This window comes from Citrus sinensis, chromosome 3, assembly GCF_022201045.2.
Source record: "Citrus sinensis cultivar Valencia sweet orange chromosome 3, DVS_A1.0, whole genome shotgun sequence".
Lineage (NCBI taxonomy): Eukaryota > Viridiplantae > Streptophyta > Magnoliopsida > Sapindales > Rutaceae > Citrus > Citrus sinensis.
In genome coordinates this window covers 50,580,818-50,816,060 of record NC_068558.1, presented here as the reverse complement: position 1 = coordinate 50,816,060, position 235,243 = coordinate 50,580,818, and the positions used below count along the sequence as shown (strand labels likewise).

General features: G+C 35.4%; 42 protein-coding genes and 1 non-coding gene across 81 annotated transcripts; 24 read left to right on the top strand and 19 right to left on the bottom strand.

The window, feature by feature from the left end:
• Positions 1 to 1,259: 1,259 nt before the first annotated feature.
• Positions 1,260 to 3,668, top strand: LOC102611345 (receptor-like serine/threonine-protein kinase At2g45590). The gene has a single exon (XM_006490896.4). It carries the CDS (start codon positions 1,413 to 1,415, stop codon positions 3,399 to 3,401), a length of 1,989 nt encoding a protein of 662 aa, XP_006490959.2. The 5' UTR covers positions 1,260 to 1,412; the 3' UTR covers positions 3,402 to 3,668.
• A 1,669-nt stretch (positions 3,669 to 5,337) lies between these two features.
• LOC102611634 (probable carboxylesterase 8) lies at positions 5,338 to 6,827 on the top strand. Its single transcript, XM_006490897.4, has one exon. It carries the CDS (start codon positions 5,613 to 5,615, stop codon positions 6,633 to 6,635), a length of 1,023 nt encoding a protein of 340 aa, XP_006490960.2. The 5' UTR covers positions 5,338 to 5,612; the 3' UTR covers positions 6,636 to 6,827.
• Positions 6,828 to 10,146: 3,319 nt separating this feature from the next.
• Positions 10,147 to 11,103, bottom strand: LOC107178700 (probable carboxylesterase 9). Its single transcript, XM_015534200.3, has one exon. It carries the CDS (start codon positions 11,101 to 11,103, stop codon positions 10,147 to 10,149), a length of 957 nt encoding a protein of 318 aa, XP_015389686.3.
• Positions 11,104 to 19,723: 8,620 nt separating this feature from the next.
• LOC102611932 (hypothetical protein) lies at positions 19,724 to 24,201 on the top strand. The gene is made up of 6 exons (XM_006490898.4): positions 19,724 to 20,907; positions 21,068 to 21,436; positions 21,982 to 22,205; positions 22,454 to 22,517; positions 23,174 to 23,370; positions 23,783 to 24,201. Exons 1-6 carry the CDS (start codon positions 19,861 to 19,863, stop codon positions 23,991 to 23,993), a joined length of 2,112 nt encoding a protein of 703 aa, XP_006490961.2. The 5' UTR covers positions 19,724 to 19,860; the 3' UTR covers positions 23,994 to 24,201.
• A 464-nt stretch (positions 24,202 to 24,665) lies between these two features.
• LOC102622124 (glyoxylate/hydroxypyruvate reductase HPR3) lies at positions 24,666 to 27,439 on the top strand. Of its 2 annotated transcripts, XR_008052875.1 has the most exons (3): positions 24,666 to 25,193; positions 25,386 to 25,965; positions 27,164 to 27,439. XR_008052875.1 is itself a non-coding variant. In XM_006491397.4 (2 exons), the coding sequence occupies exons 1-2, from the start codon at positions 24,729 to 24,731 to the stop codon at positions 25,911 to 25,913; spliced, it is 993 nt and encodes a 330-aa protein (XP_006491460.2). In that variant the 5' UTR covers positions 24,666 to 24,728; the 3' UTR covers positions 25,914 to 26,070. The 2 variants fall into 2 exon arrangements, 1 of the variants encoding a protein (XP_006491460.2); XM_006491397.4 differs by lacking the exon at positions 27,164 to 27,439 and having other exon boundaries at positions 25,386 to 26,070.
• Positions 27,440 to 28,104: 665 nt separating this feature from the next.
• On the top strand, positions 28,105 to 30,185 carry LOC102612231 (glyoxylate/hydroxypyruvate reductase HPR3-like). Its single transcript, XM_006490899.4, has 2 exons — positions 28,105 to 28,890; positions 29,429 to 30,185. Exons 1-2 carry the CDS (start codon positions 28,393 to 28,395, stop codon positions 29,954 to 29,956), a joined length of 1,026 nt encoding a protein of 341 aa, XP_006490962.2. The 5' UTR covers positions 28,105 to 28,392; the 3' UTR covers positions 29,957 to 30,185.
• A 1,046-nt stretch (positions 30,186 to 31,231) lies between these two features.
• LOC102612532 (glyoxylate/hydroxypyruvate reductase HPR3) lies at positions 31,232 to 33,108 on the top strand. Its single transcript, XM_006490900.3, has 2 exons — positions 31,232 to 31,902; positions 32,340 to 33,108. Exons 1-2 carry the CDS (start codon positions 31,429 to 31,431, stop codon positions 32,859 to 32,861), a joined length of 996 nt encoding a protein of 331 aa, XP_006490963.1. The 5' UTR covers positions 31,232 to 31,428; the 3' UTR covers positions 32,862 to 33,108.
• Positions 33,109 to 36,111: 3,003 nt separating this feature from the next.
• LOC102612832 (gibberellin 20 oxidase 1-D-like) lies at positions 36,112 to 38,169 on the top strand. Its single transcript, XM_006490901.3, has 3 exons — positions 36,112 to 36,804; positions 37,039 to 37,360; positions 37,469 to 38,169. The coding sequence occupies exons 1-3, from the start codon at positions 36,275 to 36,277 to the stop codon at positions 37,733 to 37,735; spliced, it is 1,119 nt and encodes a 372-aa protein (XP_006490964.1). The 5' UTR covers positions 36,112 to 36,274; the 3' UTR covers positions 37,736 to 38,169.
• Positions 38,170 to 41,692: 3,523 nt separating this feature from the next.
• Positions 41,693 to 46,752, bottom strand: LOC102613128 (polygalacturonate 4-alpha-galacturonosyltransferase). The gene is made up of 11 exons (XM_006490902.4): positions 46,300 to 46,752; positions 46,024 to 46,187; positions 45,599 to 45,633; positions 45,434 to 45,493; positions 45,180 to 45,314; positions 44,692 to 44,758; positions 44,566 to 44,612; positions 44,114 to 44,448; positions 43,663 to 44,020; positions 42,852 to 43,439; positions 41,693 to 42,655 (listed from the first exon to the last, which is right to left on the bottom strand). The coding sequence occupies exons 2-11, from the start codon at positions 46,172 to 46,174 to the stop codon at positions 42,380 to 42,382; spliced, it is 2,052 nt and encodes a 683-aa protein (XP_006490965.2). The 5' UTR covers positions 46,175 to 46,187; positions 46,300 to 46,752; the 3' UTR covers positions 41,693 to 42,379.
• Positions 46,753 to 48,072: 1,320 nt separating this feature from the next.
• Positions 48,073 to 50,729, bottom strand: LOC102613422 (histone deacetylase complex subunit SAP18). Its single transcript, XM_006490903.4, has 6 exons — positions 50,531 to 50,729; positions 50,206 to 50,238; positions 49,337 to 49,447; positions 49,135 to 49,230; positions 48,403 to 48,477; positions 48,073 to 48,314 (listed from the first exon to the last, which is right to left on the bottom strand). Exons 1-6 carry the CDS (start codon positions 50,651 to 50,653, stop codon positions 48,282 to 48,284), a joined length of 471 nt encoding a protein of 156 aa, XP_006490966.1. The 5' UTR covers positions 50,654 to 50,729; the 3' UTR covers positions 48,073 to 48,281.
• A 7,145-nt stretch (positions 50,730 to 57,874) lies between these two features.
• Positions 57,875 to 62,383, top strand: LOC102613709 (agamous-like MADS-box protein MADS3). 2 transcript variants are annotated; one of them, XM_006490905.4, is made up of 8 exons: positions 57,875 to 58,339; positions 60,848 to 60,923; positions 61,048 to 61,097; positions 61,253 to 61,352; positions 61,583 to 61,624; positions 61,720 to 61,761; positions 61,873 to 62,015; positions 62,103 to 62,383. In XM_006490905.4, exons 1-8 carry the CDS (start codon positions 58,158 to 58,160, stop codon positions 62,188 to 62,190), a joined length of 723 nt encoding a protein of 240 aa, XP_006490968.1. In that variant the 5' UTR covers positions 57,875 to 58,157; the 3' UTR covers positions 62,191 to 62,383. The 2 variants fall into 2 exon arrangements, with proteins under 2 accessions (XP_006490968.1, XP_006490967.1); XM_006490904.4 differs by having other exon boundaries at positions 57,878 to 58,339; positions 61,036 to 61,097.
• A 3,447-nt stretch (positions 62,384 to 65,830) lies between these two features.
• On the top strand, positions 65,831 to 69,005 carry LOC102614499 (probable fructokinase-7). 2 transcript variants are annotated; one of them, XR_008053693.1, is made up of 7 exons: positions 65,831 to 66,182; positions 66,598 to 66,797; positions 67,248 to 67,461; positions 67,758 to 67,931; positions 68,077 to 68,183; positions 68,396 to 68,457; positions 68,565 to 69,005. XR_008053693.1 is itself a non-coding variant. In XM_052438949.1 (7 exons), the coding sequence occupies exons 3-6, from the start codon at positions 67,258 to 67,260 to the stop codon at positions 68,441 to 68,443; spliced, it is 567 nt and encodes a 188-aa protein (XP_052294909.1). In that variant the 5' UTR covers positions 65,834 to 66,182; positions 66,598 to 66,797; positions 67,248 to 67,257; the 3' UTR covers positions 68,444 to 68,457; positions 68,565 to 69,005. The 2 variants fall into 2 exon arrangements, 1 of the variants encoding a protein (XP_052294909.1); XM_052438949.1 differs by having other exon boundaries at positions 65,834 to 66,182; positions 68,043 to 68,183.
• Positions 68,820 to 75,620, bottom strand: LOC127901497 (MADS-box protein SOC1). 4 transcript variants are annotated; one of them, XM_052438946.1, is made up of 9 exons: positions 75,509 to 75,620; positions 75,128 to 75,359; positions 74,438 to 74,631; positions 71,124 to 71,205; positions 70,380 to 70,441; positions 70,172 to 70,271; positions 70,053 to 70,094; positions 69,349 to 69,390; positions 68,820 to 69,207 (listed from the first exon to the last, which is right to left on the bottom strand). In XM_052438946.1, the coding sequence occupies exons 3-9, from the start codon at positions 74,617 to 74,619 to the stop codon at positions 69,055 to 69,057; spliced, it is 663 nt and encodes a 220-aa protein (XP_052294906.1). In that variant the 5' UTR covers positions 74,620 to 74,631; positions 75,128 to 75,359; positions 75,509 to 75,620; the 3' UTR covers positions 68,820 to 69,054. The 4 variants fall into 4 exon arrangements, with proteins under 4 accessions (XP_052294906.1, XP_052294907.1, XP_052294908.1 ...); XM_052438947.1 differs by lacking the exon at positions 75,509 to 75,620 and having other exon boundaries at positions 74,438 to 74,643; positions 75,128 to 75,492; XM_052438948.1 differs by lacking the exon at positions 75,509 to 75,620 and having other exon boundaries at positions 74,438 to 74,640; positions 75,128 to 75,492.
• Positions 75,621 to 80,341: 4,721 nt separating this feature from the next.
• Positions 80,342 to 85,973, bottom strand: LOC127901339 (lysophospholipid acyltransferase LPEAT2). Its single transcript, XM_052438444.1, has 14 exons — positions 85,356 to 85,973; positions 84,733 to 84,913; positions 84,556 to 84,615; positions 83,813 to 83,976; positions 83,671 to 83,734; positions 83,524 to 83,592; positions 83,108 to 83,203; positions 82,909 to 82,953; positions 82,508 to 82,578; positions 81,663 to 81,729; positions 81,306 to 81,356; positions 81,022 to 81,132; positions 80,871 to 80,918; positions 80,342 to 80,728 (listed from the first exon to the last, which is right to left on the bottom strand). The coding sequence occupies exons 1-14, from the start codon at positions 85,832 to 85,834 to the stop codon at positions 80,558 to 80,560; spliced, it is 1,677 nt and encodes a 558-aa protein (XP_052294404.1). The 5' UTR covers positions 85,835 to 85,973; the 3' UTR covers positions 80,342 to 80,557.
• Positions 85,974 to 88,429: 2,456 nt separating this feature from the next.
• LOC127898607 (CRS2-associated factor 1, mitochondrial-like) lies at positions 88,430 to 91,555 on the bottom strand. Of its 2 annotated transcripts, none has more exons than XM_015534269.3 (5): positions 90,888 to 91,555; positions 90,239 to 90,366; positions 89,831 to 90,056; positions 89,581 to 89,708; positions 88,430 to 89,209 (listed from the first exon to the last, which is right to left on the bottom strand). In XM_015534269.3, exons 1-5 carry the CDS (start codon positions 91,462 to 91,464, stop codon positions 89,174 to 89,176), a joined length of 1,095 nt encoding a protein of 364 aa, XP_015389755.2. In that variant the 5' UTR covers positions 91,465 to 91,555; the 3' UTR covers positions 88,430 to 89,173. The 2 variants fall into 2 exon arrangements, with proteins under 2 accessions (XP_015389755.2, XP_052294739.1); XM_052438779.1 differs by having other exon boundaries at positions 88,430 to 89,198; positions 90,888 to 91,549.
• Positions 91,556 to 92,972: 1,417 nt separating this feature from the next.
• LOC102615770 (subtilisin-like protease SBT4.14) lies at positions 92,973 to 96,955 on the top strand. 2 transcript variants are annotated; one of them, XM_006490912.4, is made up of 11 exons: positions 92,973 to 93,298; positions 93,378 to 93,491; positions 93,601 to 93,698; positions 93,809 to 93,952; positions 94,049 to 94,154; positions 94,573 to 95,086; positions 95,217 to 95,314; positions 95,458 to 95,682; positions 95,831 to 95,939; positions 96,041 to 96,254; positions 96,359 to 96,955. In XM_006490912.4, the coding sequence occupies exons 1-11, from the start codon at positions 93,276 to 93,278 to the stop codon at positions 96,898 to 96,900; spliced, it is 2,187 nt and encodes a 728-aa protein (XP_006490975.2). In that variant the 5' UTR covers positions 92,973 to 93,275; the 3' UTR covers positions 96,901 to 96,955. The 2 variants fall into 2 exon arrangements, with proteins under 2 accessions (XP_006490975.2, XP_006490974.2); XM_006490911.4 differs by having other exon boundaries at positions 92,974 to 93,298; positions 93,397 to 93,491.
• A 2,340-nt stretch (positions 96,956 to 99,295) lies between these two features.
• LOC127900929 (subtilisin-like protease SBT1.1) lies at positions 99,296 to 102,393 on the top strand. Its single transcript, XM_052436393.1, has 2 exons — positions 99,296 to 99,347; positions 99,682 to 102,393. The coding sequence occupies exon 2, from the start codon at positions 99,687 to 99,689 to the stop codon at positions 101,985 to 101,987; it is 2,301 nt and encodes a 766-aa protein (XP_052292353.1). The 5' UTR covers positions 99,296 to 99,347; positions 99,682 to 99,686; the 3' UTR covers positions 101,988 to 102,393.
• Positions 102,394 to 103,082: 689 nt separating this feature from the next.
• Positions 103,083 to 106,064, bottom strand: LOC102616545 (peroxisome biogenesis protein 16). The gene is made up of 8 exons (XM_006490914.3): positions 105,735 to 106,064; positions 105,249 to 105,306; positions 104,806 to 105,022; positions 104,388 to 104,692; positions 103,997 to 104,265; positions 103,795 to 103,862; positions 103,551 to 103,612; positions 103,083 to 103,446 (listed from the first exon to the last, which is right to left on the bottom strand). The coding sequence occupies exons 1-8, from the start codon at positions 105,801 to 105,803 to the stop codon at positions 103,385 to 103,387; spliced, it is 1,110 nt and encodes a 369-aa protein (XP_006490977.1). The 5' UTR covers positions 105,804 to 106,064; the 3' UTR covers positions 103,083 to 103,384.
• A 362-nt stretch (positions 106,065 to 106,426) lies between these two features.
• Positions 106,427 to 107,542, top strand: LOC102616842 (ubiquitin-related modifier 1 homolog 2). The gene is made up of 4 exons (XM_006490915.4): positions 106,427 to 106,591; positions 106,907 to 106,982; positions 107,064 to 107,146; positions 107,301 to 107,542. Exons 1-4 carry the CDS (start codon positions 106,569 to 106,571, stop codon positions 107,416 to 107,418), a joined length of 300 nt encoding a protein of 99 aa, XP_006490978.1. The 5' UTR covers positions 106,427 to 106,568; the 3' UTR covers positions 107,419 to 107,542.
• A 2,048-nt stretch (positions 107,543 to 109,590) lies between these two features.
• TRNAL-AAG (transfer RNA leucine (anticodon AAG)) lies at positions 109,591 to 109,671 on the bottom strand. The gene has a single exon. It is a non-coding gene; the product is annotated as a tRNA-Leu (tRNA).
• Positions 109,672 to 109,906: 235 nt separating this feature from the next.
• LOC127901198 (ATPase GET3A-like) lies at positions 109,907 to 113,421 on the bottom strand. Its single transcript, XM_052437892.1, has 7 exons — positions 112,895 to 113,421; positions 112,491 to 112,612; positions 111,596 to 111,746; positions 111,067 to 111,177; positions 110,748 to 110,886; positions 110,546 to 110,661; positions 109,907 to 110,289 (listed from the first exon to the last, which is right to left on the bottom strand). The coding sequence occupies exons 1-7, from the start codon at positions 113,174 to 113,176 to the stop codon at positions 110,113 to 110,115; spliced, it is 1,098 nt and encodes a 365-aa protein (XP_052293852.1). The 5' UTR covers positions 113,177 to 113,421; the 3' UTR covers positions 109,907 to 110,112.
• Positions 113,422 to 113,604: 183 nt separating this feature from the next.
• LOC127898606 (SPX domain-containing membrane protein At4g22990-like) lies at positions 113,605 to 121,781 on the bottom strand. 10 transcript variants are annotated; one of them, XM_052437887.1, is made up of 12 exons: positions 121,695 to 121,781; positions 121,387 to 121,482; positions 119,595 to 119,675; positions 119,344 to 119,464; positions 118,610 to 118,921; positions 118,176 to 118,280; positions 117,167 to 117,621; positions 116,235 to 116,536; positions 115,381 to 115,580; positions 115,025 to 115,215; positions 114,368 to 114,531; positions 113,605 to 114,203 (listed from the first exon to the last, which is right to left on the bottom strand). In XM_052437887.1, the coding sequence occupies exons 3-12, from the start codon at positions 119,645 to 119,647 to the stop codon at positions 113,965 to 113,967; spliced, it is 2,142 nt and encodes a 713-aa protein (XP_052293847.1). In that variant the 5' UTR covers positions 119,648 to 119,675; positions 121,387 to 121,482; positions 121,695 to 121,781; the 3' UTR covers positions 113,605 to 113,964. The 10 variants fall into 10 exon arrangements, 9 of the variants coding, with proteins under 9 accessions (XP_052293847.1, XP_052293846.1, XP_052293845.1 ...); XM_052437886.1 differs by having other exon boundaries at positions 121,387 to 121,488; positions 121,695 to 121,713; XM_052437885.1 differs by lacking the exon at positions 121,695 to 121,781 and having other exon boundaries at positions 121,387 to 121,610.
• A 3,632-nt stretch (positions 121,782 to 125,413) lies between these two features.
• On the bottom strand, positions 125,414 to 130,318 carry LOC127901415 (uncharacterized). 4 transcript variants are annotated; one of them, XM_052438666.1, is made up of 13 exons: positions 130,151 to 130,318; positions 129,780 to 129,893; positions 129,513 to 129,551; positions 129,323 to 129,415; positions 129,112 to 129,228; positions 128,638 to 128,733; positions 128,309 to 128,422; positions 128,073 to 128,126; positions 127,822 to 127,869; positions 127,433 to 127,583; positions 126,943 to 127,108; positions 126,544 to 126,613; positions 125,414 to 126,460 (listed from the first exon to the last, which is right to left on the bottom strand). In XM_052438666.1, exons 2-13 carry the CDS (start codon positions 129,849 to 129,851, stop codon positions 126,200 to 126,202), a joined length of 1,281 nt encoding a protein of 426 aa, XP_052294626.1. In that variant the 5' UTR covers positions 129,852 to 129,893; positions 130,151 to 130,318; the 3' UTR covers positions 125,414 to 126,199. The 4 variants fall into 4 exon arrangements, with proteins under 4 accessions (XP_052294626.1, XP_052294627.1, XP_052294628.1 ...); XM_052438667.1 differs by having other exon boundaries at positions 130,021 to 130,308; XM_052438668.1 differs by having other exon boundaries at positions 129,787 to 129,893; positions 130,151 to 130,308.
• A 2,795-nt stretch (positions 130,319 to 133,113) lies between these two features.
• LOC102619458 (protein-lysine N-methyltransferase EFM1) lies at positions 133,114 to 140,029 on the top strand. 7 transcript variants are annotated; one of them, XM_052437767.1, is made up of 16 exons: positions 133,114 to 133,281; positions 133,438 to 133,528; positions 133,656 to 133,808; positions 133,972 to 134,027; positions 134,546 to 134,628; positions 135,525 to 135,551; positions 135,674 to 135,843; positions 135,986 to 136,105; positions 136,713 to 136,793; positions 136,886 to 136,950; positions 137,406 to 137,462; positions 137,564 to 137,635; positions 137,775 to 138,026; positions 138,451 to 138,566; positions 139,362 to 139,475; positions 139,672 to 140,029. In XM_052437767.1, exons 1-16 carry the CDS (start codon positions 133,231 to 133,233, stop codon positions 139,817 to 139,819), a joined length of 1,656 nt encoding a protein of 551 aa, XP_052293727.1. In that variant the 5' UTR covers positions 133,114 to 133,230; the 3' UTR covers positions 139,820 to 140,029. The 7 variants fall into 7 exon arrangements, with proteins under 7 accessions (XP_052293727.1, XP_052293726.1, XP_052293729.1 ...); XM_052437766.1 differs by having other exon boundaries at positions 133,656 to 133,830; positions 133,922 to 134,027; positions 137,778 to 138,026; XM_052437769.1 differs by having other exon boundaries at positions 133,656 to 133,830; positions 133,922 to 134,027; positions 139,677 to 140,029.
• A 186-nt stretch (positions 140,030 to 140,215) lies between these two features.
• Positions 140,216 to 140,905, bottom strand: LOC127900867 (serine/threonine-protein kinase BLUS1-like). Its single transcript, XM_052436123.1, has 2 exons — positions 140,791 to 140,905; positions 140,216 to 140,688 (listed from the first exon to the last, which is right to left on the bottom strand). Exons 1-2 carry the CDS (start codon positions 140,903 to 140,905, stop codon positions 140,216 to 140,218), a joined length of 588 nt encoding a protein of 195 aa, XP_052292083.1.
• Positions 140,906 to 141,797: 892 nt separating this feature from the next.
• LOC102620683 (UDP-galactose/UDP-glucose transporter 2) lies at positions 141,798 to 144,300 on the bottom strand. 3 transcript variants are annotated; one of them, XM_006490932.4, is made up of 7 exons: positions 143,855 to 144,296; positions 143,561 to 143,589; positions 143,232 to 143,433; positions 142,794 to 143,036; positions 142,577 to 142,678; positions 142,359 to 142,466; positions 141,798 to 142,200 (listed from the first exon to the last, which is right to left on the bottom strand). In XM_006490932.4, exons 1-7 carry the CDS (start codon positions 143,981 to 143,983, stop codon positions 141,961 to 141,963), a joined length of 1,053 nt encoding a protein of 350 aa, XP_006490995.1. In that variant the 5' UTR covers positions 143,984 to 144,296; the 3' UTR covers positions 141,798 to 141,960. The 3 variants fall into 3 exon arrangements, with proteins under 3 accessions (XP_006490995.1, XP_006490996.1, XP_024948386.1); XM_025092618.2 differs by having other exon boundaries at positions 141,985 to 142,200; positions 142,298 to 142,466; positions 143,855 to 144,300; XM_006490933.4 differs by lacking the exon at positions 142,359 to 142,466 and having other exon boundaries at positions 143,855 to 144,298.
• Positions 144,301 to 146,118: 1,818 nt separating this feature from the next.
• LOC102621164 (hypothetical protein) lies at positions 146,119 to 148,387 on the bottom strand. The gene is made up of 2 exons (XM_006490934.4): positions 147,398 to 148,387; positions 146,119 to 146,818 (listed from the first exon to the last, which is right to left on the bottom strand). Exons 1-2 carry the CDS (start codon positions 148,121 to 148,123, stop codon positions 146,252 to 146,254), a joined length of 1,293 nt encoding a protein of 430 aa, XP_006490997.2. The 5' UTR covers positions 148,124 to 148,387; the 3' UTR covers positions 146,119 to 146,251.
• Positions 148,388 to 151,497: 3,110 nt separating this feature from the next.
• LOC102621447 (flap endonuclease GEN-like 1) lies at positions 151,498 to 156,963 on the top strand. Of its 2 annotated transcripts, XM_006490935.4 has the most exons (9): positions 151,498 to 151,843; positions 152,237 to 152,410; positions 153,129 to 153,299; positions 154,040 to 154,221; positions 154,345 to 154,591; positions 154,775 to 154,910; positions 155,127 to 155,147; positions 155,278 to 155,750; positions 156,405 to 156,963. In XM_006490935.4, exons 1-9 carry the CDS (start codon positions 151,646 to 151,648, stop codon positions 156,666 to 156,668), a joined length of 1,866 nt encoding a protein of 621 aa, XP_006490998.2. In that variant the 5' UTR covers positions 151,498 to 151,645; the 3' UTR covers positions 156,669 to 156,963. The 2 variants fall into 2 exon arrangements, with proteins under 2 accessions (XP_006490998.2, XP_006490999.2); XM_006490936.4 differs by lacking the exon at positions 155,127 to 155,147 and having other exon boundaries at positions 151,499 to 151,843.
• Positions 156,964 to 157,145: 182 nt separating this feature from the next.
• On the top strand, positions 157,146 to 160,518 carry LOC102621926 (two-component response regulator ARR14). 3 transcript variants are annotated; one of them, XM_006490938.4, is made up of 6 exons: positions 157,146 to 157,974; positions 158,511 to 158,609; positions 158,717 to 159,088; positions 159,197 to 159,273; positions 159,474 to 160,091; positions 160,231 to 160,518. In XM_006490938.4, the coding sequence occupies exons 1-6, from the start codon at positions 157,833 to 157,835 to the stop codon at positions 160,231 to 160,233; spliced, it is 1,311 nt and encodes a 436-aa protein (XP_006491001.2). In that variant the 5' UTR covers positions 157,146 to 157,832; the 3' UTR covers positions 160,234 to 160,518. The 3 variants fall into 3 exon arrangements, with proteins under 3 accessions (XP_006491001.2, XP_052292800.1, XP_006491000.2); XM_052436840.1 differs by having other exon boundaries at positions 158,457 to 158,609; positions 158,717 to 159,037; XM_006490937.4 differs by having other exon boundaries at positions 158,457 to 158,609.
• A 137-nt stretch (positions 160,519 to 160,655) lies between these two features.
• On the top strand, positions 160,656 to 164,513 carry LOC102623217 (ribosomal RNA small subunit methyltransferase, chloroplastic). Of its 4 annotated transcripts, none has more exons than XM_052436842.1 (10): positions 160,656 to 161,171; positions 161,286 to 161,402; positions 161,487 to 161,543; positions 161,656 to 161,745; positions 162,055 to 162,150; positions 162,623 to 162,707; positions 163,125 to 163,177; positions 163,548 to 163,631; positions 163,901 to 164,011; positions 164,262 to 164,513. In XM_052436842.1, exons 1-10 carry the CDS (start codon positions 160,971 to 160,973, stop codon positions 164,364 to 164,366), a joined length of 999 nt encoding a protein of 332 aa, XP_052292802.1. In that variant the 5' UTR covers positions 160,656 to 160,970; the 3' UTR covers positions 164,367 to 164,513. The 4 variants fall into 4 exon arrangements, with proteins under 4 accessions (XP_052292802.1, XP_052292801.1, XP_052292804.1 ...); XM_052436841.1 differs by having other exon boundaries at positions 160,664 to 161,171; positions 161,253 to 161,402; XM_052436844.1 differs by having other exon boundaries at positions 160,664 to 161,171; positions 161,253 to 161,402; positions 164,209 to 164,513.
• Positions 164,514 to 164,860: 347 nt separating this feature from the next.
• On the bottom strand, positions 164,861 to 165,376 carry LOC102622430 (uncharacterized). The gene has a single exon (XM_052436122.1). The coding sequence runs from the start codon at positions 165,374 to 165,376 to the stop codon at positions 164,861 to 164,863; it is 516 nt and encodes a 171-aa protein (XP_052292082.1).
• A 397-nt stretch (positions 165,377 to 165,773) lies between these two features.
• LOC102623897 (protein-ribulosamine 3-kinase, chloroplastic) lies at positions 165,774 to 168,139 on the bottom strand. 2 transcript variants are annotated; one of them, XM_006490943.4, is made up of 9 exons: positions 167,969 to 168,133; positions 167,596 to 167,749; positions 167,392 to 167,482; positions 167,205 to 167,279; positions 167,036 to 167,124; positions 166,717 to 166,835; positions 166,469 to 166,609; positions 166,276 to 166,352; positions 165,774 to 166,053 (listed from the first exon to the last, which is right to left on the bottom strand). In XM_006490943.4, the coding sequence occupies exons 1-9, from the start codon at positions 168,060 to 168,062 to the stop codon at positions 165,907 to 165,909; spliced, it is 987 nt and encodes a 328-aa protein (XP_006491006.2). In that variant the 5' UTR covers positions 168,063 to 168,133; the 3' UTR covers positions 165,774 to 165,906. The 2 variants fall into 2 exon arrangements, 1 of the variants encoding a protein (XP_006491006.2); XR_003062108.2 differs by having other exon boundaries at positions 165,833 to 166,053; positions 166,190 to 166,352; positions 167,969 to 168,139.
• A 1,566-nt stretch (positions 168,140 to 169,705) lies between these two features.
• On the top strand, positions 169,706 to 170,987 carry LOC102624186 (probable xyloglucan endotransglucosylase/hydrolase protein 27). Its single transcript, XM_006490944.4, has 2 exons — positions 169,706 to 170,256; positions 170,391 to 170,987. Exons 1-2 carry the CDS (start codon positions 169,926 to 169,928, stop codon positions 170,705 to 170,707), a joined length of 648 nt encoding a protein of 215 aa, XP_006491007.1. The 5' UTR covers positions 169,706 to 169,925; the 3' UTR covers positions 170,708 to 170,987.
• An 8,597-nt stretch (positions 170,988 to 179,584) lies between these two features.
• LOC127900959 (RING-H2 finger protein ATL74-like) lies at positions 179,585 to 181,261 on the top strand. Its single transcript, XM_052436476.1, has 3 exons — positions 179,585 to 179,980; positions 180,313 to 180,416; positions 180,698 to 181,261. Exons 1-3 carry the CDS (start codon positions 179,822 to 179,824, stop codon positions 181,008 to 181,010), a joined length of 576 nt encoding a protein of 191 aa, XP_052292436.1. The 5' UTR covers positions 179,585 to 179,821; the 3' UTR covers positions 181,011 to 181,261.
• Positions 181,262 to 184,357: 3,096 nt separating this feature from the next.
• On the top strand, positions 184,358 to 185,245 carry LOC102622432 (ethylene-responsive transcription factor ERN2-like). The gene has a single exon (XM_006491398.2). The coding sequence runs from the start codon at positions 184,358 to 184,360 to the stop codon at positions 185,243 to 185,245; it is 888 nt and encodes a 295-aa protein (XP_006491461.2).
• An 8,552-nt stretch (positions 185,246 to 193,797) lies between these two features.
• On the top strand, positions 193,798 to 197,339 carry LOC102624738 (vacuolar protein 8). Of its 2 annotated transcripts, none has more exons than XM_006490946.4 (2): positions 193,798 to 194,388; positions 195,465 to 197,339. In XM_006490946.4, the coding sequence occupies exon 2, from the start codon at positions 195,474 to 195,476 to the stop codon at positions 197,154 to 197,156; it is 1,683 nt and encodes a 560-aa protein (XP_006491009.2). In that variant the 5' UTR covers positions 193,798 to 194,388; positions 195,465 to 195,473; the 3' UTR covers positions 197,157 to 197,339. The 2 variants fall into 2 exon arrangements, with proteins under 2 accessions (XP_006491009.2, XP_024948333.2); XM_025092565.2 differs by having other exon boundaries at positions 194,552 to 197,339.
• Positions 197,340 to 198,710: 1,371 nt separating this feature from the next.
• On the top strand, positions 198,711 to 202,170 carry LOC102625032 (peroxisomal membrane protein 11D). 2 transcript variants are annotated; one of them, XM_006490947.4, is made up of 8 exons: positions 198,711 to 198,918; positions 199,997 to 200,196; positions 200,456 to 200,530; positions 200,630 to 200,704; positions 200,795 to 200,875; positions 200,994 to 201,068; positions 201,187 to 201,360; positions 201,941 to 202,170. In XM_006490947.4, exons 2-8 carry the CDS (start codon positions 200,005 to 200,007, stop codon positions 201,974 to 201,976), a joined length of 708 nt encoding a protein of 235 aa, XP_006491010.1. In that variant the 5' UTR covers positions 198,711 to 198,918; positions 199,997 to 200,004; the 3' UTR covers positions 201,977 to 202,170. The 2 variants fall into 2 exon arrangements, with proteins under 2 accessions (XP_006491010.1, XP_006491011.1); XM_006490948.4 differs by lacking the exon at positions 198,711 to 198,918 and adding an exon at positions 198,925 to 199,082.
• Positions 202,171 to 202,359: 189 nt separating this feature from the next.
• LOC127898611 (F-box protein At4g00755-like) lies at positions 202,360 to 205,943 on the bottom strand. Of its 2 annotated transcripts, none has more exons than XM_052437310.1 (6): positions 205,731 to 205,943; positions 205,127 to 205,266; positions 204,482 to 204,898; positions 204,200 to 204,360; positions 203,350 to 203,468; positions 202,360 to 202,855 (listed from the first exon to the last, which is right to left on the bottom strand). In XM_052437310.1, the coding sequence occupies exons 2-6, from the start codon at positions 205,251 to 205,253 to the stop codon at positions 202,597 to 202,599; spliced, it is 1,083 nt and encodes a 360-aa protein (XP_052293270.1). In that variant the 5' UTR covers positions 205,254 to 205,266; positions 205,731 to 205,943; the 3' UTR covers positions 202,360 to 202,596. The 2 variants fall into 2 exon arrangements, with proteins under 2 accessions (XP_052293270.1, XP_052293269.1); XM_052437309.1 differs by lacking the exon at positions 205,731 to 205,943 and adding an exon at positions 205,564 to 205,706.
• Positions 205,944 to 209,012: 3,069 nt separating this feature from the next.
• LOC102626151 (F-box protein PP2-A13) lies at positions 209,013 to 211,384 on the bottom strand. The gene is given in 4 exon segments (XM_006490952.4): positions 209,013 to 209,581; positions 210,177 to 210,295; positions 210,614 to 210,843; positions 210,846 to 211,384. Coding segments are annotated over 4 exon segments (888 nt in total). The 5' UTR covers positions 210,949 to 211,384; the 3' UTR covers positions 209,013 to 209,145.
• A 3,440-nt stretch (positions 211,385 to 214,824) lies between these two features.
• LOC102626451 (probable methyltransferase PMT15) lies at positions 214,825 to 218,994 on the top strand. The gene is made up of 6 exons (XM_006490953.4): positions 214,825 to 215,663; positions 216,787 to 216,997; positions 217,098 to 217,395; positions 217,700 to 218,092; positions 218,377 to 218,454; positions 218,557 to 218,994. Exons 1-6 carry the CDS (start codon positions 214,980 to 214,982, stop codon positions 218,801 to 218,803), a joined length of 1,911 nt encoding a protein of 636 aa, XP_006491016.2. The 5' UTR covers positions 214,825 to 214,979; the 3' UTR covers positions 218,804 to 218,994.
• Positions 218,995 to 219,524: 530 nt separating this feature from the next.
• LOC102626751 (plant UBX domain-containing protein 8) lies at positions 219,525 to 223,842 on the bottom strand. Its single transcript, XM_006490954.4, has 11 exons — positions 223,572 to 223,842; positions 222,758 to 222,819; positions 222,155 to 222,593; positions 221,946 to 222,032; positions 221,751 to 221,864; positions 221,517 to 221,642; positions 221,239 to 221,427; positions 221,044 to 221,163; positions 220,271 to 220,414; positions 220,142 to 220,198; positions 219,525 to 219,969 (listed from the first exon to the last, which is right to left on the bottom strand). Exons 1-11 carry the CDS (start codon positions 223,653 to 223,655, stop codon positions 219,862 to 219,864), a joined length of 1,530 nt encoding a protein of 509 aa, XP_006491017.2. The 5' UTR covers positions 223,656 to 223,842; the 3' UTR covers positions 219,525 to 219,861.
• A 2,948-nt stretch (positions 223,843 to 226,790) lies between these two features.
• LOC127901371 (COP9 signalosome complex subunit 1-like) lies at positions 226,791 to 229,788 on the top strand. Its single transcript, XM_052438519.1, has 6 exons — positions 226,791 to 227,341; positions 227,678 to 227,998; positions 228,197 to 228,313; positions 228,417 to 228,502; positions 228,998 to 229,232; positions 229,424 to 229,788. Exons 1-6 carry the CDS (start codon positions 226,952 to 226,954, stop codon positions 229,598 to 229,600), a joined length of 1,326 nt encoding a protein of 441 aa, XP_052294479.1. The 5' UTR covers positions 226,791 to 226,951; the 3' UTR covers positions 229,601 to 229,788.
• A 1,076-nt stretch (positions 229,789 to 230,864) lies between these two features.
• Positions 230,865 to 234,979, top strand: LOC127901248 (probable pectin methyltransferase QUA3). The gene is made up of 7 exons (XM_052438174.1): positions 230,865 to 231,537; positions 231,673 to 231,876; positions 231,957 to 232,167; positions 232,259 to 232,520; positions 232,758 to 233,132; positions 233,598 to 233,693; positions 234,407 to 234,979. Exons 1-7 carry the CDS (start codon positions 231,112 to 231,114, stop codon positions 234,618 to 234,620), a joined length of 1,788 nt encoding a protein of 595 aa, XP_052294134.1. The 5' UTR covers positions 230,865 to 231,111; the 3' UTR covers positions 234,621 to 234,979.
• Positions 234,980 to 235,243: the final 264 nt, after the last annotated feature.

Here is a 235,243-nt window from a genome sequence, read left to right as displayed (position 1 = left end):
AACATTAGAAATCTATAAGCTACTGTTTATATTTATTATTCTCACTAAATATTTAAAGAATATTTATTTCACTCAAGTCTTTTGAGAGAGAATATTACTTTTATTCAATTATTTTTAATTAAAAGAAAAAATTAAAATTTCTATTCTTAGATGAAAACTTAAAATGTGAGGGGAAACAACCTACCACTAGACAAAAAAGGCAGTTCACAAATATTTTCTTTGTCCTTTGGAGTAACTCTTGAATTAATTAATAGCATTTCTTATTTTATCATAGTTATGAGTAATCTTTTGGGTTTAGGAGTAAGACTTGAATTAATTAATGGCATTAAGCACATTCTTTAAGATTATCATCGCGTACCCAGTCTAGGAAATATCACTCACGGGTCAGCTCTCCCGACAGGCGTGGGCTGTAAGACTTTGATGTAGTCATTCCATATATATATATATATATATTTACTTTTTAGAAGTGATGCAGTCATTCATAATAGCCAAAGTAGGACTCACATGATCTCAGTCTCGCTCTTGTTTTATTCTTTAACCCCTTTCCCCTCGTAAGTTCCCCTCAGATTCCTTTTACGAAGCCACTTACGATTACAAAGTCAATGAGTTCCCATCAATTTACCAAACCACCCTATTTGACGATATGTCGATCTCTAAGATCATCTGGGTATAATGGTCTTTCACAAAATAGAAAAATGCCGCAGAAAAAGTCGCCGCAAGCACAACAAACGAGCTTACGTTAATTATGCGTAGCTACAAAATCAACAGTATTCAGTTACCGCAAGTGAAATAGACAAACAGAAAAAAAAAACAAAAGGAAACCGGGTCCACGCGATTTAATCAGCGCGTTGGGACTCTGCTCCAGGTAAAAACTCGTAGAAGTTGGAAAGCCACGCTCAAATGGCCAGCTCTACAATAGACCGCTTGGAGTCTATGATACCGATCACTCTCCACCATTTATCACGAGCATGAAGGAGGTGCGTGGCTCATGCTGCTCTAATACACGCGCGCGCGATGACCTTAAGATCGATCGGTCCTGAGTAAATGACAACTAAAGCTACTCACATGACAGTTACTGTAGAAAAGCAACGGACTAATTAATTATCGCCACTTATGCAAAAAAGTCAAACTAATGGCTTCCTCAGCATCCATCTCTAAAAGTTCCACGTCACACAACAATTGTCTTATCCTAATAAATAGAAAAGGAAACCACCACATATTGGGCCCACTTATGTACAAAAACAAGAAAACACGCACCAACAGAGAACTCAAACAGAGCTAGCTGTGACCCCTAACTGTGAGAGACAGTGACTAAAATCCCCCACTCTCAATTCTTCTTCAACTGGCCATTACCCATGACCTGCTAATATTGTATTTCAAACACCCCTCTCTTTTCCAAACTATCTACAGCAATGCCATCACGCTCAGTATTCTCAGTTTCGCTGCCGCCGCCCTTGCCAATGCCGTCGATGATGGCGCCACCAGTCATCCATCACCGCCGCCACAACCATCAGGCTCACTTTCTTCCCGCGATACTCGCCGGAACCCTTGTTCTAACCTGTTTCATCCTTATCATCATCACCATTTTCACCTACCGGAAACTCTACAGGAACCGTACGGCTCCCTCGGACTTAAAGTCTCCAAACCACAACCACTGCCGACGGTTCTCTTATAACCTTATACGTCGAGCAACCGCGTCGTTTTCTCCTTCAAACCGGCTCGGCCACGGCGGCTTCGGCTCCGTCTACAAAGCCGTAGTTCCGTCGTCGTCGCAACCACTCGCCGTGAAAATACTCGACTCTTCCGGTTCCCTCCAAGGCGAGCGCGAGTTCCACAACGAGCTCTCGCTGGCCTCGTCATTAGACTGTCCTCACATTGTTTCCCTCTTAGGTTTCGCTTCCGATCGGCGAGGTCGCAGACTCGTTTTAATTTACGAGCTGATGGAGAACCGGAGCTTACAAGACGCGTTACTGGATCGAAAATGTGAAGAACTAATGGAGTGGAATAAAAGATTCGAAATTGCTATTGATATCGCCAAGGGTCTCGAGTATCTCCATCATTCTTGTGAACCGCCGGTGATTCACGGCGATATTAAGCCGAGCAATATTTTATTAGACGGCGATTTTAAAGCAAAGATTGGAGATTTTGGTCTTGCTCGGTTGAAAACTGAGGATCTGATGATTGAAGGTGAGTGTGTGAAGAAGAGAGATGTTAACGAGGATAACGGGTCGATCTTGGAGGAGACTGAGAGTGTGGTGACTGCCTATGAAGAGAGTGCTGGCGGCGGCAACGGTGTTGATCGGTCGCCGGAGAGTTGTGTAGTGAGAGTTTTTGATGCTGAGGTATCTCCTGAGACTGATACAGTAACGTTGTCGCCGGAAGTTGGCGTTGATAAAGGGAGTGCATCGGAAGGTTGTTTTGATAAGATTAGTGTTGAGAGTGGGAAAGATTTGAACGGAAATTGTAAAAAGGGTGGTTCGAGGCGGGATTGGTGGTGGAAGCAGGACAACGGAGCAGGGTCAGAGTCAGGGAGAGTAAAAGATTATGTTATGGAATGGATTGGGAGTGAGATCAAGAAAGAAAGGCCCAAAAACGAATGGGTTGCATCCCCAAGTTCGACCGAGAATAATGGTTCTAGCTCCAAACTTGAGATGAAGAAGGACAGAATTAGGAAGAAGGAAAAGAATAGGAAGCCTAGAGAATGGTGGAAGGAAGAGTTTTGCGAAGAGTTAACGAAAAAGAAGAAGAAAAGAGGATTGAATTCTAGTAATGTTGGAGAAATGTGGTGGCAAAAAGATGAGGAAGTTGTTGTGCAAGAGAGAAAGAAGAGGAAGAATAAGACTAGCAGAGGTAGCATTGATTGGTGGCTTGATGGTTTTAGTGGTGAATTAAGAACTGGAAGAAGAAGTAGCCAAGATTGGGCCAGTGGAGATATACCCAAGAGCGGTGGCATTAGCAGCACGCCGAGTATGAGAGGAACAGTTTGTTACATCGCCCCTGAATATGGTGGCGGTGGGCTGCTATCGGAGAAATGTGATGTTTATAGCTTTGGTGTACTTATTTTGGTTCTGATTTCAGGGCGCAGGCCTTTACAAGTAACAGCATCTCCAATGTCTGAGTTTGAAAGGGCTAATTTGATTTCTTGGGCTAGGCAATTAGCTTATAATGGGAAGCTTTTGGATCTTGTAGACCCTTCTATTCATTCCTTGGATAAGGATCAAGCATTGCTTTGCATTACCATTGCACTCCTCTGTTTACAAAGATCGCCAAGCAAGCGACTTACAATGAAAGATATTGTTGAGATGCTTACTGGTGAGGCTGAGCCACCTCATTTGCCGTTTGAATTTTCACCATCACCGCCGAGCAATTTTCCGTTTAAATCCCAGAAGAAAGCGCGGTGAGCTCATCGGATTTTCTGGTACCATTTTAATTATATCATTGACTGTAGAGTGAGTGTGTGTACTTCTTGTTGTAGGTCATTTCTAATTATTATGTTGTGTACAAATTGATGCAAAAACAAAGAAAAGTTAAAAAAAGAAAAAAAAAGAAAAATCTGTATCATGAATTCAGGGTCTCTTTGCACTTTGATTGTTTATATGTTCCTTCGGGCCTACAATATTGTTTCACAGTTAACTTTATGCAACAACTATTGATTTTTTAGTGTACAACCCCACTTGGCTTTTGCTGTACAAATTGTTGAATTTTAGGAATCCCAGGTTTAACGGTAAATATAAAGATGAATGTTTAGATATTGCTTTATCTTTCCAGATGGTGAATGGTGAGTGCCACCAGCCAGTGGTCTTAAGGCTTCATTGATAGATTTGTGTATTGTCCTGGGACATGAAGGAGAACTTTCCTTTTTATGACTTTTGGACTTATTGGCCCCATAAGTCAGAAGATGTGTCCGCTTTCTTACTGATTGCTAGCTTTCACAAGTTAGTTGTTTTTGGGCGCAAGCAAGGGATTCAACAGAAGGAAGCCATTCTTGGCCCCTGCCTTTTCTTTTCATAAATGATTATACAGTTCCATTAAAACTGTTTATTATATTTAGCCATGCAGGAAACCCAGAATGCAAGCTTATTCAGCCGTTGGCTCTAAAATGTCTCAAATTACCGTAACAAATTTAGCACAAGGTTAATTAACTGAGCCTGTTACGAGATGTGCTAATGAAACGAACTTAATGGTGGATATACCTTTTACCTTTAATAATTTTTCGGATATACCTTTTACCTTTAATAATTTTTCTCCGCAATGAGACGACAACCCTAACAAACACTTGCCGTTAACAAGCCCTACCATTACTCCTTGTCTAGTACTTTATATCATTCAAGCCCATGTAAAGATCACTGATTCGATGAGTTTTGGACGCTTAACTCTTGATAATTAAGAAATCTTTTCTACTGTCAGAACCCTCAAATTCATGTCTTTGCAGCTGTAAAATTTTGTTACCAACTTATCATGTACAAGCTTCGCAGCATATTGTTTTTTTGAGAATGCTGATATTAACCATTTCCAAAAGTGTCTGTGCGGGGGAAGGATAGTCGTTAAGATAAAAAAAAAAAAAAAAGTAAAAAATAAATAAAAATCCCCATTTTTTTTAATTGGATACTGTAATTTTGGGAAGATCACTGATATTTGGATAGAAGAATTTGACAGAACGGCGACAAAAACAACGATACACAGGGTCTGAGGGCTCTTTCATCATTTTTTCTGTTGGAAATGGTGGGGGGATTCTGATGCAGAATGAGTTCGGTTCTCTTTATATGCAAAGAGAATAAGAGATCATGAATTGCTATTGCTTCGACTTGGAATGTTCTGATGCTTATTCTTTTTTTAATTTAATTAATTCGATTCTTTAGAATAAAAAATGAATGTGATTCTGCAAAATAGTGACAACACAGGTATGCAATAAATCTGGTAGATCATGAGAATCATTTTGTAATTGCACTTGTGAAGTTGTAAATTGCTGAGTTGAGGGTCGAGACTAGAGACTGATATTCTTCCTTTTTTAATAAAATAAAAATAAATAAAAGTGGCAGCAGGCTCATGCTATATTGGGCCTATGTTTGGCTACCATCATACTGAAGGCCCATATAATATTTCTTATGAAGCTCATAAGTCGCACAAGATCGATGGTCTAGGAGGGCCGTCTGAGCTGGTCGATCCAAAATTATTTGCCCAAGATCCTATTCAGCAGGCAATGCGTAAAGTCACAGAAGCCCCAATAATAAAATAATTGGCGTTTGAAAAGATAAAGTATAGCTGGGGCCATGCCATGCCGACAAGAAAAAGCAGCAACTCCCCACTATTAAAATGCTTCTAGATCGATAAAATTCATAAGATATATCCACCACTTACTTCCCTGTCTGAGAAGAGTCAAGAAAAACTGGCTCATTTATGGCTTTCGTTCATACTCCACAATCAATTTATTATGTAATGTTGTTAATAGTTATGAAAAAAGGCGCACCAACCAACTAAAATGGATAGCCCTTTAATTGCTCCACCTTCTTTTCTTGACCACAAAAAAGCCCTAAGCTTTCCCTTCCCGTATAAATAAAAAGTCGAACACTTGGTTTCAATTGTGCTAAATAAAAAGTAACAGAGTGGTGGCAATGGCAGAAGAACAAATACAATGTTCCGTAGACCCTTTTGAGTTACTCAAAATCTCCCTCAACTCGGACGGCTCACTCACGAGACACAACAAATTCCCCACTGTTCCGCCATCGGCATCGATAACCGACCAGCTCGCCCTCTCCAAAGATGTCCCACTCAACCCCCAAAACAAAACTTTCCTTCGCTTATTTAAACCCAAGGATATTCCCCCCAACACAAAGCTCCCTCTTATTATATACTTCCATGGCGGCGGCTACATTTTGTTCAGTGCTGACGCTTTCATTTTTCACAACTCGTGCTGCCAACTGGCGGCTTTTATCCCCGCTTTAATCCTGTCGGTTGATTACCGTCTCGCCCCCGAACACCGCCTTCCTGCAGCCTTTGATGACGCCATGGAATCCATCCAGTGGGTCCGCGACCAGGCTCTTGGTGACCCGTGGCTGAGAGATTACGCCGATCTATCCAAGTGTTTTCTGATGGGCTCCAGCTCTGGCGGCGGCATCGCTTACCATGCCGGGTTACGTGCATTGGACTTGGATGCTGATCATCTTTCGCCGGTGAAGATCGTAGGGCTCGTGCTCAATCAGCCATTTTTCGGTGGGGTCCAGAGGACTGAATCGGAGAAAAGAATGATCGACGACAAGCTCTGTCCGTTGAGTGCAACGGATCTCATGTGGGACCTGTCGTTGCCGAAGGGTGCGGATCGCGATCATGAATATTGCAATCCGATCGCAAGTGTGGAAACTAACGATAAGATCGGACGGCTGCCAAGTTGTTTTGTGGGAGGACGCGAGGGGGACCCGTTGATCGACAGACAAAAAGAGTTATCAAAAATGTTAGAGGCGCGCGGAGTGCACGTGGTGCCACAGTTTGACGATGGTTACCACGCATGTGAGCTGTTTGATCCTTCCAAAGCCGAAGCCCTGTACAAGGCTGTCCAGGAATTTGTTAACGATGTATGTGCCCGTCAGCCTGAACATAATAATGCTCGAGCTGCAGCTTCAAATAAACCAAGTTTGTGATGTGAATGACAAGTTATTTCAAAACAACCGTCGGTTGCTTATCTCTCCATCGTGTTCCAAGATGGTTATTTAATTTGTTTATATGCAGTTTTAAGTATTTGACAAATTATCGATTTTTTTTTTTTTAACTTGGTAAAGATTATTAATGTAATCATTAATTGGCCATTAGTAAAGAGTAAAAATCTTTGGTCAGTCATGGATTTATTGGTTAGGGTTAAATTAAATTATAACAGATGATTGCGCGGATATCGGATATGCAAGTAAAGGTTAAATTAGGAGAGGATTAAGGTGATTTATTGTGTTGAAAATAATGTAGCCACATTTTAAATAAAATAAATAAAAAAAAAAGAGTTTAATTGAAAAATGAATAAGAAGTGAGAGTGAACTTATAAACCCAAAACCTTAAGGGCGTATAATTTAGCAAAATCGCGATAAAGAGAATTACAAGATTATTAATTTTATTGATGAAAGTGATAAAGAATCGAAGGTTTACATTTTCCTTTTAAGAATTAAAGATAATATTATACACCTCAAATTATGCCCTAAAATTCATCAGGTTAATGATAAGAATTTGGAGAAATTTTATCATGAGTTTAGAAATCCAAATAGAAAAAAATTGATAGAATCCACGTGTTTACAAAATCAATCTAATTTTACACTAGTTTATCATCGTTTCTACCGACATGCGCATTTTATCAAAATTTGACATAGTTCAAAAAATAAATTTTAAATAGTTAATTATTACTTAACTAATAAAAATTTTAAAACATAATTAAGAATTTCTCTAAATTAAAATAATTTTAAACAGTAAAAAAAAAACTTGTTATTTTGCAAGTAACCAAAATTTACCTTTGCCTAGATATAATCAAACAATAACAAATAATAATAATAATAAATTGATGCCCCAATATTTTTATGTTCGAAGAATTATAAATATCTCACTACAAAGTCCACCAAACCATACCAATGCAACAAAAATAATAATAAAATAAAATAAATATGTAATAGTCTATTATGTCACATCACTTGGCATCATATTAGATTATCCGTAAAGGGCAATGTTGACACAACGGTTTAGTGAAAGTGGAGAGGAAGTAATATAAAGGCCAGTTTGGTAATATTGAAAGTGATAATGCTGTTATTTTTAAAATAATTACTATTATATGTATTATAAAGATATGTAATTGTGAAGAGAACTAATAAATTATTTAGTAAAATTAATTTTAAAAAATATTGTGAGTTTTAAAAGTAGTTATATGCATTTAATTTATATTAATATTAAATTATTGTAAGAATATAAATAAGTATAATTGAAAAATGAATAAGAAGTGAGAGTGAACTTATAAACCCAAAATCTTAAGGGCGTATAATCTAGCAAAATCGCGATAAAGAGAAATACAAGATTATGAATTTTATTGACGAAAGAGATAAACAATCCAAGATTTACATTTTCCTTTTAGGAATTAAAGATAATATTATACATCTCAAATTATGTCCTAAAATTCATCAAGTTAATGATAAGAATTTGGAGAAATTTTATCATGAGTTTAGAACCTTAAATAGAAAAAATTGATAGAATTCATGTGTTTACAGTTTATCATCGTTTCTACCGACACACGCATTCTATCAAAAATTGATATTGTTCAAAAAATAAATTTTAAAAAATAAATCAATAAAATATTTAGTAAAATTAATTTTAAAAAATATTGTGAATTTTAAAAACAGTTATATGTATTTACTCTATCTTAATATTAAATTGATGTAAGAATATAAATGATTGCATTAGATATGATATTGAATAAAATTTATTTATGCATTTATAAATATGTATATCAAATATTTTTATTATGTATATATAATAATTGATAATTAAAAATTTTATATTATTAATTTATTTTTATTTTTTTAACATAATAATAATAATAATCTATTTAAAATTAATAATTTTATTTCCTAATTAATAAAGATTTTGAATTTTTATAATATATTTGAAGATATATAAATTGATTCTATAATATAAATTGATAAATATTTTGAATTTTTAGAAAGTTATCCCTTATATACTTTTCAAAATCTGCTACAAGTATAAGATAAATTTGTCAAAAGTGATTATTAAAAAAATTTATTCAAAATCATTTTTGAACTTTCCACCGACAATTTGAAACGAACCCAAAATACACAAGTGGATCGCAAAAGTCATGTCATGGTGCTCTAAAAAGTAAATTACAATGTCGTCACAGATAACTAATTTTCTATGCATATAACACATAGTGATGGTTTGCCATATCTGGTAGTAAATTAGTCTAAAAGCATAATCATCATCCGACTAACTTTAATATATACGATGGAATTCAATTGATCCATATATATTGTAAACCATGAATCTAGGTGATGTTTGGTTGGGAGGAGAGAATGGAGGAGAGGAAAGTAATTTAAATTTTATTTTTATTTTTATTGTTTGATTTGACAAAATCTATAGGAATTTAATGTCCATTAAAATTTAATATCCATCATAATATAGAATTTAAATTCCACACCAAGTAGGAAGAATTTAAATTCCTTTTTATGTTGGAAACTAAAATTTTCAAAATTACTCTTCAACTTTTTAACTTGTTTAATACCATTAATAATTATTATTTATAATTTTATTTTATTGATTTAATATTATAAATAATTATATATTAATTAAATTTAATAAATTATTTAAGAAATTTAACAAAATAAATAAACTTATTCATTTATTTATTTAATATGAAAATATAAAAATACAAATTAACTGTCAACGGACCTCTGCCGGACTTCGCCGCAAAGTCGCCGGATCACCGTCGGACAATGCCAGAAAGTCGTCCAAACCGCCATTTTATTATATATATATATATATATATATTTCATTACTAATATAAAATAGTTTAATATTTAAGGTAAATGATAAATTTGTCTAAAAAAAATTGTAATTCTTTATAAAATTTTATATCAAACCAAACAATAAAATCTAATTTCACTATTTTTTTTCACTCATTTCTTCTCCCTCCCTCTCCATTCCACTATTTTCCTCTCCTCTCTTTTCTTGAAATCAAACATGGCCTTAACGTATAGTAATTTCTTAATAAGAGATTCTTATTAAAAAAAAAATTAGAGAATTGAATATATATAGAGATTGACAAATAATTGGAAGAAAATTAAGTCGATTACAAAGAGGGAAAAAAGATCTACATATATATAGGAAAATATTTTAATTCAAACTTAAAATTCAGGATATGTTGACAACAGTTAAAACAGACTTTCACAACATCATTAAGCTGTTTAACAACATTGTAAAAGTATGATTACATTGTTGTCATCTCATCTGAATTTTATAAAATCTGAAATTTTTGGATCTGAGAACGACTGTATATATCAGAGCTTCCAGATGTGGAAATTAAACATAGATTTTGTGCAAAATTCACGTGTTTTTATTTAATATATGCTGTTTAATGAGCTCAAAACTCACATTTAAACATGTGCCTATATTTCAAATGATAAAATCCTTAACAATTTTCAAAATGGCAAGTCCTCGACGCTTGTCCACTATATCCACAGCATGAAAGCCGGTATCATCAAACTGTGCTTCAACTTGTACTCCGTTCAGGGCCAGCAATTGAACAAAGTCTTGCTGCCGATCGAACATCGGATCAAAACCAAACCCGATAACCAAGCACCGGGGCAACGATTTAAGCTTAGTCTTGTGAGGTCCATCGATAAAAATATTAGCAAATCGATGGTCACGATCTGTCCCTTTTGGCAGTGACAGCTCCCACAACGCGTCTAATACAGGCAATGGCAATAATTGATCCGCTGCGTATTTAATCTCAGTTCCCGTTCTACGAACTCCACTAAACATTGGTTGGTTAAAAACCAAGCCAGCAATTTTCACTGGCCCTAAACACAACTCTATTGCTTTTAACGCTGCATGAAAAACAATATTACCGCCATTACCGCGGCCATAAAGGTAACATCTGGTAAAATCACCATAATTTGTAATCCATTCTTCGCCTTCTGGGTCCGAAGCTTGCTGCTTCACCCAGAGGATTGCCTCAACAGCGTCTTCGTAACATGCGGGGAGCCTGTGCTCGGGAGCAAGACGATAGTCGACAGAAATAACAATGGCGGGGATTTCACTTGCCAAACGTGTGCAGGTACGGTGACATACGATATCAAGGCCTGAGTAAAGAACAAAGCCACCACCATGAAATTTAAGGATTATAGGAAGACGAGCGACTGTGTTGTCGTTCGAGGGCAGCTTCACTGGTCTGAAAATACGCAGCTTTGTCCTGTTGTTAGCGTTTAGAGTTACGTCTTTGCTGACAGTGGGGTTCCCCGGAACCGGTTCCGGATTCGTTTCGGCCCCCGGAAACTCACGGTTACGACGGAAGGTGCCGTCTCCGTCGTCAACAACGCCCAAATGGGCGTATGCATCGAACGTGGACATTAATTGTAAGTTTTTGGTTTTACTTATGCATGCATGTTACTTAAATTACATATATGAAAGATTAAGCTTGCTTCCGTGTATAACTTTCAAAAGATTAAAAAAAAGAGTGGCCTAACTGAAAGTCCTAAACACTAGGATCTGCGTGCGGGATTAGTGTCCATTGGAGCCGTACGCATAATTAGTTGTTGAGGTTTGAGCAAATTTGTAGGGTTCCGTTGCTAGAATGTGGTAATTGGTTTATTCCAAGGGCTTGATTCACGTTCATTTAATGAACGTTCAAAATTAATTAAATTGAGTGTTTCAAAAACTGAGATGGACTGAATTCAGTTTTTGACAAGTATCTTCAGAAATGTCGATCATGATGATGAGCTATATCCGCTCATATTAATTTGGTTTTTAATTACGTATAGATTTGAAATAATTAGTTACAATTTGATCTTACGAGGCGTTCTTCAGTAAGGTTTACGCGCAAAAGATAACTTCGTAAGGAAATAATTATATAGAGTTTGTAGCAGCTATGTATATAATATAACCCACTGCTTCATCCTTAATTTATGTATGCGTCTCTTCATATATATATAACACTTGACGAAAAAAAATAAATAAAAAAATAAAAAAAATAACTAGAGAAGTTTTCTCTGTTGAGGTTCATTTAGAAATTGAGAAACTCTAATGTGAAATTATCAAGATATTATGTTTTTTTTTTTTTTGATAAACAAAGGGCTCTAAAAGAGAAGAGCTAGAGGGGCACAAACCGGGGGTGTGCCACCCCATACATATCCGAATATAAAATAGATCTCAACCCTAAAGGTGCAGAATGAAGAAAATGTACTCCAACAGGTAAACTCAAAGCATGCGTAGAAAGGATATCAGCTGCCAAGTTTGCTTCGCGGTAGATGTGACCAATTCGAATCCTCCAATCCCTCCTCATGAGTTCTCTAATTATCTCGATTATATTCGAAGTTTCGTTGACATGGGCATTATTTTCCTTTATAATTTGCACCACACTACAGTTGTCTACTCCAACTTGGATATGTCTATAGCCAAGATCCCATGCCATTCTTAGCCCATGCAAGACACCCCAAAGCTCAGCCTTTAGAACTGAACAAACTCCAAGATGTGCGCTGAAGCCATGAATAAAATTACCATGACAGTCCCGCAGCAGCCCACCTGCACTCGTCTCTCCATTTCCTTTCCTTGCACCATCCGTATTTAAGCACAAGAAAGGCCATGGTGGAGGAGCCCAGTGAATCCATTTCTGAATCCTTTCATTTCTTCGATAGCCTACGCTTGAAAGAGTAGAACAAATACTCTCAGCCCTTGCCTTAATATCCCGGACTATCAAATCACCATTCCAGCTCTTGTTGTTGAAAATCACCTGATTCCTCCAATGCCAAATTCTCCAAGCCGCAATACCAAACATAATCGGCCAAAATAAACTCCCCATATCACAGACTCTTCTCCTAAGATTTGTCATGATCCATTGCCGAAGAGGATAACTAAAGAAGTCATGTTGTCTAAGCGCTGGAACAAGCTTCCGCCAAACACCTCTCGAATAATCACAATCTCGAATTGCATGCAAAGAATTCTCAACGTCTGCATGGCACCTCCCACATACAGCCTCGACGTCCAGATGCCTTCTAGCAAGCTCACATCCCGTCTTCAAACGATCATGGCATAATAACCAAAGAAAAATTCTTACGCTTTGAGGCCCCTTCCATTTCCACACATGCTGCCAGTCATGACAGTCTTCAGCAGGGCAAAAATTCGTAAGCACTTGGTAGGCTGATTGGACAGTAAAATTTCCAGTATTTGATGCACCCCAATACATCATATCCTCGCCTCTCATTGCCGACGGAGGAGCCATGGAAGCAATCCTTAAAACAGCATGGTTATTCAAAAAAGAGTTGAATCTGTTCCACAACCAATTCCCATTTTGATCCACACAATCCGCCACCAACATATTTCGCATGCTATCCGGAATTGGAGCCACCGTATAGTTAATTAAGGGATCACCATTCGTAGCCCAAATATCATCCCAAAACTTCACCCGTTGGCCACTTCCAATACTCCACCGCAAACCCTTCTGGAAGTCTTTCCAAATCTTACCCATAGAGCGCCATAAATAGGAACCATTTTTTAATGAAATATCAGTAGTACTCATGTCACAAGGCGCAGCATATTTAGAAATTAAAACCTGGGAGCACAGCTTGCTAGGATTTATGAATAAATTCCAAGCCACTTTCATTAGTAAGGCTTTGTTCATAAGTTCCATATCCTTGAAACCGAGACCTCCATTGCTCTTAGGCCTACAAATGTTATCCCAGCTAATCATACTTAACTTGCGTTGAGAATCAGCCCCACTCCAAATGAATCTTCTACATAATTGATCAATTTTACCTCTGACACTAGATGGGAGGTATGTGGTTTGCATAGTGTAAATCGGGATTGCCTGAAGCACCGATTGAGTGAGAGTAACTCTCCCTGCCAGAGACAATTGCTTTGCTGCCCATCCTGATAGCCGCTGATCAATTTTGTCAATGATACTCTGATACGTTTTCTTAGAAACCCGATCGTGTAGCAGAGGCATGCCAAGATATCTTCCCAAATTATTAGTAACCGAGAAGCCCAAAGCATTGCCAATTCCACTGGCTAAAGTGACCGGGACATTTTTAGAGAAGAAGACTTGGGTCTTTTGATTACTAACTCTAGCGCCCGAACTCCTACAGAAATTCTCCACCACTTCATTCAATACATCAACTTGGCCGTAACTTGCTTCCAAAAAGAGAAGCAGATCATCCGTAAAAAATAAATGACTTAGAGGAGTGCCAGTTCGAGTCAGTCGAATGGGTTTCCATCTACCTTGATTAACCGCCTGGATAATCCCATGACTTAATCTTTCAATACAAAGCACAAAAATATAAGGCGAAAGAGGGTCTCCTTGTCGAATTCCTCTCCCTGGCCGAAAATCTTCAGTCATTTCCCCATTCCACAAAATATTCATTTGGGCTGTGGACAAACACTCCATTATGAGGTGAATAAATCGCTCCGGTAGCCCAACTTCCTGTAAAGTTTCCTGAACAAAACGCCAACTCAACCGGTCATAAGCCTTTTCCAAGTCCACTTTAACCGCCATCATTCTTTTACCCCCCACCTTTTTCTTCATTGTATGGATTACCTCTTGAGCAATAATAATATTTTCTGTAATATGCCGACTCGGTACAAAACTGGTTTGTTGGGGTCCAATGAGATCTGGAAGAAAAGCCTGTAGCCTATTTGCAATAATTTTCGTCACCGTTTTATACGGAACTGTGCAGAGGCTGATCGGCCGAAACATCTTAAGACTTGTTGGATGATCCACTTTGGGAATGAGCACCAGCAAAGTTCTGTTGATCTCTGCAGGGATATGATTAGAATTAAAAATATTTTTGATTAAAGAACTCAAAGACATACCAACTGTATTCCATTGCGCTTGGTAAAAACCAGCATGAAAGCCATCAACTCCGGGAGCTTTAAAAGGACTTATACTGAAAATAGTCCGTCTGATTTCCTCATCTGTTACCGCAGACATAAAACTTAAACAAATATCATCTGACAAATCAGGGAAACACCCCCTGACATTATATGGTCTATGCACCCCTTGTTCAGGTGTGTACAATTCCGAAAAGAAATTGACTGCACGTTGCTTAATGATCTCGACATCGTGTATCCACTGCCCAGTATCATTTTGAATTGCAGTAATCCGATTCTGGCGACGCCTAGTTAGCGTTTTTTTATGGAAATAAGCAGTGTTGCGGTCACCATACAAAGTCCAATCTCTCCTGGATTTCTGAAGCCACAATAATTCTTCCTGAGTGAGAACCTCTTCGAGCTCCTTCTGAAGCTTAACTTCAAGTCTAGTAAGGCTATGGTTAGGCTTGGTTTCCAAAATTCGTTGGATCTCACCTATTCTAGCCAACAATTTCCGCTTCCGATAAATGATATTTCCAAAACTTTCCTTATTCCACCGCCTAGTTTGTTGAGTAAAATCGGCCACCGCCTCAAGAAAATTCACTCCCTTATTCCAGCTATCATTCACAAAACTCCCAAATCTCTCATCCGTGAGCCATGCAGCCAAAAATCTAAATGGCCTCGGGCCCCCATGCTTGGAATCCATGTTTTGGAACTTGACTAGAATAGGCCGATGATCGGAATCAATTTTTGGAAGATGCATGACACTACTATTTGCATGTTTTATGAGCCATCCATCATTGCAAACCGCTCTGTCCAGTCGTTTAGAAAGGTTTCCCCTAGACCAAGTAAAGCGAGGGCCGGAGAACTTTAGATCAAGCATCCTACAAAAATGAAACCAATGATTAAATAAATTGCAAGTGCCACTTATTCGGTTTGAGCCCCCTTTCTTCTCATGTGCATATAAGATAGCATTGAAGTCTCCACCCACCAACCACGGATCCGACATTTGGGAAGCAATACTTGCAAGGTGATACCATAAATCCCGCCGGACTGTTGGAATAGGGCTAGCATACACTGCCGTGACCCAACTCTCCAATCCATTGCTAGAAACAATCTTGAAATGAACAAACTGCCTATGGTTTAAGGCTACCTCGACTGTGATAAAATCCTTCCATAAAAGCCAAATTCCTCCAGAAAAACCCACCGCCTCTATCCTGTGGGATCTCTCAAAACCACAGCCCCGAATGAAATTGTCAGCTTTTTGGCCACTAATTCTTGGTTCAAAAATTACCATCATAGATGGATTATAGCATTGAATAATTGCAGCAAAAGAAAGTCTAAAATCTGAGGCTCCCGCCCCTTGAACGTTCCAAAACATAACTGAAATTGGCATAACCATAATAAAAGAATAACTGGTTAGAGCTTCCTTACTGGCTGGATCCATGGATCTTATCCTCCTTACTCATTGGCGTATCCTCCACAAAGGAGTCCTTACCCTCTGTTGTATCTTCATCCTCCTCATCCTCCACATAATTCGGATCAGCCTCCATTTCAAGATCCATATCACCACTATGTAAATCTGGAGGGTCTCCCAAGCAAGGTAGGGAACGACCCTTAGTCCCCCGGCTCATTTGTATTGCGGCATCATCCAGCTCATGAGTATCTATAGGCTTATTGTTTGGGTTATGGAAGATAATTGTCGTATGCCTTAGAGGGTCAAGGGTTGTAGGTGCATGCTGAGGGATCATCATGGGGCTGGTTTGGGTATCGAGTGGCATGGCTGACGTAGCAGCCACATTGGGATTCACCACATGGTTTTGTGTGTCGGTTTTGGGATGCATGGCTAGCTTACTGTTTCTGGTGTCTTTGGCTGCAATAAGATACTTGCCCTTGTCTGTAAACTTTGATGGAATTCTTGTGGAGTGTCTGCGTTTGAATTCAGATGCATGAGGTTGCAGGACATAATTCTTACGTGGCTGTTTCGGGTCTGCATGGCTGATCTCTTGTCCCTGAGAGTCCGTAGCCACATGTTCATTCTCATTGTCCCCTTTATCTTGCGATGCAAGCACTGCAAAGCGAGAATTACTTTGATGTACAATCGACTGCTCCTCATCCGTGCCATGAGCAAAAGTCTTGCCAGCATAATTTCTTGGTTTGCCTTTGCGTGATACAACCATCCAAGGACCAAACTTGCTCACTCCCGTTTCAGCTACTCTAATATTCTTCTCGTTGGCCACCACTGGTGCGTTATTTGCCACTGTCTTAGCTGTACCAGTCTCCTTCAGATTCTTCTCCCCACAATCCTCCGTAAAATGTCCATATTTTCCACAAGAGAAACATATCATAGGGAGTCCCTCATACTCCACCAGTTGGATTTGCCCATTCACTTTAATTTGCGAGACTAAAGGTTTCACAAGTGAAACCCTTACCGCCAGCCTTGCAAATTTCCCTCTCTTCGAGTCCTCTGTATTATAGTCAATTTTAATAACGTCTCCAATTTTACTGCCGAGTCGTCGCAAGCTGCGTTTATCATAATATTGGATTGCCATGCCGGGCAGTCGTACCTATACCACAGTTGATGTTAGCTCATTAGAGAAGCAATCAAAATTCGGCGTCCAAGGTTGAACAAAAAGATTTCTACCCATAACAGTCCATGGTCCTTCAGTTAGGGCACGTTCTGCATCAATAGCAGTTTGAAACTTGACCAAAAAATAATTATTTTCAAGATCAATGATGGAGAAGCCAGCTACCATCGACCGCCATAGGATCTCCAATCTATTGCATAAAACCCTATAGCCTATCTGTCGTCCCAACAATTTGACTATTATAGAATAACGCCATGGCTGCTGCAGTTTCTCTTGTACCCTGTTAGAGAAATATATCGCAGGAATCCCTTCCTCTATTCTCTCAACCACATCTTCATCTTCAATATCCCAATCTTCCTCTGCACTTCCTGGCTGACCTGCCATCACCGTTACTGCCTCCATAGCCTTATCTCTCCAAGAGGGTTTATGAGGATTATCAGCATCAGTTCCCTCAGCTCGAAACCGGGCCTTCTTAGTCGTCCTGTCCTCTTGCAGTGGTGGCGGGTTAGAGTTCTCAAACCCTAGCCCTAAGTTTTCGTCCCTTCCAATATTTTCGGAGCTCATGCCCTATTTTTTATTTAATTCCTAAGTAGTTTCTAGGATATTATGTTATTTGTAATGCTTGTTCGATAGAATCTTATCAAATTGTTTATTTTAGAAATTCATAAATTATAGTAAACGTATATAGAGAAAATTTGGAACACTAAATATAATTTTATTGGACAATATAGACCGTTGAGGCCATCCTATGGGCACAAAACTTTTTTTTTTCAAAAATAAAATCTTAATAATGAATCAGCCGTATATAATAACCTTCCATGGTTAATTTGAAAATGGGAACTCAATAATCCTATTGATGGTCTTCTTATTTGTTATTTACTTATTCACAGCATACAATGAATTTAATTTTTAGCAGTAGAAAGTTTTGGTAAATGTTGGGAGTTTCAATCATATTTCTGGCTGTTTGAAGGGCTGGTTTAAGCATTTATTCATGAGTTGGAATTTGATGTGTCTTGATCGAGCCACGGAATTGCAGGTAAGATAAAATCCTAGAAAATTTCTTATAGAATGCGACAATAATGTTGAGAATTTGGGAACTTTTTGGAAATAACAAATACTCTCTTTCAAATAGAATTTGGGAAGTAGATTTGGCTAATTCATTAATTCTTCCATGCAACATCTAAGCATGGCATCAACATCTTATCACAAGGTGAATGCATTGCCTGATTTTTTTTTTTTAATAAACCTTAAGAGAGGTAAAAAATTATTAAATGAAAAAGAAGGTACAGAGTTCATTTAAAAGAAACAAAGATACAAAATCTTATAAAAACAATATTAAACTATAATGGAATTAGGAAAATTGATGCTTAGGAATCCCCCAAGAATTATCAAGCATAAACTTTTTAAATTCTAAAGCAGGAAAATTCCATCATGTGAAATCGGAGAAACCCAAACCAATGTTGGCTAAAGTGTCAGCAACACCATTGCTTTCTCGGTAAATATGGGAACAATGAAATTGCATAGACTTTATCGTATTTAGACAATTAAACTATCTAGTGTAAAATTATCAAGAAGGAGAGAAGATGTCACTTTTAAAGTAAGAATAAATAGTCATCGAATTACATTCGAACCACAACGAATGACAGCCCTTTATGGTAAGTAAATTCGACAATACAAATAATTAACTCAAAAACTGTAAATGATAATGAAAGGGCCAATTAGTGGGAAGCGACTTCGCATGTCATCACTACTTAATTACATAGTTGGTTCGATCGGGCGTGCGAAGTGATTGAACTTTGCCTACCTTTAATTTCACGGCATATTTTGTCTTTAACTGTAAAACGAACATTCAAATTATATGCTGGTGCTCCTCTACAGCATAAAATTGGCGATCATTGATGCCTGCGTTGGATTTAAAGACGTGTTCAGTTAAGTATGATGGAAATTGGACCTCACCATTGTTTTTGTCCCCATTGTCGCATCCTTAAATAAATTGATGGGATACATGCTGTTACCATTATATGATAATACACGTGTAATATATACATCCAATTGATGCGTACGTGTGTGCATGTTAATCAGTAATGCCTGGAGTACGCAACGCAATACAAACGTAGCTGTCTTGGAATCATACTTGCCAACACATAAATAACGGACTTAATTTGATGCATAAACAATAGTGTTGTTGATTTGATGGACTCAATTTTATCATATTGTTAATGGAAAGTTGTCAAGTTTGTCGTTGACTTGCCCACATGTACAATACTTAAGTGTGTTGATCGTGCCTTCCACTTGGATTTGGCATTGCGATTCTTCGGTATTTATTCATCAGGCAGGCAGGCTTCAAGCGTTTATTGATTTTTTTTTCTTTAATTATTATTATTATTGATGAATAAGTAAGAGAGAAATAGAATAGAATCATAAATCCACAAACACATGACAAATCGTACACAGACGGACGACAAGTCGTTGTAGCGTGGTCTACGAATCTTCCGCCGATCAAATAACCGGGACCCACTCTCAGATCAGATGCGAGTAGCGAAAAATCTAATACTTGCCGAGGAAGTAAATTATTTAATTAATAGAGTAACAATAATTCCGTAAAACTAAAAACAACAAATCACAGTCAGACTCAGATGCTTTCTCGCATCATCATTCTTCTTCTTCTTCTTCTCCGTTTACTCGCTTCAGTGTAAGTGTAAAAAACAACCTCACTGCTATGACCGGCGGCGGCGGCGGTGAATCGCCGCTTACGCCAGCCTGTAACGGCGGCGAATTTCTTCTATCTCTCCTCCAAAAGCCCCAGCAGCATCCCCAAGCTCCTCCACATCAAACTCCACCGCAACAACCATCCCTGCCCAACGATCCTGCTGTTGCGGCTGTAGGCCCCACCATAAATTTCCAGCCACAGTGGCCATCCAACGGCTGTGATCTTCCTCCGACCTGGCCCCGCACTCCTCTCCCTCTCAATTTCCTAGGGTTTCCTCAAAACCCTTGGGCTTCTTCTTCTACTGAAAATCAGCAACAACGACTCTTGTGCGAGGATTTCGGGAGACTAGGGTTTTCTAACGCTAATTATGCTGCAATTCATAATCTTATTCAGCAACCGAATCACCAACAGCAGCAGCAGCAGCAGCAGAATCTGCGGTTTGGTTCTTTCCAGGTCCAACCCGACAGCTTATTGAATTTGAATCATTTAGATAATTTGAAATACAATTTGGATAGGAACAGTCAATTTGACCAACCCCGAGCAAGTTCTATTTCGAATCCGAATTCATTTCAGCACAGGAATCTGGAGAATTCTCGAGAACATGATTTGAGACTCGGCAAACAGCATTATGGCTCAACACCGCCTCCTGGCTTTTCGAACAAGGCAAGAGTTGGTGGCAGTGGTAATAGCAGAAGGGGCTTTGAGCATAATGTTGATATGATTAACAGATTTACTAGTTCTGCTGTTGAAGGTGGTAATGGTGTAGGTCTCACTAGACAGCTTGATCGTCCTGGTCCTCCTTCTGGAAGTAATCTTCATTCAGTATCAGCCTTGGACATTGAAGAGTCTTTGTTGGATTTACGTAGAGAAGGCCGAGAAAGGCATTTGGGGCTCGATAAGAGGAGGGAGAATGGCCCGGGTTATAGTCAAGGTGGCGATGATATGGATGATTTTGGTGAAGACCTCGTGGATTCTTTATTGCCTGACGATGAATCTGAACTCAAGAATGATACTCATGAGAGGAATGACAAGAAACATCGAAATTCACGTGATAAGGTTATCTCTTTTCTGTAGTAGTGATTATATGCTTCCATGAACTAATCATTATATTAGCGTACATTTGCATGATTTGATTGGAATTCTTTAGTGATAAAACATTTACTGTTAGTGGGTTAGTGGATAAACTGTGTGATTTGCCTGTGCTTTTTATTATCAGGAAATCAGATCAGATAACAGAGGGAAAAGACTACTTAGCCAGAGGATGAGAAATTTAAAATGGCAGATTGAATGTCGTGCTGACATAGGAAGACTAAATGCTCCTTTTCTTGCAATTTATGAGTCTCTAATACCAGCAGAAGAAGAAAAGGCAAAGCAGAAGAAATTGTTAACATTATTGGAGAAGTTAGTTTGCAAAGAATGGCCTGATGCTCGGTTGTATCTGTATGGATCATGTGCTAACTCATTTGGTGTTTCTAAGAGCGACATTGATGTTTGCCTTGCAATTAATGATTCAGAGATCAACAAGTCTGAGGTCTTGTTGAAGTTGGCAGATATCTTGCAATCAGATAATCTCCAGAATGTGCAGGTGAGTCAGTTTGATTTGTTGTTCCCCATGAACAAGGTTCAATGAGTTTGTCTCTCTGAAGTTTTTGGAGAACTTAAAAGTAATTGTATTCATTATTTTTCACTTGTACGATGAAAAATGAACCAGACGCTGCAGATAAATGGGAAGTGAATGGTGAAAGTTTGCTCTTCTGATTTTCAATAAAGAAGCATATTTTTTTGTAACATGTTGGTTCCTGAAAGAAGCATATTTCAATTAATGGATGCCCCTGCTATTTGTTTGATACTGTATGTAATTCTGATTGCTCATCAATTTAGTTTTATTCCATCATTTGGTTTTAATTATGTGTAATTCCTTCTTTAGTAGTTCTTTTAAATATAGTGTACATGGTATATTTTTTCCTTTGAAACAAATTTATCCTGCGGTGTTTGATTATTTTAACTGAATGATGGGATTGGTCTAGGTGAAGCACAAATCTTACTTGCACGGTGTGTTATGGTCTTTTATTGCCGTTTGTGCTGTTGGTTTACTTTCTATGGATGCAAACTTTTTCAAGTTTCTTACAGGCACTGACACGGGCAAGGGTCCCCATAGTAAAGCTTATGGATCCAGTCACTGGAATTTCTTGTGACATATGCATAAACAATCTTTTGGCTGTTGTAAATACAAAGCTTCTTCGGGATTATGCTCAAATAGATGTGCGATTGCAGCAGTTGGCTTTTATTGTTAAACATTGGGCTAAATCAAGAGGAGTCAATGTAACTTATCAAGGAACCCTATCTAGCTATGCGTAAGTTATCTTTTAGAGCTATATATTTATTTTCCAATTTAGTAAATAACTATCTGTGGGTCGTATTCCAATGATGATTGTCATGAGACCTGCTTGAGACAATCAGCAAAAGCTACAGACAATAATTCTGGCTATTTTGGCTTACCTTTTTTCAACAGAATCACCTTGTTTAAGATGTCTATGCTAAATGTTTGGGTTTCTGTGCTTATGTTGCTTTATCGCAATGTTTACTTTTATCTCCTTTTCAGGTATGTTTTGATGTGCATTCATTTCTTACAGCAGCGTAGGCCTGCTATTCTTCCATGCTTACAGGTATATATTAGTTGTTTGCTTCTTTAATTTTGTAGCATGAAATGCATATCATTTTGTGCTTCTACATTTGGATGCGGGGCCCATACTTCTACTTAAGCAGTTCCTTTGGTGTGCTTTATGTGTCCTTTGTGTGAGAACATTGTGGTTATCTGGTTGTCTCATTTACATGCCAACCCTATCCCCCCCACACATGCACGCACACACAGAGAGGTGTGTGTGTGTGTGTATCCACAAAATAATTATTATATGTTTCAACTCACTGGAATGTCAAGGGACAATAGAAACAGCAAGATGCGACAAATGGTAAAAAATGATTATTTTGATTTACTCAAAAGATTATGTAGCCCGTATATAGAAATTTTGATTTGAAGAAACTGTTTGAGTGAAGTGAATGAATTTTCTGCCAATAATACTTGTAAAAAGTGATGCTTTTATACGGTATATAGTGGCATTGTTTATATAATAATTATGTCCTTAAATTATTTACATGCTCTTTGGCTGTCATTTGTTATTTTATTTTGCTCTGTATTAGTGAAAAGTTTGGCAAAGAGTTGATGTGCATGACATGCTTGACGTTTTGTCATAAATATTTGCATTTGAAAGTGTATCTTTACTCCATTTTTGTTTTATTTCATGCTTGGTAAAATCTCATTCAGGGAATGGAGAAAACATACTCTGTGACTGTGGATGATATTGAATGTGCTTACTTTGATCAAGTTGACAAACTTCATGGATTTGGGTCTCGTAACAAGGAAAGTATTGGTCGACTTGTGTGGGCATTTTTCAATTACTGGGCTTATGGTCATGATTATGCCAGCAACGTTATTTCCGTTCGCACCGGAAGTACAATAAGGTAGGTTACATACCTTATATGACTTGGATTTTGGTTTTTGAAATGTTATTAGATGGGTTTCTCTTGACAAGTTTACCCTTGAGGATGTGACCGGCATTTCTAGAATCTGAAATATAATGGAGTGAATTGGTATTTAGGTAACGTTGAAATGTCACTCAGTGTCATTGTTTTGATAAGAAAATTCACCAGGGAAGTTGGTACTTGTATTTAGTTTAGGCACAGCTTGCTCGTTGTTAGTTTGGTGAATAATGGTTGCATGTGTGAGTAATCTGTTTGCTGAATATTGTTAGCAAATGACAATGGCAGCTATGCTGAGAAGATTTCAGAGGTTTCTTAAAGAACTTTTACTTTATAAAAATTGACACTCAAGATATCTTTCTTGTAATTGACCAATTGTTTCCCGTTGTGTTAGCAAACAAGAAAAGGACTGGACAAGAAGGATTGGAAATGACCGTCATTTGATATGCATAGAGGATCCCTTTGAGGTGACTCACGACCTTGGTCGAGTTGTGGACAAGTTCAGCATAAAAGTTCTAAGGGAGGAGTTTGAACGTGCTGCTGAAATCATGCAGCATGATCCAAATCCATGTGTGAAACTCTTTGAACCCTATGTTCCTGGTTGATTTAAGCAGCACACTTGTTAGAGATGTAATTGCAATGAAAAGAGATTGATCAGCCTTAAGCATCCGTTCCATGGTCTTGTGTTTTATAGTTTTGTATTTAGGGCTTCAGCTTATTATTTAAATATCCTTGGGTGTAAAGAACTTGTTGGCTTAACCGACAGTTGCAATTTTAATTACCAAGCGGTACTGTAGTGTAATTTTCGCTTCATTTTTGGAGTTAATTTCAAGAGTATTGTGGTTAATGAAACCGATTTAAATCAGTCGAGAGAGAGAGAGAGAGAGAGAGAGAGAGGAGGGTGAGGAACTGTGAGTGAAGAAGTGTGAACCTTGGAAAATGCCCGTCGGCGGGGTTATCAATGTTTTGTTTATCTTTTTTTTTTAAAACTGAATAGGTTTCTTATTCTTTATTTTAAAATTAAATAACTTTTATTAATGGTTAATGGAGCCGTGACGGTGAGCCGGAGAAATTTTGAAATGTCTTTAACTAATATATTAGTCATGTAATAAATAAAAAATATTATAATATGTGTTATGCGTAAAATTTAACTACCTATGTCGTATATATTAATTAATTATGTTACCCCGTATATATTTTAAAATTCCTGCCGGCGGGGACTGATGTAAATCAGTTGGACGAAATATATTAATTAATTATGTTTACCCCTTCCTTCCCCGCGCCCCCCCCCCCCCACCAACCCCCAAAACAAAAAAAAAAAAAAAGGAGGCTTCGTGACGATGGCGACTCATCATCACTTCGCAGTCCAATTCCCACAAGTGCTACTCTTAAGAAAACCATCAGGCTTCGCTATGTTAGGAGAACAGTTCTTTACCTCAAACAAATTCCAATACTTGAAAGCATACGAATCAGCGCTTCCTCTACACGAATTCTTGACACTACACGCGCACTCAGTGAAGGCCATCTTCTCCAGCGCAGGTGCGCCGGTTACAGCCGAAATCCTCCGCCTGCTTCCAGAGGTGCGGCTGGTGGTTGCCACAAGCGCCGGCCTTAACCATATTGACGTAGTAGAGTGCCGCCGCCGCGGTGTGGCTCTGGCCAATGCTGGTAACGTTTTCTCTGAAGACGTGGCTGATTACGCACTGGGCTTGCTAATTGATGTCCTGAGAAAACTTTCTGCTGCCGATTGCTTTGTCAGACAAGGGCTTTGGCCTATCAACGCTGAATTTCCGCTTGGGTCTAAGGTACTTTTTTTTTTTTTTCTTTTTCCAGTTTTGATTTGGAGTATTATTAATTTTTCTTTAGTTCTATGCAAATTGTGTAGCATTGCATGGTCTGGTGTCATGTGTATATCTTTTGTTTTATTTAGTCTGAACTATGAAGGGGAACTGCTGATTTTGATCGAGCTTGTTTGTGTTGATTATTGGCAATTTTAGTTGGGTGGCAAACGAGTTGGGATTGTTGGGCTGGGGAGCATTGGGTCTGAAGTTGCCAAAAGGCTTGAAGCTTTCGGCTGCTGCGTTTCATACAACTCTAGGAATAAAAAGCCTTCTGTTACGTACCCTTTCTATCCGGATGTCTGTGAACTTGCAGCTAACAGTGATGTCCTCATCATTTGCTGTGCATTGACTGATCAAACACATCACTTGATCAATAAGCAAGTCTTGTTGGCCCTGGGGAAGAAAGGAGTTATTATTAATGTAGGGCGTGGTGCTATTATTGATGAGAAAGAAATGGTGGGGTGTTTGCTGCGAGGAGAGATTGGAGGTGCTGGTTTGGACGTGTTTGAGAATGAGCCTGATGTTCCTGAGCAGCTCTTTGCACTTGATAATGTTGTGCTGTCGCCACATAGTGCTGTCTTTACGCCTGAATCTTTTAAGGATGTGTGTGAACTTGCGGTTGCCAATCTGGAAGCTTTCTTTTCAAATAAGCCCTTACTTACTCCGTTTGCCGCAGTTGATTGACCGCATTTTTGTGTAAAGCTCTGCTCCTGCTGTCATTCTCTGGAAATCACAGGTAAAAAATTGATCATTTTATTTAACATTGGGCAGTTATTGGATATTTTTCATGAAGAACTGATGTAGTCTTAAGCATCAAGGTTTATTTATAATTATGCTCGAAGGGCTCAAACTCAAAAGGATGTATATTTATTTTATAAGGCGATGCTTTCTTCGCACAAGCACACACCTCACATATTAATTACATACTAGTATCAGAAATACGAAGCAGAGTGAGAGTGTCCTGCTGATGGCTGTCACTGACCCACCACATCCAAAATGAATTATCATTAGTGCTGTATTTTATGGGTCAAATGGACACTACATTATTAACGAAAACCAACCATTATCACGCAAAGTGGAACCAAGTTTCATGGGTACCTGTATAATCTCTCTCTTGTTTGCTCAAGTACACAGTAAGAGAGGGTGTGGATATTTTGGGGTTCTGGTTCTGAGAATTTTTTAGGATTCGATCCGAACTAGAACCCCTTACAATTGGTTTTCAGTTGGGTAACTGTACATCCGTGGCGTGGGCGTCAGCAGCCGCGTCGAACTGCTGTTCAGCGGATAGCAACAATGAAAAGTGGAACAGAAGATTAGCAATATTAATGGTTATTTTATCTTGCTAAATAAATATATGATCATTACTATAGGTGCCATATTTTAAAAGACATCTAACTATGCCACGTGTTCATCTTATTAGATATCAGAAGGTATTCTGGGATAAATAGCACTCAAGCTATTTTGGAACCGAAACTATTTGCGGAATAACATCTAAGGAAAAAGCTTTCTTGGAGTTTATAAAAATGGCAAGAAGGGGGAGGGGGGGATTAGTTTCGCAATTCATTAGTCTAAGTAAATCACGTCCAAAGTCAAACAAGTAGGGAAACACATAAGGGTGGAATATTCTCCATTCATTTTTTAGGGTTCAAAGCAAAACTCTAAATCTACATCATTCATCATCTATAAATAGAGACTCATTTTTAAGGAAGAAGAAGTATTTGACCTTCAACAAAAGTATCGTTCATATCTAGAGAGAGAAAGTCATATTCTCCATTTTTTTTTCTTTCTTTAATCTTAATCAAATACTAATTTGAGACTTAAAGTATCTTTTTTAAGTACTCACCCCATTGGATTCGAGGCCAACGATCGTGATAAATTCTCTTCAAATTATAAATATGCGTGAAGTTAAAATGTTAGCCCCTTCAACTTTACAGGTGTTTCAAAATGAGAGCTTGATGTTCCCAAACAACCATTCGCATTGGACAATGTTGTTCCTTGCCGTCTCCACACTCGAATCCAAGCCAGCTTCACTTATCGTGGTGAGAAACTCCGAAGCTTTCTTTTCAAATAGGCCCTTGCTTTCTGCTGTAATCTAATAATGCGTTTACTTCATATAATGGGAATGGAAATAAGTTGAAATGAGAATGAGATTTCAACGTTTACTTGACAAAAATAAATGGGAATGAGAATGTGCTGCAATGCCATTGATATATTTACTTGGCAAAATAAATGAGAATTGAGGAATGTGAATAATAATCAATTTACCAAAATACTCATAGTATTAAATAATGTAATTTTCATTAACTAGATATATGTATAAATATTATTTAAAAAATGATATTAATTAAAATAATAAATATTAATAATAATGAAAATAATAACAATAATTAATAATAGTTAAATTAATAAAGTTAATAAAAATAATAAAATTTAATAATAATAACAATAATAGTAATAATAACATTTAAAATAATAAAATTAATTGTGATTTGAACGAGCGTAATTCAAAAAATATAAAAAAAAATTAGTGGGATACAAAAGTAAACATGAATTTCATTTTCATTCCTAACCTCCATAAAAATGAGATTCTCATATCTTATTCCTAAATTATGTGGGATTCACACATTTTATTTCCATTTTCAAATTACATTTTATTAAATAAACATGAGTTTCATTTTCATTCATCCATTCATATTCTATAAACCCTCAAGTAAACACACTATAATTGAAGATTCGTAGTTGACGGACAGACGTAGCATCTGCAATTCCTCAGCATAATTTTTTATTATTATTATCTCTAAAATTACATGTCACCTACTTATTTTTAAATCTTTTGATCGTGCTGTATCCCCCCATTTCTTTCTAATAAATAGTACTTAATTCGAGCTGCCCCTCAACAAAATGAATGGAAGTGCGGTGCGTAATTTTAGGGATTACTAATAGAAATTATAAAGGTGGTTCTATTTTTTAATTTATACACAGACACCATTTCTATTTCTTTTTCTCTGGCAACTAGCAAGTGTTTGAAACGGAGCCGTTTCGAGGAGCACAATGAAGGAGGGGCAAAGTAAGCGTCTGAGAAATCACAAGATTTTTCCTTTTTTTTAAAAAAAAAAAAATTCTTAATTAATTAAGTTGACCAGTCAAGTGAGTGGAACCGACGATGGAAGCATATCATGGGCATGGCAAAGAAAAAGAATCCCAAGACCTCCCGAGAGTACTCCTGTTTAAGCCGCCACCGGACTTTCACCTCTTCGGAGACGAATGCTTTTCCTCAAACAAGTTCAAGTTCTTGAAGGCGTGGGAATCTCCTCTCCCACTTGACCAATTCTTGAAAACACATGCACAGTCAGTCGAAGCCATTCTCTCATCGGGTGGCGCCCCGGTGACAGCCGAGACCTTGCGGCTGATGCCGGCCGTTCGATTGGTGATGACCACGAGCGCCGGACTCAACCACGTCGACATCGCCGAGTGCCGACGCCGCGGCATCACTGTAGCTAATGCTGGAAACGTTTTCTCCGAAGATGTTGCTGATTTGGCCGTGGGGTTGCTTATTGATTTGTTAAGGAACATTTCTGCTTCTGATCGGTTTGTTAAACAATGGCTTCGGCCTCGTCAAGCTGCTGAAGGGGACTGCTATTCTCTCGGCATCGGCAGTAAGGTCTGTCACTCTGCTTGCTCCACTCTCTACTTTCTTGTTTTTGTTTTACTCCCTTATTATATAAAGATGGTAATGGATAGTTATTGGATAAGTACTGTGATATAAATATAACTAAATGCACAGATGAGTCAATATCCATTTTGAAGCTTTCTCAGAGTTTACGTAGATATTGTCCGGTGGGGAGGGATTACCTCTGCTGCTCGGCATAAACTTAAGGCTTTCCCTTTCCTGAAAAATTGGAAGGGAATCCAATCTATCTATTTTTGTTTGCCGAACAGGACTGTGATGAGAAAATATATATGCATAATCAATTATCCTCTTTTGGAATTCATAATGTACTAGTTATGATTGGGATCTCATGGATGCTACCTTTTGCTTTTAAATCTTTGCTATATTTTTTTTCGTTTTTCTATTTTTCCTCTTTTCTTGACTATGAGAAAACAAGATGTAAAGGTTATGATTAATATTATGAATGAGGTGCTGATGTGTATTACTGCTTTTGAAACTGAAGTTTATGTTTGGTGATTGCCAATTTCAGCTGGGAGGTAAGCGAGTTGGGATTGTTGGATTGGGAAGCATTGGCTCATTAGTTGCTAAAAGACTAGATGCCTTTGGATGCTCCATATCATACAACTCAAGGACGAAGAAACCATCTGTCTCATACCCTTTCTATTCAAATGTCTGTGAACTTGCAGCTAACTGCGATATCCTCATTATTTGCTGTGGATTAACTGCTGAAACCCACCACATGATCAATAAGCAAGTCTTGTCAGCTCTGGGGAAGGAAGGAGTGGTTATAAATATTGGACGTGGGCCTATTATTGATGAGCAGGAACTGGTGCGATGTTTGGTGCAAGGAGAGATTAAGGGTGCTGGTTTGGATGTGTTTGAGAATGAGCCTGACGTTCCCAAAGAGCTTCTAGCACTGGATAATGTTGTTCTGTCACCCCACTGCGCCGTCTTTACTTGGGAAACTTTCAAGGATCGGCAAAAACTTGTGGTGGAAAACTTGGAAGCTTTCTTCTCAAATAAGCCATTACTCACTAAAATTGTGGATAATGATTAAACGGGAGTATTTTGGCCTGTGATTTATTCCTTTCATTTTGCAAAACATCTTGTGTTATGCCTCCTTGTGCGAATGGGATTGATTTCTGGTGAAAGAGAGGCTTATGTTGCTTCAGTCTCATCGAGCACGTTCTGCTCATAAATAAAGTACTGTAATCGGCATGTTGTGTACTTGAATTGATCACCATCCTTTGTATTAGAAGGATAATATCAGGGACTTGCTTGCTAAACTGACTTCCATTTCTTGCATCACTTTTTCCTTTTCGCTTTAATCATCTTGATTGTTTTCTCAAGGGTGACCAAATAGAAACTTGTCAAGAAACAGAGCCTGCAAATTTGTTTTACTACTCCACTAATTCCGGAGTGGATGCTTCCCGTGTTCCAGAGCTGATGGTATCATAGGAGCGCAATGAGAAACAATGCAGTGCAAGAATAATTGACTAACAACAATTATTCATTTTGCAAGCATTTCACAACTTTCGGACCCAAAATGGGTCGTGCATTCAAACATAGAAAGTTTATCTAAAAGTTAAAAAGACGAGCATTTATGAGAATTTAATTGGCTTATAATGATTAAACCTAAGAATTGTGTTTCTAGCAAATGTTACCAATAAATATTATCAAGTAAGGATCCAATTTTAATTATTTCTTAATGGTAAGTGGCATTTAGGAAAAGGGTAAACTTCAATTTTCATTAGATAGAAAGATAATTCTCAATTTTTATTAGCACTTATTTAATCACATAAACTCTTATCAAAATTTTTGTTGTTATTTGGTTGGTTTTTTTAATAGAGTTTTTGAAGCTTAAATAAGCTAATCTGCCTCTACTAACAAAAGTTTAATTTTTGGGTTTTTAAGAGTAAGGTTAAATTTTTTTTAATGTTAAAATACCTAAAATATCCTTTATTTATTTAACAATCTTATTTTATTATTTTCATAATATAATTTTAAAATGTTTGTCTATTAAAGTAATTTTATAATTTTTAATAAAATCTCTCATCGACAACCAAATATATTTTAGGTATCACATGAAAAATTATATCAAATGAAGTCTTAAAATATGAAAATCTCAATTTATTTAATTTTCATTTAAAAGATGATGGTAAGTAGAGTAGGTATTGATAATATTTTAAGTAAAAACTCTACTTGATAATTTTTTCTTTTTTCAATCTTCTTAATAGTATGAGTAAATTGATGTTTTTTTAATTTTTTAACAATCGATTAAAAATTGTCATTTTAAGGTGGTGGTATATTAAAGTTTGTCCTTTAGAAAATGATGACGCGCGCACTGATGTTTGCCAATCCATAATTCCATATTCTATGGTTCAGCTGGAGAAGAATCTATGAATAATCTTTTCTCCCTCTATGTATAAAGGGGTTGCTGCAAAATTAATAACCAACTTTACTTTCCCATTCTATATATAAATTTCCAGAGTTAAATGATCGAATTTCTAAGAGAGAAAAAAAAAATCAATGGAAATTCATGAAGAACACAGGGATCACCAATCACAACACTTGCCACGAGTCCTTGTTATTAAACCTCCACCACCATTAACGCTATTTGGTGACAAGTTCATTTCGAGGAGTTTCCAACTCTTGAAAGCGTACGAATCGTCACTCTCACTCGAGCAATTCTTGATTAGCCACGCGCATTCAATTGAAGCCATTCTATGCTCCGGTGATTCTCCAGTCACGCTGGACATTCTCAGGCTGCTGCCAAAATTGCGGCTCGTCGTCACTGCCAGCGCGGGCGTCAACCACATCCACATGCCCGAGTGCCGCCGTCGTGGGATTGCTGTTGCTAATGCCGGGAGCATTTTCTCTGACGACGCTGCAGATGCCGCAGTGGGGTTGTTGATTGATGTTTGGAGAAAGATTTCTTCCGCTGACAGGTTTCTGAGACAAGGGCTTTGGTCTAAGATTGGGGACTATCCTCTTGGTTCTAAGGTCATCCCCGCTCTCTTAATTTACTCAATCTTTAACATTTTGTGAAGTATAAATGAGTCGTTACATTAATTGTTGGTAAATATTAGTTGTTAAAAACTAAAAACTCAACCAAACGGTTGTGGGTCAGTTTGCGGTGTAGGTTGGGTAAGTGGGAAGGGCTCTCGGGTTCGATCCCCTCTAAACATACCATTTAGGAGGGCTAAAGAGGCTTAATTGTGATTAGACCACAAATCCGAATTAATCGGGCTCAATGCGGTCGCCGGAAATTGGGTGGTTTAAACCAAAAAAAATAAAAATAAAAACTCACACTAAGCTGTTGCACATCCAAAATTAAGCAGACAATTTCGTGTGCATTTAGGCTTCCTTGCGACACTTTTAATGATTTTAGTCTTAGATGGTAGTCTCATTGAATTGTTACGCAAGATATAAACTTTCAGTTGGGAGGCAAGCGAGTTGGGATTGTCGGACTGGGAAACATTGGCTTACAAGTTGCTAAAAGGCTGCAAGCATTTGGCTGCAATGTGCTATACAATTCAAGGAGCAAGAAGCCAGTACCATACGCCTTCTATTCAAATGTTTGTGAACTAGCAGCTAATAGTGATGCCCTCATCATTTGTTGTGCGCTAACTGATCAAACACGCCGCATGATTAACAGAGAAGTGATGCTGGCATTGGGGAAGGAAGGCATAATTGTTAATGTCGGACGCGGGGCTGTTATTGACGAGAATGAAATGGTCAGATGTTTAGTGCGTGGAGAGATTGCAGGTGCTGGTTTGGATGTGTTCGAGAATGAGCCTTATGTTCCCAAAGAGCTACTTGAATTGGATAATGTTGTGCTGCAACCACATCGAGCTGTTTTTACCTCCGAATGTTTCGTGGATTTATGTGAACTCGCTGTGGGGAATTTGGAAGCTCTCTTCTCAAATCAACCGCTGCTTTCTCCAGTCACCGCTGAATGAATGTATTATGATCCCATTCTCAGGTTTGTTTGTACTAAGTACTCTGTTGTTACACATTGGAGTTGTTTACACCTTGCAGACACGTCTTGGACTTTTTGGTTCCCTTTAAAGGGCTGCCAGAAATGGTCTCATGGGATGGGCCTCTGTTTTTTTAAGTAGAATTTTTGTTCAAGCATCTCCAGCGCCCAATTTAAAAATTATGGGAAAGTCATTATTAAGATTAATAGCAATAGGACTTAGCAGCACAGCTTTTGAATCTCTTCCCTGCAGTAGCTGTTGACCAACCTGATCCAACACATGAGACACAGTTTGGAGATATATATATATATATATATATATATATATTCGCTATAAATCTTAAATGGAATCGATGCCTCGCAAAAAACACATGCAGTTAATTTTTGTTTTCTGCTCGATCGATTTGTAGCTTCCATGTGGTCTATTTGAAGGGGTATTTTTTTAAGAGAAAAGAAGCCGTATATCATGTACGATGGTAACTGGGGTTTGTTATGCAGATAATTTCATCAATTAATCACTAAATAGAGAGTACGTGGGTAGCTACACCAATGTAATTGATTCAATTAATATTAGTCTTAGTCTTGGATAAAAAAATCATGATTTTGATCGTAAAGGGACGTTTATATTTATTTTTGCTATTTGAAATTTTAAAGAACTTTGTGGAAACCGTCGGTGGTCTAATTTTTGTTGCTTCTTTCGTTCTATATTTGCACGCACGACACGAGGTTCGTTATTATATATATATATATGGGTCCTTCTATCTTACATGCATGTAAGATACATTCTTCTCACATGAATGGTATATGGGTCCCACACATGCACTATTCATGTGAGGGGAATGTATCTTACATGCATGTAAGATAGAAGGACCCTTAAATGCATGTAAGATAGGGTTTACCATATATATATGGATAAAACTGTAACATATGGTAATCATCTTTTTGTACGTTTATGGGGAGGTGTAAAATGGAACGGATGGAAAAATTAAAAAAAAAATCAATATTATTCTGTTTACTTCTGAATGCTTCTATCAGTGAACAGAATCCTTATCCAATTAGCATTAATCTCTCTCTTTATTTTGATTTAAAAAAAAAAAAAAAACTAAAACAAAGCCAAAACCGATCTTTTACAACCAAACCAGATAAGCAATGTGTTGCCCACCCACATGGGATGAAAATGATGCGTGGGAGGTCCTCACTCTTGTGTGAATTGTTGGTTTCATGACTCATTTGGCATGCATCGTCATCAATCAAGATCATTTAACGACATGATCAGTCTGTGTCAAGTGAGGTCCTCAATAATTTCCTGATGACATTTGTATTTTGAAAATTTACCTCAAAATAATAATAAGATATGTAGCCCTACTCTCTCTCATATTATAAATGTAAGTAGAGTGGGTGCTCCTGATGTGTCCGAAATGTGTTCTGCCTTCTGAAAGAAAAAAACAAAACAAAACAAAACAAAACAACATAATATTGGTTGCTCAATTTTTATTTGTCTATTTGTTTGATTGAACGGTTCCAGCTATTCGATATGCACAAAATATGATCTCTCTTCGGACCTTGTTAAGTTACAAACAATAACTTACCCTCTTTTTTGGCTGTCGCCCATTTCCATTCAGAAAACTATGTCCATCAGTTTGATAGGACCGACGGTCAAGAGTCTCGTTTTAAGTATTTTCTGACACAAGTAAAGTTCTAATGAGTTTGAAAAATGAGAGGAGATTTTGGTCATATAATTGGAAAAGGAGAACTAATCTAATTAAGTAAAATATTAATGAACAGTCAAGTCAAAAGTCAAGTAGTGAGTCGCAAACTTCACATTAACGAGTGTAGCAGTTCAAGTTTTCATATGGGAACTCAGCTTTCCTCCTCCAATTTTGTAATTGAGTGAAGTTAAATTTCTCATAGAACGTGGAATATGTACTCCTTTGATAATGAGGGTGGTATTTTCAGCTGTGTGATAAGTGATTTGATTTAAGGTAGTTTTTTTTTTAAAAAAAAAAATTATCGTAAATATCTTTAGCATTCTAATTATAATGCATACATATCATTATTTTTTTTATAAAAAAAAAGAAAGAAAGAAAGAAAAAAAAAAAAAAGGGTCATCGATCGTCAACGAAATGGTAAGTAATTAGCAAATAGAAAAATTATACGAACTAAAATTGGGAGTGAATGCGATCCACCGAACGGAGAAATAAATGTTGGAAACATACTGAAACCTGACCTAAATTCTTGGCCATCGATCAAACTGTAAACCTAACTCATCATGTACTGAATTGGCCAAGAAAAGAAAATTGCGACAGACCTTTCTCAAATATAAATTTTTTGCTCTAAATGTTCAAACTTCACCGCATGCTTCATACTTGGAGTGGTGAAGACAGGCACGACCACAGCGAGCTCAAGCACATGCCTACCCAAAATCAAAGAAACCACACCACCGCTGTTTGTTGATCGAAGTTAATTTAGGAGCTTACTTACTTGAGTTTCATCGAAACTCTACAGAGCAACTTTTACCACCATTTAATTAAAATCAAAAGAACAAATTACTAGTTGCATTTTATATATTTTAATTTATTTAATTTTTTTTAAAAAATAGAAAATTTGTGCAGAGGGCTTAGCCCATTGCTCACACTTCTGAAAGAGGAAAATTTCTAGAATACCTCAGATGTACTACAACCAATTAATGCATGCATGACATGTATAATTGAATTTAATACAATCACCACTTGCATGATAGTAATTCAAAATAAATGCACACATGTCATGGCATCATTGCTTGTTGTATGGGTGATATGGTACCTCATATATATTCTAAAATGACCAATAACATGGTATTCAAATGCTACGGCAAGATCGTGTAAGCACTTTTTTTATTTTTTATGATAAGCATGTAAACTTAGAAATTACAATAACTAACAAAGTAAATCATGCTAAGTTAATTTTAAATAATTATTTAAAACGAACCCAACAAATAAAAATCACTCTCAGAATATAATTGGTGGATGGGCTGGCATCCAAGAAAAGAGAACCTTAATCCTGATAGGGCGTCTCTTCACTCGTCTTAAAACCAACTCAAAAAACAAAACTATTGTACTGCCCTGTGCATGTGTGCATATATCTATATACACGTGCGAGTAATTACTATAGGCGTCGGGCGACAAACTATAGTCCTATAAATGTGAAAAAGGAATGACGCAGCAGTGAAACAAGATTCCAATATATATGTTCAGCTTTCCCCATGAACGGCCTTGGCTTTTCTTTTCTCTTTTGTCAGATATAAGCTTCTTTTTTTAAATAATAATAATAATAATTTAACTTGGTTTAATTAACTGTCTCATACATAATAAATACCCATCTATCTATTACAATCTATCTATCTAGCTAGCTCGATCTATGTCAATGGATTGTTACAATTCAAGCATATTGCCAACTCAAGAGCAACTATTAGTTTTTGATGCATCGGTTCTTCAATTTCAATCCACCATACCTTCACAATTCATATGGCCCGACGGCGAGAAGCCAAGCCTTGAGCTGCCTGAACTAGTGATTCCTCCTATTGACTTGTGCAGTTTCCTCTCCGGAGATCCTTTTGAAGTTGATAAAATATGCCAGCTTGTGGATGAGGCATGCAAGAAACACGGGTTCTTTTTAGTTGTAAACCATGGTGTTGATTCGATGCTTATAAAGAAAGCTCATAAGTATATGGATTCTTTCTTTGCCACGCAACTCTCTAAGAAGCAAAAGGCTCAGAGAAAAATTGGAGATCACTGTGGATATTCAAGTAGTTTCACTGGGAGGTTTTCCAATAAGCTTCCCTGGAAAGAAACACTGACCTTTCGTTATCGTGCTAATGACGAGAACTCTTCAACCGTCGTCGAAGATTATTTCTTCAACGTAATGGGTCAAGATTTCAGGCAATTCGGGTAACATATATATATATATATATATATATACACTTATAAATAGCTGAACCATTAATTGTTATATATATTTACTAGATGATGATAATTGAAAAAATACACATATGCAAGCAAATTAATTAAACACGGCTATAGCTATAAATGTATCATATATAAGCATGCATGGAAATAAATTAAATAAAAGTATAGCATGAAATTAATTTTTTCTTTTTCTTTTTCTTTTTTGTGGGTGTGTAGGAAAGTGTATCAAGAGTATTGTGAAGCCATGAGCAGTCTCTCACTCGGGATCATGGAGCTGTTAGGAATGAGTCTAGGAGTTGGCAGAGCACATTTCAGAGAATTCTTCCAAGGACATGATTCGATAATGAGATTGAATTACTACCCACCGTGCCAAAAACCTAACTTGACTCTAGGAACTGGACCCCACTGTGACCCAACATCGTTAACAATTCTTCATCAAGATCAAGTGGGTGGCCTTCAAGTGTATGTGGACGAACAATGGCAATCTGTTAGCCCTAACCCAGACGCTTTTGTTGTCAACATTGGCGATACATTCATGGTAATTATTATAGTTAATTTTCATATATTCAGTTAACTATAGGTTTATTAAATAATAAAATTGTAATTTGAGCTTGAATTTATTAATCATATTTAGTTGACATTTCAGGCTCTATCAAATGGCATTTACAAGAGTTGCTTGCACAGAGCGGCGGTTAATAATACAACTGTTAGGAAATCACTTGCTTTCTTTTTATGTCCAAAGATGGACAAGGTGGTGACACCTCCGAACAACTTGGTCAATGCTAACAATCCAAGGATATATCCCGACTTCACATGGCACAATTTGCTCCATTTTACACAAAACTATTTTCGAGCCGACGTGAAAACCCTCAACGCATTCTCTGCTTGGCTTCAACAGCATGTCAATATTTAAGAGGGTGAATAGGAAATTTAAGATGATGATGACGATCAGGAATTAATGGAAGAAGTTTTTTTTTTTTTTTAATTTTTTTATCTTCTGTTTTTGTTGTGGAAGGGAGAGAGGAATTAATTAAGCAAAAGGTGGCTAGCTTCTAGATTGGAACTACAACAAGGGGCAACAGAAACACCAAAAAGAGAGGCCAGTTTCTGTAATTAGCTAATAGCCGGTTAGCGTTGGAGGGATATATATATATATTTTTTTTGTGAAAACTCCGAGAGCAAAAGCTCAAAAGACGAAAGTACTAATGTAATATAAATATGAAGTACTAAGTTGTGGGGGGTAAAGAGCTCTCTTATTTTAATGTTCTTATGTTAATACAAGATGGTGGTGATACATGTTGTACATTTGTTTTCGGCATCACCAATTGTTTGGTTGCTCTTTGTTTACGTACTCCGTACATATCTGCATGTAAAGTCATTGGATTCCCGACTGGAGAGAGTTAAATGTATGTGATAAACATTGATAATTTATCAAACCGTGTGTGTGTGTGTGTGTGTGTGTATTCGGGAGTCCCGGATTGCATCACTGTCAATCCAACGGCCCCTGGTGGTTTTTTTATTTTTTTACTCCTCTCTTTGGCTGCACATACTGGCACCCGTCATGTGCAGCAGGGCAGTCTTATATATGTAAGTGTGTCCAAAGAATTGTTTTTCTGGTGTGAAACCAGTTGGTTCCGTAGTTTTAGAATTCTGCTGATCCCAAGTACTCCATCTCCATCATTGCATATGAAAATATAGAAAGTAAAGAAGAAAAGACATAACCAAAAAAATTGTGTAAAATAAGTGAATTTATCCAGTTGAGGCATGCTTGATAAGATTTAGATTGAAAAGAAGAGAAGCGAGAGTCGCTCACAAATGCTAAATTGGGGAGCAGAAACCACTCGCTTCACTAAGGGCAAGGAGCAAAAACGACTCAATTTCAAATTAAGGAGAGCATCCAGCCCTTTATTATATTATATTATTATATTAATTATTAGTATTAGCGAGTTGTTCATCTCCACAAAAGTTAAATAGCATGATTTTATTCATTGGATGGTGGTGCTAGATGGAGTTAAGAAAAATACAATCTCGAGAGCAGATTTTTTTTTTTTAAATACAAATATGTTGTTAAGTTGTTTAATTTAATAGTTTATTAAAAAAATTTACATGAAAAAAAATAAAAATAAAAAAACGTCCGCATTATATATATATATATATATAGTTAATAAAAATCAACCAAGGATTGAGTAACTACAATCTAGAAGACCATCTAACAAATATTTGATATGACGCGCGTGGGGACATTACTATATAGAGTTGAGCAGAGTTTCTTCCACATGCAAAGTTTAAGAGGTATGACGTAGAGCGATCTCCCAATGACTCATCAATATATACGTGTCTTACAGTTTTTGATCAATAATACATATTTGTGTATTTATAAGAACCAAATGGTCACCAAGGTCGGCTAAATCAACACTGTTGTAGCGGAGGGTGTTCTTTGCAATTTTCTTTTTTTTTTTAGGTTTTGTTTTTTTCATGATAAAGGGAGCACTAATATGCATGTCTCATGCACTAATTAGTACTTCTACAAACTAAAGCGAATTCTTTTCTAGAGAGAGCAGGTGTACGCTTGCTTAAATTGATAAACTAAACCGCTTACAAACTCTAATGAAACGCATGCATGAACGATCTGATCATTTTTTTTTTTTTTTTTTTGGACAATAGTTGCCATATAAATTAAAGAAGATAATAGAGGTATAAAAGCAAGAAAAAGTAAGGGCTGCTCATTATTCCAAACCTCCTTTTAACTTTTAAAAATCCCATTAGGCCATCACCATTATATTTATTCAGCTGAGTGGATTTCATTCTAGCACTTCCCCAGACCCCAGTAGCCAACATCGCATTGAATCCTCATCCCTGTCAAAAATAGAAACTGATGCTGAGGCAACGCGTAGGCGTAGCTGGGTGCATGTGGTGCGTAAAGAGCCCACGTCACCCTTCTACAAGGGAATACCTTATGACTATGTGACCCCTGGTTATACACGTACACTATTCTCTCTCTCTCTCTCATCATCCTACCTTTTATCTTTTGGACAACTCAATTATACTTTTCCGTTATCATTGAACTGGCGTCCACATGGGCAAAGCCGACCCACATGAAAAATTATTTTTCTACTGTCCATAGGTCTATTAAATTGAATTCAGAAGAGTTATGAGAAGAATGAGAAGACTTTTATTTTATTTCTACAACATTTCTACATAATTATAAATACAGTTACATGGCTGTGAAATTTACGTAAGAAAGAAACTAAATATGAGTATTGTGTAGAGGCGGTTTAGGCTCTTGCTTCACTGCATGAAACAAGACGATGCATCTTTCACTAGCGTATGCAATTGAATTGGTGAAAACGCAAACAACAAATTATTTGCATAAAAGAACGCAGGCATTGATAAGGACACATAACTTGCGTACATCATTTTGGCACCCAATTAATCAGCCCTGATATAGGGCTATTTCTATTTATCATTTTTCATTAAAAAGGAAAACCATTCATCTTTGTTGGTAAGCTACGACCAGTTTACAGTGAACAATAGATGTTAGTGCACGTGGTTCCACTACACCATCGATGGCCGCGAGCATATAAAATATATATTTAACTATGACGGGAAGATTCTCAAGACAGATCCGGTGATCGAGTCATCAAATCAAACAAAATAATGGGGGGCAAAGAAAGAACTAGATTCTCAAGTTGTTTGATGGATACATCTTTATTCGGGTTCGGGATTACAATTTTGATGCAATTGAAGATTATACTTATGATCCCGATTTTGATTCTCAAACTCTGGGAACAATTGAGAGAAAACATGCTGGTTCATGGACGAAGGCAATAGGCGTAGGCCGAATCACACCGCATCCAAAATCCACGTAAAGGTCACCGCATCCAAAATCCATGTTCCGACTTCTACAACGGAATTTTTCAAGAAATAAAAGAATAGAAAGCGGGTCAACGCTCGAGACTAGGAGACGTAACGTGTATTTTCCCATTGATAATCATTTGTGGGTAGCTGGTTTAAAAACACTTTCTGTCTACGTAGTGCTGCTGCTGCTGCTTTAGGGACTCTTTGACACTTGGAAGCTTGCTAGAGCTAGAGCAATAAGGTAGCTTCATTTACCCAGTCCCAAACCGAGATATTGTTTCAACTCGTTTTTTTTTTTTTCACTTAAAAAACACAATTCTAAAATATACAATAAGTTTTTTTTTTTTTTTCCTTTCTTTTGACATAAGACACAAATGATTCTGAAAGCCCATATCCCATGATCCCATCCTTTGACCGAATATGTTTTCGTCTTGCCAGGTCTTGAGTAAGCTTCTTCATTTCCGCAAATAAAAATAAACTCTCTATTATAATGGCTCACGGACTCAATCTGTCAGCTGAACAACTTAGTTTAAGATCATCCAATACATCAAGATCCAATAGGCCCACGGTAATTACATGACCTCCACAACAACGATAAGACAGCGCATCAAAAAAGTCCATATCTTTAAGTCCACAAAGGCACAAAAAGCGTGAAAAACAACAAACTTAACAACTTTTGGGTTGATGATGATGATGTAACATATAACTTAAACAACAGCCCTCACTATACACATTGTTCGTGTGCTAGCAAAAGCGTTTATTCTGGAAATAGAATCGTTAATACCACCTAAATTATTAAGCAATATCCTTGGTTTTTACACTAGTTTCACTGTGCTCGGTTTATTGCAATTTACGCGACAAACCTTCACAGTATAGTGGTCACAACTTTGTGACCCCGACCACTAGCATAAACTGGCATACCGAATCAAAATATAAGCAAACAAGGAATGAAAAATCTCTGGTAAAACATCCATCAGGTATTAACTTTATGTGAGAAAATTCATAATTGAGATTAAGCCACAAAAGAAAAAGCTCAGCATCTAATATTATTCTTGGATCCTTTACATGAACATAACCTAGAAACCATTTGTGCAAAATAAATCTCTAGCCAGATTAAGGCAGGTCATATAAAAGACAGTATGGTGGGATATTTACAGAGAACATGGAGCAGAAAAAATGGAAAATACATTCCTTTGAAAGCAGTTGGATAATACAACCAACAAGCAGTCAGTACACTGTAAATACTGCTGAAAGATAGCAAGTCCTTGATCTAATAAAGAACCAATACATTACATTCTCTAAAGCAAAACTTCTTCAAAGAATACAGAAATTCACATTTATAGGAGGTTTACTACTATTTCCTGTCCAAATTTGAACTTAGCTCCCACAATTTTAAAAAAAAAATTAATAAAAAAATAAACCACAAAAAAGGGAAAACTTTTAAATAAAAAAAAAACCACAAGGGAGGCTACAAGTCGTCAACATAGAATTTGTTATCTTGTTTCAGTTGGTGAGCAATGGTGGGAACAAATTTAATGAATTACAAAGAACAGCAAAAAGATGTGGAATGAAGAGAAGGAACGTGCAGCATAAAAAATTGGACCCATTACGTCTCATGTATTAAACCAACACAAACTAACCCATTAGCAGTGAGAGAGAGAGGTAGAATTTCGTTGTACCTTAATGCCCACGATCAGATTTATTCATTTAGATTGCAATTCCGGAGGTAGGGATGATCATACTTAATGTATTTGGTCCAGTATGACCGATACTTAGTCATAGCCAACTCCAGCCATGGTTTCATGTTGCCATTATAGTGGACAACTGCTGCATTTTCTATCTCTGACCGATCAACACTAGGATTGTAACCCAATCCAAGCACGTGCCATGACTTCTCAAGTGGATGTGTCAGATTATAAAATGTAATCAGCCCTGGAGGCAATGTGCCAAGCTTCCACAGTGTCCTATCTTCATTCTGAGATTAAAAACGAAGAAACAGAAAAATAAGAACATAAGAAGATACGAATTGCTCATCCATGTGTAGCATGTTTAAACTCAAAAGACAAATGCAAAGGCCAAACTAATTCTTCCCATAGCAGTTGAATCATCAAATTATGTGGTTGTATAAATGGCTATATGTGTAAGCGAAAAAGATACAAGATTCTACCGACCATGTTCTGCCACTTGTGATAGATGCCAGTTATATCCTTCTTTTTCCACTCCTTCAGATCAAACATATTCATCCCATATGCCCACCCACAAGCATTTGGATCAAAGTTTCGTGCAATATGAGGATTGGTAAAGTTAAGATACTTGTCAAAACGATGAAAGCTTTCACCACAGGTTTCCACCGCCCCATTCACTTTTCCTTGAAGATCCACAGACCATAATCTGGTTAAGTCTTTTTGGACAACAATATCATCATCAAGAAACAGGATCTTGTTCAACTTAGGATAGACCTGTGGGAGATAGAACCTCAAGTGATTAAGCATTGAAAGATACTTCGGATTCCTATACTTCAGATTCGAAGCACCAGAAGAGAGAGTGGTTGGATGGTCTGCCTTGAAATAATACTCTTTCATTGAAGCAGACTCAAGCTGCCGCAGAACAGGGCAGTAGGATGAGTTAAGCCACTTAAATTCATCAACATTTTCAACATGAATAGCAGCCTTTCCGGGAGGATTCAAAAGAAACCACATATTCATTGCTCCAAAGTTAAGTTTATCAGTTACGAGATGGAATACGTGCTTTGAGGAATCCTGCAATATCATCAAGAGGCATATTCTTGTCAAGATTGCATCTAAGGTCAGTTTAAAAGGCTAATTCTTAATTTCCATTAAAGGCACATAAACTATGCCCAATAGTTTGAGAGCTCGGCATTAAATGACCTTTAAGCAAATGATAAAACGCAACAAATCAAGGATGTACTCACTAATGGAGAGCATTAAGACAACAGTGCAACAGGATAAGCAGTCTACATACCTTGGCATTCATGATAGTGGAGTTGACAACAACCGATGCAGCCAACACATTATCGGAGAACAGGGCGTAATGATACAGATTTGGATTCTCCAAATTCTCACTTCCAGGGAATTTTCTCTTCTCTGGAGGAAGAAGATAGTATTCAATGGTCAAGCGCATGGACATGCAATGGATTCCATTTGGAATTGTTTTGGCTGCCAACTGACTCAGGAATGTGCTCTGTTTCTTTAAGCTCCTAACTTGCTCATCTGCTGTTTGAAGCATGGCTCTCAGCTTTCCGGTCACCAATTTGCAGTCGTATAATTGCTCTCTTGCTTTTGACAGAACCTGACCCATCAATTTGATTTTCTCGGGCACACTACAAAAGTAATACACGCAGAACCAGAATGCATGAAAAATGCAAACTATATATAATACACAGTGAATGACACAAAATTTACAATGCAGCTACCTGTGATGCAAATCAGCATCAGCTGCTGTGTCTCCCAAAGCACGCTGACTCTCTTTGAGCCGGGACTGTAGCTCTTGCTGTAAGTCAGGCTTGTTCTTCATCTTTGCAATACTCAGATACACCCTTGCCATTATCATCTGATCCCGCATCAACCGTACAGTAGAATCAGAGTTGTCATTCTCGTTTTCTTTCCTCCATATGCTGTATTTTCCCAGGACAGCTGAGTCCACAGATTTGGAGCGTTCAATGGCTGCATTTTCAAGCTTCACAATTGCTTCATCATCTTGTTGTACCAAATCTGCTGCTCGCTTTTCACGCCTCCTCTCTCTCAATTGCTGTTCACAGAGATAAGTTTCACAATTCAGAAGAAATCATGGATAGCTTCAGATAGTAAAAAGGTTTAAGTGGCACATATGATTATTAAAGCAACATCAGATAGAAAGAACATCTACCCTTCGAAATTGCTTTGCAGGTGTATCAACCAATTGGGAATGGCCATCTGTGGGGGACAACCAGATCAGCATGCAAGCAAGAAACTATCAACAACGACATCAAATAGTCAAAAAGACAGATGTTACCAGACAGAATATTGTCTCCTTTCCCCTTAGGAGCTTCTTTTTCGATACGTACAGCTTTTTGGTTTGGCTTTGAACACAATCACAATCCAATGACATCAGTGTGTTAGACCCATGAAAACTTATGTTAGGCGCAAATATAAAGGGGCAGGGGCTGTTTAGTAATTTTAGGGGCAGGGGCAATTTAGTAACTTTATTATTAATTAGGGTTTAGCTATAAATAAGAGATTATGGGGTCATTTAGGGTTTATGTTGAGTTTTGTCTGGTATTAGGAACCATTAGGAGTTTTGGGAGAGATTGACCTACCTCTCGAATTGTAGGTCAAGATTGATTGTTTGTTTTCTTTTGATTTAATCAATAAAAGTCAGCCCTAATTTAGCCCTAAGTCCTATCACAGTGAGTAAGCAACATTAAGCAGATAAGACCTTTGCAACAAAAGTTGTACAATAACTAAATGCATACTCAACCAAAGCATCAAAGTCAAGCTAACCTCAGAAGTGGCATTGTTCTCTACAGAAGTCTCTGCTCCAACAAATTTCCATGAAGCAGACATGTTACTTTTCCTCAGAGAATCAAGACTTAAAGGGCCCAAATCTACCGTGCTGGCTGCGATAACATCAATGACCTAAACATTGGTTTAAACAAGTTGCGACAAAGTTAATCTAATTGATAATAGAAAAGTACAGTTGCTGTAAGGTAATACAGATAGCTTGTCACTAAAACTCTTCACCAATGCACACTTACATCTTTTGATAGTAGGGATTTAATGTATTGCAGTGCCAGTTTTTCTCTCCAATGCACATTCTGCACCAGTCAACCAAATTTTTCCCTCGGATAAAATGAGTAACCAGAATCTCTTAATCCAAATAATAATGATTGAAAATAACATAAAATGTTGCAACAAGCTACCTGCTTGCTAGAACCACTTGGGATATCATTTTGATCTGGCACAAGTAACAACAATAATTTTTAAATAGAAAGAAGAGATAAATAAACTTCAAACGTGCACTGATAAAAATCTGATGCCAGATTACACAAGCAAAGTACAGAATTCTAGTCACTCAAGGAGTAAATATGGTGTTTTTAGATGCATAGTGTTGGCGTTCAGTAACAAGAAAAATATATATAGCATATACGGCCAAAAGGCGAAAAGTACCAATGCTATTAGTAAATTAGGATTTTCTAGAATGCAATGAAAACTAACAATAGGTCAGGTCTAAAAAGCAAGCAAAAACAATTCTCAGAAAACCTAAGAGCAAACGAATGTGACATAGAAGTTAGATCTGAAAATACACAATTAAATTGAAGTAATTAATTAATTAAAGAGAACTAACCAATCGAAGCGGAGGTGTAAAGCCCTCGGCCAACAAAGAAGATCAACGGCGCAAGAACTGAGAAGAAAATAACAAGTACAATAGGCAATCGAGATCCACCGCCTCTTTTCCTGTGGATGCCCATACCTGATAATCCCCGCCCCGACGCCATTGCCTTCCACAACCTAAAATCATTTAATTAAAAGAGTAAAAAATTAAAATTAAAAAAAAAAAGGTGAAAAAGTGGGAAAGAGAGGGAGCATCTCAAAACGAGAGATTTTAGAGAATGAGACATACAGGTGGATGAGTTAAGAGATCTTTCGAAATCGAGAGAAATTAGTGAGCAATTTCGCTAATAAGAGTTCATCGTCACAGCAAAGCATCAGATAATGACAGGAGTCCAAAAATGAGATTTGAGTAAGTGAAAGCGTGTAAATGAAGGAAAATGCAGGGACGAATGGAGTATGCCTGCTTTTATTTCAAAGCCGATTGTTTAAGAATCTGGAACCAGCAATGAACGCTAATCTTAGCTCTCGATCTCTCTCTGTTTTCTGTAATCTTCTTTTAATAATCTTGTGTTTCGTTTTCACTCTCGCTGTGTCTATCTCCCTGTTCTCCACCCCTGGCTGTTTCAGTTTCTTTATTTTACTGACGTTTCCCAACCGACAATTAGCGACGTCGTTCCACGCCCGGCAGGAAGCAGACTAAATTCTAATCATTATCGGGTTATTAGTTTTTTAATCGTCTTTATTCTCACAATTGTTATTAATTTTGGAAATGGCCAAAGAACTCCATGAAATTAATTAATCCTTCTTTTTGCCAGACAGTTAATCACATGTTTATTCCCTCACATTTTAGCTATTAAAACATTTTTCATGCAAAATCTTAGCAATGTTGTGAGGCGAATGTTAATTATAACAAGACTTACAATTTACTTTTACATAGAAAAGCAAATCCAAATTGAGTAATAATAGGCATTTTAATTTTTTTATCATAAATTTTATTTTAAATAATATGTCATTCATTTATTCGTTAATAATTTTTTTATAAAATTTAAGTGAATCAATTATATTATATTTTAATGAATGACACATTATTTACAATAATTTTTTAAAATAAATAATTTAAAATTACCCATCAAAATTACATCGGTTGAAGTATTTGAAGATTTTGTTCTGTGATCATGAATTCAATAAAGATCATATACGCGGGGGTCCAGTTATATTGCAACTGTGGTACGTTATCACAGTTACTTTCAGTTATTGAATCCAACTAATACAATTATAAATTTAATAACTGATTATAACTGTAATACCAAACCACATTTGCAACATAATTTTGCCCCATACGTGGTCGTGGAGCTTTTTGTTTCGTTTTCAAAACTGAAAAGTGACTGTCGCATGGCCACATACATGCCCATCCCTAATCGATGCCCGTTTCCGCTATCCACGGGCCTAGGGGTGACCCACTAACATGGTCTGTGCTGCAAGGTTCTAAAGATAAGGCCCACACCACATGTAAGAAAATAATCTTATTGAATCCCTCCATTCATTCATACAATTCAAAGGACATACAACCGGTTAAAACCATCGATAATTCTGTACTTCAAGACGGATCCATCAAAACCTCAAACACGGGGCAATACACTTGCCATCCTCTGCCACAATTAAATCGGTATTGCTAAATTATATAAATATTTAACATCAACTCCAAGCTAATTCTTTTTATATGACTTAATTATTCTACGTAAAACAATTAAAGAATCACAACAATATAACTTTCACACCTATAAGTTATGTAGCTTTTTATTAATCGGTCTTGCTAATTTATATAAATATTTAACATCAACTCCAAGCTAATTCTTTTTATATGACTTAATTATTATATGCAAAACAATTAAAGAATCACAACAATATAACTTTTACACCTATAAGTTATGTAGCGCCTTTTTTCCCCTCATTTTCCTTCTTTTAAAAAGATAAGGACGTGGACAAACCCAAATTCAACTTGAGCTATTTACCCCTCCCAAGATTCCTAAACGACATTCTTGAATTCAATAAACTTCAAACATCACTGAATCTCTCTCAAAATTTCAACTAGGAAAAAAATATAAAAACAAAGCCAAATGGCACTGAGTGTTGATCATCACAAACACCTCAGGGCTGAAACAAAGAGTGTGAAATCATGCTAAAATATCACTAAGTTACATAACAGGCCCTTTCCCAAGTCTCAAATCTAGTCGTATCATAACCGATCTAAACAAATTACACAGTTAAACTTTATAGGATAGCCACATCCAAGTAATCTCCAATCTGCATACGAGGAACATTAAGTTAGAGATAAACAGAACAAAGTTCAAATTAATCAAGATCAACAGCAGATCAAAGCAGTTTGCTATACCTCAAAGCCAAGTTCAGCCAACATTTTGCCATCATCTAACTGCCTCCTACCTTCATAAGAGAAGGTCTTCCCCACCTTCATAAAAACAACGAAGAATTTAAAGCCAAGTAAAAATCCTTTTTTACTTGTCATTTACAAATTAATCAGTTAAATCAAATCATTACATCAACCATCTAATAAGCAATGACAAATATGCTCATATCCATCATATTTCAGCAACAATTCTACCCATGGCAAAATCCTTTGTTCATGTGCCTTGCTGAGCCAGTCCTATATTAAATAATAGTTTATATATAGATTATTGAATTAAAATGTTGATATTTAATCGTAAATTAAATACAAGTTAAAATAAATTATTGAATAAAATTTTATTATTGGTATCAAATTTGGCTTAAAATATGATATGAATTTAGTCCTATCTAAACCCACAAAAAAATAGGGACTAAAAAGTCCCAAAATATCTAGACTAAAAGTTGGAGTAAATTATTAATCCGAACAGCCAAACATAGCCTTGGATTGGATAAATTTTCTTATCCTGAAAATTAGTCTAGCCCTGCTTTTATCCCGGCAGCCAAACGTAGCCTAAAAGAGCTAACTAATAGATCTTAACTTGAGCTGGCCTTCAACCATTTAACAGGATTAAACAAGCTATGCCATTGCTTCACAGACAGTTCAGTTCATTGCAGATTGATCATGTCCCAAATAAGAAACAGTGAGGGAAGAGTGACTAACCTCTCTCACCATAAAACGACCATTCTTATCGGGATAAACAAAAGCAAAAGAAAGCCTTGCATCCCTTCTTCTTGCAGCCGGTGCTACTTCTTTAACCTGTGATAGAGTATCAATCAACCATGCAGCCCAAGTGACAGATAATAAAAATATATGCATAATAGAATTCTAAAAAATAAAAAAGGAAATGCACTGTTCAACATACCAGATCAGTTAGTTCACGAAGAGTAGCATCCTTCCATGTATAAATTTGAACCTCATCCTTGGGTTCCTTGCCTCTGACTGCAAAATCCTCCCTAGAATGGTGCCCCCCAATCTGCAGAACTTTCAATGGGTGAGTCATAGGGTACATATTTCACACTAAACACATGATTTCAGTTCACAGATAATGTTTAAAAGTACAAGGAAAACTTATAAAAATGGTCTTCGTTTCATAGGCTGTAGCTAGCGGCCAACAAGAAGGTGAACATAGACATATGCTCCAATCAATCATGGTGCCACAGATTCTAGAAATGGATAATGTGGAATTCAATGACCATTGAATGCTCACTGCTTTAACAAGCACACCAAGGCTGACTTGAAAAGCCATTATAAAAAGCCAAGAACCTTTTTAAACAATGAACTATTAATAGCAACAAGCACAACACATAACCTCTTTCATTTACACTTAGTGTTTCCTTTGAATACTACAAAACCTCTAGCAGTCAAACATCAAACTTTCTGCTATTATGCTACCTTGAGAATGATATACAAACCAGCTAGAAAATCTAATAAATAGACATCAGACATAAAATACAAAAGATAAAACTAGAGAAGAAATAAACCACAAATTAGAGCATCGAACTAATTAATCAAACACAGATCCAGATTCTTTCAAAGCATTGTAAAAGATATGGAAATATTGAATGCTGAATGCAAAGCAAGAGTTGTTGGGCAGGAAAAAGCATTGCTGAACATAGGAAAAGAAAATGAACCACTTGGCCGATGAGTCCAATTAAAGACAGGATGCCACTTGCAATATGAATTTGGGAGATGAACCCGTGGTAATGCATAAAGACATGACGCAGGACGTACCTTAGTGAAAACTCGAAGCAACAGAGGACAAGTCTGCATTGGAAAAGGGAAAGAGGATAAGAAAATGAAATCAATATGAATAGTTTCTCTCGCAACAGACAAAAAATATGGTCTTATTCCGACTCACTCAGTGACAGAACAACGTTGCAAGTAGCAATTAACACTTCAAATGATCTTAAAACTAAGTTGTAGGCTAAGAAATCCTAAAAGTTTCGAAAATGACACTATAAAAAAATTTAAAAAAATAATAAAATAAAGTATATAAAAGTCTTGAGTTGTGAAACCCTAAACTGTTAAAGTATGCAAAAGAAATTGGAAAACGAACCTTCTCGCGATCAACGGGCTCGAAGCGGGGGCGAGGAGGCGGTGGTGGAGGGCCCCTTCCAGAAGGATGTAATGGCCTGCTCCTGCCTGCTTGTCTTCTTTGCGCTTCTCCTACTCCCGCCATCCCTCTCTCAGGTCTCGAAGTTTTTTTTTTTTTTAATTTTTTTAATTTTTAATACAATGTTTCTGCTAAGTCTTCTCATTTAGCTTGTAAATATAAAGAACCATTTTCGGAAGAAAATAATATTAAATAAATCCGAGTTAAGGCTTATGTGTTTGGGCCTTATTGGGCTCAATTGGGCGAGCCCAGAATAACCTCTGCGGTAGTTAGATCAGACGCCTTCTCATATCTTTCATAATTCAATAAAAACAATAAACCATCTATCTTATCTTATGAGATGTGTCTATTTATCTCGTGATAAAACAATACGTGTTTTACATTAATGATTTTAAAAAATAAATTGTAAAAAAAGTTGTATGACTTATTACGTGTGTATTACATTTCTTGAAACATTTTATCATCACACTAGTCAATTTACAAGATGTCAAAACACTTTAAAATTCGTCTGTTTCACTGTTTATAAATGGTCATCACCATTTATAATAACAAAAACTTTAAAATCAATTAAAACAATAAGAATTGAAATAGAGCAATAGAGCATAGAATTTTCTCTTTCATATTTAATTTTTCTAGTGCCATTTTGTCACTTTAATTTCTTATCATTTATATTATATTATTATTTGCATCCATACTTAGGTCCCAAAATAATTCCACAACAATCTCACTTTTCTTAAACATAATAAAAATAATTTTCTTATAGACTTTTTTATTGGACATGTGAGAGTGAGTTGCTTTGATGCAAGTCATTCATCCCCTTATCCCTCTCTTACATCATGCTTTCACTCAAGAAGAAAGCATGTATTGAGCTTTTTGTCAACACGATATCTTTATTCTTTTCACTTTTTCTAAGCTATCTTCCACAACTTTTATATCTCACTCATAACTCCAACTATTAATATTCCAATTATATATAGTTGATTCCCAAAATTAAATATACCAGAATTTGCATTTATATGCATAATTAAGCAAGTGTATTGACCAAAAGAATTCGTTATTTACCAAATTTAACTTTCTTAAGTAACTTTCTCAAGGAAAAAGTTTGCTTAGAAGTGAGGGTACCCTTAAGGAAAAAAAAAAAAAAACAAATTGTATGGGGTTCTCCTACGTACTTCGCATGCTGAGCTGTAGGAGGACCCAATAATGCTTTGTTATGTGGCAGAATAGTAGGTTTACATGAAACCCACTAATTATTAAATATTAAATTAAGTGAGTTTCACTATAGTATCTATTATGATCCATTGTGAGACCCACTTCACTATTGCACTCTCCTACCAATTCAACATGTTAAGTTGATGGGATAGCCACCACAAAAGTTATTCTCACCCCAAGATTACAAAATAATTAGTTTCTAATCATTAGTGTGTGTGTGTGTGTGTGTATGTATATATATATATATCTAAAGGCTCTTCATCCCCGAAGGTGCTTGGGGATATATATATATATATATACCATTAATAGAAATCCTAAATCATTTTTTAATTAATATTTCCAAAATATTCTAGTGATTCAACACAATAAGCATTTATATGAGTATCATTTCTCAATTTAATCAGTTTCTAATCCTTCTTTTCTCCTTGTTGAAGTGAAAAAGATAACGTGTCTTTGTGCATAGAATAAAATTTTTCTCTATTCAACTATTTGGGAGTTAACTCTTTACTATTTGAAATATAATTTGAAGTTGAACTTTTAAATAATTTTCATCACAACGACTTGCGCTTAAATTCAAATGGTGTTGTTGGTAGACTTTACGTTACATCCTTGTTTGGTATTAATGTTGGATAGTTGTAACTTAAAATTTACAATACTAGAGTATTTGGTGAACATCTGTTACTATAGTTTAAAAGTTAAGTTGATTTGATATCATATTTATATGATAAAAAGCTTATAATATCATTTATATTCTTGTCAAAATTATCACTTTAAAATTATATTTACTGCACACTAATAATTTTTATCTTATAATTAAATTTTTTATTTTATAATAACTGTGACTGATTCCAAAAATGGCCTATAAGATAAATAAACGCATTCATTAGTCAATTGCTTCTTGAGAAACACCTTTAGGACCATTTGAAAGATAATTGAGAACTGGCGGCCCACCCCACATGAGCTGCAGTGCCACGCAAGGGCATTGGACCCGTTTCGTATGCATACAGAAGTTTCACTGACTATTGAGTATTGACTAACTACCTTCGGAAAAATTCAAGTGCTTATTATTTTGGCAAAAGAAACCAGAAGATAATTTCAATAAAGTTTTTGATTCCGTGTTCACACTTTGCTCCCTCTTTGTTGTTGCAAGGACACAAAGTCATCATGGTTAGGGGTAAAACTTTGAAAGCTCAGTTGATAGCGAATGCTGAGGCCACAAATGGAAAATGGCCATTAAAGAAGCTTACTCGGATCCATCAAGGCTTTCTAAAAATGGTGAGATTGAAACCAACACCCTTCTCGCATTGGACCATTAGATAATAATAATTGGTCATTATTCAAAGGTTAGCTGGACCACTCTAGAAAAATAGTTTCAAAATTGGAAATTATGGGCCCCTTATGACTATTCAATTTTCTTTACCTTTTTTTTTTTTTTTTTAATTTTGAACGCTTTTCCCATTTTCCTTCTCACTGTAGTAATATTTTGGTAATGGGATTGGCGATTGAGGAGGTTTCACATGGTGGAAACAATTAGCATGTTTTGTGCCTCAATTGGAACTCCAATGGCGTACTATTGCCTTGAGCCCAAACTTGGGCAAGCAATATTTGATTTGGGCAGCATTCTCAACACAACATAAAACAAGAAATCAGGATTCGCTTAAAATTGCAATCTGACTTACTGACAGTTAATTGTTGCACACTAAGTTGATATATAATGCTATTAGTGATTAATTTTTCCCTCAAATTTGGTTTAATCTTATGGTACCTTAATATGGATTCTTAATTATCTGCTATTTTTTCTCAGGCTTTACTTAGCACCTAATAGAAACCGAGAGATCAGGTGAAGGTGGGCAAGTGGGCTGATCGATTCATTAATTGTAACAGATTATGAAGAAAAAGAAATTAATCATGCCCATTTGGTTTATTTCATCAAAGTTTTGAGTTGAATGTGATGGTTATTTCTTTTTTCTTTTTTCTTTTTTCATTCCAAATATTTTCAAGATAGTGTGATGGATACTTGATTCTTTTTACAGCAGTCATTTTCTATACATTAGCATTCAAAATCATCCTCTTTTATCTCTTTTTAATTACTGGAGATCGATTTAATTATAATTTAGAAAACAATAATTTTTAATTTTTCTCAAGCTGCTTTCCTTGCATAAATAGAGCCATGAATGTATATGGTGCTTCAGGTTCACATTATTTCAAATGTGTTCTATTGCATTCCCAGTTTTTTAGAAAGAAAAAGGTTGAGTTGACAAATGTAACCCATAACTTAAGACATCAACAAAATATTTGAATAATGCAAACGAAAAAAATAGTGCGATGAATTAATAGAGCCGGAAAACGTAAATGTGCCCATATGAACACCGTACTTCACCGTGTTTTGTTTAACTTTAACATTCGTATTTAACTTGCCATATTAACTCCCAAGTACATTAATTAATCTCTTTGAACTTCAGATCGTATCACAAATTAAATTGCTTTTTTTTTTTAATCATGAATGAATGAAATTATATAAATTGCTTTATTGACTTCCGGTAGATCACGCTACTTACGCACTCTCCTTGAAAAGTGGGCGTAACATTGAATCATAATTCCAATTGCATTAATAGAGCGGCAAATTTCGGGCCGCAATAATTAATTATGGCTGTGGCTATATTGGAGTGAGCGTTAATTTAAGCCACACACGCAAAATGATAAATGATAAAAAGTTCATTATAACTCGTTATTTATTATTTATTACTTTATGTAGAGATTCGTGCTCTACCGTAGCTGAACTTCAACACCCATTAATTATAGGGTTATTGTCATTTTACTACTTCAAAAATTGTCAAATATTAAATGATTATAACAAATATTGTCTCATATCATTTTCTGACTATATCTTTATACAAATATCATTTTATTACTTTTTCGTTATAACAAATATCATTTTACTATTTTTCCGTTACAACCGTTAGTTGACTCGTTAGTTGACCAATTAGCTGACTAACAAAATACCAAATTTACCCTTCATGATTAAAAAAAATAAGCTTCATTAAAAAAATAATAAGACAATTTTATTTTGTAAATAAACTTCATTTTCATAATTCCAGCAAAAAAGAATTATGTTGGCTTTTTATATCCATTTTAATAAATATATTACAATTTTATTTTGTAAATAAGTTTCAACTAATTTTTTTTTAATCATAAAGGGTGAAATTGATATTTTATTAGTTAACTAACTGGTCAACTAACGGTTATAACAGAAAAATAGTAAAATTATATTTTTTTATAAAAATATAGTAGAAAAATGATAGGAGACAATACTTGTTGTAGTCATTTGATATTTGACAATTTTTAAAGTAGTAAAATGATAATAACCCTTAATTATATATATCAAAGAGTAGAGATGCTGGCACCTTTGCAACACCAGCGATTAATCATATTTGTAATTCTCAAGGTTACGGAACAACAAATTTTTTTTCCTAATAAAACTCATCCCACATGCAAGAAATCTAAACCTCAACCCCAAAAACCCCCCCCCCCCCCCCCCCGAAAAAAAAAGGTGGACATTGAAATCTATATATTACCCATTGTGTTAACATATAAAATGTGGATTTTCGAACTCAATATAAAATAATGCCATGTTTTCATTATCCCAATTCCTGCATAAAATCATCACAGAGGAGAAAGATAGTAAGAAAAATTGACTGTTTGATGGATTATTTAACATGCAATCAGCACATTTCATGATGATATATGATGCTGAAACTCAATCCATTCACCAATTGGATTAAGATTTTGTGTTAAATTGAGTTTTTTTTTAATAATATTGCGATTGATAGTTAATAAATAATTAATAATTAATATATAGTCGAATCTTAACCATAGATTATTACAAACACACGCATATTATTAAAAAAAAAAACTTAGCACTATTCAGCTCATGATTCTCGCCAACTACGCTTCAACAATAAAATGAAATTGTTACTTCATAAATAGAATTAGTAAACTAAATTTTTTGGTGGGTGATGTGTTTGGTTCAAAGGTTTGGAGGTGACAGATCATGTTTTCGCTTCCAAAATTGTTGCATGCACAAAGTGCTTTGTAGAATCTGCAACTGATCAAATATTTTCTTCTTACATACAAAAAAAAAGAAAAAAGGATCACATAATTCTAGGCCGTGGACTATAAGTTGCTTGTTGACTTGTAGATCAAGTTAAAGCAATTGTTAACAATATGGCATGAAAGGAAATTTTCAAATCAAAAGGAGGAAACAGCTATCACTGCACAGCACGCTAGCTTTAACTACTCTTCCCTTTGCCTCAATTCATTCGTGAGTAGAGTCTACAGCTGAGCATATCAGAATTAGCAAGCCAACTATGATGATAAACATACGGAATACGAATTCTCAGTCTGCTCTTTTCCAGTTTCTTTAAATATCAACCTCTATTTCAAAACTCACTTCAAGTGGGTGTGCTTCACGTGCACGACTATGGCTGGGTAAAATTGTCATGTAATTTTAAGGTCACATGGATCCTAAGAGTAACACACACACACACACACTTGTAACAAATTAAATATTATATGACACACAAAAGGTGTGTAAATGAGGGTTTGAACTTTGAACGTGAAATCTTCTTGGTTTTTATTCAAATGTTCGTACCAAGGCAAGTTTTAACCTATACTTTTTTCCGTAATTTTCGTATTACAAAAAATGCATCAAAATTGATAGTCAAAAGTCTTTTCTTGCAGCTCCTGCAGGTTAATATCGTTAATGGGATTAGAGAGTGAGAAGTAACACCATAATGTCATCAACTGAACAACTTTGCATAAGAAGAAAACTTGGAATGTGGAGCATTGAATTATTTAAACTGATCAAGTCACGGCATGTGACCTGATGGGTTCAATAAGAATAAAAGCATAAAAGTTGATTGGAAATTGCAAATTTGCAACCATTAATATTAGATCTGCGCAGCGCAATAGGATAGGAGGACCCCATATAGAGTGCCCACCAACAGCAAGAGCTCCATCCATCCAGTACAACGCAAATCCGACAAAATCGTACGGTCTCTTCGACGATCAAAATGTAACTCTACATCATTTTATACATTATCAAATTCAAGATTTGCATTTCCTGATATCATATTGATGCACTCCGTGCTTTTTTTACTTTCTTGAAAAATAATTCTAAATAGCAAGGGGCTTTTAGTTCAGTGGAAGAATTCTTACACTTACAATGTTGAGTGTAAGGGTTCGAGTTTCCATAAAAATATTATGCGGGTTAATTTCATTCATTCCTCAATTATCAAATAATTGAGTGGAGTCAGTCTATCACTCACAAAATGTGAGTAGAGTGGACACAGTTGTATAATCTGTTTGTAAATATTAATTGTAATATCTTATGTAATATCAGTAAATTGTGTGGAGCCAGTCTATCCCTCGTGATCAGTAAATTGAGTGGAGTTAGTCTATCCATCACGATATGTGAGTAGAGTGGATGCAGTAGTATAATCTGTTTATCCCCTCACGATCAGTAAATTGAATGGAGTAAGTCTATCCCTTACGAAATGTAAGTCATCCCTCATGATCAATAAATTGAGTGGAGCCAGTCTATCACTCAAGATATGTGAGTAGAGTGGACGTAATAGTATAACCTGTCTATCCTCTCACTATTAGTAAATTGAGTGGAGCCAATCTATCCCTCAAGAAATGTGAGTAGAGTGGACGCAGTAGTATAATCTTTTTGTAAATATTAATTGTAATATCTTATGTAATATCAGTAACCGTCCTGTATAACAATATTTAAAAGAAAAAATCTGAATTTCTCATCTCATGCTTTTGCATTTGCGAGCGTGGACGCACGCTTCCGTGAGGAGGGTAAGTTAATGCTTAAGGTAAGAAAAATGAAGGCGCAGGGAAGCTGGACAATTACCAGAGAGATATTAATAAATAAAATGGTAAAAGAGAATAACGAATATACACACCCGCATACTTGTTTCCATTTTATTGTAAAAGTAATTAATCAAACAAGATGTATATAATGTACAACCACAGGTCTCAACTTCCACTTCTTTCACAGACACAGTAGACAAAAGAAAGAATTACATATACCATCATCAATCAGTACTACTACTTGTTGATCATCAGCTCCCTTTTTGTTCTCTCTCTCTCTCTCTCTCTCTCTCTATCTATCTATATATATATATATATGTATCCCCAAAACTAAACACATTCAAACTCAAAACACCAATATATATTATCAGTTGATGATAACAATAATAATATACACTTATATATAACTTATATTATCCAGCTAGGTGCAAAGCAAAGCAAATAATAATAAAAAGAAAAGTGAGTGTACTGAAAAATTATGGGGAGAGGAAGAGTGGAGCTGAAGAGGATAGAGAACAAGATTAACAGACAGGTCACTTTCTCAAAGAGAAGAAATGGTTTGCTGAAGAAAGCTTATGAGCTTTCTGTGCTTTGTGATGCTGAAGTTGCTCTTATCATCTTCTCTAGCCGTGGCAAGCTCTATGAGTTTGGTAGTGCTGGGTATATATATTTTACATATATCCATTAATTTAATTTCATGTTGGCTCCTCCTTTGATATTTATTTGTTTATTTTATTTTGCTTGCAAAGCTCTCGTCTCTTTTTGTTTACACTACATACATGATATATTTGGAGTTTCTACAGAGAAGAGCAAGAGCTAGATGCTTTATCCAGTTCATGATATATTCCCATGATAGATCGACACGTTTCATAGTCTTTTGCAAAAGCCCTTTCTTTCTTTCTCTCTCTCTTGTCTCCTCTCTTTCATCTGAATTCTTAGCTAGTCTCAGATAATTATAAGGTACAAGAAAACAATATGATTGAACTTAATTAGTTAGCTTTTGTGCAGAGAAGAGAGAGATTCCATCACTGACTATACATCTATGTTTTATTATTATTATTCTTTTTCTTATTAATTATCAAATGCCTCCGCTTGGACCTCTGTGCAAGATCTAGGGTTTTTGGCTGGCTACTTTATCTTTTCCTCTTTTCTTTTCTTTTTTTTTTTTCCCGTCCCTCTGTCAAAAAAAAAAAAGCTTGCAGTGTTACTGTAGCTTACTCTCAGATCATCAACCTCTGCCCCCAGAAAAGTTCACTGTCTTACTACTTGTCTTCTTGTCTTTTCATTCTTTGATCTTCTGGTTCTTTCAATGTTCCTTTCTCTCATAATATAATAGTTTAAATCTTGGTATCATTGGTGGGTGGCAAATCAAGCATGCCCACATATATATAATAAGAAAATTAATTGTCTTTTGGATCGTTAGGGCGTTTTCTTTTGGAATACTGTAATCCCTTACCTTTGTCTTTCAGAAGCAAAGATGCACACTCACGTTTTCAAGTTTTGCTCTTTCTCCTCTCCTTCCCTTTATCTCCTGAATCATGGATGTCCTGAATCTTTCTGTTCTAGATCTCTTGGTTTCATCACTGGTTTGCTTCTTTCCTCTCTCTCGCTCACCTGAAAATATCTTTCATATATCAAAATGGTTGCTTGCTTGTTTTAAATATACATTTTTTCTAAAAGATAAAAACTTTTGGCTACAGTTTCATACATTAATTTGGGGGAAAATAAATTTTTAAATGAATACACACACACACACACAGAGAATAAAATGTAGATGATGTTGAGTTGCCTGATAATATCTCAGTCCAGCTTTATATTGTATGCAACATTTGGAGTGAACATGGGTTATTTATTGTGCTATATGAACTGATTAACTTAACACAACTCTCAGAAAGTTTTCGTTTTGCCATTTTGGTTCAAAAAAAAAAAAAGGAAGAGTTCTTTCGCTCTCTCAATACCAGTGAAGATTAATTTATTTTGAGTTAAATGTGTATGTATTCATTTTGTTTAATTAAGAATCAAGCTTCTTTCTATATATATACATATATATGTTCTGTTCATGTGTGTGTGTGTGTGCGCGCGCGCGCGCGCGCGCTTGATTGTTTTATAGACTGAAAGAATGTTTCATCTTTTGCTAGAAGAATATCTTCATCATTTCACATGAAGAATGTTTTTTTTTAATTTTCGGAGAAAATATGATACTGGTACTTGTAGTAAAATTCTCTAAGTTTAATACTGTCAAATAAAATGCAATATTTTCTTACACCATGTATAAGAATCACAATTGTCGAGAGTATTTCACAATTTTGCTGCTGTAGCATCTAATCATCATATAATAATTTTGAGTTTTCAAAATACAGTAATTGATTTATCTCCTGTTTGATTTATTATCTAAAAATGTTTTATACATGTTTCTTCTTGAAAGTATATTCAAGGTTTGTGCATTTTGGATTTTGAGGATATGGATATATAATGAAGAGATTCTTGCTTTTAGGAGTTGAATGAATTTCTCTCAAGTTGAGGGTAGTTTTGATATGAGAATTAAGACGAGAGAAAATTAAGCTGGAAATGATATCTGTCAGTCATTCTATATTTTTTTCCTTTTCCTTTTTCTTTTTTCTTTTTTTTGAATTTTTTCATAGTACAGCTATCTAAAATATTTATTTTACCTACACATTATTCATAAAAAGTTTCCTGCAGAAAGAAAAACCACCAGTTAAAAATAATTAATCTGTGTACTTGAGTGACAAGAGTCAAACTTAATTTTAGATTTTTTTTAATTAGCGAAGTAGTCAAAGGTCCCCTTTAACACATATAATTTGTTAATGATTAATGGGGATTAGTTTTGCTACTCTTGCATGCATGGTTTATTGCATTCTCTTATAACGGTTGACAAGTTGCATCTTATGTTAGTAGTTTATCAAATGATCAAATTAGTAATTATAGTTTTCCTTATGGGACAGTATAATCAATTTGGCCCTTGCACTGGATGCAAGAAGTCAATGGATCAAATCTTTCTCGTACTTTTGTGTTTGTGCATATTGCCTTGTTTATGCTTGTTGCTTAATAAAGCTAGCTCATTAATCTTGCATATTTGCTTAACTGAAATTAAACCTATGCACATTCTCAAACAGAGATCGATAATGAGTAATTAATTTCTCTTTGCAGCATAAACAAAACCCTTGAGCGATACCAACGTTGCTGCTTCAATCCTCAAGACAACAGCATCGAACGTGAAACACAGGTTTATGTGTGCCTGATAGACATGCTCTACATTTCTTTCTTTGTGTGATGCTTTCTTTTTCTTACTGTATATGTTACCTAGCTTGTCTTTGATTATTATAACAACAATCCAGAGCTGGTACCAGGAGGCAACAAAGTTGAAAGCAAAATATGAGTCTCTTCAACGCACTCAAAGGTCATATTCCAATTCTGATCTTATCATTATTTAAATTAACTACAACTATTAATTAGTTGCGTTTAATTTGCTTTAATTTGTAAGAACATATATATATATATATAGTTTCCACCATCATCATGAAGACTTAAATGGTTTACAAATGTTTTTGAAAGGCATTTGCTTGGAGAGGATCTTGGACCGCTGAGTGTAAAGGAGCTGCAGAATCTTGAGAAACAGCTTGAAGGAGCCCTAGCACTGGCCAGGCAAAGGAAGGTACTTGCATTTGTTTAACTAGAAAGGATCCATTACTGATCATTTTGTGTACTCAGCTCGCTGCTGTATATGATCAATATCATACTAATGAATGCTCTATATTATGAAGTTACATTTCGGGTATTATAGAACAAAAGTCACATAACTCATATTTCGTTTGATGCATGTTACATGTTATAGAGATCACAGAAGTTTATGTTTATTACTGTTTCCTTTTGTTCTGTGCGCAGACACAGATTATGATAGAGCAGGTGGAAGACCTCCGCAAAAAGGTAAGAAAATTTATATATTGTGGGCGTCAGTTAATTAGTTTAGTTGGTAAAAATTCTTACTGGGCGTGCGTGATTTCTGGACTTTTGATTGGCAGGAGCGTCAGCTTGGAGATATCAACAAGCAGCTCAGGATTAAGGTTGCGCTTTTCACAGAAATAACTAATATAATACGATCTGATCATGGCAATTAATTAATAACATTGGTATCAATCCTTGAATTCACTTTCAATATTCTGCATGCTTTTCAGCTGGAGACTGAAGGGCAAAGTTTTAAGGCCATTCAAGACCTGTGGAATTCTGCTGCTGCAGGTGCTGGAAATAGCAACTTCTCTGTTCATCCTTCTCATGACAGTCCCATGAACTGTGACCCGGAACCTGCTCTACAAATTGGGTACGTACATACAAAAAATAAAAAAAATTTAATCCAGGTCGATGATAAAATACATAGACATTAATAAGGCCTGTGGTGTTAGTGCAGGTACCTGAATTATCTTCCATCTGAAGGGTCTTCAGTGCCAAAGAATACGGTTGGTGAGACCAACTTCATCCAAGGATGGGTCCTTTGAGTAGAGCATTGAGATATATGTAATTAAGCATACGTGATGATTATATAATTTTTTCTAATGGCTTTTGTACTAACTGGGGTTTGTAATATTTTGCCAAGATACTCTACATACTTGTCGTATATGGGACATCATGTAATGTGGTTAGTTAAATGTTTTTTCGGCCATCTATCTACTATCTTATACTTATTTGTAACATGGGTTCATGTTTGTGGTTCGTGCAAATGCAATATTATATATTGTACATTATATTATATTATATTATATTTGAATATATGTTATATATATAGGGTGACATTCCAATCTAGGAATAATATATATATATATATATATTCACGTGGTTTAATAACTTTTCTAAACTTTAAAAAATTTTAGAATCCTAGACCACACACAGGCACTTATGTACGTATTTTCGTTTGAATTGGATGACGACATCACCATTTTCCTTTTTTTATTTCTTCAAAATTGGGTCAGTGACTGGGACTAATTATAGTCTCAATTTAGTGGACTTAAATGGACATGTATTTAAAAATATTAGGCATTCCTACATGACACGGCCTATTTTGAAATGTCTGTTGGATTTGCAGTGAATCATGAGATAGTCACTGTATTACCTGTCTTATGCTTATATCTAGAACTCATAATATAATCTAATCCATGATATATGTATATATATATATATATATCTACTACGACATATAAAGAGGCTCCATACCTCATTCGAAAACATACTTCATATCTTACTGTACATACATACATTTCAAATATATACATACAATGATACAAACATAAACATTTAGTAATGCGTGTTGTGGCTTAACATCAAATTATCATAAATTGAGCTACACGAAACCCTAGGGAAATTTGGAAGAAATTGGTTAATAATAAAATAGTGAGCTTGCAGCTCAGTGAGTAAATATAATTTATATATATATAGTAAAGTAATGCTTATGCATGATCATATAACATAACTCTACACTAATCAAAATATATGAACAAACATGAAATCATACAAGCATAACATACATGACAAATTGCACCAAATACTACCTAGGTGAAAACTCGGCGGAATTAACATTATCGCACGGACAAAGCAATCGAACTCTCAACACATATTCCTAGAGCACCTAACAAGAAGGATAAAAAATAATCTCATGACTCAATTAATCATATAATGTACATACACAAAATCATAGTATAATATTAAATCATACTATCAAACTAAATGCTTCATGGAATATGTGCAGCTTGGTGGCTCAAAATTAATAAATCATTTGTGTCTTCTTATTTGGCTAAAATGCTAAATAGGTGTGTTAAACTACACCTCTCAAATATCCCATAAAACCCATTTGTTTATATTAAAATTACCTAAATAAATGAATATAAATTAATTTAATTTTTTTCAATGAAAAGTAGTTAAATACTTGAATAAAATATTATTTCAACAAAATTTGTAAACCAACTATTTTATTAGTTATATTTATATATTTTAATTTTTAAGTAAAAATAATTTATTGAAGAAAGTTATAAAACCTTTTAGTTATGGAGATATAAATAATATAATAAGAAGAAAATAATTAAAAATTTTACGATTTATATGTTTTTATATAACTATTCATAGAAATACTTTTTGCTAAGTAGATTTTGATGGGAAAATGGTTAATTTTAATATATTAGTTTGTATTTTAGAAAGTCAAGTAAGGATAATTTAGAAATTGAAAAGGAGGGTGTTATAAAGATTTTAGAAAGGTGTCATTTAAAGTTAACAAATGATGTAAATATTTAAGCCGCGTATATTTAGGTACTTGTAGCAAGCGTATCATAATTGAGTACCAATCACGATTCCATTGGATCCCATAGGCTGTTTTATTCCCATTAAAAGGAATAGGGGTGTTTAGAATCTAATCCGATCTCTAGGGGTGGGCAATTTTGGATTCGAATGAATCCAATCGGATTTTGGATAATTCGGATTGGAAAAAAATCAATCTGATTCCAATCCGAATATCAAATCCAATCCAATCCGATCTGAAATAGTTCGGATCAGATGAAATTTTGAATAAATTCGGATTTGGATCAGTTCCGATTGAGTTTGGATTTGGGTGAGTTTAACTAGTTTGGATGATGCTTTCAGATCCTCATTCTGAAACCTATCGGCGCTGGCGGCTCCATCGTTACTTACATCAACAAAAGCATGGCACATCAACAAGAAAGTGCAACCACAACCCATTCCAAGAAAAAGATCAAATCAAAGAGAATACAAGTAAGTTTGAGAATGATAGTGCCATTAGGAAAGCACCGTGACAGAGACGGAGCTTTGGAAGATGTTGGTGAGGACAGTGGCGACCATGTCAGTGGTGTAGTGCTTGTTGGAGGAGATATAGTGATTGAGAAGGAGGTGACAACGGATGAGGATGGAGAGGACGTGGAGGAGAATGAGAGAAAAGCATATGAGGGAGGGAAAGAGGCTAAGGGAGAGGGTGAGGAAGATGAGGCTTGACGATGATGGTTGCTGTTGAAGCAGACAACCATTGTTGCTGCTGTTATTGAGAGATGTTAGATCTTGAAATTGTTGATGATTTGAAGAAACATTGATGATAAAGATGAGTAGAAATATCGGATTCTGCTTTTATATTTAATTATTTAATTTATTTTTTTAATAAGTGTAATCCGATCGGATTGTTCGGATCGATCTGAATTCGATCCGATCCGAATCAAATCCGATCGGATGACACAAATTATATCTGATCGGATTATTGGCTAAATCCGAATCTGATCCAAATAAGTTCGGATCAGATCAGATATATCTGAATCTAATCTGATGCCCACCCCTACCGATCTCCACAAAAATTTGATCTGTGGATTGGGGGATTAGATTGGATTGAAAATTAAAAAATCCGCAATTGGTTGATTGGATATGAATTTGCTTTTGTAAATCCGCAAAAATATGCGAATCTGCAAAAAAAAAAATTCATTTAATTAAAAAAATTGTAAATGTGGCATTACTACTTACTAATAAATAATAAGTTAAAACATAGTTACATTAACACTATGTATATCTTATCTGATAATAATATATGATAAACATAATTAAATAATTGAACAATTAAATAAACAAATATAGCTTTCTAAACAATTAATTTTAGTTAATTTTTATAATTTTCATGTATTGATTTAAACAAATGAGATTTTTTCACTGAGTTATTTTGAAACTTTGAATGTATTATTCTAACTTTATTGAAATAATTAATTTATTTAAATCTTATTCAATTTTGAATTTGATCGGTTGTAAAATTATTTTTATATTAGATTTTTTTTATTTAATTCGTTTGTAGAATGAACATAATTAAAAATTTTTAATCCACGGACCAATCAATAAAATGGTGGATTGAGTTAAATCTTCATCCGATCCGCAAACGTATGAATTGGATTTGGATTGAATTTACCAATCCGTGGATTAAATTGAATTAAAAATTTATAATCCGTAAAATCATGAATTAAATATGGATTGATGTTCAATTCGTAAAATTCGATCTGCGAACACCCCTAAAAAAAAAAAAAGAAGGGAAAAAAGGGCCGAACCAATTAAGGTTCAAGTCCCCGCTAAGGCAATCCACCAGGAGCCAAAACAAGAAACTTGAAGAATAATTAATAACGTTTAAAACAGTGTGCAGAGTCCTGAGTCCGAAATACAAAAACTGGTAGTTCCGAATCCGAGGTCCTAGGAGGGGACCATGACTTAAATACAAATCGGAATTGGGGGGTAATAAGGGCAAAAAGAAATGAAATATTGCTGCACTACAAGAACAAGAAGCAATGGAATGCCGCTGTCAGGGTCATACTCATGCAGAGCAGAGAAGAGATGCACAGACGTATAAGTATTACAGACAGGATACTGACGTATTGGCCTAAGAAATGTCAGCTTGCTGCTTCTCTATGAAGTTCGATCCCCGCGCCGAGTTTGCTAAAGTTTCTACCCCCCAGGATGTCCCCTTCTGGTATTTCTTTCTGTTTCTGTGTTTTGTCTCAAGACTTTGATTCAATGTTAATATTTGAGGGACTTGCTTTCTGCTAGGTTATGTTCTTTTCTTAGATTTTTATTAATTTCCACCAACTTTGATCGTTTAATAATTCTTGAGAATGAGATCCAGTTTTTGTAATAATTCAAATTCATTGTCATGAGTCTGACTTGATGATGTTAAATTGCTCCTCAGTCCTACCAATCAATTAAGGGCGCTCGAGGTTCATATCCTCGGAAACCTTTATAACATTCAGATTTCAGTATCACAACTGCCCTGTTTTAGAATTGCCAATGACTATTTCGAATTTCTTTCTAAAAACCCTGTTATGATGGCCTGGAAAAACTGGATTAGTATGTCATCTCTTGTTGAAATCAAGTCATCTTTTCTTCAGAAAGTTTAACAAGCTTCCTGCTGATGAAGAGGGACAAACCCCAGATAAAAAAGCACTTGTTGTCTGCTTCGGGGAACTGTTGATTGATTTTTTGCCCACTGAATCTGGCGTTTCACTCGCAAAAGCATCTGCTTTTAGGAAAGAGCGCCTGCTAATGTTGCCGTAGGTATATCAAGATTGGAAGGCTCTGCATCGGCAAGGTGCAATTTTGAGTATATATAAATGCTGCCTTCTTGTTCATGTTACGCAATACCTTTTTAAAGTTTATGATGTTTGCCCCAAGGGGCTTAACTAAATGGTTTTCAAGAAGCATTATTTGGTTGGCGACCTGAATTCAATTCCTAAAAAAAAGTGTAAATATGATATTTACAAGGTTTTTTTTTTTTGTTTGTTTCAGTTTTGAACAGACTACTCATTGATGTTAAAGTACTTCCAGGACCATGTTCTGCTGTCTAGTTTAACAACTGATTCGATTGAGATGTCATCATTTTGAGTCACAGGCAGTCCATCTTGAGAATATGATTCACATTAGTTTTGCTCCATATGTCGTTGCCTTGTTAGTAGTTACCATGACATTACATAGCCTGATATCATACAAATATTTTCTCCTCAATCTATTGTGTATAACTTTGTCATCTCTACGATCTTAGGTAGGGGAAGATGAATTTGGGCACATGTTGGCTGATATTCTCAAGGAAAATAACGTTGACAACTCTGGCATCCGTTTTAACCCACATGCAAGGACTGCATTGGCTTTTTGTGACACTAACAGCTGAGGGTGAACGCGGTTTCATGTTTTTCCGCAACCCCAGTGCTGAAATGCTTCTTTGTGAGGCCGAGCTTGATGTAAATCTAATAGAGAAGGTAAAATTCTGCATTTTTAGGGTTAAAAAAAAGACAAGGGCTTACGAGGATGAACTTTAAAGAGTACGGCTAATGGCACTCAGCAATTCTCATTACTCTATTTAACTATTTTCTGATTTACTGGGTTGATAAACTTATAATATTGTTTTACTTGTGCATAATAGATAAACTCCTTAAGAAAACTGTGCATAATAGATAAACCTTTTAAGAAAACAATCTCAAACTTAAATTCTCCACCTAGTTCAAAACCTACTGGGGATTGCCTGATATCTGTTTCCTAATAATTGTTGATGCAGGCAAGTATATTGCTGAAACCACGTCGGTCAGCTCATATTGCTGCCATGGAAATGGCCAAAACGTCTGGCTGCATCCTATCTTATGATCCAAATGCAAGGTTACTACCATGGCCATCTGCCGAGGCTGCTCGTGGAGGCATCATAAGCATATGGGACGAGGCTGACATGATTAAGGTAGATGCATTGACAATTGAAGCTTTGCTCTGAAGTATCGAATATCTATAATTTTAAGTAAAATACAACTGACACTATGGAACTCACACACATGAAAATATCAAATGCCAGATAAGTGAGGAAGAATTGACATTATTGATTGAAGGTTGTGATGCCTCTGATGATAATGTGGTGTTAGAGAAGCTTTTCCACTCCAATCTTAAGCTTTTGCTTGTCACCGAGGGGTCAAATGGCTGCAAATATTACACACAGGTTAGCATCCAAAATTTACGGTTAAAAAGAAGTTTAGTTTGTTAAAATTTTTGCTCTCATTTTGAGAAACTTCAATGTGCCGCATAACATCCAAGTACACATACTCTTTCCTTCTGTTAGGTTGGTTTAAGCAGATAGCCAATAACCTCCTTTCCTTCCGACTGATATTTGGTATTATTTTCAATCAATCAATTTCCTTCCGTGTTGTGCAGGAATTTAAGGGTCACGTTGGTGGTGGTGTTGTTAATTGCACGCGTTGATACAACCGGTGCCGGTAATGCTTTGTTTGTGCAATACCGAAAAGTTTTGCTTCAGATCCAGGTCTCTATAAGATGCAGTTGTTAATATTTACCAATTCTAATACCTGTGGTGCTCTCGCAGTTAAGAGCGAAAGGAGCCGTTCCTGCTTTGCTCACAGAAGCAGAAGTTCTCCGTATGTTGCCCAAAGCAGTTTCTCAGGAGGAGATTGACTCATGAGTCATGATCTTGCGTATGCTTGTTAGAAACTAATTTTTCATTTGGGTTGGCGACCATATCTGAGCTGATCAAGTCTGCTCATTGGTCCGCTTTATAAATAAACGTTCCCGTTAGGCGCTCCTAGGAAAAATCAAAGTTCTTAGCAATAGAAATGAGGACTGGAGGAACATATGAACATTAGTATACACCAAAATAAATACATTTAAGGATACTTACAATACCATACTCATGGAAGTTAGTCCAACAGAAATGCAATCTTACCGTACTGTTAAATCTATAATCATTGCTTGCGCAAGTGTAATTTGTGCAGCAGTCTTAAAACGAAATACAACTTTTTCCTCATAATCATATGTTTCATATATGCAAATGCTTCTGCATAAACTCAATACAATGATCAGTTTTGTGGTGGTATTGCCAAGCGCCTTGCTCTTCTTTCAGGAGGTGGGCCGATGAACAATTCAGTCTCCACGTCAGAAGTTGAGGCACCGTCGTCGTTTGTTAGATTCTCTGGCTGCTCTTTTGATCCTTGCCAGTTTTCCATACCACACTGAAAATAACAATTCAGGATACCGGAGTCTTATGATTTTATAAAGCTGCCCAAAGTCCCCAAGTTCATTATAATATTCTCTTATAAATTTTAACATGAATAGCTTGATAAAATCTTATTTTCCTTGATATAGAAGCTCACCTTCTCCTCTAGCCTTGTGTTTTCAGCTTCTAAGACTTTTCCCTGATTTTGCATGTACAAAATAAAAAGAGGAAAAAAAAAACGAATTGACTAAGTTTGAAATTATTTTAAGAGATAGCAACTGCTGAATGCAAAGACAGAAAAACCGCTAAACTTCTTTGTCCCCTAAGCAAAGCATACATGGAATCAGACAAAGTTTTCGAAATAAGATATTCACTTTTTCTTTCTTCTTCCAGGCAAGATTGCTGGAGATTTCAAGATAAATCTCTTCAATGATTTAGCATGAAAATGAAAATCAGATATCTACAGTGCAGCTGTCCCAAATGAATCCTAAGTATATCTAGTAACTTATATGTTAGATTTCGAAATAAATGTATACATAGCTAGAATTTATTGAAATGTTTGGTGTGGAATGGTATATTGGAAGTGTTGTTGTGTAGGGACTTAATAAGGGACTAAGGAGTTATCACAATGCACTACATTTTAAAGTCTTGTTTAGTATTAAGGTACTGTAGCCTAAATTTATAAGCACAACTATAACTCTAAAATAAAAATTAATAGTACGTAGTAAATATAAATTTTAAAATAATAATTTTCACAAAATTAGTAAAGATATAATAAATTTTTCATAAAATTAAATTAACTTAGCTTTAAAGTTACAACAGTGTTTACCAAACACTAAAGCAAATTTTGATCACACTGACCTTCTCTTTGAGCTGCGCAATCTGTTCGTTGAAAACTTGATTCTGAAACATGGACAAACTTTTAGCATGCATGTTAAATTTTCCTTTTGTAATTCTTTAGAAGATTAGTAGGGATGAACCTTTCTTGCTCGGATATTGCTTACGCTCTTCTCCAGCTGACGTTCTATTTGTTGTAGTTCTTCAAGGGTGCATGATGCCAGACCTTCTCCCAATAGTTTCCTGAGAAGTTTCCAGTCAAAATTTTCAGAATCTTCTTTGAACTTGAGTTCTATGGAACAACGTTTGATAAAACATAAGTTTAATTTGTTAGACTAGTGTCTATTTAACCGTTTTGAAACTTCAAGAAGCTCTATCTTCTTCACCATGTTAGCTGCTTCATGCTTCAGATGCTGTCATTTCAAATCCATATGTGAGAAAACAAGAAATTATATACGATTACTAGCAGCCAAGAAAATATGCATGCATGCATGGTGGTGATAAAAGATAGCTCCTGTTTAATCTCGAGAACCAACCAGTTAATCTATAAGAAATTTCTTTTAGTCTCACGTCTAACAAAGCGGACAGATGCTCCCGCTGCAAATGCAGCATCACTAGTTCACTACTATATTGGTAAAAAACATACTATACTTGATTTTTAAGCTATAGCTCTGTATAAGTGTTGTAAAACTTGCAGATCTATATGGAAGTATGTTAAGGTGATTATCCTCACAGTTATTTAATGAAAACTTATGTTATTTTCATAATTTTTTTTTAAAGTCATTTTTATTAAACACTGTCAGCTTTTATTTGAAAATAATTATGAATTAAAAACCACAATGGTTATACCATGATGCTATACGGAGACTTAGAGCGAAATAAATTTTCTGTTATCTATAGATTGAGGTCACTTCATCTCAAAAGCATTAGTGTCTACTAGCATGTGATGGCTTTTTTTTTTTTTTTTTTTTTGGCCCCCAAACTTGGACTCTGATTTTAGAGATTGAATGGAGGATAGTTGCATGGAACATTGTTGCATGGAACATTCATTTTCATTCTTAAATAATTTGAGTGGAGTTGGCATATATAGGTAACCTGCATGTTTTGTTCCGTTGGCTGTTGCTTGTTTCGAGTGTATTTTGTATGCTTCAGATACCGTTCTATTGTCTCCTGCATGCTGAAGAACAAAAACAATACCATGCAACCAAGATTCCAATCGATTACATTCCAAAACACATTTTAAAAAATAAATAAATAAATAAAACAAGCCATCTTTAGTAGGGCGTACACTGAGATACGGGTAACAAGCCTCAAATGGGCAATATTTCCTCAATTCAAAGTCCAATATGAGTTCCGCTACCTTTGGAGAATTTTAATACATCTTGTGTGTGAAAAATAAATAATTTGTTTAGCTTATTTCTTGATATTTTTATGACTTTCCTCACGACATTGTGTCAGTGCATATATTAAGTATCTGATTTTGTTGGATAATTGCATAATCTTCATATAGAGAAGCAGCATATGAGTGATAATACTTTAACTGTGTTGCGAAAGCGTATGATTTCTCTTGTGTGATAGGATAAAAATATAATTTCCAATTGCCATGTTCCAGGACATGAAGCCCTTTACATTAGGGAAAAGAAAATGAGCTTTTCCACTTTTCAGTCACATTGACATGAAGACTTGTTTCATAAAGGTAATAGGAATAAGGAGAAGTTTGTAGCTGTGCCATATACATATTGAGACTCTTTATCATGCTCCACATACACCAACTGATCGTGTCTATGATAATTCTAAATTGGCCTCACCTCCTGATTCTATTAAACTGTCATAATGTTTTAAATACCCTTGTTTTGACCCTCACTTTAGATTTAAAATTTTAGATGGAGTGGTAAGTAACTAGTTAACGTAAGATCAATCATAGATCGTAGTGGGTGGCACAGTAAAGAAATGATTTATGCTGGACACAAGGTCAATCTCATTTAATCACAAATTTTTCATTAACTAAAATCACAATTCACACAAAGTGAAATAAGCCACATTGTTAAGGAATGTGGTAGAGAAGCAAATACAACTGCATGGAAATACACAACATAACTAATTTCCTTCACTGCAACATTGGAAAATAGAAACTCTATGGTGCATCATTGTAAAAACTGATGATCTATCCTCTTTTATTGATACCATGCTATACACATGATAAAACTAGGACGTAACAACACCAACACAATTATCTAATAAAATAAATAAATCTAATTAAATGGTTAATGAATACTTATCCCAACAGAAAAAAAAGGAGAATAAATATTAGTACTAAAATAACTATGCTAATGCTTTAGTCAAGCATTAGAGAAGGATCTTAGGCCCTATTTAGAATTGGAGTTAGGCAGTTATAACTTAAAAGTTTTACCACTAAAATATTTGGAAAACACTAATTACTGTAGTTTGGAAGTCATATCAAAATAATTTTTCACTTATATAATGAAAAATCTGTTGTCTTTAATAATTTGTCAAAATTATTATTTAAAAACTGTATTTACTGTATACTATTAACTTTTATCTCATAACTACAACTTTTTTCTACAATAGTTGTAGCATAAAAGGTAGAGCACCTTAATCCCAAATAGGTCATTAGACTTTAAAACTGCAGATACTTAAAATCTTAGGTAATGCATGGGTAAGCTTCTTCTCTTTCTTAATCACTAACATGTCACAGACTCATCTATCATCAGATTCAAAATTTTAACTATTGTATCACTTGTGAAATTTTGAGTTTTTTTTAACACAATAAAAAACTTACTGAGACAACCTAACTCAAGTTTATTATGACATAACTCAAATTCCCATCCTCATAAATTTTGAAAGAAAATATACTCCGTCCAAATTATTGGAAGATATAACTATCCCTATCTAATTTTAAAATTAGGAGAAAAGAGGAGTCCTAACATAAAAATATACTATGACTCAAACTCATGGCCTCAGAATTTTTGGTCAGCATATGTATAATACTATATATTTGTAAATATATATACTTATAAGAAGTAATCAACTAATAAACAACCCAAAAAACGTATTTACTTCTTTCACTTTCACCACCATTAGGGATAAGCCTTGAGTTTGATGAATTAGAAAATGAAATGATCTTATACTTAGTGCCTAGTTCCTCATAAATTTTGAAAGAAAATATACTCCGTCCAAATTATTGGAAGATATAACTATCCCTATCTAATTTTAAAATTAGGAGAAAAGAGGAGTCCTAACATAAAAATATAATATGACTCAAACTCATGGCCTCAGAATTTTTGGTCAGCATATGTATAATACTATATATTTGTAAATATATATACTTATAAGAAGTAATCAACTAATAAACAACCCAAAAAACGTATTTACTTCTTTCACTTTCACCACCATTAGGGATAAGCCTTGAGTTTGATGAATTAGAAAATGAAATGATCTTATACTTAGTGCCTAGTTCCTCATAAATTTTGAAAGAAAATATACTCCGTCCAAATTATTGGAAGATATAACTATCCCTATCTAATTTTAAAATTAGGAGAAAAGAGGAGTCCTAACATAAAAATATAATATGACTCAAACTCATGGCCTCAGAATTTTTGGTCAGCATATGTATAATACTATATATTTGTAAATATATATACTTATAAGAAGTAATCAACTAATAAACAACCCAAAAAACGTATTTACTTCTTTCACTTTCACCACCATTAGGGATAAGCCTTGAGTTTGCTGAATTAGAAAATGAAATGATCTTATACTTAGTGCCTAGTTCCTCATATCCTCTCAAGTTTCAACAAAAAGTTGCAAACTTTGAAAACCTTCATATACAATAGCTAGCAACTGGCAATGACAGTATTAGTACTCTCATTAAACCAACGAGTTGCAAAGTTTATAATAGCCATTGTCTCGACTCCCTAGATTTGCTGATTTGCAGCAACACAGGCTCTTCATGTAGCATCTATAGATGAAAAACCATTAAAAAGGTAATTAGCAGAGACAAAACTCCAACATTTTAATCATTAAAGGTTGTTTTAGAATTTAGACCAATTCAAGAAGGTTCTCCTTCCTCAGTCACCATCCATTAAAACGTGAGACAAAAAAGTCCTTAACCTTGAGAGAAGAAACAAAGATCTTAATTTACTAATTTATACAAACTCTAAATTCTAAAAGGAACTTTTGTCAGTGAGAGCGAGAGATGAAGATAGAGAGAGAGCCAGGGGGGGGGGGGGGGGGGGGGGAGCCTGGGATCTTCAATCTTGGACCATAATAAAGTCTTATAAGGTTTCCAAAAATCCAAGTAAAGTACAGATTTTGAAGCAACTACTTAAATGAAATCAGAAAGAACAATTAATGAAACCAAATCTTTTTAGTAAATTTAGAACAATTACCTGGAACTTGCAAATTCAGAGAGCTTGCCTCTAGGAGAGAAGATAATAACGGCAACCTCAGCATCACAGAGAACTGAAAGCTCAAAGGCCTTCTTTAGCAAACCATTTCTTCTTTTGGAGAAGGTGACTTGCCTGCTTGTAGCATTCTCTATGCGCCTCATTTGAGTTTTGCCTCTCACCATCTTAATTCAGACCTGTTTAAACTACTAGAGTTTATTATCAGTAAATCACAACCAGGTAGGTCACACAAATTAACTAATTAATTAATTAACCAAGGTTTGTTTTTCCTAATGCATCAAGGGCCCAAAAAGCCAAGAACTTTGAAGATGACGAGTAAATCTTATTACCCAGAAAAGTTTTGGTGCTAAGGAAGTGACAGGAGCTATAAAAAATCCGAAATTTTTGAGAGAGAGGACCTTCAGAGAGCAGCAAAAACTCAAGCTCAAGAAAAGATTTTTTTAATCCTTTTTGCCTTTCAAGAAGCTGAAAAAGTATGCAAAAATAATAGTAATAATAATAATAAAGAAAAATCAGTTAAACAGCTATGCAAAACACAAAAAAGGGATCAGTTTGATGAAAGAAAAGAAACGAAGAACAACAATACAAATCTTTTTGTGCTGATTGTTACTAACTCGTAAGAAGCTCTAAAGAAACCAAAAAGAGAAACAAAAGAAAGGTAAACAGTCTTACCAAATGGGCAAAATCCAAAGAGAAAGAAGAAACCAAAATGGGAAGAAGCTGACAAAATATCTGCGGTTTTTGAGCAACGATGATATTGCAGAGAAAGGTAACTAAACTAGCTAGGTTCCTTTCCTGATTGTTAATTTTTGATTTAGTCACCACAGAGGGAGCGAGAGCAAAGCACCAACCGAAAATCACCTTTCCTTAATTCCCTGGGGATTGATCTATCCTCAAACAGCACCTATTTAAAGAAACAGAAATTAAAAGAGTATTATATTTTTAGTATCAAATACATTTGAAGCCTCATGTTTTGCTTGTTTTGGTAAACCTACAAACACAGACCCGAAAGAAAAATAAAATTTACATAAAAAAGGAAAAAAATATACGAACCAAAAGAAAGTAAAAGAATAAATGAGCGTCCGGACTACTGACTCCTGATAACGAGAGAGGTGTATGATCTAAGAAGTAAAAAAGAATCAGAACAACAGTGTAATAAAACGGAAGATGAGGGTTAAAAATAGCAAGTGGGTGGTACTAAGTTGAAAACATGTCACGTCGTCCGTACAGTTTCGTACTCAGTAGACCAATGAAAGATCGTAAACTCAGCACGAAGCGCTCATTAATTCATCGCTCTCATTTATTTCGAAGCACCAAAGACATCTCGCTTTTACTATAGAACAACTTCCTGCCCTTGTCCTTGTTCTGTCATGCGTAACTATTTTTTTACTGTCCATCATCTAATTGTTTTATTGTTTATAATATTTAATTATAGATTTTTTTTTTAAAAAAATATATATATATATTGATTGTATTTTACCGTTAGATTTTTCTTTTTTAATGAAAAAATAAGTAACAATAAATACTAGGGTCACTCAGATGAACCAATAAATGAATTTTACTCGATTATAAAATACATGCAAATATAATTTAAGGAGACCTTTTTAATTATTTTTTCCTTCTTTTCTAGGTAAAAGTCTTCAAATACTTAGCTAACTGTATTCTGTATATATCCTTTAGGAGCATTGACAACTTGCTTTTGCCTCAGTTTTTTTATCAGACTCAGGATAATGAGAGAAAATTCTGAACATAATGAATGAGAGAGAACTCCTTTAAGCTAATCCTGTTATGTAGATCTTGAGTCAATTTGAAGTTAAAGAATTAATGAGATCATTAATCAATTGTTTTTTTTTTTTTGGCTCTTTTTATCAATTACATAATTAGAAGGCTTAAAAGCCACGTATTTCATATTACCGTCATAATTATATTGAATTATTGGTTGAGTAGTTGAGAATTAAGCCTATTCTCTATAATTTTGAAAGTAATGTGAAATATTTCGATTTTAATAGCGGTGTGAAAAAAAGTAACCTAATTCTTTTGACTTGTTATAAAAAGATTTTATAATATTATTTCGCACTTTTTTTTTTTTAAAATGAGGATGCCCTTCCTTTGCAAATAACGTCTAGCTTATATGTACAAGTTTACAAATTTTCTAAAAGAATTTGAATCCTTGCTCGTTTTGGTAGCTGAGGAGTTCTCATCGTTGGGTTAATAGTTAGGTTGATTCATTATCTTATATGAAAGTAAACCATGGGTCTTGTTGTTCAACTAATATGGAATTTTTTTTTTTTCATTTGAAATTTGAATGGATATTTTAACTAAATTCTAAATATATCTAAATGAAATATCCTTTTTTTATTTTTAATATTGTAAGGTTGTATTAACCACTTACACCAAGAGTTAATGTTTTTACTTTTTCACATTTGAATGAAATATCTAAAACAATATTCTTTTTAACATATTTATCATTATGAATAATGTTGGCGCGCAATGGTGACTTTAAGTATAGACGAACTGGGCAGTCGCCTAGGGCCCCATATGCTAGGAAAATTCTATTGTAGCCACCTAATCCTTATATGTTAGAATACTCTTTTTTATTTTCTTAATATACTCAAATTAATTTTTTAACTTATAATAAGAAAACCTATTTTTTAGGTTTTCTTTAATTAATAATTATCTTACAATTACAGTTTTTTACACAAACTTTATGTTTGATAACTTTAATGTTAAAGAGCTATCATTAATAACTATTAATACATTATTAGTTTTTTTCCAAGAAAAATATTAAAAAATTATTCACCTGTTAAAAAAAACTTAATTATTTAACATTATAAAATTTCTTGGGCTCTTCTCTATAAAAAATATATTCCATTTATTTGTTTACTTTTGAAGTAAAAAAAAATCTTAAAATAATAGTCTCGTGGAATTTAAAAAAAAATCTTCTTGATTACTTTTCTTTTTTGAAATTTCGTATTATCTTATTATTGATTGTTAATATTTAATATATAGTTAAAATTTGATTAAATTTTGAGTTTTTTTTTTTAATATTTCTTTAAGTGTTGAAGTTACTAAATGTGAGGAGATCTCAAAAAGAAATTTCGCCAAAGGCCCCGAATACTCTAGAGTTGGTCTTGTTGGCAAGAAAAGATAAAAGATAAAATATTTTGATTTATCACATATTATTACATAAATAAATATTAAATCTTAGCTGTGTGGTATGTGTGTGTGTGTGTGTATAAAATCATCCTCTAATGAGGGTATCCTCACTTTAATACTAGTAAACTAAAACATATAAACTTTAATACACTAACAGGCAAAAAACACAATTTTCAACGCATTGAATTGTGTATTTTTTTATATATATTTTAATGACATCCTCATTTTGTTAAAGTGAAAATGTCACTAACAGAGCAAAAAAAAAAAGATTTTAATATAATAATAAAAAAAATTTTCAATGTATTGAAATATGTGTTTTTTGTATTTTAGTAATATTTTTATTTAACTAAAGTGAAAATGTTCTATATATTTGGACTTAGATAATGCCAGACTCTTCTTCTCAAAAAGTGAAGAGAGAATTTTTTTTTTAAAAAAAAAAAACTTGTAAAGATGACATACATGACTAACTAATGTGGTATAATCTAAAAAAAAACCATGCAGTTAGAAATGACACTAGGGCGGGGTGGGGATGGGAAGACCTACTTCATTCCCCACTCATTAAAAATTTCACTCCATTTCACTCCATTCTTTAATAAATTTAGTGGGGGTGAGCACGGAGAATCCCTAGGTGGAGATGATTTTCTCATTCCTATCCATTTTTCATTTACTTATTTTACATTAGATAGAGATACATAATTTCAGTAAATTAAAAATTACAGATTTAAATAAAATCACTATCATATTATAAAATATTTAAATTATGAAAAAAAAAGCCTCCCAAAGTTAGAAACATCTTAAAATGATATCAGAACTATAAAATGTTAGAAGAGAGCAGTATCTTAAGAGAGAAAAGAGAATATAATAATATTTTAGGGTTGAATAAAAATCATATTGTAGGGTTTTTTTTTTAGTTATAGCCTATTTGTATAATTATATTTATATTAGGTAAAAATAAAAAAGAAAATTCATTAACCAATATTATAATTGATAAAATAAAAATTAAAACAAATATTTATATAAAATGAGAATTGGAGTACCCACCCCATTAAGAATTTAGAGATTATTTTTTTCTTATTACTTAAAAATTATTTAAAATCCACCCTATTTGTGCGGTGTGGCACTAGACCCATGGAGAATATTAGCATCCATTCCCTGTATGTATGCAGTAGTTAGTTATTGAGACTTTTGGCATTTCTAATCCATACAGATATAGTGAATTTCTACCCCCCAAACTTTTTACTATAAGTAGCAGAGTATTCCTTTGAGATTTATTTAACTGATACAATCTACATAGGATGATGGCATTGGCTATGCAGCCAGGGGACTCCAAAACCAAAATGTAATCTCAAAGAGTGTGCGGTGCGGGAACGATTAACGAACGAGTGTCCTTTTAAAAAAGAAGTAAATTGACGTTATCGCGCGCACCGATCGAGCACAACAAATGCAAGTGTACGTTAAATGTGTTCCACGTTTTATCTTGTATGAAACATAAAGTGTGGTGCCGACACTTTGCAGCACCAACTTCGTAGTGCCCATTTATATTTGACAACTACTGTTCTTCTGTTCTTACCCGACTTGTGCATTATCATCAAAAATTGAACGACAAGGTTAAGGTTTGCAACCCGTGGCTTTCATCATTCGGGACCACAAACAGGGTGCTACCGTCTCTGTGTACTCTTTCTACTCTCCCTCATAAATTAAACTAACATTTTTATTTTCCTAATTTATGGGTCAGTAGTACCAAAAATTAATCTTGATCTTCGCTTATGGTAACCAATGGGCCTTTGGTTCAGTGGGAGAATCATTGCACTTACAATAATGAGTGCAATGGTTCGAGCCTCCATAAAAATATTTATGGGGCTATAATTCTTGCTCAATTATCAAATAATTGAGTGGAGCCAGTCTATTCCTCACGAAATGTGAGTGGAGTGGACAACCCTCGAATATTTAAGAGGGTTTGAAGAATTTGGGCAGCGCTTCAGAGGAATACATGCCACGAAAAATGTCCCAATTGTAGAATCTATTTGTAAATATTAATTATAATACCTACAGTCCTATACAACAATATTAAAAAAAAAAAATCTTCGCTTATGGTTGATAACTTTAAATATTCGTCCTTACGAGTTACGGGGAATTGGGCTTATTATAAATCATAAGTACTACCTAAGGCGTCAATCAATACCCAAATGAATTCAAGTGGTCCTTTAGGCCTTTCAGCGTCGGGGATGTGGTCCGGTGAGTTGCTAAATGAGTTGCTAATCTGCTTTGCGTGCTATTTCTGTTTATGGACCAAAACAATGTAACACGTGAACTGAAAGTTGTAACGACATTCGGGTTTATCGACACCCCGTGTTAGGCTCATGGTCCAATATCATTGCTTACACATAAAAAAACATTGAGTAGGCAATGCCCACATTTCAAACATTCTACTAGCTAGCATATGTAAAATGTCAGTTCCTTCGTAACTTTGATGGCCTTCAAACGATTGCCAACCTTGACCGTAATTGACATAATATCTCATTTGTATCCTAAATTTGTAAATATATTGTCGTCAGTACTGCGTGACATTTGTTGGACATATACTAGATATCACTTCCCAAATTAATAAGAATAATGCTAGATAATCCAAACATTCGAGTCTCAACTGGTATGACATTTATTCATTAAGATGATATATAGCATTAAGATTCAAGTTGAGACTCAAACGTTAGGTCCCCTAACGTTATGAAATTAATAAATACCTCACTCTTTTAAGTAAAATGAGAAATTGTTGATTATAACTTATAAAATAAGCACATCAGATGTATGATATTAAAATAATCAAGACTCCATATACTTAATGATCGACCGCATACCCCTTCTTCCCCCGGAAATTCCAAACCCAGAAATCACAGGTTACAAATAAGGTACACACGTTACTTTCATGGACCATGAAAAAACTGTCCATCAAATTACATCCCCCGGCATCCTATTGCGAGCTTCTGACAAGTCAGTGTGTAGCAATGTAGGCGAAAAAATAGCTATCAAAAGAGGATTCTTCCTAAGGCAGCAAATGAAATCATCTCTGCTCACCCTTCCATCACCATCGCTGTCAAATAACCTGAATAAACTGTCGATCTACAAGCGGACAGTATGACACAAATTAGGTTTGACTAAAAAACATTTAGGTATATACCTGAACCAATACTGACACAGATAATTTCTGAGAGTTATTAGCGACGGAAAAAAAAAAAGGATGAACAATTACAATATCTTTTACCTCGTACTTGTTCAAATCTGGGATAGCAGGTCTAATGGTTACTTCCAACTGTTCGAAAAGCAATCGGAAACCATTAATGTGAGACTTAGAACTCAAGGAAGTCAAACAATCCCAAATATTGAAGCATAAAAATATAAAGAGCGCAACATACTTGATTCTCTGAAATAAAACCATTTCCATCAGGGTCACATTCAGCAAAGGCTAGCTCACAGGCTTGCCAAAATAATGGCAGCTTCATGACATGAGCTGATGCATATAAGAACTGAAAGCAACAAGTAAAACAATCATATGAAGATGGGAAGAAATTTTGCTAAAATTTGGTATCCATAGTTCAATAAAACTTGGTCTTGATCATGGCTAAAATTCCTTTGGAGAACATAAAGTTGGGTGCAAATGTCAATGAAAATGCTTGGGAGGGTAAGAAGGGGAGATTACCTGCTTAAACGTGATTGACCCATTCTTATCTACATCAATGAACCCAAATATCTGCAATTCAAAACAATGACCATGAAATTTGCGGATGTGAGAGAGTGTCCAGTAATTCCACATATAAAAATCATATGAAGTGCACTAACTTAATTTTTTTCATCCCATTATCATGCACAGCTCACTTCAAATATCTGTTAGTCCAGGATCATATCAAGTTCACTAACTTAATCTTTTTAGACTCATTCATGCATAACTCGCTTTAAATATCTGTTATTCCAGGGCTCTAAAAGACAAGGATATTGATTTCAGCCTTTGTGGACATTGAAGGTACAGAAAAAGAAGTTGGAATTGCATGAGACATACCTCATCAGAAAGAGGACAAGTCTTGAGCCTCAGAACACTCAAGAAGTCAAGAAGTTTAACACAGCCACTGCCAATAGTATTAGATAATGAGGATGTTAAAATGTTGCATTGGCAACAATGAAAAAGGCATAAGATAACCACTTGGTTACTAGTTAATACACCTTAAGCATCAGATATCTTAAAACTATTCTTTCAAGGGTCCAGCCATGTTGGAACTGCTCTACGGTACAGCACTAATGATGACCCTACGATAAATATTAAATTTACACTTACTGCTATAATCTAACGGTCATCATCAGTGCTCTACAGTGGAGTTGCTCCACCATAGCCACTGCCTTCTTTCAAACACATCCCCGAAATAATTACATAGATTGTAGTGCAGAATAAAGACAACATTTGACATCTTACAGACTAGAAAGAATTTGCATATTTGTTCTCTAACAAAGATTGCAAAGCAGAAGTTAATAAAGCATATAATCAGTTTAGTATAACCACAATTTATGGCATTTTAACGAGGAATCAAGTGAAGGAAATCAACAAGTACAAACAATAGACAGATCTGAAAAGATTTATGTTCTCCTTTCAAAAGAATTACACATATTCCAAGGACAAGTCGTGGACAAAGAGTTGGTGATGGTTGTGCATAACCCAAAGCAAACATGTGGAATTGTGAAAATGATCTTACCATCAGCTTGCATTTGGGGTATACACAATCTTGCTTAACAGCCAAAAGAAAAATATGATTTACAATTAAAACAAATAACTTTTCAACAGTGCCTTTATTTTAGAAGTCAGAATACCATTTTAATTTTCTGATGATAATATATATCAACCTTCAACAATACCTAGGGTCGGGGTTCATAGACAGAAACTTTTCCAGAAAGTTGACGGCTTCCAAGCTGCTTATATGAAATATCTGAAAAATGAAAAAATACTCGCTCATTGTTTCGGCAAAAGAACGAAAGTATTTAAGTTGCCAGCTTCACATATCTACCAACATATAGATATAAAAGCCTCATATGATGTGAAATTTATGTAAGTACTCTATCATAGTGAGAACTAAAAGGACTGGCATCTATGCAGTGCCTCATAACAATTGTTGGATTGCCCTTCGAACAAAAACTAAAAAGTTATATACATGTATTAAAAGAACCTTTCACCAAAGGCAAAGGTTCACTAATTCCTTTCATAGAGTTGGCATACAATAAAACATTCCAGTATAAGGCATTTCAGTGTAAGGACTCACAGATCCAACCCTAGCCATTTCAACCATATAGCTTGAGGCGTTTTCCTGCATAAATTATGACAAATAAAAATAAGTGCAAAATTACTATGACTTTGAGGTAGATAAACAACAAATCGAATTCTGTAGCCTATAACCACAACAAACACGAGAAAGTCTCTATATTTGCAAACCAAACATATATACATAAAGAAATGCATACTTCCTTTAGCTCAGATGCTTTCATGAGAAGCATTAAGTCTCCATAGGCATGAGATGTTTGTACAGCATTGAGAGCAGATGCCATAGCATGGCTGGTCTGTATACATGCAAATATGAAACATTTAATCATTTATCATAAAACGACATACAAGGCAAGGAATACGAAGGGAACTCATAATATACAGACATGCAAGTAACTGTTGGTCGGAATATATATTTTCTGAATAAATAAATATGTCACAGATCCTTACTGATTTTCACCCCCAGATGCCCTAAAATGAAATCACTATCAACTGATAGTGTAATGTGCATATTATTTTCCAATCACAAAGCCTCAACTTGAACTTGAAACAAACATTTCACAAGTTCAAAAAAAGAAAAAAGGGAAAAAAAAATCAATAGCAAGCAGAAATTTACCCTCTCAGCAAAACGGAGAGCATTTTCTTTTTGGTTATCGCTTGGAAAAACAACAGGAAGGTACTCTACCTGTTCATAAAAATGATATTAATTATTTTTAAAGTTTAAATCTACATAAAAATTAAGTATTCAGGAAAGAGAGCATACCTCCATGAAATTGTGAAACTGTGTGAACATTCTAAACATGAGCTTTCCCAAAGAAACATCCCCCCTGAGCAAGATGGCATGCCAAAAAATAAGGCCCAACATACGGTGAAAAAAGGAATCAAAGAAAGAAGGAACATCATACCAAGATTGGTCAAAGTGCACATGGGGATAGCGAACAATGACAGGTTGAATGGGGTAAGCAGGGATGAATGCACCGAGTTGGAAGGAAATGAGAAATTTTCCATTAGTCGTTGTTCCCTCAGGAAATAATAGAACACGAGGAAATCTATCGCAAGAAGCCTTTCTCTGTATTCACATCCTTGAAAGCACATTTCTGTATCAAATAGCTAATACATTCATAATAATTAATTGAATTTAGTTTCATAGAGCTGTCATACATTTATATGCAAATCCTATGCAATTGTGCCATATTCAACATTAAGGACCTAAAATAGAGATAAATAATACCATTTAAGCAAGGAAAAAAACTCATCAAGTTGGCATTTCTGAATCAATTGATGGCAGAACAGTAATCGTGGAATACAGACTCAGCTATTGGTGCATATTCAAGACTGGAAGTCCTAAAATGTCACATCAGATGTAGATAGTGGCAGACCTAGAGTCCTAGACATGTATATGCTAGCAAAAAACAAAAAACTGTCATTCAAGAAAGGACTAAAGAGCGTTCATTATGTATGATGGAATTAATTTAGAGAAGAGATCAAGGGCATGAGATATTTCGAGAATATGGCAACAAGGAACAAATAGGAAAGGAAAACAGTATCAGACTATATTCTCTAAATTGCTTGAACCAGCAAAAGAATGAGAATACTCAAGACCACTAAAATCAAACTAAAGTTAGCAGAAACTATAGAAACTTTCTACCTTTATTTCACTAACAGCATTCTTCCTTGATGATTGTGAGAACCTATCTACATATATCACCTGAGAATTTAAAACAAAAGGAAAGTGAAAGGGGGAAAGGGAGATTGACAACAAATATTAGGACTGTGAGTTAAAACTAAAGTAGATGTCTTAAAACTTATATTAACTACGAGTTACCTGCATTGCTCTGATGATAGTTCCGACAAACGGAATGGAATCATGGGACTCTGATGCAACAATCGTGGGGAATAATTCGTAGAAAAAGAAAATAGGTTCGATATATGATATGTGATTAGATACAACTATAGGAGCAATCTGTCTTGGAGCAGGTTTTCCTTTCCGTCTTATCCAATGATAGCTGCAAGGCAAAACCGCCAAATAACAAACACTTAGAAAACCCATCAAAATTTTAGAATCCAACCCAAATTGAATTATCCACTTCCCTGTCTATCACAATTCTCTCAGTATCCAAACATGCCATATAGAAAATTTGACCATAACACAAAATTAGGTAAATGCACAAAGCAAATAAAGCTTAGTGAGGCCATAATCCTCTGGTGAACCATTATGCTTATACTTCCACTCTTAATGGAATTCATAAAACCTACATAAAGGAAAGGACAATTCATCATCATCCAAAATGTGATTTTTATCTGATGTTTTTAGTTTCTTGTTTATCAATTACAATTTAAATTGACCATTACCGTAAGAAGAATAACACACACACACACACACACACACACACAAAGAGAGAGAGAGAGAGAGAGAGAAGAAGAAGAAGAAGAAGAAATGAAAATTACCCAAAAGAGAACAAAATACAGCGGGAACAAACCCTAGTGACCCACATAAGGCGACTCCGCCATACTGGCATCGGATTCTGCTTATCCTTCCATCCCTCCAAAGCCAGCTTGGTTGCTAAGTACCCCACCAACAAACAAAACCCAAACAAAACGAGCCTAATCAAAACAATTGGAAAGCACACCACAATCTTGACAAACTCATAAACCCCAACGACATGCGGGGTGTCGTTTAGAAAAGGATTAGCCGTGTTTGGCCCCGGTACAGACAACCCGTCAGAGCCAATAAACCAATAGGGGTTGCCAGGATTATTATGGTAGCGGGTATCGTGATTGTTCAGTTGATCTTGAGTTGCTGGGTCGGAAACGGTGTCGTTGCCGTCAGCTTCGATGGAGATGATTACGGGGGAATGATCGGAGCGAGGAGATTGGAGGAGAGGTGAAGAGAGATCATGATCATGGTCACGATGATGGTCCGCCATTGTTGTTTGTTGGGTGGGGGGTGGAGAAGCTGGAGCCTTGAATTTCAATGTGACAGACAGAGAAAACAAACACGGAGAGAGAGGATGAGTGCTGTCGTCCTGTAAATGTAAAACTTTACTTGGTCGGCTATTATTTGTTTTCCTGTCCTACAAATATGGATAATTTTATAATATTCTTCCAACGTGTTTGACGCATGTGCCTCAATGGAAACTTTTATTTATTTATTTATTGCTTGGATAATAATGCGCGTCCTCAAACTTTTATTTTTTGGAATAGTTGTTTCATTCGTGACAAATAGGTACTTGGAACAGTTACACAATGACTAAGTAGGTTTCTATCATTTATTTTTTTTTATCATGATAATAATAATAATTATTATTATTATTAACAATATAACCTCTATAAATCACTATTCGATGAATTAATTATCTCATTTATATCATTTATTATTATTCTAACTTGGGATAATAGGCTAAATTATTAAGATAGTACTTTTTATGAAAAATCACTATGTAATTCTGTAATCCCATTTATATCATAAATTATAATTAAATATGATATTTTATTATATAAAATATTACTCTATTGTTACTTAATTTCTTCTTAAAATTTAAATCTAACTAGATCCTATCTCTAATTTTTCTTATGCATCTAAAAGTATGGGTTGAATTCTCAAATTGGAATAAAAAAATTTTGAAGTATTTTTTTTATATTTCGAGTGCTTGATCCGCTGATTCAGTTATCTGTGCATAGCAAGATCTAAAACTATCATATTATCCAGTTAACTTTGTACAATGAACTTATTTTTTTGGTCATTTTTATGTATATTTAACAGATAAATTTATATTCAATTGATTAGATTAATAAAATATAATGAATTTTTAGCATATTAAATATATGTTTATTGAATTACAAATACACTATAAATTAATAAATATTGAATCTATCAATTGCTTAATAATTCTTTAAAATAAAAGATTATAGTGGATAGTACAGAATGTTTCAGTCATTTAATAGAAATCTTATTTAATATAAGTAGACGAACGATACTGGTATCTGAAAAATTATAGAAAACTAGGGAGGCAAATGTTATTACCAATCAATTATTTATTTATTTATTTATTTTGGGTGTTGGATAGTGGGCAAATAGTTAATTTTTAATGCGGGAAAAGAGGCAAGAGTCATTTTATGTGGACGAGACTATCAGAGAGGTAAAAAAATCTTGTATCGGCGAGAGACTTGGCGTGGCAAGTCGTGGGACTGCGGTACCGTACCGGGACAACGTGCTGTGTTGGAGCTGCCAGCCAGCCTGCCAGAGCCCCACGAACTCTTTTCCGGTTTCTTTTTTAAATTTTTAATGAGCGAATGCCGAATGGGTTTATTTAATTTACGCACGTAATTGGTGAAAAAGGAGGGGACTTGAACACAGCAGACGTGAAAGCTTCGTTCATCCTGGGCTTTTAGTTCATTATATTTGTCGCAATCTGTTTGAATTTGGTTGCACGCTCATGTTCATTCATATTCAGATCGCACGAAAATAGACATCAAGCATGTCAAATCAGTCGGATCCACTCTTATGTTGGGATTTTTTGGCTGTTGGACCAAATCATCGTTTGTAGTAGTCCCATGGCAAAGCCGTACTGGGTGGGCGAATTCAGTTTTGGTTCGGGTTATTAGGATTTTGGTTTGAGTTATAATTCGGATTCAAACTATAAACCTGAACCGACCTCCATCCAAAAATGAATCAAGTAATTAACTACGTATCAAACAAATTTCTTGTAATCTCATTCACAAATTCACTAATTAACATAAAGAGTTCTATATTAACAATTAAAAAAATTAACTAACATTTAACAAAAGAAAATTTAAAAAATTAACTGATAATTAAAAATAAATAAATTATTAACAATTAACTAATGGGAGATTAGAAAAAGAAGAAGAAATATTTGGTAGCGGAGGACGAGAAGAAGAAGAAGATGTTTGGCAGCAGTGGAAGGAAAGAAGAAGAAGAAGAAAAAGACAAGAAGATGATATCGGCAGCGGCGGAAAAAAAGGAAAAGAAAGGGGTGGTTTGGTTGGGGGGAAGAAAGTGGATGAGTCAGAGGCGACATAAGTGCAGAAAAGTGTGTCCGGACGTTGTGATGCGTTAGGGTTAAAAAATGAGTTTTTAATTTTTTTAATATTTATTTGGTATAACTTATTTATTAGTTATAAATATTTATTTAATTTTTAAATTTTAAATAAACTATTTAACTTTTATAAGTAAAAACTTAAATTTTAGACTTTTAAAAATTAAAATTAAAATTTTTTAAATATTAAAATATTTAAAATATCATCTATTTATTTTTAATTTAATTTTATTCTTTTCATTATATAACTTTAAAAAAACTTATCTATTAAAATAATTTCATAAATTTTTACTGAAAACTCTTATTAACAACCAAATAATTAATTTTTTTTAGTAAAAATTTTATTTATAAAAATTCTACTAATAAAAACTCTATTTAAATAAACTCTATTTAAAAAATTATACCAAACAGAACCTTAGTTAACTCGATCGGGTTGACTATTCAGTTCGGATTAAACACAAACCAAAATACAATCCGGTTCTGAATTTTAAATTCAAACGAATTTTAAATTTCAACTCAGACCGATTCGAACTCGAAATATAAGTTCTATTCGATTCAAACCGATCCGGACGCCCACCCCTACCACAAGAGGTGACTAAGAGTTAATACAATTCCAATTTCTCCATAATAACCTAAGCTAGGCCAGGGCTCAGGGCACCCCAATGCACAAGCACAACCAAAGTCAAGCGTCCATCTTCGGTATCTCCACTGAAATATGAAAAATCTAAACATGCTCACGCTCCGCTGGGACCTGATCCACGCACTGACAGATACAGTCAGTGCAATTACATGCATAATAATTTATAAATATTCTATGCCCAAAAGAAAGAAAAAAAAGTTCTGAGCATCCCATCTTGAGGATCTCTCTGTACAGTAAATAGCCCGATAAGTTCATCTCATCAAATACATTAACCTATTAAGTATCTCGAACTAATTTTTCTTCCTTATGACGGAGAAGAAATAAATCTGTGTGGCTGAAGATCAGGCTGTATATAAAGGCCTTAGCAAATTAGATAACATGCTACTCATCATCCCCAGAGCAAAAGTCCTGTTGGCTGCTGCTGTCACCCATAACTTCCTCCTCTACACCACAAGCCGAATCATTCTCTGGATCATCAAATAATTCTCGATGAGTGAAGAATTGTCCATCATCCCCTGGGTGCTTGTAGTCTTTTCCCCTCCAAACCACAATCTGTTCCTTCTCAAATGTCACAAGGATGCAAGGAACGAGATCCTGAACCAAGACTACAAGTAGTTAGAAATTGACATAAAAAGTTGAGAGGGTGCTCTAACAAATCAGCATTACCAAATTCCATACTCTGCAACTATTTTAAAAAAGGGGGAGCGAGAATGATCTATCCTCACCAGATTTGTCAAGCAGAATTTAACCTATTAGAAATTGACATAATACTGTTTCAAGCAGAATTGTCAACAACGAACACAACAAGAAGTAGAAATTGCAATAATTACACAAGAGAACGACTAACAAGGAAATCCTCCAAAGGGTTCAAGGGTTGGTTCCCCCCCCCCCCCCCGCCTCCCCCCAAAAAAAAAAGGAAGAGGAAAAAATAAGGAAACAACTTTAGCAGAGAATGTAAACAGAAATTCAAGTTTACCCGAAGTTTGCAGCCTATTTTCTTGTAATCACTTCTCTCAAGACCCTGGCAATCAATTCGTACCAACTCACTGACTAGAAAAGCATCTCTCACCATGGGTACAAGGCTGCCATAATAACCATTTTTGGCTGCAGTTGCAACTTGCAAATTAGTGCACAAAATCAAAATAAAAATAAAAATAATAGAAGTAGTAGTAATTACTTAATTAAATGAGGGATTCTCAAAAAGAGAACAGGAAAGATAGACATACCAAGCTTTGTTAAAACAGGAACAGCCAGTCCTCTCTTTCTCATTTCCTTGGTCTCCTCGATGCTTAGACCTTCAATTGTAGTTTTGATCAGCTTGGGATATACTGGCTCATGAGGTCTCCACAGCATCAATGGGATCACAGGCCTTTTCTTAGGGTTATAGTTCCTGCCCCTGTAAAGCACAAGTGTACCTCCGTGTCTAAAAATTATTTTTCCAAATGTTTTATCCTGCAACAATGTAGAAATTGTATGAAACATTTTTCCAGTCAAAATAGCATATAGAACAAATATACTGGCGTGGATAAAGCAAAACATGGTGCAGAACACACACACACACACACATTCTCTTTCCATTTAAAATGCCTAGAACTAAAGAAGGGATGTTTCAACATTAGAAAGAAACCAGGTACCTCAAGCTGGAAGCACACATTTTTCATGTCAACGGTGGGGACTCCTAGGCATTTAATCCTCACTGCCTCAGCATGTTTCCAATGATTATGAATATCATTCAGCATGTTATGCGTTAAACCATCTCTCCCTACACAACAACAAAGCACAACTAAGACCGTGGATATAATAACTGAAAAAGAGAGAATCTGCATGTTCTGTCCATTATAACCAACTCTAAAATGAGAAGTCTACCCAATTCTTAAAGTCTGGGCAAAAAGATACAATTTTGACCACTTGGCAAGGATAAATAACTGCAAAAAGTCCCACTAGCTCTTATAAAGATGAAGCATATGCAGTTCATAAGCAACAGCCAAATAAGAAACTTATCTGAGAGAACTATTAAGTACTTTCTACAGCATCAAAGTTGTTTCAAAGCACTTCTATTAATACTTATCATAAGCCTCCACATCAAAAAGCAAGGAAATTGGATCTTACTTTCCTACATCCATTTCAGAAAAACCAATAACAAATTGTTAATTTTAACCTTTATCATCCACTTAGAGTTCAAGACATTAACATTTTAATCCAGTAAACGAATCATCAAATACCCAATGAATAAAATTAGCCTTCAAACTCAGCTGAGAGAGAGAGAGAGAAGAAAATGAATACCCAAATTGATTTGCCTCTTGGTCCGATTTCGGTGGCACTTCTCCACCAAAGCCTTCCTCTCAGCATTAGTTAAAGGCTCTCCCTGAATCCTTTCCCTCACAAGTATCCTCTTCTCTTCCAAATTCGGATCCTCCGCTCCCTCCTCCGCCGACTTCACCTTCGGGTCCGCAGCCGGAGCACAAACTCCGGTCCACTCGCGTTCCAGCCGGCCCGGCCCGAACGGAGAGTACTTGGGTTCCCGAAGCCCAATGGGCCTTACATTCTGGTTGGTCTCCGTGTAACTATATCGAAAATCGAACGGCAAATCGGTGTATTTCTTCTTCGGCGCATCAAGAGATGACGGTGGACGGTACTGGGGTTTCGACTTTTTCTTGAAATTTTTGTTAGGATTGAGGGTAGGGTTAGGGTTTTCGGGTTTTGGGGAGAGGGACGGCGGGGGTTTGAAGGAGTAGTGGTCGTAGAGTTTTGACGAATTGTTGGTGGTATTGGCAGCGGTGGCGGAGAGGCAGCACGTCAGGAGCGTGAATGGCTGTGACCGTAGAGATGGTTTTTGGCGGGAGAAGCGGTTGAAGATCATTGAGTTCGGGGTTTAAGCTTCTGAAGGAGAAAGAGTTGGAGAAAAGATGGGGGTTTTGTAAATTAGTTGTGATGGGGGTGGCATTTCAGTATTTAGCTCTTTACATATACGGAATCTCATTTTTGCCCTTTTGTTTCACAACCCAGCGTGCGCCCATGACCCATTATTAAGTGTTGTATTGTATCGGATTCGGACCACTCATTACTGAATTTTTACTCAATTTTTTTAAAGATTCATTTACATAGTATTATTATTATTCATAATAATCAACGCTTCTCCTGAGATTTCTTCAATTGATATGATGATGATGAGAGGAAAAGCCAACACGGGGAGTCTTCTGAAAGCAAAAACGGGAGTTTTTGGAGTTAAAAGATTTATTCCAAAATCGATGTGTTTTCAGCAAAGCCAACCCAAAAAAAAAAAAGGAAACAAATTATTTCCATTGATTGCAAAATAAAAGAACTATTATGAGATAGCTGTTATTTAGTTGCGCAATAATATAACTTATATCACCTCCTCCTCAACAATGATTCCAATACATATATAACTTAAATGCAGATTTGTGTTGATGTAAATTATATTATTATATAACTTAAGCAACGTACTTATGAAAAATAAACAAAAACATTATATATATAATTTTTGCCGTAGTTTAGACATCTTTATTTTTTTTTTCATTTAAACACGCTTTTAAATCTTCAGATTTAATAGAGTTGATTTTTTATTTTATATTAAAATCAATTTTTGTTGTACGGTTTACTTTCCCAAATCATAACATTTTCTAAAACAGATGAATTATACAACATAGGCCCTTATAAGAGACCCAAAAACTTAAATTTTTTTGTCAAATCTTGCCTTAGGGTTTTATTATACTCGACCCTGTTCCTTATAAAATTCTAATTGCAAGCCGTAATAATGTAGTTGAAATATGGACAATTATTCATCAAGCTGTAAGGGAAAGAATGAAGAATATGAAAATAATAATAATTACAAATTATGCATTTGTGAAAATATAGCTTTTTTTTTCTTTTTTTTTAGTTCAGGTTTTAGCTTTTTTACCTTATTTTACTAGATAAGCAAAGTCAGTTGAGTTAAATAACTCTCTTTAATTAGAAATAGAAACCTGTTTCCGACAGTGAAAGATTGACTTGCTTGAATTGTAATGAAAGGTAAACGGGATCTTGATGTAATTCACCCTTTGTCTTCAAGCAACTCCTCCCGACCTCTAAATCTTATAAAAATCTTTTGGGATTCTTACAAATACTATCTTGTAAAAAACCAATAAATGGAATTTTTTTTTTCCAAATTAATTAAACCACAGAATTTGCATATTCGTTTATGGCTAAGATAGCCAACAATATTATGGGGGCAATCCCAATAACATGTAAAAATATTAAATCGAGGTACCCTTTCTACGACAGTTCTCAACAACTTTCCCTCTATTTTTTTTTTTATCACGTAGACGAGAGCACAAGTGAAGAAAGAAATTTTTTATCTTTCTTTTAAGGTTTCCCACCTGATCAAAATTAGACCTCAGCTTGCTAGCAATAATATACATATATGATATGATCTAACCCCCGAAGAAGTACAACTTACGTCTGTCCTTTGTTCTCATCCAATAGTCGCTCTAATTTGTTGTTGTTATCAAATTCAAAACACCTATTTATTACCGCACCATATAGATAGAGTATGTGATAAATATACCCAAACAGAGTTCCCAAGTTAAGCTAACATGGCAAAACTGATGATGAAATGTTTATGTTACTTTTCTTATCAGCTTCTTCTAATTCTAATCCTGACCGCTCCCCTTGATGCCACCGAAGAAAATCAAAAGGTATTAACTCCTTTTCTACTTATAATAACAATTATCTCGGTTCTATTTGAACTTTTGCTATCACGTCAGTGATATATAGTGAGAACTTAAATGAACAGAATTTTTATGTGGCTTACTTGGGAGATCAACCGGTGGACAAAGATTTAGCGGTACAAACACACATACAGATTCTGGCATCTGTGAAGGGCGGCAGGTGATTTCGTGACTCCGATCATCCTTCTAGTCTGTACTTGCATAGATGATAGATGATGATCAAGTTTTTGATTTTTGACCACTTGGGTTTACATACGTTGATTAATCAGTTATCATGATGCCAAGGAGTCGATAGTCTATAGCTATACAGAGAGTTTCAATGCATTTGCAGCAAAGCTGTCTAATGATGAAGCTCAAAAGTTGCAGCGTGAGTCCTGTCTAATTTCTGTTCTATATATATATCATCAGTTCCTGTCTTGGATTGAAACTAATTAATTTGAAGCTTCTAAAGCCAGCTACTGTGTTATAAATGTTTAGGCATGGATAGAGTTCTTTCTGTGTTTCCAAATCGGTACCACCAGCTACACACAACCAGGTCATGGGATTTTATCGGGCTTCCTCAAACAGCCAGAAGAAATCTTAAAATAGAAAGTGATATCGTTGTCGGTCTCATGGATACAGGTTCAAAGATTTTTTTTTTTTCATTTTTTTAAAATTTTTTTGCCATTTTTTTATTTTCTTGCACGACAATACTCTGCACTGCATGGTGATGTCCAGGGATCACTCCAGAATCAGAGAGCTTTAAGGACAGTGGCTTTGGTCCTCCACCTGCAAAGTGGAAAGGAAAATGTGACCACTTTGCTAATTTCTCAGGATGCAACAAGTAATTAAATAGTCTTATTTATTCGTTCTTAACAAGAACTTTCGTTTCTATCTGTAAACATACGTATCCTTTTTACAAGAGAAACAACCTTTTCAAAAGCTATAGTCTAATTCGATCTACGGAAATTCTTGTTGTCAAGTAATCTTCTTTGGTTAAACAACTGCTTTTCTTGAAAATCAAACCATCCAGCATTTTAAACATACTTGTTTTCCAATCAATTAATTAAGATACATATACACTTATTATTATTTTATTATTATTAGTAGTAGTCGTAGCAGCAGTAGTAGTTTCATTATCTATTAATTTACAAGTTCGTACTTCTATATTATATTTTATTACATTATATATGTGAATTGCAACATCCGATCAAGCATGTTTGTGTTCGATCATCTAAATTGCGCTATTTGGGTAATTACAGCAAGCTTATAGGGGCAAGATACTTCAAGCTCGATGGTACCCCCGACCCTTGGGACATCTTATCGCCGATAGATGTTGACGGCCACGGGACTCACACGTCATCAACTCTAGCAGGCAACGTAGTTGCAAATGCAAGTCTTTATGGACTAGCCCGGGGGGCTGCACGCGGTGCAGTTCCAAATGCTAGGGTGGCTGCATACAAAGTCTGTTGGGTCAGCTCAGGTTGCTCGGATATGGACATACTTGCTGCATTTGATGCGGCTATTCATGACGGTGTGAACGTTATATCAATCTCTATTGGTGGGGCGACTGAGGATTATGCATCGGATACTATATCAGTCGGTGCATTTCATGCCTTGAAGAAGGGGATTGTTACTGTTGCTTCAGCTGGTAACGATGGACCCAAGTGGGGTACTGTATCTAACCATGCACCGTGGCTTGTGACAGTAGCTGCTAGTGGCATTGATAGGCAGTTCAAGAGCAAAGTTAAGACAGGCAATGGAAGAAGCGTCTCAGTGAGTATTGTAGTACAATTTTCATATATATGCTGCAGAAAAATCATAATAGTTCTTTTAAAGGATCAAGATCGTTCCAGGTCTGAGCCTTTCCTACCGAAATTCAGATAATGCTGTTCACGTTTTTCAGGGGGTTGGAGTCAACACATTTGATCCAAAGGAGAAATTTTACCCACTTGTTAGTGGGGCTGATGTTGCCAAGAACTCTGAAAGCCGGGATAGTGCAAGGTAGTAATTTGATCATCCGAGTTATTTTAATTGTTATATATATATAACAATTGTTATATATATATATATAGAGTCTCGATGGGAAAGAAAAAGAGAAAGAAAACAAAAAATGATTAGGAATATCTATCCATAATTAATTGCAGATTCTGTTTTGATGACTCATTGGACCCTAAAAAGGTGAAGGGAAAACTTGTTTACTGCAAGCTAGGAACATGGGGTGCTGATTCTGTTATTAAAGGAATTGGAGGGGTTGGCATTATAGTTGGAAGTGAGCAGTTTCTAGATGTTGCCCAGATCTATATGGCACCGGGAACCATGGTTAATGTCACTGATGGTGATAACATTACTGATTATATTCATTCTACAAGGTAAAATATCAAATTATCTGTTCTGTCCAGTGACAGCCCCTGCAGGCATATGTTGCTAGCTTGAAATTATAGCTTTGATATGTTCAGAATTTTTCAAATGTTTGATAATTGGTCTGAATGAATATTCAACTTACTTGTATGAATGCAGATCACCATCGGCAGTGATATACAAATCCCAGGAAGTCAAAGTCCGTGCTCCATTTATAGCTTCTTTTTCTTCTCGGGGCCCAAATCCAGGGTCAAAACACCTTCTTAAGGTATAAATCTACAGTTTCATCCTTAAATCTTTTCTCTTTTTGGCTGCTCCTAGTAATAAGGCCCGGTACTGACTGTTTCTTTTTGTATTGTGCATTATCAGCCTGATATTGCAGCACCAGGCATTGATATTTTGGCATCTTACACTCTAATGAAGTCACTTACTGGGTTGAAAGGTGACACCCAATATTCAAAATTTACTCTCATGTCCGGAACTTCCATGGCTTGCCCTCATATTGCTGGTGTAGTTGCCTATGTTAAGTCATTCCATCCAAGTTGGTCTCCGGCCGCAATCAAATCAGCCATCATGACCACAGGTAAAACATAATCTAAGTTTCTCAATTCCTCTTGATAAAGGCATCTCTGGACTTGTTATTTTCACTTTGGTCATTGGCTTATTTTTCTATGGATCTTTATCCAGCAAAACCAATGAGCCAGAGGGTTAACAATGAGGCTGAATTTGCCTATGGCGCCGGCCAAGTGAACCCACAGAAAGCAGTGAGCCCTGGCTTAGTTTACGACATGGATGACATGAGTTACATCCAATTCCTATGCCACGAGGGTTATAACGGATCATCTCTAGCTGTTTTAGTCGGTTCAAAATCCATAAATTGCACCTCATTGATTCCTGGAGTCGGCTATGATGCTCTTAACTATCCTACAATGCAAGTAAGCTTGAAAAGCAATGGAGAGCTAACCACAGCCATTTTCCGAAGGAGAGTCACCAATGTTGGCCCTCGTCTATCAATCTACAACGCCACAATTAAAGCTCCAAAAGGAGTGAATATCACTGTTAAGCCAATGAGTCTCTCCTTCTCGAGAACCTCGCATAAACGGAGCTTCTCAGTCGTGGTGAAGGCAAAACCAATGTCAAGTACACAAGTGCTGTCAGGTTCGCTTGAATGGAAAAGCCCTCGTCACGTTGTTAGGAGTCCTATTGTCATTTACAGGCCACAAGACTGATTAATTCATTCATATCAAAGAGTTTAAAAGATATGAAAATTTAATTCAACAGAAAGATGCTATCGCCAAACTGTACCACTTTCTGAATTTATTTGTGCCTGTGCAACGTCGCCACAGTCACCCATTATCAATAACAAACAAATGAATAAAGTTCCCCAATGAGAAAAAGATTGAAGGTGAAATAGTCTAATTAGTTCCTTTCAAATGAAGTAAAAAAAAAAATAGTCTAATTAGTTTTGTCCTGTAAAGGCACTAAAGTTTCATACGTCTGGCAAAATGATGGGTCAATATAATGAGAAAATATCTAGGCTTGCTCATCAAAGGAGTCAGCGTCGATAGGATAAATCAATAAGAAAAATCTCCACTGCAACAAGATAAAACAAGGTTCAACACAATAAAAAGCACAAGAGAGTGGGTGTAATTTTGAAAATCAAAAGTAAACTCTTAGCAAGATGGTGAATCTTTATTTTCTTTTTGTATGAACATGATTATTATACCAGCACTTTCATGAAAGTTGTAGTTGCCTAATCAAGTTTCATCCACAAGGAGTCCACTGATTATAAAAGCCGTCTGACGTCTGTTTTGAGAGTTTCAGTGCAACTATAATCGATACCCACCAAGATAAAACTGGGAAACAGAAATCTCCACATCCTAAGCAAATTGAAGGCTCTTTTGTGCTGCAATTGCCTGCATGCCATCTGGATTACAAACTCTGTTGCATTTCTTTGACATTTGTTGTGACGGGTCCACGCTTCTTATCTCTCTAATCATGATCCTCACTTTCAACCGGTCAAAATATGTGATGCACGATGTTCGACTTGAAACCACATTAGAATCCATATCGAAAGACTCAATGCAGTGTTGTCCGGTGCACCATACATCACTCCCCCCCTCACTCCTCGAAGTTTTTGTTCATGTCCTTAACTCATGATAAATTATGAAAACTTGGGGCGTCAACAAAATAGAAAAAAGCCATATTCTAGTGGTTAGAATTTAACCATTTAATCATCGCAATTATGAGATCATGAGTTCGAGCCCCCACAATATATTGTGGAGGTTTAATTTCTTTCCTCAATTTGAGTGAAGAAACTTTTTTTCCTTTCGAAAAATTTGAGTTGTGCTATGTAAGATTTGTAAAATGAGTTGTAACAGTTATAATCTGAGTAATAATCTTACGTAATTAAAAAAAAAACACTAGAGGTTTTCAACTGAGAATAAACAGCACTGCGTTATTGATAGAGCCATCAGTACTTCCTTTTTTTATAGCAGCCAATCTCCGCTAATTACCCTGTGTGGCAAGAATCTGGCAATTTAAGCCCTTCTCATATATATTACTGACCATCACATAATCTCTTACATAGCGTGCATTTTTTTAATAAATAAATAAATAAATTCCTATCAGCAATCATGCTCCATGCCATGCCCCAGAAGTCACACTAAGCGTTGTCCCCTGCCTTTCACGCTCCACATTTGACTTTGTGGGAAGAATAGCTCTAAATGCTCGCTAGAAATAAAAATAAGAGCAAAGAGAGAGATGATGGTTTTATTCATTTATGCTTTATATTGCTCATGCGCCTGTTGCTCTACTTCACTCACTCTGTTGGCTCCTTGCAGGCTTTAACCAGCTACATGCCTTAAAATGAACTCATCATCTCATCCCATGGATAATTTTATTCTCATCAACTGAGCTTTATTATCTGCGCACTCTTATAATGGTCCCTGAACGAAATTGAATATCATTTTGCCAACATACTCTAATTCCCTTCAAGAGAAAGCTAAACAAAAAGAGAGAAAGTTCATTAAATTTTCATACAAAAGCACTCAATGATGTCGCTAAGGATCATTATTCCTCCTCTGCCACATGCCCACTCCCCACCCCAGGTAAAAAGAGTTAGCTTACATAGCTGGACTTCATTAGAATAGCATACTCTTACAAGATGATCAAAATTGTGTGTATTTATCCTGATGATCACAAATGCAGAGTAAAGCTACAAAGAATGTCTACATTTATTGAGAAGCAATAGAGAAGTTCCTTAGTTAGGAAAATCATTAATTTTGAACTTGGATTTTTGCATGTCAATATTTGATATAACACAGCTAAGACAATATTCATTTAACAGCACTTATGCATTATTTATCAAAATCTTCTAAATCGGGGTCCTTACTCAAATTTATAGTCTTTATGGGCATTTGCTCTCTCACATCACAAATTTTGTGTCTCTAGCGATTAGTAGCGGAGGTCTGGGGCAGCCTTTTGCTTACGCTTTAAGGCAAAGAAAGGTGTGCACGTTAACAGAAAAAAGGAACATGGCAACATTACTTTTATTGTAATGACTACTAGACTAGTGATTCGCTGTACTTTGGCCTATATAATATCCTCTTCAAGTGCTCATTGATTGTGTTAAACTTGCAAATTCTCATTTTCTTTTCTTGAGGCAAGGAGAGAGGTAAAAATGTCTCTCATGTTTTCCGAATTTTTCATGCACTGTGCACATAGTTGAGCATTCCACATGTTGTATCGCTAATATGTCTGTATATTTTTGGTGTCTCACATTGGATATTAGGACCTAAAGAGATGTTGTTAGTTGAATCAACTAGTACTCTACGCATAAGTTCCACATTCATTTTTTTCCCCAATTAATTTGAACCAAATATTATCTAACAGGTGCATTGATAGTAAAAAAATTTCAAGTTCATGTTCTAAATCAAGCATTTTGTTCTTCCATTTACTTATCTGTTTCAAATATAAATTGTTGATGTCAATTGATTTTATTTCTACAGCCATCATGGTCTTGAGGACATTTTTGCTTTTGCTAGTCCTCACGGCTACCACATCAATTGCTTCAATAGGAAAACAGACAACATATGTAATTCACATGGACAAGTCCAAGATAGCAGCAAATCATTCTCCAGGCAGTGTCAGACAATTTTATGAAGCGGTGATAGATTCAATCAACAAATTCTCATCCCAGCAGGAGGATCAAGAACAAGAAACAACACCTCCTCAGATTCTTTATGCTTATGAAAATGCCATTTCTGGTTTTTCTGCAAAGCTCTCAACAAAACAACTCAAATCACTAGAAACAGTTGACGGTTTTCTCTCTGCCACTCCTGATGAACTTCTAACTCTCCACACAACATATTCCCCACATTTTCTTGGCCTAGAAAGTGGCATCGGACTCTGGGATGCTACAAACTTGGCAAAAGATGTGATAGTTGGTGTTATTGACACTGGGATATGGCCAGAACACATCGCTTTCCAAGATACAGGCATGCCTCCAGTACCCTCTAGATGGAAGGGCGGATGCGAGGAAGGTACAAAGTTCTCTCAATCAAATTGTAACAACAAGCTCATTGGTGCAAGAGCCTTCTTCAAAGGCTATGAATCTGTTGTTGGAAGAATCAATGAAACAGTGGATTATCGATCTCCAAGAGATGCGCAAGGCCATGGTACACACACTGCATCAACTGCAGCTGGTAATATTGTAGCAAATGCGAACCTTTTTGGCTTAGCGAGAGGCAAAGCAGCTGGAATGAGGTACACATCAAGAATTGCAGCATATAAAGCTTGCTGGTCATTAGGTTGTTCTAGCTCTGATATACTTGCTGCAATTGATAAAGCTGTCGCTGATGGAGTTGATGTGCTGTCACTCTCTCTAGGAGGCAGCTCCAGGCCTTATTACAGAGACACTGTAGCAATAGCCTCATTTGGGGCAACCCAAAGTGGGGTTTTTGTTTCATGTTCAGCAGGCAATTCAGGGCCATCTATTTCAACTGTTGATAATACGGCACCATGGATTATGACTGTGGCAGCAAGCTACACTGATCGAAGCTTTCCAGCAATTGTAAAACTAGGGAATGGACATTCTTTCGAAGGGTCATCTTTATATTCTGGCAAGGGATCAAAGCAGCTGCCCCTTGTCTTTGGAAAAACTGCAGGCGTCTCAGGAGCTGAGTATTGTATCAACGGCTCTCTCAATAGAAAGTTAGTAAAGGGGAAGATTGTGATCTGCCAGCGAGGAATTAATAGCCGAACCGGAAAGGGAGAGCAAGTGAAATTAGCTGGAGGAGCAGGAATGTTACTGCTGAACTCAGATAAAGAAGGTGAAGAACTTATTGCTGATGCCCATGTTTTGCCAGCTGCTACACTAGGAGCCTCAGCAGGTAAAGCCGTCAAAAAATATGTGAACTCAACAAAAAGGCCAACGGCTTCCATTGTTTTCAAAGGAACAGTTTTTGGTAATCCTGCACCTGTGATAGCGTCATTTTCATCAAGAGGGCCGAGTTTAGTTGGACATGATGTGATCAAACCAGATGTGACTGCACCCGGGGTGAATATTTTGGCTGCTTGGCCAGCAACGACTAGCCCAAGTATGCTCAAAAGTGACGATAGAAGAGTTCTATTCAATATAATTTCAGGCACTTCAATGTCTTGCCCTCATGTTAGTGGCCTAGCAGCACTTCTTAAATCAGTCCATGAAGATTGGTCAACAGCTGCAATCAAATCAGCCCTAATGACAACGGCATACACTCTAAACAACAGAAACTCTCCAATTGCCGACGTGGGTGGTTCTAGCGACACTCCATTGGCTACGGCTTTCGCGTTTGGTTCAGGCCATGTTGATCCAGAAAGTGCATCTGATCCTGGGCTAATTTACGATATAGCCACGGAATATTATCTAGACTATTTGTGCAGCCTAAATTATACCTCCTTACAGCTAGCATTATTTGCCGGGGGGAATTTTACTTGCCCTAATCCTTCAGCGTTTCACCCTGGCAAACTAAACTACCCTTCTTTTGCAGTAAATTTCAAAGGCAACGTAAAAAATATGAGTTTAGAATATGAGAGGAGTGTGACTAATGTGGGAACCAGTTATTGTACTTATGCAGTGAAAGTGGAGGAGCCCAATGGAGTTTTGGTCACGATAACGCCTCCCATTTTAAGTTTTCAGAAGATTGGCGAGATATTGAGTTACAAGGTGACTTTTGTTTCACTGCGAGGAGCATCAAATGAATCCTTTGGTTCTTTAACTTGGGTTTCCGGGAAATATGCAGTTAAAAGCCCCATAGCCGTAACTTGGCAGTAGATTTCTTCAGGGCTGTAGCAGCTTTTGTCTTCTGGGAATAATGTATCAAAGAAATCAAAAGTGCTTAATTTGAGGAGTCAAAACCAACCAAAATGATTCCAAATTCTCAAGAGTCAAGACCAACCCTAATGATTCCAAATTCAAGTTCAATGTAACTATTAAAAATTTGGAATGCTTAAAAATAATCATAGCAAATCAAGATTTAATTGTAACTTTATTCAGACAGAATAAAGATTAAAAAAGGCAACTGTCAGCGGGATGGGGTGACGAGATCATCGTATGATATGTATCAGTTGCCGTATTATTACTTGAAGGAGCTTTCTTTGATTCTTAGCCGAATAAATTAAAAGAGGATGGGCTTTCTTAAAAAAAATGTAATCATATTTTACTTTTACAAATAAAACAATTATGAAAAGGAATAAGATAATATTTTCAAATGAAATTTTCTCTGAACTTATCATACTTTTCATTTAAATATCGTTTTCGTACATAAATTATTATTATTATTATTGCCAAATAATTTTATTAGATGCTCTCTAATATAATTCATTGGTTGGATTATTTAATTCAACCAAATGCAATTGAACGAATATTTAAGTTTTTATATTTAGAATACATGTTTTATAAACTTATATTTAAGGTGCATTTGAGATTAAAATTGGACAACTATATCTTAAAAGGTACAATACTAAAATATTTAATAAATATTAATTGTTGTAATTTAAAAATTATGTTAATATGATTTTTAATTAAATAATAAAAAATTTATTATATCATTAATAATTTTATTAAAATTATTATTTATAATTTATATTTACTACATATTATTAATTTTTATTTTATAATTATAATTTTTTTTCCACAACAACTATAACTTAAAAGGTACAACACCTCAATTCTAAACAGAACCCAAGTACATACTCATAAATAGAATATAGGTTTCAAAAACATCGTCGCTTTCACTTTCATTATGTGATAACATCAATTGGAAAACAATACCAGTCGAGCTCGGTTTTTCTGATTGAACAAGATAGCGTAAGCATCTGATTCTGGCGGTCAAAAAACTTTGAACTAGTTTTCTTAAATAGGGGGAAATTACAAGCAGAATATAAACTGTATTAAAGACCTCAACGAGACAACTGTAAAATCATCTCATTCTGATTTACATTTGTTTAACAAGTATTTTCTGAATATTGATGAAATTTTTCTTGTATTTCTTATTTATCAGATGCACAGTATTTAAGACTGATACACATACAGCCTTTTGACATCATATCTGTATCCGGTGCAAAGAATATTGAAATAACAAAATTTCAAATAAGTATTCCACAATCTTTAAGACCACCTTTGCCTAAAAAGAGTAGAGCTATCAAGAGTAAGTTTTCATCACCATCATTTTATGATCCTGACATGTAAGTGTATCGCGTCTGGGCACCAACTAAAAGCTCTATGATTTTTTCTGCACATTCAAAGAGATTATATCAATGTTACTAGGAAACTAATTTGTTTACCAGATAAAAGCTCGTAAGCTGGAAATGAGTCAGAACTAAAAGTCAAACCAACCTGCTAAAAACCCAATTATAGGTACGGGTTCCAACTGTTTTCCAGTGCTTTCAAGCCTTTGCCTGAAATAAATAGCGTCGTGTTATTTCTTAGAAAGTCAACAGACTAAAATAGGATTCATGGCTGCACAAACAGTTTTGAGGGTATATCTAGAGCTTGTCCAAAAAGAACTTCTGCAGTGTCCGATCTCTTCTATCTAAAGAAAACAGAACTAAACTATGTAATTTCTGAAATATCTACATACCTGGTGTACTTGCTAAAGAATGGGTCTCTCATGAGGTAAAGTGCCCACAGAAGTTTCCTTCTTTTCAACTGAATCAAACACTAAATATGTTTTAGCATGCAAAAATAAAAGTTTCCAAATATTAAAGTGCCGGGATTCACAGCAAGAATTAATGAACCAGGTGTGAAAAACATATCTGAGTAATTATCAGAGGAACTCTAACCTCATCCTTTTCGGATGTGGATAGATGAAACGTTTGTTCTTTTCCATCATGCCTTGACCTAGTAGCTAATGATAGAAAGCCTAACCCCGTAAAATCCACAGCCAAGGAAAGAAACCAGGGAATCCATGATCGAATTCCATATTTTCTGATAAACAATACATAAATAAGGGGTCTTGTGATAAAGAGCACTTCTCCCATAAGAAATAAAGCTCCAATAGCGCCCTTTGCAGACAATAGTTTCAAAAGGGTTGGCCTCTCAACCATCGGAGCTGTTAAAAACAAAACAATGCCAAGTATTAGTGGAATAAACAATGCCAGGTCTTCGTGGAGTTATCTCGTGAATTGTAATGAGTTGTCATATGCCATTATGAAATCTTAAGCAGCTGATTACCAGGAAGCTCCATTAGTGCTTGCTGATGCTGAATCCTCTGCAACCACACTGGCTCAGAAACCATCCTAGCATTTTCTCCAAATCTGTTCAAAGCAGATAATGCCCTTCCTTCTAGATTCCAAGAGTTGTGTCCATAATTATTTTGCAAGTAACCATGCCTCTGATTCCCTTCAGGCTTTGGACAGCCTCTAATGTTAAGCTGAGAATTGGAATCATCTGAAGGCATTTCAATATTCAATGTCTCCCCTCCATGCAGAAGCATCTTGTATCCACTGTTCTGGAACAGAGCTAACCTGACTAATACCCTGAGTTACAATGAATACCCAATTGTAAGGCAATAAACAGATGCCAATGAATGTTTATTACCTAATAAAAGAAGATAAAGAGTCACAAGCACTAGATTACCAATATTGCTTACTTGGTGGCTTCAGTAATAGCAATGAAATTCCATTTTTTCTTATCACCATAGTAATGTTGTGCTACAACTTCAACCAATGTTTCCAAGTCCTTCAGAGCAGAAATACACAATGAATAAGGGAATGAATGAGGCTCTGAGGAAACTGAACCCTTTTGACTTGGAGTCGTTTCGATTATATGTTCGTTGATAGCAGTGATTATACCCAAGAAAGTAGTAACTGCAAAAGATTAACAAATTTTCACACGAGTAAAAGAGCGATGACCCAAAAAAGGGAAAAAGTGTTAATAGTTGTTTGGTTGGCAAGAAATCTAGGAAATCAATCTAATGCTTTCCGTTGAGAGAGAGAGAGAGAGAGAGAGATAGCTAAAACTCTAAAAGAAGAAAGAAAGCCCTATGTTCTACCCAGCTAGAAGTAAACAAATGTTACCAAAGTTTCACAAAACCTGCTTCTGGTCCTATCTCTGACTCAGAAAACCGTTCTGGAAGAAGCCATGTCAATCCCTGTACAATAATTCCAATAAAGAATTTAAGTGAGTCATTGGTACATCCAAGCATAATGAAAACAGTGAAGCAAGACCCATTTAGCAAATTCTCTCGAATCCAGGTCACTAATAATTCCACTACACAATCAACAAAACAACAATTAAAGCGATAGAAATAGTCAATAAAAGCAACAATTACTAAGTAGAAACATACACATTGATTAAGTGATAACATCAAAGCAAGCAACAGCAATAGTAGCAGCAAATTCATTATTGTCAATAACAATTGAAGAAATAAAGCTAAAGTTCAATTTAGAAATTCACCAATATTTAGTTTGCTTTAAACCGCGCAAAAAGTACAAGTTCTTAATGAAGAAACAGCACAATCTTACACATAATTGATGAATGAATAGATTAAAAAGAAAAAAAGAGAAAAAAAAAACTTACATTGGCAAGAGACTCTAAGGAGTGAACATAGTCTCTATTTCTTCTTACCCATCTCTTGTAAGCATCCATAGCTTCACAAACTCTATGAAGACAAAGAAAAAGACTCGGCTTTCGAAAGCGCCGAGTCCAAACCCAAACTCTTAACTTAGTGAACCTTAAATCCTTGGTGGTTTTGGACCAGACCCAGATGACCAAATACAAATTAATCTAGCCCTAATTTGGATTTGATTTTGTCGTTTACAAAAGCTCCAATGAAATGACGAGATACACGGAAACAGGGGAGAGAGAGAGAGAGGGACAAACAGAGAGGAGAGAGTGTGAGTTTATGATGAGGTGCTCTTAATTTACCTTCGGCTAAAAACGGATAATCAAATCGGAACCGTTGAATGGGCCGAAAGCTTAGTTTTCTCTGACCATTAATGAGCTTGGAGATCAAATGGTGCATGATATCCACGTGGATGGTTTCGATCTTGTCCTATGTTTGTTGTGAAGTTTTATAAAAATACTGAAATCTAGCTTTGTAGTCGTGGGGCGTGGGCTCGTGGCCGCTGGCCACCCCCATCACTTAACAAACCCCATATGAAAGGACGGAAAATGAACTAAGTGGAAACGGCGTCGCATCTCTTAATTTATTTCACTTAGGGATAATTTCGTGATTGTCAATTTTGTACCCTTGTGATATATTTGATATTTTATTTTCGGACAGTTACATGCGAAATTTTATTGAGAACAAGCAAAGGGCTATTATTGTTTTCGTCAAGTTAACACAACGTTCTCACATCTCTGTTCTTCTAGGGTTTTGCAAATTTCTGAAATTTCTGCAAATCTTGAACCATGCAACTGACTCTAGAATTCGGGTAACGTGTATCTCTCAGATTTTGTCTATTCGCTTATATAGTTTTTGATCTTATAATTTTTTTGGATTCAATGTAATCGACGATATATTTTTTTCTTTTTGCAATTTCTTATAGATGTCACCTTTTTGGTTGGTTTTTATATTTGAAATCATGCTTGGTAGGTATGGAATTTTCGTTCATATTGACTTAGCAAATTCTTATCAACCATATGTGGTGGATTCATGTCCAAACAGTCTTAACCTTGTCCCTTTTATGAAATTTTGAAACTTAGTTGTCTTGTAACATTCATTTCTAATGAAGTAATTTTCAATGCAGTGGAGGGTTAGAGCTTCTTTGTGATTCGGTAAAGGTCCATAATGTCGATGTTGTTCCACCAAAAGGATCAGAGAAGGTAAATATGTTTTCTTAACAATTTTGCTTGGAGTTTGTTCTTCTTTGCCCGTATGATTTAATGCTCTCTCTTACTTTTCAGTTGATTATGAAAGATTTGCTTTCTTGGGTCGGCACCAATTTGATCAAGGAGAGGCCTGAAATGTTCATGAAAGGAGATTCTGTGTAAGTTATAAGCTGCTCATCGGAATTGATTGCCAAGTTTTGAATTTGTACTTGCACTAATGCGAGTTTGTTATTCTTAAATCTTAATACAGCCTCCAATTGAACAAGTGTTACTTAAAATCTTATTTGGGTTGGGTTGTCAATTGTCATGCAGGAGACCTGGTGTTCTAGTACTTGTGAATGATTGTGACTGGGAGCTCAGTGGGCAGCTGGATACCACACTGGAGGAAAAGGATGTGGTTGTTTTTATTTCAACTTTACACGGCGGGTGATAAGCTAAATTATTGTAATTTCTTAGATGATAAGCACTTGTTATTGAAAATTGGTTGTACCCTTGTCTGGGTATTGAGTATGCTTGTTGAAGCATGTGGAATGAGATGAAGATGTTGAATGTTTTGTTGAGCCTCATTATGGTGTCATGCATGTTAATGACTATTTGCATAGTTTTTGGGTTGATAATGATGCTGCCTGACCGGCCACTAAAAATAATAAGCTACAATTTTATCTAATATTTAACAGAGGGTTTTAAGTATACATCTATAATTGCGGAGGAACAAGGCAGGAGTGAACCGACTTCCTGTTTTGAAATGCATTGCCTGCTTTTGCAAGTCACAGAGGCTATTTTGTTGAACCTCGGCCATTCCGCTCAAATTGGAAGAGACAGAGGCACCACTTGTTGCTACCATTCTACCAAGTTGTGTTGGGGTGCATAGGACCTGGTGGGGAGAACAATAGAATCAGGTGATGAACAATTTGAGTTATAGGATTTATTGATATTTTAGTGTTTAACACAATGGTGCATTTACAAAATGGGAATCGAGTGGGTTGGGATCAAAATGAGAAATTGAAATTAATATAAATTGTTTACTTGAGTAGTATGAATTGAAATGGGAACGGACTCCATTTTCATTTATATGTTTACTTTGTTTTGAAATTAGAAAAAATTAAACTATTGTAAATTATTAAAAAAAAATTAGTTAACATTGTCATAACTATTATTTTATATTTTAATTATTGTGATTATTATTGTGATTATTATTGTGATTATTATTGTGATTATTATTATTATTATTAATTATCCATTTAAAAATAATAATAATAATCAAAATTGAATCATCATCATCAATAACAACAAATCATCGTTGTCGATATCATCATCAGATCGGAATTGTGGTCATCGGAGACGAAATCGGGACAGAGATGAAATCAAGACAACTCAAATGCAGACGAAATCGACAACCAGTTTATGTTCCATAGCCGACAAACCAATAACGACAGATGCGCTTGATTTTGGCAAGGACGATGGGTTTGGTCGCGATGGCATTGGACTGGACGGAGCTTTGGTGAGAGGAGTTGGCTTAGGGATTTGCTTTTTTATTTTTTGATATTTATATTTTTCATTTAAAGAGATAGCATTGTAGGAATATCAAAATGTTAATGAGGGGTAGAATTGAAACTCCTAGGAATAGGAGACTAACTCCGACCCTCGTTGAAAATCAATCTTCCATTCTCTATTACCAAATTGGGATGAACTCACGATTCTAATTCCCACTCTTATTTTATGAAACAAACATTATTAATTTTGATGCTCCAATCCGACGATTAAACATAATGTAAAATCTTACTATTGGCATTAATCCAATTGGCCTGATTATGATACATAGGACATGCTGTCTTTTAAATATTCACGCTATCAATTTTCCATGTTGAATTTTGAGGATAGAATGTTCGTGGTTCGGCAAATCAATCCAAACAATTTACTACTACTATTATTATTATTTTTTCTCCAGCACGGCCTGGTCCGGCTGAATGGTTGGTTTATAACATATGGGAAAGAATGGAGCTTTTAAAATCCTAGATCCTTATAACACAACCTTGTGAATTTTATTTCCTAAATGGATAGAATGTTCGGCAAATTAATCCAAACAATTTATCGTTCTTTTTTTTTTCTCTAGTAGGGCCTGGTTCGTCTAGATGGCTGGTTGATAACATTAAGAGCATCTCCAAAAGACTCTATAAATTTTACTCTTTAAATATTCATTTGCTTACTTATATGGTAAATAGATGGGTGAAAAAAAATATTATTCTCCGAAAGACTTTTCAAATAAAAATGAGTTAATATTATTTTAATTAAATAACTATTTTTTCAAAGGAAAAATCAATAGTAATTAAATCACCTTTCTATTTTTCTTCAACAAAAAATAATAAAATATAAATTAAAAAGAGAGAAAGTAACTCTTCAAATTTGAAGAGAGAATATCATTTCTTATTTGAAATTGAAGTATTTTTTAGAACCTTAAATGTTGATATGACTCTTTAAATAAATAATAAAATCTTACTTGAAGAATTTTTTAGTGATGCTCTAACGCTCCAAATCCTTATGCTGAATATCCCCAATCCCAATTTATTTTATAAAATAATAACAAAATAGTACTAAAATGTTGTGTTGAGAGTGGGATTTGAACCCACGCCCTTTCGGACCAGAACCTTAATCTGGCGCCTTAGACCAACTCGGCCATCTCAACAATTGTTGTAGTGTCATGGTAAATGTACTGTGAATTTGTAACAATTTGCAAATGACGGCTCTACCGTTTGCCGTCTTCACCGCAGTACAACTCGGTTAAATACAAGCATAACAAGGATATCTAAATCAGCATATAATCTTTAGTGTTAAAGAAAATGGTAAGCTTAGAACTGAAATGACAGAGATCGTTTCAGTTCAAGTGTAATGACTAAAACAGCAAAAGAAAACCCTTCAGATGGTTCGACAAGGAAAAGAATAATCTCATGTAATGATTTAAAAGGTATATAAGTAAAGTATTCATGAAATAAATTTGTTATGAAACATTATCCTGCAGTAATATAGAAGAATGAATTCCCATGGCGGCCCAATGAAACAGGATGCCCTCTGTTGTCAGCAGGTGAAATAAAAAGAAGCCAAGGCTGTAATTGCGAGCAAAGTATCGTTAGGCCACCTGTTTTCCTTTTCTTAGTCTCTCTAACTCTGCTTCTGCTTCTTGCAACTGCTGCCTTAGAGTGGACACTCTCCGCTCCAGATCTTCCACCGTATCTCTACTGGTTGAAGGTTGATATGGCGTAACAAAATGTTGTGAAAAAGCTTTCAGAGCTTCAATCCCAGTTACCTACTCAATCCACATTTTGCTAATCAATGTGCTGACAAGTAATTCTAAAAGTCATATATGTATAAAGAAGTCAGCAATTTCAGTAATCCTATAAATCCTATAACTAAAGCTGAATTAAATCTGGGCTACGGATAAAGCAAATATTGGCATGTCTTTTCATCCCAAAATATTTTGGAAAATAGAACATTGTTTTCATTAATTTTCACATGGCATGAATGGCTAAGGTATGCTTAACTTTTGGCAGTCCGAATTTTACCTCTTCTGGCAGCAAAGGCAACTTGGTGATGTGAAAGTCATCATACAACATGTAGAACTGATCGAGGTACTTTTGTTGCATTCGCATTCTAGCTCTGAGCAACTTCGATTCAACATCTACAATTACAATGCATGCCTATTGATGGTCAAACTTATTGTCTGAACAAGAATATCAGAAGGGCAAATAGAGGCAGGATGCTCACCTTCATCATCATAAAGTACTTGGTTAATAATAATATTATGTGTATCAATCTCAAACTTGGTTAGCTCCTGCACAAGTCGCTCAGTTTCATAGAGAGAGAGGAACTCTGGAATGCAAACACAGACAAAGGTTGTCAAGTCCTGCCAACAAGGAAACACAGCATATGGATATCAATAGTTGATTCCGGAAGTTTTGGAAAACCAAGTTAGATTTTAAGCAACTTCACAAATCCTAGTACTTTGGAAAAAAATAGCATCTAAAAAGTAATGAATAAAAGGAATTCCACTTAAAAAAACAACAATCATGTGGTTCTATCTTACTGGGTCCTTGAACTGCTTATTAACTCGTTCAATCACATCTTTCATGCCCTCAAGCCTTCCTAAGAGAGCATCCTCCCCAAATTCATCATCAATTCCAAAGAGACGGGTCATCTGTCATGAGAAGTTTCAAAATTAACCAAAGTAAGTGTAGCACAGACAGTAGTTGTAGGTTTATACTTTACACGTAAAATAAACGCCTAAAAATACGAAACCAGAACTAAGAATGTTTTGATAGTTCCAACCATGGTGGAGGATTAAAAGACATAATCAAATTAAAAAGCTTAAAGGGGCTCATTATTTATCAGGAAGAATACCGAAACATTAATGGCAAGGGGACAATTATAACAAAATAGTTAACCACTGCAAATTGCTAAAGTAAGCATTAAAGTCACACTACACCAGATTGCCGCACTTCAAACCCTGATAGTCGCACAATGGGAGTCTCAATTCAAAAAGGCCAAAAATTTCTACAACCAGATGATTGCGCTAGATAAAACTAAAGAACATATCTGGGTACTAAAGAACATACCTGATTAATCATGCCGCCAAATTTATTTTTCAAGGACATCATTTTGTCTAGCCCCTTCTCTAAGGTTGAAGGAAATTGTAATAGCCGGAGTGTATGGCCAGTTGGAGCTGTATCAAATACTATACAAGAATAATCCATTGTTTGCACCAATCTGGGGCAAAGTTATTTGTGCAAAAGAATTAGTAGATGGCAAGCAAATTATACAATATATGAAACAAAGACTGCAGAGAGAGTATACATCATGTCTTTCTCAGTCGTCTGTTTACAAAACAAGACACATATGCAAGAGCAAATAAAAGAGCATTTTTCATCCAAATCATAAAGCAATCATTCGGAGCTCCATGTTGTGTGTGAAGAAAAGTAAAATCCAACTGAATAAGGCAGAAAACTTGCACCATCGACATGCTTGACTGTTTGATTAAACATTCAAATACCACCTAAAACGATGCCGTCAAATAGAGCAAAGTATAATATTTGAATAAAGCCTCTACAGATCATAATAGGTCATCAAGAAAGCAAAATTTTGAGATGAATTAAAGTCAAAGTACACACTGGAAGCAAAATTTAGTTCATGATAATGCGTGCTTTAAATGCAGTGGATATCTAAATACTATCAAACTTAAGATTAAACAAGAAATCTTCAAACCTACAGCATTGCATTTTAATTTGTCATTAGATACATACATAACTCAAAAATGCACAAGAAACTAATAGTCTGTTGATTTGTTTGGTCCACTAATGCTAATGTAGGAAGATGTGCAATAGAAGCAAGGTGAATGGCAATTAAAACCGAACAACAAGCATATCACACCAAGTGTGTCCCTGTATAAAGATTAAGATCAGTGAAATTGCAAATCCACTTGAAAAATGCATATAGTTGTTTGAAGAATCTTACTTGAGCATCTCCGCAAAGCTCATTGCCTCATCAATACCGGGAATAGCATTTGCTAGCTCAGAAAACAAGCTATCCATTCCCTCGGTAGAACCCGTTTCTTCTTCGACACTAGGATCCACCTCCTGTAGAGAGCATCACACGAAAGATAGGGACAATTAAATGATGGCATCAATTCACAAATGCCAAGTATAAAACGGAAATCTCAGATGGTGAAACATCAAAATGTCTAAATACAGATTCAGGCCAAGGGAAGAAATTAACAAATACAATGAACCCCATCCCCCAATTTATTCAAAAAGAAAAAAGAAAAACCAAATTGACACTAAAATTGAAGAACCCTAAAAAAAAAAAAAAAAAAAAAAAAAAGCGAGATGAAGGAGGACATATGAAAATGAAAGGCGTACCATGGCATAAAGATTGGAGAAACCATTGACTAAAGTAGGTGTTTTGGTGAAGCGTTGCTGAAAAGCATCGCTGAGATTGTGAGCTGGGTCAGTGGATATGATCAAGACAGAAGGTCGGACCTCGGCCAAAAGGATCGAGAGAATTGAACTACATGTCGTTTTGCCAACGCCGCCTTTGCCTCCGACGAAGACCCACTTGAGACTATCTTGTTCTAGTATATTCCGTACACTGCCCTCTGGAATTTCTAATTCTTGATCTTGATCTTGATCCTCCTCCGTCATCTTTTCTTTTCTTTTTTCCCTCTTTTTCAACTCACTCACTGCCTCTTGTTCTCTGTTTCTTTCTTTGCTTCCGCTTTCTTCTCTTCTTATTAAGCCTTTGAGACGGGCACGAGTTCTCCTACAAATCCAGCACTTCAGTTGCAACTGATGACATCACTTTTGTCCGTCCCTCCATACGGCCTTGGTTGCTGCCTAACGCTATGGCTGCCTGGCACGCACGATTCGACTAACAATTTTTTTTTTAAGGCTGCTATTTACACTATATAAATTATTGAGACCCATTTATATCAACTTAAATATGATACTGCTAAAATTTTTTAATCCTCTCGAATATTCGACTAACTATTAATATTGGGTTAGATTATATCAAATTATATTATATTATATTATGTTTAATTTAAAATGAATCATTAATATAATTTTAAACAAAATGGTGTATAATTAATGTATATTGACGTCTATTCAAGTTGTTTGTGTAAGTTTACAAGAAATAAGAAGTTATATCATTACAATTTAATAGTTATTTGTTAAAGTATTGTAACTATTTACAATCTCTTAAGCAATGTATACAAGTACTCTTGGGCTGTAGAAAGTAAATGCCAAGGCATGAGCTTGCGATGACATACTATCATCATGTCAAGCATTAAATGGAACCTGATCAATTCAACCCAAAATATGTACATCGTTCAGAATTGAGGACCTGGTCAAACTATCTTTGTGATTTGATCAGGGACGGAGCAACTTCTTTTATACTGTACAGTATTTATTAATCAGAGAAGGCCAGCGATTTAATAAAGGGAGTTGTAAGTAATGCAGGTGGCAACAATGGAGGAGATACAGATGAAGAGTGAAGGGAGTAAGGTGACATTCAAGAGTCTACTCTCCCCCAAGTACCCAGATAATGTTATTGTTCCATCTGCAATTACCCGAGCCAGGGTTCCAGCTTCTGTTGAAAGTAGTCCACCGTTGTAGGTTCCACGGGAAAGCCTTGAGGACATGACCCGAGACAGAAGGGATAAATTCACACCTGGATTTGGTCAAGCAAAATTGGATTTTGTAGTCAATCTCAAATCATAGAACATCTCCAAGCAATACTATATACTATCTCATGTACAATACCCCAGTCATTGGTTAATTGTTCAATGATACAAACAAATGTGATGGTTCATTACCATAAATAACCACAGTTACCTTCAAGAACTTCAGCTGCCACAAATGTAATTAGTGCCGAGCCAACATATTGAGGCACTGAATAAGGGACCAATATATGGAAGCTTAGCAGTATGCCTATGCACACTATGATTTCAGATGCCAGTAGAACTTGTCTGCAATCGAGTAACAGAGAAGAAATGAATCTGCACGGAATATAGCATTCATACATTATGATAACATACTATATTGTAAAGCTGATTATCTGCTGGTTACAACTTCCGGGTCCAACATAAACTAACACAACTAAAGAACTTGATGTTGATATGAGTCAGGATCGTATATGACATTTTTGTTACTATCTTCATTGGTCTCTATGGGAAAAAAGCAAAGGGCTTCACTACCTTAGAATTTCTTCAAAAGATTAGTTGGAAACAGGATCAGTTCCTCACTCATTCTGCAGGGAAGCTAAGTAATTTTTCAATGCTTGAAAATAAACTGGAACCGGATTTTACAGAGATCAGACGATTAAAAATCCTCCTACAGAATAGATTTTAGCTTTCTATTGTTTAGAGCCTTAGGAGTTTCTTTCCATTGACAAAAATGAGCATGGATAAGACATCTGAAAATTCAAGATTTCTGACCGATAAGATGAGGAAAAGATAAGGTAGTTGTTCATACTCACAATGGAAGGCTTACCTTTCTTCGAAAATATTGCTGATGTAATTTCCAACAATAATGTTTACAGGAAGCACCGTTAGCCCAAGACATGCAAGAAAAATTGCTACTCTGCTGGTTGACCATATGAAGTAATGTTCAGTGATGACACTTGATTCAGCAAGCAAAATCTCCATAGCATATTTGAGCATAAAATAAACAAATAGTTGGACCTAGCAAAAAATATGATGACTCAAGTAAAAGATCACGTGTAAATAGTGCCTATAATATATATATATATATATTGATTCTTTATTGAGCATGCCTAGAAGCAAAATGTTGGGCACCCTCTAGAGATAACAATGAATGAAAACAACATAACGTTAGGGGTTCTATACCTTAACAGATGGTGTGAGTAATCGATATGCTGACATAATTGAAGTGACAGGTCTGTGAGTTATCTTAGAATCTTCATCATCTTCATCATGATCATCATTATCCAGTTCTTGATCATCATTTTCATCTTTTTGCTTTGCTTCAGAGTTCAAAAGCAATGGCCGGGTAGAACCATTATCTACAGTGCAATTGATCAATAGCCCTATCATAATAAGAAATACAACTATTCATCAAAATCCACGCTATAAAAGGACACAGTTTATATTAGTTTATGTGAAATGACAACTTAAAGGCACATGAATGAAATGTTGTGGTATTAACTAGGTACAAATGTCCCCATCCAACCTGGCCTAACTTATACTTAAGGATTCAATTTCAAATATTTACTTCGTAGAAAATGAATAGTACTCCCCGCCGTCAGGTTCACCCAAGGTAACTTTGAGCAGCCTCAAAAAAAATACAATTGGAGTCATAATACCTCAATGGTTTAGCTAACTCTGACACTTAGGTTGCATCTTCTTTTTCTTAGCAAAATACTGGTGTATGTATGGGTCTGATAAGAAAAAGAAGATGCAACCTAACTCATATGGAGAGAGCGACGATGGTATAACCACACAGTTGTATATAGATCTGAGCAGCATTGGAAGGAAGCAATTAATGTTGTTTAAGATTTATTAGTTATAAATCATAGTGTGGACGAGAATGCAAGACAGCAAGTTGGTTACTAATTAGATAGTGTGAAAAGAGCTGACAAAAATTCACGCTGAACAGAGAGGGAAGCCAAAAACACTAAAAGCAGAAAAAGAACAGATTAATGCAAAATGCAAACTTAAAGTTCCCAATCTTGTTGACAAACCAGCATTAGCTTCCTGTGGCACAAGATTCTCCTTAGTCTCAAGCGGTGGCTCTCTAAAGGAAATCCACAACCACAATAAGTAGACAAGCCATAAAAGAGCCATCACCCAACCGGGTAAAGTGTCCTCATTGAAGGTTAACTTGTAAATCTTAAAATTAGTTTGAAATAAGCAAGCAAGAGCTGGACCACATGCCATTCCAAGTGCACTGGCACTGACAAAACCTGCAGAAGCCCGCATTCGCAATTTAAGTGGTACACAATCACTGATATAACGCCTGTTAACAGCTCTTGCAGAACCTAACCTGAAATATAATAACTTAGACTAGTCAATTAATATATTTATTTTCCTGAATATGACTTGTCAAAAATATTTTAAAATAAAAAAAGATATGGCCCAGGAAAATCTCAGAATAAGCACCACTATGCATGCGTATACAGAAAATTTAAATTAATAGAAATAAACTTTATTATAACATCACTTCTATGGTATTAGAAATTCACACCAGAGCTCTGTCAAAAAGAAAACAGAGGAGAAGAAAAAGAAACTGAAATGTTAGAGAGAGTTTCACATAAAAAATTTTCCACTAATTTTTAAATTAATATGCATCCACTTAGAATTGATATCTTAAAATCCAAAATTCAAGTTAAACTTCATATTTGTCATAATTGTAAGTCAATCACACACAAAAAAGGAGTTCCCACATTAATCCAAATTCCAACAATTGAAACTGTGCAACTGGCATCAGAACAAGACAATATCAGTATTTACTCTAAATGTCATTGTTATTGAAGACCTCTTTTACTCATACTTGTTTGGTCATTCCAAAACTTCATGCAGTAAAGAGCCTGTTGATTGATAATGATACGGAACAATAGTCACAAAACAAACAAATCAAATGCGAGATTCAATGACCAAGAAATGAGCCACTTACCCACAAAATAGCCGACCTATCAGAAGAACTGCTATGGAATTAAGATCATAAGCCATTGCATATAAGGTGTTTCCAACAAGAAGAACAATGCTGCTGAACACAAGTGGTTTCAAGTATGATCTATTTGACCATGCACTAAAATAAACTGAAGAAAACACTTGTGCAACAGCCATCGACCCAATTATGACACCACAAAGAGTTGCCGCAGCTCCAAGGCTGAGGGAGTAGTTATCAGCTGTAGGGACAATAACATATGTGTTGACCATATACAGAAACGTGTTTACCAAGTTCAGCAGAAGTGAAGTAAAATGATATCTCTGCTCAACATCTTGGTCTCCAGAAGGACTTGGTAACTCCTCTTGCATAATAAAAGCATGCTTTCCCAAGAACTCAAGGAAATTTGTTGAGTGAGACAACCTGTTCACAGCTGCTTTAATAGAATCGACTACAGGATCCTGTAAAATATTACAAAACATACTCGTCAATTTACTTATTCAAAACATACCACGTATATACATGAACTACATTCTGAATCAATAAAGAGGTGACTGGTACTACTATTTAAAGTTGCAGTAATGAATCATTTCCAATATTCAGCTAAAACATGTAACTCACATCAAACATACAAAAAACACTCTTTGTCGTTTTCCAAGGCAATCAACTAGCTGCAGGAGGAGCAGAATATGCAAAAGCAATTCAAGAGCACAAACCAGACAGAAACTAAGTTACCACCTCACAAGATGTTAGCGCAATAGTGTTGCATATTCTAAAATCCAGTAGTTATGTACTCACAATAGAACAGGGAAAAATTTCAAGTTTTGTATTTAAGAAGAGAATCTAGTTGAATTTTACATAGAGGAAGAAAGGCTTTTTACCCACAGATACATTCTGAAAGTTGATTTGAGGAAGTCAAATAAGAACTTCGTTACCAAATTGGAAACTCAATATACATTGCTAAAGAGAAAAGGAGTAATAAATATTGCATATATCAGTGGATGCGAGAGACAACCGGGTGAGATAGAGCAGGCTGATCATATATGGAAATGTAGCTCCCCTGATGGTCTTGAAGTTCCGCAAGATTGCGAGATATTGCTCCAACAACAGCACCAATACCCTGCATATGCAGTTACTATCTCGTTCATTTTCTTTTTTCTTTTTTTTTTTTTAAGGTAGAGAGGTGGGCTAAGCCAATCAATTATTTTAGCCTTCTACCTCCCCCAGGATCCGAACTCAGGTGGCTAGCCAAATAAAGCTACTTGAAATCCACTTGGCCACACCCCTTGGGGCAGGTTTTGTATAGTTATATATGCATAAAATGTGTAAAAACAGTGTAACTAAGAAACATGGGAAGGTAACCAAACTTTTGTTAAGAAACAGACAATTGAAAAGTCATTGAAATATGATTGAGTAAAGAACTTTTGATTATAAATTTGAGCACATTACCACATGCTTAAAAACTTGTCGCAGCTGAGAATATGGATGATTGGCACGGGTCTTGACATAGTAATCGGTGAATCTATAGCCAAAGCGCTTATCAAACTTTTTCAAAATCTTACGCAGACCAGTAGCATTCATCTCAACGAAAAAGAGAAGCCTTAAAAGATCATGTCCAACAGCTCTATATGCTTCCTGTAGTTCAGAAATTCTTGATCCATCTTGGTGCTGTGAAAGGGCATCGTGATGTTCTCCAAGATCTGATAATCTGCTCGCTAGTGCTCCTTGTTGTTCCAGTAGAAACAATACAATCTTTTCAATCTGAAGTTGTAAAAAGAAGCAGCAGATATGGCCTTATTTCTTAAAATAAATAAATACTATAACACTTGCTTTATCCAGAGACACTCATTGATGTGGTAATCAGTAAGCTAAGAGCTGTAACAGACGCAGCACCATCTTTTTCCAAATCAGCAAGTAATTTCTCTTACAAACGAAGGAAACTAGCACTACAACGTGTTGACATACATAACCGTATACTGAGTATCTGTGTGTGGGTATGTATTTTGCTTGCATGTAATAAAGATTGACTCCAGTCATTTATGGTTCAAATGAACGGCATGAGAACTAAGCATCGTTAGGCAGAGTGTAACCCTCCAGTTAATCATTATGTTTAGGACTCACTTTATTTTATTCATGCCATTGTGAGTAGTATTAATTCATGTATTCCGGTGGCTACAACTTACCTGATCATCAAGCATTCTTGCAAAGTCCTTGAGTACATTAAGACGATTTTCTGCCCCGACTTGAATTTGTTGCGTGTATCGGTTGACTTTCTTCTTCAGTAACTTATAGTTGATATAATATCTGAAAAAAAGAAGTACGCATTCAGATAACCATAATAAAAGGAGAAAATTATATTAAAAGCACAAACAGGAAACATAAATTTCACTTGGCATTTGTATATTTACCATTGAAAGGTACTAGAAGTACATACCCTTGCCATTCTTGAATTTGTGTTTCTTTCAACTTCTTCCCAAATGCAACCATCTCTCAGGAAACAATATTCAATAATGCCCTAAAATTAAAATATGATCAAATGTTATGCAAAACAAAAAAGTTCGAATAAACTTTAAAGGAAAAGAACCCACTAAACCACAACATAAAACCACGTAAGTAAAACCAAAATTTTGATTTTGGGCAGTGACGAAAACCCTAATTTGGGCCTACAACTACAAAGAATCACATGAAGTTACACTCGAGTCGACAAAACAAACAAACCCAGAAATGCGACAGTCTCAGGCATGAAGAATCATCAGCAACATAAAAGATAAAAAGGTCTCTTTCTCACATGCTTTTTTTTTTTAACTTTAAACAAACAGTTGGCACGCGAAACCCTGAACCTTTAAAATCAGAGAAAAGCGTGTTGCATTGCTTTCCGAGAACTGAGAAGAGGCGCTGCGGTGTCATGACTGATGACAGTCGCGCGAAATTTTGTATTTTAGTTAATGAAATCAAATTTCGGGAAACGGCATTTTATACGGCACGTGACCTGACCTGTCACCCGTGGGAACGGGAGCCGCGGGCACTAACGTTAACTGACTTAACCTTGCCGTTAATGTTAAATAATTGTACGTATTTGGATGGATATCCCAAATTCCAAAATACAACAACTGTATTTTGTTAATATTATAATATTTACTTCAGTTTTCTTTTCTTTTCTTTTTTTTTTAATTGCATTTTTACTTCAGTTATTCGGTAATAAATTGCTAGATACGGTACGTTGTTGTATTAGATTTTTATTTTTGAGCTCACATATTAATATATAATACAATTATCGTCAATACTATATCGAATTTAAAATAGTGAGCAAAAATGAAGGTTTCATATGGTAGAAAATTGAAGTTTCAACAAAATTAATTACTAATATAAAAAAATATTATCACTAAAATTTTTGGATTTTATGTTCAGTTTATCTGGTCATATATATAATTCCAAAATTAAGCAAATATTTTAAAGATAAAAAAAAATGGTATTTTTGTTACCCAACAAACCAACTGAGTATTCAGTGTTCACTGAAAGAAAAAGGACTTGAATTATGGTCGTCGTCAAAATAATAATAATAGTAAACAAATAATGAAAAAAAAAAAAAGAAATTAAGAAGCACGTTTGAAGGCAACACATACGACTTCAGCGGCTGAAAGAGAACCTATATATATATATGCTTGAGGAGTTTTAATGATCGAATTAATTGTGAATTTCCCACCACATATATATATATATATATTAGGGCCCAAAAATGGCTTTAATAAGTTCGTGTATTTAGATGATATTAAATTTTTGCAATCAATATTCTTAGTTCTTCATATTATATTTTTCTGAATCTAGATTCCTCATAGCATCCAACTGGAGGGAAGAACTCCAGATAATTAATCATACCAATATATATATTGTAGTAAATATCATTGAGTAGCAGAAGTGAATGAATTAACAGAGCTGCTGCTGCATGCTCACCGACGAATTAATTAAGTTGACAAGTGGAGTAAAGATGGTGAGGAAAAAAAAAAAGAGAGCAAAAAATGTATAGCCGCGAGTTAAATTATTGCTGAGACTAATACATTCAACTAGATCTGCATATGAAGGTAGGGGGGGGCTGTGTGTGTGCATATATGTATATTTAGAAAACCCATGCACGTTACTTAGCGGCAATATACTAACAGGAAAATCGTCATGCAATTAATTAATTAATTAATTTGACTTACAGCATATCTAATACGTAAATATTTTACCTAGCTTGCCGCAGTAAACCCTTGTCGAATGTTAATGGGGACAAAATTTGGCTTGAAGCGAAAGCTTGCTTAGCTTGAGAGTTGAAGGCGGAGAGCCTGTTTCTACGGCCGGCAAATCAAAAGTGGGAAGTTAGAGCTTCAAAAATATAAACACGGCAAGTCTGCACTTGGAAAGAAAGAAATGGCATGCAAGAGATGGGATGGGTTTTAATCTGCATTTTGAAGGGTCCATTTCCTCTGTACAATGTGTCATTAATAGTGCTGCAAGTTTCATGAGTAAAACAAAGAATATTGCCACCATTTATTACCTATCACCACCGAATAGTAGACACGTGTTGATAATTTGTTCAGTCGGCTGTCTGGGAAATGAAAGGCCACCATGGAAAATCCCACTCCTTTTTTCTTTTCATTTCTTTTTTTCCTGTTTGGCACGATGGAAAATCCCACTTTAGTTAAAATTATATTATGTATGCTTTGAACTCTTAATTTGCCATGTAATATAATATGCATCGAGTTACTGTCGCCTTTTGATCAAAATCACCAGATCAGTACAATAGTTTAATAATATATCAGAGCTGGAATTGGTTTGGAAGTAAGTCAAGTAAATATAAATTATAAGCATGATTGATCGTATATTCCTCAGAATCAAAACAAAAAATAATGTTATGCATAGCTAGTTAAAAAGTGTTTGATCATATTTTAGTCTCGGCAGAAAGAAACTAGCTGGTTATTTAGGTAAATGGATATGCGGATGGATCCCACGTTCACGTGAGAAAGTAGAGTGTATATATATATAATACATAAAGAGAGTGACAATGCAGCTTCAATATTATTAATTTGTATGATTACTAAGAAACACACACATTATGCACTCATGCTATGCTTGTATTGTCACGATTACATGGGATTATTTGCATGTCGGATTTAGCAGAATCTGCTGTCTTTGTTTACTAGAAACAGTGAAATTTAAATTTAATATTCGGCTTCATCATCATCTAAATTAATTACTATATATATACACACACATCATCCAAGTTTTTTTTTTAAATATGTATAAGTTTATGAGTCCCGTTAAATTATATCAATTTTACGGTAGAACATTAATAATGACCGTACGATTATAAAAATAAATATTAAATTCACACTTGTTACTATAATATAATAGTTATCTTAGTGCTTCATTGTATAGCTGATTTAACTTCGCCATTTTTCTCATCCACAGAGGCCAGAGCAATATAATCTTTGAAATATCAGCAGCAACAACAGCAGCGACACAGTTGGTGATTCTGTACAAATTAGGTCGCATGTGGATACGCATGATTATTCATTTGATGGGAGAAGCCAAAAAGTTTGTGGCCACAGTTCGAGAAACCCACCTTCTTCTTTTTTTCATACAACGACAAATAACAATAATCACGTACTGTGGTTTAGTGCTGGAAATGAAAATCAACAACAACATCCTTTATACCTTCTTTTTAGCTATAGGGTAGGGCAAGAACACATGCTAATGCTACTTATGTTCATGATATGGGAGCCTCATTATTGTTTTCTAAAAAGATTATATAATAATAGAGAGTATATAGTATTATTTAACACAAGAAAAAGTATGCGTTTCATGAGTCGAGATTTCAGATCACGAAATCAACCACTGCAAGCATACGGGATATGCGACCAGATAACTTTTTTGTTCTCCTTGATAGAGCAATTAAACCTCTTTAATCTTTAATTAATTATGTTGGCAATCGAACAAATCTTAAATCACAGTAACGACCACAAAAAGGGTAGCATCTCAAATGATGAATGATGGGACTTTCACTTTAATTAGGATAAGTTTTGGTTTGTGCAGTCAACTTAATGAATAACAAAGACTGAGCAACTCTCCACTTAGTATTTCAATATTTTCAGTCCAAATGCGAAGAAAATGATCTTCATCATTTGGATATTAATAATTTCATAACTTATTAACTTAATGGTTTATTTTTCATGTATTGAATGAGTACAATCTTACTTTAAATGAATAAATTCGAGATGTTTCAGGTCAAATATATGTCTTTTGAGGGATTATGACTTATGAATGAGGACACGTTTAAGTTAATTGATAAGCTGGCTAAGATAGCCAGACATGTAAAGTTATCCCATCATCTACGCAGTAAGCCTATCATATTCAAGTGAGTAATAAAAACTACCCACTGACGAACAAGTAGATATCCATTTTGAAACAAAATCCATATAGTTGAAGAGAGTTTGAGATTCTAAACACCATAACGTGGACATATATAATTCATCGATGGGTCAGTGCACTCGCACAGTTACTTAATGATCACTCATGGGAAAGTTACCGAAAAAGCTGTGGGGAAAAGGGCAGGAAAATTGGATCTAGGGGACAAGAAGTTGAAGCCCTTCGTTCCATCTGCTGAACATAATTTTCATGTGAATTATATGCACCACATCAAGCTCTTCTTATGCCGAGCTAGTCTGCAGAAGGGTGGCGTAGCAACTGTCTTAACCAACATGGGCTAACAATTTTCATAATGGGCTTTAAGTTTGATCTGACTTACCCATTTGGAAAACTTGTTTCTAGGCGGAAGCCCGTTGAAGAAAAACCCAATTTAGTGGCTACAAAGCCTGCGACTAATTTCATCTGGATATGTGAATGTGTGAGTTTGGGGGTTGAGACTGCGGCAACTAACTTCTTCCCCTACCTTGGATACAAATTTATTGGACGGGGGTTGTTGACTCTACTTATTGATTAAGCAAGCATCATAAGTAAAATTTTATATCTACTCTTAGAAACGAAGCTACCCCCACTCACTGTCGTCTGTCTATGTCATTTTCAGTTCAGATTCTAATCAAGTGGGAAATATGACTCAAAATCTCACATCCTCAAGCTCTTCAAGTTTCCATTATGTGATCTTATCTTGAATTATTTAAACACAATTCCAGGAAAGTATCTGGCTACACTCTCATATTCAATTGAGTTTACGTTGAAGATAGGAGGAAGAAGACACCTACCCGTATATGTATGTTATCTTAACTTACACAACACGTATTTTTCCTTCATGTTATTCTTTTAACTATCATTTCAATAATAACTAACATCATATCATTCTATTCACAAATGTAAAATATGTTCTTATTGTATTTTATCACAGACAACCGATTAAAACTGCAAAACCCAAAAAGATGGTGCAAGTATTTGAAGATTCCATACAAATTATACCCACTTTAGGCATTATGGTTAACTTACCAATATTGCATTTCAAATTTTATTTTATAACCTTAGTCAGTACGTTCAAAATTGATGATTCAAGATTATTATTATGGTCCAACTAATTTTTAACAATGATTTGTTTATGCCTACACGTTAATTCAATTTTTCCTCCCTTTTTCAATTTCAGTTTGTCTACGAAGACTACTCAAAAAGTTTGATTCGACAAACAGAATTACAAATACATGAAAAGTATATTTTAATATTTTGCGACACTTCATCTGTGTATATGCATAGCCAGATGATAACAATTGCGAGTACATATACGCATAGAAACAATCTAGGAATTAGCTGTAGCTAGGAAACTAGCTTAACATTCAATAAAGTAGTGCTTAGAAAGGAGGAGCAGTAATCTTGATAACGAGCCCAGGAAAGAGATCATCAGGATCATGAATATGAGGATTGTGCTCAACAATAAAAGGGTCACCGCATTTATCGCTGATGGTGTGTAGGGTTTCTCCTTCACCAACTACATATATTTCATCACACGGTCGGCTGTACTCGTACTTGTTCAAAACCATCCGGCTGGTGCCTTCGATTGATACACTGGTATCTCTATCTTGATCTCTGCTGCTGGAGGAGCTGCAACTGCTTAGCAATAGAATACCCACTAAGACAAACGCACAGTAATACAACGAAGTTGCCGCGTCAGCTATGCCGATGCCTGTGCCTGTAGAGCTTGATCTTTGAGAGCACAGCTTGCAAGCCATATCTATTTATTTGAATGAATAATGATAATTTTCAGATAAAGGTGAATGTTTTCCCCCCGGGGGGGGGGGGGGGGGGGGGAGATTTAAATAAATAAAAGAAAGAAAGAAAGGGAAGTTGAGAGCAGGAGAGGTGTGATCCAGGGGTCAGTTTTGGCGGTTTTAATGGTGGGAAGTTGAACTTGCAGTTTATGGGCACGAACGATGCTGTTGTTGCTTACCAAACTACCCTTCTTGCTTTTTGTACTTTATTGAAAGTTGAAGCCAATTATAACTACCCGACGAATAAAAAAACAAACACTTCTTTCTTTCTTTTGCATCATGATTCCTTTAATTTTGTATTAAAGCAAGGAAATTGCTTGGGTTCCTCCCGTCCCAAGCATTATTCTTCTGAAAAGTGCAACTAATACGCGCATATCAATAAGTTTAGGAATCCTGACATTTGATTTTTAATTTAGATCCCCACTACATTGTCATGTTTCACTAAATCTCAGAAGAAAAGTTTCAACAAACTTGTTTGTCATTTCATCCTATTGGAAGAAGAAGAACCATTTTGATTGTATACGAGGAACTAAAACTATCGGCAGAGGTTTTTCATGGAACGGAATCGTTTTACATAATTTTTGAAAAAATTGGACCCCAGAATAGCTAGGGTCTATCCATCATCCTAGAATGCCGTGTGTTGAATTCTCTCTTGAGCAAAGATAAGCTTTTACAAGACAGCACTGAGATGCAGCAAAATGTTTCCGACTGAAATATTCATCAGTCCAAACAATGAATTTAATTTGATGCTATATTGTAAGGCAGGAGACGAGAACAGGTGGGATGTCTATGTACTCTATATGTCGTGATTAGTTGAGGCAAGTAATTTTAATTTCTCATCTTCCTTTAGCATTTCACTCGTTGGAAGCTGGAAGCTTGACTTAGTAATTTTATTCCACTCACTTTCTACTCGAAAGAATATCCATTGGAAGCGCCTCAGCATCTCAAGGACGGCAACTGCAAATACAGTCAGGTGGTTATGGCGCAAATGTGCCGAGAGTTTGTACGTCCATGTGCAACGCAGAATCAAGTTGCTTCCAATAACCCAAAAATAAATCTATCATTCACAAATAAAAATTGATTAGGCATTAATCTGCCTAGTGGCAGAGTATAGACAATTAAGATGAGTACAAATCTTACCCATTGTCGTCCATATAACAGATTGGAAAAAAAACTTGGTTTGTTGAACTTGAAAATCCTAGAGAAGCCACTGAGAAACAAGGTAAACACGTGTTAATTATCATGAGAATATTGAAAACTCACAACTGGCGATGCTTGTCACTTACTCTTTCTCTTGGTATCTTAAGTAAGGAGGTAAAGAATTATAAGCTAATTCTCACATTATGCCTTTTTATGGTGAAACTGTAGGACTGTATATTTATAGAAATGTAAATTTTGTTGGTACCATAAAAAACAAAAATTGTAAGATTTATCTTTCTGCTTAGGGATCTCCTTCACATCCTTTTTCTTTTTCCCCTACCTGCCCAAGCATAAATGCTCTTGCAAAAGCTTTGTGGTAATACGAAAAATTTAGCATACCTCAGGTCCCAATCTCGAGTTACATCCCAGTAAAATGAATATAGTGAATTGATAACACTTGAGAGAAGCCAGAGTGGGCGATAAACGGATGACCACTTATGAGGGAAAACATGATATTTGAGGGCTGAAAGAAAAATCACTGGGACTGCCGTTGAATATTTTAAAGCTGAAAATCACAAGCCAAAAGAGTTAACGTATTATTATGGCCATGGAGAAAATATCAATACAAGTTGCAATCATGAATGAGCATATCCAGTTACCTTAGATACAAATATTTATAAGCTTAGATCCACAAAAGCTAACAAAATTAAAGTTATGTAATTATGTGGAGATTATTCCTCTAAATATTGATAAAAATGTAGCAAAAAAAGTTCCAACTGCATGGTTAACACGAACAAAAAATGTAGCATTTGCTATCCTAATTTTATTAAAATATAAATTAATTAATAGATAGTAGTTATAGGAAAAATAGGTCACTGAGAGTTAGTACCATTTAAAAGGGTTGTCTTTTCCTTTGTATCCTTGTACTGACGAAGACATTGCAATAAACGACAGAGATAAGGGAAAACAAGCACCAGTGGAATTGCTATTGAGTGACTACCACAAACTGAATCCGCCTCAAACCAGGCAATTGTGGCTACCTGCGTTGGAGGGAAAGATTATTTTCGGACCACGCACTCCAAAAAGTTATACTCTCTAGTCTCTCTGACTTGAATCCTACGAGTACTAAAATGTTGCGTTTACAAATTGCTAACTAGAGCTAATAAAGATAAAAATAGAAGCAGCAGCATGGTTCATATTAGTAGTATCAAAAGATACACAACAGATTTTTTATAAAATAATTTGCATAAAGTCTAACTCCAATATTAGAAAACTAACCTGTCGATGAACCATTCGACAGATTGAACGTTCCAGATCTGAAAACACCTGCACAACATTAAAAATTACAAGCAACAAGAAAGAATATATGTATCTTATGTTTATATCCAAATTTTCACAATAAAATAGCTATAGGTTAGGTTGAGAAAGCACATGAGAGCATGACAGTTTGTATTTCCCATGTGACAATTGTTTGCACATAAATAGAAAGCATATAAGCATATTTGCTAAACAAGGCTATAGGCCCATACCTTTGCCATCGAGGTCAGAATATCAGCCAAGAAAAAGTCAGGAAATGTAATTGCCTGTTGAAAAGCGAAGATTCATCCTATTCAATGACTATGTTAAATGCGAAAGAACACTGAAGGTATGGTGTTTTTAGTTGACCAGAGATGTTTTAAGTAAATTCTTTTATATTTGTCAGTCAAACGGAATTACAAAAAAAAAGAATAAAAGACACTAGATTGAAACTACATCATCAACTTGCCTGCAGAGGAAGAGCTATCCGCCATAGAGTCCTTAAAAAGAAGTAACGAGATGACAAGTAGAAGATATCAAAGGGGAAAATCAGAACTATAGCAATAGCAATATACAAGAGTACCTGCAATGTACACATAAAAGCTTAGCGCCACTAATTAGATGCACCTTTTGACGAAGGCAAGATTAGGGCCATTCTTTTCAATGCAGAAAGCATTAGTATAGGAGAAGAAACCAAAAGCATACGAAATAGAAAGATTTAACTATTTCCTGAAAAAGGAAGAAATATTCAAGGATAGCGAAATAGCAGCAAAACAAGAAACAGGGCAGATATTACACAGGTTGTGACGCTGCCAATGATACTTCTCCATGAGAATACAGATAAAGGTATGCTGTCATGCTAGTTGGTACAATAATTGTCATCCAAATACTACACTGCACGTTAGAAATCAGAAACTGTTAATTGTAGGAGAAAGTCAGTCATGCCTGAACATGACATGCTATGGAAGAAAGAAAATAGATTACACTAGGTAATTTTATTTATTTAATTTTTTAAAAATTGTAATAATCTGAAAAGTAGCAGCAATATGCATCATTTACTCAATTTACATGTTCATTCATTGAGCAATAAAAAGTTTTTGCTTTTGAGTTTCACGTAAACTAAAGAGAGTCACTGAGGACACGTTGTTCTGCATAAAAAATTAAGGCTCAAGCAAGAGAATTCAAGAATTTCAGCACTAAATGAGGTTCTTTCCGCATTTGCTGTAAATGTAACCACCAGAGAAAAAGGTATCACCGGAAGAGCTTTAGTACCTTCCAAATTTCGTGGTGAGTGAGGTGGTTTTGATCGAGATCAAATATTTTCGCGTAATTAGCACTGCCCTGCGAGAAGACCCATAAGTTCACTCCCCAAAGCCAAACCATCATTGTCTGCAAGAAAAACCAAAAAGTCGAACACAAAAAGTTGTACGAAGATCTTAAATCTAGAAGGAACCTGTTCTTAAATAGATAAATGCCAACTCACCACCAAAAGGAGAGGGTTGTAATACAAGAATGCCTCATACAAGAACAAATCCCGCAAATCTACTCCCATTCTCAGAACAGATTCCCATCCAATCTGTCAAACCAAACCAAATAATTCCACTATGAACTATGTAAGCACGGCCTCCTAAGCTGTGTAGTACAGAAGAATGAGATCAAGTAAGACCACTGACCTTGCAGCAACCAATGCCCCATATCAGAAACAACATCACCTGGAAAAACAGTCTACATTAGATATTGAACTCCGAAGTTCTGATGTGAAAACAAATGCGAATTCCAGAAAAGTACAAGCTAAGCAATGCAGCCTTGGTGACTTTTCCTTTCTGGTGTATGTTAAATATTAGATGACTTGAAAATAATAAATGTGTTAAATCAAGCTTAGCAAGACTGGTGATTGGACAAAATAAATCAGTAATGGTAAACGACAAAAAACAAAACACCTTGAACCTCCATAAAAAGATTGGAGACGGCAATATCGCAGCTCTGTGCACCGGCGAACTTGCACTCTTCATTTCAACTTATTAATTTTGCGAACACTCCACTAACTGCCTTAACTGTAAGCAACACAAGCAGAAAAATATTATATTATATATTATGTGTGTGAAACATGTAAATTCGAGATTTACAGAAAAATATTATATTATTTACTGTGCGTCTGAAAAATGTAAATTCGAGATTTACAATGTAACTAAAAAGGTAAGAACGAAATCAGTGGGGAAAAAAAGAGTGATAGATCGGTAAATTTGGTTGATTAGATTGGGTAAGTTGAATTCATGGATTAAATTGAGAAGTTTTTGAAGTGTTTGATTACAGGAGATGAGGCAGCGGCGTCGTTCTGGCAGTTTCGATTTCTCGGCTTCGCCAGATCTGCTGAGAATTTGAGCGAAAAGAAACTTGCATATCACTTATGGCTCGTCAATGCCGATGATACATCGTCATTTTTTAAACGTTTTGGTTTGGTCTTGTTTAGAGCTTGTGTTAGCGCCGCTCTTTGTCATATTACAATGCTGTCTGTTGCGGACTCACACCGTGGCTTCATCTTGGTTTGCCACGTCATCGTTAACAGTGCCTGTCAATTAATTCTACTGTTTCTTTGTTCAATTATGACGAAATTAGTACAATACCTAGTACAAAATTTATTATGGACAAAAACGAAATTTGTTTGAGAACAACGATAGGTATTTTAAATTTTTCACCGTAAATTTTATTTTAAATGAATTAATTGAGTAGTTGATATTTTTTATAAAATTTAAGTGAATTAATTATATTATTTTATCAATTAATTGATAAATACTATCAAATAATATAGATTTTTCATATAAAAATTTAAAATGTATAACATTACTTTTTATTTTATAATAAAATCTTTTTATCATCAAATAATAGTGTACCAAGTGCTAATTGTAATAAGTATATTATTACTATTCGTCACTTCTTTATTTGTTTTACTTGGTATAACTGAATAATCTCATAACATACATGACAAATTTTCTATTTATCTCATAATCTCATAACTCACCAATAGGAGGGAAATTAAAATCCTAATTATCTTCTATTTATAGGAGGGTAACTAAAGTCTTAATACCAATTTTTAATTAGTAGTACAACTTAAACTTGTTTCCCTCAACTTTCTGGACGGACGTGCTTTCATTAAGTTACAAAATCTATTAGTAAATAAAAAGATGTTTGAAATAGTTTAGATATTTCAAAAAAGAAAAAAAAAAGTATATACTTGATTGTTGTAGATTTAAAAAACTATTCCAATGAACTATTTAATATTAATATAATTGTAGGTTTTATCAGTTTTAGTTGGGGTAGTTATTATTAGTACACATAATCCACATAAATAGTGGCTCGGTCAAGTCTATGGGGCATGCTTGTGAGTCAAGACTACAGGAAAAGTGGAGGAAAATTTTAAATCAAGTCGGGGTGATATGAAGTGTTAATATACATTAAAAATTCTTCGGCATTACATCGGACTAGCTTATGTGATCTTTTCATGCAAGGTAAATTCTCAAAGATTTGAAATTACACATTTTGAATTGGGATTTTCTTACTTGGTCTCCAATTGACTCTTTCACAACAGAATAAATTTAAAGATCCCCATATGTTATATTCATGTAACTTAGCATTAGTCTAAATTTAATAGTTCTATACCCCCACTCTCCCCCCTTCTAAATATATAATAGCTGAGTTCACGGTGAATTGAACATTTTCTTCAATTTATTTTATTATGTTTTCAAGACACGGCGGAAGAAATGCCATGCTTTCAAATATTGTACATTGCTAACCAACAAGTACATAGATCAGTTGGTATAAAACTGTTCTAACTTAACTAAAATATTTGGTTTGAGATTCAAGAATACAGTTGTGCTAAATAATTATTGAGAGAACTTTGCCGCTCTAGTGGTCTTACCCAGTTTGGATTAGTCGGGGTCCAATCATGGGCGGACTCAATTAAGGTCCAGTAGGGGCTTCAGCCCCCCCGGACCATTACGTTTTCTTTTAAATGTACCCTAAGCCCCTTCTGAAAAAGTTAGATAAAACAATTTGGACACATTTTTCATATATTAAAAGACTTGTGGTTTAATGGTAATAGTGTTATTTAATGATTTTAAAACCTTGATTCAAATCTCATTAGCCACATTATTTTATTTTTTTAAATATTTTGTGGAAACTACTTCGAAAAATAATATTTTAACGCATTTAAAAGACTATTTCAAAAAATGATATTTTCACGCATTTAAAAATAATAATTTATTACTATTATTATTTAGAATTTAAAAAAGTAATAAAATTTGAGTTTATAAGACTTAAAATATATTCGAGTGAACATTAAAAAATCAAAGTTAAATAATTTTTTTTGAACTAAGCCCCTCTTCATTTTAGTTTATGGGTCTGCCACTGGGCCCAATACTTGTTGAGAGAGCTTTGCCGCTTGGTGGCCATATCCGGCTCGAATTTAGATTAGTTAAGACCCAATTTAATTTTCAGATACCAGATGATTTAATACACTTGAAAAAAATATATTAAACATTGCTTCTCCTCCCAATTCTAACTTTCAGATTCATGCACAGACCATGATTTGTTTGAAAATAATTATAACACAAATTTACTCTTTCTTTCGATATGGTTTCAATTTTTTTTTATGTGTATTAGTAATTGTTCTTCAGATTTCAAAATAACATATTTATTACGTAATTTTGATAATTATAATTCATAAATGTGAGAATTTTAAAAGAATATTAGTGGAAATGAAAATAATCAGCTAAAAAATTTGTGCGGGTCAATTGGTAGTCAAGGACGTAATTGTCTACTCTTATTTCAAGATATGTTTTTAGCTAGCACCTTAATTTATTTTAAAAAATATGTGAGTTCGATCATGCTAAAATCGCTCTAAGGTGGAGCACATTTTTATAACCACGTGATAAAATATATAATAATTTTTTTATTATTTATCACTTTACGTGTGTGTGAACTAATTTGTGCTCTCGGCTCCAAAATAGTTATAACCATAACAAAAAAATAAATAAATAAATAAAGGGTCGATAATAACTTTTTTTTTAATTCAAATTTAATACTCAAATCCTTGCCACGTCAAAACGAGAGCCACTTGACTCTTTGCTAATTTCCATTTTGCGAATGCATTGCGCTCTCTTGATGACGTGCGAACTAACTATTGGTTATATTTCGCATAATCATACGACGACGCAGCGTGTTCCCAATTTCTAACGGACAATGCTACCTTACAGGCACCCTCACAAAATTACTGTAGGCCCCCACTTGGGCCACTTTTTATTCTACTGTGCAGGAGTGGCTGTAAGGTACTAAGGTAGCACTTCCCCTAACTTAAAACCCTTCACCGCGGTCCGGGATCAGTTCGAATAAGCAATGGAAATTTCAACAGAAGCAAAACTTGAACCTTTCCTTCAATGGCTGCAGGTTAATTTAGTTAGTTATTTCCAATTTTTGTTTCGCTTCACAGAAATCTAAAAGTTAAAAAAAGAAGAAAACTGTTTTATCATTTCAAATGTTAATCAGTGTTTGGAATTGCTAATTTAATTATTTTCCTTTCTTGCCGATGAATTTGAAATTCAGGTAAATAAAGTTGAATTACGTGGCTGCAAAATCAAGTACAGTGATGAAAGTAAAGGATTCGGTATCTTTTCATCGAATGAATTTTCTGACGGTAATTCTTTTATTACTTTTAATTAATTTGTGTTTAAATATAATTCAATTTTAAAGCAGTCTTTCATCTGAAAAATCGTTAGGGTTCATTTGATAAAAACTGAGCATAATATGCACACTTTTAACAGGGGTCCTACTAGTTGTTCCGTTAGATTTGGCTATAACACCAATGCGAGTATTGCAAGACCCTCTTATTGGCCCAGAATGTAGGGCAATGTTTGAAGACGGAGAAGTAGATGATAGGTTCTTGATGATTTTGTTCCTAACCGTGGAACGCCTCCGTAAGAACTCTTCATGGAAGCCGTATGTATAGTTTTACTTTGATGATTTCAGTTAATATATTTTAGTATTTTTCACTTGTCAAGATTCACTTGGGCTGAAAGGATTATACCAGGTATCTTGATATGCTTCCTACTACTTTTGGAAATCCACTATGGTTCACAGATGATGAGCTTTTGGAGCTTAAGGGGACAACATTGTATCGCGCAACTGAATTGCAGGTAAGAACTCCTAGAAATTGGATGGCTAAGATTCTTATGTGCAGCATTTAGCATTATACCATCAGAGAAATGTGATTTTTTAAGAATTTGGGAACTTAATACTTGCAGAAAGAAACAATTTATATGGCCCCTATCAAGGCTACAGATTTAGCGAAAAAAAATGTTGCACAATCAGACTGGTGACATATTATTCCATGGCTTTTCCAAATACACATTTGTTTTTATGTTAATGCTTCTACCTAACTTTAGATGTTACCCCTAAATAGGTGATGATAATAGAATCGGCAATTATTGCAAACAATTTGCATGCCATTTGTTCTAGACTTAAATCATATAACTGATTTGAGTTTAGGATGGAGTTCAGATCTATGTTGTTTCTCTTTTAGTATATTTCCTTTCTACCATTAGCCAAACTATCAGTTCTGCTCATTTGTAGTCTAGAATAGTAACAGTGTCAGCAATGAAGTGTATATTCTATGTGGATTATATGGGTTCTTAAGAGCATGTTTATGTTACAGAAGCAAAATTTGTTAACTTTGTATGATGACAAAGTGAAGGACTTGGTGAAGAAACTTTTAGTTCTGGATGGGGATTCAGAAAGGTATTTGCAAAGTTGTTTTTTTTTTTTCTATTGTTAAAAAGCAGGAACGTATTTATTTTTCCATCCAGTTCTTAATGCAGGCACATGCAAGTTATGTAATTCAAGTCCATTTGGGTTCAGTTTAATATTTTTCAACTCCATACCATTTTTAGATGAGGTTTAGTCAATTTATGTTAGTGACAGCCCAAGTAAATCCCCAGTTTATGGAAACTTGGTGTGAAACATAACTTCAGGGTATGATGTAAAGTTTGTGGTTGGTGGTTAGTTTGTTGATGTAAAATTCCAGTTGGGAATTTTCCCTTGCTTGCTTAAACTCAGGCTGTCATGACTTGCATATTTGAAGCCTTAATTTGTTCGGGTTTTGCGTAATGCTGTTCAGTCAAATTTCCAATGTCTCAGCTTTGATCTGGTAATATTAGTTGTTTCTAATTGTTCTGACTGAGAAGAAAGATGTTATTGAATTTTATTTGTGGTGGGAGGTTGTGGGTGGGATGATTGATTGATAGCTGGGTCGTAACTTAGGTGTGGTTCCCTCTAAAGTTCTACTCTTTCACTGTGATCGCTGATTTTAAGATCTACCATGTCTAATTATTAGTTTTATCCAAAGGTTCTCGAGTTAAACACTGCCTGGGTAGGCGGTCATGTATACCATAATTACTAGCAGGTATTGTCTCTGTTATCTGTAGAAGAGTTCATATTGTAGTCTTTGCAGCTGATGTCATGTCCACAAATTAGTGTAGTATAATACTTTTCATTGTTCCACATGATCCCTTGGACCTTTTTCAGTCCAGATGGTCTTTTTCAGATGTTCAGTGTTGAAGATTTATGTACAGATCCATTTATTCATCCTACTGCTTAGTACTAAATGAATGTAATTCTGTTGCTTCTTTTGCCAGTGAGGTCTCTTTTGAAGATTTCCTTTGGTACGCAAATTCTTAGCAAAGATTTCTTGTTATCATCCTATATGATGAATATCCTTGAGTTATGCCCATTCATAATGCTTCGATTTTCTGGTGGCTAATATTTGAGAATTGTCATCTAACAGGGCAAATTCTATATTTTGGACTCGTGCGCTGAATATTCCTCTTCCACATTCCTATGTTTTTCCACAAAATCAAGAAGATCTGAACAAGTATGACTCAATTAACAACAGTGCTGAGCTTTCCAATGATCATAATTCACGTGGAGAGTTGATTAATGGACTGAATGACATAAGTGAGTTGGATACTTTATAGTTCTCACTCTCTGTTTGTTTATGGCATAATTCCTTTATTCAGTATGACATTACGTTGGATTTTTTGGGAGTCATAATATCGCATCTTTCTTACTGAACTAAGATTATGTTTTCTTATATTAGAAAATGAAGCTCAAAGGGTTAATAGCCAAGTCAATGGAGCAACTTCCACCCTTACTTCAACACAAGGAGAGACTCTCTGGATAGAGGGTCTAGTCCCTGGCATTGACTTTTGTAACCATGGTATGGTGGAAAAGTTTGCCAATATTATTATTGAATGCCAATTCTTATATTTACTTTTAACTTCATACAAGTTTTCTGTATGTTATTTCAAAACTTTACCATAGTTGACATGGTTTACAATGTCCTCTGACATGCACCAGTAGCATGCAGCACATATATCAATCTCCCTGTCTTCTTACTACATATGACGGCCTTGCATCTTGTCCATGCATTCCTGACACCGAGTTAAAAGTTAAAAGGTTTTTACTTTATCAATTTGTTTCTGTTTGATCAATATCTTAAACAAATCTCACGAATCATGTTGAAGCATGGCAATTGCCTGATGTTAACTTTTTTGGGGATGTCTAAGAAAAAATTTCCTTATAATTATGTTCATGGACGTCGCTAACTTTTATAAAATTACTTGAGGTTCCTGAAATTATACATTTCTGGTGCAAGTTCAAAGAACTCATCTAGAAAACTGTTTTGAGTTTCCAATTAAAATCAAATTGCTTCCTCTTTTTCTTTTCTTCTTCTTCTATACTCACATACCTGTGAAGTTATTTGTATTTAAGAAGAGAACTAGATTTAAAGCTCACACATTTTCACTGTTGGCATGGCTGTTTAGATTTGAAGGCAGCAGCAACATGGGAAGTTGATGGAACAGGATTAATCACTGGAGTTCCTTTCTCTATGTACCTTCTTTCTGGTTGTTACCCTTCCTGATCAAGTTGGTTTATACTTATATTGTGTTAAGTTCCGGTTCTGATGTCATAACACTTATTTTATCTAATTTGAAAGTTGAACGAAGTTCCTTTCACAGTGAGAAAGAGATTTCCATAAGTTATGGTAACAAAGGGAATGAGGTACTTTTCCTTGTCATTCAGAAGCTTTATTTCCTCCTTTCATGTTTGTGTTAACATATTGGCAACACCATTCTTTAACTGCCTCTTAGCACGTTGGTCACTTTTAGGTAGTTACCCCCCTTTTGTACTGTGTTCTTGATAAGCAAGCCAAGGGATCTACAATGTCAACTTCTCTTTATAATCTGGAAACATCTGTATGATTTGCATTGATCACCTTGCCCATTAATATTTCTTTTGGTTAAATTTAAACTATAAATATAAGTTTTATATATATATATATATATATATTTTTTTTTTTTTTTCAAGGTTTGATGTTGTCTTGGCTTGATTATTATAAGTTGTTTGAAGAAACCTTTTTTTGTGTTTCTATTGCACATTTCTCATATTGATGGATGTGCAACACCACCTTTACCCGGTATTCTCTAAAAGATTGCCATTGCCTTGTGTTGTTGCAGGAATTATTGTACCTTTATGGGTTTGTCATTGACAATAATCCAGATGACTATTTGATGGTATTTAAATTTACTAGGACAGATATTTAACATCTATTTGTATGATTTAATATGCTTGATAGCTTTTCAAAGGATCTGATACTTGTTAGTGATCCATGCAGATCCATTATCCTGCGGAGGCAATTCATAGCATTCCGCTTTCTGACTCCAAGGCACTGCTTCTCGAAGAGCAGGTCAGTTGTTAATGAGCTATTTATTGTAAGACTCTTAATTTTAGATGCATTTAACAAATGTTTACACATCAATGGACATTCTTCGCCTTCAAGTTTTTCTCTTCAAACTTGCTTCAATGGTAATGATTTGAGTTTACAGAAGGCTCAATTGCGGTGTCTATTACCAAAATCGTTGCTGGAACATGGATTTTTTGCAGCTGGCCACCCAAAAGATGGAAACAATGATAACAAGTTGGAAGTTGATCGTATCTCCAGTTTCAGTTGGAGTGGTCAGCGGAGGATGCCCTCTTACTTAAATAAGCTGGTTTTTCCTGAGAATTTTTTAACTGCATTGAGGACCATTGCCATGCAGGAAGATGAGATTTCTAAAGTTTCTTCATTGCTAGAAGAGGTGCAGCTTCTTTCTTGCATTTTTCTTCCAAAATTGTTTTTGGTGTCTCTGTTATTTTTTCCATACTGAATGTGCAGGCCTTTTTAGTTTGTATCAGTTTGTTCTCGTGCTTACAAATAGTGTTCCCCAACAATGTCTCCATTCAAGTGGCTTCAATTGTATATTGGTTTGGTTTTTGTGTGAAAAGTGATTTTTAGTTTTCACTAGTGATTGCTTTTTTCTGAAAGTACATAATTTGGCAACAGTCTTATACATGCTAGGTTTCCTTTTTTTATTAGTGATTGGTTTAGTTGTAAAACAGTTGGTGAAATGCATTACTTCTATGGAAATTTTTAGTTGTACTAGAGTCACAAATGGGTGTATGTTTGAATCATTTATGTTTTGGTTCCTTCACCTGATTGGATCCATCATTGATTTTCAAAAGCTTGTTGGCTCTGGAGGGGAGAGGCAACCATCGGATGCGGAAGTTAGAGCAGCAGTATGGGAGACTTGTGGCGATTCTGGAGCTTTGCAGTTGCTTGTTGATCTTCTTCAAGCTAAGTAATCTCCAGAAACCTCAACTTACTAATGGTTACAATCTGGTAAATTAGAAATATACTAAATTAAGAAATGGGCTTGCCTTAGTGTTTTCGATTGATTCCATTTCTTGTGGTTCCTGCTGCCTTGCTGGCTATCTCAGGAGTATATCATGATGAGATGTACTGAGTGTGTGATACTGAAGTCAAGCCAAATTGAGAGGAAAAGAGAGAAAAAAAAAGGGTGAGGTGCACGCAGAGAGAGAAACACAGTTGGATCTTACGGAACCTTTAGGAAGTTTTGAAAATTACTGACATTGTCATATTTGGTTTAAGCACTTGGCAAAATGGTAAACTAGGTGGAAATAGGCAAACAATGCAAACTCATCTTTTTTGCCCTAGTGCACTTGGTAGTTCATTTGTCTTTTTCTCTATAGATTGTGTTTATTATTACTTCTGTTGTCAAAATCAAGATCAATAAGCCCATTGGAATAAACTGGATCAATCCTTTATGCTCCATTGGAATTAAATGGATCAATCCTTTATGCTCATTGGAATTAAATAGATCAATCTTTTGCGCATGAATATATTGAGTGAAAAGGGTGCATAGACTTCTTTTAATTTATTTGACCTTACCCGGCATTTTGGGTTCCTGTCCACCAACAAGCTCGATGTTGTTATTTTATCTTCTTTTAAATCAATTGTCGAAGTTAGTGGGTGGATTTACAAGTAATTCAGTGGCAGAGAAGCAAATAGTTTTTTTACCACTTATTAATCCAATTCCTTTAATACCTTTCTTATATTAAACTCTGAATGCAAGGTTGACGGAACTAGAAGAGAGTTCTGGTACGGAGGATTATGATTCTGAACTTCTATTGAAGTCCTGCATTACTGAAAGCCAGGGACAGCATGCAAGTTGTGAGAATAATTCAAGGTAACAAAGTTTACCATGATGATTCTGTTGTTATTTTGAACTTCTATTAATAGATTTATTTGAACGTTTTATAATTGTTAACGTGTGAAGCATTGCTGACTGAATAACAAAATGCCATTTATTTTCAATGACAATCGAACATCAGAATTAGTTTCTTTTTAAAGTGTTGGCCAACTAATCTTTGCCATTGCTGCAGCGAAGAGACAAATGGCTGGACCCAGCACAAGATGAGTAGAAAGACGTGGTCAAGTATAGTATATAGACGAGGGCAAAAGGAACTTGCACTTTTGTTCTTGAAGGAAGCAGAGCACGCCTTGCAGTTAGCTCTAACTGAAGGAAACTGACTTCTGGTTGATTCTCCTAAAATGCTATTCTTGAGTTTTTATGTCCAATGATGCAATGATCCATGTAATTATGTTTCCAGTCACCTCCCTTTTCTTTAATTTGTAGTTCTTTCAATTAGACGTTTGCAGCTTTGATGAATTAATCTTGGGACTTGCAGTTTTCATAATCCAATAAACGGCTGGACCCTGAGTAGTCTCCTTTGCTTTTCATCTCTAATTCTCCATCTCACACGTGAGTGAGTTTCGATATCTAAGTTAACATACATTCAGTGTTTGAGAAACAAGAGGATTAAAAATTGATAGTTGAATTAGAAGCAACTTCATATATCAACTACATTTAGAAGCACAGTCGACGCTGTAAAATGAAAGCTCTTATTAATGCGACCCTATCATGCACTAAGCCTTCCCAAAAGCGAACCTGTTTACGTATGACAGGAATACGGTATTGAAGAAGTCATCTAAAGTGCCACATTTCTTGAAGAACTTGTGCTTCAGCAGCTGGTCTGCAGTTGGTCTCTTTGCTGGATCTGGAGCTAAACATATTTTGACCATATTCCAGAAGTTTTTTGAGAGCGTACGAGTCCCGTGGGTGGTGTCCTCATTGGGAGCAACTTGCAATGAGGTTGATTTAGGCTGTTTCATCAGCATTTTTGTCATGATATCCAAATCTTGCCTACGAGAGACTGGAAGTCCACCGCAAGGGAATTGAAGTGCAGTGATCCCAATCAGCCATATGTCAGACTTACAGGAATAGTAATCGTCACCGAAATTCACCACTTCTGGAGCAGCAGCCCAAGTAGTGATAGACGATGACGAAGAAATCCAATTTCGAGTGTCGTCGTTAAAAATGTTGTGCTGGTGCATGGTTCCTGCAAAGGCAAGTAAGATTTAAGGATGTGAATGCTTCACGAGGATGTGTCCGGCAGAGATATTTTTATGAAACAAGCCCTCCCCCTGGAGGTAGGAAAGACCCTTGAGTGTTTCTTTGTGTGCAATTGCAAGGCAATCTACAGTGATACCGTATCTGTGCCGATTTGACATGATTAGTTGAGTAGCTGCTGGGCTGTTAAGGGGCCGATACGTCATTATTGAATCGAGTGAACCAATCATGCATGCAATTTCAGCATAAAAAAGTTGTCTTTGACTGATCATTGTTTTATAGATTGGAATTATATTGGGATGGCTTAAATGTTTGTACCTATAAATTTCACGTGCCAGTTTTGCATATTCTTCAGCTTGATGATTTATATCAATCACCTTCAAAGACACGAAAACGGGAGCCCATAAGTCTTTGGTGAATTTTAGGATAACTTGCCAACCCTACCTGCAATGATTTAATTAAGTAAATTCAAGTATGATGAACACGAAAACAATACCATCAAACCTGCAATTACTATCATTAAATATAAAACTAATTTTTTATTATTATATTCTTTCTATTTGAATAAACTTAAGTATTTATTATTGTTGTTGTTGTTATAATAATAATAATAATAATAATAATAATAATAGTATCATTATGTAAGGGACAACCGGCTGCTCCCATTTGCTTCTTTGTTTCATAATGTTTGGCTGCCACTCGACAGCCAAACAATTAAAGTGTTTTTTAATATCTTATTACTTTTCATGTATCACACATGCGCATATAATAGCCAAGGCCTACTTTTCATATTTATAACTCTTTCTTTGATGAAAAATATAAAAATGGACAAAATTACAATAAAGTTTTGAATATTTTTCTGTCATCTAAAATAAATTATTTAATTTATGAACATATCTTTTCGTAATAAAATTTTTATTACGAGATAATTTATTTCTTCACTGTCCGATGTTATTGTTAACTATATCATATATTAGAATTTAAATGTGGTGTTATATAGATATTAAAGGGGCTGTGAACAAAACGATGCCTTTCAAAAAAAAAAAAAAAAAGGTTGTGAAAAGCATTACTCTTGGACCAAACGAAACGATGCCTATCAAACTTTTAATGGTCCACCGCCTGTAAAATTAAAAGCATAAAACAGTGCGTCCTGGGCCATCAGTGTTGTTAGGAACACAAGTTACTAGTAATTATTTCTTCTGTTTGCTGGTGAAACAAGAAACAAAGAAATACATTGTTCATTAGAAAAATTTCTTAAAATTTAGACCGGTGCTCTTTTTTCTTCATCTGCTTCTTCACGTTCACTAAAAGATAGTTTCCGAATGTTGACTTTGAAAGATGATGTTGCAGTTCTCTTGATGGGTTTGTCATCTGCAGGCAAGAGTTTCAATGTGATGCCCATTGCTATTAGCAGAAGTCCAGTCCCATGCTGTTCAGTTAATGGCTTTGTGAATATCAAGTATGACAATAGTAATGTTACTGCCTTTCTTGCCGTTGTCACCTGTGATCAGATTCATTGCAAAGATAGGATCAAATGAAAATTCAAAATGTGCTGTAGTATATTCATTAATGAGTATTCACTAGACAAGCATATTCACATGTTAGTATATTAACGTTATGGAACTGGGGAAAAGCTTCAAGCTTGTGTGAGGGATTCACCATAGCTGTTGTAGCAGCACCAAACAGGGCAATGAGGGAAAGGACTGAAACTTGGCCGATAAAGGTGGCCATGGCTTCAAAGACCAGCACACCGTAAACGTATAGATGCTGGATTAACAACAGAACAAGATTTTTTTTTTTATTATTATTCTTTTTTAAACAAAAATGGATGGATCATGTGAACAGGAAATATAATGAATTTATTTCAAAAATGCTACCTGAGAGCAAGAATTCCATGCTTTAAATAACTCCCCTGTCAAAAGCATTGGAGGAATCAACATTGGCAAACCGACCACGGTCGAGCAAAACAGCATCTCCATCTGCATATAGAGACAACATTAAATATTAAATTAAACGAGGAGTCACAATTTTGCCATGAACACCTTTACTTCACAATTAAGCACCAAGACAAAAGAATAGCACATGCTAAGTCACCTGGGTGGTTTCAGGGTTCATGGTAAAGATGGCTTCTTGCAAATTTCCAAGAAAAGAATCCATTATTAGAGCACCAGAAATCATGATAACGCCAATCATGCTGAAATTTGGGGAAGTTTGTGCATCGGCTAAGGTAAAAAGGATCAATCCCACAACTAAAAGTAATGCAGATACATATTCGTGAGCTGGGTATTTTCGCCTGAGGCCTGGTATGAAGGCTCCCATGACCATCACAGGCAAAACCTGAAATGCCAGAATCATTAAAACAAAAAGAATCATCAAAGATTGCCTAAAAGTTGATTCATATTATGGATGTAAGCAATTGATTATTGAGTAATGAAGTTTTTTTTTTTCTTGAAAAAAAAACATATCTCATTTACTAGAAAAGAGTAGGAAACTCGTTGTGACCTGCTTTAGAGAATGGAATTTGGTATGTACCTTGGTGGATTTGAACATAAGCTGTGCAGGATAGTTAAGAAAAGCCAAAGAGCCTTTTGTGAGTCCATGAGAACCCATTAGAACTGCAGAGAGCTTCACATAAGTCTTCCATGGATTCATCATTTGCTTAGTGGTGAAGCCTTGAAGATAAATGAGGACAAGATACACAAATCCTTGAATAAATGTGAAATACCAACCATAGCTGGGAAAAAAATTTCAAAAAAAAATCCAAAGCCATGAGACAATCATCATCATTGGAAAAAATTCAAAAGAAATTCACTGAATTTTTTTCCAAAATAGAGAAGTACCAAACTAGAATTTATTTATACCTGAATTGCAGCCTATTGTATACATATTCCTGCAGATTGAGTAATAGTTAATTTACAAAGCTAATGAATTGAATAAAAGTAGAAAATATCTCAGAAGAAAATGAAACTAGAACAACTAAAATATAATGCCACAAATGCAAAATACGAAGTTACCATTTCACGGAGATGCAAAAAATTGAAACTTTATAGTTGAAAATAATTTTTTTCGCAGCCGAACAAGGTTTCCAGTTGAAAATAAATTTTTGGCAACGGAACAAACTTTCTTGGGAACCAAACAGAGTCTATAGTCTATACCTCGCAGACGCCATTGACGAGATAACCAAAGAAGAACCCAGAAGAGCAAATGAGAAATTGTTGCCATTTGGGTCTATCTGTGAGAGAAATCCCAAACAGAGACCGAGTTTGCTCTTCATTCTTGTTCATTTTCACCTTTCTTGTTTATTCTGACCACTCACTCTTCCGAACATGAGCTTTAAAAAATGAAACTTTGAGCTTGATCAACACTGCTATTATATGCAACTTAGATTATCGGTTTGGTCACGTTAACAACTCCTTTAAAAAAAAAAAAAAAACTAAAAGCTTGTGCATGGCAAATTTACAGGGACAATGAGAAAATATAATTAAGAGGAGGTGATTTTCTATGCGAATGCAAATATTCTCGGAATTTTCATTTTCGGGAAAATGAGAATTGAGAGAGAGAGAGAGAGAGAGAGAGAGAGTATTTTTATTTTATGGGTGGGTTGTTTTTACGAGAAGGTCGAGTGCATGGTTCTTTTTGTGTACTTGTATCAAAATCAAATCAAAGAATTTAGTGGCTGTGTGGTTACTGGTTAGTGAAGTTGATGACAATTCTCTAAGGTTGATTTAGTTTCATGCGTAGTGCTGTCCGCAGCTGATCTGGACTTTAGTGGTCGAGATATATATATATATATTTATTTATTTATTATGTTTTGATAAATGCGTTTTTTTGTTTTTGTTTTTGAAAGCTATTGGCAATATTATAAAATATCTTCATTTATGCATATGACAACAAATCATTTGGAATAATTTTTTAGAATAAAAAATTTAAAATGTGTAGTATTATTGTTTCTCAAATCTCAGTCTCTCCGGTCAAATTTGAATATCTTTACAAAATTCTCAAAAGAAATAAAAAAAAAAATGGCACATCGAATTTAATTAACTTCAGAAATTAAGACGTGAATTATTAACAGAGATGAAAGGGGCCGCGCCAAAATTACCTCAATTGCCCGAGCAGCACACCGAAGCGTTCATAAAGTTCACCGATGAATAAGTTCGTTCATTTAATGGCAGCAATTCAAAACTCTCGCCTCTTTGCCATGTGCGCGGCAGCAAGGCATTGGATCAGCCTGGTAGCCGTCCCGGCCGGTCCCATTGAAAGTCAGTAGTTACTGAAAAATGAACATTGAGGTAGGAAGGGAAGGAAACTTGGTGGTGTTGTAGATATCGAAATATTCTAATGAAGGAAAGGAAAATATCACGTCATTCAAAAAGCCTGTTTAAAATTCAGATTGGAGGGCCCATCGAGCCCTAAACATTTCGAATACTCTATGCCATCTTTTTTTTTTTTTTTTTTTTAAATTGCAATCATGCCACATGGAAAAGAAGACTACTTAGTTGTTTCTTAAAGCATTTCATATGTTAATTGATCATGCAGATGCTTTAATGATAATTTGAGACTGCCGCGGTGGGGCATGAGACGTTGGTGAAATATTGTTGTTGTCATCCGAACACTCTTTGTGTTATTTGCGCACGTTAAATCTCAAAATTTGACTTCACTTATTTATTCAATTTGCTATTTAAAGACGTGCATGCCAGCCAGCATGTGTCCAATTCCAACAAAAAGATTAATTAATTAATTATTATTTTTTTAAAAAAAAGGGTCTAATATGGTGGTGACCATCTTGAATGCTTTAGTACCATAATTGTTTGTATAACTTGCCTCCAAAAGAGGGTCTCATGTCAAGTGTATCCGTTCTCGGCTCTTGTTTTAAGGCAGGACAAAATTGAAGATTAAAATGAAGCTTGTACTAAGCGGGAACTATGGACCGGATATTTCTTTACTTACATTGGGTTGGGGCACGAGAATAAAAGAGGCAGGCCCAAATATTATTTTATTATTTTTGGAGATGTGTGGAAATCCATTCGGTTTGAAGATGAAAGGCCTTCGGGCTTCGGTTGCTAAAATCCAGGTTGATTGTTGCTTTCATTTGAGCGCCACTTTGCTTCTAAGAGAGTTTGGGTTTTGTTGCTTATGGCTTCCGCAGAGACATATGATAAAGTTGGGGCAATTCTATTCTGGCGTTGAAAGTTGGATCAAAGCTTAATCCAGATGGCCTTTCTAAAGGTAACTCATAGTCGTGCTAGAGTTTGGGGGAGTTTTGGCGTGGCTTTGGGTCATGATTGGGCTTATTATACAGAGTTAATGACAGCCTTTTTGGGTATTGATTTTGGTTATGCTCAAGGTTGGCACAAACTTTGATCAGAATGTGGTGCATTACTTATTGTAAAATTCTTTCTTTCTAAAAGGAAATAATATATATCAAGCGAAAAAAATAATAAATGAATAGTTGTTTCATTTTGTTCTTGTACAAAACTACAACTGCAGCATCGATGTTCTAAGGGTAATTGACCTTTGGCACGAGTTGTGTGCCTCAGGACATGAATTAGAGTCTAGAGATCAAGCAGTAGGTCATCTAGCAAAAGATTCAACAAAGTGTTCTCGATTTGCATTGATACCTCTTCTTGCTCACCCTCAAATTTGTTCCAACTCTCTTTCCTATCCATATCTCGAATACAATCCCCAGCATCATCAATTAATAATGTCGTGGCACTGTCTTCCCCTTTAATCCACGCCTCCGCTTGCCTTACTATCTCATTAATTCTACCTTGGTTATTTCTCTTTGCAGACAATTCCTCTACCAAGAAATCCAACAATAGTTGTTCCGATACAATTCTACTGTCTTCACAATTCCACGTTGGACTTATTGTTGATTTTATTTTATTCAACAGCAGCTTTGCCTTTTCTTCAACTTCAATATTGATTTCTTCTTCTTCTTCTTCCTCCTCCTCCTCGGCAGAGCTATCATCTCCGTCATTCTCTTCCATTGACATCCATTTTTCTAGGTTTGCAAGACTTTGATCGAAAGACGAGACTGAATGATCTTCATCATCTTCTTGGAGCTCGAAATCCAGCACTGAAACTGGACTAAGTTGTTCTTTCTCCTCGCCATGCAACTCCTGTTAATTAATGTAATATAACATGCATCAGTCAAACTGATCACAACAATTAACATATACCCTATTGAATAAGACACATAATTAATCATATATATCTTGTGACAATATCATCTAATTAACTGTATTACAGTCTCAAGCTAGCTCAAGCGTGTGTAAAATTTAGAGCTACTAAAGAACCTTCTATGTATGCAAGTGTTAGTTGATTTAAAAATAAGCCAACCGTCTACATCTCTGAATTAAAAAAGTAAATTAAGGTAATATCATGTGTTAACTTAATCGTCATATAAAAATATCAATGATTTTAGTTTCCAAGTAGCTTCCCTTCCCTTTAATTTTGTTTCCCATGTGATTAATTAACTATATACATGCATGTGCAGTAGTTCTAATAAGACAAATTAAGCAGCTGCAATTAATCTTACGAGCTAACCGCGTTACCTTAGTCCTTACAGTCAGACAAAGTCAACCAAGTTAATCTGACTAGCCGACAAAATCATATACATAAACTAACCCACACGAGGATCCTCACCAGCAGACACAAGATATATTTTTTAGATTTGCAAACACTATATAATTGCTTACCTCGGGTCCCTCCGCTGACTCAATTGTCGCTTTCATCGAATCGCAATCGCTGCCGACACGCGGTGAATAGTTTTCACCCACTTGGCCACGGGCGTCGTTTTCCGCAGAGTTACCGGTCCAAGGAGGTAAATAATAATCCTCCGAGGTAAAATCACTTTCACACCAACTGGAACCGTTACTACTACTGCATGGAGATGGAGTGCTATTGGTGGTGGATCCGATTGTGGTTGTAGTGGTGGTGCATTGATGATCAGGAGAGGAAGCAAGATCGGATGGCTGCGGCTGGGGTTTATCGTCCATTGCCAAGTCGCGGAATGATTTCCACCGTATGATGTCTCTGACTCTGACTGTTATTTTGATATCATTAATTATTTCTTTTCTGGTAGGAGTGCTCTTCTTTTTTGAGGAAAGCTTGCGAGAAAGGCTAATTCGTGGTAAAATTGAAGGGGGCTTAACCTTAACCACATTGTTGAGTTGGATGGTCTTGATGGTGCTGATAATGGCTAGGAAAGCTGAGATTGTTGTTGAGGCAGCTGCTCTTGATCGGCTTCTTAGTAATGATGCCTTATTACTGCTATTACTTGCAACATCGCTGACATCGTTTTGAATAAGGCTTCGTATGCTGCTGCGTCTCCTAGGAAATGATTCGAACCCACTTGAAGAACATGAATTAATGGAATCATTATCTATGAGAAAATCTTTAAGCATTCGGGGCCTACGCTCCATTGAAAATTGCTTTCTCGAAGATGACCTGATGATGGTTAATTAAGCAAAAGCAAAAGGATTTTGTGTAAGACTTCAGAGAGTGAAGTAGTAAGCAGTGAGAGGGTGGTTAAATCTCGAATATAAAGGAAGAATTGAAGAAGGGCAATGAGAAAGAGAGAGGTAGCTTCTGGCAGTTCTAGGTTGAGATCTCCAGGTAAGAACTATATAAGAAACTTGTGCTTCTGCTAGTGAAGGATTAATAATATCTGTAACTATTTGGTTGTAGCTTTAAAATAATAATAATAATAAATAAAATGACAAAATGACAAAGCGAGTGTAGAAGCTGGGATGCTTCTATTTTTTGAATTTTCAAATAAGCAGCGACATATCAGTCACTCATACACACACACGCACATATAATATATGTGATCTTGTATTGATTATGATTTATGTGGCGTATTTTGGACTTGAAAGTATATTGTTTGAAAGAGATAGAGCAGACAGTAGACTACTAGTATACGTGGGTTGACTCGGTGTTAATCTTACATATGTAATCAAATCAAGCGGTGTGTGCTAGCTAGTGGTGTTGGTGAATTAACGAGTATTAATTTGGCCTCGTGGGTTTTGTTCCATGGAGCCAATATTGGAGCGTACACATAGATATATGCCAGAAGGAATGATCTCGTGATCTGTATATCTCACTCGTCATTCATCTATTTAATTTGCTCATAGAAGTAAACAGTATTGTAAATGTAAAGAACTTGAATCCTAATCCTAATCCTAATGAAGATGCCACTCAAGTTTCAATTTAATGTTGCCAAAAATTTTATGGTTATGCGCTCTGAGCATTCATTAATTAACTACCTGTATGTTATGACGACATTCGATGATTTTAACCGGAGAATGTTCGATCGGTGTCGTTTTCTTTCTCATCTTTAATTCTTCTTGTTCTGATGTTGATGTAGGCGTGCAAGGACACAAAGCACGCATGCCCTGAGTTGCTATTTCTGATAAGGCTTCTTCAGGAGGCCGGGCAAATAAAATATAAAGATTTGCCGACAGGTAATATTATTAATACGCGATTGTGGTTTGTGGCTGTGGCCACTAGTTCGGCGCCAGGTCAAGGAAGGTGTACACATGGCCATATGGTATTAGCCAACTGCACGGGCAGATATCTAAGCTCATCGATATGTGGATCCCCAGTAGTCATTGCGATGGATCCGATGCTGTACGAGTTCTCGTGTCGGCTCCTCCCTCCCCCGCGCTCGTGCATTTTTTATATGAGGGCTGGTGCTCAACGGTAGTTCTAGTCCTTGCTGCAGGGAATTGCCTTCAAATAAAAAATATTGCATGCACAATTAATCTCTCTCTCCCTCTTTTCTTTTTTTTTTCTTTTTTTTTTTAACTTCGATTCCTTGTTTGAGAAAATTTAATGTATAATCTAATAAATTTTATCTTATTGTTTTTCTAATATCACATTTTCTAACAGCCAATAATTTCACATCAACTGTATTATATCATTAGATGCATGCATGGGCATGTAATGCCAAGTGCGTGGAAATAATACTACTTATTACATAAAAAATCATTTTCTAATGAATACATTCTCAATTTGTTTACGTGAGGGCATTCTCAATATAATCATTTTCTAAGTGTTCAATTATTATTGTAATCATTTTCTAATGAGAACATATATATATATATATATATATATATATATATATATATATATATATATATATATATATATATATATATATATATATATATATATATATATAAATTTTCTAACAAGAACATTCTCAATTTGTTAATATGAGGATGTTACTAACATATAAAAAAAATACATATTTCAATTTATTAATACACAAATAAACACAATTTTTAATTTATTAAAAGAAAAATTATCACTACATCACTTCTGTTTTGCCTTATTTTCATTCAATCACTATAAAATTCTAATATGTTCTCTACACCACATTTCTTTTTAAATTTGTATCGATCAGCTACTTTTTCACTAACATCATTAAACAATTAAACGAAGTGACAATTTTACCCCTAAATAAATTTAAAAAATAAATTTATTTTATAAAAGTTTTGAAAAATAAAAAAGTATAATTATAAAAATAACCCTAAGTTTAATAAAAATAAATCCCAAAATTAGAATTTTTATTTTTAATAAAAATCTAAATAAAAATTATAATTATAAAAATAATTGTAAAATTTTGGGATTTAATAAAAATCACCTACATTATTAAAAAAATGGATTTATTTTTATTAAATAAATTCAGTTGCTTTTACTAAAATTTTACAAAATTATAAAATTTTGATGAAATAATTATTAAAATTTTGTAAAATCTAAATTTAATAAAAATCAGTTGAGCACCTCTATGTGGAATTTATTTTTTATTAAATTTAGGAGTATTTTTATAATTATAATTTTCTTATTTTTCAAAGTTTTTATAAAGTAAAATGGTCTTTTAATTTATTTAGGGGTAAAATTGTTATTTCGTTTAAATTATTTAACGGTGTTAGTTCAAAAATTGCTAGTTGATACAAATTTAAAAAGAAATGTGGTGCAAATAACATGTTAGAATTTTATGGTGGTCGAATGAACATAAGATAAAATAGAAGTGGTGTAATGATAAATTTTCTTATTAAAAAATATATATTTTTTATATGTTAGTGACATTATCACTCTAACAAAGTAAATTAGAATTTTGATTTTTTCCCAGTAACAATAGTTGCATGAATTTTTTTCAGGTTCTTAAAAGCTGGTGTTTTTATTTCTTTTGGATGCACAACAAATAATATTAATTTTCAAGAAATATTTTATTTTTTTAATCAAACATAATAGTTTTTCCATCTTCTTACATAACACAGTTACCATTTGTTTGTCTCACAACTTTTTAAATCAAGAATAATTATATATATATATATATATATATATATGGCAATCTCTACCTTACATGCATGTAAGATACATTCCCCTCACATGAATAGTGTATATGTGGGATCCACACACTATTCATGTGAGGAGAGTGTATATATATATATATATATATATATATATATATATATATAGAGGGAGAGGGAGAGAGAGAGAGATTATAAAATCACAAAAAAATTAAAAAAATTATCTTGTAATGAACTTTTGTTTTTATCTTATAGTTTTTTTTCTTTAATCTTCAATGATGATGTATTATTTTTTATACTATTTTTTTATACACATATAATTAATTAGTTACTATGTATTTGTGAACGTAAGGCAAGTGAAAAGATGGTATTTTATTTTATTTTATTTTTAGTTTAGAAAAATGTATTTCTCATTCCTTCGTCCTTTATAATCAGGGACCAGAAAGGAATTACTCATTTTTAAATTTTTTTGTCGGTTGACATGGTTAGACAGTTATAGTATAAAAGGACCCAACATCAAAGTACCCGCCCAAATTCAATCTGCCCTAACGTAAAATTGATACAAGAACGAACAACGGCCACAATTCCGGTGACCAAAATCCAAAGCCTAATATCAAATTCAATGTGATGGGTGTTGGAGGCAAGTTCTGGGATTTATTAAAACCCTACGCCCGGTTCGAAGGTTTGGATTTCTTGAGAGACAAACGGGTGGCAGTGGATCTCTCGTACTGGATCGTTCAACACGAGACTGCAATCAAGAAGAACAGTGTCCCTAAACCCCATCTCAGGCTCACATTCTTTCGTACCATTAACCTATTCGCCAAGGTTTTGTTTTCACCCTTTCTTCATTTCCTTCTTTTCATTTGCTAAGAAGAAATGAAACTTTTTTTTTTTTTTAACTTTAAGTAAAACTCAATTAGGGTTTTATTGTTTGTCTCTAATTTTGGTTGACCAACAAAAAAAAAAAGAAGGAAAATGAGTCGCTTTGAATTTGAATTTGAGGTTTTTGGTGGTATTAGGGTTTAAGAGAAGTGAAAGGAAAGATTGATTATGTTGATCGTTTGGGTTCATATGAAGATTTCTTGGAGATCATTTCCGCCCATTCTTTCTTTCTGAATAAAAGTGTTCTGCGATTTTTTTGCATGTAACTCTACTAGTATTTAGGCCAATAATTGGATTTTTTGGTATGAAAGTGAAACACTGTCTGTAATTTTGCAGTTTGGTGCGTTTCCAGTCTTTGTTGTTGATGGGACTCCTTCGCCATTGAAATCTCAGGCAAGGTTGGCACGGTTTTACCGTTCTACCATTGATGCTTCAACTTTGCCTGTAGCTGAAGAAGGCATCCTTGTGGAGAGGAACCAGACATTTTTAAAATGTGTTCAAGAATGTGTGGTTGGTTAATTGATTCTTCTATCATGATCGTTCTTATCAATGTGTTATGGTTGTCTGTGCATTTTTGTATTGAATCCCCTTGTGGCTGCTGAGAAATCTGAAGTTAGTATGTGCCTGAATTGTTTTGTACAAGATAAAAATCACTTGTGTGTATAATCAATTGTGTTATATTTGACAATGTTGAAAAGAAACTCTACACATTTTCTCCAAATAGATATTGGACATGTTTTCTTTTTCATATGAGTCCCAGAAGTTGTGCAATTGAAGATTCAATTTCTTTGCTTCTCCTACATGTTTTAGGTATGTAAATGGAGCATGAATTGCTTGTTTAATTTTTCTTTTACAGTGTCTGCTTGTCATATCAAATAAGACCAATATTATGCCATGAAAATAGGAATAGGGTATCACAATACGTATGCTTTGCCATCAGAGTGAGATCAGAATACTTGCAATGAAGGAAAGATAAAGAAGCATGAAAGACAAAGTATTGTGTCATTGGTTCAGCTTTTTGCTAAACTTGCATTCTAACTGAGACTTAACATTTGATGAATAAGTTGTAGATTGTATAAGCAATAATAATTCCATCTTAGTTCTTGATAAATTATTAATACTCCGTGGTTCTTACATTGGAGAAACTATTGTGATTTAATTGCTTCTTTGGATACCTTATCTGACAGATTGGTGTTATTTTGTTTGCACAAATAACTGTGCTTTGTAGGAACTGCTTGAACTATTTGGGATGCCTGTTCTAAAAGCAAAAGGAGAGGCTGAAGCACTGTGTGCACAATTAAATAGTGAAGGTTCTGTAGATGCGTGCATTACAGCTGATAGTGATGCATTCCTTTTTGGAGCTAAATGCGTAGTAAAATGCATCAGGCCCAATACAAAGGTAAGCCCTAGTAGGTTTAACTAATATGACTATTTTTTTCCCCCTTTCCTGAAGTGCTCATTAGATTTATGAACTTGATTATGCAGCAATCTAGCTGTTCACATTGGTAATCTCAAATTTTTATAATCTCTCTGTAATTTTCAATATCATTTATAGCAGCAGTTTGAAGTTATTGCTACAATCAAATTCTTACTTTCAAATTTTCTCTTAAAAGTAAATTGAAAAAAAAAAAAAAAAAACTTTCATCATGTTATGTTCTAAACTTGCTTAAAGTTGTCATTTTTACTGTGAGATCTCTCTAATTATTTATTCTTATTAGTAGCTCCAATGTCCTTACAGTGTTTCAGGTTGCATATCCAAATAAGAGATTAGAACACTCTCTTAGGCTTTTTGTTGGATGCATAAGAATGATGTTGTGTTCATTTTGATTTATTCTTCTTGCCATACCAACACATGCACCATACTGAGAGAGTTGTTATTGAGCTTATATATTTTTCAACATTCTTATTATATTCATGTTTGCTTGGCTGAAGTTAATAATTAGCTGTCTGCAGTAGAAATTGTCAATACAAAGTTCCGGCTGAGATTTCCTATTAGCAAGAAAATAAAAGATGTGTATCGCATTCAGCAATACCTCGTATAATGAATTTTGGAATAGTTGTGTGTAGCCAGTGCGAGAATCTCAATATTATGGACACTTATGTCTCAGTTGGTAATTCTGAGAATCTTATTGTAAGCAGGAACCATTTGAATGCTACTGTATATCAGATATTGAAGCTGGTCTTGGGCTGAAGAGGAAGCACTTGATAGCCATGTCTCTTCTGATAGGAAATGACCATGATTTAAATGGGGTACAAGGAATCGGGCTAGATACAGCTCTTCAATTTGTCCAAAATTTTTCTGAAGATGAGATATTAAATATGTATGCTCTTAAATTGGTCCAAAGATCAGTGCATTGTTATTTTCAATCTTGAAGAATATCTTTGGTAAAGAGATACTGAGTTAAGAAATTGACTGTGTTTCTTAAAAATGAAATTTCTTGTAGTTTACACAAAATAGGCAATGGTGATATTCTGCAATATTGGGGTGATATTAAATCGACAGAGGAAGCTGTATCCCATTCAGATGAAAGCATGCCAATGATAAAATCTTCTCATTGTTCCTTCTGTGGGCATCCAGGCACCAAGAGAGCTCATTTTAAGGTTTCTTGTGAATACTGCATTAATGATAATAACGAGGGCTGCTTGAAAAAACCAGATGGATTTAAATGTAATTGCTCCCTCTGCAATAAGGTACAACTTCACTGACACTGCACTTAGTTTTGTAGGGTGTTAATATGCTGAATCAATAGCTGGCAATTTCATCCCCCATATCCTATTAATTCCTTGTATCATACTTCGAACCTTCAAACCTTTTAATTTGTGTTAAACTTTGTTATTTATTCTTTAAGATAATTTCATGTATTTGAATGACAGAATCGAAAAGAAAAGGAACAAAAGAAACATGAAAATTGGTGGATTAAAGTTTGCAGCAAGATTGCCTTGGAAACAAATTTCCCAAATGATGAAATTGTTACAATGTACTTGTGCGAGAATAATGGTACCTTTACAGGTATATTTGGTAGTTGTCAATCCCCTCTGTCCAGGCATTGTGATATTCATTGCCCTTTCTATGTGCTCATCTGGCTTTATTATGATTATTATGCAAGTCTTAATTGAAATGATTTCACTCTTTACCTTTTGAATAGCTAGTTTTCTCCTTGTTTATATAACCTTTATGGCACTGCATGTACTTGGCATTCTGGATCCATCTTCCGGCATTCCTTAGTTATGGGTGGAGGGATCATTGGTAGGATTGCTATTAGATGCCTGAAATTCGAGTTTGCATTCCTTAATAGTTTTGAACTGCAATAAGGCATTGGTTTTCTTTTCTTAAACTAATTCTATACAAACTATTGTCTTTTTTTATTTTTATGCAGCAACTGATGGCCCTTCTATATCATGGGGTAGCCCAATGACTGAAATGCTAGTTGATTTCTTGGTTTACCATCAGCCCTGGCAGCCGTCATATATTCGGCAAAAGATGCTTCCAATGCTGTCCACTATATATTTGAGAGAAATGGCCACAAATCCAGTACAGACTTTGTTGTGTGGACAATATGAATTTGATTCTATTCATCGTGTGAAGATAAGATATGGACATCAATCCTATGTGGTCAAGTGGAAGAAGGCTGCTTCTGCGATCAGTGGTGTTAAGTATACAGCCCCTGTTGACTCTGATTTGCATCTGGAAGAATTCATGGAAGTTGATGAACCCAATGATCTGCTCGATGAATCCAGTAGCCCCCAGATTCATGTTGATGGAGATTGCTGGTTTTTGCTGATGGATGAAAATATGAAGCTTGTGCATTCTGCTTTTCCAAAAAAAGTAGACCACTTTTTGCAAGAAAATGTATGTGCTTTTGGTTAATTTGTCAACTCTCTCTCTCTCTCTCTCTCTCTCTCTCACACACACACACACACACACACTCTTATATATATATATATATATTTTTTTTTTTTTCCTATTATCGGATTCTACATTAGATACATTGGAATTGATTGTAGGCTTTGTAGAGATAAGACCAGAGTATCTAGCATTTACTGGTGGATTGGGTATTCCTTTAATCATTATTGAAATTAAAGTTATATTTGACAACTAGCCAGCGACGGTGGAAATTGTTGTATGGTCAGATTGAAATGATCATAAATGAGGAGGTTCCTCCTCCTATTAAAGGTGTCTAGAAGTTGGGCAATATAGATTAATGAAAATATGATGGCTGCACCAAGGAGCAATTTTATCTTTACCAAAGTTCTAGAACAGAGGATGTTAAGGGGGCCTGACATAATGATGAGAGATGCTCTTTTTTCCTGGTTGAGTTTTTCCCTGTGAGATTTGGTAAATGAACATTTATTATCAAGTAATCAAGTTAGTGACAAACATTAAATAACTGATTCTGTTGTCTCCATCATCATTGTGGTGGTCTTGTCTTGTACCAATGATATTCAGAAATCAAGAGCCTCTGAAGCTGCTGTGTTATTATCCTCTTTGTTCTTTAATTGACAGGAGCGAAGAGAGTTGAAAAGAAAAAGGACTTCAAGTTTGAGATCTGAAGAGTCCAATGGGAAGTTAGAATCACCAAAATCAAAGGGGGTTCAGCTTAGTATTACTGAATTTTATCGTTCAGCCAAAGTACAATCCCAGGAAAAATCAGGTGCAGATTTGGCCAAGGATTCCAATTGTCAGGTTGATAGGATATCAAAGGAGAACAGGAGAGTGTCAAGTCCGAATCTTTCCAAGTCTGCGAGGCGTCGTCTTTTGTTTAACTAAGACAATTTGCGGTTATGGTTTTCCTTGCTTCTGATGCCGGGGAAGTGTTAAATTAAGTTGTTAAGTTATTCTCTTATTGCCTGAGTAGTCTGTAACAAGATTTAAGCATTTGCTTCTAGTCTATGTGTAATTTGTAATTAAATTTAAGGAGTAGATATCATGTCGGACCCCTTCTTCCTCTATCTATCTGTATTTTTCCTCTCAATGGTTTATTCGTCTAGTTTGTGTGTTAATATGGTTGATGCTACCTTGGTTCAGCAAGTGAAAGTGCTCTAAATTGCAGTGGATTGATTTATGCAGTGATTGTGATTCTTTTGATTTCAATCTTTGCATTAACTTTTCGAATTGGTGAATATTAAATTGCAATCCAACATTTTGCTGTCCATGGAATATCATGAGGACCCATTTGTTGTTGCCATGATTCTCTCTCTCTCTCTCTCTCTCCCCCTCTCTCTCCTCTGCAGAATAACACAGGCAAGAATTGCCCTTTCAGGGTGGCAGCAGTCCTTGCTAATTGCATTGATCTCCACCAGGCATAACAATGTTCAATATTGAAAAAGAATCAAAATGTGCTTGTGTGTCATGCTGGAAGAATATCATCTCAAGTTTGCAAACTCTACAGAGTTGAAGAACTCAATGCATTGCTGTCTTACAAAATTGAGAAGGTGAGAGATATGCTCGAAAGGTAACTTATTTAAGGTATGTATTTATGTATTCTTTCTGAAAGATATTACAATCTCACTGATATGGACACCAATTATCAAGTGATGTGGACTCTCGTAATATTTGATATGGCAATTGTTATGGAAATAAATAACTTGTCATATAGGCATTTGACTATAGGTTGACATTTTTACCATGTAAGTCTTTTTTTCTTTATATAGTGGTCCCTAATAAATTATGAAATATTTTAAGTGGAAAATAGGATACACAGATCACTCACCAAGTCTATGTTGCCATATGCAAAATCACTACTCAAATTTCAATTGCAGGTGGGAGCTTTCTTGTTACATTTGGCAAAACTATAGTTGTAACCGACTGAAGCGAAATAAAATACTTTTATTCAAAGATATATAATTGTATGCTTAGTATCATATCTGCTGAAAATATCTCTAGGAATACAAAAGATTTTGCTTGTACAGCTGTCTCAGACTGTCCGCTCTCATGAACGGTGAGAAGGCAATCTCAGTTGAATCTGGTAGAAGTGCTATGCTACCACCAAGAGGTATTAGTGTTTTGATCATGGATGGTGACTCTACATGTCTTGTGATCCTATCAAAAATGCTCCGTTGGTTTGGATATGAAGGTATATCTTTGAGTTTGATTGTTTTTCTCTTTTATATCACTTCTCTCATCAGAATCTTTAGATAAGAAGTAGATAGCTAATGTATTTTTCTCCAATCTAGATTCTTTATGATTTACTAACAGATATTTTTCCCTGATCTAGACTGCAATTTACTAGCATTTATATTTTTCTGCGATCTAGATGCTTGGCGGTTGACTAGCACTTGATGTATTGTTATACCCTAATTGTGGCTTTGATGTCTGGGATACTTCTGATTCTCCTTAAACTCACCATTTGGTGTTGATTGTTGTTCAAAGATAAAAAGTGAAAATCCTCATGTCGGATACTGAGATTGGTGAAGCATCCAATTTTAGTTCCTTGTGTACATAGTGACATGGTGCATATATTATGGTTTGTGCATAAAAATATAGTCATTATCTAATAAGGGATCCTGCTCACCTTCATCTTTCTGCAAAAAGTTCTAACTCTGCCTTAATCTGCAGTCTTGACTGCTAAACGAGCCGCTGATGCATTTTACGTTGTCCGGGGATGTGCAGATGAACTCGATATTATCCTAGCAGAGACTCACTTACCTGATATGGATAAATATGAACTGCTTGAAACAGTGAGAGAAATGTCAAAACTGCCAGTTATCTGTAAGTAACACCAAAGTCCAGTTTTGCCATCTGTATTCAGTTAAATAAAATTTGCAATTTGTTCCTTCTCTGATGATGTTTTCTTCTAATGTGTTTCCCAAACATAGTCATGTCTGCCGATGGCAATGAAAATGACATGCTAGGTACGTTGTTCAAAGGTGCTGACTTTTATCTTGTGAAGCCAATCAGCATGAGCGACGTTAAAAACCTTTGGCAGTTTGCATTCACGAAGAAGACAGATAAAATGGTAGCTACTGAAGGGGTTAGTAGCATTTCATCCGATGATACAGATAATCATACACTTCCAAACAAATGGAAGAAGAGTCATCAGGATCCCAAAAGGAAAGAAGCAACAGAGGTGGACAAAAATGTAGGGGGAGTCAATGATGATGCATCAGCCCTAAAGAAGCAAAAATTAACTTGGACTAGTGAGTTACATAATAAATTCTTGCAAGCTGTCAGAGTGCTAGGCATTGATGGTAAATAAAATAGGTTCTGGGTTTGAGTTCCACAGAGCATCTCACTATATTTTGTACCATTGGTAATGATCGTAACTGATCTATTTTCTTGTTTTATTTTCAATTTAGGAGCACATCCAAAGAAAATACTTCAGCATATGAATGTCCCAGGACTAAAGAAAGAAAATATTTCAAGTCATTTACAGGTGTGTACTCTGAAGATAAGTGACTTCTGTGATTTCTGGAATTATATTTTATTTCAAGTGTAGCATTTGCAAATATTTTTCACAATTTCCACTTCAATACAACTATAAAAAAAGATTTGAGGTTAAGTGACTTCAATACAACTATAAAAAATTATTTGATGTGACAATAATAAAGTTTTCATGTACTATTATCTTTGCAGAAATATCGCCTCTCCTTGAAACGAGAACAAGATGCAATAGGAAAGACAGTGAACAGGGATTACAGTGAATCTCAGGTTGCATTGTGCAATCTTTCATCAACAAGCAATATCCAAGGAGGATTATTCCAATTTCCGGAGATGCAAACCATGACTGCATGTCATCAGCCAGAAGTTGGAATCCAGGAGCAGAAGAATGATGTCAATTGTTGCATCCTTGTGCCTTCTGCTAGTTCTATACATTTCCTTAATAATGGAGGGTGGAGTTGTAATGATACATCAGATTGTAAATATGAGCAATTGGCGCCAGCCATTAACCAGCTAGATTTTTCTTATCCCTGTTCTAGACATGCACGAATTGGAATCACTAGCAATGAGAAGTTGGCAGGTTTCCATCAGATGGTAAAGTCTAATGGGGAAGAACTTCTTATTGGAAAAATGGCTTCCTCCATTAATGTAGATTCACGCTTAGATATTGGAATGCAAGTGCCTTCATCATTAAATCAACAAGAAGAAAAAGACCAGCGGTGGCAAAAGAATTTCCCGCCTGGTCCGGCACCACTGTATCCAGAAGAATATGATGTATATGGTGCTGGAAAAGTAGAGCTTGATATGAAAAAGGTATCGACTCAATTATTCCTCGTAAGAATTTTGATGATCTCTGGTAGATTTTATGTCATTTTGCTTCCAGTTTATTAAATGCTCACTCTCTGAAACTTCATTCTAGTTTAATCTCATTGTGGATTTTCTTTTTCTGTAGTGACAAGGCTATGAACTTTGAACTTAGATGCTGGCATCAGTGTTTCCTGGATATCAAATTCAGCCATAAAGAAGGTGCAGGAAAGGATCGATAGTTTGTTTTATATATTTGGTTGTTTCTGGATTAAGACCTTTGTGTGTAAAATAGTAACACAGTGGCGCTTCTCAATGCAGCCAATGCTGTGACCGTGATTTTCTCAGATTGTTAAATGTTATTTATATGAATTTGATATCCGTTTATAATGTCATTGACTCTGGTGATGAATCCATGCTATTGGATATTTATTTATTTTACAATTTCTCAAGTCAATTTATTTGTCAAATGATAGAGCAAGCATGTTATATTATATATGGGGTCCCGGGTGAGGTTGATGGCTTGCCTGTTGGTTTCAGAGGAACGAATATAATAATAAGATGGGTGAGTTAGTTGCAGAAGTTGGTTGTAAATCTCTAACTGAACGTCAAGTCGTTTCCGTGATTTATCGAATCCTCGGGACGTATTGTAGTCAGATGTACGGCTTGTCATCGGTAACATTGACGAGAGAAATCAAAGAACGAAAAAAAGGGCGAATTGCCTAGTCAATTTTTTTTTGTATAAACCGACTTGTCGTTCGTCGATGAGATTGTCACATTTCTTGGATTATAATTATTTAGCAAATTAAATTTAAATACACTTTTCTCTCTGGATTAAAGAATCGAGAGAGAGCAGGCAGGCAGAACCAGAACAGACATAGGATAGCTATGACCACATCCACATTACTTGTCTTCCAAAATCCTCTCCTACCGAAACCAACACGCCCGGCCCACAGTAGCATCGCCGGCGTACAAAAAGGAGCAGCATCTGCATGCATTGTTTGCGCAAGAAGCCAAGACGACGACTATCACGCAACTATTAAAGCCCTCAACTCCAAAGGCCGTTTCCCCAGAAAATCCCTCGGACAGGTCTTGTCTGTAACTTGCCTAGTTCATTCAACGGGGACATTTGTCGAATGCTTAGTAGGCATTTTTTTTTTTTTTTGGCAGCATTACATGTTAAATTCTGAAATAAACGATCAGCTTGCAGCCGCCGCCGCCGTTCAAGAAGGTGACATCGTGTTAGAGATTGGGCCTGGAACCGGTTCTTTGACTAATGTTCTGTTAAATGCCGGCGCCACTGTCCTAGCCATCGAGAAGGTTACAACATCTCCGCAAATTGTTATTGTTTACGGCCATGATTATGAATTAAATGTTTAGGAATTTTGTTTTCGTGAGTTACAGGATCAGCATATGGTTGGTCTTGTGAGAGAAAGATTCGCAAGTATAGACCAGCTCAAGGTGAATTGTACTTGTTATTTGTAGCTCTTGGTGTTTGTTGTGAGCTTAATTGCTTCAGTATGATTGAATTGTGCTAGTTTGAAGTCTTTATTTCGCTAATTAAAATCCTTAGGTTCTGCAAGAGGATTTTGTCAAATGTCACATCCGCTCCCATATGTTGTCGTTGTTTGAAAGAAGAAAGTCTAGCTCAGGGTTTGCTAAGGTGAGAATAAGTTACAAATTCCTACACAAATGTTATCTCCAAAATTTTTGTAGCATCAAGTGGTGGAGTAAAGATGCTTACTGTATATTATCTACACTTGAACACAATGTGATGATATACATGTAACAATAATATGAAGTAAGATTTATATATACATTGAGTTTCAAGCTTGAGAACATTCTTTTAAATATATTATTCAACATTTGTCCATTTGGAAATGAAATTCTCTTCCTTTTCTCTGGTTAATCATTACTTTTTCAACATATATCCATTATTATTTATTCTGGGTAACCTTTTTCTTCTTTGCAGGTGGTTGCCAATATACCCTTTAATATCAGTACAGATGTAATCAAGCAACTTCTTCCTATGGGTGACATTTTTTCTGAAGTTGTTCTCTTACTTCAGGTTGGTATTGATGATGTAATACTTCAAAAGTGCTGTATTTTTCATTTAATCATACTTCAATCCCTTCATGTAGCTCAATGGTTTACAACTGTTAAATTAACTAGTAGCTTTAAATTATTTTTCCCCCTTTTTGTACTATAATTAAAAATTTACAAATTTACTGGAGTAGGGAGAATGAAAACCTGAACATAGAGTGTCAGAGATTTTCAAAGTGCCCTATGGTTTATTGAATTGTAGAGATGATTATATTTGAAAATTGAAATGAATTATTCTCAGAATTGGGAAAGGCTTTACTAAATAATCACCTTGTGCTTTTGAGTGTTATGGTTTAATCTAGTTGATCGACTGACGGTAAAGTTTGCAATGGAAACAGATAAAAACAGTTGTTTCTTTATTGTGTTAAAGCTTGACCTCTGCTTTGTGTTTATATTATAAATCTTTCTACTTAATGACTGATTAAATTAAATTTTAGGAAGAAACAGCTTTGCGCTTGGTAGAACCTTCCTTGCGTACATCTGAGTACCGACCCATCAATATCTTTGTCAATTTTTATTCAGGTACTAATGCAGCATATTACTAATTCAATGATTTGCAATGAAGTTTTTTTTTTTTTTTCACCGTATTTTTATGTCTATTTTTTAAGCTAATTTCCTTTTAGCTTTAAGCTATATTGCAACTGAGAACTACAGCTGATGGGACCTAAGACTCTTTATCTTTTCATGGAAATGACATGACTTTAAATGATGAAATCTTCAGGTTAACAGAATTGTTGCTGCAGGGTGTTTATCAGTAATCAAAATACATCATAAAAAGTAACAGTTAAATGAATTGTCCTTACTGATTTAGAATGACAGGACAACTTTAGGTACATATAGTCCCTGGAAACCCACCTTTTTCTAGTAGGCAGTGATTCATTTGGCATCTTATTCACCTTGTTGTGGCTTGGGCTGTCTAACTGAGATCCTGTTTTTCAGAGCCTGAATACAAATTCAAAGTCCCAAGGACAAACTTTTTCCCTCAGCCCAAAGTAAGTAGTTTAACTTGCCATAAGTGCCAGTACATGTTTGTCTTCTACAGTCTCTTTTTACATTCCATCCAAGAATGCTAAGGAGATTTTGCATAAATTGTTGTCCCAAAATTATGCTGAGATTGCTTGAGTTGCCCATCAATACAGCTTGATAACAGTTAACAGTTTCTACTTTTTCACCATGGAGTCAAAATTACTTATCAGGCCATGCCTGAATGGCCTGAGTAAATATGTTCTTCCTTTGTTTAGTGGTGCTTGCTTGAAGATATTCCATGTTGTTTAAGATGTCTATCAGTTGAAATTAAAAGCAGGACGTTTGGTATTCTTATCTTTAATAAGCCACCACTTTGTGCTCTTTATGCTTGTGTAGGTTGATGCAGCTGTTGTTACATTCAAGCTGAAGCAAGCTACAGATTATCCTGCAGTTACCTCCACAAAGAGCTTCTTTTCAATGGTTGTCCCACTTTTAAATGTCCTTCAGTTTAAGCTTTTAACCACAACATCAAGCTTTCCTGATGATAGTGCCCTCTTTGTCCACAAAAATATCATTTTACCTTCTATTTTTCTTGATGCTGACATACAGCAGAATTAACTTTTAAAACTTAGGGAAACATTAAACATGTCTTTCTACCTTTCTATGCGGGTTGTCTTCATACTGATTTAATGAAGACGTTCGTCCGGCTAGTAAATATAGTGACATGACATTGTTCTCCGTGGATACAGGTCAGTTCTGCATTTAATGGAAAACGAAAAATGTTGAGGAAATCACTCCAGCACTTATGCACATCCCTTGAGATCGAGAAAGCTCTTGGAGATGTTGGACTTCCAGCTACCGTATGTATTATTGATCTGTGTCAATTATTCATTTCACCATTTTTTTTTCAAAAAAAGGGCCACTGGTTGAATTATTTGTTTGTTGTAAGTTTCTGTCATCTATTTACATCAATGTATTCCTTCAATCATTCATACAGTCAAGACCAGAGGAGCTAACGTTGGATGATTTCGTGAAGCTGCATAATTTAATTGTACAGGTGTAGTGTTTGTTCAAGTATACAGACACCTTAGACTCTCCTACCTTGTACAGGCTGCTGCAGATTACAAATTTCCAATCACATTACCGTCAACGGAATATACATTATTTATGGAGCACAATCTGATTAGTTACGGCAGTCGGCAGTGGTTCTCTTAAAAAAAATGCAGGTCTAGGTTCTTCTCCTTTCTCCATTACCAACTTTGAGAGTTCACCACAGGATGGAGGTGCATTGTAAGAGCTGTGTAATAAGCAAACTGTACAGTGATAATTAATCTTACAACATAGAGGTATTTGAGGAAGCAACTTTGATAGCCCAATGTATGAACTTAGAATAAACATTTATTTGTGTTAGTTTTCCGAATGCATTTAGCATTTCAGGACGAACGCAGAAATTTTATCAAAATGTAAATGCAAATGGGGTTTGAGAACGAGAAAGAAATGAATCTTTGGTGATTCAACATGTTTGTAATAATTAATATTATCTGTCTGAATGTTGTAAAATAAAATAAATAAACACAACAACAAACTTATAATTGATAGAGAAAGAAAAAGAAAACACCCCCGGAAATCTTAAATTGAAAGGCAATAAAGTATATTATATTGCCGTCAAAGGCACTAGTGTTTCGCGCATTTCTTCTGCAACTCTCAGCTCAGCCATGAAACTGATACACAAGATCCAGCGCTCTCAACTTAGTCCCATTAGGATCAAATCCATAAGCATTTGATCCCCCAAGAAAGCCGTCTTCATACAAACGATTTTCCTCAGCCGCCGCCATAGAAGACGGAGAAAGCGGGCGCTTGGCCCTCTTGTTCTTGATAAAACAATTTCTCATCCTCTCCTCGACCCTGTCGATTGTAGTCTTGGAGTTGTCTTCTTCTTCGTGATCACCCACTTCCATTGGGTCGCAGTCGCCGTCGCCGCGAGTGGCAGAAGAAGAAAGGGAGTTTTCATTTTCAGTGGCTTGTGTAGGCAATTGAGTATTGGATAGAAAAGAAGAAAGATTACGATTGGCTTGTTGGAGGTAAGAGTAAATTTGCATACGGTGGGTCGGGTCAGTGGTGGCCGGCAATTGTTTGGCCATTAGGGTTGCCCGTTCAAGTGACAGTATCAGCTCTGTGTCGGTTACCGGCGGCAATGCCTCTGTCTTGCTTTCGTCCGTGTTCATGTTCATTCTTTCCAGAATTTTATTTTCTTTGATTCTTCCTCCTCGTATTTGTGCTGTTATCGGGTTATGACATGAGTCTGTAGATTCCGAAGAGCCAACTGAGATTTGGATTCTAATGTTGTCTAAGCGGCACTACCTTGTTACTGTTGAGTTGTGCTAACTGTGGCTTGGGAAGGTAGTTCAATCAAGAAGCCTTGAACACCTTTTCTTTTTCCATTATTTATTTATATGCCACTTATAAAAAAACGATTTTCTATATGTTTATATAAATTAAAAATTAAAAATTATATTCATTTTCTTTTTTGAAGCATTGCAAGAATGAAACCAAGCCCTTGTCGAGTCTCCCAATGCGATTCATTTCTTGAAGCAGCGTTTCTCTGAAATCTGGATTGCAAAATTGTTCAAAATCAGCCACAGTAAATAATTTTTACATAGCTCTGGCCGGCTAGTAGCATATACAAACAGAGGTTCAGCCTGTATAAAATATACATGCATACTTTAATCCAACAAAGTTCATTTTTAACCAACGCCTACACTTTCAACATTCGAAGATAGTCATCTATTATTGACAGGGCAGATGAACGGTAGCCAGAACCAAAGAGATTGTAATGATTCAAGTAATGATACAACATGTAAAGATCTCTCCTTTTTTCAAAGCCTGGTTGTTTCGGCATGACCTGGTATAAAAAAAGCACAAGTGAGGATACTGGGGAAGACAAACCAACGCGACTAAAACGCAAATGTTTGTAGGCTGTGGATGGAAAACTCAGGGAAAAGAAACAACAAATGAAAGAAAGACAGTCACAACAATACCAATCTGGCCTTGTAAACGATCATATATACGGTGCTAATTAGTGCATTCATCAGTCGGCAACTTATTTGTATGGAATCAATGATACCTCAAAATAAGAATTGTAGAATGATCCACCAAAACCAGCACACCACGACATTCCAAATTCAGCCTCATTATGTCCGTCTATAGAAGAAGATAACCAACAAATATAGAGAAATCAGTAACTTATGAGCTCATGCTGTCAGCACTTTGAGTGATTCAATGAATGCCTATAACTGTAAAGATTTCTCCGGACTTACAGTAACATGCTGGGTCAAGTATGACGGGCTCGCCATTTTTGTCAGAGCTGATATTCCCACTCCACAGGTCTCCATGCAGCAAGCATGGCTCTACATTGACCCCTTCAAAGAGAGGTGCCAAGTTCTTCATCAGTCTGTGCCCTGTTAACAATGATTGAGATAAGCATTATTTTAACTAAATAGTAAGAATGGTTACCCTATGGGTAGAAAGTGCCCTAAAAGGAAAGCACTGTCACGAAATCAATTACCTCTTTGGTAAATAGTTGAATCGCCATACTGGTCTAATGCTAACTTAAGCTGGTAACCTAATCTATGCTCTGCATAAAACTCAATCCAATCGGATGTCCATTTGTTTATCTGGGGGGTACTAAAAAGACCATGTAGATCAATTAGTGAGAATTGAACCAGTTATCAAATTTAGTCACTGTCTTGAACTCCTTGAAACACCATAACTAAATGGCAAATATGGGGCAAAATTCCACTAAAAGACACAAACAATATGGATGAACACATTAATATTATATATATATATATATATTAGAATGACCATGGGCATAAGGATCATACCTTCCAATGGTATTATCAACATCAAAACCAAAACCTTTACTGGACTTCCCAGCTTTATGCATTTCAGCAAGCTTCTTCCCAAATACAGACTGAGGAGCAATCAACAGTTTGGATATCACAAAGCAAATTGGTATTTGCTATTACAATGTTTAAAACTTCCCAGCCTCACCTGATTGCCTCTAGAAGAACCAAACTCAATGAATTCCATAATGATATATGATCCACCAGTTGGTAGAGCTCCAACCTAAAATACTCAACAATAAATTACACTTAGATTTGGTCCCAATGACACCTAAAATTCGTCACTGAGTCAAAAACAGAGTGCTCCGTATTAAGATAAACTGAGACTTCCTAACCTTAAATGGCCTAGGTGCTCGAATTGTTCTCGTTTCATACATAGCACCGAGACCAAGAGCCTCTCCCTCAAACATAGATGGTCCAATGCTCCTGATTCGTCATTTCAACATCATAAAATCTTGTAACTCCTTTAACCAGTAGCTTACCATTCAGCAACTGACATTGAGTATTCAATTCATTAAGAGCGTTACATTCACTACTACCTGTTAGTTTTAACAAAGAAAGAACCAGCATCTGTGCCATAACGACTAGCAAGATTAATGCAACCACCACCAACAGGACAAATCTTTGTAATATGGGTAGCCTTTCCTTCAGAAAGAATCCATTCACGGATAGGGTCATCACTCAATGCTGCCACTGTCATATATCAAAAACTTGAGTATCATCATTCCCTTTTAACAGAATTTTGCCGACACAAATGACTAATCTCAAATAAACAATCAAGTCGAGTGTTAGTGCTTAAAACCCATAAATCGGAAACTACAGTAGCTAAAATCAGCATCTAAAGATGATAACAAAAACAGCGAAACCAACAAATTTTGCAGCCTGTAAATGAACTTGTTAATAGTTACTTACTGGCAAATGGTCTGCGTTTGCTGAAGGAGATTCGAGAAGGAAGAGGAAGAAAAGAGCCGAAAGAGAGGAATCCCACGTGTGTTGTTGCCATCATCTCTCAGTCTCGCAGTCACAGACATTCGTTAGTGGGTTGCCTGTGTGTGGTGTGTTCGGTTTTCATTGGCCTGTTTCCAGACCAACGTTGTGCTGACGTGCTCAGTCTGTAGACATGGACTGCGTTTGGTGTCACGGTTAGTGTGGTCTAACTGAAGGGAGAAGTTTATCCTTTCCTCAGTTTTATTGTTAGCCTTTATATTATTCTATTCAGTAACTAATGTCATATTTTTACGTCATTTCATATATAGATATTTGAACATCGGTTTCAATATAAATATGGTTAGTATTATTTTTACTATTAAATATTTGCTGTTTAGAACATAAATTTTATCTTTTTGAATCTTAGAATTTAAGGGTGCGTTTGTTATTGTTTACATTTGTTATTTCTCATTTAAGAAAATAAAATAAGAAAATACATTTGGTTAGGACTAACCATAATTAGTTTCTATTTTCTAACAAAAATGAAACCATTTTAATTTACACTTGAATAAAGAAAAGTAGAAATGGCCAACAAACCTTTTAATTACAGTCTGACTCATCAAAAAAAGACTCATGCAAACTTGTACTTATGTTATGTCGTGTTTATCATGTAATCTGTGTTGTGCTTAATTTTTTTTTTCCTTTTTTTGCTTAGACCTAGCTTGGCACACGTGCCATGTCATGCCTAAGAAAAGACACAACATGCTTTTTTCTTTTTAAAAAAAAATTAAAAGAGCATGCCAAACTATTGGCATACTTTTTTTTAAGCTCATATATTTTTTTTAGATTTATATGCTTTTATTTAAATTCAATAGAATTAAAAGTTCAAAGCTCAAGTGTATATTTAATAATAATAATAAAATATAATATTATTTACAAATATTTTCACATACCATATTCTAACCAATCTCTAACTATATTCTTCTTTTAAAGCTCATGTGTCTAAAATTTCCAGCACAATCGACCTCGCGTGCTTACCATGCCGTACCACTTGACTTACCAAAACATTTTCGTACTGTGTTGTAGTGTACGACACGTGCTATACCTGCACCGTGCTATGTGGGTCCTTGAGCCCCAAAAAGGTCCAAAACTACAACTTTGAGCAATGTTGTACGGGTCCCACATCTCACTTTATTAATATTATTTATTTATGGTATAATTTAACTTATTTTCTTATAATATGCTAATAAATTTTAAAAAATAGTAGCGAATGTTATTTTAATTTTTAATGACAATAATAATTAATATTTTAACAAATATGACTATAATTATATATCCTCTATAATTTATGTGTATCATCCAATTAATTAAATTATAAATTATGCCATTTTATAACTATTTATTTGTTTATGTTATTTGATAAATTAATAATAATAATAATAATAATGAAAGAGGATCTAAAATAATTGGATATTGAAAAAGATTTTATTTTATCATTCTTTTATATTGTCTTTAAATATTCAAATAAACAATCAAATATATTTTTGCCAATTTCATTTGTATACATCATTTTTAAAAACTCAATGAAGCCAATTTCAAATTCACCAAAAATTATTTATTCTTATATTATAAAATAAATTTAAAAATATTATTTAAAAAACAATAGCAACCTCACTCTAAATTTATTATTTTGAGTGCAGGTTAGAGTGTAGGCATTAGGAAAAGTTTTCTTAATTAGTGAATAAGAAAGTTTTGAAATTCAAAAGGTTGTTCGTTATGATTAGATGGTGGATAGGCAAGGCCCGTGAATCGTTTTTAGAAATGCTTAGGAGCAGTGGGCTCACTGTAAAAAGTCTGGTTTCTCCTTCAGTTGACTTCACTTTCTTTCTTCCGTAAATTGAAATCGGTAAGCAGCAATTCTGTCGTGACCCTTGAACTTGAAATGGCGGATCCAGTTGTCCAGAGTCTCCATCAAACTGAACCCATAAAAGAAATCGCCATAGATTACACCCCGGAAGCATGCACTCACTGCGCAGACTCCAATTCGATCACACTCACCTTCGATCACCGCGGCGGAGCCAGGTGGCGCTCCACCACTCGCTTCCTCTACGGCACCTTCAGCTCCCTGATCCAGTGCCCCAAAGGCAACACTAGTGGCCTCAACTTCAACATCTACCTTTCTTCTCTAGAAGGCGACAAATCCCAAGACGAAATCGACTTTGAATTCCTTGGCAAGGACAAGACTATCGTTCAAACCAATTATTACACTACAGGTATATTCATTTATTTATAAGCCTACGAGCGTAACCTACCTTACATATCATACCCATCAACTCTTTACATTTTTGTCCATCTGGATTCTAATTTATTTATTCAATGTAAATGTAATTGTAAATTTGTATTCTAGGAACCGGGAATAGAGAGGAGATTCATGATCTGGGGTTCGATTGTTCTGAAGGATTTCATGAGTACGTGATCAAGTGGGGTCCAGATTTGATCCAGTGGTTGATTGATGGGAAGGTGGTGAGGAGAGCTGAGAGGAACGAGGGTGAGGGGTTTCCCAATAAACCAATGTTTTTGTATGCTTCAGTTTGGGATGCTAGCCACATTGATAAGGCCAGGTGGTGTGGGCCCTACGTGGGCTGTGATGCACCTTATGTTTGCCTCTACAAAGACATTCATGTGCCTGTTGCCACTGCGGTGGAGTGCCCTTGTGATTCTTGATTTGGTGAGTGGCGTATTTGAGTTGTTCTGATGTTTCTTGGGATTTTGTTCTTCCATTTACAATGTCTTTTCATCAATCGGATTTCACTGTGTGGTGGTTGGTTGCTGTTCCTACCAATTGTATCTTAGCAATTTCAGTCTGTTGTAATAAATTTTTGAATGGTGTAATCTGATTTGCTTTCTTGTTTAGTGATGTCACTGTCTCAGGCTTCTTCTGTATGCTTGCTCTTGCCACTTTCTTGAAATATCTAAGCAATAAGATGTGAACTTGTGATTCTGATGGGTAGAGGAGAATTAATGTCTTTGTGCAAGTAGCTTCAGCGAATGTCCATGGAAACTGCCATTTTAGTATAGTGTTACTTCCAGATATTTTTGTCTGCTTAAATTGAAATCACATGCAAACTTGAGTCTCAATAAGTTGGCTATTTTCCTTTGGTTCTCCAGTTCTTTATTCTATCAGCCAATGCTAGAGGTGTCAAGTTTTCATAGCCGAAAATTCTGTCTTGGACTGCTTAGATGGTGACATAAGTTTACTTTATTTTTATATCTAATATATGTTATCTACCTCATGGAATGGCACTTTATGTCTTGTGGGGGGGCACATTAATGTTCATGTAGGACTTAAGTTGACTGATTGGGGTGGGGATTACAGAGATAACAGTCATTGCACGGTTTGGGAATTAGCTTTCTATCAACTATTCATATGCTCTTAAATGGCTTGGAAGGTCGTTTGAGACCTATGTCAGTCTTGACTAGCTTGAGATTAATGTTCATGATGAATGCAAATTATGTCGCCTGGTATATAACAGGGTTTGTTTTTTTTGTGTGTTGAGCATTTTGTTGTAGAGGAGCCTTTGCAGCGAAAACTCAAAAGATGGCCAAAACACTGTTCTTTTTCTCGGATCAGTTAGTCTTTCTTTTCGCTTTATCCTCACATATACGGCATGAATTCAAAAGGATACTTTGGAAGTGAAACCGCGTGTTCAGCATTTTTACCTTTTAATTTCTTCAACTACATCAGCATAATCATCAAGTTGGACCCCCAATATCATACATAAAGTGGGATACCTCCTTTACCAACCTCAGGGGTTTTTAAGGTTCTGCTTTAAGTCAACTATTTAAAAACTTTCATGCTCAAATTCGGCAAACAATGGCTTGACTAGAGGGCAACTAATTTCTCATTTTTGCTTTTCTTTTCCTTCTCATTTTTTGTTCTATATTCTGTTTATATGTTCTTGCTTCCCTTTTCGAGTAGTTCACTTTGGCAATGGAACAGTCCATGTCAATATACCTAAGCATGCCCTCATTCCTCATTGGTGTTATTATCTGTTCTCAAGTTTATATGGTAAGCAAATTGTGGGAGATTTTAATTTAATCAAAGCTCCACGGCCCCTATGTCTCACCCTTTTTTTTTGTGGGAGAAACCCCTATGTTTTTCTTAATATCACGGAACAGGTACCACTTCAAAAGTTGCAAGCACTTTTTCATCTTCCGCAAAAGTACGCAAGTTAACTTGTGTGGTGGTGGACTGAAAATAATAATAATAATATTTAAAAATAAATAAATAAAGAGAATCCATTTTGGCCTGGACAAAACTCTTGAATTGTGAAAGCATGATTCATGCTTGAAGGATGCCAAATCATTAAACGCCAGCTTTCCATTGGGATACGTCTGCGCGCTAAGATTACCATAAAAGCAAATTAGGGGAATAAAAGAAAGTAATCCAGAAAAGAAAATTAAAAACAAACAAAAACCCCAATTATTGGACCCGAAGACTGAGCCTTATCCAAAAGCACTCAACAAAACACCACCCCTGGACCTGGGATTCGCTGCCCTTCAAAATGCGCCTTAATTCAGTCAGAATCCACTTTCATCTCTTTTCTCTAATTTTTATTCTTTTACCGTTGACAAACTTGCCGCCATAACTGGCTGCCCGCCTCAATCTGAACCAACAGATATTTAAGGATTAGCATTTTCTTCTTGATTTTTTTTCTTCTAATTTCTCTTTATTTTAAAATTTTAGTTTCAAAAAATTAATCTGATTGTAAATAAAATTAAAAAAAAATTTGATTATGGGACTTAATTATGGTGCAACTATGATACCATACTACAATTGTACTTAACCATTAAATTCAGTTGCACACATGTACTATAGTTGGATTCAATAATTAAGTACAGCTATGGTATAATACCACAGTTGTACCATAACTGAACCCTTAATTATGATATTAAAATTTAAAATTTAATTTTTGACCATTTATTTTAACCCAAAGATAGGGAAATTTGCAACCTACCCCCAAATAAACTGACATTTTGCACCGCGCACCCAAGAAAAATGACATGTTGCACCGCGCCCCCAATTCCGTTAGTTTTTCGGTTATTATTAACAGAATGGTGTGAAATTTAATGAAATGACGAAAATACCCATTTTTTAAATTCAAACACTAAAGCTACAAAAGACCATTTTTTTATTGTGTTAATTGACGTTATTATCCCTGTATGAAGGCTTTGCACATCGTTGATGAGGCTAGCGATAGACATTTGCTTGAATGGCCAAGTAAATATGGATTATTTACAGCCGCGTGGCAGCACATGAATGAAGCAACATTCAACTTAAGTGAATGTTGAAGCCTCGATCCAACGGCTATATATGTTTCCAACGGTCAAATTAAGCACCCAAATATATAGAGATTCAAGACACACACCCTCACAACCAGCCTCCATTAACATTCAACACACACACCCTCACAACCAGCCTCCATCAACATTCAACAATAAACATCAGCAGTAACTTCATACCTTCAACTTTCACCCAATGCAAGCTTAAAACATCAGCAACAATAACAGCATACCACATTCAACAATTAAGCATAACACTTTCAGTTGTGACTCCATTCTTTGTACATATCATAAACATTACAAGGAATAATCCATAGAAAAAGAAGAGAAGAGATGTCCAGTTCGAGGAGTGCATCAAGTTCATCAACCCACCCAACATCACAGAGGAATTTAATCAATGGGGGCATTATCAAGTTTCACAACAAAATATGCTACTGTCAACGCAGAGCAGCAATCAAAATTTCAGAATCTATACCAAATCCCAATAGATTATACTACTGCTGTCCTAATGACCATGGATGTGGTTTTTTTAGATGGTGGGAGCCAACTAAAGAGGAGGCTGGAGAAATTCAAGCAAGATCACACCTATTTGAAGAACAAGCAAATCCATACATGGTCGAAGAAGCTGTTCACAACAGCCGTAGTTTTAGTGACAAATTAGACATTGACGCCTTTCATCATAGGTTTACCAACATTGAAACCATGCTTCATCAACTGAAAAAGTATCAATTCACAACCATATTGATGCTACTAGTTTTGTTGTTTGTAATACATTATAATGCAAGTTATAATAGTGTAGAATGATTGATTGTAACAAAAAAGCAAGACATATATTAACTGTAATACCTGATCTGATTTGAGCATTCTAATATAAATTACTGTTTGATTCTCAAACAAACATTGGCAGCAGCCTATACATTCTAATTAGAACCTCTATGGTTACATACATTTGAAACCAAAAAACAAAATGAATTGTTGGTCTAATCTCTAATACTTGTATATGAGTCTTATGCCCAACAACTTACAAAATGCCACGAACCTTGCACAACTTATATACTACTTATCACAAACTGCACACTACAGCTCCAATTTCATGTAAAAAATAGAGCAAGTCAAAATACAAGCCTGTTGATCTTCATGTCGGTCGGGTGGTTCAAAATGGCATTGTGGAAGGTGTCAAAAAATGGTTATACTACCTCCACTACTTGTTAGCAAATCTGCTACTGCCAATGCTTCAAGCAAACATACACGATCACTGCATTTAAAATGACATTATTGAAATATCATACCAAGTTAAAATAATATACATGAAATATTACGCATAATGTATCTAATACTCATGTATAATAAGTGTAGATGATATGTTTACAAATACCATAAAACTTCCATTTATAAAGTATTCAAATTAATTTTTGGCCTAGCAAACATATAACTTACCCTTCATGGTGGGAAAGCCAATGCCTTCCCTTTGTCCAACTTCTTTTTAGCTTTATGTTCATCTCTTCGATGGTCTTCCCTCGGGTCAATTCCAGCAGCTGTTATGATCTTTTTGCCTTGGACACCCACCCAAGTAGCATCACTGCTTCCTTCCATCCTTTTCCTTTTAACCAAATTCTTTGAAGCTGATGGGCCTGCCTGAGTGGCAGTCTTATGCTTCTTGGAATTACGCAGATTGTATGTTGTTATATCTTCAACTTCTACAGCCACTTGGATGTTATCACTTGTCTGTCTTGGAGCAACGATTGATGCACAAGCAGGTCCTTCTAATGCTGCAGCTGTATCTTTTACTATGGCATTAAACATCTTTCAATTGCTACTTTACTTAATATAAATTAAATCATATGCATAATGCTATTTGACATGTATTTAATGTAGCAATTTAGAATGCTAATTTAATTGCTTAAATCAAACAATTCATGTCATCAAGTAATTAGGTATTTAATTAACGCAGCAAGTAAGATTAATTAATTAATTTAGCAGGGAATTAATTAATTTAGCAGGGCAGCCTAAATTCAGCAACAATGTAACAATAAATTGTGTTAAATAGTTACCGACCTTGTTCTTCTCCTTCACGCCTTGTTAAATAGCTTCTCAGATGACGCTGAGACAAATCATAAGCAAACAAAAAAAAATTTATTGTTATACAGCTGTCCTCTATTGTAAAGAGCATTAAAAAAAAAAATTAAAACTTCCAACGGAAGCTAGCCAACTGACCTTGTACAATCTTGTCCTCTTATTTAAATTTTCAGGGTTAGCAGGACAACCTCTTCTATTGTGACCATACTCTTTGCAACACTTGCATTGGAGCCTGTATCTTTTACTTTCTGGTGGTACCTCATCAGCTTCCCTTCTTCTGTTAATCTTAGGTCTTCCAGGAGGCCTTTTCATTAAAGGAGGCAAAATTTCATCACCACCAGGATTTGGCCAAGAATCCTTATCTGGAATTGGGTGAATCATCCACGAATAACCTCTTATGTAAGTGTCCTTCTTTAACCATGGGCTGAGAAAATCAGCTTGGTCCTTATGACTGTGGCTTATACAAGGCATGGCATGGATGCAAGGAATCCCACTTACTTGCCAATATCCACAGTCACAAACATGATGTTCAAGGTCAACAATATAGGTTCTGTAGCTGTCATCCACTTCATACAACCATTCGCTAGCTCTTGAAATTGGATTTACACTTCCAATTTTCAAATGATTCATCATCTTGTCATAAATTCTTCTTGGAATCTTATTCCCCCAAGCCATTGCTTTCTGTTTTCTATTAATCAGTCTCTTCATAAGCTTTTTTCTGATCCACTCTAGCATTGTCAGTATTGGCATCTTCCTTTGAACCCCAACCCATGCATTAAATGATTCAGTCACATTGTTAGTACAATGATCAGACTTGCAATTATTGTCAAAAGCATGTCTGGACCAAAACTTGGCTGGTAGCTTCCTTAGTGTCTCATATACGCCCTCATCTGTCTTTCTCAACTCTTCCATAGCTCTATCAAATGCTCTTCGATTTGAAGCCCTTGTTGCTGCCCAAAAATGTGGTTTGAAATCAGAGTGTGGATGCTTTGCTTTCAGATTGGCTAGAATGTGTCTGGCACAATACCTCACATGTGCATTAGGGAACTCCAACGCTAAAGCATTTTGAATACCTTTCTGCCTATCACACATAAAGGTGAGCTGCCTATTATCTCCTAAAAAAGTATTCAAGTGCCTGAGAAACCATGTCCATGTGCTAGTGCTCTCAACACTACACACACAAAAAGCAATTGGGAAGATTCCATCATTTGCATCAATGGCCACAGCTGATAGCAGTACACCCTTGTAAGGGCCCTTCAAATGGCATCCATCAATGCCCAAGAAAGGTCTACAACCTTGGTTAAAGCATTCTCTTAATGCAGGGAAGGATACAACAAATCTGTCAAAGTAAGTCTTGGGTTGTTCTACATGATACCTGATCACACTAACAAGTGCCAGAGCCTGTGGCATCTTGTTAAGTATCATCTGCGCATAACTCCTCACTAGCCGATAACTTGACTCATGATCAGCACCTTGACGCTCTAAAACTTTCTTTTTGGCTCTGTATATCTTATGTTTGTTAACCTTCACACCATATCTTCTTCTAAGTTCGCTTATAAACCATTCAACCTTGGTGTCTGGCTGCTCTATAAATGTTGATGCAAACTTCACAGCTATGAACTCTGCTGTACATTCAGGGTTTTTCAGATCTCTTTGGCATGTGTGGACGTTGTGAAGTCTCTTAATAAGAAATGGTGGTCCGAATCTGGTCTTTGCTGCATGTAAAAACCAAGGGCATTGAAAGAAGGCACAACCAACTGTAATTCTAGATCTTTCAAACTTGTGCTTGTACATTTTGAACCTATTTTCAACTGCATAATTTCTTAAAGCCCAACTTAGCTGCCTAAAGTTTCTAAAATATTGTCCAATTCTAAATACAACAGGGTCTTCACTGGGAACATACATGTTTTCTCTCATTGTTGCATCCATCTTTGCCAAAACCTCATCAGTCTCATCATTAGAATCTTCACCAAATTCATTATCATCACTGTCACAATTAGATAGTATGCAATCCACATCACTATTATCAGAATGAATATAGCCCTCATTAGCTTGATCAATAGGAGGGGCTGCAGAATTAATAACATTTGCAGCACCTCGTGGATGATATGGATCTTCTTCTTCGGATTCAGTCAAGCAATAATCACTGTCATCAAAGTCGTATGTGGAAGCTATAGGTTTAGTTCTTGTGGATTTCTGCCCATTATCAGCACAACTTTGAAAAACATTATATGTTTGGAAGACCTGTGAGTCAGGGTTCTGTGTTGGTTGGGTTGGGAAGGCATTTGGGGTATCAGGTGTTGGTTCACGTAGATACGACATCTGTTGTTGCTGCTGAAGCTGAGAAGAGATGGAACAATGTTTTGTAATTTTGTTCTTTTGTGGGGTTTCATCAGAACAATTTGAAGAGGTTTTATCAACACTACTATCACTAGTAGTATCAATAGTGTCTGTTTTATTGCTCTGATTTGGTGATACTGTTTGCTGGCCTGTTGATGATCTAAAATAGATGTCCATAAAATCCTCAAACAAATCAGAGTTGGCACTTATCCTAGTAGGAGGGACATTTGACACAAGATTATTCTGATCAATGATGATTGGAATGCTGGTTTTAGGGGCTGCAGAAGTGATATCTTCAGAAGTTTGGAATAACGCTCTTTTTGTTGTTGACTCTGTAACTGAATGTATCTCGTCGAGGTAAAGTTGCATATCATAGCACAGCCTGTTGTGGTGCTCCTGTAACTGAACAATGAGATCATGATCATCCACAATTTGAACCTTCTTCCTCTCCCAAGATTGCCAAACATTTAGATTAAACTTCTCATCATGAGTCATCCTTCTTCCATACACTGTCATTAGAACTTTGTTGATAACAGAGACTATACTCAACTTGTCAGGATCAATGACACCAAGATTATGTGTTGTGTCTTTGAATGTGACATAAAAAGTTGTATTATCAGCATCATCCATTTTCACCTGTACAAAGTAGATTTTGTCCTTAAATACCTAATGTTTACAGCTAGTGTCATGTAATATAGATATTATATTCTGTAAGATGAAGGTGCAAACAATTCACCTAAATCCTCTCCCGACATTATCGTTAAATAGTGAAACTATAAGCCCGAAAATCTCGAGTTGCACATACATAATGCAATAACATGCAAATAATGAACTTTAAACTAAAATTTATTACCAAAAGCAAGCATTTAAAGTGAAATTGAAGATCCAATCACATACATAGTGCAATAACATGCATATAGTTTCAGTTAATTAAAATAAAATGGGTAGGCAAAAGCAAGCATTCAAAGAATTCTATTAATTGCTATGAATAAAAATAAAATCTTCATCAACGAAATTCGATCTTTAAAAGAAAAATTAAACAAAAATTTACCACAGAGCACTATGATAGGAATCGAATGAGAAGCAGGGAAGAAAACCAAGACCAAGATGGTGAGGAAATAAATGGGTAGTGAGTGAAAATGGAGCTACTGTGAGTGTTAAAAAAAAAAATAAAGACCCAGCCATCATGGAAAACCAAATCAACAAAAAATAAATAAAGATTTCTTACTAACCTGGGCTTCTTCAACGACCAAACACTGAGTTCTCCTCTCTTGTTAGTAAAATGCACATAGCCACACACCAATATCCACTATGGCTCTCACAAATTTTATCTCCTTTGCATATGAGTCTGGGTTAGGTGGTTTTTTTGGCGCCCAATTACATATCATCGTCTCGATTTTGGATCCATGGAATTGCTTTTTCTATGCCTGTCCTTGCCGACTTAACAAGTAAAATCATAGATGAAATGACTTGGCGCGGTTTTCGATCAATATAATTTTTTATTTTTAAATATCACTTTGCTTTTCCATTTTTGCCCTTTCCCCGTTAATAATAACCGAAAAACTAACGGAATTGGGAGCGCAGTGCAACACGTCATTTTTTTTGGGTGCGCGGTGCAAAATGTCAATTAATTTGGGGGTAGGTTACAAATTTCCCCCAAAGATATTAGAAGAGAAAAATGGAATTTCAGAAAGCAGTGTCCACCGAGTTTCAACACTTTTTAAATCCAGTGGGTCCACGTTAAATGTAGACCGCATTCGAAAAAATTAAACAAATAACATAACAACGATATTCGTTTCGATAATTATTAATAACAATGATAATAATAATATTAAAAAAAAATCCACTAAGACAATGAGCGTCCGCGTCTTAATTTCTACAAGTCTCCTCTCATGTCTCTTAGTATTAACTTTGAGTCCACCCAAAGCTGTTGGGATTCCTTATGCATAATTTTATATCTTAATCTGCATTGAAAATCTTTTCATTCCTTCAAGAGTCTTGAAGAAACTCGCCGTTGTTTCATATGTTTGTAAGTCTTCATACTTTTGACAATTGGGTTCAAAAAGGGAGGAGTTTCAGATGTGGGGTTCAGGTATGAATTTGATAACAACCGTTATCGGATTTGGGATGAGTGCGGCTTTTATTGTGTTCATATGTACAAGAATAATCTGTAGAAGGATTCGAGGGGTCGAGTCAAGGCCAATGTTTGAGATTGAATCTGGAATTGATCTTGAACAGGTATATTTGTTTGTTTCTCTCTTTCTTGCGGAGCAGCTTACCCAACTTTATGTTCTCATCTATTGTGCTACCTTTGTTCTGTTTCATTTTCATACTTAGCCAACACGCACACAGGAGTTGCGATTGTTGCATGACACTAGTAGCACTAATTTTGTCTGATTGCTCTTTCATTTTTTGCCTTGCTGCCTGCATATCGGTGATTTGCCTTCGCAAGAATTATAGCTGTCTGCTTATACCACAAGTGATACTGGAGTATTTATTTACCATTTACTAATTACTTAGGTTTGTTTGTGATTTGGGACCTTGAAGAACAATTTTTATTTTGCTGGCAGCCAGCGCCAGGGCATCGGATTAATGGCCTTGAACCTGTGCTTGTCGCTACAATCCCCACTATGAAGTTCAACCAAGAGGCTTTCAAATCTGTGGAAGATGCAGAGTAAGTTTAATCACCTACTTTAAACATAGAGTATTACTCCTCACTTTGGTATCCCCACTATAGATTGAGAAAACTGAAAGTTTCAAACTCTAAAAAGATGGCGTGTGTAAGCAAAGCAGGTGCGCAATAGCACTTTTGAGCAGAGTGTTGTGTCAAATAAAAATGTCTCTGTATGTTTGTTGTGTTTTGTGGGAAAGATGAGCGAGTGATACCCTAACCAAATAACTTTTTTTTTCCCTTTTTTAAGTTTAGATTGAGACGTGCTATTTTGGGTCCTGCAGATGCTCAATATGTTTGGGGGAGTACCAAGATAAAGAAGTGCTGAGAATAATGCCCCAGTGCGGACACAGCTTTCATCTCGCTTGCATTGATATTTGGCTAAGGAAAAAAACCACCTGCCCCGTTTGTCGGTTACCATTACAAGACCCTCTTGGAAGAAAGCATGCGAGGGAAGCTACATTTAGCATGGCCCAAGCTGTAGATAGTCCTGAGACTTCAATTAACCACTCTAGACAGTGGCTGCTAACTCATCTTGGGCATCCAGAGGTGAACGGCAACAATCAAGGGCACCTTCACTCTGTTCCTGGAAATTAGCTACATACTTTGGAGAATCAGATACAAAGCAAGCAGATTGGCACGGCTCTAACTACTTGTGGCAATGTAAACTCTTACTTCTTTGAGCATTTATTGGCCGTGTCCAAGTTTCTTGTATAGACCGTTTTGTACGTAGAACTACAGTTCTTTGTAGTGGTCCAACTGATTGCAATTGTTCTCAATTTGTTGTAACCAAATTGATGCTGTCAATGGGGACTTTGATCGACTGAGCAGTGTGCTATCTTAAATTATGTGATATTTATCAAGTGAATGGTAAGATAATGTAATTAATTCGCTCGAAACTCATTAAAAACTATCAATCACTTGATAAATGACACATCATTTAAGATAAAATTTTCAATCTACATGGACCTAATGACCTATCAAGCGGCCTCGAGTCGAAACCACATAATGTAGTTGCATAAAACTATTTAGTGAGTTTGATCTCTTCAAAGTAAAATCCATATTATCTATTTATGTTCTTGAAGCTCAACTTAGTGCAATGGAGCATATATTAATACATATGGGTTGGATCTATCCCAAAATTAAAGATCCATAATTGTTTCAAATCCATCGTGAGTCTCAATTTTTTACTAAGTAATGTTATTTCAACCCCTTAAATTGTCTCCAGAACTCTCACTTTTTAATTTATCTCATTATTTTTTAGAATTACCTTTATTAAAAATAATTTTATTTTTATTTTTATTCTCTCACCATCTCCGTCTATCTTCATGAACAACAAGCACATCATCATCATTACGAGTCAGGATCCTTTCCTAATCTGATCTTTTTTTTAGCAAATTTCATTAATATGATTGGTGGTTGATAAATTAAAAGTAAATGTTGTTAAATCCTAATCATAAACTAGCACTAAAATATAGGTGGCGTAAGATCCGTAAAAAATCAAGAGAGTTCAGATCAGAAGAGCATCCTAGTTGTCCCATTACCACCACCACTATAGTATATCTTACTCTTCATCAATCTATCACCTCCACCAAAATATGACGAGTTTCAATGTTAAGTTTTGTTAAATTTTATGAATAAGTTGTGGACTACACTGTTCAAACTACCCAAGATTTTTATTTATATATATTAAAATTCATGCCCAATAAGATTAGAAAAAAGATAGTCCCGGCGACGAAGCATACGCTCCTCGAATTACAGGTCTTGGATTTTGCTTCAAATAATGCTTATCATTGCTCTCACCGAATGAGCCTATGCCCCCTCCTGTACTACCAGCTACTAGCTTCAGGTGGAATAATTCAACTAAATCCACAGCTCAAAATTTCTCTAAATTGTATACAAAATTTCTTCCCCCCAACAAAAAAAGAAAGAAAGAAAGAAATCATTTCTTTGGTCCAACTGAACGACTAAATGTCCATAATTTACTGGATAAAATTTTCACAACGGCATGAAATTATCGAACCCTTTCCAAAAAAAATTTGGAGTATGCGTTTATGTTTCTTATGATTAGCCGATGGGAAAACGGGAAATAACGAAAGAGTAGAAAAGCCAACCAACAACGGGATAAATAAGATTCTATTATTTGTGAAAAATATATATTTTTATTCTCAAATGCTCTGAGCAGTCAGTGAATAGAAGAAGATTAATTCAACTCTCAATTTATAGTAATCATCGAAACATGGAAAATCAAATTTTGCTAGCAAACGTCGATTACGTGACAAAAATAATCGAGCTAACGTATAGGGAAACATGTTGCTTCATTCTACGTAAATTTGGTTTATACAAAATTATGTATTAGAATTATACAATAGAACACATTGAATTAATGCATTGGATTCTTTGGGTGATCACGAACTTAAAAATTTTGATGCAAAAATGCGGCAATTGTCACTATTTGGTTGTAAAGCAAAGTGATTGGCCAACTAAATTTTGTGGCACGTACAACGTGTCATTCCGCGCATGTCGTAGACACAAAATCCACCCATTACTAAACAAAACTCTCATTTCCACCAACAAGGGAATGAAAGAAATGGGAATCTAAGGCCACATTACGTGACTATAGTCCTAATCCAAGGGCCACGAATAAACGTGGAGACAAAATTTTGATCCATAATTACCCGCTCACCTTATGCTACAACAAATTAATGTTCCACAAATAAAGCTATAAATATGTTCAGAATAATGGGCAATTTGGTGAGTAAAGTAGCAAGTAGCGAGCAAAACAAATTAAAAGACAAAATACGGGTTTACGGGGCCCACCAGTCATTCCATCAACAAGTGCTAAATTCCAACGGTAAGTTACACGTCACCCTTAATTAAATTAATTGTTCGCGCCGGATTTTTAAAATTCGGATCCAACGTCCCAAATCCGTTTCATCATTTACAAGCTGACAAAACCGGACCGCCTTTCTTCTGTCGCCTTGTCCCTGTAATTTTGCCTGATTACGTACGTTTTTGATGATCAAGCCACGGCTCTTAATTCTCAAATTAAAGAAAGATACGGGTTGGAGATGGAGATACGTACTGTTGTGGACTTATTTTTTTTTTAAAAAAAAAATTAATTAAGGAATTAGCAATAATTAGCAATAACTAGCAAGTGGGTAATTACTTTAGTGCATGTATCCAATTGACACTTTTTTTTATAAAAAAAAAATTATATTAATTTGAGAAATTAATATTTGCAAAAGGGAACAAGTCTTCTTGAGTGGCATTTTTCTATTACCAGTTATTCACGATTAAGCTTCATTATTGGAGTTGGTTTCTACTTGAGAATGTTATAATTAATAAAATAATAGGGTTTGGAATTTATGTTGAAGTGGGAATTGCATGGCGGAGTTTTATTATAAGCCGAGTGTATGGATGTGGGGCCAAGTCAGTGGAAGCAATTTAATTAGTTTGATCGTGCAAACGTCGATTAGAGGGACATTAAAAAATTTAGCACGAAAAGGATAAGCAAGTCATGTTGGTATGATGGGAGGTATTGTACACAGTTAGTCGCGGTACGTACTGATCTCATGATTAGTTCTAATCAACAAGCGTATAGATCAGTTGGCATTGAACTGTTTTAACTTAATTAAGATCCTCAGTTTGAGCCTTAAGAATGTAACTAGGTTAAATATTTGTTGAAAAAACTTTACCGCCCTTATAGTTTTACCCAGCTCAAATATGAATTAATTGAAATCTAATGTACTCTATGCATATAAAATAGTTTAATATACCAAAAATTTTACAATGTTCTTATAAATAGCAGCAGCCTAGTACTGTCTATGCCTCATAAAACATTTTTCTCCCTCTTTTCACAAAACTCATCGGAAAATTAAACCCTAAATAATATCACATCCAAATACACTTGAATCTTTAAATATAATTAAATTTAGGTGCTAATGGCAGCTGGATCTGAAACATCAAAGAACCCCACAACCACCAATTCTAAAGGCGGTCAAGCAACAACCAAACCGGCGGCTCGTAGGTTCGTTGGAGTCCGGCAAAGGCCGTCAGGTAGATGGGTGGCTGAAATCAAGGACTCATCACAACGTGTGAGGTTATGGCTTGGCACATATGATACCCCTGAAGAAGCTGCAAGAGCCTATGACGAAGCTGCTCGTGCCCTACGTGGGGAAAATGCTCGAACAAACTTTGCATCATCGGCAGTTAACAATAATAATAATCCCCTAAATCATTCGGATTCGGGTAATTCCTCTCCCTGTGTTAATGGAAGGTTTGTGGCTCAATCCGATGGGCGCAACGGCCTTAGCTTCTCTTCATTGAAGGCCAAGTTGAGCAAGAACCTACAAAGCATCATGGCTAGGACTTCGGAAAATAACAAGAAGTCCACAAAGAGTAGAGTGAGTGATCATTTCACTTTTGCTAGTATCTTCCACTTTAGGAGCTACCAATACCAAACCCCTGTGGATTTGAAGAACATTGAAAAAGTTGTGCAACCAAGCATCATCGTACCTCAAGCAGCTGACCATATGCATGACCCATCATCTTGGGAAAGCTCTAGTACTGTGTCTGATGGTAGCAGCACTGAGTGGGGTGGGTTCCGGCAACATGGGCTGGACTCCGACGGGCTGGATTCGGATATCGGGGAAGTTGTTGTCGATCCAACCATGGGGTGGATTGATAGCCCGGAGAATATTGGTGCTTGCACTAGTGAGATTGAGGCTTCGAGGTCGAGGAGTAAGAGGTTCAAGGTTTCTTCCTCTGTTGTTGTTCCTCCAACGTTTAGTGGGTCCCCACAATGTAGAACTGAATTTGATCATATATAGGATGCTATTTTGATTATGAAGCTTCTTTAATTTCAAGGGTGCATGAGAAGTTATACTAGCTGTTGCTAGCCTTTAGTTTTGAAGTTGTTTCTGTTTTTATTTACTTTGCAGTGATGATGACCATCGATAAGTTGGTGATCTCTAAAGTGTGTACAGTGGGAAACTTAATTATGACACTTCAATTTCAAATAATATGATCATATATAAGGCATATGTGTTCAATGATATACTGTTGTTAAAAAAGAAACTATAACGATAGCAGGCATCCATTATCTCTCTGTGGTTTGGAGGGGGGAAGTCCAGGCCAAAATCGAAGTTTACGGTGAAATTTAATACACTGATCAAAGCATGCATCCAAATTAAAGCAGGAATCAATGCTTTCGAATGTCTTCACGTCATCCTGATTCGAGACTTCCAGCAATAAGATATTGCAACATTTATAGTGCTTAATCATTCAAAAAGTCTACAAAATTTATGCATTAGCCCCTTAGTTTCTTTCCTTCAGCAATCAGCTAGAAAAGGGGCCCGAAGGAACCTCTAATTGTAGATTTGTAGTCATTGGAATAGTATATGCTAATTTGATGCTATATGACTCAATTAATGAGCTATATATAATGTCGTAATAAATCGACTTTCATGCTAGTTGTTGTTCTAGCATGAAAGTTCCATTTCAGGGAAGGACGACGTACCATGATACTTTCTGTTTTGTCGAGCCTTGCTTTGGTCTCTGGTTTGATGGTTGTACGTGCTAAAAATCCGGTACATTCCGTTTTGGGCCAATAGAGCCTTGACAACGTGATTTTTTTTTTCACTTTTAAATTGTAAACCACCATAGGGTGGGGCTTAGGTGAGACTACCCCATCTATAGATTAAAATAAAAATAAAATATTTGAAGGAGGATATAAACCAAAACCTCCATGCTAAAAAAATAAATAACCAACAAAAGAAAAATAACGAAAGAAATTATATGAAGGTGAGCTAATGCCTAGAGAGCCTTTCTGTGAACCAGAGGCACTCGGGTTAGTAACATCAAAGTTGAAGCCAAGACCACGCCGCTTGTACCACATTATATCTGCAAAAATTTGATAACAGCTTTCAATTAACTTTTCTTTGTGCTAAAGATAATACAACTAGTTGATAAGGTTTTACTTCGATTATTCTAGTAAATTTCAATTCATTTGTCAAATTTTGACATAATGTGTACATATATGACATGATGTTTTAATGCTACCTCTGATCACAAAAAATGTTCACAACAATAACTTGACATAGAAAATTCTTCATTTTGCAAAATTATAAGATATACATGTTTTTGATGATATCATTCAAAGTAAGAGTAAGATAGTTCAAGCAGTCAATTAGCAATGAAAACTCACTCAAATCTTATTTTTGATTAAAAATTATAACTGTACATACAAAATGTAATAGTTAATTTTTTAAGGAACAAGTAAACAATTATTTAATTAATTAGGATTAAAATATTCATACATTACTATTAAAAGACAGAGATCTTTAAAAATTCAATAGAGATCATACGAGGAGAGAAATCTATTCCGATCAATTACCATTGCATACGAAAGGAATGCGGCCAGTGAAGGGAGGTCGCTTTCCAGTGAAGGAAGAACAAAACAACACAAAGGACAGACATTGGATTTTTCTTCGTAAACGTGGTCAGTGGTCACCACGAGAGTGCATGACTGCATGATGCAATTAGTCCAAATCACGGTTAATTAATGGGGTACGTATAGGAGGCTTGTACTTCTCCCATTGAGTAAAATAATTATATTATCAATGATTGAATTTGAATGATCCTAATCGGACATCTACGTTCGTAATGATCTCATAGATATTTAATTTCACTTTCGTGCTTTGAGAGTTAAGTTAGAATATTAAACTCCATCGCTAGCAATTGCTATCAATAAGGATAAAACAAAGTAATCGTTAAGCAACTTTCTTTTTCTTTTTTTCATTTTTTTTAATTTTTGGGTTCTTAATTGTGCTTGACTGCTTGTTAATTAGTACATATATAATCAAGGATATGATTATCATCGATCGATCTAAAAAGTTAAAAAGCAAACCATTCGTATGGAAGCAAATGTGCGAAGTCTCAACAAAGTGTTTGCGGGACTTTATTAAAAGTGGGTCTGTCTCAACGTGTGGCTTAAAAAGCAAGCTTCTGGACTTCAAATCATAGACTTTTTCGATACCAGCTGCTAATTAGAACTTTGAAGTTTCCTATATATCATATGGGAACTAGGGATGGCAAAATCTCGGGCCGGGTCCGGGTATTGCAATGATTGGATTTTGTCCGGATGCAACCGGTCTGGGTCCGGGTTCAGGCCGGGTTTTAATTCGGGTATCCAAATTTTATGTTTTTTAATATTATATGTGTATATATTTTTTTATTTTTTGGTAATTTTATAAGTTTTAAATTTATTTTAATAAAATTTGACATGAAAATATAAACTTTAAGTGTTTAAAACTTTATATATGTATAATAAATGAGTCAAATAAATATAAATATTTAAAATAATATATATTTTATAATATTTTTTTAATAAAATCCGGGTTTCGGGTTTATCAAGTGGTGTCCAAGACCGACCCGGCTTCATACCCGTACCCGGCCCACAACACCCGGGTACGGTCCGAGTCCGGACTGGGCGGGTATTTTTGCCACCTCTAATGGGAACTCTCTCTCTCTCTCTCTCTCTCTCTCTCTCTCTCTCTCTCTCTCTCTCTCTCTCTCTCTCTCTCTCTCTCTCTCTCTCTCTCTCTCTATATATATATATATATATATATACACGGGCCATTCTTTATGCAGCTTGCACATTTGATTCTAATATGTATAGATGTTTTGTGAACACTGCATGGATTTTCTTTACCCAATTTCAAATTTTTGGCTCTGGTATCTTTGGAGCCTACAAAGTTGGGCGATTCACAGGTTACATATTGCAATCTTGCAAACCCTGAAGCAGCTATGAATGCAAGTACATGCACTGTGCAACCATCGAGATTCGAGTGTAAAATATTTCCTTAAAAAGAAAAAAAAAACTCTCTTATTGGCTGATATAATACTTTTGATGTATTTTAAAATTTCTCTTATTAAAAAATGCAGAAGATGCATTAATCAACTCTCATTGTGACTCTGAAGGAGTAGAAAAACTTGTATACAATGATTTTATTACTTTAGCTTGGTAAGGTTTTAGAATTAGTTAATTGTGTTTTGCCATTCAGCAGAGTAGTAATTTTTTATAAGGACTATAGTGAGTCTTGCATCTCATTATGAGATACATTTCATGCATAGTATTGACTGATATCACCACTATAACAACACCACTCTAATAGGTTGGTAGAATTGTTATACACAAGTTTTTCTCCCCAACAATAGGAGAAATTTTAAAATACATTAATGGTATTATATCAGTCATACAATAAGTAAATAATAATATGATATGTTTGTATTTATTTTAAAAAATCATCATGTAAATGATGGTTATATTAAATTTAATAACACGTATCATGATATATCATGCATATATGAGAGATATTCTAAAATTTCTCTTTCAACAAACATAGGGTTTTAGATTTTAATATATAAAAAACTTCTACTAGGTAAAACCATTTAATTAATTAATTAATTTTTGAAATATGTTAGATCTCCATTCTCCAACAACAAAAGTGCTTAGGCCCAATCCCATTGGCAAGTTATCAATTTGCATGGCACTTGTGCGCGGACTAATATAAACTGCCCTCAATATATGAAAAACCAACTTCGAAAACAAAACTCAGTAAGAAGGGAAAAATAATTGAATTCAAATTGATATAGCAACTTTAATTCCATCTCTCACTCTGAGACAAAGAAAAGAGAGGAGAGGCCTACTTTCAAATTTTTTTATTTGTTTGTAGTAATAATTGACTTGGTTTAATTTCAAATAAAATATAGACATTGCCACACGGTCCCGCTAAAAGAGTTTTTATGTTGATGCTAAAATTAATGTATCAATTGAATGATATCACAAGGTTAAATGTTCATTTCGTCCTTAATAAATTTTTAGTTAAGTATTTATTTAGTTCCTGTATTATAAAAAAAAAATTTAAGATATTATAGTCGTTAATTATATTACACTCTTACCCTTATTTTTTTTCTTTTCTTAGACAATAATACACTTGCAACAATATTTTTGGGGATATTAATGAAAAGAAAAAAAAATTTATCAAATTAACCTTAAAGTAACATATAAATTTACACAAATTTTATACTATTATTTTATTTTTAGGATAAGTTTGGTAAATTAATTTTTTTATAAAATAATTATTAGTAAGATTGTTGTAGAGGATACTAAACATTGTTTTAAGTTGACTGATATTATTGATTTATAAATCATTGTTAGCAAGATTGTTTTAAATGTATAAAAAATATTAATTTTTTCACTCTGATATTGATTGATTAATTTGTTACTGAATAATTATTGGTTAAGCTACTAATTAAGTTTTTTATAAATAAATAAATTAATGACAAGAATATGTTGCAAAAATATTATTGTAATAACAAAATAAAAACAAAGGGTGAGAATGTAACATATTTTTAATTACAAGATATTTTAAGAATTTTTTTAAAATATGAGGACAAAACAGACAATTAAGTTAAAATATAAGCATTAAACAAGCAGTTACCCATATGACAAGTTTAATATGATAGTAAGACCACACAAAATTGAATCGGTCATGTCTCAGTTTTGATATGGCATATTATGTTTATGTAGGTCCTTGATACATCTTCCATTTTGCTCAATGGAAAATATCACTTCTTTGTTGATGAAGATAAAATGAATGCCATATATATAGACACTTACTCATTATCAGCATTGCTTATACGATTATATATCTATTTTAATTGATAGAATTGTTATATTAATGTGATCTAGTGAGCATGTGGACACAATATAATTTTGTGGCTCCTTGTGAATAGTACTTAAGTTGTGGATCGATCAAACAACTCATATGGCACTATTGGTCATCGTAAGATGAGCATCATTGAGGACTAAATCATTATTTGTTGTATATGTTTAATAAATTGATAAGATTATTTTAAAGCTATCAGTTATCAAATGCAAAGTACACATGTTAATGCTAGTGATTATAGGGGAGTTTTTGTAATTGTTGACATGTCCCCTTAAGGAGGATTCAAAAAATTGAACCCTACGTCCTTCTTGAAGCGATAATAGACTAGAAAAAAGGCCTATTGTAGCTTCTCATGGCTCTAGGAAAAAAAGACCTGCAAAAAGACACAATGAAAAAAAAAATAGTGAAAAATATGATAGGAAAATGTATATAGAGAAGTGATCACACTCACAAAGTATCGGGTCGGATCCAAAGGACTCTACAAAATAAAGGACTACTTTAATTATTATTTCTATAGCTTATTAAGTTGTGATCTCTATATGAATCATAATTCTTTTATATGAATGATAATTCAATCATTTATCTACTCTTTATATCAATGATTATTGAATCGTATAATATAATAATTCTCTACTCTTTCTAATGCTTGTTGCCTATGCATTTATAGGTTTATTAGTCTGCTTGGGAGTGTGGTGAGATAGTTGGGCTGCCAAAACCCAGCTACTAAGGTGTTTGGTAACACTTGTAGCTGGGCTTTGGCAGGTTAGTAAATTTTTTTTCCCAACTTCTATTCCATAGCTGTAACTTTTATTCCACAATAATTGTAACTTAAAAGCTATAGCACCTCACTCCCAAACACACCTTATGTATTTATGATCCATATTTGCATTAGGAGTTGAAGAGTCATAGTCAAATGTGAATTGCAATATTATCCTTTGAAAAATAAGCCTAACCATATTAACGTTAGGAATAAGTTAAAAGACAAAAAAACACAAATTCTAATTCAATGTATTTTGTCATTCTAGTGTATTGAAATTTATATTTTTTATCTTCTACCTTATTTTTAACTTTAATATGATCCTGGATCTCTGATTGAAATCTCTCTTTCTCTCTCTCTACACAGACATAACAAGATAATAAATTATTATAAAATGACAGTCATCATGTAAGTGATATATATAATCTTAGAATTTATCAAATGAGTTCCTAGTTATGTTAAACATTAAAGTTAAGCCTTTTGCTAGTTATATTATCTACTAAATCTTGCACGATCCCACGTAGCCACCAAATGGATCGAACCTTAATATATTTACTAGATAATTAGTTTGGATCACTCCTCTTCCCGTCCGCACCACACCTATCACAGTGAGCCCCAAATGAGTTGTTTGAGTTCATTTGTACTGTATGAAAAGCACATTTATCGCGTGACATGTGATATGATATAAAGTATATTACACAAGATATGCTCTTTCATGACATCAATAGCATGAAGTATAATGCCTTAATTTTTACATATACGGCCATCGCATGAATTTAAGGTCCCATAAATAAGTTTTGCATGTTCTCTGTAGCATAGGAAAGTATTTTAACTAGTTTGCATATTTGCTTGGCGTGATCTTACGCGTGTAGAATATTTGCGTGGCAATTCGCATGCCAATTTTTGTGTCAAATTGCCTGTGTTTGATAAGAAATCTCAAGTGTATTCATTAAGCCTTGAGGACCTTTCAGAATAGTCCCGTTGAACTAGACTTTGACTAGAACTCAATCTTATTTAAGCTTACTTTTTTAGACTTAAAAATTTGGACTTTTGCTTGTGTATTTTTTCGTATCTATGGAAATCAATAGCCAAATGCGTGGTAATATTATGATTTTTGTATCAAAATTAGAAAACCTTTCGGTTTTTCTTTATTTTGCAGCAAACAACAAGGATTGGACTCCAATCATTGGAGTGTCAAATACCCTTCCTACTAATAAAGATGGATTGGCTACAGCGCCAAGAGGACATAAGATACACAGACCGATTAGCGGACATACAGCACAGTTCCATCCTGCCAACGCCGGGCCAGAATGGACGCAGCACATGACACGCACCTTGGTGATCTCGCTTGTGATCTCAAAAGGCCTTTCTCGTTTTCTGTCATTAAACCCATTGATTTTAAAGAAGGAAGCTATTGGCCTTGATTATTAAAAAGCAACATGCCATTTTCACATTTTCACTTCAAAAGCATAAACAACATCAACATCTTATCGAAGTTTCTGCCCTTCTTGTAACTTGAAGCTACGCGTCTCACATTGTTTATTCAAAATCTTGCTTTGGTATTTTCTTATGTTTCTCTTCTTACATACTTAAAGCATTTTGGTCTTGGAATGATGTGTCAAGTCCCATGTGAACATTATAAAAAAAGGCATCCCCATTTCAAATAATTGATCAAACGAGTCCTAACAACATATATAAATTAAAGATAATGACACCCTCTGTATGAAATTATAGAATAGTCAAATTTTGAAATATTAAGGGTCCAAAACAATCATAATCCTTAAAATTGCGTGTTTACAATTTATACATTCATGATGAGATAGACATAATCATAACTTTGTATGATTTGATAATTCGAACATATTATTACTTGTGTAATTCAAAATTTTAAATTTGATTTCTTTTTTGAAATATAAAATTCAAGTATTGATTAGATGGATCGGTTATCTATTAATAAATGATAAAATCATTAATAAAATAATGTGGGGGGTATAAATATGATTGTATTAGAAAAATAATAATATTAAATAACAAGGCCCTGACCCCTGAGGCTTAGGTTTAGTAAAAAATCCAGCCCAGCCCCCCAACCCTTTGAGAGCTTGGAGAAGGGCTTAAAAAAAAAAAACTTAAGCCAAGCCCAACCATCTAATTTTTAAATATAAATTTATAAATTAAAATCTAAAAGTGTAATTATTACTTGAATACTTAATTTGTAAATTAATAATGTTATAAAATTTTATAATCATGATGTTAAACTCTCTCTTAAGCATTAAATAATTAAGAGAATACTTGAACTAGGTGATCTAATATTAAAAAATTAAATCTCTAAATTTTTATTTACTTTATTTATTTTAAATTATTATTTCTTTTAATTCATTATAAATTATAATAACTAATTGATTATTAAACCATTATAATTTATAAATTTACAACAACTTAAAAAATTAATTTTAAATTTTAAAAACCCAGGCCCGCAACGGGCCCGACCCTCATTTTTTCTAAGAAAGGCTCGGAAAAGCCTACCCCCGCCCATTAATTCACATTCCCTACCTGGGCCTAGCTGTCCCCATTCTATATTTTGGTGGCAGTCTTGAAATTTTACATCCATTTTGAGTCCGTGTTTGTAAATTCGCTCTGCAGTCACACAGGTCTCAAGAAGTTATCTTTCACGCATGTGCAGTCTAAACCAACCATGAACGCTTTTTAAACTTTGAAGCTGACCCTATATCGCTCGTGGCGTACACCGCCACGTCACCTCAACGTAAAAATTCTGAAAAGCACATTCAAATTTCATCCAATCTCAACGGTCATATCCTCTGTCCAAACATAAATCAGAGCCGTAAGATTTTTTGATGATGCTGGACAGTTAAGCATCTCTGTCTCAAACACAAGCTCTTTCTCTCTCCATAACGCTCTCTTTCTCGCTCTAAAACTACTACTACTTGCCTATAATATAAAATTAAAATAATTAATGCGTTTTCTGAATTTTTATTTTAGTGAGAGAATCTAAAGGGACAAAAGACCTGACACGGCTTCTATATGAACAGAAAAGGAGAGAGGGACTTGAAGTAAAATTTGATTTTTGAATTGGATCGTGATTGTTGTATTATTTGTTCTGTCTTGTTCCGTTAAAAATGAAAAATACTTTAATGGGTTTTGGGTTTTCAAACTAGAGCTTCTTTCATTTTCTTAGTTGAAGTTTCTTGCGTTTTGTTCCGTGATTTCGAGCATTAAGTGTCTGTTTCTTCACTAAGAAACAAACAATTTCTGTACATGTCTGGTTCTCAGGAATGCTCTAGCTGTAGTTGATTGCTAAATATGGAAGCATTGTTGGGTCTCAGTTCAGAGAGAACGTGATGAATAGATTTGAAGATAAAGCCATTCTGGGTTGCCAATTCCTGGAATTTTGAAGATTAAGCTTTATTGGGTTGCTTTCTGGAGAAAAAAGAAGATCAAGATTTCAGTTTCTGAGTCTCAATTAAAGGTTGGTTCTTGACGCTTTTTTCGTTTGCTTTCTTTGATTCTTGCTTTTCCTCTTTTTCTTCTGCAAATGGCTTCTCCTTGTTTTGTTCTTATCTGGGTTCTTCACAATTGATCAAATCTGTTTGCTATCATTTTTCTTAATCTGTTTCTTTGTGCTTACTCAGAAACTAGAGAGAGAGAGAGAGACCCATTTTCTGGTGTCTGTATACATAAGCACGCCAAATTTGAAAATTTTCTCCAGTTCATTGCGTACTTGTTTTGATTTTTAGTGGAGTTGGGTCCATTGAGGAGAATTTAAATACACTCTACATATGTACAACTGTAGATAGAGACTCCTCCTATCTTCTCTTCAAAGGGAAGTCTCTCTCTTTCTCAGTCAAACCAGCTAGGGGGTGAAAATGGCAATACGTATTCCTACTTTTCCTGTCTCTCCTGTGATTCTTGACCGTTGGATGTAGATCGGAATCAGCATCAAATCTTCTTGGTGAAAAGTAAAGTTGTGGGTTTCATTGTCTCTCACCAATTTGCCCCTCACAGTAACGATGGAACTCTCTTTTTTTGCTTGATATGTAAAAGGGTGTTTTGGTATTTCAAACAAGTTACTCACCGACGACGGCTTCTTAATTAGACGGCACTCAAGGCCGTTAAAAGTAACTTCTTACATCGTCATTTAACGATATTTTAGAAACTTTTGTGTCTCCATGAGTACGTGTTATAAAAAAAAAATCAATTATGGTTGGCATTTAATGATATCACTTGACTAAACAGTGGAAATTACTCGTGGGGGCATCTTTAGGTACTTTGATTGTGTTGGTCGGGTCTTGTTTTCAGCAAACAAGCTTTTTGTGATCATACAAGATTCTCGAGAGGCTTGATGTTGGTCTAATTTGTCTTATTTTATTTGCAATAATAATAGTTTATAATATTACACGCCTTATAATTGCAACTGCTCCACTGCCTTCAAATTTTCTATCCAGAGATCCTTTTTTTCCTCATCTGGGACGTTGTATTAAGGTTTGGTTGTCTATCGAATTCAGTTAAAACAACTCTGCAGCTGATTTGTTTGATCCAATCCAGATTATAATCATGGTGGAAGATGGTGGTAACGGGGCATTGGCCAATATTCAATCGGCTGATGAGTGGCTGTTACATGCACAAGAGCTTGTTCCAGTGGCTGTTGAGAAGGCAAGACAGATTAAGGGGTTTCCTGGTAGATGGAAGATGATAATCTCCAAATTGGAGCAGATCCCGTCGCATTTATCCGACTTGTCAAGCCATCCTTGCTTTTCCAAAAATGCATTGTGTAGGGAGCAATTGCAGGCAGTGTCAAAGACATTGAAGGAAGCAATTGAATTGGCAGAGTTATGTGTGAAGGAGAAGTATGAAGGGAAGCTTAGGATGCAGAGCGATCTCGATGCCTTATCAGGGAAATTGGATTTGAATTTGCACGACTGTGGACTTCTAATCAAGACAGGAGTGCTTGGGGAGGCTACGTTGCCTTTGTCTGTGGCTGGTTCTTCAACAGATGCTGAAGCTACAACACATGGCAATACAAGGGAATTACTTGCACGGCTTCAGATCGGGCACTTGGAGGCAAAGCACAAAGCTCTTGACAGCCTTGTTGAGGCCATGAAAGAGGATGAAAAGAATGTTTTGGCTGTTATGGGGCGGAGCAATATTGCTGCTCTGGTCCAATTGTTAACAGCAACTTCTCCTCGTATACGGGAAAAGACTGTTACTGTGATATGCTCACTTGCTGAATCAGGTAGTTGTGAGAATTGGCTTGTTTCAGAAGGTGTTTTGCCTCCTCTCATTAGGCTTGTTGAGTCTGGTAGCACTGTGGGTAAAGAGAAGGCCACAATTTCGCTCCAAAGATTGTCAATGTCGGCAGAAATGGCCCGGGCAATTGTGGGACATGGTGGGGTTCGACCTCTTATTGAGATCTGTCAAACTGGTGACTCTGTTTCGCAGGCAGCAGCTGCCTGTACGTTGAAGAATATATCAGCTGTTCCTGAGGTTCGCCAAATGCTTGCTGAAGAAGGGATTGTCTCGGTTATGATCAAACTCCTAGATTGTGGAATTTTATTGGGATCCAAGGAATATGCTGCAGAGTGCTTGCAGAATCTCACTGCCAGCAATGAGAATCTAAGAAGGTCTGTGGTTTCAGAAGGTGGAATACGAAGCTTATTGGCATACCTTGATGGTCCTTTGCCCCAGGAGTCTGCAGTTGGGGCATTGAGGAATTTGGTTGGTTCAGTTTCTCAGGAGGTTTTGATTTCTCTTGGTTTCTTCCCTCGTTTGGTGCATGTGCTTAAGGCAGGATCATTGGGTGCACAACAAGCTGCTGCATCGGCTCTCTGTAGGGTTTGCACCTCAGCAGAGATGAAAAAATTGGTGGGTGAAGCTGGGTGTACACCTCTGCTCATCAAGTTGCTTGAAGCTAAACCAAATAGTGTTAGAGAAGTTGCAGCCCAAGCAATTTCAAGCTTGGTGACGCTTCCGCAGAACTGCAGAGAAGTCAAAAGGGATGATAAAAGTGTGCCAAATTTGGTCCAATTGCTCGACCCAAGTCCACAAAACACTGCAAAGAAATATGCAGTGGCCTGCCTGGCATCTCTTTCTCCAAGTAAGAAATGTAAGAAGCTGATGATTTCTTATGGTGCAATCGGATATCTTAAAAAGCTTTCTGAGATGGACATTCCAGGTGCAAGGAAGCTCCTCGAGCGATTGGAAAGAGGAAGGTTGAGAAGTTTTTTCAGCAGAAAATAGAAAATGACAAGAAAATCACCCTTTGTGTAACAAGGCCTCTTCTATAGCTTCTGTTGTATGGTTGATGTTTCATGATCTGTATGAAACAAAAGTAGTCAATGATATTCATAATGTTTCAACCATGCAACCGACGTCATTATTATTAATGTTTATAAAATGCATAATGTTTTTTTTTCCCCCCAATTTCTTCAGTTCTCAACGATATCGCCATTTACCACAACTTGCCTTTGCACTTGAACGTGTTGCAATCATGATCTGTTATGATGAAGATTTTATCCCTTGTCATTCTTTATTCTTTTCTACTGTTGTTTCCTATGCATAGATCATAATAATGGTTAAAATTGCTTTCTTTACATATTTATTTTATTATTACTCTTTGTATCTATTAGGCTTTATTTATTTGAATGTGCCATCTCTGGTCAACAGCTTTCAGTCGCTGAGAGCCTGAGAACAATTGTTTACTCCGTTGTACTGTTGTGTATCATTTAGCCTTATAATTACTTGTACAATTCTCCGCCATTGTCCTGGATTCCATATCCTAGCTCGCTCGGTGGGGGATAAGATCATAAATGATTTCTCTTTGAACGCTTTTCAACCTAAAACTTGCTGGGACTGACATGATGCTCGTGCACTTTTAGTTGGTCTTTACTGCTCAATGGTTGAAATTTGGGTTAAAAGAAAAATATATTTTTGACAGCTGCAGAAAAGGTGATACTTATCAGAGAGTTTAAGAGAATAAAGCCGTTACGAGAACTGTTGTGATTTTTTTTTTTTAAAAAAAAACTTTTGGGTATTTCAGTTAGGCCTGCTCCGCAAAATGATATGGAAAGTCAACACGACATCACTTAAGATAGATATAGTTTGTTGTCATACTTGTACAGCACCAGGACCTAACCCCACTAGTTTTGTTGTGTTTTCACTTCAAAGCATCCATCCGCATCTCCTGAATTAGCTGAAGAGTAAACAACTGATTCTGCGCTGCATTATCAACAGTTTGAAGCTTAGTGTTTAGTGGGCTTTTAGGATGGCAAAAGAATGGGCTTAGTGAGCAGTACAAGCACGTTTTGTTTTGGGGCAACCGATTCCATTTTCTGATTTCTGCGTTTCCAGATAAGTGACAGCGCAGCAGTGACTCGCTGAACAGAGCCGTCCATATTTCTCATTCTTCGGATTGGTGTGAACCGAACGGAGCACAAATTTAGAAAACTTGTGGGGCACATGTATTTTATCACCCATGTAATAAATAAACAATGTTATAATTATATATTTATTTTAAAATTTTTTATATAAATAATGGTTATATTAAATTTAATTATATTTATACACTGTACATACATTGATTACTTGTTTACGGTTTCCTCCTTTATCTTTATTATTGTATAATGAAAACGAAAATGAATCGTGATCGTAATTCGTAAATCATTTCGCCCTAACAAAAAAAAAATCAACGGTCGGATCATGAGTTGTGGTAGTGGGACCTTATGCAAAAACTCTCGGAGGAATTACGGTTACACAATTAACGGCCAATGATTTTGTTTTACTACATTGGAAAATAGAGGACCAAACAAGCCCTTATCACAGTCTATCATTTGCGGAGATAGAGAAGCAATCCGGTCATCCGAAGCAAAACGACGCTATAGCTGACGGTAGCTTAACTAAAGGGCAGCCTCTGCAACTTTTCTCAGATAAAATTAAGGGAAATAAGAAAAAAAAAAGGCCAAATTTGAGCTTTTCGAGGCCAAATCGTTGCGCACTTTTTTCGGTACCATACTCTTCTCTATCAATCCATCATATACATAATAAGAGTATCTTAGTAAGATTTGGGGAAAAAAAAAAGAAAAAGAATTTTGTGTTCGCCTATAATAAACAAACCCCAGTTCGTTTTTATTTTTCTCTTCTTTTTGGACCTTTTGATCTGTACTTTAGGTATGTAAAATCGATTTTTGTTTATGTTTATGTTTATGTGAAAGCTTACTGCAATAAGCTGCTTTTTGTTTGATTATTGAGTTATGGGTTTTGATTTTTATTTGGGAATCATGATTAATTAATGTGATTTTAGATATTGGTTTTTAGATTTTGTGATTTTATTCATTTGTTGATGAATTATTCGCTCATCTTGTTTTACTCCGTTGGGTTGCTTGGAAATTTATTGTGGTTAGCAGTTGAACTGAGGGTTGAGATAAAAAAAGTCTTGGAAGGAAGATTGTTTTTTTTTCTTTTTCTCTTGCTCTCTGTTTGTTTACGGCCCACCATTTTTTTTTTTTTTTTCATTTAAAAGTTTCTGAGTTTTTCTTGGAGAAATACAGTATCATAATCTGCCGGTTTAGAAGAGATTATCTGACGCAGAAGCTATTCTGGGATGTTTATGTACTTTGCTGTAGATTGTCTCATGCAGTTATAGGGCGGCTAGCGGTTCATGGTGATGATTCTTGGATAGAAATTTGAAGTTGTAACAAGATTTAGTGCTGCAACTTTTGGTTAATCATACTTCCTAAAGTTATCTTGACATGTATTCTTGTTAATGAGCTGTTCAAATTCTTTTTGCCAATTGTAATTGTGTAATTTTTATCCTCTAATTGAATGGTCTCCACCTTATAGTTTTCTAATTCGTTGAGAATGGACGGATCTTTCAAATGGCACTTTCCCTTGGACAATGGATAATATGCTTTTTATAGTTAAGCTCTTGCTTGACTTGATTTAACTTGTGTTGGTTTTGATTGACATATTTTGCTTCTGTTTTATATTTGTGATGTGGTATTTTGAACATTGTATGCCTGATGTTATTTTGTTAATCTGAGTTATACATGAATCATAACGAACCGCAAATACCTTGATTACAGGATAAAAAATGAGTACACTGGATGCAACCAGAGCAGAACTTGCACTTGTGGTTTTGTATTTGAATAAGGCTGAAGCCAGGGACAAGATATGCAGAGCTATACAATATGGTTCAAAATTCTTGAGTGATGGACAGCCTGGTACTGCCCAAAATGTTGACAAGTCAACCAGCTTAGCCCGGAAAGTTTTCCGTCTTTTTAAGGTTACGCTTTATAGTATTCTTTTTGAAGTAACCGTAGCATAGGTTTTTGGTTTCTTTGGTAGCTTTGTATGACATGTCATTTATTAACTGATAATGTTTTATTCTGCCTGCTGTAAGCAAGAGCTTAAGAAAGAAGCAGATTTGTGAACTTATTTTCTCTCTGAGGTTTAGTTGAAACGTTTGTTGAAATCTGATATTGAACTTATATTTCTATGTGTCTCATGCTGACATGATTTGGTTGTAACTCTGGTTTTTGCAGTTTGTCAATGATTTGCACGCTCTTATCAGCCCAGTTCCCCAAGGAACTCCGCTTCCACTTGTTTTGCTGGGAAAGGTATAAATAGTTTGTGAAATGGCTTCTCTATTGTCTTTTTTTTTCCCCTCTCCCTTTTCCTTCCATGGCTTTGACTTCTTAATTGTTTGCATGTTTCAGTCCAAGAATGCATTATTGTCAACTTTCTTATTTCTTGATCAAGTCGTTTGGCTTGGCAGATCAGGCATCTACAAGGTAAAGACAGTTCTGTACGTTCATTTTAGGTTTGTAAGTTTTTTTTTACCCTCCCCAAAAAGATCAACTACGATGGTACTTTTGCAACAGAACAAAGAGCGTGCAGAATTGCTTGGTCGGATATCTCTTTTTTGTTGGATGGGTTCCTCAGTTTGTAGCACATTAGTTGAGGTGTGTTGCTTTTAGTTTTCTATTAACCACTGGCTTCTATATGTTGGAATTCTAAATTTGGAATAGTTTCTTGTTATGATGGTTTTGTCTAATCCAATTTATCCCTTCCATGTGTCAGCTTGGAGAGCTTGGGAGGCTTTCTACATCAATGAAAAAGTTAGAGAAGGAGCTTAAGGACAGTGATAAGCATAAAGTATACCAACCTAACGTTTCCGCAATAAGTTAACAATGAAACGTTTGCACCTACTGAATACCTAGCTAACTGTTGTCTTTCTCCATCCCTTTTTCTTTTTCCTTGGGATTTATTGCAGAATGAACAATACCAAGCTAAACTTAAAAAATCAAATGAGAGGTCTCTAGCACTTGTCAAATCAGCCATGGACATTGTGGTGGCGGTTGGGCTGCTTCAATTGGCCCCCAAGAAAGTTACTCCTCGTGTAACAGGAGCCTTTGGATTTGTTACCTCTCTCATCTCTTGTTATCAGGTATCAAATTCTACAGCTAATTTTCGGTTGATATCTTCATTACTGTGTTAGTTGTATATCGGAGCCTTTGGATTTGCTACCCATCTCTTGATATCAGGTTTCAAATTCTACAGTTAATTTTCGGTTGATATCTTCATTAGTGCGTTAGTTATATATTGGCTCGTGAACGATGAAATATACGAACATAGGACGGTAATGTGTGAGTTTGAAAATACCCAAACAAAAGAAAACACTATATTTGACAATGGTCTGATTTGAACGAAGGATGAAGAAGAAGCATCAGGCATCTTTAGTCATCATGAATATGAAGATTTTTGTTACTTGGGAAATTATCTTGATGTGACTTGTCCATAGATGTATTTTGACAACTTTTTTTAAAAACTTTTTATTAGTATATTGACAAGTAGTGATAAAATAAAAATTGGCTTTGACTTTCATAAACAGTAAATTAAAATTTAAATAATCCTAGCATTGCACGGCAGCACGGGACCTGATTAAGCCTTTGGGTCAATATAATTCTCGGAAACTGCAACTAGCCACTGCTCATTTTCTGATTAGATTTTTGCTCTTTGTGATGCAGCTACTTCCAGCTCCAGTAAAAGCCAAGGCACCATGAATGGAGAAGGCGGCTTTGCTGCACAAGCTTCAGTGACATTAAAATAATTATTCGTAGTGGTTACATAAGTCAGATGTTGGTGTATGCTTTTGCTCAATTCGCCACCTTATAAGGTGACATTAAAATATTCCACTTGTCGTCAAGATCACTCTGCTCTTTTAAAGTAGTAATAATACCCCTGGCTTGTCTTTTCATTTATGATTCATATAAAAATTTAAATGTCAGTTAGCATCCATATCAGAGAAAACCACATTGCATTGTCAACCAGCATTAAACAATCAGGCACTAAACAGAATCGTCATTAAGCTCATTTTGCCATTCTCGGTTTTGACATCTGGAGATGAACCTCTAGAGTGAGATTATGTTTCTATTGAGCACAGGGAAACTATAACTTCAAACTTCCATTATTCCCCAGAGTGGAGGGAAAGAACGAGCAACTTGGTGCCGAACAAAGGCTACACGGTGAACTGCAAGGAGAATGCAGAATAAGTACATACATTTCTGCCTGAGCACTACAATAAAAAGGCCTTAGACGATGCCACTCCAAATGGAATTATTACTTGGTGCAAAAGCAGGGATCAAAGTGAAAAAGGAGATACAATTTAGATTTATGTGACACACTAGAGAACGAACTCATCATCTGATTCATCATCTTCTTCACCCCACTCATATTCCACAACATCTACAGCATTGCCCCGCAAGATGTTTATAATCTGCCCCACACGCCTCCGTAAATACGCACTCTGGATTAAGGATGGATCATCAAGTGTGGGTTGAGCATAACTCAGAACCTTCAATGCAAATCTCCCAGAGGGTTCAGGGCTTTCAATACCGAATGCAGGTGATAATGATCGTCCCATGATCTGAACATGAGACACACTGTGATATGCCAATAAAGTACCAAAATTAGGCCAGTATACGATGGAAATACATATTCTCCTCATACACAGCTAGTAGCCAAAATGATCATAACAGTTTCTAACCAAAGATAAGCACATGAATGTCTCATCTTTTTAAAAAAAAAAATGAAAAGACATGAATATCTATTTTGTTCAGAATGAAAGTAAAATTTTCAAAAGATTCTCTCTAATCAATAAAATGGTGCCAAAATGAATCATCAAAGCCCTCAAAACAGTGTATCAACTAAAACTCATAATCCAACAGCCATCAGTTTGGCCAATGCTAATGTAAAGATATTGTTGGATAAGCTTGGAACTCAAAGCTGATCTGTGACATAAACATTATGGCTAAAAATTATGGCTAAAATAACAAAGTATTCAATTAAGGTACTAGCACATTGATCCTGAAAAAGTTCACAACAATTTACCATGAATACCAAAAAAGAACAATTGAAAAGAGAGGAAGGGGCAAACCATATATAGAATAAGCCATCCATATCTTGTCTCTGAACCCTACCCAGAAGTTCAATCAGCAAAAACCCACCAATGCACAAAACAGGTTCTGGAAGCTTGAACGTCTGGAGGCGATTCTCCTGTTGGTGAATTCATTAGGATGATTAGAATGTGGATGGGAAATATAGAAGAAACAAAGTGTCACTCAGAGAGTCACATAGCAGCTCAAAACAAACAATTTACAATGATGAAGACCAAATGATAAAAATACTGCCATTGACTCGTAAGAATATCCTAAACTTTTCAATCAAGAGATTGAGTTTAGGCCTGAAAGTGCATTTCGGTTGCATTCAGCCAGCTTCTAGGACCTTTTGCGGCAAGCCATGGTCCTCAAAAGTAAGTTCAAATTGAAACAAAATATAATGAGCAGTTTATTCTCCCATTTACAAAATTAGTTCTTGGTGATAAAAGGCATTTTAGGCACTGATAAATGCAATGGTCAAGGACTGCCCATCTTTTAATCCATATTTGGCTACTTGAAAGGTATCAGCCACTCTTTACATCAAATCTCTGTGCATGGAATTGACTTACTGCGGGAATGTGCCATAATGCACCCCCAGCAATTACATAATTGTCAGGCTCCTTTTGTGCACACAATCTGAACTCATTATCTCAATCTAAAGTGAGATTATGCAAAAGGTGATTATGTCAAATGATAATATTTTGGTGCAAGAGAAGATCTATTGAAGGTTTATTCTCTAGATGCTATTACAGTCTTTACAAACTCATATTTACTTCAGCTTCTTTTCAGTTGATTGCAACAATATAGGTAATAGCACAGTTAGAAATACAGCTTAGAAATACAGCTTACCTGGGCCATTGGGAACTCTTGTGAAGTGTACGTCCAGATGAATTTATTTTCATAGTCCTTATATGACTCACCTAAGGGAACATCCACAGGAGACTTTGGATGACCCATTCGGAAGCGCACAGCTTTGGCTGAATATATAGGTAGACCCCATTGAAAATAAGCTGTACAAAAAATACATAAACTTATCATCAGTGACAAGAATTAAATTTGGTATGTCCTTTAAAAAAAAAGAATGAAATTTGGAATGAAGAACTCGAGTATCAATTTTCTAAAACGATCAACCTTCGAAAGGTTGTATGCTGACTTCAGTAATAACACACAGATCACCCATCAACTTATATAACAGCATTTCAGGCTCGGCGGGATTGCTGTTTCCTTTACTTGACCAGTACGAAGCTCTCTGCGCAACTACATCTCTAGGTTCCAGAGTATTGTCGATGCTCTCCTCTGGATAATTATCAGTGCTGGAAGCACAGATTGGCTCTGAAATCAAATCTCTAATAGGAAATGTTGTACAACCTCGTGCTAAAAAGGCATAAGCTCTGTGCTCCCTCTCCAAATTTTGCCACTCCATAAAATTACTAGATCCCACCTCTGCAGGGTCTTTTGTACCATATCTTTGTTCCACTACATGAACAACTTTCGATAACTGAGGAAACATTCTTAGGCACAGCTGCCGACAGAGACCGTTTGCAATGACTGCAAAACATAGAAAATTATGTATCTCTCAGCGACAAGACTGCAATCTTAAAACACATAAAGAACCTTAAACCTTTTAGGACAAGACCATAGATTTTCTGCTACGTCTACATTTGAAAAATTCCATCAAGTAGAGACAAAACAAGTAATTCACCCCTCAGCATTACAACCATGAAGTTGGTACAAAAACAGAAGAAAGCATAGACATTACTGAATACTTTCGCTTACCATACTGTCGCCAACAACGTGAGACACAGGTAACACGGAGAAGATCAGATAGATCATCCAAACAAGTGAGGATCTGAATAGACATGTCGGGATCAAGCCAGTTCACAAAATCAATTCGATTCTCCATTTGAACTGACCAACTGAAATAATGCAACACAGTAAATAAGAACTTGCACGGATAAGCAAAATAAAACTTGGAGAAATCCAAACGGTGCCTAAAAGCCCCATAGAAAAGAAAACACACGCACAGGCACAAATTCCTGAAAACCCCTTTAATACATTCAAGGAGTGAAGATAGATGGTAAAGAGAGCAAGGTTCAAATGAAAAATCTGAAAGCTCCTATAATTATTGAACCAAAAATGAAAGAAATTAGGGATTTTTAATTCTACAAAAACTTGCATACATTATTAACATGGTTTCAGATTCAATAACATACACTCGCATAAACGGCCAGAAAGTAGTCACAAAAATTATGATTTTCCATTAAAATTCAAAGGTATATACTACTAAAAATTAAAAGCTCGAAATTGACGAAGAAAATTAAACCGAAAAGCATAACAAAAAAGAAAAAAGCTTTTCAGGGGATGGGAATCACAGACTCACGGTTGAGAGAAAAGATTAAATTTTTGCCCTTTATTGAGGAATCAAAAGAAAAATCCCCAAAAGTGCGAAACCCTAGAGCGAGAAAGCGTAATAATTTTGGGGAGAGAGAGAATTGTTGTTGGTGGTGGTGAGTAACTGATTATTGCCACAGAGCGAGGTGGCATGTGACTGGGAGTCACACATAGGCATGGCTAAGCTTGGTGAAAGCTAATTTCGAAAATTAATTTAATTCATTAGATATATTTTAAATCTTATCTGACTGCCATTGTTATTTTGATGGATTTCATTCCCCTTTTTAATTTACTTGGGACCCGGTCGATAAATTATTAAGGAATAAATTAGGTTTATTTTGTTAAATATTTAAAATCTTGAAAATTTTACTTATTTTTCTAAATTTATTATGTTTCGATATTTAAATATTTACATTGAAATTAAAACAATAAATTTTTGTGATTCTTTTTATTTAAATGAGAAATAAATAACTTATCCCCAAAAAATCTATTAAACATATTATGTATAAATTTATAGAAAGATTGCTTTTTATTTTTTCTGATAAAATTTTTTATTTATAAAAATAAATAAAATATCACTTATAATATTAAAAATAAATATTTATTCAGATATTTATATATATTTTTCAATCAAATTCAATTTTTAAATTTAAGGCAAAAACACAAACTTCTATTTTAATTTTCCTTACTTTGTCCTGGGCACCCTCGACCATCACCTGGGTACCAATCAAGTACCCTCCGGTCATTTTCTTTGGGCCCATTTTGTTTCTCAAATCCAAAATCAAAATTTCAAAATTAATTTTTCCATTTGAATTTTTTCAATTATATTAGAAAATTTTGGTGATATTTCATAAATCATACTATTAACTTATCTATAATCCTCTGTTTGAACACCAACACAGTTTTACATTGATGATTTACGGGTATGATTTTGATTCAATTTCGTTTGTTTCTTTGGATGAGAAATAATTTTGAAGTTTGAATTGATCCTTCGACATATGTATTAATATTGAAAAGTCGTGTGTTCTTCATAAATTATTATAATAGAACAAAAGAATGGATCAGCTTAAAAAAAATTTTACCGTCATTTTCTATTGATTCCTCCTAATAAGAAAAAGCCAATCTCACTCATAAATTAAGAGAAGTCAAATATCAAATCTTATATTTAGGCTATTAATATATATATTTTTTCAATAACTCTTTGAACAATTTTGAAATTATTTCTTTCACCATTCAGACACTTTGATTCCAATTCCCACGGATGAGATTTTTTTTTCCCCCTAAAAGAAAGCAGAAAATTTTCTGACATCAATTACAGGTAAATAACAATCCAAATTAAAACCTTTCTAGAAAATACAAATTTAAACATTTTTCTTTTATTGTAATATTCGTTTTTATTTGTAAATCGAATTTTTAAATACATTCATGGCAGTTAAATCTCCTCCTTAACAAGGTGAGCACGGTTCATGACTCAAAATATATATTGTATATTATATTATAAGAGGTTTTACCAAGTTATATTGAGTAGGGCCTAAATAAGAGAAAAATCCTATTATTATTATTATTAATTTAATATTTGTTGCATTTAAATTTAGCGGAGAGTTGATTTTTATTATTTTTAAAGATATAATTAATAATTATTAAATAAAAAATTTAATTATATCTTAACTTTATATTATTTTAAGTATATATGTTTGGCAGAGAAGATTACGAAGACTAAACGCCTAAACGGGGGATAAGAACGAAACGTAAGATGCAAATCCAAAAAAAAATTAGCTGGCTTATACGCAGCCCACCACCTTCGGACTTGGGTCCCAGCAGAGAAAACCCGAATCACATGATAGAATGGAACATGGCCTCACATCTCAAGGCGGTTATAATTTTGGGTGAATCCATTTACACTTTAAATTTTACTTTTGACATGGGAAAAGGACTGGTAGCTTTCAATTTTTGGGAAAGGGACATTAAATTTTTTTAATATTTAAAAAAAAATATTTAAATCTAAGGATCCCACTACCTTACAACCAATGTATGGTACATTCCTCACTTATGAACAGTGTATGAGTGGGACTCACTCACTATTTATGTGAGGGATGTACTATACATTGATTGTAAGGTAGTGTTTGCCTTAAATCCATTTGTCACTAATTATTTCGTTTATTTTAACAAAAAAGAGATAATATTGTATATTTACAATAAAATACATGAAAAATGACGGTTAACTTTTGACGTTTGGGAAAAGAAATATAAAACTCCCTAATATTTTTAAAAAAGACATATGACTCCCTTTCTATTAATAAATTTTGTTTATCTTAATTAAGAAAAAGATATTATTATTACTACTATTATTATTGTTATTTATTGTGTCATTATTATTATATTAATAATATTGTTATTAAATTTTATTATTTTAATTATTTTTAACATTATTATTATTGTCGTTATTATTGTTGGTGTTACAACAAATTAATTTAAATTCAAATCAAGACAAAATTATGTTTTAAAGAAGGATAATAATTCAATTTTCACTTGAATTTTTATTGATTGTTGAATTAATAATTAAGATTTTTTTAAAATTTTTATTTTTCTTACCTAATAACTTTTGATTCAGCAAAAACTTTATTTCAAATCCTCATCTTTTAAAAAGATAAAGAAAGAAAGTTAACAAGACTAATAAATTGTGTAGGCATCACCCATATAAAGAATAACAAAGCAAAAGTTGTGATTGTGATTAAAACTTCCTTTCAATTGTCACTTAAACTAAATCAAAATGTATTTATGACTTTGGTAAACAAAAATGATTCTAGAATGATGAAACTTTATGGGTTTAACAGGAAAATAATTACTTATTAATGGGATAGTTTTGATGAAAGACTGTTTTGACATTTGTAATAGTATGATGGGTAAAATTTATTTTTTAAATTAAACGAATAGAGAAAATATTTTTCGAAATAGATTTTAGAGTGCAAATAGTTTCACCATTATCATTTAAATTTGGCTGGCCTTTACCACGCAAATCAAAACTGGTACCTACTAAAATTGGGTGAAGATTCTTGACTACCATCACAAAAATTTAAGGATTGAATGCCAGAAACATTTAACTGTGAAGTTATATGGACGTCTAAAATAATGATCTCCATTGTTCGTTTTCTGAAGAGGGGTCTTGGTATAATTTTCCTGTTTTACTTGAGCATGGGATAACTAGGATTGCCAGAGATGTAAACAGATAGCCGAAATGTAAAACAATTTGCATATTCTGAGAACACACTAGTTAACTATCAAGAAGCAATTTCATTTACACCAGGAGAAAAACAAATCACCAGAGCAGAAAGCAGGATTTACAAGACTTTCAAAAACACGTATATTTCTACAACCATAACACTAACTCCCTAACAAACCAAACCTTAACATCGTTTACAGGAATGACCTAACAAACTCTTTTCAAAACTACTGGGACATATCAAAACACTGTCCACACAAAGACCTCCTTTTGTGTGAGTGCAATCGATTTGAGTCAATGAAAATTTAATCTTTGTCGATTCACTAGGATCCTCAACAACAAAATCTGCCACACGGTAATGAACCCAGTGACCAGGATTCTCTAGAAAACATTGAGATACGGCGTGCTGTCCATCAGATGTTGTTAGTAGGAAACGAACGGGTTTTATGTCCCAGCCATGGACATGCTCAAACTTGCAAACCCGACGACCAAGCCTCTTTGAAGGCTTCCCAAGCTGTAGTCTGAAGAAGAGGCTATATGTCCCAACAGGAAATTGAAACTCAAACTCTCCGTCTACCTCAAACCACCAGATTTGTTGAAGATACGCCACTGATTGGAACCTAACATGCAAAGAAAGGGACAGGTCCCAAACAAATTGCTTCATTCATCAGGCAGTGGGAGAAAAGGAGACCACTATAAAGCATAAACAACGCAATAAATCTATGTTTCGTTTGGACAAAATATTTGAATGAATGTGAATAAATCAAAGTTCCTAGAAATAAGAAAAATGGTGTAAACTTAGCAGGTGGCCAACTGTATCATTGTAATCTAATTACTAGCAGTGAGTAAACGCACATCAAAATATGAATGTGTGAACTCAGCTTAAAAGCATCAATCAGATTGAATGTTGCTGAAAAACCAATTTCTGAGCACTCCATAACTGAAAGATATAGCAGAAAAAGAATCAACTCCGCAAATATTATGAAAGGCCAAATGGAGTCTGTACACTGCACACGAAATTGAGACACAATCTGATAGTAGAGGAAACGTAGAGCGACAAAATGCTAAATTCCAATGGATAATTCAGTGTCAATACATTGCAAAATGACCACGAATGATATTAAAAGCACCAGCGAAGCAATTGACCACTACTAATTTCAAACAGCTCCGGGGGCAACACAGTGCAGAATTACATAGCTATTATAACAATCTCACCTAGATTCCTCAGTTGAAATGTGAGTCCAGTATCTCCGATCATCAATCCCGGTGATGGCTAAAGCCTTGGAAGAAATAGACACACAGAGGCCACCAGTATTTTTATCCAGCCACATCTCCTGTACATAACCAAAATCATTTTGAATCCCCCTATACACAGTAAACATCTGCACCAATTCAAAGGTTCTTTGCAAAAAGATAACATACACTTGCTAGAGATTGTGAATGAAAAATATAAAATTTCCCAAATTTCGGAGAAAACTTGTCATGATCTGACCAAGATGTATTATTATCAAAAACAGCAACCAAGTTTGAAGATTATCGAGGATCAAACGATTATGGTTTGACGGATGCATCAAAACATTTCTGTACGGAAACCCAATCACAGATTTTTTATAATGTCGAAAAACAAAGAAAATAAATGGAAATAAACAAACCTTATTGCCACCATCAAAGGGACTGGGACTACAAAGCCTGGCATAAAGATGTTTCTTACTCAAATAATCAACCATATTTGTTTTACTACTTCTACCCAAAACTTTGTCAACAATGAACTGATAATTGGAAGGCAATTTGGATTCCCATATAAAATCAGCTGAAGAAGCTCCCCGAAAAGCCCGATTCAAGCGAGCCAGTTTGCAGATCTCAGGTGGGTCCAAATGCATCAAACCAATGCCACGCAGCTCTCTGGCATGTCGCTCAATCTCGGCCTCAATGAAGACAATTCATCTCCATTGCTGTCCGCTACAATACCAGACACATTAGCTCCCATTAAACCTCTCAACCCAGACAGATCCCAAAATCTGATTTTTCAATGAATGGGGTTTGTTGTTGAGTCTTCTTACTCATTAATCGACCCAACTTGGATTGAATAAGCAGACACGTAGACTCGGACAACTTTAAGTCAGAGAAAAGAGATTTAAGTCCGACGGGACATTACGACTACATTAGTGGAGGTGTCTGCCGAATCAGGATCAGGTGTGACGCTGGAACTATAATCTTATCCATTACAACAACAGCAATATTAAGGAAAAAAAAAAAAACACCTTCTTGTCCTAGGTTTAGAGAACGTGGATGCACGCGCTACGTGGTTGCTTCTGTTTCTTTCGAACGCGCCATAAGTGAGAAAACTTATGATTGAATTAAATTGAATGATGGATTAAGTAAACGGATAATGTCGCAATCCCCGTTACGCCGTAGATCGGTTAGTTAGTCAACTGTCTCTGTTGTGTAATCCAGGTATTTGCCCTCCTCATCCGATCTGTCTCTTATATATTTCATTACGACTTCTATTTCATATATAATAATCATAATACAATTAACCGAAAGAGATTAAGACAGCGTCACAAAAGCTGGGTGTCCAAATTCCATTGAATTCCGTGCCGTCATGTCATGTATGATGATTTTATGTATTCTGAACCCAAACTGATTTGTGCATTACAAAAATACAATACGTTCACGTTTGTCTCGTCCTGATGTGATCAATTATTCAAAACCATTGACAATTTTACTAAGAAACTAAAAGAGAATATTGTAGGATAGGCCATTCTTAAACGATATATATGCCCACTTGGTAGTGGTGATGGTCATGTTCATCGACAAAATAATTGATGTCCCTTCCAAATAAATTAATAGTTGATTAAGCTCTTGTCAGTCCCAGTCCAAAGTTTGATTTGCTTGCGCTTTTGCTTTCGCTAAACGAAAGTGTGGTGTCGTTTTTCCTCAATTTTCCAACCACCACGTGTCCCAACCTAACCCAACTTTGCGTTTGAACCAAATCGCACAATAAACAATTAGATGCAACCCAAACTGAGTTGCCTTTTTCAATTGATTAATGACTGAAAATGCAAGAGAAACCCGATTCTGATAGATCCAGTATTTCAGTTGATTGATGATTCTGCGGCCCAGTCCCCAGTAAGGACAAGTTTTGGTGGACCCGAGCTCCGCGTGTTAAAACAACAAAACATAAAATAAATAAAATGTTCTCCACGTGGCGCTGAGTTAGCAGAATCTCCTCTCTCCTCTTTTCTTTAAGCTCATCATGTAAGAAACCGCTGCGTTTTTACCTACCAATAACATGAACAAATTAGAAGCACACTATTTTTTTTTTTTTTTCATTCTTCAGTAGATACGAGGCTTCTATAGACGTTTAAACAAGCTTAACTGTGATTTAAGGGTTTATTGGGCATGACGCGAGGTATATTAAGAGATATGGATTGTTTTTAAAAAAAAAATTAATGGCTTTCATTGAGAAATGTGGCCGGTGAGATGAATGAAGGGGACCAATTATCATGACTCGCATTTTTATTCAAATAATTCTGTATCAGCCGTTAGGCAAACTAGGCATTCTCGTAATCAGCACTCGTGTGCTGGCGTAATACTGAATTAACCTCGATATTTTCAAAGTACACCAACATTTGTTTCAAAGAGTCAATCCAACAAACGTTCTATGGGCTTGCTGGGCTTCGAAACCAAAAAAAAAAAAAGTACAATAAAAATAAATTCACTCATGCATTTTGAATGCCCTACGACGGCCGAATAATAAATATTTTGCAGGAAAAAAAATTAACTATGGCGCGTGTGTCTGTACTCTGGGTATATCTCTGTTCTCACCATCAATCGCAATCATATATCCGACAGAAATTAGTCTTACAGCAAACTAAATGTTACATAAAATGTTTTATTAGTGTTATAAAAATAAAAATGAAGAAACGTTTGTGTCCAACTTGGCTGTATATATATATATATAGGTGCATGTGATACGATCAGAGTTATGGTTGAAAGAACCTATATATATATAAAATCAAATCATGTTCCAAAATTTTCCAAATTGGAGCATTTCCTTGCTTGATATGTTAATGCATGGGTAAAGTCAAAATTTCACCAATTTTATGGTTGATAAAAAGCGGATAGGTTTAAGGCCCCGTTTCCACAAAGATGGGTCCACATGCATATATATAGCTGTTCAATGAAATTGAAATTCCAAACTACTCAATTGCTTCACCAAACACAAATTAATGAAAAACTATAGTTAAAGAAAGGTATAATGTATATAGCTTTAGGAAAGCACATTTTCCCCCAAAAAAAAAAGTCACATGAGTTTCTAAAGATCTTTGCTTGATTCATTACTTGTTGTAGTAGAGGAGTTCCATTCAAGCCCCTTACCAATCACCATTAGCCGCCGTGCATGCGCATAATAATTAGAGAAAGATAGGAGTGGGTGCGTACAATGCATCTCGCACAATGCGGACGCGCAAGCTGTCATTGAGTTAGAGAAAGAGCTTAGTACTGAGGAAAATTGAATATCATACATGCAAATTTATCTACTTAAAGACGTTAAACGTAGTTAGTGCCACCATGAATGAAGATGGATTCATTAGCGCATATGTATATATAATATATGTAACGTGTACAGCATGTTATACACTAAATATTTAATTCATAAACTCAATTGCAATTGCATTTGCATGTGCCTCTCTTCTTATTTTAATCTGGTCGAGCGCTTACTTCTCCAATAAAATAAACATTAAAGATTAAAAGTCAAACTTCACCGGTTCCCACCTAAATACGAGACCCAGGCAAAGCAAGTAGCAACTACGCCTAGGACGAATGAAGAGCAACTAAAACCCATATGCAAGAAAAGTTCGATTCTGGTTGTCAACGAAAATAATCGAAACGAAATTACAGACAGTTGAGTTCTGATCACAGTTTGAGTTGTTATCTTGAATTTTGATCCAACAGCTGCGGATATGCTTCTCTCGGACATGACTGGACCTTCCTATTGCTGACGGGACATTACTTACTCACACGCGCTCTATCAAGAGAGTGTAAGACACTCTCCTCGAGGAGTTTCTTTTTCTTTCTTTCAAGTAAATAGTTTCGAGGTTCATCAGAATTTACGGCAATTTAAAATTCTAATTTCGGAGATATTGAAACCGTTTCAGAATATATTAAATGATTCAATTAGGTCCAGAAAAAAAAAAAAAAAAAAAACTTACCTACTCTACTTGTGAAAGTGAAACCAAAGATAGCGAGTGCTATTAGTAATGCCATATTGAACTCAAAAGTTCATAGTATAAAGATCTTTATTAAGGACATTTTTAATTTTATAGAAAACACACCATGTGATTCTATAAAGTTTTGAGTTAAGTGCCCCACGTCTTTTGATTTTGTATAAGCATACAGCATATGATGTGCATTGTGATGTGCCATGCATGATGCATGTCCAATATCTCCCACGTCCCTCTTTCCCTTACTACTGGTCAAATGAAACAATTCCAATAATATATGTTTTGTTTATTATTTTGAACGTAACGTTCTATCCACGAAAATTAAATAAATAAGTTCAATTCGCATTTTATTAGAATTATTATTTCGAATACCATAACCAGAGAACATCTTAGATTGATATTCCTTAATTGCATGCAAAAATACAATTTTTGTTAAATACACAAAACAAAGAATGGCGAGTGGAGACGAAGAACAGAGAATCTGCCTCTTTATTCACTTGCCTTATTAATAATATACCCGCGCGCGCGCCCACGTTCCATAAATGCAAACACGCTCTCTCGTTGGGCCAGTTTCATCTTTCACCAGCGCGTCACCCTCACTCGATATCACCAGTCCGCGTACCAAACAAAACCTTGAGGAGTTCACCCGTCACCCTTACGTTAACCCGTCTTCCTTGACTACAGAGACTCTCGCATAAAAGCAATACGGAGACTCTCATTTTCATTCATAATTCATCGGTCTCTCTTAATTTTTTTTTTATTTTTTTTTATTTTTATTTTGGTTTCAATTTCAATGGCTAATACGGCTGGTTCAACGAGACTATCTTACATAACATTCAAAACAAAGCATGCAAATCTTTATTCAATAACCCTCGTTACAATTCTCTGCACAATCTTTTACCTCGCGGGCATGTGGCAGCACTCGCCGGGGGCCATCCGCGCTGCCACGTCACCTTCTTCTATACTCACTTTTGTCCCATGCAGCAGCACATCGGCCAAGGCCTCAACAAACCTCAACCTCGACTTCTCAGCCCACCACCAGGCTCCTGACCCCCCTCCCACTTTGGCGCGTGTCACCTACATCCCTCCCTGCGACCCCAAATACGTCGAGAACGTCCCCTGCGAGGACACTCACCGGTCATTGAAATTCGACAGGGACAGGTTGATATACAGGGAGAGGCACTGCCCTGAGAAAACCGAGTTGCTCAAGTGTCGCGTGCCGGCGCCGCACGGTTACACGGTGCCGTTTAGGTGGCCGGAGAGCAGGCAGTTTGCGTGGTACGCTAATGTGCCGCATAAGGAGTTGACAGTAGAGAAGAAGAACCAGAATTGGGTCCGGTTCCAGGGTGACCGGTTCAGTTTTCCAGGTGGCGGCACGATGTTCCCACGCGGCGCTGACGCGTACATTGACGATATTGGCAAGTTGATTAATCTCAAAGATGGCTCTATAAGGACCGCCATTGATACTGGCTGTGGGGTACGTCCTACAAATTTACAACAAATATATGACCAATTTCTCATATTTAATCAAACTTGTTTTCTCTTACATTTAATTTGTTTTACTTTGAGCGTCGACCGTCCGGTTCGTTTGCGTGAACCGGAATCATTGGTCTGTATCTATTTGACTTGGTTATAAACTTAAACTGAATGTGTGCACTGGCTGTGGCTGAGTTGGCCGGCCGGCGGAGCAGGATGGGTTTTTAGGTTATTTTTCTTTTTTTAAAAAAAAAATTATAATTGAAAAAGAATGGCGTGCGGTCAATAATATCCTTGTAAAATAATGAAAATTAGGTTGAATGGGAAAAATATATTTTACGATTAAATGATTCCTTTTTTATAGGGAGGTTATGGATGGGATATCATTATTGAAGATTTGAATGGAAATAGAATAGTGAATTCATATTTACTTGGTTATTTTCTTACCATTTACGGGTATTTATTACTCCTTCTACTGTAATTATTTCCGCGTTTATTTAGAGTAGTCCAGCTCACATGTTGCAGTGCACCAAACCTAATCTTAAATCACAGCTAAGAAGTGCAGATCTTATGATGAGTTGTAGGCTTTGCCCCCATCCTAATTCATCTTTACTCTTTTAGTTTTAGCAAAATTTAATAAATTCTTGGCCCTCAAGTAAAGTGGTTCACCAAGAAATGATATAATATCTATCTATCTTCCAACCGCAGAAAAGGTGTTTGGTCACCTTAATTATCTAAAATGTCTAGGGCAATGCACTTTGTAATTGATATCTACTTAAGGAAACTTGGGATTGCAGTTAAAGAATGCTGTTAATAATGCTAACGTAGACATAGACAATGCTGATAAACAAAACTTCATTATTACTTAATTAACATTTTCTGTAACTACTTTAAACTTTTTTAAGATTAATGCCTTCATAATTACCCCTATGGTTGTTATTTTTGATATTTTCTTATGGTTCATTAATTCAGTGCAATTTTTTAAAAATAAAAAATAAAATAAGAGAGCATTCTTCAGTGACATGCTTTATACTAAGCATATAGACGTATGGAGAAAAGAGAGACAATAGTTTTATATTAAGCAGATACTTTATTTTCACTGGATATGATGTTAAAATTTTCAGGTTGCTAGCTGGGGAGCTTACCTTATGTCAAGAAATATTCTGGCAGTATCATTTGCACCAAGAGACACTCATGAAGCTCAGGTACAATTTGCTTTAGAGCGAGGAGTTCCAGCATTGATTGGAGTCATGGCTTCGATCAGGCTTCCTTATCCTTCAAGAGCTTTTGACATGGCACATTGCTCTCGTTGTCTCATTCCTTGGGGCCAATATGGTAGTCTAATTAACTAACTGGTCCATTGCAATTTCAATGTTTCTTTCACTTTTAAAGTGTTCGTAAAATTTAAGTTATGGTTTAATTTCATGTGGAGCAGATGGTCTATATTTAATTGAAGTTGATCGAGTTTTACGCCCTGGTGGGTATTGGATTCTGTCTGGGCCACCAGTGAACTGGGAGAGCCACTGGAAAGGCTGGAATAGAACAACTGAAGACTTAAAATCAGAACAAAATGGGATAGAGACCATAGCAAGGAGCCTATGCTGGAAAAAGTTAATTCAAAAGAAAGATCTCGCTATTTGGCAGAAACCCACTAATCATGTACATTGTATAGCTAACCGAAGAGTCTTCAAAAAGCCTCGCTTTTGCAAGGCACAAGATCCTGACATGGCGTGGTAATTTTTTTTTTCTTCCAATTTTAATTATTTTTTCTTGTGTGAGAAAATCCTATCCTTTTGATGGAGTTTCGAATAATTTTCGATCTCCTTTATTATAAAACTTTTTGTGAAGGATTAATTTACACTGGGATGTTGAATTAGATGACAAAAGCAAAAGCAAAATTGTCCCTATTTGCCAAGGAAAGCTTTAGAAATGATTCTAAAACCAAATGGATTATAAAGCAACCAGATGGCAGATGCTTTGTCGAAGTATCTGTTTTTATTTTGGCTTTAATTGATTTTATTATTTTTTGGAATGTAGGTATACTAAGATGGAGACTTGCTTGACCCCACTGCCTGAGGTGTCCAATATAAAGGAAATCGCCGGGGGGCAATTGACCAAGTGGCCAGAGAGGTTGAATGCAATCCCTCCCAGGGTTAATAGGGGAGCAGTGGATGGAGTTACAGCAGAGATGTTTAGAGAAGACACAGCCCTATGGAAGAAAAGAGTGACATATTACAAATCCGTGGACTATCAACTAGCACAACCTGGGAGATACCGCAACTTGCTTGATATGAATGCTTATTTGGGAGGCTTTGCAGCAGCTCTCGTTGATGATCCATTGTGGGTCATGAACACTGTCCCAGTTGAAGCCAAAATCAACACCCTTGGAGTTATCTACGAACGTGGTTTGATTGGAACCTATCAGAATTGGTATGTCTTTATCTCTCCACTTCGTTCATATTCCTTGATTAGCACTTAGCAGCCGATAAACGACCCACTACTACCTTTTGTCTTGTTTGGTTTTTTTCTTCAGAAACCTCCAAACCAGGCCTGTTTTGGCTAAATCTCCATCTTAGCTGTAACTCTTTCGCATAATTCCATAATCTTTATTGATCGATTAATCTATTTTTTTTCCTCCTTATTACATCACGAAAACCGCCTTAAACCTAAAATTTCATTAATGGAAGTTGTTGCTAAATATTTTCTCCTTGTAGGTGCGAGGCCATGTCTACTTATCCGAGAACTTATGATCTCATCCATGCTGATTCAATTTTCAGTCTTTATAAGGACAGGTAATTCTATTAGCATGTGCTCATGTGTCATGTTTAGCCGGGTAAGCATATAATGAATAAATATGATAAACTGATTGCGATCGAATTGAATTCATATCACAGATGTGAAATGGAAGATGTCTTGTTAGAAATGGATAGGATCTTACGGCCAGAAGGTAGTGTAATTATCCGGGACGATGTAGATATATTGGTGAAGATTAAGAGTATCACAGATGGCATGGAATGGGAAGGAAGAATTGCAGACCATGAAAATGGACCCCATCAGAGAGAGAAGATTCTTTTTGCAAATAAAAAATATTGGACCGCACCAGCCCCCGATCAAAATCAAGGAACACATACAGCTCGATAAAAATGCTCTTCTTCCAAAATTTATTTTATTTATTTATTTTTCAAGATTTTTGTATTTACATCCATCAAGGCATTTGTTTCCCTCCTAAAATATCTTCAGGAACAAGCAAATCATAATGATTTTTGTTTCTATTTCCAGTCATTTTTTGATGTTGTGCAATGAATCCATCAACATCCTTTTTATCAACATAACCCTTTTCTTGGTATCTTTTAGTAATTTTGTGCTTATTCTTATGAACCAATGCAATACCTACGATTTGATATAGAAAAAAAATAAAACGACGGGGTTCGATAATAAGCATACCCCCTTTCGTCAATTCTTTAAGAGCGAAATTCTTCTTAGTGATTAAAATAGGCGGACTAATTTCTCCCCCCTTGAACTTGAATAGAGGCTATGGTAACGTCGCTAGGATTTATTAGTCCAACCAGGTGACAATATTCTTTCATATCATTATGTGATGACCACAGAATCGATTTATTGATTTCATCAAATAAGATAAATAAGAAATTAATATAAGTTCAAAACCTCGGTTATAAGCATTCTTGTACTCCCATTAAACCTGTGTGCAAGCAGAGACATGCTCGGAGGTTAAAGAGATTAAAGGCATAAAGGACCGATTAGAACTTTTGTTACCTTCAACTTGGAAGGTAGCAAAACCGCTTCGAGCCCAAGGCTACGGCTTCTCTATTTTCAGCTGCAGCTTTCGGGTAATGAACAAATGAATACCATAAAACCTAAGTACCTCAATTGACTATCCTAGACATGCAGTCTGAACAATAGAACAAGAGACTTTGAGAATGGCCTCTTCCCCCTTCGGGGATCTTCAGTGTAGTACATGCAAATGAAAAACATAAGAGGTCACTTCTTATTCTTGTTAGCAAGCAGAAGGGCCTAATTTGAGCTTCTAAGGGGAAAGACAGTATTATATAATTCCTTTCCTTGTGCATCCTAAAAAGGTTGAATAAATTGTAGTGCTCAAACAGAGTATTTACTACGAGCTCGCAAGAGCAATAGAACCTAATTGGCATTTACACTGTGATGTTCAAAGAGTGACAGCGCTAAATGAACTCCAGAAATAAGGCTTCCTGTTTGCTTGTCAGGCCAAGTTCATTCAAACTCGAGGATCCATCAGAAACACCAAAAGCACGCCGAGGATATGGCCTCACCTGTTCATCAGAAAAACAAGAATGAATCAGAACACACACACACACACACACACACAGATACAAGTTTACATATATAAATTAAAAGAAATGCATGGGAATACGTAGGCCTCCCAACAGTTGGCTTGATAGGTTCACCAACTGCTGTAGTCAAAGAGAAGACAACAAGACTTACCACTCTGTAAGTGCCAGGCTTCACTTCCCTACCAACATCGATGAAATCAAATAGAATCTACAAAGGAACAAATAGCAGGCAGTTAAACCACAGGACCAAAGTGTGTCTTCTAAATTTCTGACATTTTACCTGAAGCCTATCCGTCTTCAGAAAACGACGGCCACGGCGACTGCCATCTGGCATTTTAACAACAAGGGATACCGAATTCTCATCATCTATCGCTGGTTCCTCAGGAAGAGAAGTTTCTTTTGCTGCTAGCCATCTTTCAAGTTTCTATCATCAGTAATATCAAAATTATCAAAATCAGTGTTCCAGACTTGGACAATAAAAATCAAATGGCACCTTCCTCCTCAACTATTCCTTAATTTTTTAGCCACACAGTGATATTCCATTCCAGTTTACACAGAGGGCAATGATCCATATATCAAGCATGCATAGGCAGAAGATTTTCAGGAGTTCACGCCAATGACACTCATAAAACTTCTGAAGTCTATCAAAAGTCAGCTAAAACCATGCCAAATAATTCAAAATCTTAGATAAGATTTGACCTTGATCCGATCGGATTTACAAAATCTTATTTTTTTCAAGATAAAGAAATAACGAAGCAATTGCTATTGCCGGAAATACTAGGCCCACCAAAAGCATAAAAATTGAGGGAAAGCTTAAAGAATCCTACTGTCATATCTTTCTAACAAAAGTTAAAGCACGTTCAACTCCTTCCATGACAGATTCAAGTTTAAAATCACATCAAATCTAAGGATCTATGTATCAACCCAGTCACTCTCACCTCTATCCATGGGGTATCAAACTGTAAGGGTCTTCAGATAACAAAGAAAAGTAGTTTTAAGCACAAAAGAACATGGTGAATAAATGAGGCACCCAAAACTCAACAGTTTTACTACCTCTTCCTCAAGGATTTTCTTCTGAGATTCATCTCTACTCAGCTGAAGAGACTCAGCTTCCTTAAGAGCATTCATTTCTTTTTCTCTGTCGGCCAACAAAGAAGCCAAATACTCATCATCCTGCAAGCAAAATTAGACGATCAGGCCACAGACAATGCATCATCAAACATGTAATTGATGTGGAAAAGCAGAAACCTGTTGTTCTCGCAGTGACTGCTGTGCCATTACAGAGGAAGATGCACGGGAACCTGATGAGGAACCAGGACCTGCATTGCTGTCTAGATCACTTTGTACATATTTAGAGCAACCTGTAGCAGCCTCACCGAAAAGTGCTGCCTCAAGCATAACTGCTTCATCAAGCTCTTTGGAAGAAATGCCACCCCACTTCAATGTCCAGACCAATAAAATGTTTTAAATTTACTTACTTGTCTATGAGAACCAATTCAAAATTGTTAATAGGCAAAGCACACTACCTCATTAGCAGGAAAAGCATCTTTACTGCACTGAGTATGGACATTAACATCATGTTCTGACTTGTAACGCATAGGTGATTGTGAGCGCATATTTTCAGCTCCCTCTTGGACTGATGATTTTCCTGGCTGAATCGAAAGGATGTCCATATTTAGAAGAAAGTACAGGGATATAAGAAACTATGTCAGCAAACCCTGTAGTTTGCGCCAAAAGAACCGGCAAGAAAGAGTATACACCTTCCTGGTGCTGTTGTTAGTTTTCTCAGCTTCTTTAACTAAATCATAGACTTCCAGTTTTCTATCTCGGTCTTTCACTCCTTGCCCACGGATTGTTTTCTCTTGCTCTGCTGTCTGATCCCAGTACAATTGAACCAAGGACAAGTAAGAAAAGAAAAGTATAGAATATAAAAATAAAAGGCAATATTTACAGACCTTCAAGGACAAGGATATTGCACGAGAAAATTCATCATCTTCAGGTAGCTCAAGTTCCCTTTGAACAACTCCACTACCAGATGAAGCCTGCAACAATACACACAGAAAGTAAGAGTTTAGACACGATAGAAAGGAATTGGCCGGAAGTAAAATAAGCAGTGATACATAATCCAGAAAATAAATTGCTTATTCAGATAACGCTCTTCAACCTCTTGTTTTGAAGCCTCAATGGCAGCTTGTATCATTTGTTCTTCTATGTCATTGCCATAAAAGTGTGAACCATTATCCCTCAAAAGATTGTCCCGAGTATCGCGACCATGGTATGATGAAGTTCTTGCTCCATCATAGTCATAAGGCATCTGTCCTGAATGATAAGGCTGCTCATTCCAACTACTGAACTCTGCAGGAAGCCCCAGTACCCCTCCCGTGTGGGAAGCAACTGGCTGAGGAGAGGTGAGAGAAGCACTAAGCTCATTTAAAAGACTTCTCCTGTAATTGGGGTCAAGTAGAGATGAAGGCCTGAAACTTCTAGCAGCAGAGAAAAGTTGTGAAAGTCTGCTTGGCCGAGCTTGAATATTATTACTATTCATGTCCAGAGAACTAAGCCCAGGGGAAGGATAAGGATAAGCAACAGCAGTTGGATTTAAGCTGGACAGCAAAATTAGACAGAAAACAAAATTGTCAATGGAAGACCAGACAAGCGAACACTAAATCTAAAAGGTAGATAAATTACTTTATAACCTCCAAAGCAACTTATGACAAATAAAAGGGAACAAAATAGAAAAGCATAGAGTTAGGAAACAATGCCATACATGTCTCTGTGGCCTTCACTAAAATATGCGTTCACGGCTTCATTAAGATTGCCTCCATATTCCTGTTCACCAATAGCAATGCGCCAGAGAGTCAGATAAACAATTGAGAATATGGAAAGATCATATGGTCAATATATTGATCAGAGCACTCAAAGCTATAAAAACAGCCACGAAAATCAAAGTTCTCTCTCTCTCTCTCTCTCTCTCTCTCTATATATATATATATATATATGTGTGTGTGTGTGTGTGTGTGTGTGTGTGTGTGTGTGTGTGTGTGTGTGTGTCATCTATGGAATTACAATGCAAACCAAACCAGTTTAATTTGTTTAGCATACAAAATTAGAGGAACAATTGCACCTTTCACAGCTGAAGGTAGACCACATCAAAACAGAATAAATCATTTAGTCAATAAACGCTAGTTGACAGTGAAATTATATGCTGGAAATGAACATAACAGATAAACAGGCATTGGTAATCGGAAAGAATAATCACATTAACCAATAAAGTAGAAGAGTACTCGGTAACAATTAGAAAACTAAGCATCGCAATTAGAGAAACAATTAGCAAGAATATCCACATTGCTTGATTATCGACAGAAGAAACCCTAGAAAACAAATTGAGAACAGTTTCTAGATCCTGACAATTAAATAATTCCAACAGTCATTATAATGTAAAGACTCATAGTATGTATGTAAGAAGCCAAATCTTGAGGTTCTTGGAAAATAAATAACAAATAAATAGTGAGAACAATGGATAAAGACGACAGTTGAGTAAACCAAGAAGAAAAGACCAAAAAAATAATAAAAGAAAGAACCTCCAATTTCTGCAATGCGACTGACTGAGACGCGCCGGTGATGCTCGTAAACGTATCGACTGTTTCTTGAGTTGGTCTCGTCATCACTCATCAGCGTTCGAGAATGTACGTAACAGTCTGCTCCCCAGAATCCAGATAGAGTGAAAGGAATGATGAATGTTGAAGCTTAAGAGAGAGAGAGAGAGAGGGAGAGAGAGAGTGATTGATTGATTTAGGGAAAGTATATTATTCATACGTGACGTAGGAATTGTGGGACAAGTACGTACAATCTTTTGCGCGCAGTTTTAAGTTTTTAACATTTCGGGTACATCTCGCGTAAAAAAAAACATTTTGGGTACATCCTCACCGCTTCAATGGACAAAGCGTGGCACGATTATTGGCTTCCACGTGTAAAACACGTACTGCACCCCCATTGGGTCATTTCGGTGTGGGCTTGCAGTGGCGAAGACACAACCGTTAGGGTGCGTTTGGTGTGCCGCACTGTATTGGACTGTATTAGATTGTAATAAAATATATTGTATGGAAATGTATTAAATAGTACAGTATCATATTTGGTAGAGTATGGAATGCATTATATATTTTTATTATTTAATAATATTAAATAATAATAAATAGCTATTATTTATTTTTTTAAAATAAATATTATATGAATTTAATAAATATTTTAATATTAAGTTAATTTATTATTTAGATTTATTAATAAAAATATAATTATCTGCTGTAGATTTCAACATCTTTTCTTATTCATCAATTAAATATAAATCAATATGTTAAAGAAATATTATATTTGATTTGTAGTGAATTTAATAACTAATATGAATAATAGTTAAAATAAAAAAAGAGATGTGCAATTTAGACACGCAGGGGGAGGCGGGTCTTATTTGCACCTCAATTGCCGCACAATCTTTTCACGTCAGGTAATTGCTTTTTACAGCCAAACGCGGGTCTGAATTTATATTACAAGACATACCCTTATAGACCCACCCGCCAAACATACCCTTAGTGAGAATTAGAACCACCATTTTGTTTGTTAAATCTTAGTCCTCAAATTCTACTGATTAGACCCGCCTGCTATAGGATTGCAAAATGTTTATTATTGTGGTTATTGGTACATCTTTGAATTGAATTAAGGTTTTATCCCTTTGATTATTTGGATCCAGTGGCAAAATTAAAAAAAATTAAACTTGTAAATGTGAAATTATACTTATTAAGTGATAAATAAATAAGTTAAGATATAGTTACATTAACAACATATTATATCTTATCCGATAATAATATAAAATAAAAATAATTAAATAAAAAATATAACTTCCTAACCAGTTAATTTCATATACTGGTCTAAACAAATAAATTTTTTTTTGTGTGTTATATTTTGAAACTTTGAATGTATTTTCTAATTTTATTTAAATAATTAATTTATTTAAATCTTATATAATTTTGAATTTGATCGATAGTAAAATGATTTTTATATTAATTTTTTATTTAGCTAATTCGTGGACAAAACATGATTAAAAAATTTTAGCCCGCAAAATAATGGATTGGGTCAAATCCATATCCGATCCACAGACGTATGAATTGGATTTGAATTAAATTTCACCAATTCATGGATTGGATTAGATTCAAAATTTATAATCCGCAAAATCGTAGATCGAATATGAATTGATGTCAGTCCACAAAATCAAATATGTGAACACCCCTAATACATGGTTATAATAACATTACAATCTATAACAAACATGACTTTTAACACCAGAGAGAAGTGATCTATTAATAAAAACTTTCTGATATAGTCACCTTAACCGCAACAACTACTCTCCTCTAATAATTGAAATAATGAATTCTATTTGCAATTTCTCGGCATAAATTGATTTGCTATATATGCTAAATAAAATGCAAACATCATTTGCCTTTACGAAGCATGGTGGACGGAATAATATTAAAAAAATAAATACAAAACTTTCATTATAATAAATCAACAGTGTACAATCAATGAACTTTAGTATTGTTAGATATAAGAGAAAAAAAAAAAAAAGAGCACTCGAGAAATTTAACATTTCTCTGTAGATCCCGTACGTGAAGTTCCTTTACTTCCAAACATAATATATTCTCTATAGCTCCAAAGTTCTACATATGATGAAGGAAGGTGAGTGGTGGTTAGGAAAGCTCAAGTTTGTCATAGAGAAAGGATTTGATAGTAAACTAATGCGACAAAAGTTTAATATTTTATTATTCTGTTGATTATTGAAAGCACCGGAATAAGGAACAGTCTAAATTTACATTAATTTAAAAGAATTCTATAAATCCAGATGATTAAAACTCATTGATTTCATAGAATGTGAGAATTAATTAAACTAAAAAACTCATATATAACTTTGATATTTGAAATATTGTTAAAGTCAAATCTAGAGTTTATTCCAAGAAATAGTCAAATAACAAATAATTAAAGCATGTTTGTAAAAGTTACAAAAGACATTTATTTATACTCACGGCAACTTATTCTAATCTGACTAGGAAATTTATTTGAACTAAAACTCTAAATAGGGAGTTGATTCCTAAGGAGTTTACTCTCTAGAAAATCTAGAGAGTTTGTTGCTATTTTAATAATACTCATACTATATTAATATAACAGCGAAATATTATTTTAGAATGTATGAAAAACTCATATTTACTTTAATACTTTACAATAAATAACTTGGCGGAAATAATTTCATAGAATTAATATAAGTATGTAAGGAACTATCTCTTACAATTGTGTAGCTCCAACTTCCTTTGAAATTTGTGTAGGTAAGTGGCAACCTAAGAAATAAAGCATAAGGTTGAAAATAATGAACTATATGTCCCAAACATGTATGTGCTGCATTGTATCGTACTCTTTGAATATTTGATTGGGAAGTTGGAGAAAAAAAAATGTACGCTAAGAAGAAATTCAGGGAGAATTAAAAATCAAAAGGAGATGTAATAATCAATTAAAGGCCATGGCCCTTCTCAAAAAAAAAAAAAAAAAAAATGAAAGGCCATGGCCCCAAGACGTTAAAAACAATTGAATTTATAACGGTCTGGGCTGAGAGCGAGATCCATTCACTAACGGGCCATTGGTTATGTATGACTTAATAGCTTGGAATTTCTAAGCTAGCTCACCGACTTATATTTTTAAAACCCAAGCAATCAAAGAAACGGCACGGGGGATTTGTTAGCAAATATAAATAGCAATCAATCAAGGAAATAAATTGAAGTCGCGTGCGAGGCCATCTCCCTCTCCAGAGACTGGACCAAACCAAAATAGCCACTGCCCTCACACACCACATCACAGTGAAGAAGGGCGATAGAAGTAACAAGCAATTCCTTAACCAAACGAAACCGTAACCCTAAGTCCTAACGCAATGGAACCCGAAGACGAGCAATCGAATTCAATGATGGAGGAGATCTACTCGAACGGCGGCGAAGAATCGGCGCGTACCAGACCAATCATAAGCGGGGAGCAGCTGGACGTCGAGGCTTACGCGAGCCTGTACCAAGGGAGGACGAAGATCACGCGGCTAATGTTTATCGCCGATCACTGCGACATCGTTTCGATGCAGCTTGAGGCGCTTCGAATGGCCTACGATGAGATTAAGAAAGGCGAGAACACGCAACTTTTCAGAGAGGTTGTGAAGAAGATTGATGGGAGGCTGGGCCCCAATTATGCCATGGACGAGGCTTGGTGCGATTCCGTGGATCGCAGAGCCGAACAGCGCAAGGAGAAACTTGAGAACGAACTCAATGCTTATAGGGTATGGGCCCTTTCACTCTCGTATGAATTTATTATGATTGAAAATAATGTATATTACGATAAATTGTTTATGAAAATCTTGAAAATTATTTCGTCTCTATTAGTGTTCCCATTGGCTGATTTACTTATTTTTAATGGTTAGTAATCTGCCCCTTTGTCCCCTTCAAATTGTGGTTTAATGCGTTTGTAGGATAAGGGTTTCTGTGTTTGTTTATATCTGTTGTTAATATTTAACAAAGTTTGCTGAAGTAAAATGTCATTAATCTGCTACAAAAGTAGAAATTTTATCTTATGTGGCGGCTATAAATCCTTTTTTTTTTTTTAAATCTTTTTGCAGACAAATTTGATCAAAGAAAGTATAAGAATGGGATATAATGATTTTGGAGACTTTTACTATGCTCATGGTGCACTTGGGGATGCTTTTAAAAGTTATGTTCGCACTCGTGATTATTGCACTACATCAAAGCATATTATTCATATGTGTATGAGTGCAATTCTGGTCAGCATTGAGATGGGTCAATTTACTCATGTGACAAGCTATGTCAGCAAAGCAGAACAAACACCTGAGGCTCTTGAACCTGTTACGATTGCAAAACTACGTTGTGCTGCAGGATTGGCTCATTTGGAGGCTAGAAAGTACAAGCTTGCTGCTCGTAAGGTTAGAAAATTCATATGCTGATTTTTTTTATTAATCTAGCAAGCACTACTTAGATGAAATGGGTTCGCCCCCTTTGGCTTTCTTTTGATATTTATTTATGTGGAGAAATTGTACATGTGAAATTCTGAGATTAGCCTTAATTTTTTTATTGGATTTATCTTCTCAATTTGACATTTATCATCTTTCATATGCATGCAGTTCTTGGAAGTGGGTCCTGATCTGGGAAATTCCTATAATGAGGTGATTGCTGCTCAAGATGTTGCAACATACGGGGGACTTTGTGCACTTGCAAGTTTTGATCGGGCTGAGCTTAAGGCATTCGCATCTCTCTCTATTTTATCCATAACTTTGTTTCTATATGATGTGTTAATGCGTGTCTGAGGTATGATTTATTGATTTAATGCTCTTAATTTTGCAGAGCAAAGTTATAGATAATGTCAACTTCCGAAATTTCTTAGAGCTGGTTCCTGAAGTTAGGGAGCTTATTAACGATTTCTACTCTAGGTAAATAGCTCTTTGTTGATTTAGTCTTGGGGCATATTGATATATCGTGGCTTTGTCTATGGTTAAGAGTGAAGCAAGTAGATGGAAACAGTAAATTTAACAGATATATAAAAACTGCATCTGCTGGGCTGTATGAATAAATTGTTCGCCGTTCCATGGTAATACCTTTAAATCTGACATGAAGCAGCTTATTTCATTGTTCTACAATTTTCTTTTTTTCCTTTGCTACTTTTTCTTGAAAGTGAATTGCTAGTTTGGCCAGTGAAACTTTTTGTTGCTAAATTTTATTCCATCAAAGCATTAATGTCTATCCTTATTTGCATCTCCCTCTGTATATCCCGTACTTGTTTGTCATGTGCATTTGGTTTTCTTGGTTTTGCATTTGGAGCACTGTTCTTTTTTTTCGGCCCTCTTTGGTTCTTTAAATTTTCAAATGTTTAGATTCTGGTCTGCCGTCTCCTTGTTGTGATTTGTAATTATTCTTTGCCACTGCAGCCGTTATGCATCATGTCTGGATTACCTTGGAAATCTTAAGGCAAACCTGTTGCTTGATATCCATTTGCACGACCATGTTGAGACGTTGTATGATCAAATACGTAACAAAGCCCTCATCCAGTATACACACCCATTTGTGTCTGTTGATTTGCACATGATGGCAAATGCTTTCAAAACAAGTGTTGCTGGGATAGAGAAAGAGCTTGAAGCCTTGATTACTGACAACCAAATACAGGTGTGCTTCGCGCTACTATTTTTCTGTTTTTCTTGCTCCCGTAGTTAGGTTAAATATGAGAATTTGATTGTGAAAATCTGATTTGCAAATTTTTTAAGGACCTCTTCCACTACCAACACAGGATCAATTCTTATGACCTGATTTGGTTTTGTATCTTTTCTTTTCTTGATTAAGTTATCACATCTTTGCAGGCTCGGATTGACTCACACAACAAGATTTTGTATGCACGACATGCGGATCAAAGAAATGCAACTTTCCAACGGGTTTTACAGACTGGCAGTGAATTTGATCAGGATGTGAGGGTAATGTTACTGAGGGCAAATCTTCTGAAGCATGAATACAATGTTAGGGCTGCTAGGAAACTTTGAATAGGTAGATCTGCTTGCTTAGATTCAATTTTACCTGCCGTTGTCTACTACTATTATTGAAGAAGAAGGGTTCTACGTTATTTTGAAAGAAGATTGGTTGTCCATGGTTGATGGAATTTTGTGCATTTCAGAGTACATTGTGGTGATAATTGTTGTTGTATATGCTGAGATTTATTTGGAGAGTTCAATTATTCGTTTTTTTTCCCCTCTCTCTCCCTCTAAAATCTGTATTGAATATGCTTAAGTTGAGATCAGATGAATATGTTGATTCTTCTGAAAGAAAAATTTGACTGCTTCATTCAGTTTGTAATGTGAAATTATCCCACAGCATTAGGTAAACGAGTGAACGGTCAATGTGTAGTATGATGAATGCTGATGACCCAAAGCGAAGAAACGAAGGGCTGACTAAACGATGTCGTTATTTATTCACTTCAATTTATTAAGGCACTGCTAAGTTTTATAGTACACAATAAATAATCTACGCTAGATTGATTATTCCAAATCTCTGCCGTCAGCGTCCCGGTTCGTTACTCTTGACTCTTGAGTCGGTAGAAAGTAGACAGCTGCCTACCAAATCCGCGTGCTGTTGTTATTATTATTATTAGGACGGGTAATTTTTAAAAATCTCCCCTGAGGTTTAGGCTTGTTGTAAGTAGATGGCGAGAATTGATTTATTTGTAAAAAATCTCCTACCGTCAGTTAAGTTTAACATTGACCGTTAGTTGACCGTGCAAAGACAATATTACCCTTAACAATAGTTTGTAAACAAAAATAACTAAAAAAAACCAAAATTATTGGTGTAAAAAGCACAAACCCTATTTTTTGACAATTTTATCCTTGTCAATTCTAAAAATTTACAATATCATAGGTAAAGATTATGACTATTTCATTTTTAAATTTTTAATTTTATCTTTCTTGTAGGAATTTTAAGAAAATATCAATAATTTAAAGAGGATTTTTTAATTTTTTAATTTTAATTTTTTATAAGAACTTTAAGAAAATATCAATAATTTAAAAAGTGTAAAATAACTAATAATTTTAGTTTTTTTTATAGTTATTTTCGTTTATAAACTATTGTTAAGGGTAATATTGTCTTTGCACGGTCAACTAACGGTCAATGTTAAATTTAACTGACGGTAGGGGGTTTTTTACAAATAAATCAATTCTCGTTATCTACTTGCAACAAGCCCAAACCTCAGGGGAGGTTTTTAAAAATTACCCTTATTAGGACTTATTAGTACTATTATTATTCAAATTAATATTAATTTTGTCACCGTCATGCTGAAGTTAAATCTTCTTACTGGTTACTACTACGCTCCCCTTGTCTCCACTGAACTGATCCACTCAATACTCTCAGACCAATTCCAGATTTCCACTCCCCAAGTCCCGACCATCAATTCATCATCATCTCCTCGAAACAAATAAACCACTCCGGCCATCTCCTTTGGGCTCTGACGATTGAGGAGTTTATCGAATGTGCAATTAAGTGAATCGGATCCTTTACCTGCGGCATGGGACACCTGAATTTACCCGCATCGAAACGCAACGCTCGACAATGGAAACTTCTAGACATCGTCTCCGCCACATTCTTCGGCTTAGTCCTTCTCTTCTTTCTCCTAGTCTTCACTCCACTCGGCGATTCACTCGCCGCCTCTGGTCGCCAAGCACTCCTCATGTCCACGTCGGATCCACGTCAGCGCCAGCGCCTTGTCGCTTTAATTGAGGCTGGTCACCACGTCAAACCCATCGAGTCCTGCCCCGCCGACTCCGTCGATCACATGCCTTGCGAAGATCCCAGGCGAAACAGCCAGCTTAGCAGAGAGATGAATTTTTATCGAGAAAGACATTGCCCTTTGCCCGATCAAACTCCTCTTTGTTTGATTCCGCCCCCTCGTGGTTATAAGATCCCTGTTCCTTGGCCTGAAAGCTTATCCAAGGTATCCATTTCCATTGCCCCCTACCCTCTTTATTTTTATTTATTTCAGGAAAATAGAATTGCATCTAGTGGAGTTGAGTTGAATTGTTATTCCTCAGTGAAGGAACGTCGTGTTATTATTGTGTGTACTGTGCAGATATGGCACGCCAACATGCCATACAATAAAATTGCGGACAGGAAGGGCCATCAGGGATGGATGAAAGAGAGTGGTCCATACTTCACGTTCCCGGGAGGTGGCACCATGTTTGCCGATGGAGCCGACAAATACATTGACAAACTTAAACAGTATATACCTATCACTGGAGGAACTCTGAGGACTGCTCTTGATATGGGATGTGGGGTATGGACTAGGGTTTCTCTTCTTCCTATCTGTTTTTCCTTGTTGGATGTTTTACGATTTGAAGACTTATCTTCTTGCAGGTTGCTAGTTTTGGGGGATCTATGCTTTCGGAGAACATTTTAACCCTCTCGTTTGCTCCTAGGGACTCACATAAAGCACAGATACAATTTGCATTGGAAAGAGGGATACCGGCATTTGTTGCCATGCTTGGCACTCGCAGACTGCCTTTTCCTGCTTTCTCTTTTGATATTGTGCATTGCTCTCGTTGCTTGATCCCTTTTACAGCCTACAGTGAGTTCATTTTGTGTCTTGTGGCTTTGTATTTCAACTCTGCTACTTCCTGCTTGGTGCTTTGGGTTAACTTTGGAATCTGGCTTTGCAGATGCGACTTATCTTATCGAAGTGGATCGATTGCTTCGGCCAGGAGGATACTTAGTCATTTCTGGTCCCCCCGTACAATGGCCTAAACAAGACAAGGAGTGGGCAGATCTCCAGGCTGTTGCAAGAGCCTTGTGTTATGAGTTGATTGCTGTTGATGGAAACACTGTCATTTGGAAGAAGCCTGTTGGAGAATCATGTCTCTCTAATCAAAATGAATTTGGCCTTGAATTGTGTGATGAATCCGATGACCCTAATTATGCATGGTGATGACTAATTCTCCCAGAATGCAGTCTTAGTTTTAAGTTTTTTGTGGAAACTAAACTTCAATATTGCCCCCCTTGTTTTATTGCTTGGATTTTGTATCATGCAAGTGTTTCCGCTGCATATTAGATACCTTAGCTGTCTTGGTATTGATGTAGTCTGTGCTGTTATAATGTTGGTGAAAGGGATCAGTTAACTTACACCTGAAACCTATTAATCTAAGCTTGTTTAATTTGCAGGTATTTCAAGTTAAAGAAATGTGTGAGTGGGACATCTTCTGTGAAGGGAGAATATGCTGTTGGGACTATCCCTAAGTGGCCGCAACGGCTAACAAAAGCGCCTTCCCGGGCATTGGTCATGAAAAATGGGTATGATGTATTTGAGGCTGACTCAAGACGATGGAGGAGAAGGGTTGCTTACTACAAGAATACTTTGAACGTGAAGCTAGGAACTCCAGCTATACGCAACATCATGGATATGAATGCATTTTTCGGAGGTTTTGCAGCAGCACTTACATCTGATCCTGTGTGGGTGATGAATGTCGTACCTGCTCGCAAATCATCAACTCTTAGTGTCATATATGACAGAGGCCTAATTGGAGTCTACCATGATTGGTGAGTCATTGTATACGTTTTTGTCTTCTGTTGGATATAAAACTGTGCACAAGGATAATGGAAGTTATTTGCGTGATGGTTATTATGCGATCAGGTCCTTGAGCCACATGTTTTTGTTGTATTTTTGTTAAGATTGATTGAAGTTTTTTTTTGCTATGATCATGTCCTTTGCCGTGCATTTATATGTAAAATACACTTTTTCTCCAATTTGTAATTCCTCTTGCATGTCCTTATAGGTAGCCAGAAAACCTTCTTTGGTTATTGAATCTTTGATGGCCAAGTAAAATATGTCATGGATTTTAACAGAATTTATGTTTTATTTATTATTGGGCTCAAATTTTCTTCTAGTTCACTGCCATTTTCGTATGGTCATGGACTGGATTAGCTGCTCACATTTTTTAATGGAACTATGTTGTTTATGGGGAACTATTGTTATTTGATTATGTTTTTTATTTATGTTCATAGGTGTGAACCGTTCTCAACATATCCTCGTACTTATGATCTGATCCATGTATCTGGAATCGAATCGCTGATAAAAAATCCAGGCTCCAACAAGAACAGGTATATATGATCTATATACTTATTCTTCAACACTACATATGTGATCTTTATGGTTTATATGGGGAAGTTTGTTACATTCAAACAATCACTTGTGACTTGTGGAGAAGTGTTTTTTTTATTTTTATTTTATTTCTTTCTTTTCTTTATTTAATTGTGACTCTTAAAGGCAATAAGCTATACTTAAATTATACTGAAAAATAAATTGTTATATCATGTCCCATAGGGGTTATTACTGCTAACTGCATAAGTTAAGTGTGGTGTTGACAATTGCATAAGGATTATAAATTCTTCCAATAAAGGCATACTGGTTTGATATTTCCTGTGATGGAGCATATTTAAATTGTAGATTTAACGCTCTCTTTACCCCCAACCCATTATTGGTTAACCATCGACTCGTCAGAAAAGATTGTTACTGCAGGCATCGACTTCTGGCTGTTTATAAATGAGCAGTATTTGGTAAAGGGATAATTATTGCGTTCTTATAAATTGATAAAATTAACCTTTCCTTACGTTGCAAAATCATGTTATGGATGATTTTGCTAAATTGGACTCCAGTTCTACAAAGTTTACATTCTCATTTTAAGACATGCACCCATATTACAGTTACTTTGTTTCTCCTTAGTCCTAACGTGATGCTTAATCTGAATTTTCTTCTGGCAGCAGATACAGTGCTTAGTCAGCTTTTGACATTATCTGATTTTTTGCTGCTGCAGTTGTAGCTTGGTAGATTTAATGGTGGAGATGGATAGAATGTTGCGGCCAGAGGGAACAGTTGTGGTTCGAGATTCTCCAGAAGTTATTGACAAAGTAAGTCGCATAGCTAATACTGTGAGGTGGACGGCTGCCGTACATGACAAAGAACCTGGATCAAACGGAAGAGAGAAAATTCTTGTTGCAACCAAAAGCCTTTGGAAGCTACCTTCATGATCACACTGACACAGCTTTTGTGAATTTGTAATGTAGGTACTGTTCCCTTCTTTCTTTCTTTTTTTATAAAAAAATTCCCCCTCTTATCTGAAGCCAAGATGTCATCTCAATTGCGTCCAAATGATGCATGTTCTTCATTTGTTTAATTGAATAGTAGCTGATGGATCTGCCAATCCACTGTCTGTGTAAGAAAGAAAACTATAGGTGTCAAGCTTCACTTGCCTCCCTCTTTGGTCGAGGACATTTTTAAGAAACAGTAGGAGTAGAATATGTTAAATAGTATAGAAATGGAAAGACTGTGCAGTGATGTGTTAGCATACACATATATAAGTGGCAATGGTAACATCAGTTTGTTTCAAGTATTGAATTGTAATTTTGATGCTATTTTGGTCTTATTTGGGATTGAGGTTGTAACTTTTAAACTACAACTGCTGGGAGAAAAAAAAAACTATAACTATAAAACAATATTTAATAATATGTAGTAAATATAGATTTTAAATAATAATTTTGATAAAATTATTAAAGATATAATGAATTTTCCATCATACAAATAAAAAATTATATTAACATAACTTTCAAGTTACAATAGATAATATTTATTAAATATTTTAATATTGTACCTT

Excerpts from the sequence above, each read along its gene's own strand:
- LOC102611345 (XM_006490896.4), top strand. The coding sequence starts at position 1,413 with ATGCCATCACGCTCAGTATTCTCAGTTTCGCTGCCGCCGCCCTTGCCA.
- LOC102611634 (XM_006490897.4), top strand. The coding sequence starts at position 5,613 with ATGGCAGAAGAACAAATACAATGTTCCGTAGACCCTTTTGAGTTACTC.
- LOC107178700 (XM_015534200.3), bottom strand. The coding sequence starts at position 11,103 with ATGTCCACGTTCGATGCATACGCCCATTTGGGCGTTGTTGACGACGGA.
- LOC102611932 (XM_006490898.4), top strand. The coding sequence starts at position 19,861 with ATGACCGGCGGCGGCGGCGGTGAATCGCCGCTTACGCCAGCCTGTAAC. Across the intron at positions 21,437-21,981 it reads ATAATCTCCAGAATGTGCAG|GCACTGACACGGGCAAGGGT; the intron begins GTGAGTCAGTTT and ends AGTTTCTTACAG. Across the intron at positions 22,206-22,453 it reads GGAACCCTATCTAGCTATGC|GTATGTTTTGATGTGCATTC; the intron begins GTAAGTTATCTT and ends TCTCCTTTTCAG.
- LOC102622124 (XM_006491397.4), top strand. The coding sequence starts at position 24,729 with ATGGCGACTCATCATCACTTCGCAGTCCAATTCCCACAAGTGCTACTC. Across the intron at positions 25,194-25,385 it reads AATTTCCGCTTGGGTCTAAG|TTGGGTGGCAAACGAGTTGG; the intron begins GTACTTTTTTTT and ends TGGCAATTTTAG.
- LOC102612231 (XM_006490899.4), top strand. The coding sequence starts at position 28,393 with ATGGAAGCATATCATGGGCATGGCAAAGAAAAAGAATCCCAAGACCTC. Across the intron at positions 28,891-29,428 it reads CTCTCGGCATCGGCAGTAAG|CTGGGAGGTAAGCGAGTTGG; the intron begins GTCTGTCACTCT and ends TGCCAATTTCAG.
- LOC102612532 (XM_006490900.3), top strand. The coding sequence starts at position 31,429 with ATGGAAATTCATGAAGAACACAGGGATCACCAATCACAACACTTGCCA. Across the intron at positions 31,903-32,339 it reads ACTATCCTCTTGGTTCTAAG|TTGGGAGGCAAGCGAGTTGG; the intron begins GTCATCCCCGCT and ends ATAAACTTTCAG.
- LOC102612832 (XM_006490901.3), top strand. The coding sequence starts at position 36,275 with ATGTCAATGGATTGTTACAATTCAAGCATATTGCCAACTCAAGAGCAA. Across the intron at positions 36,805-37,038 it reads CAAGATTTCAGGCAATTCGG|GAAAGTGTATCAAGAGTATT; the intron begins GTAACATATATA and ends GTGGGTGTGTAG. Across the intron at positions 37,361-37,468 it reads ACATTGGCGATACATTCATG|GCTCTATCAAATGGCATTTA; the intron begins GTAATTATTATA and ends TTGACATTTCAG.
- LOC102613128 (XM_006490902.4), bottom strand. The coding sequence starts at position 46,174 with ATGGCGTCGGGGCGGGGATTATCAGGTATGGGCATCCACAGGAAAAGA. Across the intron at positions 45,315-45,433 it reads AATCCCTACTATCAAAAGAT|GTCATTGATGTTATCGCAGC; the intron begins GTAAGTGTGCAT and ends ACCAATGTTTAG. Across the intron at positions 44,449-44,565 it reads CTGCAAAGCAATTTCGAAGG|CAATTGAGAGAGAGGAGGCG; the intron begins GTAGATGTTCTT and ends CTCTGTGAACAG.
- LOC102613422 (XM_006490903.4), bottom strand. The coding sequence starts at position 50,653 with ATGGCGGGAGTAGGAGAAGCGCAAAGAAGACAAGCAGGCAGGAGCAGG. Across the intron at positions 49,448-50,205 it reads TGCTTCGAGTTTTCACTAAG|ATTGGGGGGCACCATTCTAG; the intron begins GTACGTCCTGCG and ends AAAGTTCTGCAG. Across the intron at positions 48,478-49,134 it reads GTCGTTTTATGGTGAGAGAG|GTGGGGAAGACCTTCTCTTA; the intron begins GTTAGTCACTCT and ends GTTTTTATGAAG.
- LOC102613709 (XM_006490904.4), top strand. The coding sequence starts at position 58,158 with ATGGGGAGAGGAAGAGTGGAGCTGAAGAGGATAGAGAACAAGATTAAC. Across the intron at positions 58,340-60,847 it reads TATGAGTTTGGTAGTGCTGG|CATAAACAAAACCCTTGAGC; the intron begins GTATATATATTT and ends TTCTCTTTGCAG. Across the intron at positions 61,762-61,872 it reads ACAAGCAGCTCAGGATTAAG|CTGGAGACTGAAGGGCAAAG; the intron begins GTTGCGCTTTTC and ends CATGCTTTTCAG.
- LOC102614499 (XM_052438949.1), top strand. The coding sequence starts at position 67,258 with ATGAATTTGGGCACATGTTGGCTGATATTCTCAAGGAAAATAACGTTG. Across the intron at positions 67,462-67,757 it reads ATGTAAATCTAATAGAGAAG|GCAAGTATATTGCTGAAACC; the intron begins GTAAAATTCTGC and ends TTGTTGATGCAG. Across the intron at positions 68,184-68,395 it reads GCTGCAAATATTACACACAG|GAATTTAAGGGTCACGTTGG; the intron begins GTTAGCATCCAA and ends CGTGTTGTGCAG.
- LOC127901497 (XM_052438946.1), bottom strand. The coding sequence starts at position 74,619 with ATGGTGAGAGGCAAAACTCAAATGAGGCGCATAGAGAATGCTACAAGC. Across the intron at positions 70,095-70,171 it reads GCAATATCCGAGCAAGAAAG|AATCAAGTTTTCAACGAACA; the intron begins GTTCATCCCTAC and ends TCCATGTTTCAG. Across the intron at positions 69,208-69,348 it reads ACACAAGGCTAGAGGAGAAG|TGTGGTATGGAAAACTGGCA; the intron begins GTGAGCTTCTAT and ends TGTTATTTTCAG.
- LOC127901339 (XM_052438444.1), bottom strand. The coding sequence starts at position 85,834 with ATGGCGGACCATCATCGTGACCATGATCATGATCTCTCTTCACCTCTC. Across the intron at positions 82,954-83,107 it reads AAGCATCTGAGCTAAAGGAA|GAAAACGCCTCAAGCTATAT; the intron begins GTATGCATTTCT and ends TAATTTATGCAG. Across the intron at positions 80,729-80,870 it reads CAGATTTGAACAAGTACGAG|ATCGACAGTTTATTCAGGTT; the intron begins GTAAAAGATATT and ends GTCCGCTTGTAG.
- LOC127898607 (XM_052438779.1), bottom strand. The coding sequence starts at position 91,464 with ATGATCTTCAACCGCTTCTCCCGCCAAAAACCATCTCTACGGTCACAG. Across the intron at positions 90,057-90,238 it reads ATGTGTGCTTCCAGCTTGAG|GATAAAACATTTGGAAAAAT; the intron begins GTACCTGGTTTC and ends ACATTGTTGCAG. Across the intron at positions 89,709-89,830 it reads TCCTGTTTTAACAAAGCTTG|CCAAAAATGGTTATTATGGC; the intron begins GTATGTCTATCT and ends TTGCAACTGCAG.
- LOC102615770 (XM_006490911.4), top strand. The coding sequence starts at position 93,197 with ATGGCAAAACTGATGATGAAATGTTTATGTTACTTTTCTTATCAGCTT. Across the intron at positions 93,953-94,048 it reads TGTCGGTCTCATGGATACAG|GGATCACTCCAGAATCAGAG; the intron begins GTTCAAAGATTT and ends GGTGATGTCCAG. Across the intron at positions 94,155-94,572 it reads AATTTCTCAGGATGCAACAA|CAAGCTTATAGGGGCAAGAT; the intron begins GTAATTAAATAG and ends GGGTAATTACAG.
- LOC127900929 (XM_052436393.1), top strand. The coding sequence starts at position 99,687 with ATGGTCTTGAGGACATTTTTGCTTTTGCTAGTCCTCACGGCTACCACA.
- LOC102616545 (XM_006490914.3), bottom strand. The coding sequence starts at position 105,803 with ATGGATGCTTACAAGAGATGGGTAAGAAGAAATAGAGACTATGTTCAC. Across the intron at positions 104,266-104,387 it reads AGCACTAATGGAGCTTCCTG|CTCCGATGGTTGAGAGGCCA; the intron begins GTAATCAGCTGC and ends TGTTTTTAACAG. Across the intron at positions 103,613-103,794 it reads TTCTTTAGCAAGTACACCAG|GCAAAGGCTTGAAAGCACTG; the intron begins GTATGTAGATAT and ends TATTTATTTCAG.
- LOC102616842 (XM_006490915.4), top strand. The coding sequence starts at position 106,569 with ATGCAACTGACTCTAGAATTCGG. Across the intron at positions 106,983-107,063 it reads CACCAAAAGGATCAGAGAAG|TTGATTATGAAAGATTTGCT; the intron begins GTAAATATGTTT and ends CTTACTTTTCAG. Across the intron at positions 107,147-107,300 it reads TTCATGAAAGGAGATTCTGT|GAGACCTGGTGTTCTAGTAC; the intron begins GTAAGTTATAAG and ends ATTGTCATGCAG.
- LOC127901198 (XM_052437892.1), bottom strand. The coding sequence starts at position 113,176 with ATGACGGAGGAGGATCAAGATCAAGATCAAGAATTAGAAATTCCAGAG. Across the intron at positions 111,178-111,595 it reads TTGGCGGCATGATTAATCAG|ATGACCCGTCTCTTTGGAAT; the intron begins GTATGTTCTTTA and ends TTCTCATGACAG. Across the intron at positions 110,662-110,747 it reads AGTACTTTATGATGATGAAG|ATGTTGAATCGAAGTTGCTC; the intron begins GTGAGCATCCTG and ends TTGTAATTGTAG.
- LOC127898606 (XM_052437887.1), bottom strand. The coding sequence starts at position 119,647 with ATGGTTGCATTTGGGAAGAAGTTGAAAGAAACACAAATTCAAGAATGG. Across the intron at positions 118,922-119,343 it reads CAAGAATGCTTGATGATCAG|ATTGAAAAGATTGTATTGTT; the intron begins GTAAGTTGTAGC and ends TTACAACTTCAG. Across the intron at positions 115,581-116,234 it reads GCCACAGGAAGCTAATGCTG|GGCTATTGATCAATTGCACT; the intron begins GTTTGTCAACAA and ends TTATTATGATAG.
- LOC127901415 (XM_052438666.1), bottom strand. The coding sequence starts at position 129,851 with ATGAAGAGTGCAAGTTCGCCGGTGCACAGAGCTGCGATATTGCCGTCT. Across the intron at positions 127,870-128,072 it reads TTCTGACCTCGATGGCAAAG|GTGTTTTCAGATCTGGAACG; the intron begins GTATGGGCCTAT and ends AATGTTGTGCAG. Across the intron at positions 126,461-126,543 it reads TGTTATATGGACGACAATGG|ATTTATTTTTGGGTTATTGG; the intron begins GTAAGATTTGTA and ends TGTGAATGATAG.
- LOC102619458 (XM_052437765.1), top strand. The coding sequence starts at position 133,231 with ATGGAAATTTCAACAGAAGCAAAACTTGAACCTTTCCTTCAATGGCTG. Across the intron at positions 136,951-137,405 it reads ATGGTAACAAAGGGAATGAG|GAATTATTGTACCTTTATGG; the intron begins GTACTTTTCCTT and ends GTGTTGTTGCAG. Across the intron at positions 137,636-137,774 it reads CACTGCTTCTCGAAGAGCAG|AAGGCTCAATTGCGGTGTCT; the intron begins GTCAGTTGTTAA and ends TTGAGTTTACAG.
- LOC127900867 (XM_052436123.1), bottom strand. The coding sequence starts at position 140,905 with ATGACGTATCGGCCCCTTAACAGCCCAGCAGCTACTCAACTAATCATG. Across the intron at positions 140,689-140,790 it reads ACACAAAGAAACACTCAAGG|GAACCATGCACCAGCACAAC; the intron begins GTCTTTCCTACC and ends TTGCCTTTGCAG.
- LOC102620683 (XM_006490932.4), bottom strand. The coding sequence starts at position 143,983 with ATGAACAAGAATGAAGAGCAAACTCGGTCTCTGTTTGGGATTTCTCTC. Across the intron at positions 143,434-143,560 it reads TACAATAGGCTGCAATTCAG|CTATGGTTGGTATTTCACAT; the intron begins GTATAAATAAAT and ends TTTTTTTCCCAG. Across the intron at positions 142,201-142,358 it reads GTGCTGCTACAACAGCTATG|GTGACAACGGCAAGAAAGGC; the intron begins GTGAATCCCTCA and ends ATCTGATCACAG.
- LOC102621164 (XM_006490934.4), bottom strand. The coding sequence starts at position 148,123 with ATGGAGCGTAGGCCCCGAATGCTTAAAGATTTTCTCATAGATAATGAT. Across the intron at positions 146,819-147,397 it reads AGTCAGCGGAGGGACCCGAG|GAGTTGCATGGCGAGGAGAA; the intron begins GTAAGCAATTAT and ends ATTAATTAACAG.
- LOC102621447 (XM_006490935.4), top strand. The coding sequence starts at position 151,646 with ATGGGTGTTGGAGGCAAGTTCTGGGATTTATTAAAACCCTACGCCCGG. Across the intron at positions 152,411-153,128 it reads AATGTGTTCAAGAATGTGTG|GAACTGCTTGAACTATTTGG; the intron begins GTTGGTTAATTG and ends TGTGCTTTGTAG. Across the intron at positions 153,300-154,039 it reads GCATCAGGCCCAATACAAAG|GAACCATTTGAATGCTACTG; the intron begins GTAAGCCCTAGT and ends TATTGTAAGCAG.
- LOC102621926 (XM_006490937.4), top strand. The coding sequence starts at position 157,833 with ATGAACGGTGAGAAGGCAATCTCAGTTGAATCTGGTAGAAGTGCTATG. Across the intron at positions 157,975-158,456 it reads CCGTTGGTTTGGATATGAAG|TCTTGACTGCTAAACGAGCC; the intron begins GTATATCTTTGA and ends CTTAATCTGCAG. Across the intron at positions 159,089-159,196 it reads CAGAGTGCTAGGCATTGATG|GAGCACATCCAAAGAAAATA; the intron begins GTAAATAAAATA and ends TTTTCAATTTAG.
- LOC102623217 (XM_052436841.1), top strand. The coding sequence starts at position 160,971 with ATGACCACATCCACATTACTTGTCTTCCAAAATCCTCTCCTACCGAAA. Across the intron at positions 162,708-163,124 it reads CTTTGTCAATTTTTATTCAG|AGCCTGAATACAAATTCAAA; the intron begins GTACTAATGCAG and ends CCTGTTTTTCAG. Across the intron at positions 163,632-163,900 it reads CAAAGAGCTTCTTTTCAATG|GTCAGTTCTGCATTTAATGG; the intron begins GTTGTCCCACTT and ends CCGTGGATACAG.
- LOC102622430 (XM_052436122.1), bottom strand. The coding sequence starts at position 165,376 with ATGAACACGGACGAAAGCAAGACAGAGGCATTGCCGCCGGTAACCGAC.
- LOC102623897 (XM_006490943.4), bottom strand. The coding sequence starts at position 168,062 with ATGATGGCAACAACACACGTGGGATTCCTCTCTTTCGGCTCTTTTCTT. Across the intron at positions 167,750-167,968 it reads CAAACGCAGACCATTTGCCA|TGGCAGCATTGAGTGATGAC; the intron begins GTAAGTAACTAT and ends GATATATGACAG. Across the intron at positions 167,483-167,595 it reads TTCTTTGTTAAAACTAACAG|GAGCATTGGACCATCTATGT; the intron begins GTAGTAGTGAAT and ends ATGACGAATCAG.
- LOC102624186 (XM_006490944.4), top strand. The coding sequence starts at position 169,926 with ATGGCGGATCCAGTTGTCCAGAGTCTCCATCAAACTGAACCCATAAAA. Across the intron at positions 170,257-170,390 it reads AACCAATTATTACACTACAG|GAACCGGGAATAGAGAGGAG; the intron begins GTATATTCATTT and ends TTTGTATTCTAG.
- LOC127900959 (XM_052436476.1), top strand. The coding sequence starts at position 179,822 with ATGTGGGGTTCAGGTATGAATTTGATAACAACCGTTATCGGATTTGGG. Across the intron at positions 179,981-180,312 it reads CTGGAATTGATCTTGAACAG|CCAGCGCCAGGGCATCGGAT; the intron begins GTATATTTGTTT and ends TTTTGCTGGCAG. Across the intron at positions 180,417-180,697 it reads AAATCTGTGGAAGATGCAGA|ATGCTCAATATGTTTGGGGG; the intron begins GTAAGTTTAATC and ends TGGGTCCTGCAG.
- LOC102622432 (XM_006491398.2), top strand. The coding sequence starts at position 184,358 with ATGGCAGCTGGATCTGAAACATCAAAGAACCCCACAACCACCAATTCT.
- LOC102624738 (XM_006490946.4), top strand. The coding sequence starts at position 195,474 with ATGGTGGAAGATGGTGGTAACGGGGCATTGGCCAATATTCAATCGGCT.
- LOC102625032 (XM_006490947.4), top strand. The coding sequence starts at position 200,005 with ATGAGTACACTGGATGCAACCAGAGCAGAACTTGCACTTGTGGTTTTG. Across the intron at positions 200,197-200,455 it reads AAGTTTTCCGTCTTTTTAAG|TTTGTCAATGATTTGCACGC; the intron begins GTTACGCTTTAT and ends TGGTTTTTGCAG. Across the intron at positions 200,705-200,794 it reads GCAGATCAGGCATCTACAAG|AACAAAGAGCGTGCAGAATT; the intron begins GTAAAGACAGTT and ends CTTTTGCAACAG.
- LOC127898611 (XM_052437309.1), bottom strand. Across the intron at positions 204,899-205,126 it reads ACGTTGTTGGCGACAGTATG|TCATTGCAAACGGTCTCTGT; the intron begins GTAAGCGAAAGT and ends TATGTTTTGCAG. Across the intron at positions 203,469-204,199 it reads AAGAGTTCCCAATGGCCCAG|GAGAATCGCCTCCAGACGTT; the intron begins GTAAGCTGTATT and ends ATTCACCAACAG.
- LOC102626451 (XM_006490953.4), top strand. The coding sequence starts at position 214,980 with ATGGCTAATACGGCTGGTTCAACGAGACTATCTTACATAACATTCAAA. Across the intron at positions 218,093-218,376 it reads ATTGGAACCTATCAGAATTG|GTGCGAGGCCATGTCTACTT; the intron begins GTATGTCTTTAT and ends TTCTCCTTGTAG. Across the intron at positions 218,455-218,556 it reads TTCAGTCTTTATAAGGACAG|ATGTGAAATGGAAGATGTCT; the intron begins GTAATTCTATTA and ends TTCATATCACAG.
- LOC102626751 (XM_006490954.4), bottom strand. The coding sequence starts at position 223,655 with ATGACGAGACCAACTCAAGAAACAGTCGATACGTTTACGAGCATCACC. Across the intron at positions 222,820-223,571 it reads TCGCATTGCAGAAATTGGAG|GAATATGGAGGCAATCTTAA; the intron begins GTTCTTTCTTTT and ends ATTGGTGAACAG. Across the intron at positions 221,643-221,750 it reads CTAACAACAGCACCAGGAAG|CCAGGAAAATCATCAGTCCA; the intron begins GTGTATACTCTT and ends CTTTCGATTCAG.
- LOC127901371 (XM_052438519.1), top strand. The coding sequence starts at position 226,952 with ATGGAACCCGAAGACGAGCAATCGAATTCAATGATGGAGGAGATCTAC. Across the intron at positions 227,342-227,677 it reads ACGAACTCAATGCTTATAGG|ACAAATTTGATCAAAGAAAG; the intron begins GTATGGGCCCTT and ends ATCTTTTTGCAG. Across the intron at positions 229,233-229,423 it reads TTACTGACAACCAAATACAG|GCTCGGATTGACTCACACAA; the intron begins GTGTGCTTCGCG and ends ACATCTTTGCAG.
- LOC127901248 (XM_052438174.1), top strand. The coding sequence starts at position 231,112 with ATGGGACACCTGAATTTACCCGCATCGAAACGCAACGCTCGACAATGG. Across the intron at positions 231,877-231,956 it reads CTCTTGATATGGGATGTGGG|GTTGCTAGTTTTGGGGGATC; the intron begins GTATGGACTAGG and ends ATCTTCTTGCAG. Across the intron at positions 232,168-232,258 it reads GATCCCTTTTACAGCCTACA|ATGCGACTTATCTTATCGAA; the intron begins GTGAGTTCATTT and ends CTGGCTTTGCAG.